Raw genomic sequence first — 288,358 nt, forward strand, 5'->3', positions numbered from 1 at the left:
ATGCCAGCCCTGCCTAGCTTTCCTTCTACATGAACATTTTTGTACGCATTTTGGTATAAACTTCTCATGTTCTAAAGCCTTTGTGAGGCATCCCATCCCTCAGTCACAGATGGCACCTATGAGAGGAGTTCAGGCAGTGCTTAGTGAAGCCACTGCTTGGGATGCCTGCTCCCCATTTCGGAGTGTCTGATTCGAGATGCTCCCCAGCCGCTAACCCCCTTCCCATTATTGCAACTCCTGGGGGGCACTGGTCATGACTCCAGTACCCGGGGCCCTGCTACCCGTGGAGATCTACATTAAATGACAGTTACAGCACAGTTCCTGCTTGCTCATCATGGGCTCTTGGAGAGTGAATCAGCAAATGAGAGATCTCCTTCTGTTTTCCTTGTGTGTAGGTCTCTCTAACCTTCAAATGAAATGACAATAAATAAATAAAAATGAACATTTTTGTGGGCATTTTCAATGAGATAGATTGATTAATTGAAGGAAAATGATGGTTCCATTAAGGGGGAATTTTCTATTAAGGATATACCTTTCCATTTACATAAGTCCTTTTACAAGGATATTTTTAAAAGTTAGTGGAGAGGGGGCCTGGAGAAGTAGCCTAGCAGCTAAGTCCTCACCTTACACGCGCCAGGATTCCATATGGGCACAGGTTCTAATCCTGGCGGCCCTGCTTCCCATCCAACTCCCTGCTTGTGGCCTGGGAAAGCAGTCAAGGACGACCCAAAGCTTTGGGACCCTGCACCCGTGTGGGAGACCAGAAGCTCCTGGCTTCGAATCTGCTCCATTCTGGCCTTTGTAGTCACTTGGGCAATGAATCAGCGGATGGAAAAGCTTCCTCTCTGTCTATCCTTCTCTCTGTAATTCTGTCTTTCCAATAAAAATAAATATTTAAAAACTGTTAATGGGTATTATGAGAAAATCATGCACAGATTTCAAAAATTTATGAGCCACAACAAACTTCTTTTTTATATATATAACAGTTTGATTCACTTGTGAGAGTTGAGAGCACTTGCACCCACTGGTTCATTCACCAAATGCCCGTGTTTGGCAAAGGGGCCAAAGCTGGGGGGAAGGAATTCAGAGTCTCCATGAGGATGGCTGGAACCCAACGACATCATCTGCTGCTCCAGGGTCTGCGTTAGTAGGAAGCTGCAGTCAAAATCCAGACCCAGGAGGGAACCTAGCTGGTGTCTGAATCACCTGCACGTAAGCCGAGAGAGAGAGAGAGAGAGAGAGAGAGATCGCCATCCGTTGGTTGACTCTTCAGTTCTGAGGGGTCAAAGCCAGGAGCTGGCAATTCACTCCTGGTATCTCTCATGGTTATCAAAGGTCTGAGTACTTAAGCCACCTGCAGCTGCCTTCCCAGGTGAGATAGCTGGACCTAAATCCTCATGTCGCAGTAGAAGCTTAACCTACTAGGTCACCATGCCAGCCTCTCAAAGTCTGTCATGTGATTCCATTTTCCTTGTATGTTCTGTAATGTTTTAAAGTTCGTTTCACACTCACCTTTAAAGATCTTACCATTTTGCTAAGTTTATTTTGAACCTTTAGTCATATTTGTCATGATCAATTCCTCTAATATTCAAAGATTAACAGCTAGCGAAAGTGTTTAAAACACTGTGTGAGGTGGAGTGTTTCAAATGACGCACTGTTCCTAATTCAGAACGGTTGTGTTTGATCTACTCCAGCTCTTTGTAGATAAGAAAGCTGAAGTCTAAAGCTGTTGAGTGACTTACTCAAGGCCAGGCGACATGAAGATGAGAGCAGAGATGTCCCCAAACCCAGGGAGTCTGTCGCCCCATCCAGCTTGCTCCCGAGTCCCCAGATCTGGTCTTTTCTCACCTTCCATCAAATCAGCTAGGACCCAGGAAAATGGCACCTGCACTTGCCTGCACCTGGGTGGGTGGGTGGGTGAGGTGGGGTGTGTGTGTATGTGTGTGTGAATGTGGGTTTATCTAAGCCTTGACCCTGCTAATCCTTGTGGGACTTCGCTAAAAGTCGCAAAGAACTGGGGAAGGAACACAAAAAACAATGGCCATCTAGAAGCACAGGCAACATTCAGACAAAGAGCTGTACGCAACGACACCCCAAACCCTCAAACCTCCAGCGCTTCCTGCCTGCGAATCGAGAGGGGGAGTGCGCTTCTGGGTGCTGCTGGCAGGTGCGGGTCCTCCCCTTCCTGGGGAGGCAGTGACAGAACAAAGCAGCAACTACCTCCTCTCGTGGTCGGCTCCCTCCTCGCCACGGAGGCCTGCATCCCTGGCACCACCCCGGGCAGAGAAGGCACGATGAAGTGGAAAGCTCTGGTCATCGCGGTTGTCCTGCAAGCCCAACTCCCCATTACAGGTAAGCCTTGGCGGCCCGATGGCGAGGAATGCTCAGAATCTCTCTCTTTCTCTCGCTCTGTGTGTGTGTGTGTGTGTGTGTGTGTGTGTGTGTGTGTGTGTGTGTGTAGGAGTGCAGAGGAAGAAACGTTGTCTGCAAATCCTGAGCAGGTCCCGAGCAGGCACCTGCCATAGTGCAGCCAAACTGGATACTTATTCAGAGCCTGTAGCTTGAGTACCCAGCTGCCAATGGTGTCAATTTCTCCAGCTACAGGGAGGAGGCAGAAAGCCTGGGAGGGCAAGGTTTGGGTGGAGGGGGAGGGATCAGGGGGGCCAAAGAAGGAAGGAAGAGGGAGAGGAACCGAGGCTGGTCCAGTGGGGAGCGCCTCATGGTAACTGGGCAGGAGGAGAGAGCCAGAGCCAGGCTGAGTCTGATGCTGCTGTGAGTTTCCTAGTGCGCGGGGCTTCTGCCCTCTGGTCCGATGCTGTGACTCTGAGCCTGACCTTCCCCTGTCTAGGCCTGGCTGGCTTAGAGTCCCAGCTGGGCCAGGGATAACGTGGACTGAACGCAGGTGGGAAGTGGCAATGTTGTCGGAAGCTTGGAGTGCTGTGCCACCTCCTGCCCAAGAGGTCTGTCATGGCTGCCCCCAGGCCCCCACCCCCACCCCCATGACAGACCCGTCCCAGGCTGGGCGGTTCGCCTGGTGCCCCCACCTTAGGCAGCTCACGAAACCAGGAATAGAAAGGAGACCGGGAGGGCACCACCATGACTATGACCAACCAGCAGCAAGACGACTTGCCTTCAACACACCCCAGCTCAGCGGAGCCTGGGGAGGCAGTGAGGAGGCAGGCAAGTGAGAAGATAGGGCAAAATGGACGGCTTGGGACTCCGGTGTTATGGCGCATCCGCAAGAAACAGGGCCCTTTGCTCCTCCACTGGACGGCCTGCCTCAGGGTGAGCCCGGGCTGGGTGACAGGGTCTGGCAGGAAGGAAGAGCCCACGGCGTGGCTGTGCCTCCCAAGCCCAAGCAGTGGCGGGGTTTTCTGTAAGGTTTCTTTTCTCAGCAAAGCCTGTTCAGGGTGTGAGTCAGCTGTCGCTGTGGGGTGAGGGCAAGCTCCTGCGTGATCTGGAAGAACCGAGACCCTGGGCCTCAGGCCGGGCAGCCCTGCCGCCCTGTGAGGCCTTCCCTCAGCCTCCTGGGGCCCTTTGCGTTGAGCTTTGCAGCCAGTGATGACGTGGCTGTCAGAGCAGGCGCAAGGTTCTCTCTGAGGCACCTGGGGCTGCCAGCTGGCCCACAGCTGGAGGAGACGGGGGTGTGCCAGGCCCCATTTCCACAAATAAAGGACGCTAGGGAACAACCCTGAGGATGTAGTGCAGTTGTCGCTGTGTGTGGCCATTCATGTTGCCTCTGAAAGCTTGGTGAAGTTTTAGCCAAAGGTAACAGACGCAGGCTTCCCGCAGTGTCTTAGCCCATGAACAAGGCGAGGTAGGACAAGGGAACCAGGAGCAGGGTCTCTGATGGCAGGGACACACACGGGACACCATTGCGCTTAGAGGCCCCCCGCTCTGCCATTCTGTGGGAAGGCGTGGACGGGAGTCTCTTCAAGGCCTGCTCTCTCTTCTTGCTCAATTGAGCGACCCATTTCCCAAACTTCTTCTTCTTTGTTAAATCTGCTTTTCATAAACTCTTTTCCAGGTTTGTTTCTTTGCAAATTCCCTTACGGTTAGGGCCATAGGTGATGTGGACCACAACCGCATCCACAGGGGTGGCCAGGACTGGGCCTGGGGCACAGATGTGAGGCTGGAAGAAGCTGTAAGATGGCGTGCACAGTGTACAGTCACTACCCCTACTGCTCTCCTGGCAAGAGGGCACAGGGGGCCTTTGTCTTTTCTCCAGGGAAGAGGGGTCGCTCTAGCCCTAAGCCTCAGGGAAGGCTGCCCCCACCCCCGGGGGTGGGTGAGGTAGGAAGGCACGCGGTGGGAACAGCCAACAGATCACAGTTAGAACTGCAGCCCAGCCACTGCCTGGCTGTGCAGACATGGGCACAAATTCCTCACCCCTAAAGTCAGGAGGAGATGCCTTGATGCAGAGATGTGAAAGTGAGACAGCACATGCCTGGAAATTGTGTTAGCTGCAGCAACCAAAGCTGTCTTCTTGATCTCAAAACCCAAAGACAAGGGGCATACCACTTATTGTGACCTGTTCTCCCCCTGGTGAAAGCCAGCCAATCCCTGTCCCATCTCTGCGGGCACCCAGCACCTGGTTGCAAACCCATGTCGGTGACTCGGAATCAAGGCTTCAGCTGGTTAGGCACCACTCCCACCAACTTCGTATGTCTTTAAAAAAAATTTTTTTTTCCAAATGATTTAATTGTTGGGACTTTAACAAATTTTTGTTTTGGGCGGGGAAGGCAGATTTACAGAGAAAAGGAGAAAAAGAGAGATTTTCCATCCTCTGATTCATTACCAAAATGGCCGTACCGGCTGGAGCTGAGCCAACCCAAAATTAGGAGCCAGCAACTTCTTTCAGGTTTCTGATGTCGGTGTAGGGTCCCCAAGGCTTTGGGCCATCCTCTGTTGCTTTCCCAGGCCATTACCAGGGAGTTGGATGGGAAGTAGAGCAGCCAGGACACAAACTAACACCCACGTGGGATACTGGCACTTGCAGATGGAAGACTGTCCAATATGCATACTCTGTATGCTGGTATTCCCCCAACGCGCAAATATGTTTGAGAAAGGTGTGCTTCTAATGGCGAAAGGGGAAGAAGTCAGGAACAAAATCCACCTGCTTATCAGTGGCCAGTACAGCTGCTCAGCTCCAGCAGCCTGAAGGTTGGTTCAGGATCCCAGTGCCTGAGTGTTTAAGGGGTAGTGTCCTGTACACCAATCTTGGCAAAAAAAAAAATCTCCTTAGAGGTGGATTTCACAGTGGTAGCAGACATTTTTTACTAGTGGTGTTTTCACCGTCCATTTGTTTTGCCCTCTGGTTGTCTGACTCTGTTCATCTAGGCAAGCTGCCACTTCTTCCGCCTTGCCAGTTCTCAGACTTATGGCTAAGAGACAACATACGGTGCCCCTCCACACTCCCAAAAAAAGCTCCTGGGAAGCCTTGGAGTGGAGAACTGCCAGTGCTGCGTTCACTTAAACGTGCCTTTTGCTTTTGCTTTTGTTCTTTGAAAACCTTTAGGTCTCGTTTTTATTAGACGCGTAGTCTCTCTAAGTCTGCCGGTGTCATGTCTCATATTTTGGATAGTAAGTTTTATCGATTTATTTTATTTTTATCAGAAAGGCAGATGTACAGAGAGAAGGAGAGACAGAAAGATCTTCCATCCCCTGGCTCACTCCCCACGTGGCCACAACGGCCAGAGCTGAGCCGATCTGAAGCCAGCAGTCAGGAGCCAGATGCTTCTTCCAGGTCTCCCACTTAGGCGCAGGGTCCCAAGGCTTGGGGCCACCCTCTGCTGCTCTTCCAGGCCGCAGGCAAGGGAACTGGATGGGGATATGTACATGTACCCACCCATGTGGGGTTTCGGCGGATGCAAGGCAAGGATTTAGCCACTAGGCTATCACTCCAGGCCCTCGTATTTTACTTAAAGGAGTCTCCCGCGTTGGCGTTGTCCTAACACTTGCTTCAGGAATCTCTTTTCTGCTGAATTGCATCTGGGAATAATGAATGACATCCATACCAGCAAGTGTTCAAAGCAGATTTCTTAGCTCTGGGTTGGCTGAGGGTTGGTTCCCCCCGGAACACCACGGGGATGGTGTGTTTAGTCAATCTGATAATATAAAAGTCAATATAAGAGAAATAAGAGAAATATTCAATTTGGTGAAGAAATTCACGTAAGTGACCACTTCGGCCACTAAATGCACGTGTTGTGTCTTCCAACATAAAAAAAAACCCAAAGCAAGAAATGACTTTTGAGTTCCCTGAGAGAACACTGTCCCCGTGCTGTGTCCTTAGCACTTAGCAGAGTCAGCGTGCAGCACGCAGTGACCGTGAGGGTCTGCGGGTCGGATGAGAGCAAAGGGGATCCGGACTGTCGGCTAGGATCACATGAGCTCCCATGGCTTCCTGGGAGGCGCATGGGGCTGGCATTGCTTGAGCTTCTAAATAGTTCAGTATTAAATCATTTCTTGCAAAAACTAGAAATGAAATAGGCAGAGGGATTGGGGCAGGTAAAGCCTAAGCTAGGAGTCTACGGTTATTAGCATTTTCTGGTTCTATTGTAGGACGCCTATTAAATTTGGACCTGTGACAGAGACACTTCGAATGAGTCACCGCACACAGGTCTCCAAAGCAAAGATGCTCGTTTTTCTTATTTGCGTTTAACATCAGAGTCTTAAGTAAAGCTATCCCCACCAGGGATTAATAAATCAATAAACTAATCCATAGCGCCGAGGAGGAAAAAGAAGTCTGTGGTTTCTGGCAGAAATTCTAGTATATAAGGAATCTACTCACACAGAAACACAAAAAGAAGAGCAAAAACAGCATATGTAGACTTTGTAAGCCCTATTTTTTCCCTCTTACTTCGAGGCCTTTTGAATAAAAATAGCGTTCAATCATTAAAAGAAGTTTTTTTTTCCAAAAAAATTGATATAACTGAATTTTTACGTTGTTTTCTTTGTAAGTGCATGTAATTGTTTATGTGCTTGTTTCGATACAAAAGTTTCATGTGTCTTTCTTCTGAATGTTTTCTTGTAAGCACAGTTTCTCATACTCGGCCTCTGAGGTTTTTCATCCCTCTACAAACTTCCCGAGAGTAAATACGTATGTTTTCATCACCAAGCTCCGGGGCATTTAGACGGCTGTTAGGGTGTAGTTAATCCTGTTGTAACTTTGTTCCTTCCTTGAGCAAATCTGATGGACCCTTGAAAGAATAGGTTAAAGTTTAAAAAACAAAAACAAAAAGCATTCTGCAGGATACTGTAGACTTCTAGGGGGGAAACAATGTGTTTTTCTAACTCTGTTTGCAAGGGTTTGCTCTGAAGCAGGCAGGCAGGGAAGAAGGGAGCACATGGCAAGGCAGAAAGATGGGACCCTAAGTGCAGGATGCTGCCGCAGGAGGCGAGGTGCCCACGGAAGAGCCCCATTGCCCCTCCACAAGTGGTGGCAGTGATGTCCAGCTAACGCAAGGGACAGCAGGTGCGTTTCTTGGGAACCCTGCAATATGCGTGCTTGGAAACCCTTGACTGTGAGCAAGAATGCCTCAGTCTCCCAATCTGTAAAATGGAAACCATGGCATTTTCATGTTGCAGTAAAGCAGAAATGCTCAACATGCTTTCTTTTTCTGTCACTGAACTGAGGTATACACTTGTCTAAAAGTTTCTCTCTGGGGGCTTTGGTGTCTCAACTGAAAGACAAAAAAATTATGCAAGACTTGACCATGTCTTTCGGCTACCAAATGCCTTCTGTGCGGTCTTGAAATCACGTGGATTTTAGGAACGGTCACCTTGCCTCCCGCCCCACCTCACTGGAATTGGCTGTCAGAATTCAGAAGCAGCGCTTTGTTCTTCCTTCCGATCCAAATACTTTCTGACCTGGATTCCAAACTACCACGTTCCCCCCAGACTTTCTGATTAGAGACAACGCTGTGAAAGTCCCGGAGCTGAAGCTCAGAGTTGTCTGATGTGTGCCCTGCGCTTGTGCACCAGCCGTACATTCCTCGGGGGCCACAAGAGGATCTTGGCAGGAGAGAAAGCAAGCCACGGCCTGCACCAGAAGGACCACTGGAAGGTTTCTTCCCTTCACTCGCCTGGGATGGCTTGTGCTACTCAGAAGCTCATTTCTGAACGCCAGAGGTTAAAAACAAATGACAAGAACATGGGGTTTCCTTGTGGAGGCCTGGCCTTGTCTCTCAATACAGTTACCCCTTCCTGTGTCTGTGCAAGGCATGATCTGAGACCTTGGGGTCTTCACAGCCCTCGCATGGCCAGAAGCAGGGTCCTGAATGTGAGGGCCAGAGGCTCGATGAGCTGCCTTAAAGTAGACCCAGCCCCAAGCATGGTTTCTGGGCAAGCTCCGGGCTGCTCCCCCAAAAACCTGGCTCTTGGGTTTGTACGGTCATGTTGCAGGTGATTGAATTCTGCAGGAGATCTTTATTTTTTTTTAAGAGATTGATTTATTTCTATTGGAAAGGCAGATTTACAGAGAGAGAAAGATCTTCGGTGTACTGGTTCACTCCCCAAGTGGCCACCATGGCCAGAGCTGAGTCGACCTGAAGCCAGCAGTCAGGTTCGTCTTCCAGGTCTCCCACATGGATGCAGGGTCCCAAGGCTTTGGGCCGTCCTCTACTGTTTTACCCCAGACCACAAGGAGGGAGCTGGATGGGAAGTGGAGCAGCCAGGACATGAACCTGCACCCGTATTAGATCCTGGTACATGTAAAGTGAGCCGTACCCCGTAGGGAAACTTTCAGCGCATTCCTCTTGATAAGCATTCATGGTTACTCTCCTTGTTTTTGAATGAAGGAGTAATTGTGTTGGGGGGTGAATATCATCACAGATTGCATATTTTCTACTGAATATTAAGTGGATTTTAATGTTAATATCCTTAATACTTATTACTATTACTATTAATATCCTTAATACAGAACTGTGTTTTTCTCTGACATATCAATACGCTTTTGAAGTCAAGTGTTCCCCAAATCTGATAAATCCTTATTTTCCATTTTACTCTTAATAAACCCATCTGTTTCAGAGACTTTTTTGAGCAGGATGGTCTTCAATTTGGGTTCAATCCATTTGTTTGTAAGTTTGCACCCCTCTACGCTGACTTAAGCAGGAGCATAACCAAACAAAATAAATCCAGCATAAGAGGCTTTGCCCCCTAATGGCTGCCTGGATTGCATTTGTTTAGTAGGAAAGTGTCTTCCCCCATGGGGAAGGTTTTGTGATACTGCTACAGGCAGATGTTGAAGTTTTTTTTCTCCTAAATCCCTGAGGAGTGAGGAATTGCCTTTGAATGGCAAATGTCTACCATCAATTTGTAGCTATTCATGTAAAACGTTAGCCTTTGTCCATTTCCATCTGCCAAGGTCGGGGAAGGCAAACTCATATCCCCTTGATTGGAGCAAAGCATACAGCAAGGAGAAAATGGCTGCTCAGAGCTAAATGCTGGCACTCTGAGGAGCTCTATATTCATTTTTCTGCAGCTCAGAGTGGTCCCCCACAAAGCTGGTGAGGGGTATGCTGTGGAGGGGGTGTCCTTGGGCCTTCAGCGGGGCAGCAGAGGGGTGATGGACCGTAGGAGCTGGTGCCTGTCGGGGTAGTGGGGAGGACATCCTGGGGCACCAGCTTCATCACTTGGGGTGAGGCGGATAATTCCTCCTCTGTGTTGGCATAAATCTAGAGAGTCGACCGTGTGCTCTGCACTTCACCGGTCCCCACCATGCACACCTGTACTGGGTCTGCAACACAATACGCACTGCCTGTCTGCCATCTCGGCTGAAACTGTTGGCGGGGACTTGGAGAGAGCAGCTGTTACAGGAAGAAGGGTGTGACTAGCCGGCCGAGGGGGCGCCCAGAGGAGATCGCCACTTGTTGCTCCAGGTGGCTGACTGGCAGAGTGGCCTGCTACTGCGGGAAGCAGGCCCACTGAGCCACCTGAACCCATCTTGAGAACAACTTCAGCTCATAGGTCAGTGTGGTGCTCGGCACCTGTGCCTGCCCAAGTGTGTTTGCCTCTTATTCTGTGCACCGCAGGGTCTGTCCTGCCGTACATACGTGCTGGTATGTGTGTGCTGCTGTGCGCTTGTGTATGGATTCTGGATAGCACAGGTGCAGATAGACAAACGCAGCTGTGTGTGTTGCAAGTATATGCGGATCCGTATGCTGAAGGGTTTGTGCTGGTGGACGCTGGTATGCTTTTGTGTGCACAAATGAGGGTCTTGTGGGCATGGTTCCTCTATTGAGAAGAGCTTGGTGGCAGCAGGGCAGCTCTGTAGAAGGAAGAGCAAACACTTCAGGAGCTTGTTGTTGTCAGCCTGGCTAGGTGAGCCATGGGGCTGGTGGAGAAAACTTGTGTTCAAACCAGAATCTCTGGTGATAGAGAAGGGCAGCCTGTTAGAGGTGCCTGGACGTCTCAGGCCGATGGGCCCTGGGTCCTCAGAACTTTCCCGCCTCCCAAGAAAACCCAGTGGCCTTCCTTCTTTGCATCTTCTTGTCCCCAGTTCCCACCAGGAATGCTGATCCCACCTACTCCCACCGATGTGGAAACCCTGACCACCCCTGAAACCCACACCCAGACCTGTGGGGGATCTCCCAGACCCACTGTTGACATTGTTTCCAGACTCATAATGACAAAGGAAGGTGGAAACATCATTCTCAGAACTCAGGGTTAAAAGCTCACACCCAGTGGTTCCCCTGGAGCTGTAATTGGGGTAGAGGCCCCAGCACACAGTTTCAGCAACACTTACCCGTCAGCAGAAAATGTTACTGACTCCGCAGGTTCTCCCACAGTGGTCATCCTGCAGTTGGCTATTACAGTCAAAAAGCATTCCATGCTTTTCTTTCTTTCCACCCTCAGGCTGGGTTGGCAAGCAATCGAACAGGGTGCCTTCTGGTGACCTACTTTGGCCCATCAAGATAGCTGATACAACTACCCTGGTTGAACTGGTCAATATCTATTGATTTAAAGCAATCGGCTGCAACTCAATGCATCCGCGAGTAAATACTGAACACCTTGCATATGCCCTGGTCAAGTGAACAACACTGCAGGTAGTTGACCTAATCGATCGGTCCACCGACCAGACCTGAGTCCTAGAGCTGGACACTGAGTGACTGAGAACGCACGGAGTAAAACAAAGAAAGTTGCCCTGGCCCCCAGAAAACACCTTCTTGGTTTTGATGGAAAAACTCCAACTTTGCCTTCAGGGTACCTTCTTTGTGATCTGGTATAATTGTCACTGTTTTGTGGGTCTGCTAATTTCCATGCTGAGTTTAGCAGCAAAGGAAGCGAAGATTCCACCCAGGACTGTTTTAGTTAGGTTAGAGAGCTTCAACATTCCTCTTTTGATTTCCTGAGAGTAGAGAGAAATCTTTGTCTTTTCCCCCACTTAACCATCAGTGCTTCAGAGTCCAGACCTATATAAAATACACAAATGCTTTCTGGACAAAATGAATCTTGCCCATTTTCTTTGGATGTTGATGGGAACAATAGAGATGGAGCTACAAAAGCTTGGCAAAAGGGATTATTCTTTTTCTTTTTATTAAGCATAGAGGCTTCAAAAAGAACAGCTCAGAAAGTCAAATAATTGTATCCACCACCGCTCATCCATCCATCTCCCTGCTGACCTGGCCTGTGAAATCCCCTTTAAAAACTTGGCCAGCTCTCACCTGCCCATTGCAAATGCTGTATTGTTAAATGTCCCCATCCATAATTCCCCCAGAAAGACTGCCTTAAAGCAAACTCCTTCTATTTCAACTGAGCATCTCACCAGGGAACGGCTCCTTGTGGGTGGGGGTGTGGAGCGCCTCCAGTTCTCAAAGCTTTATAATCTCACGTGGGAGAGGGAGCTATTGGATGGTGAAGAGAGTCAGACACGCAAGTCTTTCGAACCAGCAGGGACAGCCAAGAAGGTTCCCATGAAGGGAAGGTTTGGGAAGCAGGTTTTTTTTTAAATCTTCATGGCCTCTGCCTCTCTCTCTCTCTCTTTATATATATTTATATAATATGTATTATATATATATATATATAATTTCCTTAGTTTGGAAAACATATCAATATTTTCTAGCTATAGACTCCAAGTACAAAGTCTCAGACTGGAAGCTGTTCTGGTTCCTGGTTGGTTTGAGATCATAGCTTCTTCAGAGAATTCCTGGCAGCCATTCTGAAGGGTAGAGCATGGCTCTGTCAAGGGAGGGAGCGAGGATTTGGCCGTCTCGGATTTTGCTAGGGGCACGAGGGGTGAGTTCCTTTGAGATCAAACATCTTCGGAGAGCATGGACATCTGGAGCAATTTCAATTGCAAGCAAAGTGAAACAGAGAATCTAACGTCCAGTCGGAAGTTCAGTGTGAGAGGATCACCAGAGGACGGGGGTGCTGAGTTCCTCCACCCTCTGGAAGGAGTCAGGAGAGGAACCCTGTCTTCTTGGTGGTGGACATGGTCATCATAGAATCGCCTTCACTCTCGGGGCCTCTCGCAGCCGGTCGGATCCCATGTCCTCACCTTCGTTCCTTCTCTTTGAAGAATAAAAAGGAGGTTCTTTCAGAGGGAATGTACAATAGGTCATTTATGATGGGATTATAATTGCGTTGTGTGAATTAGAAATAATGCAATTTGGGCCCAGCACGACAGCATAGTGATTAAAGTCCTTACCTTGAACGTGCCAGGATCCCATATGGACGCCGGTTCTAATCCTGGCGGCCCTGCTTCCCATCCAGCTCCCAAGGCTTATGGCCTGGGAAAGCAGTTGAGGATGGCCCAAAGCCTTGGGATCCTGCACCTGTGCGGGAGACCTGGAGGAAGAGCTTCTGGCTCCTGGCTTCGGACTGGCTCAGCTCCAGCCGTTGAGCTCACCTGGGGAGTGAACCATCAGACAGATCTTCCTCTCTGTCTTTCCTCCTCTCTGTATATCTGTCTTTCCAATAAAAATAAATAAATCTTTTTAAAAAAAACAGGAAAAAAGAAATAATGCTATTTGATCTGACAATGCAAAACTGCAAATTGAAGCAAAGAATGTGATGCATTTTAATTTTTGTAGCATGTTTGTTAACTTCATGTTGATGAAAATTTATTTTCACCCTATTGTGGTCTGTGCTCACTGATTCTGTATTTTAAGGGATATATAATGGAAGTGTAGCAGGGACTGATATGTTCAGATATGGAGACAAAGTGCTGTATGTCTCTATGCATACAGACCAAGGATGGACTCCCCGTGAAAGAGTTGAATACATCCTTACAGTAAGATGATGGACTCTCTGACAATGTCCATGCCTACATTGTCGGAAAACACTTCCATAATAGCATGAGGGACTTGTGACTGTTCGTGAAGGACATCCATTGTAAAACTAGAGGGGAAATCAATGGGGCGGGGGGAAGGGACCTTGGGGAAGGGCACAGGCAACCTCAGAACCTATGGAACTATATCATAAAGCAAAATAAACTACGTTTAAATGTAAAAGAGAAAATTATAAATAAAAAAGAAATAATGTAATTCAAAAAATAATAGTGCACTTTCTGTACTATATTTAAAATAATGGGGCTCTAATTTTACATTTGTGCCTGTGGGAAATTTCTCTGAATTTTGCAAAGTCTTTAGGAATGTACTGTTCATGCAAAGTATAACTAATCAGGGCTGAGCAGGGGGTTGTGGTGATGTCATGACTGGGCTGGCTGGGATCAGGGTAGCAGCTCTAGGGTTTTGTCCTCAGTTGTACCAACGGCAGGCGGCACCTCTGCAGGAAGAGTTGCTGTGGTTGGAGCGAGGCTGGATCCATGTGGCAAAACCATGGGATGCTTGAACAGGAGACTCACAGATAACTTCAAGTTCTACTCCTGCATTTTCCCAGGAGTGAAAGGATGACCTGAGAGTTTAGGAAACTAGCCAGCCCAGAACCAGAATGGGCCATGTCATAAGCGAGTGGCAGAGTCTGTATTAGGACACGGGACTTCTGACTCCGGTGCTCATCAGCTGTCCTTCATGCCCACAGGCTGCCTGGTTGTAAGTAAATGGGGCTTCCGGAGTTGGCCAGTTGGGTCTCCAGCGTGTGTGACAGGCCTCGCCCCAGAGTGGCAACCACAAAAAAAGCAGCAGCTGGTGGGGATGTGTTAGCTCAGCTTACCCTCCAGCAGGGCCCTGGCACTGCAGATTGCCACCTGCCCCTGCAAGGGAGAGGCCTTCAGCTGTTTCAGGGGGCACTAACACAGCACCAGGTCAGCGCTCCAGGAAGGAAGCCTGCCTGCATAGCTGCCCGTCCTGCCCACCTGTGTTGCCTTGACCTTTTGCTTTTCCATCCTGTGGTGCCACAGCGTCTGGCCTGCCCATCCACAGGGCTACAGATTGCCAGAAGGCCAGGGCATCCCATTAATGACAAAGAGGGACAGATAAATGTATTTTTGTGAGTTTAATCAGTGGCCTCTCTGATTGTCGGCTGAGACCATGGTGATGATGAAGGCACTGACCCTTGCCCCCCAGTCCCTGGCAGCCAAATGCACCCCTTTAGTGATAGGATGTCTTATTAGGCCAAGCTAGTCGAGTAGAGAAGGTTAAAATCAATTAGAGAAAAATAAGTCATTTTTTTTTTCAAAAGTAAAGAGAATGTTTTCGTAATGCAGCTCATAGTCAGAAATACGATGAGAGATAGGGCTGGTGTTGGAGTGCAGTGAATTAAGCAGCCGCCTGTGATACCAGCATTGCATATTGAAATTCCAGTTCAAGTCCTGGCTACTCTGTTCCCAGTCCAGGTCCTCATTAATGCATCTGGGAAGACAATAGTAAATGACCATGTGCTGGGTCTCCTGCCAGCCACATGGGAGAATCAAGCGTAACTCCAGGCTCCTGGCCTGGCCCCAGCTCTGCCTATTGCAACTAGCTGGGGCAGGAACCAGCATATGGAAAAATCTCTCTCTCTCTATCCCTCTGCCTTTCAAATAAAGTTCAATCTTAAATAATAACAATGAAGTATTATCAAAGATAGAGAAACGCCAGTGCACAGCCAGGCATGAATTGATCCTCGCTGTTTTCTGAGCTCTACTGCATGCCAGGTGCTGCATCATGACCCATCACAGCGGAGATGTCGCTGGAACCCACACACTCCAAGAGGAGAAGGGAATGTGTGGTGGCCCCTGGGAGCGATCCGAGCTCCCCTGCAGTTAGCATTTACAGACCGGGCTTGTTTAACGTGCTGTCTGCATGCCTTTGGTCAACTAATCCCATGGCACTTTTATTGATGTCCCATTTGGCAGTTAGGCAGCTGGGGCCTGGAGGCACATGGCTAACAGGAAGCAGAGCTTGGTTCCACCGGAAGTCATCAAGCCTATTGGCGGGTCTCACATATACCACCGCTCCTAGTATTTGCGATGGACTTTGGGGGAGAATTGCATTGGTGGGCTATGGAGAGAAAGGAGTTAGAAAAGGGAAGATATAGAGAAGGAATAGGATGCTCTACCCTGGGAAACTAGAATACCAGGCGACCTCCTGAACCTCACTGCTCACCCTCAGGCTAATGCTGAGACGAAGACACTGGGACTGCCTCAGTGGCCCTCGACACCTTGCTTGTAAGGACCTCCCTCAACGAGGTCTGCAACCATGTGGCACCTGCTCGGAGAGACCCCATCCCTTGTCCCAGGGAGCTGTGCTCTAAAGAACACAGTCCCTGAAAACCCTGAAGAGGACCCTGCTCCTCCTCCATGCCCTGCAGAATGTTAACCCCATCCTGCAAAATGAAGGGAATGCTGGTTCAGGCTCATGGGACATGGGGTCTGTTTGTGTCGTTCAACTGCAGGATTTTTCCAAATCTTCTAACCGCAAATGTGTGTCTCACATTCCCTGGGGGGAAGCAAGAGAAACGGGGTTATGCAGCACAGCGCAAATTGCTTTCAATGCTCTTGAAATTTGTTCTTCATCTAACATGGCTTAAATGGCGTGCAGAATACAGTTTGAGAGCAGCTTGCTATTGAGTGGCTCGAAATGGGAGACTCAAAGGAGGAGTTCTAAGAAGGTTGTGGAGAGGAAGGAAGAGACGTGCAAGGGAAAGGAAGATTGGAATGAGGAGAATGTATTGCAGAGAGAACAGGACACATGTGAAAGGGCTGTGAACCCCCGGCATGTGGCACCAGGAGCCAGGGTGTCCAAAGCTCGGTGTCCTCTGAGGCTCCGACTGGGCTTAGGCACTGCTGCGCCCCACATTCAGTGACTCCACAGCCCCGTTCTGTCCTCTGTGTGATGGCATTCCAGTCGTCCCTAGGAGGGGCAGCTGGCTTGAGAAGGCCCCCCCCCCCTTGCACACTGTGCACTGCCTTCTCAGATCCCCCACATCCACTGTGCCACTTTCCTAGGCCTGCAGAATACCATGACCAGAAATGTACTGTTGTTGGAACCTGCAAGTTCCAAACCAAGAGCTCAGCAGGGTGGCACCTTGTGGGGGCTGTGAGCAAGCGGCTAGGCGGCACCTCTCTCCTTGTCCCTGAGGGTGGGGCTGCCACCTTTAGTCTTTCTTGGCTTAGAGCCGCCTCACCCGGTATTCTGCCTTCATCTCGATGTAGTTCTCCATGTGCATCTGTACCCGACTTCCTCCTTTTCTGAAGGACATCAGTTCTTTTGGATGGTTGCTCATCCTCATGGCCTTATTTCAGCTGGATCATCTGTGAGCACAGTTTCCAAACAAAATCACATTTAAGGGTTCTGAAGAGTTAGAACTTGACATCTTTGGAGAAAAATCCGATCCAACCCAAAACATCACCTGGTGCTTCTCTGAGCTTGTGTTCTAAATAAATTCTCTTTATCTCGAGGCCCATTTCCAAAAGAATTCCAAATGGAGACAGCCCTTCTGAACTGGCTCTCCAGAAGCCCAGAGGAACTGTGCAATCCTGCCAACATCAGGCAACAAGCTCCTCCCCTGTAATTTCAACTGGAGTCAACGTTTTCTCTTTCTTACTTAAATCCAAAATCCAACTTCTTCACTTCTCCCAAGAAATCTGGCAAAGTTTGGTTGTAGGCTGGCTCCTTACCTCTGTGATGTGGCTCAAGTGGGAAAGAAAAGGGGCAGGTTCCCCAGGCAATCAGTGCCCAGAGCTCTTTTGGCATGGGGTTGCTTCGAGGAAAGGACACTGCCTGTTCCTGGCCCGGGCCACAGACAGTCTGGCTCCTACTGAAGTGATTGGTAATGCATGTCTGTTATGGGAGGCTGAGGCAGCCCTGTTCCCTGCTCACCTCCGGAAGATGGAATAAATGTGTGTGAGAGCGAGGGTGCCTCCCGTCTCGGCAGCACCGGGGTTGCCCTTTAGAAAAAACATCACCAGCACATTCTGCAGTCTCACAATGAATCTGAGTAGTCCCTCAATGAGTGGGGCTTGTTCTGGATCTTAGTTCCACCTGCGTGAACTCACTCCTGCCATGAGGTCTAGGCAGAGGGATTTGGACAGGAGGAGGGACCAACTGTAGCTGCTTCTCCTGCCCACTGCCCGGTCTCCTTGGCTGGTCAGGGAAGAATGAAGCTGTGTTCTCAGGTTCCAGCTGCCAGGGTCTATCACTGTGGAGTGGGGTTCAAGCTTGGTTCTGAGGCAAGAATCGCTTTCAGTATGTTCTGCTCGGGATGCGGGGATACCAAGGCTTAGCTGCCTTTTCTCTGCACCTTTCTGCAGTGGGCACCTGTCTGAGAAGCTGAATAAGGGTTCATGTCTGGCCCTTGCAAGGAGAGACAAGGTGAATGGGTCCATAAGTGAGTAAAGGTTAACTCGAGAGGGAGAGATCTGCTTGTTTACAAAACAGGTGCTGTGTGTCAGGGTACTGCAAGAAGTGCATAGAGGTGGAATTAAAGGTTGTTCAGCATGCACAGGGTCTTCCAAAGTTCATAAGCTCAGCTTTCAGCCTAGCCGTTAAGGCGACCGTGCCCCATGCCAGAAGGCCTCGGTTTGAATCCTGCTGGCTCTCATGTAAGTTCCTTCATGCAAACCCTAGGAGGTAGTAACGGCAAGTCAATTAAGTGGGCTCTTGCAACCACCCGGGAGACCTGGATTGAGTCCCCAATTCCCAGTTTTGAACAGCCAAAGCCTGGCTATTCTGAGCATTTGATGGAGGCTCAAGGAAGGAGTGAACTAGCAGATGGTAGCACACACACTCTCTATCTGCCCTTTGAATACTTTCTTTAAAATTCAGAGTAAATGTATAGTATGGGGGAAAAAACGTGTGTAATTCAAATATTATTTGCACCAAATACCTTTACCTTTTAGTTCCATTTCCCACAAACCGTTGAAAGTACCTTTGTAAGCCAGGACTAGGCAAAAACTGGATTGTCAGTGCCTTTAAAGGAAGCTATAGATAGATTTGGTTAGATGGATGATATAGACAAAGAGAGTGTTAATTAGAATAAGGCAAAGAAGAGTTTTGAAGATCACAGACAGCACAGGGGGCAAGTGTGTTTCTCTGATTCTCTTTCCTTGGTAATAAAGCAGCACCCCGTGAGGGTTGGGGTCAGAGATTTGTTGCCCCAAAGGCAATGCTACCTTTTGGCTCCTGCAGCAGGAGGCCCTACAAGCTTCCTGCCCTTAACTGGGGGCCTTCCCCTCCTGTGGATGCCCAGGGTCTGCTGAGCTAACTGGGAGAAGGAAGCCACTTGCTGGGGTGGAATCATCTTCGTTAGTTCCAGAATCCTTCCCCGGTGTCTCTGTTTTCATCCCCAGCGACACTGCTCACCTGCCCGATCTGCCTGGTCTGCTGGTGGGCCATAATATGATCCCGGCCCATCAGAGACCAGTTCAATCCTGTGACAATTCTCTGTGCTCAGCATTAGCACTGCACTTGATGGATGAGAAAAGGGAGCCAGTGAGAACTTCGTCTCAGGAGTGGTAGCAGCCTGGTTTGGACCCCATCTCTGTTTCGGGTTCTTACTGTGCAGTGTGCTGTCCCGATCGTAGTGTATCCCCATTTAAGACAGACTGCCTACCCCAGGAGCTCAGCCGCCACTCCCATGGTCCCTGCAGCTGCCCCCATGGCACCCGGGGTTGGTTGCAGTGGCGTGAAGGCTGCACATATTGCCTGAACCTGCTCTGAGGCACGGACTCCCAAGAAAGACCCACACATGGCCTGTCTTCCCAGGCCTGGTTGGTCAGGGTCAGGATGTAACTGGGTCCCTCTCTTCTGGGAGAGAGCTGTTTTCCTGGAGACTTCTCGGTCCTCCCGGGCAGTGCTCACACCAATCCCATCAATCAATCAATCGATCTATGCTCAAACCTTTTACAGATCATCCCAGATCATCGCGACCTCTCCCCCCACTAAACTTTTGAAATAGAAGCGTTCTTCAAAAAGCTCTTTAAAAAGGAGATATTAGCAAAGATAAGTCTAGGGGCTGTGGTTGGGGCCCAGCGTGTTAAGCCTGTGATGCTGACATCCCATATGAGTGCCATTTCGAACCCTGGCAGCTCTGCTTCTGATCCAGCTCCTGGCTAACGCATCTGGGAAAACAGCAGAATATGGCCAAAGTCCCTGGGTCCCTATACCGTCACGGGAGATCCAGATAAAACTCCTGGCTTCAGCCTGGCACAGCCTCAGCCGTTGCGGCCATTTAAGACAGGAACCAACACATAAAAGTTTTCACCATCTCTTTCACTATCTTTGTCTCTCCCCCACCCTCTTTTTTTCTCTCTTCCTCCCTCCATTTCAAATAAATATACAAGTCTTTTCTTCTTCTTCTTTTAGAAAAAGTTTATTTTGGCATAAAAATTTCTGTTAGCCATACATCTCTCTTTCATCATATGCAATTTCTTCTTTTTTTTTTTTAAAGATTTATTTATTTTATTGGAAAGGCAGATGTGTACAGAGAGGAGGAGAGACAGAGAGAAAGATCTTCCATCCAATGGTTCACTCCCCAAGTGGCCGCAATGGCCGGTGCTGCGCTGATCCAAAGCCAGGAGTTCTTCCGGGTCTCTAACGCAGGCGCAGGATCCCAAGGCTTTGGGCCGTCCTCGACTGCTTTCCGGGGCACAAGCAGGGAGCTGGATGGGAAGTGGAGCTGCTGGGATTAGAACCAGCGCCCATATGGATCCAGGCGCCTGCAAGATGAGGACTTTAACCACTACACTATCGCACCGGCACCTCATCACATTCAATTTCTATGAACTTTTTAAAGACAGGAGATTGGTCCCAGGGCTCTTCCCTCCCCTGCAGATACCAAGCACTGCGGCTATTCATGTCATTTACACAAAACAACACCGTGTTAGCCTATAATTCATGTGCAGTCTTCTGCATTCCTTAAATCATCACATATGTGACACAATGTAAGTTCTGTGTCAATACTGTTTTGTTTAAGGAAACAGACAAGAGCCCGAGTCTCCATGTGTTTAGTCTGGACTCAGTGTCGCAGGCAGGAACCTTTGTGACCCACAGGTGCTGTGCAGATGGGAAGCTGTGTCACCCAACACTGTCCTGCTGCTGAGTTTCGATGCTAGAGCCACACTCCTACCTCCAGGGTTTCTGTGTTAGCTAGGGGGCTAGCAAAAGCTTGCGAAACCCGGGGCTCCTCAGCGCTATCACACACAGAGTGATAGCTGCCTTCCAGGGGATTTATGAGGCGCAAACTGTATGATGCAACAGAAGCAATGGGTTCGCTGCCCAGCACACAATGCACATTGACTGCCAACTCATGTATTCATCCAACTCTTTCTGCCTTGGTAAATCATTTTTGTGCAGCTATACTTTCTCATAGATTCTGGGGACAGGAACCCTTGCATTCGCTTCTTTGTGTTCCTAGTTTGCGTAATATGTTTCCCATTAGACTTCCCCAGATGGGAACCCAATGATTGAGTAGCGGTCATCATGGTTTTTTTCTCCGAAGGCTCTGATAGCAAACATTTGGAGCTTTACAAGCCAGATGACCGCTTGTCACAACTACTCAGCAAGAGAAGCCACCAGTAGTATATAAACCAACGAGCCCACAGATGTTCCAATTAAACTTTATTTGCTAAAACAGGAAGTCTCCATATTTGGACCTGAGAGCTGAATTTGGCAAGCCCCAAATTAGGGCAATGGGATCAGAAGCTGGTTGCCTGAGTTTAAAACTTCTTACTCCTGGTGTTGCATTCCTGCTTTTGAGAGGAAGCTTCCTCCGCGAGCATCTGCCCACCTCTGTCCGGCCCCCTCCCGCTGCGTCTAGGAGACAGACACCTGCTGTGCCCCCGTTAGGCAGCCACAGCTGTAACGTGAGGTTGACCTCGATGAGCTGCCAACGATGGCATACATTTGTTGGAGAAGCATCCTCCAAGGCCAGGAAACCCCTCTGCTAAGTGCGATGGAGCACCAAATGTGATTTAGCTAGGCTGAGTGATAAAGGCACTGGTACTCATTCTTCGGTTTTCTGTGTTCATGGAGAGTTTAGTCATAGGAGTTTCTGTTCTCAGGAACTCAAAGCACAACACAAAACACAGCTTGCTCATCCTCAAAATAATCTCGCTTTGCATAGCAACATGTAGGGGAGCAATGATGAGGAATCAGGTGTGTTGGAATTGCTGCAAGCACCTTGAGATCACCAGATCAAAGCCGATAAACAGCGTGGATATTCATCGGCCACCTCTCTACTTCATGCTGCCAGTCCGGGTTGTCTTCGAAGGATGGCCAATTCAATTTTAAGCTGATTTAAAAGTGCATTGACTTTGAAAGTAAAAATCTAGGCTCCTGTTAAGGAAAGATGAAAACGTGAGAATTAAAGAGCAGGGTGCCTCTGGATCAGAGTGGCAAGGCTCGTCGTGGGATAATAAGGCCCTGGGGGGGAGGCAGGATGGCATCAGTTGGCAAAGGGAGAGTTGCTTCCTAAACCTTGCCTGCAGAATCCTCCCCAGCATTCTCATGCTAATGAGAATCCTTGTCCATAAAGAAGCAATAATCTCCTTTGGGTCGTGAGTAATAGAAGTTAGTTCAACGTTTCTATTTCATGATATGGAAAATATTTCTCCAGTGCAGTATAAGAAAATAACACGTCTCCCAGGAGACGCTTTACAAAGGCAGCAATAATGTGGGGAAATCTAATATACAGAACCCGCATGCCGCACGGAGGAGACACCCTCTGTGTGTGTATGTGTGGTCGTCATCAGGTGAGCCGTAGATCACTTTGTAGTTTTGACAGGGGCTTTTATGTAAACAGTTTCAGGAAATCTCCCCAGCCCTGTAGAGAGAGCTCGCGTTTGCTGATTGGAAGATGAAAGCTCAAAGAAAGCAATTTGCCCAAGATGGCAAGTAGCAGCAGAGTTGGCGTTTGAGTTCCATTTTCTGCGATCCCAGTTGCTTGCTCTGCACGGCTGAATGTGGGCAGGTGGTGTGTGTCTAGCTGCTGTGGCCTGGAACAGGGCACACCAGGGTATGAGAAACCTTCTAGCAAAGAAGCCCCTGCAGGGAGCTTTGCACCTGAACTCCCATTATTACATGTACGTTTCATTTTCTGTTTGATTCTTTTTTGGAGGTTAGACTTTTCACTGCTGATTTGAACCCGAAGGAAAGCTAAGTAAATTCCACCGGTCGCTGTGGAGTACAACAAACTGTAAAAAAATACACAGTGCTCACTGCCCAGCCAAACACAACATGCACATCCTCACTCATGACTAAAACTGTGCAGTTAGACCCTGACAGCAATTTTCCAGAAACAAGCCATCTGCTCTCTCCAGTGCTTCACTAGTCCGGTTGAATCAAGTCCCTCTTGACTGAGAGCTTGGGTGCAGAATTGTCAAGTCTTGGCATTACTGTCATTCTGGGCCAGATATTCTTCTTTAAAAAAATTTTTTTTTTTATTTGAAAGTCATATATACAGAGAGGAGGAGAGACAGAGAGGAAGATCTTCTGCCCAATGATTCACTCCCCAAGTGGCCACAATGGCCAGAGCTGAGCTGATCCAAATCCAGGAGCCAGGAGCTTCTTTCAGGTTCCCCACGCGGAGGTGCAGGGTCCCAAGGGTGTAGGCTGTCCTCTGCTGCTTTTCTAGGTTACAGCAGGAAGCTGGATGTGATTACAACCGGTGCCCATATGGGATCCCTGCATGTTCAAGGCGAGGACCACTAGGCTAGCACTCCGGGCCTTAGATAGATAGGTCAGGGTGGTTGTGTGGGGGTGCAGGGGGTATCACCTGGGCATGGCAGGATGTGTAGCATCATCCCTGACCCTTACCCAGCAGATGCCAGTAGAATCAACCCCCTAGATTGTGACAACCGTGTTGTCTTTACACATTGGCAAATGTCAACTGGGACGAAAATCCCACGTTTGAACATCATCAGTAGATTTGGGTTGTCTTTTTCATTGGTTAAGCACTCCATCTTGAGTAGACCACAGTGAACAATTTGGTGTGATTTTGTTTGCATCATTCAATCAGCCAGAAGGCTAGCAACTGACCATTGCTCAGTACTTTTCCTAGCATTCAAAACCATGGCCGCAGGATCGCATGTGAGCATGGCTGTTGGAGTGGTTCCTCCCAGGGAACACAGCCCTTGAACTGTGGACAGCAAACACTTGACTTTGGATTCTCCCTATTCACTGATGCTTCTTTCCTCCTCACGTCATCTTTTCCATCCAGATGATGGGGTTGAAGGAGGTCAGCTTCAACAGGAAGTGGGAAGAGCATAGATTTATAAAGTTATCAGGCCTAAGTTAAAATTCTGGCTTTGTCAGTCCTTGGCTATGTGGCCTTTAGGAAGGTCCTTGATCTCTCTGAAACTGTCTTCTTTATATCAAATACAGATAACTTTCTCCCTGGAATGGTTGCTGGGAGAATTCAAGAAATACACACAAAAGGCCCAGCTGGGACTAGCGATTACCACTGTAAGTTAAAAAGAACAAATGATTGAACAAACAGGTGGAAAGGCCAAAAGCCTGAGGCATCTGCACGGGGAAGGCCAGTTCTTTGGCTATTTGAGGCATCTTCTCATGGTCCCTGAAGCCCCTTTCATCTCCTGCTCCCTGGAGGTCCTCTCCACCTGGCCTCTCCCCAGTGTCCCTGCTCCTCTGACTCCTGAGACACCCGAAATCCCAGAACTGAAGATTGAAAAGAGATGAGTTTGTGTATAGAGACACCAAGGCACTGTTGAATTTATCAGTGGATCTGTCCTGGTGTGTGGAAAACAAGCCAGGCCACAGATGCTCAGAGTGAGAGAAATGTGAACCAATGGCCTATAGGAAAGCAGTTGTCCATCAGAGCAGCATAACAGAAACCTTTGCTGAGGGCTGGAGGAGAAGCAAAGGGTAGCCAGGGCAAAATTACCTGCACCCATGGCTCATTTACAGCAGGGTATATAAAAGGCCACTGAGAGGAAAGTTCAGACTCTCGGTAAACGACATGGCAGGCCAGCCCAAGGTAAGGCCTGGGAGGAGACTCACCTGACACCCTCTGTCCTCCTACTTCTGCATCCTAGACTCTGCACTTGGTGGTGGACTTTGAGACAATGCTTAAGTCACTGCTTGGGATGCCCACTGCTCTTCCACAGTGCCTGGTCCTCTGCTACTGATCCAACTGCCTGCAAGTGCACACCCCAGGTTGACGATGCAAGTACTGGGGACCCTGCTCCCCAGTGGTACCTGGATTGAGTTCCAGGTTCCCGGCTTTGTCCTGATCCAGTTCTAGCTGTTGTGAGCATTTAGGTAGTAAGCCAGTGAATGTCTCTCTATATCTGCCTTCCAAATAAAGTAAAACACATAAGTAAAAATTTTCAAAAACTTGCACTTGGTCAAAAAACTTAGTGAAGCCCATTGCCTTTGTGCCTGTATTTCACTGACTCTGAGAAAGGAGGTGGCAGCGTGGCAAGGCTGGTGGAAGAGGAGGACCGGCAAATAGGCCCAGGATGAGGTGTCCCTCATCTGGGTTCTGAGAGATTGTGGTTCTAGTCTGCAGCCACGGCCAAGCTTGACCCTTGCACTGTCTGCAGTGCCAGTTTTCCGCTCCCTATCCTTTATTTTATTTTAACTCTACTGTCTCCAAATCAAGTGTCAACCCCATTTGCAACCTGTATGGCTGCCCCTAGAGGTAGGGATTCACCACTCAAGAAGTTTTCCTGCCCTCCAGGACACTAAGGAAAATGAGCATTAAGCAGAAGACGCCCTGCAAGTCAGTAGCTCCTATGCGTGTTGTTTCAAACGGGATGGGCATTGCTTTCTGCTGGTAGAACATCAAGCACGCACTTCTTAAAAGATGTGATTTGTCCTGTTTCACACGGTCAAAGCACCCTAACTGTGCGGAACTTGGAAAATACCGAAAAGGACAAAGAGAAAATCAAAATCATTTTTACGAATTTGGCCACCAAACCTCATGAGTATGTATGTCACTCTCCTGGGCTCGGATATGTGCATTTAATCTTTCAACTGGCTTTTGTGCTGAACCATAAATCTTTGCTGCTGTTAAATACTTCCTGACCTCAACTTTGGTGCCCAGAGAGTGCCCATACTGTAGTCTCCCTCTGCCTGTGGCCTGGCATGGAGCCAGTCTTCCAGTGTGATGCATTATCAAGTGGGCCAACATTTTTTTTTTTTTTTTGTGACAGTAAATTCCCAGCGGTAGAGTGCAGGGGCTTCCCTCCCTGTCGGTTGTCTCTGCCCTCTGAGGCCTGCCTCTGGTGAGTTTGTGGACCCCATTTTGTACCACCTGCTTCCCTGGGATGTTTTCCTATGCTTCAGGCCTCTCTCCATCTGATGCGGACAGCACACACGACTTGGTACACATCACCCCCCGCCCCCGTCTCTTCCAATAGACACAGCTGACATTCACTTAGGAATACTCCCCAGGGAGGTGGTGTGGTGATATAACAGATAAAGCTGCTACCTGTGACGCAGGCATCTCACATGGACTCTGGTTTCAGGTCGTTCCACTTCCAGTCTAGCTCCCTGCTAATGTGCCTGGGAAAGCAGCAGAAGACGGCCCAAGTCCTTGAGCCCTTGTCACCTATATGGGAGACACCCAGATGAAACTGCAGGTTCTTGGCTTTGCCCTGGCCCAGCCCTCACTCTTGTTGTTTGAGGAGTGAAGCAGCAGAGAGAAAATCTCTGACTCTGCCTTTGAAGTAAATGAAGAAATTGGAGGGAAGGAAGGAAGAAAGGAAGGAAGGAAGGAAGGAAGGAAGGAAGGAAGGAAGGAAGGAAGGAAGGAAGGAAGGAAGGGACAACTCCCCCAAACTCCGTCTTGTAATCCGCTTGGCTAGACCTCTGCTTAGATGCTTGCTTTTTCTGACAGTGGTTGTTTCTTCCCACCCCACCCAGGACACCTGTTTGCCAGTGGCCTAATTCATCCTTTAGCCCAGCCCACCTAAAATCCATCCACTTGTTCCAGGTTTCTTCTTTCTCCTCTTTCCACTCAGTAGAAAGACCCAGCCCCACCACAGGATGGAGCAGGCTGTAAGGACAGAGTGATACAAAGCCAGGCAAGCTCCAGTGCTTCTGGTCCAGCCCCAGCAGACCCAACCAAACCAGGTCAGAGAGCTGGCGGCAAGCTCAAGGTCCTCTGTCTAACCTCCCTTGCAACAGACAAACGGGTGCAAAGCCAGACCTTTTGGATGAGCAGCTCACTCCCCAGTTTTGCTCTTGCTTTATTCTACAATTCTGGCCATGCCATACAAACAAAATCCACCCTGAACACTGTACACTCATTCACTTCAGGTTCACTTTTCGTTTGTTTGAAAGGCAGAGTCAGAGAAAGAGGGAAAGAGAGATCTTGCATGTACTAGTTCACTCCCCTAAAGGGCTGCAATAGGCAGGGTTGGGCCAGATCAATGCCAGGAGCTTTTTTCAGGTTTCCCATAGGGTGCAAGGATATAAGCTCTTGCTCCAACCCCTACTGCTTTCCCAGGCACTTCAGCAGAGAGCTGGACCAGAAATGGAGTATGCAGAACTTGAACCACCGACATATACGATGGCAGTGTCACATGCGGTGGTTCAATCTGATATAATTGGGCTCTCATTCATTCATTTAATTAATGTTTGAGTAGCTACTATATGCCAGGAACAAATCTAGATGCTTTGGAAACAACCATAAATAAACTGAAGCTCCCCAGATTAAAACAATTCCCAGATCCCTTAGAGGTCATATTTTAAAGAGAGAGACAGAGGCCCAGCGCAATAGCCTAGTGGCTAAAGTCCTCACCTTGCATGTGTCAGGATCCCATATGGACGCTGGTTCTAATCCCAGTGGCCCCGCTTCCCATCAGCTCCCTGCTTGTGGCCTGGGAAAGCAGCTGAGGATGGCCCAAAGCCTTGGGATCCTGCACCCATGTGGGACATCCGGAGGAGGCTCCTGGTTCCTGGTTTTGGATTGGCTCAGCTCTGGCCTTTGCGCTCACTTGGGGAGTGAATCATCTGACAGAAGATCTTCCTCTCTGTCTCTTCCTCTCTGTATATCTGACTTTCCAATAAAAATCAATAAATCTTTTTAAAAAACACTTAAAGTAACAAGAGGTAGGCAACACACAAGGTAAGTAAATAAAATATGTGGACCATCAGGACAGGAGCTAAGAAGAAAAGTAACAGTGGGACAATGTAGCCGGGGTGCCAGGGTGGGGATTGGGGGTGGGATAAGACTTCAGGCAGGGTGTGCAGGAGCCACTTTCCTAGGAAGATGGCATCAGAGCAGGCCAAGAGGGCAGCAGGGCAGGTGGCCAGGGCTGAGTCAGGTGGGAATGGGGAGAAGGACACACATCAATAGTGGAAATAAGACTGCTGGCGCTGCCTCGAGGTCCTCTGCTGAGGTGGGGGAAGGCCAGCAGGAGGGAGTCCTGAGGGGCTCAGGGCCCCTGGCACTGGAGCAAGTGACAGCTGTCACAAGCCTGAGGGACTTTCACTCTGTGCGAGTGAGGTGGGGACATGGAGATGAACATTCCTGATGGAGCCGGGTGCCAAGCTGCAGACTCAGCGGCAACCACCCCACCCCTCGCCATTACAGGTTTTATTTTTTGGATTTATTCCTCATGACAACCTGTAAGAATCCTATGCGATTCTTATAGATGCAGATGAAGAACCACAGTCTCCAAGGAGTGACATCCCAGACAGTAACAGCTAGTGTGGGACCAACCGGGATTCAAGCACAGACTTTCTCCATCCTAAGCCGGTGATACTGACTGCCATGTCATTGCTGGAAAGTTTTGCTGCGCTAGTTTTAGGAAATCCCTTAGGAGAAAAAACAGAGTCTATCGAACCACCCAGCCCACACGCTCTCACCTCTTCGCCTCCACCCTCCCGCCATGTCTAATCAAAGACCTGGCCCTGTTCCTAGGCTGAAGGTACAGGTCCAGCAGGGGTAGGTTGTTTGGGATCTCCGGGTCCCACTTCTTTGCTTCAGATAAAGCCGTGGAGTACGCCCCCTTCACAGCTCTCAAATCTGATGTAGCCGTGGCCTGGCCTCTCGCAGCTGACACTGACCTTTATCTTCTCTGATAATTATCTCTCTGTATCCAGGAGTTTTAAGAGCTGCCAAATGCCAGGTAAAGAGCCTGTCTTCTGAGGAACTCATAGGGACTATTTGGGTGGCGAGAGAGGCTTATAGCAATCCGCTAGTCTTCTCATGGTGCCAGTGAACAGTGCTGTTCACCCATTTGCTCATCTGGCCTTCAAAGCAACACCATGCGGTCCATGAGAGAAGTGCTCCACCTGACGGGAACACAGCAGCCTGGTAAGCTGCACAGCGGCTCCCAGGACCAGGCTCAGGCCAGGCTAGGGGAGCCAGCACCAGTCTCTGCGACTTTCCAATTTCTCAGCCTTTGTCCACTTAGGGAAACATCGGAGTCTTTCAGAAAAGAATCAAATCCTCTAGCTATTGACCACGGTCTTGCTGCGCTGGTTCTGGGGCTGTCAATACAGACAACAGCCGTCTCTCTGGAAATCCTGTTTGACTAGTTATCTCTACCCAATGTTGATGCAGACCCAGCTGCATCTTCTGCTTGTCCCAAGCAACTCTGGGGACACTACCCTGAGCTGTGCCCTCCCTCTGCAGCCCCAGGTCTGCCCCGTCCCAGCTGAGCACCAGGAGAAAGGCCCAGGGCCCCTGCAAGCCTGACAGATTCTGTACAATGAGAGCAAACTGGGGACCCGGGGTCCCTGGTGAGGTGTCAGCTGATTCTGCCTGTGTCTCGTGAGGATGCATGCTTGGTAAAAATCTCCTGGAGTTCATGACCATGGATGAGAGCGCCTAGCAGAATACCCCGTAGACAGGCCCTTAGAACAGGAAGGGGCTTTAGCCCAAGTTCACCAAGAGGCTCAGCTACACCTCTTGATGCCTGGGTCCTGTTTTGGTCCTTGTGTGATGGAGTTGGGGTAGACAGAGATGATCTGAGAAAGACAAAAAAGCAATAAACACAAAAATCTAACCTCAAAGTTATGATCAGTGCCAGAGCCTACCCCTGCCCGCCCTGCTCACCCTTCTTTCTCTGCTCATGGGTCAAGCTTCTCCCCAGTGCTTGCTGACACCATTAGCATCGGATCTACTGTCCCAGGAAGGGTGGAGCAAAAGGAGAGAACAATTTGCAAAAAGCACAGTGACAGGGTTTGGTCTGGACTCTGAACCTGGATTCCCAAGGCCCAGCTCCCTACTCAACTACCACCCAGCTGTGCAAACGCAGGATCTCCTCAACCTACGACTCTCCCACCTTGGGCACAGTCACAATGATCTCACGTGGTTCTCAGAAAGACCCAAAGATAGCACGGTGGCGGCCCCCAGCGCGGGGCCTGGCACTGAGAGATTGCCCAGCCACCTCACTCTGGAACAGATGCAAAGAGCGAAACCAGCATGAGGAGAAAGCAACATAAGGGAAATACAGCCAATCGGGGGATGGGAAGGTTTGAGAATAGCAATTGACATCATATTATTCCGCCCCAAAATACTCATACCACTTTCCCCCCACCGCTGCCGCCTTCCCAGGTGCCCTAGCAGACCAGTGCCCTTTACGGCAGGTAGGTATGCCCCTCCTAGCTGCCACAGGTGACTTGATAAGGCAGTGGCTCAGTACTTCCTTCCCCCTACAGAGGGGGGACCTGAACCTGTTCGCACCTCCTGCTGGGGTTAAGCTACCAGCTCAAGAAGGAGTTTCTGGGAGATGCGGTGTCCCCCACGGGGGCTGATGTGGGCTGGTGAGGTTGTTTATGATTCAAAGCTAGAGGCAGCAGCTTATGCAGCCCAGGGGAAAATTCTCCCCATCCCCCGCCTCCCACCCCCCGGGAAGCCAGAGGCTTTGCTGAAACTGGCCAGCATTGTTCTTTTTCTTCTTTTTCCCCTTGTGCACATACAAGCACCTGCTTTTTATGAGCTGTTACCTGCCTTTGTCTCTAAGAGCAGTGGAAAGTGTTGGACCTGAGGGGGAAGGGAGCTTTGTTTTGAGGGTGCTGCGAAGGCTAAGGCTTGCTCCTACCAGGCTGCCCCTAGGGTGTCTCCCCTGGCCTCTCAAAAAGGCTGCCTGGGGAACCAGCCTTCAATACTGGTAGCACATCCTGACCATGCCAACAGTCTGTGCATCCACGTCTTTCTCCCTGCTTACAAATTGCGGTGAATCACACATATCATGAAATTCACCATCTTCACCATTTTAAGCGTATTAAGTGAATTCATGTTGCTTTGAAACCACTACTGGCATCCACATCTAGAATCCCTTTAATCTTGCAGAACTGGAGCCAGGAGCCATCGGAAACCATAGCTCTCTCATTCTCTGCTCCTCCCAGCCCTGGCTTCCACCATTCCTCTCTCTGCCTCGAGGGTGCCGACTCCTGGCAGCAGGGCCTGGAAACAATGCCACACTAGGTTCCTGTTTGTGACTGGCTTATGTCGCTTAGCATGATGGCCTTGAAGTTCATTCATACTGCAGCTGGGTCAGATACTCCTGCCATTTTAAGGCTGAAGAAAGTTCCGTGGCGTGGGCATGCCATGTTCTGTTTGTCCATTCACCCATCAGCAGACATCTGGATTGCCATTTGCTATTGTGATCAGGTGGCTATGAACTTGACTGTGCCAGGATCTCTCTTAGAGAATGTGATGCTGATTCTTTTGTTTCTTTACCCAAGAATGCATTGCTGCCTCCCAGGATCGTTCTGGTTTAATCTCCCCGACAGCAGCTGCCCAGTTTCACACTGGCACTGTGGATACAGAGTGCTCAACATCTCTGCATTCTTGCCAACAGCTGTGTGTGTGCCAGCTTTCTTTATGGCAGCCCTCTTGTAGGTTAAACTAGCCCTGCCTTCCAGAGCCCCAGGAGCAGTGAGGGCAGTGTCCTCCCTGTGCATTGGCGTTCCAGCATCTCAGCACGGCTATGGGCCAGAGGCAAAATTAGGCGGCTTTCAGTCTTGGATTTTATGCATTCTTAAAACTGTGTTGAAAAGAGCAAATTCACCACGGGTCTTTCATTTCAGGGAACTTGTCAGTGAGAAAGGGCAAGGAGGGAGAAGACTGAGGCCGGGAGGGGCTGCCTTGGGCCTCGGGCTCCTGCCCCCTTGAAAACCCACCAGCCAAGGAACCCCTCACCCATCACATTTCAGCTCTCTGGCAAGAAGACCGCAACCCCTGGGTGCTGGGACACTCCAGGCTCGCGTCCCTACGTCTCTGACTTCCCTGTTGCCTGGACAAACACAGCACTTGGGGGAACTACAACATTTGCCTCTCTCATCTTTGAATAGACTCCATGGAATTCCATTCTCAACTGGAGGAATGGAACACCATACAAGTGAGCAGGGCCAGGGCATGGCAGGTGTCCCATTGGGAAGTGCTCCGTGCGCAAGGCAGGCAGGAGATCTTGACTTGACTCTGTCTGCAGGCACAAGTGCCCCCTACTCATCCTATTTGGGTGGCTGTTTTCAGACACAATGAGATGGCAGCACTTTGGCTGCAGGAGTTCTGGTTGAACATTTTGTTCCACAGTGACACATCACTCTGGAAAAATCTCACCCCGGAGTTTTAGGTTGCTGGGGACAGAAACCTCAGAAATCTAGCCTGGGATTCCAAGCGCTGCTTTACCAGCTGCTAAGGGGAACAGCTGCCTGCAGCACCCAAAGCCAGGCATGCCTGAGAAAAACCCCCTTTTCCCTGGGTACTTAGCTTACCTTGCTGTCGTGGGTCTCTGTTCAGAGTGGTTGGAAACCGCACCGGCCCACGCCAGCCCAACAAACTCTCACACACAGGCAGAAAGCAAAATAGACCATCAGAATTTTTTTTTTTTTTTTTACTTTTTCAAAAATTTCTAAATGGACTCCCTGCTTGGCCAACATTCTGTCAGGTTCTGGAAATGTCACTTGCACCCATCTATACACTTTCAAGTAGAATTCAGTGTTAGTAAAGCACCATGCTATATCAGTGTGGCCAGAGCCCCTGGCCCTTCGCCTAAGGTCGCCTGAGGCTGCCTGGGCTCCTCATCCTCCAACAGCCCCTGGAGCCAGCTGGTCATGCCAGCCTCTCCTCAGCGAAGAGTCTATGCAGGTTGCTCAAGTCAGAGTCTCTTTCATCCTGGAGTTTTCCACCTAGTGAGTTTGCTTCTCTGGCCCCTGCCCTGCCTCTTGCTGTAAAGTCGAGCTGTCCTTGCATTATTTCTACTTGGTACTTCCAGGAGCCCCACTGCAAGACCCCACCGCAATAGTTCCTGCACGTTTTAGGCTTGAACCAATTAAGTCTCCCTATTATGATTTAAATGCACCCCTGAATTAGTTTTCCTTTAGTGAATTTTACTGATCAACTTATTTTTAAAAGTTTGATAGAATGTGATCATCTGTTTCCACTCGTGGGTCTTTTGTCTTTTTCTTTTCCCATACTTGCCTTGAAATGAATCTTTGAAATAGTAATTGCCCTTTCCTCTTGACACATGGGGAAACTGGGGTTCTGGGAGTCCGTGGAGGCTGGCGCTCCTCAAGGAAACATCGCAGAACGCAGTGGCGTGGGATGCAGACACACACCTGCTAATGCCTAGGGCAAGGCTCGGCCTGCTTGACCACACTGTCCTGTCCCTAGAGACACCGATTTAGCCTTGCTGGGAGACTGTGGCTTGGGCCACCCCTCGCAGAACGGGGTTGAGGACCACTTCCTTCCGCACATCCAAGTCTGGTTGTTCCGTTCAGGTGCTGGTCAAAGGCTCCAAGGCCAGTGGGTGCTGGACTCTGTGCTTGTTTTCCGGTGGCGTGGGCAGGAGCTCCCTCCTGCCCTCCGCCCTGCTGCCCTGTCTAATTCACACAAAAGCATCCGAGCAGCTCTCTGTGGCCTGGCATTAGTGGTCAGGGCTCTTTCACAGCAGGCAGCAAGTCCCACAAGCCAGAGAGAAAGGATGTGGTGGCAGATACTTCGTAGCGTGAGAAACCGCTCTGCGTGCCATCAATGGCATTGCCGGCCACACCGCTCGGCTGCCGTCGGCTCCCAGTGTGATGTCATATCTGACGCTAGCTGGCCCTTGTCACAGTTCTGCCACCAGCTCCCCTGGTTGGTCAGTACTTTCTAGCTTACAAGGGATGGTCCCACAAGCCGTCTCAGTGGATCTCCACGACAGCCCTTTTGAATGGTTCCATGCCTGGGTTGGCCCTAACACTCAGAGAGGCTTAGCGGCATGCCTGAATGCCCACAGCACCTCTGCCCCCAAGGTCCAGACACTTGCTAGCTGCCTCTCCCTGGCTGTGGCATTCAAGACAGGGCCTACGTCCCTCCTGTGTTTCATTTCTCATCTGAAAAATGAGGGGGCTGGTGCAAGAGCCAAGCCAGTTCTCGGTCTTGCTGTGATGAAAACATGTTTTCTTTCCGCTGACTTTTCCATGGTGCTCAGGTCCCAGCCCCAGCGAAGCCGCTTCGCTCGCTCGCTGTGTGGCCAAGCTGTGGCCATTTACCCCTCTGAGCATGGTGGCATGTCTTTGCAGGAGAGAGCGTGGATGGGAGAACAAGAAAAGAGGCTTCCAGAAGTAGTCTCAGCCGTGCTGTGGCTCTGGAAGTCCAATCTTTTTTGTGCACCTGTGACTTCCATCTCCATCCCTATCACAGCCCTGCTGGTGGCCTCTGGGGCTCAGCCAGAAGGAAGCTAAGAGTGACACTTCTTGATGAGGGTGTGAAGTCGCCAGGGTGACCCACAGGATCTGTGGGGATTTGGGCAGAGAAGCATGGCCAACAGGCATTCCAGATCCCCTGTGTGTCCCCTCGGTTGCCAGATTCCAGCCACCTAGGGGATCTGTGGCAGGCAAGCAGGACCCTTCCCCCTGGTGGCAGCAGCTGCAGATGGCGACTAAGATGGGCAACCCCCTCCCGAGCTCACTGGAGTACTGGGAAGGCCGGAGGAGAAACAGGTGGCTCCCTGGGGTGTGCTTTCCCAGACATTAGTGGAAGCTTCCCCACCCAGCTGCGCCCCTGGGCCTCCCCGGGTAGTCCTCCTTCAGCCGTGGAACAGTCATGTTCAGTTGCGTATTCAGCAAGTGTTTCCACAGAGTGCCCCAGGCCCAGCCCAGACCCCGATGGCACCGGGACCGAGCCAGGAGTGGGACCTGCACAGCTGTCTGCTTTCTCAAGGGCTGAGTTGGCGGTTGTTCCTAAGTCTCTTATGAATTCTGAAGACCCTCAGGGGAGCTTCAGCCGCTGGAGCATAGGAGCCACTGCTTCCTGCGTCCACCAGGGTATGACTTGCTTGGTGTCCTTTGGTGTGCTTGGGCAAGTACAGATTCATACAAGGCTAGGACTTTGCTGCTTCCTGGGGGTGCTCAGATGCCAAGTGGCTGGGTTCAGCTCCTTTCTCTCTGAAGCTGAAGGGGATCATCAACCTACCTGTATGAAGTCTTATTGAGCTCTAAGGTCCTGCCAGTCCTCTGGCCTGCAGTGTGAGGCAGCACAGCAGGGAGGAAGAGGCAGGTGCTTGCAGCAGCAGGTGCTCCCAGCAGCAGCCTTTGGCCACTGACCACCGCCTCAGGCCTGCAGACAGGCAGGCAGGTGCTCAATCAGCTCCCCATACCCTGGCATGCCTCCGCTTCCACAAAGCAGCCAAAGTCGGTGGAAAGAAGGGTCGAAGTGCAGGTTGTGGCTCTTACAAAGCTCCTTGCCCTGGGCCTGGCAGGGCAGGGAGCTACCTATTTTGGACAGTCTTGGGGGTCTGGGTTACCCCAGCCCAGGTGTATGACAACCTGGGGCCAACCATGCCTCACAGTCCACAGGAAGCGGCTGGGGGTATTCTGTGCTGAGAGAGGTTTGGGGGAGCAACGCCTCTTCTGAGGCCCAGTACACATGCTATGTTCCAAGCCCAGGAACATCGCTGCTAAATGTGTGCAAGCGTGCAACACTGCTCCCACTGAGCAGGGGTGGCTGCTGCCCTATAGGTGACGTGGGCCTTGCCATCTCATCACCAGCAGTGTGACCTTGGTCAGAGGACTTCCTTATGCCTCTGCTTCCTCATCGATAGATGGCACAAACAGGAACCCAACTCCCTGAGAGCATGCTAAAGACCAACCAGGGCTGGGAACACATGCGGTAGTAAGAACTGCCCACTCCCTTGTGGGCCAAGGGAACACTGCATTTTCCGGGCTGTGAGGCTGTTGAGGGTCGATGGGGAAGCAATGGGAGGTGAGGGCGACTACTGTGTGGCACTCTAGGTTGTGAGTTGAGCTAGGCCTTGGTTTTGCTGCAGGGTTCTGTGGCTGAGAAGTTGAAAGTGTTGGGTGCTGCTTAGCTCCTCTACAACTTACAAGGTCACACAGGGCATCTGCAAGTTGGGGAAACAGGGAATCGCTTCCTGTCCCCCCAATGCCAGTTTTGCTGCCCCCTTCCTCCAGGCCAGCCTAGGCTCTGTCCTAGGAGATGGGAGAGCTAGTTGCTCTTCTCCTGGGCGTGCAGGAAGACATACACATGGGCTTGGCTGCCTCCATGACATGGGGAGTCCTGAGCCCCTGCAGAAGTGGCTGCTGGGTTTCCTCCGTGGGTCACAGCATTGCTCTCTCACAGGTTGGTCCCTGGAGTTAGCCTGCAAGGTCTTTGCTTCTGGAGAGAGCAAATGAAGGGAGAGGGCTGTGGGCAGAGGAGGGCAAGGAAGCACAGAAATGCATTTGGGAGACCCTCATAGATGGGACAAGCTTGGTCAGGGCCATGGTCACAGAGGCCAAAGAGACTCAGCACAAGCCCAGGCAGGGCCCCAGAGATGGAGCCTGGACGGTCAGGCCCCTGGCAGCCAAGAGACAGAAGCTGAGAAGGCAGAACAGCCATCTTCTTCCTTCGCTGCTAGCACCTGAGAGAGTTAACATGTCCAAGTGCTGGCAGGGAATCTGTGGGCCTGGCAGCCTCAGGTTCCCAAAGTGTGCTGAGACAGAGAAGGGGAGGTTGCCCAGAGCTCGCAGGGGCAGGGGCTGAGGGATGCACGTCTCACAAGCCCCCAGGAAGGCCACTCACCCCTGTTTAGTCGGTGCAGACGGCCACAGCTTCTTCCAGAGAATGAAATGCATAGTCCCCATCAAGCTGTGGTGAGAGGCAGGCGGGCAGGGGCAGGCTCTCAGGTGGAGATCAGAGCCTGGGACAAGCCCTCACAGGCCTGACTGAAGAGACTCCAGGCCCACTGGAGCACAGGCCTGGGTCCTCCTGTGCACCCAGGCTTGGGTTCCGTTCCCACCTGCCCTGTGAAATGGGTCAAACAGGACTCCCTGCTCCTCCTTACAAGGTTGCATGAAGCAATGGGGTCAGTCCTGGGCTTAGTTGAGACAGCGGTGCCATTGAAGAATCAGGTGTCAGTCCATTCAGCTAACTATTTCTTCCTTTTCTGATCTTTGCTACTGGATTGCATCTCAAACTTGCTGCCTCCGTCCTCCAAAACTTTACAATCTGGAAAAAAATAATAAAACACTTCACACAATGTAATCAGAGTAGTCATTCTGCATTTTCAGCCAACGGCCATCCACATTACAAGATAGCAAGAACACGTGTCATTCCTCATGTACTTGCTACAGTCTCACCCTCAGCCTACTCCCAATGTTATCCTGAGTCGCAGGAGCCCCAAGAAAGCATCTGAGTGAAAATAGTGTTGGTAGAGATAAAACTTTGATGCCGCTTGGGGATTTCAAAGAGCAGCAAGTTATTCCCAAACGTAAACGTTCTGTTGCTGCGAGTAACGTCTTTCCGGTACTTCCTATTGTGTAATGGCTGATAGCCAGCAGACTAGGAGCTGTAATGGTGCTCCATTCTGCATTACTGACTGTCACATCAGGGGCCAGCATTGTGGCATTGCACATTAAGCTGCTGCCTGCAGTGTTAGCATCCCATATGGACATTGGTTCAAGTCCTGGCTGTGCCACTTCTCATCCAGCTCCCTGTTAATGCTCCAGCAGAAGAAGGCCAGAGTGTTGGGCTTGTACCACCCACATGGGAGACCTGGAAGACGCTAGTAGCTCCTGGCTCCTGGCTTCAGCCCAGCCCAGTCCAGCCCTGGCTGGTGTGACCATTTGGAGAGTGAACCAGCAGATGGAAACACTCTTTCTTTCTCTCTGTAACTCTGACTTTCAAATACATTTTTAAAAAATTAATTATTTTTTTTAAAAAGCAAACTCATGCTAATCAATATATGAAAACAAGTTGTGTATTAGAGTGCTTTTACAAAAGCACAAAAGTTCTCAAGAATGCACAAAAAAAGTGTGGCCAATCATGATTGCAAACAAAAGCTTTTGAAAGCAGAATTGTAGAGATATTTTCAAATCTCCTTTTTAGAGCAAAATAACTCTTTTATGTGGACAAAGCACACACTCTCATGTTTGCTTGAATGCAGTGTGTGTGCAAGAGTTCAAAGATTTAAAGAGGTCCTGTTGAAACCATCTTCCCAAGTCTGAGGGTGCCTCCAGAAGTTCATGGAAAATGGAATCATAGAGGGTTTTCATAAAGCACTTTACTTCTGAAGACCTTTACTAGGCATGGATTTCAAAATGTTTTGCACTTAAACTTTTTTTAAAATTTGTTGAAAGATCTGGCTGTTTGAAAGAGGTTCCATCTGCTGGCTCACTCCTCAAATGGCTGGACCAGGCTGAAGCCAGGAACCTGGAACCTCATCCAGGTGTCCCATGTGAGCAGTGGCCAAGGAATTGGGCCATCTTTCACTGCTTTCCCAGGTGCTTTAGCAGGGAGCTGAATTAGAAACTGGATGCCAATGCTTGGAGGTGGAGGATTAGCCAGTTGAGCCATGGCACCAAGTCAATTTTTACAATCCTTTGGAAGTACCTTCTCTGGCGAATTCCTAGTCTATCTAAATCACCCAAGAAGGATATTACAACTGCTTGGAGAAGGATCTGACAGGCTGCAGAGCGGGCTGTTGTGGGTTCAGTGTGGGTTTAACTCCACACTGAACTGGAGCTGGAAGAGCTCCTGGGTGGGCTCGTGGACTGTGGAGCAGTAAGGGTAGAGAGGTGCTGCCCAGAAATAAAGTGGTGGTGCCACCAGGCGCAGTGGCCACAGTTTCCTTGTCCATTTGCAACTAGCATCAACTCATCTCAACTCCTGCTTTCAGCTAAATTCACCCTCTGCACTTTCTTCTTACTCCAATTTCCAAGCTGTCATCTGCTCAGTTCTACTCCAGGTAGTGATTGCTGTGACCATTCAAACAAGAGTATGACAACTGTCTCCCTACAGGGGGAGGTTTGTGTCCCGACGATAGGGCTACCCTGAAACCTCCCCTTGGCCTCACAGGTCTGCTCTCCCTCCCCTGATCTTGTCCAGTATCTACCACGTTTGCTCTTTACCCATGCTGGGACTCAGAGCCAAGAGCCTGGAGCTAACCCTGCAGGGAGTAATCCTGATGCAGGTGCTTCGGGATCCTGAGTACCCCCTGAGCATTCAGCTTCATGCTTTGCTTTGGGGCCAGAGAAGACAAAAGCAAAGTCAAAGAAACGGCTCCACAGTCAGGAAGCTCACACCCGATGGGAGTGGCAAGGCACAGCGACGGGCAAGGAGCCCCAGCATGTGGTTGTGCTCGGTTCTATGTGCCGGAGGAGCTCAGGGTGCCAGGAGAGGAAGAGGAGGCCTTGGCAGGGGGGAAGAACTGGAGGAGAGGGATCAGCAGTAGTGTAAACACAGCTAGGGCAGGTGCTGTGAGTTCCCCAAGAGGAGGGCTCAGCTGCGCTTGGGGGAAGAAATACGGTCAGGGGAACTAGTGGAAAATGAGGTGACCAGAGCAGGAGGCCCCAAAGCCACTTGCTGGGGAGGGATGGTATGTGACGAGAAGCTACACAACCTGAACTGTGGGGTGGTTTTCGATAGGGGAGATGTGATGGCCACAGACTGCTGTGCGCAGCAGCCTGACAAGGTGTCACACCAGGTAATTGCCACCACTGTGTGGTCAGGGTCGTGGAAATCAGGTGGGCAAGACTTTGGGGCTTTCAAGCTTGTCTAGACTGACCTCTTTTCCTTTGGTTTCTTTTTGGTTTATTTTCCATTTCCAGTGAATTCTACTCTCTTCCATTTTCAAAAGGCACATTTAATTTAGAAGATTCTGAAGGCACAGAAAAGAATTGAGTCTCAGACAAACCCTACCCAGTGCCTGCCTGCTTGAGCGGCCACTGCCACCAGTGTCACTTTGCTTCCAGCCCTGTTTGGACGCACTCATTTCTTCCAATGGATAGCACGAAACCTTTTAAATAACCCAACCAGCCATTAGCCATTACCGGCTGGAATATTTTTAGGAACAGAACAGTATAAACACTTTAGTAAAAGGAGCTCACTATATTTTTAGAACTAGAGATTACACACACACACACACACACACACACACACACACACACACACACTGTCTTTCCATTTGGGAAGTAGTGTATGCTTCTCCAGAAAAGATGCAATACCAAAGCTTATAAAAACACAGATCACCTACAGCCCTACTTCTTTGAAATCACCAGTGTTGGTATTTGGAAAAGGCAGCCTTTTTTTTCCCATAATAATTAGTATTTTAAAAACAAAATTGCAAAACACATCGCATATGAAATGAATCCTGTATTTTCATATTTGCCAAATCAGAGCAGATTCCATTTTCAGACTAGCATGTTAAGCTACCATGCATGGAGTGCTCAGCATGAACTGGGCCACTCCAAGCACTTGGCACACGGTTACCTACTTGCCCCTCACTACCCCTGGAGACAAGACAATGTTTTACTCTCTCTTTCCAGAAGTGCCGCAGGTGAGACCTGAAGGCCAAGGGCTGCCCTTATAGCTTGTGTCGTTCTCCGCCCCGCAGCCTCCCCTCCACCTGTGTGTGCCAGACACAAGACGCCTATTGCATCACCCTACAGACACTGGCTTTCCCACACAGCAGTAATGAACAAAAAGAGTTTTCTCCTTGTCCCTCAGTCTCCTTACTCTGTGGCTTGACTCAAACAGCCTTTTGACCATGCCTGGCATTGTATGGCACAGTTCATTCAAGAGATGCCAGCCATCACCAATGGTCTTAGTAAAGCTAAAGACTTCCAAGACATTCTGGTGGGGACCAAATTTGTGTCTGGTCAGGCTGGTCACTGGGATAGGACCTGGGGTTGGCAGCAGGGCCAGTGGTACCCCCAGCAGCTCCCGACATGGTGTCCATGTTTTACCCCAGACACAAGAAGGCGAAGAGCCAGTCTGCAGAAGCCCAGGGCAACAGGAGGAGTCAGCAAGACAGGGACCTTGGGGGCAGGTGAGGAATTCATGGGGCACGCTCACTGGGGGTCTTTTCCATGTTTGGCTCTGCCAGGAAAAAAAGAAAGTTACCGACCACATGGTGTTGAGGTCAGGGCAGGCTCCAGGTACCATGACCATAAACTTCATCCTTTGTCTTTGGATGTCTCCTGGAGACCTACTACTTCCATTTGCTCAAAAGGAGGGCGACTAATCTGCTAACCATCCTCATGCCGAGGCATTGCCCCTTGTAGGGTAGTTTTCATGAAGTTTTTATTTTTGCATGAATTTATTCATATTTGGAAAGCAAAAAGAGAGCAAGAGATCTTCCATCTGCTGGTTCATTCCCCGAATGTCCCTAAGGCCAAGGCCAAGCCAGGCTGAAGCCAGGAGCTGAGGATTCAATCCAGATCTCACTCGTGGGTGGCCAGGAGCACCTGAGCCACCACTTGCTGCCTCCTAGGGATGCTTTAGCAAGAAGCAGAAATTGTGGACAGAGCAGAGACATGAACCTTGGCATTCTGACGAAGGATGTCCCAAGTTTTTTTAAATACCTGCCCCTAATTTCCATTTTAACAGAGACCATGTCAAGACCAGATTTCCTCCACCTAAAAATGTACTCAACGAGGAGAGTTTCTGGGGTTTCTTCAACTCGCCACAGTTGGCCAACAGCATGAATATCACAAACCCAGCACTGTCCCCATCATGTCCTTATACCTTAACTTGCCCAATGATAGGACAGGGATAACCTCAATCCATTCTTTTAAGGGTTTTATGAGAATTAAATGATGTCTTGCATGTAAAGCTCTAAAAACTAAATATATAATATATTAGCCTGTAACATGTTAGCTACCAGTTACCATCATTGGTGTTTTTCTTTCAATTATAGATTCACTAATATTCTGTCATTTGATTCCTGGTACATCTTTATGAACTCAGCATTATTGCTGCCATTCTATGCCTAAATCCCTGCCATTGAGCCAGAGTTCTGCTGGGAGATGATTCTATCCATTCTGTGGGGTGAGACAGAGCTCATGGTGAACCATCCCTGGGCCTGGTGCCCTGGAAGGTGTGAGAGAAAGCCAAGAATCAGAACCCACTCTTAGGAAGTTCTTTAGGATCACAGAGAAGGTGCTAGCCTTGTGGCAAAGTGCTCGTTCGACCCATAATGTGTTCGCTACTGGTGGCAATTCACTGCAGACCAATTCCTCATCTTCTAAAGAAAGGGACCAGGACACCCTGCACAGTTAAGTATGAATCTCTAAAAAATAAGCATTTAAAAAGAATAACCACAATGCTATCATCCCACCTACCCAGCTTAAAATTCCTTAACATCACCAGATATCAAGTGTTTCCAAAAGGCCATCTCATTCTTCTGTTTCTTTACCATTTGTTGACTCTAAGTAGTACTTATTCGCTTGTTTCTTTCATATCTGTAGTTTCCTTCCCTGCCCCCTGCACCCCTTTCTTCTTTGTTTCCTTGATCAGCGCGAGTTGAGGAAACCAGGTGGTCTCTGCCCCAGAACTTCCCACCGTCTGCATGTCGGTGGCTGTATCCCCATGCTGTCCTCTGGCACATTTCTTGGCCTCCTGTGTTCTGTGCCAACCGGCAGCCGGACCTGAAAATTTGCAAGCATTCAGATTGGAGCACTTTGAGGTGGTTGGTGTGCTATCTTGGGCAGCTCACAGTGTGTGTACTCTTTCCTTTGGCAGTGCTAACAGCCACGTGATGTGATGGTCCACAGCCACTACTCTGTTAGCCATGATATCTTTTATCATTTATTGGTTGCAATATTCCTATAGAGGAATTTCTCCTGGTCAAATATTTGATGATCCTGATGGCCACTGGGAGAGACACCTGTTGCTTTCTTTTTATTTGCAATGATGTAGTATTTACAGATGAAACTATATGACACCTGTGAATTGATTTAAAATCAGCCAAGGGAGAGGGAAGAAGAGGAAAGAGGCATAGAACAAGAAGAAGTCTGAGCAAATCATTGTGGTTTTTTTTTTCCCCCTCACGATTTATTTATTTATTTGAAAGGCAGAGTTACAGATAGAAAGGGAGATACGGAGAGAGATCTTCCCTCTGTGGATTCACTTCCCAAATGACTCCTGACAGTCAGGGCTGGGCTGGGTTGAGCTGTTTCATTGAAATAGCTTCATACAAGTCAGGAGCTTCATCTGGGTCTCCCACACTGGTGGCAGGGACCCAAAGCCTTGTGCCATCTGCTGCTGCTCTCCCAGGCACATTAGCAGGGTTGGAAATGGAACTGCTGAGATATGAACTGGCACCCGTAAGTGATGCCAGTATTGCAGGTGGCCATTTAATCCACTGCAGCACCAGCCCTTTGGGCTGTCTGCTGTGGATGTCATGCAACAGATGCCAGAAGTTTATTCTAATGTTCTGTTCTGCCACCTGTAGGCTACGTTTATAGTAAAAGGGGCATTTGTTTCAGTGAAACAGTAAGCTTTGGCTCCCCAGAACCCCCAAAGGTGAGCCATGAGTTTGTTAATGAATTGGTTTCGGGTCATGATGGATGCAGGGACTTTCATGTATTTGAATGTATTAAGTGTATTCTTCTTACTGACACTTAAGTTGTCCATCACTGGCCACTGGGGACTCCTTCAAGCTGGCCCCAAATTTCTGTCTGGCACATGCCCAGAGGTCTTGGATGGTGTTCGTGTTTTCCTCATGCCAAGGAGTCCTGTTTGTGCTATGTGTTTCCCAGCCAGGCTTGGGCTGCTACTCTGATTTTCCCAGGTAGCACGGCTGCCTTTCTCTGAGGGTCATTTTGTGTCTTATCGTTATTCTTGCCTGGCCACTGTTATCAAGAAAGATCTCTGTTGGGCTCCAGTTAGATTCTGTGGCCAGGAGCAAAACTTTCCTCACCACACATCAATCAAGTGTGCCTCTGCCACCCTCTGTCTCCTCTACTGCTACATTCCCACCCCCACCCAAGCAGGTGTCTCAGCCGTGCGTTGACTGTGCCGGTGGGTGGGTGGGTGGGTGGGGGGAGGGGAAAGGAGATTAACATCTGACTTTAAAGGCTCAGGCAGTAAGTTGCTCAAGACCGACTCCCCTTCTCCAGCCCCAACCCCCACCCCAGACTCCTAGCTGGGGGGAAAGAAAGGAGAGCAGTGAGAACAATCCTATCTGCCTGTAATTAGGCGTGTGCATGTAGCAAGCAAAATCACAGAGGACTCTTTGGGGAGGAGGTGGGAGAGGGGGTGCCTCTGGCCCACGTGGCTCCATCTGATCTCCTGGAAGGGATGGGGTGTGTAGAGCAGGGGGAGTGTAAGCTGAAGAGGCCACAGACAACCCGCAGGGAACTCTCCTGCGCTGTGGAAGCCCCAAGGAGGCTGGAAGGTCCAGCTAAAGAGAGAACATGGACTTGGATGTATGTCACCTGGCAGAACTGACGACCTAAAACTTTCGCATTCCTTGGTCTGGGCAGTTGTTTCTCATGTGCTCACAAGCAAGCAGTGATGGAATAGTCTGGCTTGTTCTCCTCTGTGGGTTAGAAGGAGTTAGTGGGCTGATGTCGGGGTGGCTACCCGGCCCCTTACAGGTCTTCTCACATCCCCCGGGTAGGAGGGGTCAGGCAGGAAGAGCCCTTTCCATTGTCAGCCCAGCTTCCAGGCTGCATCTGCTGCAGCTGGACCCTGCATGATAGGAAGGGAGAGACTTGCATGGGAGAGGAGAGACCATTCTTGCCCAGGTAGCGGTGGAGGCGCTGGGGAAGGGGGTGCTGGCGTTTAGCTAGTTAGCTTAGAGAGTCTGCATCTGGAACTGTGGCCTGAAAATGTCTCCATCCCCTTGATCGGCCAGTGCAGGCTGGAAGTATTCAGAAAACAAAACAAACCAAAAATTCATTTGTGGGCAACCTGTGCAGACTTTTTCTTGTCATTATTCCTGTGCCACTTGAGTGCAAGATAACAATGATTTGGATAGCACTCAGTATTCTCAGTAACTGAGAGATGGTTTAAAGTTTCTGGGGGGGAAAAAAAATGTCTGTAGGTCATAGGCAGGCACTGCACAATTTCACATGCAGGACCTGAACCTGGGGTCCAGGAGCCAAGCCCCCCCAGGCTTCAGCACAGATATCCCTGGAAGTTACATGTGCGTATATAAAATTCAGAGGAAACCAAAGGCAGCAGACAGGAGCAGAGGTCGGGCAGCCCTCAAGGCCCCAGCTGCCGACACCTGCCCTGGCGGCAGCCGCTGGATCCGTGGTCTCCACGCACCAGCAAGTGTGAGTACACTGCACAGGTGGAACTCAAGAGGCTTCTCTGTGTAGGCCATACTGGTCAACTAGGCCATGAGGGCAGCAAGCAGGACAGTGGCTCCTGGAGGGTGGGAGACACAAGATGGTTAGAACACACGTGTGTCTAAAGCGTTTCCTCTGTGTTTTTACTTTTTTTTTTTTTAATCAACACTTTAAGTTACACAACTAGTGGGAGGACTCAGAACAATGGCAAAATTCCAAGAGCACTGCCAAGTAACCTGGCTCTCCAGCAGCCGTCTAAACTTCACAGTCATTGCCTGCCTCGAAACAAGCCACAATTCTGCCTGCATAATTTCACTGCACTTGAATCAAGTCAGGTCTGCAAACCTCATTCTCCCCTGGGCGCACTCGTCTCATTAGCCAGTACCCAAAACACTTTCTATTTTTGTATTATGAGCTTTTTTTCCAGGACATTATCGGGAACTAGAAAGTAGAACTTGATATGGATGGGATGCCCAAATGAGCCAAGAGCTTCTAGGCAGCAAAGTAAAAGCAAACATCTGACTCCTTCCATTTCACTTTTGACGCATCAGCCACACCAAAATGAAAGCTTTATGGCAAAGTGAGAAAATGCTCATAAGACAGGTGGGAAAATGGCGACTGTCCCCGGCCCAGAAATGCTCAGAGATTATTTTACAAAAAGGCACAGCAAAAGAGACCTAAGCAACAGCCATCACCTTGTGGCTCACAGGCCGAGAGGCACACATTGAAAGGAAAAAGCACAACAGAATGCTCAACACCATTAACAGCAAAAAATTACACATTTTAGAATTAGATAGTTTTTTTTAAAGATTTATTTGTTTTTATTTGAAAGGCAGGTTCACAGGGAGAGAAGGAAGGGTAGAGAGATCTTCCAACCACTGATTCGTTACCCAAATAGCTACAACAGCAAGAGCTGAGCCGATCCAAAAACCAGGAAGCAGAGGTCTCTCCTGGATCTCATGTGGATGTGAGAGTCCCAAGGACTTGCGCCATCCACCACTGCTCTCTCAGGCCATAACAGGGAGTTGGAGTGAGAGTGGAGCAACCAGGACTCCAAATAGCATATGGATGGGATCATAGCACTGCAGGCAGAGGGTTAGCCTACTACGCCAATACACAAGCCCTAGAGATTCTGTTTTGTCTTACTTGGAAGGTTGTATTGTTTCTTGATTTACTTGATGAGAGCACCCAGTATTGATAAGAATGCATTGAGCTAGAAGCTATCAGAAACTTCTGTCAACTGGCACCATCTTCCAGGACAGTGACCTGGGCCTACGTTTGAAGAGTCTAAATGAAAGGTTTTTGTGCCTTTGGGTGACATATTTCCATGTGCCTTAATTTATTCTTACCAACTAATTAGAGGAATAAAAATATCTATACTCAAAGATGTTTACTACAGCGCTTTAATACAAAAAATAATCAACCATAACCTCTATTTCTAACAATCGGGGAACATCCATATAAATTACTATATGTGGCAATACTTCAAATTGCTTTTTAAAAGATAACACTCAGAAAAACAAACTAGGAAAAACTTTCAGGGCAGGATCTCAATTTTGAAAAAAAGATAAATTCTTTGGAATAAACATTCAAAGAAAACTATAGAAAAATGCTAAAAGTGATTCTATTTGAGTCATGAGATTGTGGGTAATTTTCATTGTATTGTGCATCCTTTCCTGTACTTTCCAATTTTTTTTTTTTACAACTAAAAGTTTTAGTCCACTTATCCAAAAAAATCAGATGGAAAAAAAGAAAAGTGTCCTTGATAGTTGCACTGAGAAATAAAATTCCTCCACACGTCGGCTGACTCCGTGCAGGGTCTGATGGAGGCAGCAGAGGAGTGAGGTGCGGGCCGTGTCACCACCCTGGGGAGGGGGCTGGATTTTAAGGCAGATGTGGATTTTGGGGTCACCGATGGGTGATGTGGGGGAGTGTGGGGAAGCCCTAAGGACGGTTCAGGAGTTCACAAAAAGTGAAGTGTGAGCTGATTCCAGAAGGTTCTCCAGGGCTGCTCAAGACCTCTGGGCAAAGCAGAGGGGTTGGCCAAGATCAGGTCCCAGGTACCACCACAGCACCTGGGCAGGCACTTGGGAAATGGCTGAGCAGTGACTGTCAGAGCCGATGGGGCAACTCCAAACCCTCAGACCACTCCCTGACGCCTGGCAATATCATCCAATGGAGTCTCTTTGCAATCCAACTCATGAGGCCCCTAGGTCCTTGTTTTAGGATTCAAATCGCACATTGTGCCACTGCTTAAACAGACTCAATTCCACAGGCAGATAAATCCTGTTCACATTAAAAAGAAGAAGAAGAAGGAAAGAAAAAGAAAAAAGATTTCTTTCACAACTGGAGTGCGCCCTTTCAGTTGCGGGAACTCCTGTTTTGAGCTGTTTTGGTTTTCCTCCTGACCCGTTAGGGCCAGGGACATCTGTAGAACTTGAACTCGCACTGCTCGAGCCGGAATGCAGACTTTCAGCTGCTGCAGCCATGTTGATTATAAATGAGCAGGTGGCAGGGCTGGCAGCAGAGGTGGGAAGGGAAAAGCAAACCTTAGTTTCCCCCTGATTGGGAGCAGGGTGTCAGACACACGACCCAACAGCAAGATGATCAGGGTTGTGCAGGTAATGGACATGTGGCCCTCACGCAGTTCCCACCAGGTTACTAGGAGACTCTGCGTTCAAGGGATTAATGGGTTCTCTGTGTCTGGAATTGGTGTTTTGGCTCCGTGTCAGGAGCCAAGGCCTGAGCTAGGAGAGATTTGAAAAACAGTTTGGATGAAAAAAAAAAAAATGGACTGTGTTCAATAATAAATTACAATGATGCTTCGTGTTTATGGAGCATCTTTCAGCTGCAGGAACTTCCTATAGCTATTAACTTACCTTTCTCACCCTTGAGAAATGGTAATTGTGTCGATTCAATATTTTTATAACACTTTTTCTCTTCGAGGAGGAGAGACTACCTAGCTATTTTACAGAAATGCTTCCCTGTATTAATTTGGAGACCATAAATCTCGCTGCATTTCTTTCCTTGCTGGAACTATTTTCTTATTGGTTATCACATTAGAAATTAAAAACAAATAGCGATGCCTAAAATGACCGTGCATGCACATTTATGGGTTGCTATGGGTGCCATAGCTACATAAATATTTAATTTTTATGATCTTAGACTTTCCTTCTGTTTCTGTGAACTAGAATTTATTAGCTGCAGAAACGTGGGCCTATTATTTGCTTTCATACCTAAATGATTTAAAAGTCAATTACAAGTCGGCAAAGGGGATTGGACAGCTGTGGTATGGAACCCAGTCCCCGCACTTCCATTTGTTCCCCAACATCAGGAATCAGAAAGTGGGATTCCAGGTGGGAATAGCCTGCAGGAGTGCCCCCGCGGATATTAGACTGACTAGCTAGAGGCCCTGGGTCAGCCGCCGCTGTGGGGAGTACTACAGGGGTTCATCTGGGCAGGTGCAGGGGTTGGGGAGGGGATGACAGGGTCAATGCATGCATAGAAAGAGTGTAAGGCTGACTTCTGGCTGGCAAAAACGGTGCCTTCAAAACAGATGGGCCTGGGCCGATGCTCCCCACGAGCCCTGTCATGCAGTGGATGGCCACGGGAGCCAGGACAGGGAGCTCCATTGGGGGTCCTGGGAAGGCATATAAACACTGGTGTGCTGCTTGCTGTTCAGTATGCTGGACACTGGGAATAACTACTACCACAGACTCATCTGCCAAGCAGGGAATCTGTGCCCTTTAGATGCTCTGAGTGGGCCATGCAAGGGAGTTCCGAGGTGCTCTGAGAGGCAGGAAGGAGTTAAGTCCAGCTCCGCAGCTCGGCTGCCCCTGGGTTCTTGCGTTTGCACAAGGGCTTGCTGACTTTGCTAATCTAGAAGTCAATGGCAAATCTTGCCTCCTGAGCCTGGAGACCACTGTATGTTTGGAAAAGTAAAAGCGTATAGCAAGGCAAATCCACCCTCAATCTCTGGCTGCCCTGGGGTTCTGCTGTGAAAGCTGGGGTGAGCGACACAGGAGCCAGGCCTTCTGGTGATGCCTGGGTATTAACTGGTCCATTGAGGCATGCCAGCCCGTTGGGCCTCTGTTATCTGTTGATTCCTCACCCAACTCCTAACAGTGCCCAGCCTGGAGCACTGAAGCTGCTGCCTGGCATGTTGTATCTGCAGGCACGTATGTCTGTGTGTATGTATGGACATACGCAAGTGTCTATTAAACACGGTTTTATGTAACTAACCATGTAAATATGTGCATTTTTTGCCCTAAAACAAGCTCAAGTTTAAATTCTATTTTCCATGAATTTTTAAAAGTACCTTCATAAATGTATACACATGCATATGTGTTTTCTCTTACAGATGCAACTATACTTTGTTGATTCTTTTTTAAAATGTGTTAATATAAAGGAAGATTTTATAAGTCCCATAGGTACAGTTCCAAGAAAACAACCCCGTCTCCCTCCCTTCCCTGCTCCTCATACCACTGTCCGTCCCTCCCTCCTTCCTTCCCTTCTCTTCATTGGTTTTTAATGCACACGTTTAATTCGCCACTAATCATAATATTGAGCAACTAAAAAGTTATAAGGTCACGCGCTAAAGCAACAATCCTATGCCAAAGCGACCATTTCACTCCTATACTTTTTTTTTGTATTCTATATTAACTGCCATATAACAGAGAAAATATACGATACTTGCCTTTTTGAGCCCGGTTTATCTCATTAAGCATCGTGGTTTCTAGTTGCATTTGTTTTGTTGCAAAAGACAGGATTTCATTCCCCACCCCACCCCCCCTTTTTAATGCTTCTTTAAAACAGGGCAAATGTTGGCGCTGAATGACGTGGGGAAGGGAATGGTTTTCCTGCAGGCTACTCTAAATGGAGATATCCCACCAACAATGGCTTCAAAGTTACATGTTAAAACAGCTGAGCTCTAACACACAAGGCCACCCAGCATACAGTGCAAACAAACTGTATGTTTTTTCCTCAAGCAAGGTCAGTGTTAATTCTGACAGAGACGTCTGCGTGGAGGGGGCTCTTCTCATGACTCATGTATTTGTTTCTGGATCCCCCGCCCCCAAGTGCTGAGATCCCCCTATGAGCCGGAGCCTTTGCAGAGCCCAGCACCTCCAAACTGCTGTCCAAGTTCCTGGTGGGGCTCGTGAAGTCTGAACCTTCCTCCACAGCTGGCTTGTGCCAGAATAAACTGGACATGTTGTCAGCAGGCTGAACCAGAAGCGCAGAGAGCTCCTACAAGGGATTTCTATGTCGTAAATATCACTTAAATTCCTCTCAAAGTCGGAGCTGGTGTCAAAGTCCAAAAAAGCAATATTCCCCAGCAACTGCCGTCAGGAGGATGCGCGTGAGCCTGGCCATGCATCATCTGAACACTCAGATTAGCACAGGAGAAGCCTGGTGAGTTCATCTCACCCAGCTGACTGCTCCACGAACCGCTGTAACTGCAGCCAGAGAAATACGGACAGGGCAAGGCGAGTCATCAATGACCTCCCAGTGGCTCGATGCTCAGAGTCTTCTGGCAGTCTGGGCTAGATAAATAATCCCTGCTGTTTACGAAATCAATAAATCCCCTGGAATACTTCAGGGAAGCCAAGCCTATTCACTTCCCCATCACGGAACAACAGCGAGCTTGAGCAGTACTGCAGGTGAAGAGAAAGGGGGCGTGGGGACACTGCAAGCAGTGCTCCAACCCGACCCTCTGGCAGCTTGCACAGCTCTGCCTACCCCAGGGAGGCTGGCGTGGCTAGTGGGAGGGACCTTCTTGTAAGAGCTCCATGTGAGGCTTGTGAACACAGCACTGCCTGTCGGCCACAGGTGTTGAAAGGGAGGCAAGTTGAGGGAATGAATGAAGAGACAGGCAGGGAGAGGGGGAGGAGACCCGTGCAGAAGGACAGTGGAGGGAGAGTGAAAGACTGCGGAGAAAAAAGGAAATAAGAGAGAATGTGCAGATATTACATGGCTCTCATGCACACTTAGAAAGGCTAAACTACAGAAAGAGGAAAAGGGAAAAAGAGAGAGATCTTCCACCCACGGGTTCATTCTGCAAATCACCACAATAGCTAAGGCTGAGCCAAGCTGAGGTCAGGAGCCAGGAACTCCATCTGGGTCTCGCATGCGGGTGGCAAGGGCCCAAGCACTTGGGCCATCTTTTGCTGCTCTTCCAGGTATGTTAGCATGATTGAAGTGGATCAGCTAGCACTTGGACCTACATCATAGAGGATGCCAGCATCTTTTGAAACAGAGCACACATTCTAGATAAACACTGTGCCCCCTATTGTCCTTTCCTTCGGCTCTGCTTGCCATAAGAAAATACTCTGCCCTTTAAAGCAGAGGCCACTGAGGTTCTAGGTTGGTGCTGCCCCTTCCTCCCCAGTGGTTTCAGAACTAGGACACCTGCAGGTGCAAAGCAGCCTCTTGGCCTCACATTTTGCCCCCTTGCCCAGCTTTCTGCTTTCAAGAAAGCATGTGGTCTGCTGAAGAGGATAGCTTTAGGGAGCTCAAAGTATTGGGACTCTTTAAAAAAAAAAGATTTATTTATTTTTATTGGAAAATAAGATTTACAGAGAAAAGGAGAGACAAAGAAAAAGATCTGTACACTGGTTCACTGCGCCACAACAGTCAGAACTGAGTCAATCCGGAGCTAGAAGCCAGGATCCTCTTCCAGATCTCCCACGTAGAGACAGGGTCCCAGACCTTGGGCCATCCTTGACTGCCCTCCCAGGCCACAAGCAGGGAACCAGAAGGGAAGTGGAGCAGCTAGGACGCGAACTAGCACCCAGATGGGATCCTGATGCATGCAAGGCGAGGACTTTAGCCACTAGGCTATCATACCGAGCCCAGTATTGGGAGTCGTAACTGCAATAGAGGTCAGCACCCCTGTGCAGAGCAGGAGGCAGTCAATCCTGGGTCCAAAAGAAACTTCTCTCCAAAGAGCTGTTCTTGGGCGAAGCAACCCCTAGACATACCAAGCTTATCCTCTGAAGCAAATCAGGGCTTTGAGGAACACACCATGTAGCAGGGAGGCCACCTCTGTCCTTGGAACCAAGTGTTTGTTAAAGGCCTGCCAGAGGCACAGGATGGAATGTGAGGGAGGCAGCACAGGGAGGGAATGCAGAAAAGCTGTGGCTTCCAGCTGGGCTCCCTTGCCAGCCAGGGGTGTTGGCTCCAGGAGAGTCGCACAGACTTGGAGAGGTGACAAAGTTAGTACTTCTGTTTGCAAGCGAGGCTTCTCAGAGGGAGGCCATTTAAAACAAAATAAAACAAGCAAACAAAAAACAAAAAATGTTCTAGCATTGCCTACTGAAAGGACAAGTTGCTGCTGGCCACATTTTGTGGAAATGTAGAATAGCCACAGCCGTATGCACTCAGCAGGGGATCCTGCAGGGTGAGTTACTCGAAGCAGGCAGGGGTCTTCTGAGTCAGTGTGGAGTTCTGGGTGAGTTCTATCATTTGAGGGAAGGCCAGCACCAAAGCCGTGTGCTTCTGAGTCCTGTAAACTAATCGGTGAAACAAAGGGACCTCCTTTTTTTCTTTTTTTCTTAGATATCCGTGGAACACCGGACACTCAGGGAAAAAGGGAAAACCCGTTAGCCAGAGGGATCACTGCTTCTAATTTAACAAACTGACATTCTAATTCATGTGATGATTTTTAGGAAATAGACGCTGGTAGATGGCAGATGAAATTCTAAGCAATCACTTCAGTGGGGTCTTCTGGAGTTTGATTTTGCCCCATGAAATAAAAACTCTGCAAATTAGATGCCTACTTGACAAACTAACCCTGTTCCACTACAGTGGAGACTGACATGCAAAATCAGGAGGGAAACAAATTGCAAACCCAGGGGCCCAACTGCAGGGATCCGCCTTTGATGTCTGGGGAATAAGTGTGTGTGTGTCACCCTCCCTGCCCCTTTCTCCTTTTAAGAAAAAGAAATGATGACTTTTTTCAGCTCTCTCCCTCTGGACTTGAAGGGCTTTGGCGTTTGAAGTCGGATGGGAAGCAAGAAGGAAAGCTGCTAATTGGCTATATCCTGTTGTGCTTCAGCTAGAGGGCAGCCAGGGCCTCGGTGGGTTTCTGAGTTTGTCGTCTGTCCCTGGCCTGTGTGGGACCAAGAAAGGCATGCTGGTCCCAGGTCCAACTGCATTCAGCTGCAATTCCCCAGGCAATTCTTGCATGACAGCAGACAGTGCTGTTCCCAATGCGATGTAGCCCAGAGCGGGTTGCACTCCTCGGTCACATAGAAAAAGTTGCACCCACAAGTCAGGAAAGTGTGGCAGGGTAGCCTGGTGCCAGCCCATCCTCTAGAGAGGATTGGATCTAGCAAAAGGAGAAGCCCCAAGCCCTCAGGGCCAGAGCTGCCAGACAACATGGCACCCAAGGCTCTGTGCAGGCCCAGGAAATGATGCTGGCTTGAGCAGTAACCAACTATAAGGTGGAAGAAGAGACAGGTGATAGCAGAGAAAAACAAGGCTGATGGGTGAGGACGAGGGCTGCGGACTGCCAAAGGGGAGACAAAGAAAACCCAAAGGAAGGTGGAGCCAGGCTTGGAAGCAAAGTGACAGAGCAGGAATTCAGGGGACAGTCAAGCGGCTGTCAGCCCTTCAGGCAGAGGGGAGGGCTGCTTGGAGGGTGGAAGGTACAGCCTGCCCCACAAACCTCAGGGTCTGTCCAGTCCCAGGGAGCCAGCAGGAGCCAGCTGACCCACAGGAACACATCTCCCTTCTGGGTATAAACCTCTGAAGGAGGCAGCGCATGACCCCTGCAGAACCCCTGGCGTGGCTCAGGAGTGTGGGGACAGCACTCACTCGCACTTTCAGGAGTGCACAGAGACCCCAGGCCCTTCTCCCTAGAGGACAGTCAGGGCAAGAAGGCCCCGCTCTGCCAGCACCCCTGCCCATGACTCACACTAAGCCCCATACCCCCAGAGGTTCAGTATAGTACAAGGGTCTTCCAGAGAAGGTGGACAGTGACACGGAGACCCCATTCTGACCTGTGCCCTGGCTGTGAAGGAGGAGGTCAAGTCCTATGTGGGATGAGGAGACACCTGCCCAGCTCTATACCAGCCGAGCCCCAGCCAGCCTGTGGCAGGGACTAAGGCCATTGTGACTTACACCTGCTGATTGCTCTAATCTGTTGTAGCAGCTTCGGATGCCCTGTGGACTGGATAGCAATAGCCCTTAACTCCAGCCTCCCCAGGGCTGCCTGCACTCTTGCCCTGTCCTGAAGCCCTGGAGCTATTCAGCTGTTCCTTGGTTTTGGAGAGTTACCAAGGTTCTGATGCAGGGTAGGGAGGTTAACTCAGGAATCTAGCACATGAATGAACTGCACTAACTATTTATTCTTGTTTCACAACTGTATATGTTGCAGAACTGGGAAAAGAAGAGAAAGTATAAAAAAAAAACCTCAAATCCCCTGCAACTTCAGAAAGCAGGGTAGAATAGGTGTGGAGTGTGGCTGTGCTGTATTGAACTCTTTTCTTTGGGTCTCTGGTTGTCTACACCTGTCCTATAAACCAGGTTTAGAACCAAGTCCAAACAGCCCTAGAATGCTGCAGGTGCTGCCTTCCTGGAGGTGAGCAGCCCAGGTACTCCACCAGGTGCAGTTGAGAGCCTGGCTGGGTGTGGATGTGGCCTGGGAGAGAGCTCAGGGGTGTTGGAAATCCACGGTCTGGCTCTCAACCCTCTGTGCCTTCGTCCTACTCCTGTGTATCCCTGCCATGGCAGCAGCAGGTACAGCTGGCTGTGTGCTGCCTGGATGCCTATGCTGCATGTCACATGAGGGCAAGGGAGAGTGGGGGCGTGCGCTGGGGCCCCTTAGGGGTTGCCTGGCTGATAAGCACCCCTATCCACCCAGGAAAGCCTCCTGGCTGCAACCACCGCCTATCCTGCCCCGGGGATCTCCCAGGCTGGCTCCTGACTCACCCAGGCTGGGGGAGTCCAGCAGGTGCCAGTCTATGCGGTTCTGGGTCTCCCTCCCAAATCTTGCTGCCAACAAGAATAGGAGTTCCTGGAGTTAGCACTATCGCTCTTAAACACAAATCTCTCGGTCATCACCTTGTTTCCTGTTGCTAAACTTTTCAAGAATTAGAGATGGAGATGTGCAAACACCAGGCAGGGAGGCAGTCTCCCCTAGGTAGGAATCCAGGTGAAACTCACCTGCCTTTATCATTTCTTCATTCATTAAACCTTTATCATGCTGGCTGGAAGAACAAAATATCTACCAGACTTCACGGAGGGCTCAGTCTTTAAGGAGGACACACTTGTCGTCTAATAATAGAGGAAAAAACAGGTCCAGAACTACAGAGAAAGAAGCAGATATTACCACAAACTCATTTTTAAAATAGGATGTCAGCTACATCCTCCCATAATATTCTCAAGATGTTTCTCCTCAACCTCCAGACACCATCTCAGAATTTCTAAATTTAAAGCAATGAGTCCAATTGTTAACATGAAAAAAGAAGGACAAAAATGCACTATGGGCTGTCCAAAAAGTTTGGAAACTCGGAGAAAGTAGTGTGTTTCTTGTATCTTTTTTTTTTTAAGGTTTTGTTTATTTGAAAGGCAGGGGAAGAATGAGAGAGGCAAAGTGAGAGTGTGTTCTTTTATTCACTGGTTCACTCCCCCAAATACTCACAGTTGTAGGGCTTGATGAGGCCAAATCCAGGGGGCCAGAGATTCCATGCAGGTCTCCTCTCTGCAGGACAGGGACCCGGGAAGTCAAGCCATCATCTGTGGGCCACACGGAGCGTGTATTAATAGGAAGCTGGTTTGGAAGCAGAGAGGCAGCATAGCCTCCGCATTCCGATATGGACTCCGGCTGTCCAACACCCACCCCTGCTCCTTATGCCTTTTACAAGGTTAACAGTTAGAGACCTGTCTTTGCATGTCACCCAGAAAAGTCTCTGCTTGCTGCAGGAACACTACAGACCATATCTGAAACCATGAGGAGCACTCTGCTTGACATGTACCCCCTAGGTCACCTGCAGAACAGGAACATATTGAAGGGAAACCAGCTGGACCTGCAAGTGGCGTATTCTTCCCAGTGCAGGGATGACCCAGTTGAGCCGTGAAGGTTGAGCGAACGCTTTGCTGAGCTGAAAATCTCTGTGGGAGGACAAGCTGAGCCGACTCCAGCAGGAAGCAGCTGGTGGGTCTCCCAGGAGGCTGGCAGCCCCGTGCAGGGCACCATCCGAGGCCTGAGGTTCTTTGGAGAGAGAGGCCTCAGGGGAGGCTGTGCCGGGTGGCATCCTCCTGCCCCACAGGGTCAAGGGCAGATCCCAGGCAAGGATGTAGACCCTGTCGCAGGTGAGGAAAACCAGTGAGAAAGGCCTTCATCTTTGGAATATATCTGCGTTTCTCACTCCTGCCAAGGCCACCACAGAGAAAGGGCTGGGGACTCTCGCATGTTGTAACGTTGTAGTTTTAAAAAGATATATATTTTTTTAAGATTTATTTCTTTTTATTGGAAAGGCGGATATACAGAGAGGAAGATCTTAGGTCTGATGGTTCACTCCCCAAGTAAGCGCAACGGCTGGAACTGAGCCAATCTGAAGCCAGGAGCCAGGAGCTCTTCTGGGTCTCCCACGCAGGTGCAGGGTCCCAAGGCTTTGGGCCTTCCTCGATGGCTTTTCCAGGCCACAAGCAGGGAGCTGGATGGGAAGCAGGGCTGCCGGGATCAGAACTGGTGCACATATTGGATCCTGGCATGTTCAAGGCGAGGACTTTAATCAGTACGGTATCACGCCGGGCACAGATATTTATTTTTTTAAAAATTAAGTTTATTTATTTTTTTGAAAGTCAAAGAGAAAAATGTCCACTATTTCATTCTCTAAATAGTTGCAATGCCTAAGGCTAGGCCAGACCAAAGCCAGGAGTTTGGAGTTCTGTCTGGACCTCCTATATGTGTGGTAGCAGCCCAAACACTTGGGCCATCATCCATTATTTTCCCAGGAACCTTAACTGGCAGGCTGGGATGTGAAATGGAGCAACTGGGTAGAACCTACACTTTCATATGCCAGCAGCAACAGCAGCAGCGGTTTGACCTGCCGTTCCATGAGACCAGCCCTTTGTGGGTTTTCTCCGAATGAGCTTTAAACACTGCAGCGCTGGAAGGAGTTTGTATCATTAGTAGAATAATAAAAATGATTACATTAATAGCTTCATTCCCGAGGGGAACAAACTAGGGGGCCAAGTGACTTCCCTATGGAAGGGTGAGGTGTTGACCATGGCTCCTATAAAAATGAGCTCTCCAGTTTCCATCTCTTGAAATGTTTAGGTGCAAAACTCAGTCATTTTACTGCATTCGTAATCATGAATGGATCAGTCAACCATTGTGTAATTATGTAAGTCCTGGTCCGGCTGTTGCCTACATAGAGTTGGCTGCACTTGCAGAAACTAAATGACTAGAAACCGGGACAGAAGCAACACAGCTAATCTTCTAGAAAGAATGAATTCTGGGGCGTGACAAAGTGTCCTCTGCATTTGGAAACAAGGAGTGCCTCTGAAGTTGGTGCCAGCACGAGAGAGGAAGGCGAAAGCCTAGAAGGGTGATGGAGGGACGAAGGGGGAAGGAGCAAGGGCCTTTGTCCAGTCGGGGAGCTCGGGGCAGTATTAGGGACTGTGGAGCACCGCCACTGCTCTCTGGCGCTGACTTGCACTCACAGCAGTGTTCTTCCAGGGGTGACAGGGATTTTGCTTCTTCCGTCTCCGTGCATCATATATCAGGGAAGATTACACAGGGCCAGGATGCTGGCCGGGTTCTGCATATTCCCTTGCTGATCACTGCGGCTGTGTGGGAACTGTTCTTGATCTCCTTGGCTTCAAGGGGGCACTAAAGCAGGTCACAGGCTGGCTAGGCTCCCCCACCCTACGTCTGCACAGCTCCGAGCAGAGCAGCCTGCGGTGCCATACCAGGAGCTGAGAGCTGCTGCTGCTGCTTCTGCGTCAAACTTCTGCACCTGCTCCCCCAGCAGGACCCGCACCTCACTCCTGCCCTCGGAATCTGCCAGGACATGTTAGAGGAAGAATGGCTTCCAGGCCAGATACCAAGATGGCTTTTGAAGAAAGCGGGGATGCAGGGAGAAAGACAAATCCCAGGATTGTCGTGGTTAGGAATGTTTAAAGCGAAGTAGAACGTTAGGCACTGGGCAGGGTAGGGTGTCCCCATGGGGCTGCACACTGATGCTAGAAAATTTGGACAACCCTGTAAATCCCAGTCCTCGCCGACCCTGAGTCTCTCTGTTGGCTTGCTCTATCCCCAGGAGGGAGGGTGGGAGAGAGAGAGAGAAACAGAGAGAGAGAGAGACCGCGCTTTGGGCTGCCCACACTCAAGGCACCTGCTGCAAACATCCAGATGGGCTGGACACAATTTTAGAACCTTCTAGACCTATCCCCAGAACAGTCATTGCTGCCTCTTCGGTCCTCCATCTCCCCATCTGCTCCCAGTTATCGCCTCTAATGTCTGAGTTGCAGGGTGCGGGAAACAACTCGGCCCCAGACTCGGGGGGAGACTGAGTCAGGGTCCCACTGGCTGGGCGCCCACGTAGCAGGAACACTCAAACACCGGATGCTGGGGGCTCCGAAGTCAAAGCAGCTTTGACGCCGCCGGAGTCCCCCGAGCAAATGAGAGCCGGCAGACCCCGGGTTTCCTCCCTCTTTCCCACAAGAGGAGGATGCAGGGGGCCGGGCGGCCTCGGTGCAGGACCCCCCGCCCTCCTGGTGCAGCGCAGCCCTGGCCGCCGGCTCTTCCGCGGCCGCTGTCCGTAACCCAGCCAGGCCCCAGGGGCGACCCTCTCCTCCCGTCTCAGCCGCCTCCCCCTTCCCCTTGAGATCCGCGGAGCAGCCCCGAACCGGCCGCCCCCGAGGGCTCCCAGCCCTGGGCCGGCTCCTCGGCGCAGGGAGCGGGGGCGGGTGCGGTTCGGGGGCCCGGGGACCGCAGTGGGGGCGGACGCCGAGGGTGGGAGCGGCTCAGATGGGAGATCTTGGGTGATAACCCCGGCCTGGATGGCTGCGCTCGACAGGAAACCTCGAGCGAGGAGCCGCGGCGGCCCGGGGGTGGGGGCGGGAGCTGCGGCCCCGGTTACCGCGCGCCAGCGCCCGCCGCGCTTGGGGAGCCCCCGCAGGCTGTGCGGGGCCGTGGGGAGACTGGGGTGGAGGGCCGAGCGTGGCCGCGGCCCCCGGGGCTCCGGCCTGGCTCCCAGGTCCTGCGAAGAGGAGTCCCGCCAGGTGTCTGCTTCACATCAAAGTGACGTTGTGTTGAGGCAAGGGGGAACCGCGCCGGGGGGCTCCCTTCCTGGGTTCCCGCGGGCACCCTCGGCAGGCTGGAGCCGAGGGGCCAGCCAGGCCGTCCCACAGCCAGTGTGAGGGGCGAGCACGGGGGATAGGGGGTTGGATCACGGCTGCGGAGGGGGCAGAGGAGCAGGGCTAGCCCGTGCCTCCCCCACCCCATCCAGCCTGGTGATGCGTCCCGGACAGCTTTGTCTGCGGACCGGTAAACGCGCCTGCTGGGCATACCGGTCTTTCCCTCCTGGCAGGCTGGTTTGCTTCTCCTGGCCGGTTTGGCGCTCAGAGCCTGGAGGAGGCCTTGGGCCTTGCTCCGGGAAAGCCTCTGTGTCTGTACCGCTGGTAGTAATGAGCCGCAGCCCCTGCTTGCACGTCCGCATTCGCAGGTCATTGCAGTCCCCAGAGACCACTGGTAGCAACAGCCCACTGGGGCTGGGGTCAGCAGAAGGATACCGAACCGATTCAGCCAGGTTCACCGCAAACCGTGCTGCTTGCTCACAGGTCCTTAGTTTCGGGGTGAAGATCATTGGTTGGTTTTCTGAGTGCTCTTAGTAGTAATCCTTCAGTTTGAAAAGTAGGAACAGGTGCAAAGTCGAAAATGATTACGAGTCTCTGGACTTGCCACTTCCTTGGCTAGCTCTGCGGCGGTAACTGTCAACATCTGTGGATGAGTAGCTAGCCGCATGTTTTAACCAGGTTGTTTATTTAAAACACATTGTTCTTGTAACACACATGTAACATGAGATTCCCCCATTTTGCCATCTGTCAAGTGCTACACAGCGGCTTGAGGCATTTCCCCGGGCTGGGCAGCCAGCACCAGCAGCCGCTGAACTCTGTCATCACTACAGACACTCCGCGCAGACACGCTTCTATGCGGTGTGTGAACTGCCTCCACATGTCCTTGGTATATGCACATATTACACACCAAGATTTGCTTTGTTTCTAGGTTGTTTTTTTGTTTTTAATCTGCATTAGTGAGGCGCTCTCTGTAGGAACACACACACACACAGGCCTGCTGTTCTTAACTGCTACACATTGTTGTTTTTATTTTTTTACTTTTGCTTCTGCTAATGGTCCAATAAACAATTGTGTACATTTGTCTCTGTAAACTGCGAGACCTAGTCTGTAGACTAAGCTACATATTCAGAGAAATGGCTTGAGCCAGAGTGCGTTTCTTTCCAGCAGGCTGCTGTTCCGCGCTGGAGCGGGTGGGGAGAGCACACAGACGTTCTCATCTGTGTACCGCATGGCTGTGCATGGCAGGGCCCGGATCGCTTCACCTCCTCGGCCTTCCGCCTCTTCATCTACAAAGTAGAGCAAATGCCATCTGCCCAGCTCACGCCTCCCAGTCCTTGCTCTGATTAAATGAAACCAAGTGCCCAAGAGGGACCTCAGGCTGAGCACGTGTGCTGCACCCACGACTCTTAGGAACTCCGTCCTGGAAAACCACAGGTCCAGGTTGCTGCGTGTGTTACAAGAAGGGAAGAATGAGACCGTTTGTGTGTGTGAGTGTTTGCGTGTGGATGCGTGTAGAGCAGAGCATACGTGTGCATTGCTCACCACCTGTGTTTGTGTGTGCAAATACCCATGCATACCTATAGGTTGTGTTGTTTGATGTGTGTATATGGAATAGAAGGTTATTAGGCAATCATTAAAAAGAAAATTCAGGGAAACTAGGAAAGATTAATACGTAAAACAACAAAATATGTTAAAATAGAGATTAATAGAAAAAAATTGAGGGTAAAATTTTTTTAAAGATTTATTTATTTTTATTGGGAAGGCAGATTTATAGAGAGAAGGAGAAACACAGAAAAAAAAATAGAGATTTTTCCATGTGCTGGTTCACACCGAAATGGCCGCAATGGCCAGAGCTGGGCCAATCAGGAGCCAGGGGCTTCTTCTGGGTCTCCCACGTGGTTGCAGGGATCCAAGGACTTGGGCCATCTTTCACCTTTCCCAGATGCATTAGCAAGGAGCTGGATCAGAAGTGGAGCAGCCCGGCCTTACCATACAGAATGCTGACACTGCAGGTGCAGGCTTGACCTATTACACCATGACACTAGACCCCCTAAGTTTTGATACAGAATGATTATAAAGTATAGACCCTTTGACAGGCAGGCAGTGTGTCGTTGTATGAATAGCATCTGTGTTGGAATGGGGAAAATTACGAAAGTATTGCACACATCATAACAACTTTAATGGAAATAAAAATGTAAGATGGAAAACATCATCCATTATCCTGTGATGCCTAGAAAATCAAACCATTCCCTTGGAATCTTTGTGGGAATCTCTAGCAATTTCATGGAAAATTAAAATTAAAAGGGCAAGTTTATTTTGGTGCAAATGAGGAATTTTGGAATTCATCATCATTTTCGCCTAGTATGAAGTCTTCATGAACTCTTTGAAGACCCTCATATGCATCGATTTTGAACATTGTTTTCACCTGAATAAACTTACAATGTCCTTTTCAACACACTTTTTGAAGTTTCTCCTGTAATGGGCAGTTAGTTGTGATCAGATGATCAACTTTACAAATGAAATCTGAGTCTGAAATCCAGCACTTGACAAAGGCATTGAGGAGGCTATGCCAAAGTCAAGGGGGCACCAGTAATGAAACCTGTTCTGCAGGTCAAAGAGAACAGGTGTCTCCAGGTGAGTCAGGCTTTGTGGTTTTGACTGATGAAGGTGTGGGTCCCTGACCTTGAATTTCCTAGCAGGTCATCTGGACTCGGGGACTCCCTGGGCCTCACAGCTAACACAATGGCTATTGTAGAGTTGGGATGGCACCTGCTCTAACAGTTTGAGCCTCAAAAAAGGAGTGATGCCACAGCCTGGTAGAAACCCCTGCCCCAGTGGCAAGGACCTGCAGGGTGTCCAAGTCTGTACCACGTAGTGGTGAGAACCTGGGCAATGGATCCTAACCTGGGTTCTACCTTGGCATGGACAAACTCTCTAAAGGCTCCATTTCCCCACGCTGTGCATGAAGTCACTGGGAAGACAGGCTGAGAAAACTCCCACGTGGTTCCCGGGATGAACAAACCCTCTCGAGGTTATCACTATGACTGTGTCTAGCAGGTGTCTCCCTTGCTGCAGTGAAAGTGTGCCATGAGAGGCAGCAAGGCCCGAGGAGAGGGCCGAGTGCCCCCTGGGGCTGTGCCAGGCTCCCCCAGCTGCTGCCTCTGTCTTCCTGAAGGCATGTGATTTCCTGTTTTCATAACCCTGTGCCTCTCCTGTCGTCACGAGTTGTCTGAGCCTGTGGGTGGGTCGGGCCAACAGCACGACCCTGGACTCAGAGTGAAGGCTGCAAAGAGGAGGAAGTCAGGGGAGTTGGAAGCGGGCTGTCCCCACCTGGATTTGACGGCTACTGTGACGGCTGTTGGTGCCATCAGCCCCCGTGGGTACTTACAAGCTCACCCCTTTTCAGGGTGACGCACCTGGGAGGCAGCTATGAATGCTCTGTGGTCACACAGTAGCAGAGCCGGGACTTGTACTCCCAGCTTGGTAACCCTCAAAAGGCGTGCTCTTTCTGGGGAGGCTAAGTTTATTCCTCCTATTAAAGTGGGAACAAGTGTATGGGTTTGTGGTTGGACTTAAAATTGTGATTTGTTTTCATTTTCCATTTGGAAGGCAGAGGGACAAAGACATACAGAAACAGGGGGGTCTTCCATCTGCTGGCTCACTCCCCACATGCCCATGACAGCCTGGAGCTGGGCCATGCTGAAGCCAGAAGCCACGGGCTTGTGTGTGGTCGGCCGGAATCTAAGTCCCTGAGCTACCATCGCTGCCTCCCAGGGTGGGCACCAGCAGGAAACAGGGATCAGAAGGGGAGCAGGAACTGGGCCTCAGAAACCCTCTCATGCACACCTGAGCTGGCGAACCTAGCAAGGAGGGGCGGGAGGGTTGACCTGTTCACTCCTGCTGCTGCTCGTACCTCCAGAGCCTCTGCAGCGGCCTGGGGGGCCACCAGACACCCATGGACATAGCACATGGGGTGCAGGGCGCTGCCCTCCCATCATCTCTCTGTTCTGCGCTGCTGCCCTAGCAACAGTCAGCCTTGAGCCCGCTCCGTTTGCAGATGGAGGCCAGAGAGGTGCTAGGCCAGGGAGAGGCAGGCTCTGAGTGAGTGTGTCACGTGCTTGTTCGCAGGCCTGTGGTCTTCCTCTTCTCAGGGTGTTTGTGACGTGCTAAGCGGGAAGCAACAAGCAGAACCCGCAGGAAGCATCTATGCTTTCCAGAACCTGCTGTGGGGTAGAGAGAAGGGGAACACAGCGCTAAGCATGTCACCGGGCCAGGAATAGCACCTGTAGTCAGGAGATGGGACACTGCCATCTGCCTTTGCCTGCGGTGGTCCTTGCTGGTCTCAGTTTATCCACCTGTGAATTAGGTCTAATGATAGCTCACACTGCTGCCTTCTGGACACTCATGGGAATGGGACTCGATCAGGTGCAGGAGATAATTGTAGGGTTCAGATGAGAGGCAGCCCTCCTGGCTCGAGAGGAGTAGGCACCAGGTTCTTCAGCAGGATTGGTAGCAGGAGGAGTCTTGTTGGAGGGTCCGATGGCGGGCAGGTGCAAGTGGCTTCACGCTATGAGGCAGCATGAGGCTGTCTGGGACCTGCCCTCTGCTCGCACACAATCTGGCTTGGAGACAGACAAACAAGGAAAGTGAATTGGCTCTCTGGAGCAGCTGTGGACACACAGCAGGTTAAGCTGCTGCTGGCAATGGCTGCATCCTCAACAGCTGGCAGACCTGAGTCCCGACGCCTCCACTTCTTGATGCTAATGCATTTTGGGGAGGCAGCAGCATCCTTGAGGAGGCACTTGGTTCGAGTGCTTGCACCCCTGCCCTGCGTGTGGGAGACCTCGCTGGGTTCTGCGTTCCCGACTTGGCTGTTTCAGGCATTTAGGAGAGTGAACCAATGGATTGAAGATCTCTCTTGCTTGTCCCTCTGGTCCTCTGCCTTTCAAGTAGAATAAATGAATCAACACCAAAACTGTGAATAAGTCTCCTGGCAATGCCAGTTTCTATCAGGACAGACATCTCCCCAGGCTGTCATCAGACACCTCCAACATCCTCCTGTTTATGGTCAGTGTCACGGCCACGGAACTTCCTGAAGTTGGGCTTTTCTGAAGGTGGCGAAGGGCCAGAGACAGTAGTTTCCTGGGGCTAGTTAGACTCACGGCCCTTCTGGACACAATGAACAGGATTTGCAGACTTGTGGATCGGCTCTGGTTACCTCCTGAACCCCCCATTCCACAGGCGTCTAGCAGGGCCCACTCCTGGTGCCCCGCTACAAGGCAGGGGGCTCCAGCTTATTGTGCATGAAGTTAAATATCCCAGCAACAGCTGACATGGGCACATGCATACACCCATCCTTCACCTGTAAGAAAGATCATCTTTACCCCTCTCACCATACAAGCATGGTTCTTACAAACGTTTATTTTTATCCACTTGCAAGACAGAATGTGGGCATAGAGTGTGGTGGGGAAAGAGAGGAAGAAGTGCACGCCTCCATCTACTGGTTTACAACCGTCACCCCATCCACCCCATCCTGGCTCCTCCAACAGCCAGGCCTGGGCCAGGCTGAAGCCAGGAGCCCTGAACCCTCTCCAGGGCTCCCACGTGGGAGGCAGGGGTTCAAGCACACGGGCCATCACCCACAGCCTCTTAGGATGCATCAGCAGGAAGCTGAATGGGAGGTGGAGCAACTGGGACTCGAACCAGCACCCTGATACGGGATGTGAGGTGTCCCAAGCAGCACTTAACACCCTTCCTCCCAACCCAGATGATCATTTTAAGTGCTCACTTCCACCAAGTGTGACAGGCAGATTGTCCTTTTATTTATTTATTATTTTTATTATTGCAAAGTCAGATATATACAGAGAGGAGGAGAGACAGAGAGGAAGATCTTCCGTCCGATGATTCACTCCCCTAGTGACCGCAACGGCCGGTGCTGCACCAATCCAAAGCCAGGAGCCAGGAACTTCCTCCAGGTCTCCCACACATGTGCAGGCTCCCAAAGCTTTGTGGGTTGTGCTCTCCCTCCTGCATCTCTCCCAGAGAAAGCTCACTTGGGGCACAGGTGATATGATGGTGCTCACACGAGATTGCTGTGGGTGCTGGGTGGAAGCAGTGAGCTGGCAGGTGCACTCTGGGAGGAGCCAGTGGGAAGAGCAGGACCGGGAGAAAGCGCTGCCTTTTGGGTCCTGGTCTGAGGACTTTGGATGTTTCTCCCAGTGGCTGGGTTGCTCGTGGCTGCTAAGCAGCAGCCACGGGATGTTTGCTAAGAGATCAGCTGCGCCACTTGGGGCGGAAGGATCTTGCTTTAGGGTTGGAGCCACAGGCAGAGGATTTCTGGGAATGCAGCGGGGATTCCGGGTGCAGATGCAGCCTTAAACCACCTGCTTCCGTAGCTTGGAGCAGGGAAAGGAAAGGCAGCGCTGGGCTGGGGTTAGGGTTGAGAGGGTTCAGACCTGGGCTTACTGTGTGCGAAACCTTAGGTTTCTAGGTGGTACTGTTAGGTGGACTTGCCCATGATCCTACTTTACAGCAGTGTCTGGCCCAGGACACCCTCTCCCCCTAAGAAATGCTTTGGTTTCACTCCAGCAGAAGTACAGTTGAAAGAATGTAGAGGTCCTGGCACAATAGCCTAGCGGCTAAAGTCTTCGCCTTACACATGCCAGGGATCCCATATGGGTACTGGTTCTAATCCCGGTGCCCTGCTTCCCATTCACCTCCCTGCTTGTGGCCTGGGAAAGCAGCCCAAGGTGGCCCAAAGCCTTGGGACCCTGCACCCTCACTGCAGGCCTGGAGGAGGCTCTGGGCTCCTGGCTTCACACCAGCTCAGCTCCAGCCCTTGTGCCCGCTTGAGGAGTGAATCAGCGACTGAAAGATCTTTCTCTCTATCTCTCCTCCTCTCCTTATATCTGACTTTCCAAGGAAAACAAATCAATCTTTAATAAAGAAAAGAAAGAAGGTAGGTAACCTGTACATGTGGCAGAGCTGGTGAGCAAGACCCAAAGCCTTTTGGAAGCCGAGACTGGCTCCCCTACCCTGGCATGGGCCAGCAGCTGGCCGCCAGGGGGAGCCCTGGCCCTGCCGCCGAGAGGTTGGCACAGGTATCACACTGGTGTAAAACTCAGTTGCCAGAGGCACAGTGCAGCCTGACAGCCACACCTCCCTGCTCCCTGAAGCCACGGTGCTAGGACTGGGTGGGCAGGCGCCAGGGCAGCCCCCAGGACACTCCAAGCAGCCCATTGCCTGCTGAGAGGGAGCCTGGCAGCAGGGAAGCAGGGAGCAGGAGGGGAGCATTCTCCAGCATCCCACTGTCCTGAGGGACAGATGGACACAGAGTAAACCTCTCCAGGCCGCCCAGGCTCTGCGACCACCCTCCCCAGCCCCGGCCGGAAGGTGGGGCAGGGCCCAGGGGCCACCACCTAGTCTGGGTGCCGCCACAGGGCACAGTTCTACCGTTCCTCTCATTTCCATCCCTCAGCCACTGGAGTAGACTGGAAGTTGTTGGGGTGGGGAGAACAGAGACCAGGTCATCCTGCTGAGGAATGGGAACCGGATCTCATCTCCTTGCCCTGGGGTCGGGGTGGGGGGGACATGTTCTTGTCACCTGGAGCTGGCTGACCAACTAACATTTCCTGACACAGAGGCCCAGAGCTTCGGGCTGCTGGATCCCAAACTCTGCTACCTTTTGGACGGAATCCTCTTCCTCTACGGTGTCATCATCACCGCCCTGTATTTGAGAGTCAAGGTGGGTGCTTCCGGGCTTAGGGTCAGGAGGAGGGTGGATTTTCAGAGAGGTTTTAGCTTGGATGGTGCTGGGGGCTTGGTGTTCATGGGCAAAGCAAGGACAGGCCACGAATATATACCAGGTAAGCAGAGGGGTGGGTGTAGGTGCCTGGCTAAGCAGATCTAGGTAGAAGGGAGAGCCTGGCCCTGGATGCCACAGTGAAGGGCTCTGCAAAAGTGGGCACCTCAGAGGGTACCAGGGCAGGGTGCTGGCAGCTGGCAGCGGGCTGATGATGGAGCTGGGAGATGTTCTTCCTTCGTGTTGCTACTTGAGCCCCTACCCCAACCCTGCAGTTGAAACAGTGAGACCTGGAGAAAGACCAAGGTAGGGTGGGCTCCAGCATCTGCATGGGTCCCCCGGGGTGCGTGGTGTCTGTGTGCTGGACCACCAGATATGGTCCTTCCAGCCCTTGGAGAAAAATAGCTCTGGGGCCGGGGCGGGAGTTGGGAGGCGGCCCTTGAGTACCACAGCGGTGAGCATGCTCATTGGGCCTTGACTGGTCCTGGACGGGAGGGGTGAGGCCTGGGGAGCACAGCGGTTGGGCGGGGCAGTGACGTGTTGGCTTTCTCCGTTCCAGTTCGGCAGGGGTGAAGCCATCCCCATGGCCCCACAGGGCCAAACGCAGCTCTACAATGTAAGTGGCCCTGGGGGAGGTGGGGGAGGGGAGGAAGTAGGGGCCGGCTTCTCCCAGGTCCCGAACTTGAGGCTCCAGGTTCCATCCACTGCGATTGGCGCTGGGCAAGGCAGCCCAGGGGAGGGTACATGCATTGTGGGTACTGGGAGGTGTTCACGCCTCAGGGACCCCAGATGAGGTCCAGCACCTGTCCTGGAGCCGTCAGCCATGGGCTAAGGCTGAGTGATAGGGAGGGGGCACCTTGAAATCTTGGCCAAAGGGCATGGCTCCCATCCTGCTGGGCTTTGGTGCATAAGCCTCTCCGGGACACCCCTGTGAAGATGTCCTGGGGTGGGGGCCTTTGGAGACCCTGGTCCCACTCATGATGATGTGTTCATTGTCAAGGCTTCTGAGCTCCAAGTCTCCAATGGGCTACTTCGACATATTCCCTACGCCCACTCTCCAGCTCCCTGGTACTTCTGGCCACGACCTTTGAATGCCCTCTTTGCTGTGTCTGACACTTTCCCTGTGTTTTAGGAGCTCAATCTTGGACGAAGAGAGGAGTATGATGTGCTGGACAAAAGACGAGGCCGGGACCCCGAGATGGGAGGGATGCAGGTGGGCAGGCCCTCCTCTGCCCCTGTGCACAGATTAAGCCCAGCTGCACGCTACTCCATGACACTTGCAAGCTCCGCCATGGAACCCGCCCCTAATGGTGGCTGGAGGCCCCATCTGCTGCCTTGTGCAGCCTGTGCCAACCCCATGCTCCAGGCCCCACCCGCCAAGGAGCTCACAGTATTGCTCGGACCCCCAGGATGCCCACAGCAGGATAGCCTGGATGTCAAGTTCATACAGGGAGGGCCAGCCACGGGGGGTCATGGCTACCTCTGGGGGTTTTAGGTCTGGCGTGGGTTCACAGAATCTACTGTGTGTGATGAGGGGAGCAGCTGGATGTGGCCAGCATAGGTGGGTCCCCTAGGGAGCAGGGCTCCGGTCAGAGGCCAGGGCTGGACTGGCTGCTGCTGCCCTGTGGTCCTTGGTGCTTCTGGCTGCAGCTGCGCAGGCCCCCTGAGGCATGTGTTGATGCTGGAGTGTGGGTAGCGCATCACCTCTCTACCCTGACCCCTGCCTCCTACCTCAACTCTTTTCCCCTCCTAACTGGACTGTGAGGGGACTATAAGGGCACGGGCTTCTCAGTAGGACCAACTGAGCAATGGCTGGTAACTGGTCTCTGTCACCTGGTGGGCTTGTAACAAGTGCAGAACCATGCCTGCGCGGGGCCAGGCCAGGGAGAGGTAAACTTCGCACACTACCCCTGTGCATCTGCCAGCAGGAGCCAGGGCGATTCTGCTCCCCTCCGGTGGTCTTAGCCAAGCTGGGGAGTGCAGGAAAGGGGGTGGTGAGCACTGACCCCGGGGAGGCGGGTGGGGAGGTGGAGGGAGGGGCAGGCTGCACCTGCGTCCTGGATTTCTGTTTCTCCCATTCTAACTTCTCCCTGGTCCCTCTCCCCCATGTCTTTGCCAACAGAGAAGGAAGAACCCCCAGGAAGGCTTGTACAATGTGAGTAGAGCTCTCACCTTGCCTGGGCCATGGGAAGGGTCATAGGAGGGCTGGTACTCCATGCTCTTCTCCTTGGCCTTGCTATCCCTGGGGGGCCTGGAGGAGGCAGGGTTCCCCCATCTCCCACTGCACGCTGTCTCCTTCGAGCTCTACTCTGTCTGCAGCTACGGAGCCTACAGCTGGGGTTTCCCGCTCCGTGGGCCTGCAAGAGGGCTGTGAGGTGGAGATGGGCCACAACAGGGCGGCAGCCCCTTTCTCTGGGAGTGGAGCAGGAGGGGGCCTCATGGGCCTGGGGGCTGGGGAAGCCACCCAAGTACTTCCTGTGACTGAGGGTCAGGGGTCAACCTCTCCAACCTGGGTGTGACGTGATGGTTTTTCAGTGGTTGCCCTGGGTGCACCTGCTCCTGATGGTGGGGGGCACTCTGCCAAGCTGTAGGAGGAGCCCAGCGTTTCTTGAGCCAGCCACATCAGTGTCTCCCCGTCTTCTCCCCTCAGGCACTGCAGAAGGACAAAATGGCGGAAGCCTACAGTGAGATTGGAGTGAAAGGCGAGGTACGTGCTACCTTAAACAATTTTAAATAATTAATTTGAAAGGGAGAGAGACAAAGATGCAGCTTCCAACTGCTAATTCACTCTCAAATCTTCAATAGTTGGGATTGGGCAAGGCTGAAATCTGGAACCTGAAGCAGCCCAGTCTCCTCTGTGGGTGACAGGGAGCCAAGCACTTGGGCTGGCCTCTGCTGCTTTCCCAGGCACATTAGCAGGAAGCTGGATGGGAAGTAGAGCAGCTGGGACCGGAACCGGCATCCCTACGGTTGTCAGTGCCCGAGGAGGAGGCTTAGCCCGATATGCAGTGACCTTCAGTGTTGCTGTTGCTTAAGAGCTATGTCTGCTGCAGGCCTCCTGGCCCAGCCTTGCCTCCTGCCCACTGCGAATGTCCCTGCGGGGGCTGCCAACAGAGGAGCAGCGCATCGGACACCGGGGAAGTGCTGACAAGAAACCCAGCTGCTCTGGCAGTTGTAGCTGTGTGTACGCAATGATGCACTGCAAAATGGCCAGAGTGAGGAATAATCAGCTAAGGACCTGGTCACCCGCACAGACCGCGTGTCCTCACGGCCGGCCCGGCCAGTGCTTTGTGGTGTGGCTTACTATGATGCCGGTAACAATCACTGAGAACTGTGTGCCCTGCTGGAGTTAAGATGCTCATGCCGGCCCCACTGCCAGGGGAGAGGGGAGTGAGGTTCCAGGAGGGCCAGAAGGCACCCAGTACCCACGGGGGCCAGAGAGGCACAGGACGGGGGCCCTTGAGCAGGAAGGCCACTGCTGACTGCCTGGCGATCTAACTCTTTTCTCATTTCTTTCTCAAAGAACCAGCGGCGCAGAGGCAAAGGCCACGATGGCCTTTACCAGGTAAGAGCTGCAGCTTCCTTTGCAGGGCAGTGCTGTGTGAAAATGGGCGACGAGGCTCTCCAAGTTCTACTTGTTGGTGCCACTGGTTCTTGTTGCCAGCGGGACAGGGGCAAGCCCAGGGTTGTCTGTGCAGGCCAGTGGCAACTCCACAGCCAATAACCCCGAGGCAGGGCTGGGAGTTGAACATTCAGCACATTACCTGTTGCCAGCCCCAAGGCATTGGATACAGGTGTGTTGTCTGGCCTCGGCAGGTGGACAGGTGGACGGCAGTGGCTGCAGGGGAAATGTAGCATCTTCTTAAGGGTACAAAGACAGAGATGAAGAGGTGACTTCCTGCTTGTGGGTCTGCTGGGTTGGGCCCTTACAGAACAGGCCTAATAAAATGAGGGGGTGGGGTGGGGAGGGAAGATGGGAGGAGAAAAATCCTACAACCTCAAAAACAAAATGTTATTGTAGTCAGGTGCCTGGTTTATGCAAACCATTGCACGCAATTATGCAAATGAAGAACTGTCAACCTATATCTTTAAAACAGGATCCTCTCCTCCAGGAGCCCCAGAACCTAGGCTGTGAGTGGCTTCTTTCCAGCAGTGTAGCAGGCAGGGTGCCCCAGGAGGAGCCACGTGGTACCTCCTCTCTGACAGGTCCCCGCTTCCGGTCAAGCCAGGTTCCCAGGGACCTCAGATTCTCTGCAGCACACCTAGACCCCTCCTCACGTCTGTCCAACAGGAAGTTGGCTGGGTCCAAGAGCCGTAGGGTCCAGCACCAGGGAAGCTGGGAAGGATGAGAATCTGGGTAGTGAAGAGGTTGCTACCAAGCTGTTTGTGAGGGACCCAGAAGCTGTCACTCTGCTGCTCCCTTAGTCCAGGTCGCTCAGCTGCAGGACCCGGGGTTCCCTCCCAGGAGGTCATGGCTGGGGTTCGGGCTGCGGGGACATCTGCTGCGCTTGGCTGACTCCTGACCACTCTCTCTCTCTCTGTCTTCACCAGGGGCTCAGCACGGCCACCAAAGACACCTATGACGCCCTCCACATGCAGGCCCTACCCCCTCGCTAACAGCCACAGGGCTGGGCCACTCACAGGCCCCACCTGCACATGCCCAGTTTGTGGCAAGCATTGGACAAAGCATTTATTACCGGGCTCACCAGAGGACTGTCCCTGATGAATAGGATGCTTTGGGTTATAGCACTGTCACAGCCAGTTCCAAATCAGCACCCACAGAGTACAGTCCCTGTATTCTTTAAGGGGGCTCCACACCTCCCACCCCTATCCCTGGTCTGTGCTCTTACCCGGGAGACAGACACTCTAATGTGGATCATTTGTAAATCTGTGTTTTGTAAAGTTCCCCGGAGAACCCCCAGACCACAGCATATCTTCCACAGTTCTGTCGTATTAGAGTGGCTTTGCGGGCGCTGTAAACTTGGCTTCCTTCCATTGTCAGCCTTCCCCTCATTTCGGTGTTAACTGTAATTGGGCCAAGTGGTACCTATGATGGAAGCACTGGCCCATGTGCACCTGCCAGAGGTGCCCAAGGCAGAGGGCTGTTCACCAGGGATGGTCTAGGTGTGGGGCAGTGGTTAGGAAAGGGGCCTCTGTTCATGGGGCCCACATTCCATACCATGGAATCTGCATACCAGACACCACAGGGACTGTCTTTGCCTTGATGGAGCTCAGGTGCCTAGGCAATGAGCTGTTTACAAACAGGTGCAGTGGCCACGGCGGTGTCATTGCCGAGGCTGGGCTAAGTGCATGGAGAGCAGAACTGTGTCCCTCCCCCACGTCCCTCTGCCTTTTGACTGCATGACAAACTCCTCACTTCAAAGGCCTCAAAGGAAGACCTGGCACCCCATGAACCTCAGGATGACCCCAAGTGGGCAGTGGCATCATGGCAGACACCACAATGTCCCTCCTGAGACACTGCTGTATAATTCTAGGGCACAAGGCCCTGGATGGAGAAGCCTCTTTGTCCTGCCGGGATTTAAGTTATACTGGCTTGCTGGTCTTGCTACTTTGCATAATAAATGTCTCCATGAACACAGGCTGTTACTCTGAGCTTGATTTCTGTCGAGAAGCCCATGATGGCAGGTCTCCCTTGCAGAGTCCCAGGACACAGGACAGTTCTTCCAAATGCACAGGCCAGCAGCCCACAATAAAGCCAGGCAGAGTGAAGAGTGCACCAAGGCTGGCCAGCTGTGCCCTGGGACAGGGGACAGTGCATGGGGTGGTGGTGTCAGGAAAGCCTGGGCCTTACCCCAGGACCCAGAGCAGATGATGGGACGGGACTTCCATGCTGCATTGTGAGCAAACAGGAGGGTGACATTGTGACACAGAACATCTCAGGCCACAGGGCTGGGGGGACGGGGAGGGACAGACACAGGGCTTTCCTCTCAACAGGATTTCTTTTGGCTTTCCTGGCCAACACATGGACTCCTGAGACCTGTGCAGTGACTCTTTTCAAAAAAGGAGTCCCTGACATTTGGGGATTCTGCAGGAACAACGTTCATTGCTGCCACGCACGTGTGAGTCATGGGCGACTGAGACAAGAGGCGTCCATGGCAGTTCAGACGCCCAGTTCTGTTGCTTATCGGGCTGTGCAACTAAGTCTGCTGCAGCTATTAAAGTGACTGGCCCTGGGGCTCACGCTGTGGCACAGTGGCTTAAGCTGTATATACCACTCTACTGGAGCACCAGTTTGAGTTCTGGTTGCTCCACTTTTCATCCAGCAGCTATGTGGCTCGAAGACCTGGGTGGAGTTTCTGTCTCCTTAACAGGGCCACTTGCGGAATGAACCATTGGAAGGGAGATCTTTCTCTGTTATTTTTTCAAATAAATAAGTCTTCAGAAACGAAAATGAAGCTGGCAGCAGCACATCCTGATTTCCTAGGATGTGATCGGAGGGTTTCACTTGCTCAGATCTTTCTGTGAGAGAACATGCCAGTCTATACAACATTATTTAGGTTGAGAGTATTTTAAAGCTGCAAAACTGAGTGCCAGCTATATAAACACGAAGTGAGAATGAATGAGCGGTGCTTCGATGAAGGAGCAGAGGGGGCCCGGAATGTTTCCCCACCTGCTCCCAGCACAGGAGGGCAGGCACAGCCTGACAGCCGCTCTCTCCAGCCGCCGGCTCAGGGGTCCACCAGGACTGGCACGTTCCCTCTTGCCCTCAACAGGCTGAGAGTTTTCTTTCTTTTCCTTTTTTTTTTTTTTTAAAGATTTACTTAATTTTATTGGAAAGTCAAATATACAGAGAGGAGGAGAGACAGAGAGGAAGATCTTCTGTCTGTTGATTCACTCCTCAAGTGGCTGCAAAGGCTGGAGCTGTGCTGACCAGAAGCAAGGAGCTAGGAGCCTCTCCCAGGTCTTCCACATGGGTGCAGGGTCCTAAGGCTGTGGACAGTCCTTGACTGCTTTCCCAGGCCACAAGCAGGGAGCTGGATGGGAAGTAAGACCACCAGGATTAGAACCGGTGCCCATATGGGATCCAGGCATGTGCAAGGTGAGGATTTTAGCCGCTAGGCTACTGCGCCGGGCCTCAGGCCGATTTTTTGTTTGTTTTGCTCAGTGGGAAAGTCATTTAAGACTCAAGTTTTCCTTTTCATGAACATCAGTATATTTTATATGGGTACTTAGGAAATGGAATAATAACATAGGTTTCTTTTGGTGCCAAACAACTGTGAAATTCACACTGATGAGATCTTATAAAGTTCATGAAAAACAAATAAGAAAAACAAAGTATGCATGCATTTTAAGAAATTTTCATATCCAAAATTTTCGTATCATTTTCTCATTTCATTTTTGAGAAACATTTTGACCTATCTTTGTATCTATGGACATTGAGCATCAAGTAGTCTAACCAAGCCAGTGGAAGCTTCAAACTGGAGGAGCAGCTGCCAGGCTCAGGATTAGCTGCCTTCAGAGAAAGACGCTCCCCACCTCCATCAACCATGAAGGAATGTCTCGGACTTGGAGAGAAATGCTACAGGGGCAAGGAAAAGTCAAGTTCAACCCAAGCGCTGCAGTCCAATGCAGAGATGGGGCTTCGAAGAGTCCGCCTGCGGGATCCATCAAGGGCCTGTTCCTTGGGGCACACAGAACGTGGCTGGGCTCTGCAGGAGAGCACGCCACTGCATCCAGAGGTGCCACGAGCCTGCGCAGAAGCAGCAGCCACAGCGCAAGCCAGAGCTGGCGCAGTCATGGGGCCCCAGTCCCAGGGCAGTCTGTAAGACAGTGTGCGATAAGCTTCCACAACAGGAACTCCCAAGAAAGTCAAACATGTAAAACCACTTGGAAAACAGTTTAATGATGTTTTACAACAGAAATGAACTGTACAGTCGGTTTAATATATATAAAAAAATTACAGCAGACAAATGCATCTACACAAACTCTACCATTTCATTCTGACTCACTGTCACCTACACAATCCCTCCCGAGCCTACAGCCCCTGGCAGGCAGCCCCAGGAGACGGGATGGGGTGGAAAGGGCACTTTTTTTTTTTAAAAGAAGACAGCACCGCTCACGTTCCCACCACTTCCTCGGGCCTCGGGAGACGTCAGCTGTAATTCCCCAGCATGGAAATTGTTTGTGTTTCAGGTTTTCAAAACAGAGGAAATGTGTTTCTCTCAGGGGATCTGGATAACCAAGTCCAGGTGATTCTTATCAAACGTTCCTATGTTCCTATCAGCGGGCGAGGCCACGCCACACGAGGCCACGCAACAGCCACCCGCAACAGCCACCCGGGTTGCAGGGTCACCTACGGGGGAGAGACCCGGGAATCGTCACTGCCTCATCAAAGCTGCTGGACGAGTTGGGAAAGAATCATTTACACCACATCTTCAGTTTCCACAAAGAGTAACTCAAGCTCGCATCTTAGAGGACATGAAACAGAAAGTTTGGGGGGGACCGAAGGCACCAACAGCCTCAGGTCTCTCCCTTGACAACAGTGGAAAAACACCCCTGAATCAACACTTGGGAAAAAAAAATAAGAGAGGGAAAATGGGGGTAAGTAAGCTACTTAAAGACAGAGAGGAAGAAAACAGCTTCAGAAAAACACGATTACCGACTCGGTTTAAGCAAAACAAAATCCCAGCTAGGAGCAGTAATCAGCGAAAATGTGATCCCAACTGACACGTGGAAGATAATTACTGAATATTATGTACACTCGGATTTTTTTTCATTTTCTCTTTTATTATGAACACCTAGGCAGTGAAAACTGTTAATACATACATAGACACACCCAAAACATACAAAAATACTATTATTTCAAACTACTAAGAATAGGACAGTTCAATCATTTTCATGCTATGACTTTAAGGGCATTACACTGAAACAAACAAGAAGTTAAACGACATTTTTTTTTTAATATCCCAGAAATATACCAAAATATACATCTAAGCTTTGGAATTACTGAGGTTAGACTAATGCAAGTGCTGGGTAATCGTACTTAATACACAAGTCTAAGGTTCTGCAGGAAAGAAATTATCTTTGGTATCTGCATCAGGCTAATATTATTAACATTTGGATTTTGCTTTGGGATAGAGCTTGTATGACCCTAGAATCAAATCCCCTCCCGCCCCCAATCAACTGAGATTAAAAAGATCCATGTAAAAAGTTCCTTCATTTGCAATCCCCCCTCCCCCCAAGTTAAAAAGTCACAGGCATCTACCTAGCACAAAAGGTTGTGGAATACAATGCATAGTTGCACAGTGGTGCTGCAAAAAGGAAACCAACTAGTAAGGACGGTAAGAGAAAATGGAAACCTTGATAATCTTTCTGCACGTTTTCTCACCAACAGGACAGCCACTTCCAAGCAGTTCCAGTAAAAGGAAAAGGGAAGGAAAAGAGGCTCAGAAGGGCCCGGGGCGTGCACTCGCCCAGCCCCCAGAGGTTAAAGCACCCGGCAGAGCAGCCAATCCTGCACCTTTGCCTTCAACTTCCGTTCACTCTGTGGAGTCCAAGGCCAGCCCAGCTGCAGCTCCCACCCTGCCCAGGCCCTGGCTGCTGCGGGAGGCGGGGGATGATGGAACCTGTGAGTTCTGTCTTTTGGTTTGGAGACTCAGAAATACCAATTTCAAAGCAGGCTCCTGAGTGGGGTAGGTCCAAGGCCACGCCCGTGGGCACACTCCTGGGCAGGCGCAGGGCCCTTGGGATCCGTTCGGAAGTTCCCACCTGCCCCAGGCCTCACTCCTCCAGCTGCCAGGACGCCACAGACTGTACCGATGCTGAAGACTTCCCTTGTCTTTGGTTTTTTTGTTTGTTTTGAGTTTATACAATCATTAAGAAATCTTTGGTTTTGGCTGGAAATTTAAAACAAAACAAAACAAAGAAACCACCCTCCCCTGGCTTATAGCAGCAGCACTATGACCTGGCTAAGCTTTGTTCTCCACTGGGGTGGGCACTGAAGGTTGGGAACTACATTCAAAAAAAAAAAAAAAAAGGTGAAAGGGCTGGGGGGATGAGCTTCTAGAGCCCATTGATAGAAGATTGTCAAATAATAATAATATTAATATTAACAATAATAATAATAAAAACTTAAATATTTGGATTTTTTTTTTTTCATTTTTGGTCATTTCAAAGGAAAAAATAAAATGTGTGATGCAGCAGTCAGCATAAAGGAGCCTTTGGTGTCTTCCCTCCCTTCACAAAGTCCTGACAGTAAACAGAACCCTGAGGCCTTGGAGGGGAAGGGAAACTCTGCCTCACTAGGGGCAAGGCAAGGACAGAAGTTGACCAGTGGCCAGCAGTCAGAATCTGTGGGGAGGGGTGGGTGTGGAGAGCTGGCTGGCCAGCACCTAAGGCAGGGTGGCAGGGAAAACAGATGGTAGGAGACCTGTGCAGACCCTTTGCAACAAAAAGAAAGCAGATTGCAATTTGCCCTAGGGTTGTGGTTTGCAGTAGCTTTAAGCAGCGACATTCAGAGGCTTTCAGGGTCCCACCCGTGGCTGCAGGTCCCTTGATGCTATAGGCCAGAGTTCAACATTGCTGAGAGGAGGGAGGGCAGACTTGGCAACTCTGTAGGGTTTAGAGAAAGTTAAAGCAAGTCATAAGTTAGAAATGAGGTATACAACAGCTCCTGGATTTGTGGTGGGCAGAAAACCCACACTTACTTAACGGGGATGGAAACACAGCCTTACGAGAGAGGAGATAGAGCCCACAGAGCCAGCAAGAATGGTGGTGGTGGTGGGGGGGGGGGGGGTTCAATAATGCACGCAGGCCCAGACAGGCAGAGGTAAGAGGCGGGAAGGAGCCTGTCTCTCCCTGGTCTCACTGTGGGGAGACACGCTGCTTTTCTTCGTAGGAAGTCAATGTTAGCACATGGTTGGAAAGCCTACCCCTCCCCTCCAAGTGTTTGCAGCTTGCAGAGTAAGCAAGCTGGCACTGCAATCCACTCTGCTCATCCAGGATGTGCCTCCCACAGTCCCCCATAGGGGTGGTAGCAGACACTGGCAACCCAGTTGCCTACGACCTCAGCCTTTCACAGCAAACCCAGTCATTGTGGCTTCCAAAAGTGCATTTCATTTCCTCCTCTATTTTTCAGCCCTTGAGACACTGTGAGGGCACACAGATTCTTTTTTTCCCCCCCTATTTGTCTCTGCCCTTTTTCCTTTGAAAGAGACCCCAACTTTAAGGAACTAGCATGTTTGGATGTCTCATGTTTTCAGCAGTGCTGTATTCAGCTTTCTGCCTGCAGACTTTGGAATATAATTATTTGAGAACCCAGCATCACCAGCAATTTATGAAAGGAGCCTTAAAATGTTTTTGTGAGGTTGTGGCCAACTGCAATGAAGCACAAGTCAACCAAGAAAGCACAGGAAAACCTGGCAGTAGACCTCGACGTCCCCTGACCCCACCAAAAAACCCCAGTAAATTAGCTTTGGGGTATGACTTGCTGACAGTGTGCTGGGTTTGAACTGAGGGTGGCACTGAGTGGTGGAGTCCTGGGTGCTGTGGGGAACTTCAGAGACACGAGTCACTTCCCCTGCCCCAGGGAGTGTCATTTCCAAGCTCCAAGTCATGTTCCATTACGCATACCTTGCTTTCCCGAAACCTTCCTTTCAAGTGCTCTTAGGTCCAATATCCCTATTACCTATGTCTACACCTTCCTAGCACTTGAAATGTCACACGATACCACTTTTACATAATGTCAGAACAATAGGATGATTAGTAAAGCTTTTGTGAAGTTCTGCAACCTGATCATTTTTTGGGGGGAGGGGCAGGGGATGGAACAGTAAAAGGGCAATACATTCTTTTTCCTTCTCTTCCTTTCTGTGTCCTATTAATAGCACACCAAAAGAAAGCGACTACTCAACCCCTCAGCGCCCATACCTATACACACATTTGGAAGAGAACAGCTCTACGGGAGAGGAAGGGGGACTTTTGGTTTCTTCACATAATCCTGCTCTTAGAATGCTTATCCTTTACAAGACAGGCCAGAGGCACACCTCTATGGATCTTCTGAGTTCCAACAGGCTGTACTGGCTCTCTTTAAAAGTACTGGGTCAAGGGAAGAAAAGACGTCTACCCCCCATCTTTTTGTTTTCCCCAAAATCTCTCACCAGTTCAAGGACATCACTATTACATCGAGCAACTCTCCATGTTCACAGAGCAAGCAGAATGAAAAACAAATCTCTTTTCCAAGCCAGGAGAACCTAGACTTCTTTTAAAAAGTAGGGAAAGGGGGATAGGAAAAAGAAAGGAAAGAGACAAAGTAAAAGTGTTTCCAAATTTCAGCTTTTTGCTCTTATTCCCTCTGTTCTGAAAAGATACAAGATAAGCAATGACCTAGCAGTGTCACTTCAGTTCTGTGAGATGGATCATGTAGTTAAAAAAATAGCCTTTCTGGAGATACAGTCTACATCTCAGGGAACCGAGAAAGCTTGTCCCAGAGGATGGGCAAAGGGCTCTTGCTGTGTCCCACATCAGCACCAATTCTCATTCCCATTCGCACCAACCAGCGAACCCGCAGAGCTCACTCCTCCTTTCAAGATTGAGGTGAGCGAGCGAGTCAGCTTTCAGCCTCTCGGTTTCGTGTTTCCTTAGGTTCGTTGCTTTTGGTTTAGACAGAACTAGCCTTGGTATCAGAAAAAGAGATCAGCAAAATGTTGGGCTATTCCACAACACTGACTGACTTAACAGAGGATGACAAAAAAGAGCCTGTTTAATTTTCCTAGATCGAGATAACATGAGTCATTCACCATTCCTTTCCTATCCCAATTAATTGGTACCTATCTATCTCTCCCTCTATGTCTCAGTCACACACCCAGACACCCACACACTCACCCTTTGTCTAAGCTTTTGCTATGTACAGAGGTAATCATCATTAGGCGAGGCTGGCAGGGGCTGGGGGTCATGGGCAGCCCTGGTAAGGGATGTAAGTGTGCCCTGAGGACCCCTGAACCTACCGGACACCCCGAATGTTACCCACATGCCATCACACTGTGCTGTAGATCAGACCACAGAGAGGCCAGCAAGTCCCAAATCCACTCACAGGGGAACTCAAGTTTCCTTTGGCAAGACAGATATAAGGAAAAACAAACACACATGAGCAACACTTTCCATCTAACATAATTTCTCCTCTTCCCACACCCCAACCCTCCCTAACCCTATAAACTGTAACCTAGAGACAGGATCCCAAGTACATACAGCATCAGTCATGTTTATCGATCATAATAAACATTAGTTCAACTAAATGCTACCGCTAGAATTATTTCCACTATTTATAAAGTTTATTCATTTATATTTGGTTTTCAGTTTAAAACCAGTTCTGCGACAATGCTAAGCTATGCTGAGGTATTTTATGAAGGTGCCAGAAGCCAGCTGTTACCAACGAGCATTATCCTCACAGGTGAAGGTACCACCATTCAAAGACGAGAAGAAGGGGAAGGAGCAAGGAAAGGAGACCCAGGGCACAGAATCCACATCGGATTCACTCAATCCGCTACTTTTGGTAAAGGCCAAGAACATAAAAAAAAACAAAACAAGGAGCTACTTTATGAAGAAGGGTGGTTAGGGGCAAGCAGCCGTTCACAAACCACACAGAAAGCGGGCTGCAAGCTGGGTGACGCGGAGGAACAGAACATATTCCCTGCCACCCAAGGGGAACCCTCCGAAACACCTTCCTGGGAATTCAGGGGCGCCCACTGATTTTCTTTGGATTAAGGAATTGGTGAGGCACAAGAGCAGTCCCATCAGCCTTTAATGCTGAAAGCCATTTGATCCCACTCCTGTCCAGCCCACGAACGTGCTGTGTGTGCCATCCATGCAATCCTTTGGGACAGCTGACCTTAGCCCTCTCAGAGGAATGGCAAAGGGCAATTTCTTTTTCCTTTTCAAAAGTGAAAGCAAATGCTAGGAAAGATCTGCCATTTTATAAAGTGCCATCCTCACTGAAAATGACTTCAAAACAGCCTGAACTAGGATCACCTGAACAGCAATATACACTAAACACTTCTATGCACACACACTATAGTGAACTCCTAACCGTCAGCAAAATAACCCATCAGTTCTTGCCCATTTGGGTAATGTTCAGTTTCAGGTTGTTAGTCTTTTTCTCCCATTAGTACTGATCATCTTTTAATGTTTTCAGCTATAGTAAATGAGATTTGAATATATAAACAAACTTGAAACTCATCCAGTTTAGATGCTGATTTAGTGAGAAAATATTTGACCAAACTCAGAATGAATCACTGAGGCCCTTCTTTAAGCAAGGCTCCTCAGATTTTGAACTGGTATTCGGGGGTCTCTGCACCCACCGGCCCTGTGTCCAGCGCCCACTCACTTGGCGCTGGCAGCCTTTTACCTTTTGGGGAGAAATAAAAAGCAGAGGCTTCCCTCCCGTCTCCTTGGTCAGGAAAGTCTGTGAGGATGCCAAGGTTTGGGAACAATCTTAGACTATGAACTACAGAGTAACTTCTGTAAGCCAAGTGTTTATACAGATACTAACTGCAATGTTTCTGTCAGGATTTATAACTTCACAATTTGACGGGAATTGCCTATTTTTGTGATTGTATCTGGCTTTCCCAGCAAGTTAAATAGAAAATTTAGTGTTAAATATTGGACTGAATTTAAACATTGGGCCAAGCGATTATCTGTGCTTCTGGATAATTATAGACAAGGCTTCCCCTATTGTTGTTCCCAAGTAAATGAAGCATAACAGGAAAAAACATTTTTTTTTTTTTACATTGTGCTTTTTTTCCCCAAACAATGAGTGAATGAATGATGTAGAACTGGCAAGATGATTCACTAAAGATATTTTAATTAATCTTATTTTCCTTTAAAAAACAAAGATTGTTAATTCCTAATAGTGCTAACATAAAGCATAAATAGGTACAGTCCTACACTAAATGAAGTTACTTTCCTTTGGTTCCATTTCTCTAGTGACAAGAGCGAACTGGGATGGTACTGATCTTGACGACAGATAAAAGGAAGTATGCATTCTATCAGTTAATGAAAAAACTTTCTTCATTCTAAATGTCTGCCTATAAAACTTCAGAGACATTTAAACACACACAGCACTCAGTTTAATTTTTTCCCATGCAAAGCCCTTTTTGGGTCTTTCTGTTTTGTACTTCCTATTCATTCAGGGTCTAAATAAAGTTCATGGCCAAGCTGCACTGCCTGCGATAAGCAGGATTCAAACAATTACATTCACTGTGCCCTAGGGTCGGTCTATTACCATGGGCAAATATAATATCATTATGAATGCATTCAGAAGTAATCTTTGGCTTAATATGTGTTAACCAAATTCAGGGATGAAATAAAATTTGCATAAATGATAAGGGGAAAATAGGAAAATGAAATGCTGAGCTGCGATGATCTCTCTAGCTTTTCTTCTTCAAAACGCAGAAACTCCTACCGAAAACCTCTTCTTGGTCAAATGGCTGCCTATAGCTTCTAGACTCTTCCATGCAACACAGCTAGGAGTTAAGTCTGAGTACCTTCGCTTGAGAGATAGCTCATTCAATTAAAAAAGCACTTCTTGAGATGATAAAAACAGATGATATAAAGTAAAAAGGGAGCATGGTGCTCATGAAACAGTGTGATCGGCAGAATACCTAGGGATAGGGAGGGGACTAATTTAAACTGAACGCACACCAATGAGCTAGAAGAGTGTCTGCTGCATCTGTTTGCGAAAGTACCCTTCATCTCACAACTTCTCTTCAAATAGGTGAAAATAAGGGAAGAAATGAAAAGTTCACCTTGTCTAAAGATTCTTTTAAATGAAGACTTCTACACTGGTTTAAGGGTTACCCTCATCAAGTGACCTACACATAAAAAAGGCAGAATCCCCTTCTCCCAAGTCAACTAGAGAACCCAGGGTCGGGAATAGAGCACTGCACTTAACAACACAAGCATAGTATCTTCTTTAAAGTCTGGTAATGAAGCTCATTTGGGAAAGGCATCATTCTTTTTTTTTTTTTAAACCACATTAAAAAAGAAAATGAAATAAAACACAAATAAAAAACCCCACAGTCTTTCCTTGCTCTTCTTAACCACAGGGCTGGAGTCACTTAGAACTCGATACTTCCTTTGGTAATAGTTTCGGGAAATCAACGCTACGACCTCTAATCCATACACATGGTGGGTACTGGCATTTCCCTCCCTGAATCCTTCTTCCTGACTTGCTACTCCCAAGGAAGGGACTCACCACTATGGGCAGCTACAGTATTGTTGTCAGCCCTAAAGTCACGCGCACAGGCTACAGACAGATGTGTCAAGTCAGGACACAAGACTAAGTACAACAGAGAAGAAGCACATGGAGAGGTGTACTTAGGTACTGGTATTACTGTTCTATTTACACAACAACCTATATAAACTAGTTAAACATCAAGTTAATGTCTGCCCAGAGGATATTACAATTTACCAACGTAAAAGATTAAAAACAAGCAGCAACTTTTATATAAAATAAAGACAAATGAAAAAGAAATTGTCAGTAGCATCTATCTCCTCAATGTGTCTGAACCGCACGTTACAAACTAGTCCATTAGTACAGCAGCTTGCTAAAAATTGACTTTGGTTCAAGCTTAGTTTTAAAAAAAAATTAAAAACAAAACAAAACAAAACACATCACACGAAAAAAGGTGGATGGACGTTTGTTAGGTTCCCTGCTTGTAGTTCACTGATTTTAGAGGATTTAGGGAAGGCAAAGGGTAAGAAGAGGAAATTCAGGGTGGTTGTCACCAACTCTGTGGAAGAACACAAGACAGAAAGAACTGAAGAAACCTTTCAGAGGGGCTAGAAACAAGTACGCCCTCTCAGTGTTAACAGAACTCCCCCACCTGAATCCCAAACGGAGCAGCACACACTCTAGCTTGAGAGGAGGGAGAGCGGAGCCTTAGGACTCCAGAGCCTGTAAGGAGCACCCACAGACACCAAGTGGGAGCCTCTGGCTCCAGCAGGTGGGAGCGCACGAGAGCTGCACTGCCAGTGACGCAGGCTCTGGAGAAACTTCTGGTACAGGGAGTACCGGAACAGTACCCCAACACAAATGGGGACTTAACCTGTAAATTACCCTCATTCCTCTTCAACCACTTGCACAAGCTCTCCTATTCAGTGGGCTCATTTCACACAGTTTAGAAACACCCTGAAAACAACAGGAGCGAACGGCTCTCTACACCAACTGGAGAAGTGTGTTGCTATGGAGACCTAACCAGCAGGCACAGAAGGAACATACCAGGAGACACTTGCAGGGTGTGCAAAGTTCCTGCTCAGAGTCTTCTAAGACAGCTCCCACACCCAGCTATCAAGTGTTCCCTCAGAGTCAGAGGGCTGGAGGAGCCGTCTGGTGGAGGGCAGCCCCCTGGAGGAAAAGGTGGAACCCTCTGACTCCTGTCATCACATCTCTTCTGCATATATAATGGACAGAAAATAGTCTAGCAGAATTCCTTTAGAAAATGAAAGAAGGGAAATGTTTCCCAACTCCAATAAATCAATTTGATCTTTGCTGAAGTAAGTTAAAGACGTTTGGATGAAAAACTTCCACAGTACGGAACAAACATACACACATACACACCAACAGTAGGAGCATTTTTTTCAGGAGATAAGAAATCAGGAGAACCACCAAGTCAGGTGTCTGCAGTAGTCTTTGCTCTTCGGAACCAAATCCTGCCCTGCCACAGGCACAGCTGCTCCTGTGGCAAGTAGCAGAAAGCAGCACTGCTGCACCGCAGGATCTGGACCTCAGGGGCATGCAACGATCTGGGGGTGAGTGAGAGCTACAGTTCAGCAGGAATTCCTTCCTACACAAAAGTGTTCCAAAGGCACCACCTGATGGGGGAAGGGGGTGTGCGTGTGGAATGGGAGTGTCTGCACACACTGCCTTCAGCTTCTGCACCAAGCCTCTTGCATAAGTGGCAAAAGAAAATAATTTTCTAGCACCTCTGTAAGAGTCATCAAGGATAAGGAAACCAGCAAGGACATTTCCCGCGGCTAAGAACTTCCGTCTCCCGTTCCCCCAAACCCTCCCTCCCCACAGTGTGGGAGCTCACTGAAACAGGATCCAGGAGCAAGAGACAAACATGTCCAAACTATATATATATACATGTATATATATATATAAAAACAATAACAACAGCAATAAGAGATACAGTAATACAGGCCTGCCTAAATTGTACCAGTTAAGAAAGGAACCCCCAACACAAATGATACGATTATAAACACCTTGTTATGACTTAACGGTCTGTACAACAGACCCATAAAAATGATTTTTTTTTTTAAGAAAAAAAGAAATTTAGACAAACAAGAAATCCCCTTCCTATATTGGAATTGGTAACCCACCTTAACTTGTCATCATGACTGCTGGAAATGATAAGTAGTCCTTCAACTTATATTTTTGTTTGTTTTTGATTATTTTCTGTTTCTGCTTTTTTATTTTTAATTTTTGGTTATAAAGTTCTCCAACCCATGAAGCGATCCTGAAAAGACAGTGTTTCATTACAAAATTAGGCAAATGTTGTTCCGCCTCCACTCTCCTTTCTTCTGGCGTGTGTATTCTCTCTTCTCTCCACTGCCCTCACAGCACGGCGAGAGGAAGCCGATCACATTTTTCAGTTGATTCACTGCTGAATGGAGAAGGCTGGTGGCAGCCCGGCACTGCCCTGCTCACTGTGCCTTGGAGGCGGTGGTGGTGGTGGCAGCTGCCCCACTGGCAGAGGCAGCTGTGAAGAGAGAGTTCTGGATGGACTCAGCTGAGGTTGAGGCGGCGTGAAGGCTGGCAACAGGTGCGGAGTTTCCTGTGGATGCGGCGGCGGAGACCAAGCTAACCGGGTTGCTGGTGAGCAGAGAGAGGTTCTGAGGGTTCAGGAACAGAGGGGCAGTCACGATGTTAGGGGCTCCTCCTGCATTGGCAAATACCAGGTTCCCAGTTGCATCCAGTGACGTTATTGGGAGGGAGCCACCAGAAGCAAGAGCTACAAACAAAAACCCCAAAAAACAGGCAGGAGGGAGAATATTAACATCATCCCAGAGAATCCAAACCCCACAAAGCTCTACTGAATTTTCCTATGCTTCCATGGGGGAAAAGTTGCCCCAGTTACTGCAGTAGCCTGCTGCTAAGCAAAGTTTCTAATTCGGAACAGCCTAAAGGACGGAGAGGTCTAATTCAATTTGATTCATACAGTGACTTTTCTCCAACTGCCTCCCCGAACTACGTAACAGTGAGCATCGTCACGTGCAAAACTTTGTTGGTAAACATGGAAAACTCTTCACTCTACGGAAGAAATGCTATCCTGGATACATGCTAAAGAGTAAAAAATGGACTTGGGGAAAAAAACACATAATACAAAACAATTTATACTGCACACTGACAGGGCTGTGGGAGGGGCAGACAGGGGTTAGCAGTGCCTCTGGAGTCCACCTGTGTACTCCAGGCTGTGAATTCACTACAGGGGTGGAAATGGGTACTGGAAAATCTTTCTTGGCCTACTCTGCTTTGAGGTAGGGATAAGATGAGCTAAACTTGTCGGGGGAAACAAATCTGCTCCTGGGTTTATTCACATTATTATCAGCACATAAAACCTGATTTTTTATAATGCACCAAACTCAGCATATTCTCTGTTCTTAAAAAACTGACTCTATACTTTCCTTATGAAGCTTTTTCACAAGGACATTTTTTGGACTTCGAGAAAACCTTAATATCAAATTTCCCTATTCTCATCAAATTCACCTGCCGCAAGGCAGGCAGAGACAGAGAGACAGACAGACAGACACACACACACACACACGAGCAGTCTACTGACCTTGAATAGTTGCCAGTGTACTGTTGCTCATCAGAGCTGGGCTGAGAGCACCACCCAGGGTCCCTGGATTGAGACTGAGTAAGGCACCTCTGTAAGTGCAAAACAGGGTCAGTGTATTACCAGGCAGACACACTTGTCACTTTGACAACATGCCCAAAGGAATGAGAAAAGTGCAAATCCATCTGGGAGCATGCAAGGAAATCTTCGTTATTTTCCTATATTCTTATATGGTTTGGTTGATGTTTCTGGGATTGGACTCCCCTAATCCATATATACAAACAAGGTTATGGGAATTTCATTGCTACTTTCCTTATCTATGCTTGGGATTTAATGGAGAAAGCACAGAATTCAGAGCTTTCTTCTTCACCTCATCCCTGAGATAATCAATCATCCAGTGTCCTATCTCTTCATGTGGAAATAAAGGTATAGCTATTGCCCCTTCTAGGCAGTCGGAAAATCCAAGTTCAGCTATAAGCGAGGTCCTTGTACTGCCAATTATCCTACCAATTCAAAGACATTATCTCATTAAAGAGGTATTGTTCCATTTCAGATGGTGATGAGACACCCTCTCCTGCCCCGCACTCCTGCCAAGTAATTCCAGGAATGACTCTCTAGTTTCTTAGCTGTGAAGGCAATGAGGAAACCCCTTACCCAGCTGCAAACTGTGAGGGTGCCATCAGGCCTGGGCTTAGTCCTGCAGCAGCAGCCATGGCAGCAAGACTGGCGTTTGCTGGCAATTGTGTAGCTCCTTGGAGGGCGGCAGCTGCTGCCGTTTGCAAGCCTGATGCTGTCACCATCACCTGGCTGGTCCCAAGAGGGGAGGACAGAGGAGCAGAGGTGGTGTGCGTTGTGCTGGTCTCACTGGCACTGGACGCCTCGGAGGTGGAGGCTGAGGCGGAAGGGGAGGGGCTCAGCGAGGGGGAGGTGACTGCCGAGGACGCGGGAGGGGCTGTGGAAATCACGGTGGCCGTGTTGTTAGAGGTTGTGTCTGTAGTGCCTAAAAAGAGAAGTGATTTAGCAAAGGACTTTCTTCAGACAGTTCTGGAAGAACAGTTGCTTTGTCAGTCACACTCCAGAATTAATGGAATAGCTGACTGACCATCCACGATCCTGTGGAAATTAACCACAAAAATAAATATTTTAGAGCAAAAGCTATGAACCCGACTTTAGATAAGAACAAAGCCATAACCATGATAGGAACAAAAAACAGTTTCCCATTGTCAATTTCTTGTCCAAAAGAAATAAAGAAATCCCGAGAGAATCACAGAGGCCCTATTATGGACTACAGCTGGGGAAGAAACATAGCAGCAGAAAAGAGAAAGCTCTGGAAGCTCTTTCTTCTTCATTTAGAAAAATTTCTATTTTCCATGATAACGTTCCATGGGCTCAGGGATTTCCCCTTCATTCCCTTCGGATTACTACAGTAGCACAGTTCCTCTCTGGAAGCTGTTTCTCACTAAGCAATCTCCTTGGTACTCTCCATTGAAAAATCTAAACAAGGGCAATGAGAACTGACCTGCGCATCTTCCTAAGTGTCAACCACACACACACTTTATAGTTACAAATAAACGTGTTTAGATGCCTTCTTCGCATTAAAACATTTACATATTCAGTAATGTACATTAGCTCTCAAAAAGCCCACTGTGGTAAGCCTTTCCTTATCCATAGGAACAAACAACATAAAATATCAATCTCATAAAAGCATGGAAAATGATCTAAGAAATTTGAGAAATTAAAACAAAATTCAAGAGCCCACTTGAAAAAAAAATTATTTATTTGAAAGGCAGAGTAACAGGAGGAGGAGAGGGCAGACGCCCACTGCCTGAGAACAGCTGCATTTTGATGCCACCCTACTGGACAGGGTTACCAGTTACCAGGAAATGGTCAAAATTACAAAAACAGTTTGTCTAAACTCACTTAATTCACATACCCTACTCTAGGATATAATTAACCATTAAGTAGGACCTAAGTGATATTTTCTTAGCACAGAGCACTCAAATGAGTTTTACATTGTAAATTTACAGGGTAAGCTTTTACTGTAATAATTCTGTGAGGGGTAAAGACTTCCAGATTAATAAAAATTAATTATCTGAAACTTACAAGACATTTGGTACCTTGGGGAAAATTTTAGGAGACAGGAGATGATCTTTCATTTGTCAGTTCCCTTTCCAAACGGCTACAATGGCTGGAGCTGGTCTGGTCTAAAGCCGGAGGCCTGAAGCTTTCCCATGGGAACAGGAACCCGAGCACCTTGGGCCTTCCTTCGCTGCTTTATGAGGCGCATTAGCAGGGAGCTGGATGGGAAGTGCAGCAGCTGTGGGCTTAGCTGTTACGCCATGGCCCCAGCTCAGGAGAGGATTATGAGGGAGGTGGGAATGACTCAACTCTGATGGTGTTAGAGTCCAAACTCAAGAGTATCACACAGCGCCAGACAACAGTCACTTGAAGGCTGTTCACCCATTAGTTCTGCCAGTGGGCTTTGCCTTCCCTCTGTTAGACCTGCCACAGGAGAAGCACTGATGTCACTACTCCAAAAGGGTCGGGGCAGAGCTGACTATGGATGCCTGAGAATTCTAGTGCAAGTGCTAGCAGGCTTAAGTAAAGATTCTCCTCGCCTTGGGAAACAGAGTATAGTCTCCCCTAACTCATACACCCTACAATGCACTCTGGCATTGCTCCATGCATTTGATAGTCAGTCCCGCCACTCAGAGAGGAGACTGCTAAGTCCAAGAAATGCTACAATGGCTGGAAACCCCCTCGGGAACATGACATCAAGAAATGGAGAGTCAGCACTCACAGGAATACCAGAGACACAGACTGCCATTACGGGAGCTGCAGGATGAAGACACTGGATGTCTTCAGCAAATAGTATGCTGCAGAAATGTGCTATTTCATCAAGCCACAGGGGAAAAAAAAAAAAGAAAAGAATTATGACAGAAATGTAAGAGAAAAGAAAAGAAACTTCGTGTAAGAAAGCTGTTATCTGGGGCCCAGAGTCGCTCTGGTTCCAGGGTTCCAGTCCAGGTTGCTCCATATCTGATCCCGCTCCCTATAATCTGCATGCGAAAGCAGTGGAAGTTGGCCCAAGTGCTCAGGGCCTGCACTAAGATGGGAAACCTGGATCTGGTTCCAGGCTCCTGAGCTCAATCTGGCCCAGCCCTGGCTATTGTGGCCATTTGGGGAATGAATAAACAAATGAAAGATGTGTCTGCCTTTCAAATAAATAATTTTTTTAAAAGGAAAAGCAATTATTCCAAGAGGACAAAAAATTAAAATTGGGTATGATTTAACATTGGTTAACAAGAGTAAGAAGAAAACCGACAACAATTTTTGTTATCTTGGCTTTGCACAGCAAGTGTTAACTGTCAGACTGTGCCCCTCCCTACAGATTCTTCCCCATGAGCCGGCCCTGCACAGCAGTTTTTAGCAACATACTTCTGATGTATTCATTTCCTACTGTTACGTAGCAAAGTACCCCCAATTCAGGAGAAACCTATCTCAGTTTCTGTGGGTCAGGCCCCAAGATACAGCCCAGCCAAGCCCCCTGCTAAGGCATCACGAGACTGCGGCAAGCATCACTCCATACACATACCACTGAAATCATACAAATCACAGGCATTGTCAATCTAACATGCTGTACCTTACAACTTGCTGGGAAGATAAAGTTCAGTTCATAAGTTACCAGACGACTGGTGCTAAGTGGACAGGAAGCACCCAAGGCAGTACTTTGTGTTGCTAGTGCCCAACACAGTGCTAATCAGTCACCAACAGGCTGAATGCTATATGCATGTTCAACAGAGGTCTTTAACGTGTGACCTGCAGGCTGCTACAGCACACCAAGGCCGTATGTGTGTGTGTACGGAGACGTGGTGGAGGTAGTTACTTGGGAACCTTCTTAAATTTTACTGAATATTCTGTGTCTGTTTTAGGTGGAGAAAAGTCTATAGCTTTCAAATTCTCAGCAGTCCAGCACTCGAAGAGGCCAAGAACTATAGTTTAAAATAAATAAATATTATGATCTTTTTGAATAACTTGGAAATTTAATTAAAGCTGTTTACTAAATTTCTACCATCCAGTTAGGCCGCAGAGCCAACAAGACATTACGAACTTAAAATAATTTACTAGCAAATAATCTATTCAATGAAACAATTACCCTATGTCCAGTGCATTTTCTGCCACAAAAAACTTGAGGACAATATACATCACTTAGAAAATATTCATATACTTATTTCAAACATAGACTGAGAGAGAGAGATGGAGAAACCCAGAAACCTCTTATCAACTGGTTCACCTCTCACTCATCCCCCCAAATGGTGACAACAGTGAAAGCTGAGTTAGGCTGAAGCTGAGAACCCCAAGTTCCTTCCGAGTCTTCCCCAGTGGGTGGCAGGGACCCAAATACTTGGGACACCATCTGCTTTTCCAGGTGCATCAGTGGGGGTCTGGATTGGAAATGGCACAGCCAGAAAAAGTCTCAGCACTTAACATGGGATGCTGGTGTTGTAGTGAGGTGCCAACAACAGCCCCCATTAAGTCACTTTAAATGTATTCAGGAAATTTGTTGATTATTTATTCATTTTTAGAATCAGAATGCCAGGCACTGAAATTTCAAAAGGAATACTTAAATCTTTGAGAAGTATATATATATAACCTTTTAGGTATGACAAATGCATAAATGTAATTCTAATACAGACAGGTAGAGGTGAATTAAGCCCCAGGGAAAGTAAAGCATGCTTGTAAGAATGATACACAAACTGCAGTAGCTTTAACAAGATCAGACCAAAAAACTGTAGCCCAAGATGGTGAACACTGCAAGCTGTAGAGACATTCACAAAAGCCTGGACAGAGCCTTCCTGTGCGCCAAGAGTGCAGAAAACAAGACTAGAGATGATCAAGTCTCGACTAGAAATAACCATCTGTGAAGTGATGAATTCAGATGTTTTCTACTAATAAAGAAAACCACAGCTACTGCAGGTTTTTAAAGCAAAAAGAACTGCATGGAAAAAAAAAAGTGTTTGAAATTTAGCTCTGGAGCAGTGCAGAAGATGGATTACCTTGGGGTAGAACAAAACGGATAAGAAAATTCTTAGTTAGAAGTACTTTTCCTGACAAATTCAACTATGCCTACCTTTTTTCAACTTCAGGTAGGCATATGTAACTTTCCAGAGAAGTGTATCTTTACTCAGAGCCTCAATTCACAATTTAATGGCAGCCTCTCTCAGAAGCCTATTGTGGGCAAATCATGTCTGAAGCAGCCTGGCTGCAGCTCACCTGTAACAGGGAGATTGGTGACCGCAGCGCTGGCGAGAGGGAGCACGGGGTTGACGGTGAGGGTGGTCGCTGCACTGCTTGTCACAAGGCTTGGCGTGGTCGCCACCTAGAGGTTGGAAATGAAAGCATGCACAGGGCCATGTTCTCATGCTGTCACAAAACAAACCCTTCAAAATCAAAACTCACACTGCACACCTACTTTACCTAACTAGTTTCTGAAATCCCATGTACAACAAAATAAATAAAATGAAAGGGTCAAAGAGGAAATGATTTTATCATCGCTCTTTGATCTTGGAACTGGGAAACTTGGTATTGTCTATTTTGAAGATGGTTGCTCACTGTTTTGCCCAGATTTTAAAATAAAAAAATACTGCAGTAATGTTGTATCATGTATACTTAAAAGTCCTCAAGAAATGTAGTACCAATTTTAGTGGGAGAAAAGAAACCAAACAAACAGTATGAGAGGACTGGGGAATCTGGAGTTCCTGTACTGCTTTCACTTTTTAGTTCTGTGGATACAGGACTGCCTTGTTTTTGCTTTAATGAAAGGATATTACAGAAAGAACATGAAGAAACATCACAATAACTCAAATTCCTTTGTGAAAATCTATTTCCGTAGTTCTTAAGCAAAATTAGCACAAATAATTAGATCACAAATTAATCACTGCTATCAAAAAACTTATTTAATGATTAGCACATAATCACTATCCCATGAACTTTATGATTAAACATTAAATCATTTAAAATCAACCCTACCTTCTACTTAATAAACTATAACGTGTTTTTAATGCTGGCTGATTTTACTTTGAAAAGCCTTCCAGAGTGGAATAATATCCAGATGAAGTTAAAAACAAATGAACAACCAAGGGACAGAAAAGCACACTCAATCTTCCTGGTCGGTAACATGGAAGTCACACCTGCAGTCATCCTGAACATCACCTAGCCTATTCCTGGACCACCTCCTGCTAGATTCCAATGGAAAGAGCACTACTTACTCAATGAGGTCACATGCGAAGGACCATTTGCTGTTTGAGAATAAGGATTGTAGATGACTGCTTTCATACAGCTTCAGAGACAAAGGTATTTGGGAGCTTTCTTAATCATATATGTATAATCTTAGTAAGTTAGGCTTTAGGCCTCAGGAGGAATACAAAGTAACTCAAAGGTTTTTTTTTTGAGATGATGGGAATCAACAGCAACTGTGCTCCATGGCTTCAGAGTAACCTAATCTACCAGAGATGGGAACAGCAGAAATACAACGAAACAGGAAAGAATGTCAAGTATCCATTTTCAAAAACAGAAAACTAATGCTCTTGATTATAAATGAAACTTCATTACCTTGGTGACACATAAAAGTTTACTCAAGGTGCACAAATAATGTTTAAGCTATAAAATAAATTGAGTTAACAGTGTTTGTGTAAAACTGTAAAAACGAGGCACATGCTTGTGGTCTCCACAGTGTTTCCTTACCAGTGAAGTTGGGTTGGGAAAGATTGCTTTGATGGGGGAGCTGCTGGTCCCACCACTGCTGGGTGGGTTGATTCTTTTCTCCTTCTGGCGGCGGTTACAGAACCAAACACGAATCACCTCCTTCTCCATGTTGAGCTGCTCAGCAATCATGCTGATCTCTTCCGAGGTAGGCTTTTGATTCTAAACAGAAATAACAAACAAACAAACAAAAAAACCCAACAGTTTTTGCAGTAACTTTTTAAACTCCTGGTGTAACCATGTCAGTACATAACTGAACAGAGAAAAGTAAGAAATCCCTGTCTTTGGCGCCCGACTCCAGCTTCCTACAGAATCAAGATAAGTTTACTTTAGCGCAAAAATATTTTGAGACCTGTGCATAGTTTTCTTAATGTATATATTTTCCATAAATTTTTTGAAGAGCTTTTGAACCACAATGCCCACCCCTAAAAAGTTAATTTTTACTTGAGAGGCAGGGACAGACAGAAAGAGGAAGAGACAGAGAAACTAGCTCACTTTTCTCAAATGCTCAGAGGTGTCCGAGCAGGGCCAGGTCCAAAGCCGAAGCGGGGAGCTAGGGAACCCAATTACTTGGGTCTGTATTAGGAGAAAGATAGCGTGCCCTAGGCTGTCGATGTCTTAAATAATAGACTAGAAACTCTTCCATTATGTTACTTTTATTTAACAAAGAGCTTCTCAAGATACACATTCTAATGGGCACGACGTTTACTAGTTATTATTAACTTAGAATAGAAGTTATTGGTTATTTACATTTTTCACTTTAAAGGTCTATTGATATAGAATAAAATTAACCAACCACTAACATACCCTATGAATTAGTAGAAATTTAAGTTTTCTTAGCATTTCATGCACTATTTTGCACCTAACCGTAAACATCCGAGGTTGTAAAGGCAGGTGTTTACAAATGAAAAACCCCAGCTTAAAGAAATCCTAAAAAGATCTGCCCAATTACACACTTAATAAGCATCAGAGCTGATAAACACTTCTAATCCAATGCTCAACTGAATGTGCTCAAGACTTTTCTAAATTAGAAAAACCGAAAGTTTCCTGGAAGCTTTGATGACCTGGTGTATTTAAAATGGGAGTGAGCAAGAGCGTGAAACTGTCAAGTGTCCATTGGCTTGAACTTCACAGCCTGACCTTCAAGGTCTCTAGTGTTCTGGTGCTCTGTCCTAAACTACCTTTGTAAGCACTGAGACAATCAAGCAACTATTGTTCTTCCTGATGGTATTGCATGCTCAGCTCCCTGGGCGAAGCTCCTTGCCCCTTCTAGGCTGTGGAATGAATTCCCATGCGTCTTACACCAACTGCTCCCTCCTCACACTGAGTGGTCACCCAGATGTGAGCACAGCAGCCTTGAATTCTGACTCCTATGTCAGTAACTTAGAGTCTTAGCATCAGTACCACACAGACAATTCCACATACATGCAGTTAAAAACCTCACCAACCTCCAAGAAACTCTTCTCTAAGGCCACACGGATGTTGGTCTCTATGCTGGTGCGTTTCTTCCTCCTACGGTTCAAACCCTCAACTCCCTGCCCTGGAGAGTTCAGGGCACTTGGGCTGGAGAGCGCCGAATCCGATGAGAGGTTCTCTGTGAGAATGAAGAAAACACAGAGATAGAATTATCTGAACATAATCATTTGTAATTAATACTGATATTAACTAAGACAGTATTTTAAGCTATAAGCAAACAGGAAAAGGTTCTCACATAACCTACATTAGGACATTATTCACCACCATGGGTCTTTCCATTGCCCTTACTGATGCTCTTCATCCCCAAATGGCTGAATATATTGTTTCCACTGCTCCTGAGAAAGCAGAAATTTACAGTTCCGAGCCTTAGACTCAGATCTCTTTCTCATTCTGTTCTTGTCATTTGCTTTGTTTCCTTATGAACTTTGAAGATAAAAACAAGAAGAGCTTCCTGGAAGTTACTGGATGTGTAATATTGTACATGATCTCCCATGTTATTAGGATAAAAACAAAAGAAATGCTTCTAAATGCCCTACAACTAAAACAGGCTTGAGTTTTTCAATGTGAAAGGAAGCAGGTGGAGCAGACCAGTGCGTCTTCTCTGCAGAATTTTAAACGGCTGTAGACGCCTGGCCTTCACTCTCAGGCACTGAATTCAGCTGTCCAAGGATGAGTGCTTTGGTTTGTCTTTTCCAAAGACCTAAATTTTATTCACATCTGCAATGAGAACCACAGTCGAGGGACTGCTCAGGTTCCTGGGAGCTCTCGCAATCTACGGTGCTAAGGCTTAAAGTACAGCTTCCCAAAACGAAATCTCAGCACAGATGTGGTAAAATAAGTAGCCCAACTTTTAATATGAAAAACAAAAGGCAGAAATAAGTGCTGTGATAAGTTCCCAAGGAAGAAACAAAAACTTTTTCAAGTTTCACTCAAAACACAGGTCTTCCATCCTCTTTCAGATGCAGTTACGTGTCCTTAGTCCTGGCTCAAATGAGTAATATTTCAGTTAAAACTGACAATAACTTATACTGCGATTATAGAACATCACTTCGAAAATCATGGACCTATTTATTTGAAAGGCAAATAGAGACAGAGATCTTCTATCTTCAGGCTCGCATCTCAAACGCTCAGGACAGCTGGAACTGGCTAAGCCAGAGCAGGGGCTCTGGACTCGCTTACAGCTGGTGGGGACCTGAGGGCTTGAGCATCATCTGCTGCATCAGCAGGATGCTAGAAAGGGAAGCAGAATTGAGATTCAAACTCAGGCACTTGGATAAGGACCTGGGGGTATCCCAGACAGCACCTTCACTGTTCTGTCACTCCTCAAATATGTACCTGAATTAGACAAAGTCATCACTGGCAAGGACTTTCCCAAGATTAGTAAGTTTCAAGGCTCTAGAGTAGCAGTAATACAATACTCCCTCCATCTTTTATGACTCCTTTAAAATTCTAATGGACACCAAAGAAATTTCTTATATATGATTTACCTGCATCATTTAGCCACTTCTCTAAAAGTGGCTTTAATTTGCACATGTTCTTGAAGCTGAGGTTCAAGGCTTCAAAGCGAGAGATGGTAGTTTGGCTGAAGTCATTTCCATACAGTTTACCCATAGCGAGCCCGACATCACCCTGCAATGCAGACCAGGAAGTGGGAAGAGAACAGGAGAGTCATCTCAGCAATGCTTCCAGCCTCTGCTCCAGTTACTGCTCTGGACAAAGGATCAATACGTGTTTCATTTCTGGGTCCCACGTAACCTCACCCCTAGAGCTGAGCACAGTATTTCACTGACGACTGGTAGCTCTTGATTACGACCCTATTTAACACCATGCCATAGACTGCATTTTTAACCTCTTCCTGCCATCTTATGTAATAATTTAGATAAAATCTCCATTAAGTCTCAAAAGATAATGCTAATATCCCCTCAAGCTCTTTAATAGATACAATCAAACTGATTTAAGTAAGTTTTAAAAACTGACTTATTTGTATCACCTCCAGGGAAATAACTTCCCAGAAAAGCTTATTTCTGAACTAACCAAACTTCCCATGAATCACTTTAAAAATTAGAAATGATCTGTTGTTCTTCCCCTGCTTCCATGAAGTACTGCTGGAAGCTGTGAAAAATCTATTTTCACTCTTAGTTTGGATTTCAAAGTTGGTTACAAAAAACAGCTATTCTAAAAGACCACTTTTGTAACCATTATAGAGATAAAAATTCACAGTAGAGAAGTTTGACCCATTTAGTCAAACCCTCATGGGCACTCGAAACTTGGTAACCTTACAGCAATGATCCTCTGAATATATTACAAAAGAAATTTTTCTCTGTAAGCCTACAACCTTTGAAATGTACACAGTACTGTTCTTCCAGCTGAATTGCTTGTTCAAACCAGAAAAAAAAAATCAAATCTGAAAAATCATTTAATTTACAGGTAACAGAAGCTTATGGAATTTAACTGATTCACCTATTTACTTCAGTTAGTTTAGAGACAAGCCAGAATCGAAAGACAACATTTCTGGTCTGAAGACCCACACAGCCAATACTACTAGGAAACAGCCAACTCCCTCCTCTCTTGGAAACACTTCCTTTCAACTGGATGCCTACACCCCATCCATCCTTTGGATACTGCATTGGTTATTGACAGATACCACCCACAAATGTCTATTTCAATGGCAATAAATCTACACAGAATGCATTAAAATCCCAGTTCCTCAGTGCTACTGGCCCTTCTGAGTGCTCAACGGCCACAAGTGAGTGTTGCTGCTCTATCAGACATCACAAACACAGGAAATCTGCATCACTGCAGAACGTTCATGACAGCTCGCATGACTCCAGTGAACTGCTCAGTGACACAACCAGGAGAGTTGGAGCAGGGCGAAGATGCATTCTATTTATATAAAATATATCTAAAGGTACAAATAGACATGTTAATCTGTATCTATGTGTTTTTTTTTTAACTTATTTGGAATGCAGAGACAGGGAGGAGGAAGAGGGAGGCAGGGCACATGCACACACTAGTTTACTTCACAAATGCCTGCATCGGCCAACATGAAGCCAGGAGTTGGGAAGTCCATTCCAGGCTCCCAAGAGCACTACAGGACCAAGTACTTGGGCTTTCATCCTCTTCCTCTCTCAGGCGTGGCAGGGAGCTGGCCTGGAAGCCTAGAGCAGCCAGGACTCAAATTGGCACCCTTACATGACATGTGGGCATCCCAAACAGTGGCTAACTTGGTGGGCCACATCATCTGCTCCCATATTTAAATATTCTTACTTAGTCTAATTTCATTTAATAAACAAATATTCTCTCAACATCTTCAGATTTCAAGCACTGCACTTATGCTTTATATACCATAGAAATTCATGCTTTGCTTACTTATCTTGTTTAGGTTATAGCTTTCTAAAAAGTATCTTTGTACTTCTTGATCGTAAGACTTCATACAGGGGCAAGCATTACAGAAAAGAGGATTAAGCTGCTGCTTGAGACACTGGCACAATGCCAGTTCGAGTTTTGGCTGTTCTGCTTCCTACCTAGTTTACTGCTAAGGTGCCTGGGATGGTAGAGGAAGTTAGGCCAAGCACCTGGGTCCCTATTACCCAGGTGGAAGACACATGAATGGAGTTTTGGGTTCCTGGTTTCAGCACCACCCAGAGCTGGCTGCTGTGGCCACTTGGGGGAAGTTAACCAAGAGACGAAAGATCTTTGTCTTTCTGGTTCTCCTTCTCTGTAAGCCTTTCAAATAAATTTTTCCAATGATTCAGTTTCTTTATCTGAAAGTTAGTTACATAGAGAGGAACAGACAGAAAGGAACAAACCAACAAAAATATCTGCTGGTTTGTTCCCCAGGTGGCTGCAACAGCCAGGAACAGGTCAGGCAACAGCCAAGAGCCAGGAGCTGCTTTGGGTCTCCCAGTCCCCTGTGGTGGCAGAGGTCCAAACACTTGGGCCACCTTCCACTGCCCCTCAGCAGCCACTGGCAGGGAGCTGGATCAGAAGCGGAGCAGCTGGCACACAAACCTGTGCCCACAGAAATGTTGCTGGTGTAGGAGGCAACCTCATCACTAAACCACAGGATCAGCCCCTCAACCTTTTTTATTTAATTATCACATCATATTAAGTATAAGAAACTATTTCTTTAACTCATGATAGAAATAAAGCTACTGTCATTAACTAACTAGAACAATGGCAATAAATGACAAATCCACCTGTGATTTATGATGTGATTTGATTCACATTTAAATCGTTTTAATTAAATAAAAAGCAAAACGGTCCTCCAGTGAATGTACTAATCATATTAAATTGGTACACACTAGCTCCATGTGCCTCTAAATCGCAATGATCTTGGTCTTTTCCTCATGAAAATAAAAATGTTTTCAGATAACTCATCTGTAACATGAACAATACAATATCCCTCTGGTGCTTTCACAGAGCAAAAGGGAGAAAGGAACCTTTGTCCCTGGGCCTGGGAAAACACAAATACACATGGGATACATGTGTGACACTGTGACCTGCTTCCCAATGACAGTACACACAGCAAGTCACTGCACAAGCAGAAAACAACATTTAATAACACATGCATTTACTTGGGAAACAGGAATTACTTTGGTTCAACAAATAACTTCCACGTCTAACCTCTTTCTCTGTTCATGTATACAAACACAGCCAACTGGACACAAGCAACATTTATATAACTACAATTGAAATACTGACTAAAAAATAAAGACTTAACAGGCTACTTTTCCCATTGTGCACCCATAGTATGTGTTCTGAGCAAACACCACCAAAGTTTCAAAGTCATTTAAATAGTAAATGCCCAGACCAAAATACAAGATAAACTTATAAAGCAGAACACCAGACCACAAGAAAATTCCATTAAATAGAAGGGAAGTGACAGCGAGTGTCTGTAAGCACACCAATAATATAATAGTACTTCAAAAAGTTTGCAGAAAAATGGGATAGGTGGGCCCGGCACAATGGCTCAGCAGCTAAATCCTTGCCTTGTACTCACTATGATCCCCTACGGGATCCCGCTGCTCCATTGCACATCCAGCTCCCTGCTTGTCACCTGGGAAAGCAACGGAGGACAGCTCAAAGCCTTCGGACCCTGCACCCACACGGGAGACCCAGAAGAAGCTCCTGGGTCCTGGAGTCAGATTGGCTTAGAACTAAAACACTTTATACTTGGATACCTGTTCAAACTACTGAACATCTCCATTCTATTCTAGAGAGCCTCTGATGACACTACAAGAATTTAATTTTTGATTAATTTGGACTCTAAATTTTCAACAGATTACTTTATTAATCAGTTTTTAGTGTAACGTTAGAGAATGCCTCTGTCCCAATAACTCTCTCGATCAAAAAAATCAGTTTTTAACAACACATTTATTTGGAAGGTAAAGTTACAGACAGATCGCTCCCTCTCTGATTGTTTATGTACACACACACACACAGAGAAAGAGAGAAAAAGAGAGAGGGGGAGAGAGGGAGGGCGGGAGAGAGAGAGAGATCTTTCACCTGCTGGCTTACTTGCAAAATGGCTGCAACATCTGGGATAGGGTCAGGGCAAAGTAAGGCACCTGAACTCCATCCTGGTCTACCACATGCTTTGCAAGGACCCAAATATTTGAACCACTTTCTGCTGCCTTTCCAGGTACATTAGTGAGCTGCATAGGAAGTGGAACAGCTGGAACTTGAATGAATGTTTCAATATGGAACTGTGCTGACCCATCCAAATCTGCCAAGAAAGCTATTTTTAAAGAAAACTTTTAAACTTTCCCCAGTCAGCTATAACAGATCTGTCATCTTTACTTTCAACCATACATATGCAGTAATATGTCTAAAGTCAGATGTTCTTCAAATAAAAAGAAAAACCCTTCCTATATCCTCTATCACCAATCTTAAATTCCAAAATTCACTGAGATGTTCTTAGAGGCCTATGTTCAGGAAAAATCTTAGAGACATCAATGTAACAATCAATCATTAGCTTAAATCAGAACATATACAATGATATCGACCCATAAATGCAGAAAACAGCTACTGAAAAGGTAGTTTAGGAGCAGAGGACAAGAGGCCTAGGTCCACCTGGCTCCTCAGAAGCTACTCTGGAGCCGTGAACCTGAACAATGAGGGACACTGAAGATGGATTCCAATGGATTCCACCTACCTGAGTGAATCCAAGCTTGATTCGTCTTTGTTTGAACGTCTTGGCAAACTGCTCCAGCTCCTCAAGGTCACTGGGCTCCTCCAAGCTGGGGGTATCAATTCGCTTTGGTGTTGACTGGCTCTGTGGAAGTGTCTGAATTGGGGTCGCTGCTATTGTGCGTGTCGGGGTTGCTGGCTGCTGAGGAAGGAACAGAAAGGTTCCCACTGCAACGAGGGCCCCGCACCCAACTCGAGGATGACGGAGACCTCAGAACTCCACAGAAGGCACAACACACAATTCAGTGAGAAAAGCAGACTATGAAGTTAAAACCACAGTTAAATATGCCACGCTACAAAAAAAATACTTGACTACAACACAAGAGGAAAAAAATTATATCTGGGCTGCCCAAAGGCCTGAATATATCTGTCTTCTAACAAATCCTTCTTAATTTTTAGGAGCCTGTTTCATAAACATGCCACTTAGGCTACCAAAACAGCAGGGACCGTATCTGTCTTGTTCACCACTATCACATCTCCAATATGTGAAACAATACTATAACAACAGTTTTAGAACATTATAAAATTTATTCTAAGGAGAAAAAGAAATCACTTGTAGTCTAAATAAATTAAGATTTCATTTTTGTGTATTCATTCAAGTTTCCCCCAACCCTACTTTTTGAACCTTAATTATGGTATATGTAATAATATCCTGATTTTCTCACTTAATATTTATATTTTAATTTTTTCTATTTTTTTAGTCTTCATAATTATCTTTTTCAGAGGCTAAGGCAACATTATCATTACTTAACTATTTCTTAATTAAAGGGCTTTTAATTCCCCCCCTCCTACTAACACAGATAAGGGAATAATGAAAAAGTTTTTGCACATAGATTAATTTTTCCCATCTATGTAATTAGTTTTGTGAGGCACAAGGGATTGTCTGCTAGCGAATGAACAATTTCATGACTTCTGGCACACTTTCATGATATAATGTTGACTTCCTTCACAGGATTCGTGTTCGCAGTTTTAAAAATTGGTTTGCCAGGTGAAAAGAGTAAATGGTATTTCACAGCTGCCTTACTTTGTCTTTCTCAAAGTGAAAATTTCCTCATGTGTCAATCATTACCTGTATTTTCTTGGATATGAATTAGATTTGTCCTTGATCCTTTCATACATTAATGATATCTTTTCTGGCTTCCTTAAAGAGCTGATCGAATTTCAAAGCTTAAGACTTTGTCGCATTAATGCAAGTGAATTCTCCAATCTGCTTCTTCTTCTTTTATTTTTCACTGTACATAAGCTTTAAATCCTCATTTAGGTGAACTTCTTTTTTCTTTCTATTATCTTTTGTTTGCTTCAAATCTGAGACATCTTCACCTATTTCTAATTCATAAAATTCCTTTAACAATTGTTAGCTTCTTTGGTGTACTCTCGAATAGTTAACTATTTAAATTCATTATCTGGGAACGTGAAGGCATAGTCTCTTTTCCTTTTTAAAAGGAAACATTAAATTCCATACTATGCAAATACTGTGCTACAGTGTTCGACTCTGCCACAGACCCTGAATAGAACAGACCCTTCTCCTGCGTTTGTGCAGTTGGCAGTGATGCCCGGACTGCATCATAGCAGCTCAACTGAGCCCTGCTGCAAACAGCAGCAAGACAGGGATGGCCACCAGGACTACAGAGAAGCCCAAGGCTGTGATGATTCTCGTAATTTAGACGAGTCATATATCTTTGACCTTGGCCTCATTAGTTAAGACTCTCTCCAAGGAGACCAACTGTCCTAGAAAACTACACAGTAGGCATTACCCAGACAATAAAGTTCATCTCTATGAGATACTGATATGGAGCGATTTTCAATCTGACCATTTTGGAAGAACCAAAAATAGCACCAAATACATTAGAATCCTACATGGCTGTACAATTCCCACAGTGAAACTAGCTGACGAGCAGACAGGCTGGTAAATCTCAACTATTAGATTATTTCATCTCCAGGCTTAATAAACCAGCCCTTCTCTCACAAAATAAAGGACTACACACAGCCTGGGGACCTTCAAGAGGGCTGATTATAGACAAACAGCCCCAACTCCAGAAATGTCAGGCTGAAATGGGCCAGATCTAGAGTAGAGTAGAGTTCAGTGAACACCATCAGGCTGAGGCTACGATAGCCTAACACTGTGTATACAGCGTAGAGGCCAGGAAGGACTCTCCATCCTGCATACTTACAAACTTACCATTTCAGAGAGTACCGTTTAATATGTTTTTGCAGCTATATACAGTCAGAAAACTGGTACCAAAATTGAAAATATGAAGCAGAATCCTCACTCCTCAAAGTCCCCTTTTGTCCCGTGCAGTTAATCCAGTTGTTGGGTACCATTAGCTTCTGGTACCCAACAACTGCTCGTGTATCTATAATGAAAGTACTATCTTATCTAAAATGTCACGTAGTTAAAATACACAATATATAATGTTTTGCATCTCGTGTCTTTCATTATACATCTTGTATGTATCAGAACTACATTTTTCTTAATTTAAAATTTTTTTTTTTTTACTGTGGAATAGCACTCGATCAGATAGATACACCAAAGTTCATGTTATTTAGTCACCAGCTTAAGGACACTTAGGCTGTTTTCAAATAAAGCCGCTATGAATGTTCACATGATTTTCTACTTCTAGGACTAAAATGGGTGCGCTGCAAGGTAACATATATCTTTCCAAGAAACTGCCAAAATACTTTTCAAATTTTCACCAACAATTGGTCTTATCATAGCCTTTTAATTTATCTTAATTCTGGGGATTGTGTAGTGATTTTATTTATATTTCCCTCATGACTACAAGTTTTTGGAACTCATATATCTTCTTCAACAAAGGATTTTTAATATTTTCCCCTCTGTTTCCTTCTGTTTGTCTTACTATTAAGTTGCATGAGTGCTTCAAATGCTTAGATATGAGACTATTCTCAGACATACTTTCTGTGGCTTTTCTTTCTCACGTTCTAGGAGAGAAGCTTTTAATTTTTATGAAATTAAATTTACCTGTTTTTTTTTTCTTTTATGATCAGTGGATTTTTTTGTCCTGTTTCAGAAATTATTGTCTTTACCAAGTGCACAAATTTTTTTTTCCTGTTTTCATCTGGAACCTTAGGATATGATTTATTCAATTTATTCTTTGAATATGGTAACAAATAAAAGTCTTTATTGGGGGGAGGGTGCTTATAAAAACCAATTGCTTTAGCTCCATCATTGAAGATTTGCCATTTCCCACTAAAATGGGTGATATTTCTGGAAAATTGGCTGGTTAAATATAGATGGACCTATACTTTATTAAGTTATAATAAGAAATATCTTTATTGATATACTAGTATTACATTTATGGCTCTAATTTTTAAAAGCAACTTCATTTAAGAAATATATAACTTTTACTTATCTTCCACAATTTCAAATATACGGTAGAAACAACATTCAGATTTCTACAAAAACAGTTGCTGGATTTGTGAATCCAGAGATCAATTTCAGAGCAAACATTTCAAATAGCTCTGTTTTCTGATTAATGCCAGAGTTCTCTATTTTTATAGCTCTTAAATTTTACTCAGCAACATTTCATAATTTTTTTTCTAAAGATTTATTTTTTTTTAAATGTGAGAGACAGAGTTACAGAGAGAAAGGAGAGACAAAGAGAGGGGTTCTTCACTTGTTGTCACCCTCCAAATGAATGTAACAGAGAAATGGGCCAGCCTGAAGCTAGGGGAGCTTCTTCTGGGTCTCCGACGTGGTGCAGGGGCTCAGGCACATGGGCTATTTCCAACTACTTTTCTTAAGCACATTATCGGGGACCATGACGGAAGTGGAGCAGCAGGGATCTGAACTCGTGCCCATATGGGATACGGGTGCTAAAAGCTTCCCTCACACCACAGCACCCGTCCTGCCCTATTTTATAAATTTAGTTTGTTGAGCTTATCCCAAAAGGCTGTGAATATTTTTTTCTCAATTTCAATTTAGAAATGGTCATTTGTAGTATATATCATTTTTGAAAACTGACTTCCTGTGCTATATGAGTTTAAACTTATTTATTTCATTAGCTTTCTATACTATCATGTTTTCTACCGGTTAAGTCAGCTTGACTTCTTCCTTCCTGATCTACATGTTCTATATTTCTTTTTCCTGTCTTGTCACACTGTCAGATTCTTCAGTTTAGTGAACAGACACGTTTGACACTGGTCAACCTGCCAGGGTCCACATCTTAGGGCGTCCGTACGGTCTTTCATTATTAAGTATGATCATTTCTTTTTTAATGTTGCACATGCCCTTATCACATCAAGACAATTCCATCCCATTTCATAGTGACAGGAGTTCTTACAACAAACTGTGGGAATTCTGTCAAGCGTAGCAGTGCACTGCTATCCAGTAGTGCAAAGAGGAGGAGGTGGGATTCAGGATCAGCCAGTTCAGATACCAACTTACAAATGAGGCATTGAAAGTTGAGGGAGGTAAAATGACACGCTCAAAATCATGAGTTAGGAAGAAGCAGCTTGAAGCTAGTAATGTAAACCTGTTTTATGACCTGTGCTTTTTCAATGGTCATATGAGTGGTGGAAATGACCTAATGCAATACTAAGTGTGAGAACAAAGAAAGTGGATTCATGAAGATGATAACTTCTTCGCCATTTCTGATAAAGGGCAAAAGGCAATGACAGTTTCAACTGGGGCGCTAGGCTTGCAGTTTCAGTGGTAATAACTTCTGACACCAAAGCACGGCTCATTTGCTGGCAACAGTTATTTCTCATAAACATGTCAGAAAAGGGAGAGTCTTGAAATATTTTCAAAGAATACTTTAACTGCTAGCACTGCTTTATCTGGCTGACAGGATAAGAGAAAGCAAGCCAGCAGAAGCAAGCTGACCTGGGACGTGAGCGTGATGCTTGGCTGCGACGGCAGGAGGCTGGCTTGGCTTTGCTGAGGTAGTTGTGTTAAAAGATTTTGCGCTTGCAGGAGACCTGTAAAATAAAAACACACTATGCCCAAACTGTTCAAGATTACTTTCAAAAGACAGAATAAAAATGAGGTCTAACAATTTCTCATTGATCTCCTGATGCTCTCATTGGTCTCAAAACTCTTGTCTTATCTGCCTAAAATTCAATCATGTTAAATAAAACTCAGGCAAGGAATGGAGCATTAAAGAGAATATGCCTTTGGTGCAGTCTGAATAAGCTCTTTGGAGGCCAATTCTTTATTTTACTAAGGCATGGATCAAAGAAAAGAACAATTCAATATGAAAGCACATTGCAAATTCTAAAAGGAGCTCAGCTTCCTCACCTAGAATTCATTAGACTCTGGACGATGGCTGCCTACTTAACGCAAGGAGCAAGCCACACCTGGAGTGGAAGCTGCCCTTTCCAAGTCCTCTTAATCAAACACTTGTCTTTGATTATACAAAAATAGAAATGCAAAGTATTCTATCTGTACTAATCCTGGAGTTCATAAATGATTACTGGTAAGTAGTCCAGCAATGTTTTCTGACAACAGCAAACACCGAAAAGTTGAAATATGGACCATTGCCATGTTTGCAGTACGTGCCTGGTCAACTATTCAACCCCTTGCCTTTTTAGTTTAAGTATCTTACACACAGAGACCCAATCTAGAATACCTGTTTCTAAAATATTAAATACAGGATTATTTGTATGAGCAATGTTACAAATAATGGAAAACAGCACACCACTCCTACATCATTTTTTTGAAATATGTGATAAAACTATTTGTGAAAACAGATTTCCTCAGGCTTCTAAATTTGAATATATAGAATACTGGAATATGTAGTACAGCAGCAAAACAATTTAAACATGCCAGATATTTTGATTAAGTACTGTATGAATTTAAGTTATTAAAGTATTTTATAATGTAGGCTGCAAATAATATAAACATATTAGGCAGGTTTGAATTTTCTAGGTAACTCTGACTTTTGTTCAACTGAGCAGTAAGTGAAACAGAGCAGTAAATTTGATCAAATTAAATAACTCTTGGTGTGGGGTGGGCTGCAGCTTGGAACACCTGCACACCATATTGGAGTGTTTGTTTTTATCACAGCCTTTCAATTTTGAAAACAACAACAACAAAAAGATTTTCTTTTTTTAAATTTGAAAGGCAGATTTTACAGAGAGAAGGAGAGAGATCTTTCATCTGCTGGCCCACTTTTCAAATGGTTACAACTTGGGGTTGGGCCAGGCCAAACCAGGAGCCAGGAGCTTTTCTGGGTTTCCACATGGGTAGCAGTGGCCCACTGACATTGGCCATTTTGTGCCGTTTCCCAGGCAATCAGCAGGGAGCTGGATCAGAAGGAGGAACTGGGCCTTGAGTGGTTGCCCACATGGAATGCCTGTGCTGAAGAAGGCAGTTTCTATCTGCTAGGGGACAGAACTAGGCCCAGCAACTCTAAAACAGCGACCTCTAACGCACGTCCGAGGGAAGTCCCTGCCTCCCTTGAGACAGGCTGAAGCACCCCCCAGCTGTTGTGGGTATTTGGGGAGTGAACTAGCAAATAGAAGATCTCCCTTTCTTTCTCTTTCTCTCTGTTGTTCTTTCAAATAAATCAAATTATGAAACAAAAAAACCTGAGTATATGCAATCACAAATTCTCAAAAGAAAGATTTAGAAAATAGAATGACGCTGTAGAGTCTCTATAATTTCAACCTTACAGAATACTTACTTAGAGCAATCTTTTTCACTAAATCACTTTCCAATTAAAATATGCTAATGACACCAAATTATAACTAAGAAAATCTAGGCAGCCTTAGGTTATCTGGCCTCATTTATTTCTCATATTTCATCTCTTAACACGTACTTTCTTTCACTCACTAAATTCCAGCTACCCTGGTCTTGGTTTATTTTTGTCTCCCTGACTAGGTCAAACTCTGCCTCTAAGGTCCAGATCCTTCTGTGGAGCCACACTCATCATCATTCGGGCCCCAGTTCAAATGTCATTGCTCCAGAGAGGATTTTTCACTCCATTAGTTTTTTTTTTTTATCAGATGGCTCTTAATCTACATTTTAGTACTTACTGCTATTTAAACAATTTGTTCACATGTTAACTTCTTGCTATCTCCTAAACAGGGCAGGGCCATTGTCTCATTCAAAATCAATTACCTCCAACACTTAGAGCACTATATCGCATTCAATAGTCACTTAACAAACTGTTCACTGATTGGACAAAAATATTAAATCTAACTGGCTTGAAAAAAAACCTGAAGGGTAGTCCAAGGGAAGAAAAACTATATTTCACATCATTGATAAAACTGAAAATGTTAAAGATTCAAAAGTAATCAAATATAACAAAAAGAGAGAGAGAGATGAGCACAAGCATAAGAAATTAGGTCTCGTCACTAAACACAGGGCACTTCAACATGTGAATTATTTTAAAGTATAAGAAATAGTTTTATTAATTTGTGACAAGAGGAAAAATATTTATTTATTTGAAAACTAGAATGACAGACAGGGAGGAGAGAAATCTTAGCAGTGTTCACTCCCCAAACATCTTAACAGCTGGAACTGGGTCAGGTTAAAGTCAAGAACACGAACTCCATGTTATCTCCCCTGTGCGTGACAGGAACCCAAGCATTTGGCCACTTGTCTGTCGCCTCCTAGGGTGCACGCGAGCAGGCAGCTGGATTGGAAGCAGAGAAACCTGCACTCTAATCTGTATCAGACATGGGTACATGGGCATCCTTAGTAGCAGCTTAAAAAACACTTTGCTAGCATCCACTCAAGGAAGGTTTTTTCAAAACTAATCATATTCAATCAGATATTATAATACCAAAAGGGTCCTTTTGGTTCCCAGTATTATATTTTATGAATAAATTTAAGCCTTAAGTCTTTCTCCCCAAACAAGGTCAGCTGAAAATAGCAAAAGAGCCCACTGAGTTTTAAGAAATCCTTTGTAAGGACCAATCCTTGCCATGTCTTCTTTACCCCAAGTCATTAAAAACAAACAGCAACCTGAAAAGTAAGCTTCCTAACAAAGAACATTTCTTTAATTATTTTCAGGACAAATATAAAGATAAAAAGGGCAAAATAAAATCTGCTGTAACTCATGACTCAAGTTCAGAAATGTATCAAAGAACTCGAAGTAGTATAAAAGTAATTCTGGTAATGCTGGAAAATGGCTTATATTTCTCTTGCTGGAAACTAAATCAATACTGGAAGATTTTTTTTCATGTTGAAAACATTACCAAACTTCAACACATCAAGCCTTTGTTCTCCTTGCCAAGGTCAAAGAAGCACTTTGGATTTTTAGCTTTTCTGGCACATTTAATTACAATGAATTTCACTCCTAAAAACATTTGCCAAGTATTTCCACTCTTTTAATCCTTTACATCACTGAATTATCTTAGAAAATGGGTCATATATTGTTTACAAATGACAACAACTCGGCAGCAGTGGTACAGACAATCTAGATTACTTTCAAATTGGTTCTTTGCTTTCCTTTTACTAAAAAGAACAAACTGAGTGTGTCTTCCTGCTCCGCGTTGATGTGTCTACAACCTACTGACTGATGAAGATACTGAAATCATATTCATGTCATAAGGGGAATAGGAAAGTTTCATAGGCAGCTGTGTATGAAGCTTCTTTTAGAAAGTTGCTTTACTTGTATTCACTCACTCAATCTTTACAGTATTTACACTTAGGTAAATACTGAATGTATATTCCTATTTCTGATTTAGAAACTGAGGCACAGAAAAATTAACATTCCCCAAATGTTTTAGAGTCTATGGTTCTAATGACTCCAGCATAATTATCTTCAGGATTTTACACAATTTACTCACACAAATGAAGTACAAGAAGAGAAATTAAATACGAAAATCCAGTTAAATGATTTGATCAAGGTCACTGACCCTTTAGCCAATCAGTATTTTCTACTCTGTGCTATTTCCAAAATTTTTCTTTTAAAAAGATTTAATTATTTTTATTGGAAAGGCAGAGAGTAAGAGAGACAGAAAGATCTTCTGTCTGCTGGTTCATTCCCAAAGTGGCCACAATGGAGGCAGCTGAGCAAATCCAAGGCCAGGAGACAGGAGCTTTTTCTGGGTCTCCAACATCCATGTAGGATCCCAAGGCCTTGGGCCATCCTATACTTTCTGAGGTCACAAGCAGGGAGCTGGATGAGAAGTGGAGCAGCCAAGACATAAACTACGACCAGTATGGGATTCTAATGCTTACAAGGGAAGGATTTAGCCACTGAGCCATCACACTGGACCCTACTTTCAAGTCTTAAAGAAGTTTGGGGGAAATGCTATGAACTAGAACTACAAATGCCTTTGCAAACTCCCGAATCAGAATAAATAACCATTTGTGTGCCAATTAACTTTCTTGACAATAATTTGACTTTTTTTTTGAGGTCTACTTCTCAAACAGAGATGGGGAGATTGTTCATCTACTGGTAAATTCCTCAAGTGCAGGTAACAGCTAGGGTTGGGAAAGGCTAATGCCAGCAGTCAGTAGTCAGTCCGGGTCTTCTGTGCAGGTGGCAGAGACGTCAGAACTTCAGCCATTTTCTGCTGCCTTCCAAGGTGTGCTCTAGTAGGAAGCTGGAATCGGCAGCAGAGCTGGGATTTGAACCTAGGTACTTCCATATGGAAGCAGGGAGTCCCTTAACTGCCAGTCTCAACTTCCAGGTCAAATGTCAGCCCAAGCTGTTACAACTTTATGAAATAACCTCATAAAGTGAGGTCCCAGATTTGAAAAAAGAATGATACCCTTGGCTTTGCCATAAGTAAATGAAGGTGATCGCATTCGATCTTCAGGCTTTAGTAATGACCAAGTCTAATACACATACTTCAGTCTTGATCTAAGTTTCAAACTATGACATTTCTTCATCCTGCCTTGGACTTCTCTTACACTGGGACTACCATTTTCCATCAGTTTATGATCTCTGAAATCACAATATCTTCCTCTGACTCTATATTGAAAGGGTTCATTAAACCAACACTCTTCCATTAGTCCACATACATTTTCCACAAGGCTCAACAACTCTCATACTTTCCCAAAACCCCAGGAATTACCTGGACGCCTCTTCCTCATCATGAATCGACCATCAGCCACCTAGGCATTTGCCAAGTTGCCTTCTGTTTTCTATGCCCATGATAGCTCAGCTCTTATCAAACCTCAACAGGACTACTGCAATAGTCTCCTAGCCAGTATTATACTCTCCATTGTTAGCCATCCACTTTCCCTTCCTCTGATTCAGCGTTAATTTTCTAAATACAGATTGGGAAACATCACTTTTTCACTGAGATCTATGATTTCATCTACCCTGCAGACTTCCTGAACAGAAGCATCAGCCCATTAACATCAGAATCCCAAAAGTGACGGTTAAACTTCTGAGGGATGGGTTTAGGAACCTATTTTTCTAAGTTGTAGATCTAAGGTCAAACTCACAGAAATTTCAGGTAAGGTTTTTTTTTTTTTAATGATCTGATTTCTGCCAAGTCTTTTGCACCTCATCAGAGTGTAGCTTACTGATTCTCCTTCCATGTCTCTGAGCTTCATGGGTATTGTTCATTTTCTAAGACTGACAGTCTCCGTTTTGTAAGTGTGTAGATGCATCCTCCCAAATGTGCCTAGGAGGCATCTCTGATCACAAAGGTCTTGGCTACCACAGAATTCTATGTCTGTCAACCAACACTGATGGCAGGTCTTTCTCTGCTTCTAAACTGAACTCAGAGGGAAACCTGACTTGTTTATCTTTTACTCTTTTTTAACTTTTTCCATTTCTTTATTATATTTTTGGCAATCTTTACATAGTTAATTAGGGTAAAAAGGTTCAAGGGCTACAGGAAAGTGGGTAAGACTATTATTTCCACATTGTTTCCTTCATGTATCGAGGTAAAGGGGGATATTAAGGGAGAAGCCCCACCCAGTCTCCCACCCACCCCAGGTCCCTGACGTGGGGCATGCTCCGAGGGTCCTGCTCAAGTGGTTTTGATAACAGTTATGAACCACTGTCATTCTCGCCACTGCAAGCACAATGAGGTTGTTGAAGAATCCACTGATTGACACAGTTCATCTTAGAGTCTCCGTCTGCCCAGTTTTTCACTGCCAACACATGGCTGAGGTGGTTGGTTGACTTGTTCTGTCCTCTGTATTTTCATGGTTAGGGTTCTGAGTCTGGCAGTTCGAGTGGGGAAATTCCAAAAGAAACTTTGTCTGAGGTGTTCCCAGACCAGATTCTTTTATCTTTTAGTTTTGAACATATGTGCCATACAGTATGCATTTAGACAACAGAAGATTTTGGAATGAATGATCTTGGGAGAAAAGGCAAAAATAAAAACAAACCCCTCCAAATTATTTAGAACTGATAGACATAGGGCCCAGTGTGATATCCTAGTGACTAAAATCCACATCCCGCAACCGCTTGTATCCCATATGGGCGCCAGTTAATATCCTGGCTGCTCCATTTCCCATCCAGCTCCCTGCTTTTGGCATGGGAAAGCAGCAGAGGATGACGCAAAGCCTTGGAATCCTGCACCTGTGTGGGAGACTCATAGGAGGCTCCTGGCTCCTGGCTCCTGGTGTCAGACAGGCTCAGCTCTGGCTGTTGTGGCTACTTGGGGAGGGAGCCAGTGGACAAAAGATTTCTGTATCTCCATCTATAAATCTGCCTTTACAAAATAAATAATTTAAAAAAAAATTGGTAGGTGTAAACCAATGCATAATTCAGACACTTGCTGAAATGATTTAATTAATCAATCTTATAAATATGATCAAACCTTATTGAGACAGAAATTAATTTATGGCAACGATTTTTATAATCCACTAATCCACAAAGTTTCTAATACACTAACACCCTCTCTTCTCAAACTTTTTTTTTAAAGGGAGTCTCAGAATTATACCCTTTCAGTGCTCAGTTAATACTCTTTGAATATATTCCCATGACAAACTGTCAAAGCACTAAAAGCCACTTAGCCATTTTATGTTTAGCATTTTGAATGACTTAGACTTTTAGGCAAACTCTTGGTTCTACTATAGCCATTAAATGTGAAGTGCAACCTCAATAATGTAGTATATACAGGAAAAATATTTTTCTTGCTATAAACAGTTTAATTTCAATGAAATAGGCTTGAATTAGAACATTATTCTAAGGGGTGGTTGTAGGGCTTAAATGATACCAGTTGCTCTGTGAGTTCCCTCAAGGGGACAGTGTGTACACCACTAGTCAATTGCCGAGAACCTCACCCTGCTGGCCCTGGGGCGTCTGTGAGATGATGAACTGTGCTGGTTGCAAGTTGGTTGTCGGATGTACCAACACAAACTGCTGCAGGTTGAGATTCTGCTGCTGTAGTTGTTGTAGTTGTTGAAGATCCTGAAAAACCAGAATTAAAACAGAGATTGGAGTTTCTGAAGTATAAACTTGTTTGGTTGTAGCTGATGACTTCTGTCAGATCTACATGAAGAAGAGTCAGTTACCTAGCATCGCTCATATCTCCACAGAGGTTGAGTGCTCTGGGTGTGCTGATAAAGCCAGCAAAGAAATAAGGAACCTGTGCAAGGACCCACCACTAGTATAGGCACGAATTAATGTTAGGCCTAATTGTCAAAAATCGTTTAAAATTTCCTCTGAACAAATGGCTAGTGTTCTGTTTTTAAACATACACTGTGGGCTTTAAAAATCATGCAAGGAAAGTTTTAAAGTATTTGGTTGAGTTTTCTCTTGTTAGGTAAAACTTCAGAGAGCCATATCTGAATTTCCATATAAATTTCATATATAAATTATAAATTTCATGTCTAAATTATAAGAATGTCAATGATTCATGAAATTTGACACTATCTTACCCAAATCAACTGAGAAATCACTTAAATTATTTAAAAAGAATAGCTGGGCCAGCGTTACATCTCAGAATGTTCAGCCCCTGTTTGTAATGGTGGCGTCCTGTATCAGAGTACCAGTTGGAGTCTCTGTTCCTTTGCTTTGGATCCAGCCTGAGAAAGCAGTGAATGGCCCTAGTGCTGGGGCTGCTGGATTTGGTCTGGCCTGACCAACAATGGTGGCTATTTGGGGAGTGAACTGTGGATGCAAGATCTCTCTGTCTGTTTCTCCTATCCTTGCCTTCCAATCAGATAAATCTTAAAAAAGTTAACCATATATAAGTCTGATTTATAACACACCAATAGCACTTTATTTGCATTGGATTAGTGTTTTATAACTTAAGTGTTTTTATGTCCATTGTCTTATTTTGACAATGTTAATATATACAGGCCTCACCACTCAGGTATTAAAGACATTTATTTGGCAATAAAGTGAGTGACCAAATGAAAACATGATCTTGATAAAGACTGTATTCTTTATACTTTTCTCTTGAAATGTCTAGTTATAATTTAAGTCCATTTCTGCCTTTGTAAGGGAGAAACAATTGTTTACCAATAGACACACAATCTCTCTTCATATATTTTACTGACATAACGATACTTTTTTTGACTTAAGAGACTTTTCTCACGAGCATTTTCTTCTGTGGTGTTATTGTCTATGCCTCTTAAACACATTTTTGTTATCTCTAGAAATTCTGACCTAAAAAGTGGAAGTCAAAACCAGCAGCATTCTAGCGCACTTCCGGGCAATGCGAATCCCGCTGAGGCAGAGCTGGCTTGCAGTGTGTCTCCCGCCCGGTGGCAATACTCACTGCCGAGTACATCAAGATGTACATGCCTGCTGCAATTAGCTAATTAAGATAAATACAGTAATCCCCTGCTTCAGAAATATGCCAACTAATTACTCAAGAACTGTCACTTAATATAAACAGTATTCAAGTAATCAAATCAGCTATGTGTTTCTAATGTCAACTTGAACAAGCAAGCAAATGTGTTCTTTCCAATTCAATGGTAAAGGAGGATACCATTTACCTCGTGATCTAGAGCACCTCTGCTTTCAATGGCTTACAGGAACAATCAGAAAGTTAGCATGATATGAAATAAAACCTGCCCTCCCGTTCCTGCAGGGTGCCTCACTCACCTGGGCGATCTGGATGGGCTGCGAGAGGGGGATCTGCGTCATGGGCGTGGCGGCGGAGGCGGAGATGGTGGCCCCAGCAGCACTGTGCTGTTGGCTGGCAGAATGCTGCTGCACTGCAGCAGCCAGCAGCTGAGCCTGGGCCTGGGCCTGCTGCAGCAGTAGCTGTTGCTGGGCTGGCGTCAAAGTGAGCTAAACAAAATCAGAATAATAGGAAAGGGTTGAAGGAGAAGGGCCTAGGGCAAGCCAACTGCTTTGAAATAGGTAGTCCAAGTGGTACTAGACACCAACTAGCCAATAGAGCATTAAAATTAAAATGTTGCTCCTAACTCTGGCCTTAAACAATCATTCATGCTTGACCAAGGCCCTATGTTTCAGGCAAAAAAAAAAAAAAAAAGTAATTAACTAGTGAGCAAAGGGCGGGGGTGGGGAAGGAATCAATGCTGACAGGATATGAAAAGAAACTTACACTCAACAGGAAAGCAAGTGATTAGGCAGATGAATGAGAAGCAAGGATGCTGGATATGACCATGGAAAGAACTGATAAGGCCCAGCTACTTCCCACTAGTGGGCATCACTGTCATATTCTATTATTTCCATATATCCTAAGCCATGTCTAAGGAAAACTGAAGTCCATTTGTTTGTTTTCCAAGTCTCCCTGCAGGCCCTTCCTTAACGCAGTCATTTTTGATATTGAAAGAACTGAGACTGCAACTTTACATCCCCTTTGCCAACATTATCTCCACTGAACAGGTGGTGACAGCCACTCTCTTCACATGCAAATGAATCCTAATGCCCAGGTTTAATACAAGCCCCAGAATCTACCAGCTCAAGTGCCTCTAACTACTGTACACTACTTATCATAACAGGAAAAAAAATTCCCTAAAGATTCAACAGGAGAGGCATTCACAATAGACTTGAACTTGCTTTCATAATACAACCTATTTCAAATAAAATTCTATCAAGGTAACAAGTGTATCCTATCATTCTTTTGGTGATACATTTTGACCAAACAAGAGGTATCATATAATACTCGGAGGCAGAAACTTGATGGCACAACCCTCCAACGTAAAAGGATCCACCACAGTTTGCATGAGAAATACAGGAATCAAAATGAAACCATTTAATACCCTTCAAGACATATGTACACATTATTTTTATATAGTATATACAGACATATACTAATCGCTGTGGATGGCATTTTATAAACTATTTTGAAACGGCTTTCCATGGTCAAAATTTATTTAACCACAATGAAGAAAACAGAATAGAGATGTGAACTGAGTAACTCTTTCCTTAGCATGTCCCAAAGCCCCACTAAAAGGATGATTTAAGAAATCAGTCTTTAACAGTGGAAAAATCTTTTGAACGATGTCTTACAGCAAAAATAGCTGAAAAGTCAAAAACTAAACATGGTTATCAATGTGAATGATTACCAATTAAAACACACGGAAGTATCGAATGCTGAATGCTAAGCATTTTCTTATAAGCTTTAATACATCTGTAAACTTCACAACAGCACTGTGAAATGGCCACAGTAACAGCTGCAGTTTAAAGAAGGGAAACTGAGACACAGGGTAATCCAGAAGGGAAATCCATATGTACTTCTATATTAAATTCCAGAGCCAGGATGTGAGACCACGCTTTATTTCCGAGCATTACATAGTGACATAGAGAGAATGCTCCTCTTTTGTAGTACTAAATTTATTCTGTAACTTCTATCTTGCAACAGTGTCATAACGTCACATCAACAATCATTTCATCAGTTTAACTGTCTCAATCACGATAATGACTCCTCCGCATGATGAAGTACTAACTCAAATGTGGATTCTGAAGAGTCCTTAGTTTATATTAATAAGCTTATGATGGATAAATTGGAAAAATGTTTTTTTCCCACATCAATAAAGTAAAAATCACCAGGGCAGACGCAGGCTGCTGTGCCCTCCTCACTCACTGCTCTTTCCACAAGAGTAACTACTGTCTCCAATTGGACATTTATCATTTCCATCAACTTGCTTCCTGTCTGTTACAGATGAATCTTGAAAACAAAATTTTCTCCCAAAAATTTTTTAAAAAATTAAATATTAAAAAGAAAAAAGAAAAATTTAAGAAAAGTCCTTAGTTTATCCAGAACATATGAAACCATATAAAAGATGTCCTGAAAACTCAAAACTAAGACAATTTGTTTTCCATGTTTGTAGAATGCAGAAAGTTCCTTGAGGGCACTGCCAACTATGGTGAGCTGTTCTGACACACAGATAGTTGATCACAACCCTCTTGGCAAAAACTTACCCCGGTTATCTGTCCTCCAGCCAGCATAAGCTGGGTCTGGGGAATGGTTGTCTGCACTGAAGGCTGCTGGGAAGGCTGGCTTGGCTGCTGGGAATCCCCCGATTCTTCATTAGATTTGGACTTGGGTGGGGTGGGAGAGGAAACAAAATATTTCAATAGCTGATTACAAGAAATTCTCTTGTCATTTTATATTTTAAGAATGATTTGAAATGGAGGGGTGGGCTTCTGACTAACAGAATGCTGGTCAGGACGCCCAGGGCCCACACTGGGTTGCCTGTGTTTGAGACGCAGCTCTGGCTCCTGGGCACAGCGTCTACTAATGTTGACTGTGGTAACCAGTGGTGACAACTCAAGTAGCTGGGTCCTACCACCCACATGCGAAATTTGGCTTGAGCTTTGTCTACCAGCCTCAGCCCTCTGGTATTTTAACAAGCATTTGGAGAACAACCCATAGAGGGAAGCTCTGTGTTTTCAAATAAATAAACAGAAATTCAACACAAACAGCTCATTTGATTATGAGTTTTCTGGTTTCTCTCCTTTCTTCTAAGTCCTTGTATTTTCCTCAGAACTTGCGTGTTAGGCTTTTAGACTTTTGATTTCAGTACTATCAAAGTTGAAGCAAAGTTGACAAGAAAAAAAATGAGTTGTTCCTCTATAAATGAACAGAATTTTTTTCACAACCCCAAATCCTTACCTTTGGAAATAAGAAACAAGAAAGAGTGGAGAAAAGAATACATTTGACTCTAACTCTGTACCTGACTATCCATACCAACATGTTGGCACGGCCTGGTTGTCAGTCTGAAATTTCTTTATGTGTCGTCTCAGAGACCAATTACTAAACCCACAGAATCCTTCATCTAATATTTTAAAGAACTGTGAACCTAACAAATCTACCATGAAGTAACATATTAAGCTTGAAGGAAAACACTGCAGTTAAGAGAGAAAGAGAAAATATTCCTAAAAGAGGCACAGAGAGAAAATTTAATGGTAATTAAAACTGGTTATGCAGAGTATTAAAATTCTGCATAGATTTGCATATTTCCCTCCACCTGTTTTGGGGACTGCAGCAAGGCTAATTAACATAAAAGCTCTGATTAATTCTGCCAGTCATTGAAAGATAATTACAGTGCAGGACTGTAAACATTTTGCACTGGAGATACAGCCTGTTTGCCAACATCTCTCTAAGGGATGAAAGTTTACCATGGCAACCAAGGCAATTTTCTGCCTTTTCTACCTCAGAAAGGAAGGTCACATTATCTCCTTTCTTTTTTCTCCTTGTTTCCATGTGTTACCAGTTCCATACTCCACCGGGTTTCAGGGAATACTCCACCCAGACTAGCAACACTGAAATCAATCTTCCAGAACACTGCTTTCCCTCTGTATGTTAGGTACCTATGTGCTATAATGAAAATAGCAGGTTGAAGGAGATGTTATGGACTAAAGTGCAACGTCTGAATTTTGTATACTGCATCATATAGCTCACACAAGCAAACCAGTAGCCTCACCTAATTTTCATTTTAATTTTGACTATATCCAACAATGTTTACAAAAAGGTTTAATTGCAATTTTTAGAAGTATAACATAATACAGCAGAAAAGAACCCTGAAAATCTTTGCTATGCCTCTACTTAAATACAGAATGGAAAACACAGAGCCCTAGGAAGTTTACTGATTTGCCAAAGGTCACACAACTAATACTGAAAAATCTAACCTGGGGCTGATACAGTGGCATAGCACTCTAATCCTCCACATGTGATCCGGCATCCCATATGACTGCTGGTTCTAGTCCCAGCTGCTCCACTTCTGATTCAGCTCTCTGCTTATGGCCTCAGAAAGCAGTGGAAGATGGCCCAAGTACTTGGGTCCTTGTACCCTGGTGGAGACCTGGAAGGCGCTCCTGGCTCCCAGCTTTGAACCAGCCCAGCTCTGACCTTTGTGGCTCTTTGGGGAATGAAACAACAGATGGAAGATCTCTCTCCCTCCTGCTGTCTCTGCCTCTTTGTAACATTAAGTTTCAAGTAAAATATCTTAAAAAAAAAAAAAACCCAGAAAATTCTAACCTAAGAGCCATTTTTCTGCTAATCCAGTGTCTTTCTTCTGTACTATGTTTCCCTAAGACATGAAAAATGATAAAAGATCCTTGGAAAACTAGCAGGCATTTACGAGATTTGACTTTGTGTTTAGGTATGTGTTAGAGCTGTTACAGACCTCAGAATCATTTGTACTGAACGCCAGACATAAAACTTTGAAAACAAAGTTGGTTCATACACAGTATCAGAACATAAAATTCATTTCTATTAATAAAAATAATTATCATTATTCAGATATTTATGGGATTCAGTTTACTGACAAGAATCACACTCCTAAGGATTTCTTGTTATAAAATTTTGATTATATAAAATTAGAAAAACACGAAGGTTGTAAATTAAAACCTGACCTATAATCCCACATCCCAGCTTACCTGTACATTTAAAGACTGAGCAGCGGCCTGTAAACTCGTTCCAGCAAGCTGGACCTACAAGTAAAGTAATCAGGGTAAGTTCTAGTCTAGTACTGTTCATGTTCAGAGTTGCCATTTACAAATATTTTAAGTCTCTAGTAAATGTATGTCACTGATCTAGAAATGAGAATACAAAGAGTTTTATCTAATGAGGTTAAAACTTTATGAACAAAGGCCTGGCCTGGTAGCCTAGTGGCTAAATCCTCGCCTTGCAAGAGCTGGGATCCCACGTGGACACTGGCTTATGTCCTGGCTGCTCCACTTCCCATTTGGTTCTCTACTTGTGGCCTGGGAAAGCAGAAGGGGATGGCTGAAAACCTTGGGACCCACACCCATGTGGGAGACCCAGAGCAGGCTCCTGGCTCCTGATCAGCTCAACTCTGGCCATTGCGGCTACTTAGGGAGTGAATTGGCGAACAGAAGATCTTTCCCCCCCTCTCTCTGTAAATCTGCCTTTCAATTAAAAACTAAGTAAATTAAAAACAAAAACAAACAAACAAAAAAACCTTTACAGACAAGCTCTCAGTTTGTTCCTCTACTCACACTCAAAAAGCTATTATTTTTTCCTGAAGATGTTTTCCCACACTGAAGGAGCACACTGCATTGTGTGGGATGGTCTTATGGCACATTCTGTTTGCATTCAGATTGTTTAAACTCCAAAATCTTCATTCACCTTCTACACTGTTAAAGAACACATACAAAGAAACTATCCACATACACTACTTTCATCACTACAAGCAATGAAGAACTATTTATTTTTATTTCAAAATCTCCATTTATGCACTAGAGTAGAAGCTTTACGGATATATACACACACCTAGCATTCAAAGTCTTCAAAACACTTACCATCACAGCTTTAAATTTCTGGCTGAAAAATCTGGTACATAAAGCACACATGAAAGTGTGTCATGATATTTAACACTCACCTTTCAAAAGTTCAGACAGCTCAAATTATGGTTATGTTAAAATAAGGACACACTTGAAACAACAAAAACATCACTGGCAACTCGGATAACTCACAAGAGGCATCTGTGGATAACAACACCCAACTCTGTCTCCACAGGTAATTATTAATTACAGGGGTGAAACAGAAATTTTACCAAGGGGGGCCTGGCAGACAAGTGCTACTTGACCAAAAGTGTAGAAATAATTTTGATGAAACATAAAACAAACTCAAATTGAGGAACAATATAAATTACTGGTTCGTATCTTCAAAACTATCAATATAGTCCCAAGAAAAAAGAAAGACTGAGAAGGAAGAATGATGGTGAACTTAAATTACTATGGTGGAAAAAGTGGGAAGAAACAGTGGAAAACATGAAAGGCATTATAATATGCTACCTAAGGATACTGGCAACTGATCATATTCAGATGAAGAAGCCCAGATCATTCCAGGTTCCTATCTAGGAAACTGCAAAAAGGCAACATCATTACTAGGAGTTAATAAACTCCATTCTGTATATATCATAAATCATCAACATTTCACCCAACTTCAATATAAGAGTTGGCATGGAGTTCTTTAGTTGCTCGGTCAGCTGTTAACAGTGAAATTATGTTAGGTACCTGTATGCTATAATGAAAATAGCAGGTGGAAAGAACATTATGGAATAATGCTCAACACCTGGACTTTATATATTTGGTCATAGGTTTCACAGAAGCAAAGTGGCTTCACTTAAATTTCACTTTAATTCTGACTGTGAACCCAATTCACAGGACTGGGCATTGTGCTGTGAAAGAATGAACGCATAGCACAGTGTCAGCTCAAGTTCCAGCTTCTCCGCTTCCAAACCAGCTTCCAGCTATTGTGCCTGGGAAGGGAAGTTTATGACAGTCATGGTGCTCAAAGCCCTGTCACCTGTGTGGGTGACCGAGCTGCAGTTCTGGCCTTCAGCTTCAATTAGTTCCAGGGGTTGTGCCCATTTGGGGAGTAAGCCAGAGGATGGACGTTCTGTCTCTTTCCCCTTCCCACAATATTCTGGCTCTCTGCCTATAATAAATCTTTTAAAAAACATTTTAGTAAGTAAATGGTCAAAATGTCTAACTCATTTAAAATGATATGAAAAAATAGGAGTTTATATGTGTGTCAATGTCTGTGAGCACATGTGCACATGAACATACACACAAAGCAAAGATGGCACTTGGCAACAATTTTTTAATCCAGGGAAAGACTTTTTAGACAGACCCACTGTTCAGCAGATTTGGAAGCTCTGAAAATGAAAAGTTAAAAACAAAAATCAGAGCATCCTTGTACCACTCTGTTTTGCTTTATCCAACCTTAAGATAGCTCAGAAAACACCCACAGTAGGAAGTGTTGGTTTTACAGACTGAACTAATCATTTCTTCTTCAGTATCCCCACGCCATTTTGCCATTCACCCACCTCTTGTTTATCCAACAAACAATCACTGAAAGCCTTTTGTATTTTGAGCTCATTGGCAAATATTGGGGATATAGGTAAACAAAACAAAAACAAAATGTTCCCATCTTTGTGAAACTTATTAAGCAGCAACAAATCTAAAACTATTTTATGTATGTACACATAAAAATTTATCTTTATGTTGAAGCAAAGTTCAGTGGCTATTAAGGCAGCTGTTACTGAGGCATCGAATCAATCATAATTTTTGAGGGGTTTGTGTGTTGAAGCAGCTTTCCAACCGCAGTCCTTGGCTTTGGGTGCTATTGCAATGCTGGTCATCAGGGATCTAGGGGCTGTGAACTGGCACAGGAAGAGTTTAGAATCTGGACACAGAAGTTCAAGGATTCTTTTAATGCAGTTGGGCCACCACAGACTTCAGCCAAAGATGCTACTGTGTGTTGTGTGACTATGTGCCATTCCTCTTAGGTAACCAGAAAACCACTTGGAGGAAAGAAGTTTTTGGAAGTAAAAAGTTTTTAGAAGAAAATCAACATGAGAATATATATGTTTTTCTCAAATACATTTCTAAATTCACTTCAGATACAAGTCCATCTGGATATTTTATTTTAAAAAGTTACATGTAAAAGCTTCTCCATCTCAGTTATAGCCCTCCACTCCTTAGCATGTTCCAAGACTCTCAGTGGATAGATGAAATCATGGACAATAATGAGTTCAGTATATACCATGTATTTTGCCACTCAAATATAACCTATGTTAGTTTATAAATTAGGAACATTAAGTGATTAAAACAATAATAAAACAGAACTTAATATAATAAAAGTTACTTAAGGTTTATGAATTATTAATTTCTAGAACTTTCAATTTAATATTTTTGGCCTAGGTTGAACACACCTAACTATAATCATGGAAAGCAAAACCATAAATGAAAAAAAGATTGTATTACAATGTAGACAAAGTCATGTTTCTGAGCAAAAATCTATCACCAGGCCTCACTTATACGGCAAGTGCTGCCTATGTGGTACCCCTTTGAACTAACTCATGGACAAGTAAGTGTGCTTTTCAAGATTTACATATTCAATTTTTTGTTTTTTAAAGATTTATTTTCATTTATTGGAAAGTCAGATACACAGAGAGGAGGAGAGACAGAGAGGAAGATCTTCCGTCCAATGATTCACTCCCCTAGTGACTGCTACGGTCGGTACTGATCTGATCTGAAGCCAGGAGCCAGGAACTTCTTCTGGGTCTCCCACACAGGTGCAGGGTCCCAAGGTTTTGGGCCGTCCTCGACTGCTTTCCCAGGCCACAAGCAGGGAGCTGGAAGGGAAGTGTAGCTGCCAGGATTAGAACCGGTGCCCACATGGGATCCCGGCACGTTCAAGGCAAGGACTTTAGCCGTTAGGCCATACTGCTGGGCCCTACATGTTGAATTTTATAATTTTTTTTAAAGGTCTTCAAAAATAAAAAGCTATATTTATTTTTGTTAAAGAAGGATACACACAGAGAAAGATCTTCTGTCCACTGGCTTACCCTGCAAGTGGCTGTAACTGCTACAGCTGAGATTATCTGAAGCCAGGAGCCCGCAGCTTCTGCTGGGTCTCCCATGTGAGTGCAGGTGACCAAGGCTTTGAGCCACCTTCTGATGCTTTCCCCAGGCCACAAGCAGAGAGCTGGACGGGAAGTGGAGCATCTGGAACATGAACTGGTATCCATATAGGATACTGGTTTGTGCAAGGCAAGGATTTAGCCACTGAGCTATTGTGCTGGGCCCAGGAGCTTCTTTTATAGTTTAGGCAGTTGCAGACATATTTGACGGAAAGACTAAAGTTTTATGACATATTCACTTATAGTAACTTGAATCCACAGCCTCACTTAAGAGTCAGGAAGAAAATCATACGGCTTAAGGGTGAAAAAGTTGAGGTAGATCTGTTTGAATCCCATACTGGAGCTTGACATTCAGGCAACAAACTCTTAGTCGCTGCCCAAATCGAAAGTCTCAAACTGTTCTGAAGGAAGGTTATGAGTTTTGAGTTGACAGCCGTCTGCAGCGGGTCATAGGCAATGGTGGCTACATCATTTTAGATGATTGCAGTAATTGACCACCTTCAGTTTGTTGCTCATGTGTATAAAAACAGCAGCGCACAACTATTACACACATTCCATTTAAAAGGAATTCCTTTTTTTTTTTTTCTCTACAGAGTTGTGGGGTCAAGGACTCTTCAGTTAACAAATTATAGGGTGACACACTAACCACCTGAGGATGCAAGCAGTTGTGATGAACACCAGGCTTTAAGGAATTGTAGAAGTCTAGCATGCTGAAATAACTTCCTCAAGCCATAGCATTCAATGCCGCCATCCTTTGGCTCTCGCTTAAGGTTAAGCAGAACATTCTACCTGATGGAGATGTCCAAGGAAAGCCTGGGCCTGCGCTGTTGAGATTGCACTTCCCACAGGCACTGGCTGCTTCTCAAAGTCCAGGCCATTGGTTTGCGTGCCTAAAAAGCAAGCAAAGTAATTGGAACTGTTAAGACAAATCAAAGCAAATAAAATAAAATAATAAACTTTAAATCACCGGGCATTTATTTCAAATCAGCACTTTCCAAGTGCCTTCACAGAAGAGCAGCGATTTAAAAGACAGCGAAAACAGTAAACGGCTGTTCTAAGGGCAGGATAGCAGGGTGAGTGCATGAGCATATACAAGGCTAAAGAAATCTGTAAAAGTGTTTGCCACAGCTGAGGTTGGACAAGGCGCAACACTTAAGAAGACTCTGAGGCAGAGATTACTATCACTGTCGTAAAGAAAGTTGGTGACAGAGTTCCAAACAGGTACTAGGGCTCTTGCATTGTCATCTTACAAGGCTTGGGCAAAAGAAATTTCCTGATGACTCTTCAATGAGCAAGGACAACTTATTACTAATTTAACCTCGTTAATAAATGACAACCTCATGTCAAACGCAACTCTTTACACAGTAAGAACAAGGAAAGCAAGACACTTGCACTGATTTCTTTAGTCCCAAAGCAGGGACTGCTGAACAAGCCTACATAATTGCTAATTTTTTGAAATGTCAAAAAAAAAAAAAAAACCACCTTTTTACTGTTATGCTTTTTAACCAATTATGCTGTGATCAGATGTTGAAACAGGCCTATATATATATTTTTTTTTTGAAACAGGCTTAATTTAAGAAGAGATGTGCAATAATTTTCTAATAGATATAATACATTGGTTCCAAATTATCATATTGTTATTTTTTAAAATGCTATACATTATTTTACTGGATAAAATAATAAATAAAAATAAATCACAGAAAGAAACAAGAATTGCCTAGACACACAGACGGATTTCCCAATCCTCACATCTGTGTTTGCACTAGAGCACGCGCACGCACACACACACACACACACACATACACACACACCCCTACCACAGGCCTATCAGGAGAGTACATACCAGGAGCTTAAAGTTAGGGTTCTAAGAGTGGAAACTCTGCCATTACAGATCCCAAGTTTTGGAAAACATGTCATTAATAATTAGGTGTATCACATGACCCAGAAGGGCTATTTCAGGTTTCCTTGAGATAATTATAAAAGTATGTATGTAAATAAAAAGCTACAGACTGCATAAACACCCATGGTTAATGAAATTAAACTATACATGCCCATACCAAGTAATTAGAAAGCAACACGAAAGAACACTAGAAGTAATGAGAGCTGAACAAATCACACAAAGAAGTTTCACTATTTAAGCTTGCACACTTTATCATTAGTTTGCGGTCTCTGTCTTAACGTAGGAAAATTTTATCCCTCTTTGAAGACTGTAAGATTGCATATCATTAGATTAATTGCTAATCATTTCTTAATAAAGCAGGGAGAACATGTGTAACATTACAGAAATATGTTCAAGTTATATTAAAAAATCAACAAGGCCAAAAGATGAGGCTTTGAAAATCAGACAAGCAGTTGGCTGCTAACACAGCACCAAAACAAAGTCTTTCAGAACAAAACAGTTTATTCTCCTGAAATTCATGAAAATTCTTTACAACAGTTCCACTTTCAAGTTCCCATAAGTGATAACAAGCTCCATGCAAGTCACAAAGCATTAAATCATACTAAATGGACTGATTTCTGCTTTGCCTGGCACAGTAGTCTACTAGCAATATTGTTTAAATGGCCCCTGCAATGTGCCCCAGTCAGCTCTGGCGTAAGCCATGGGAGGTAGTGCGGGGGATGGGGGAGCTCCATGATGCCTGGGGAAGGGGATCTGTGGGGCAAATCAGAACAGGGGCCACTGAGGGCTAGTTCGATATGTACGGAATAACTTCTAGGTGTTTCCACGTTCCAGGTCATTGTAACTGCAGGTAATCCAAGGAGCTGAGATGGAGGTGAATAAGCAAAGGGAATCTGGAAGGCCTACATGGATCAAATCAAGGCTCTGAGGAATGACAGCTGATACTGGGGGTGGGCAAGCCAGGCTAGCTGTAGCACCCATTGGCACTGAAAACTGTGTTTGGAGTTGAGTCTGGTAGAGGTTCCTTGTGGTTGCCCAAACTAGGCTGGGCTTGGCTGCAGCACCTGTCGGTGCATAGGGTGGGTCCAGTAGGGGATCTTTGAGGATGCCCCTGCTGAACTGTGGCAGCTACCAGTACACTCAACAGATGGTGGGGGCAGGCCAGGCCAGGCAAGTCTACAGTACCCATGGACACAAGCAAGAGCCTGAGTTAGGGTGGACCAGGCAGGGTCACATAATTTGTTGGCACGTGTGAGAACTGGGGTTAGGGCAAGCCTAGGAGGAGCCTGTTAGAATGCATAAGTCAGAGCCAGGCTAGGGGTAGGCATGGTAGAGGTTACTTGGGGCAGCCTGGACAAGACTACAGCAGTTGGAAGCAGGTCAGCCTGGGAAAAACTGCAAACAAAAGTTGGGGCTGGGGGCAGGCCAGGTAGGGGTTCTTCGCCCTCCCACAAGTCCCTGATTAGGCCATAGCACCTGATGGTTTGCATGAGAACTAAAGCTGGGTATGGAACTGACCAGGCAGCTGCACCCACTGGCATATGCATTGGATGGTACAAAAAGGAGACTGAACTTGACACGGACCAACTGGTGCACAGCAAAGCCAGGTCTGAGGGACCTCCCCACTGCCCAAGGTGAGGTTTCTTAGGGGGCTCCCCAATGCACTGATGTGTTTGATCCCTGACCTCAGGAAAAATCAGAGACATGTAGCCTGAACTTGGAGCTACCTCGATTTCTGACTCCCATGTAAGAACAGAGAGCATGCCAAGGTGCACATGAAAGACAAACAGCTAGCTCAGCTAAGTCAACAGAGGACTTTGAGTATCTCATTAGAAGATGGAAAGCAAGACATACAGAACAATACTGCAGGCTAGGCTCTACCACAAGTGCTTAGGTCTGTGGCACACTGTGGTAGACATGATCAGCCAAAGACCTCAGAAGGAAATTCTAACCTCTGGTGCAAAGTCAACAGCTCAGAATAATTAAGAACCACTCAAGTAGTATTATCGGAATACCCTTCCCCACATCAGTATCTCCAAGATGACATCTCTGAGCACTGATGTAATTTGACAACAAGGAGCAGCACACTCCCCAACCCCGCCCAACACAGGAACACAAGAGAAAAAATACTGAAGTGTATGTTTCATTCACCTTCCCCTCATTCTGATCCTCTTCACCTAATTGGAGGCCTACATGGATCCACGATCCCCTCACTCATGTAATCAATATTAAACTAACAAACAAAACATTTGGATGGAGAAAAAAAAAATCTTTTAAAAATGCCCTAGCTATACTTTTTAGAGACATGGGAAGAAGGCAAAGTATTCACATTTTAAATTAAAAAATTCATCTCAAGATGTTTTGACATCTCAAAGAAACTCTTCTGGGTAGAGGAGACACTGCCTCTCCCAGGGGCTGTTGTTTCTTAGCAAAGGCCTCAACCAAAAGCATGTCTGTGACATGAAAAGCAATCCAAAGGCAGGCTTCTTTCATCAAGCTCTTGATTCAACAGTCCTCTGCTTTAACCATCCCAGCCAGAGGCCATCACTCCAGTCAAGAGCACACTGAAGCTATTCTGATCATTGTTTAGCATTGCTTTGCCTTTCTGCAGGAAACCTCAGTAAGGGTGGCAGCCTCAACCTCTCCCTCCCTCCCTACTACCTCCTAACTTCCACACTGCCTTTTCCAGGTGGCCCTGCAAGGCTTGCCAGGCCTCTTGTTTCCGGATCTGTTCCTGAGCCTCCTCTGTCCCCTCACCTGACTGACCATTTCATAAAAGAATATGGATCAGTATCCAGAGGCTGTAGGGTAAAGAGAACACACCAAGACATAATTCAGGAAAAATTAGAACAGAGATTTTATGATGTAAATGCAAGGAAGCTTTCAAAATAAAGTTAATGAGTCCAATAGGAGAAGAGGGTATAAGGAAGCCAACAGTACACAACAGCCATTCTTGGAAAGCAAAAATACTGAAGCTGAGCAGAGTAAAGGAGAGGGAAAACAGAGGCACATATCTCAGCTGGAAGTGGAGATCCTGAGCCGGAATCAAAGTGCCTGGAATAACAGGCGCTGAAATGAAAGTACACTGGGGAGGGTGGCTTAACCAAGAAGACTAACACAGGATAAATAAGTGAGGAATCCTGTAAAACATCTAAGAAACATGATCTAAAAAGACATTCGGAAATGTCCCAGGCCACAGATAAAGATACAATAATTTTGTGAATGAGTAGTACTACTGTTGACTGACTCTCAAAGCTCCAAGACATTGTAAGTGAACTGCTCAAGATGGCACAGCTAGTTCATGAACGAGTTAAGCTGCAGGAACCGGATGCCCTTGATTCTGTGTAATTACTTATGGAAAAGTGATAGTTATACCAGGAAAGCCAAAATGTTGATCAATGAATGACGGGTACAGACAAGCAGGTTAAAGACAAGGTGTCGCCTACATTAGGAGACTTACATAAAGAGCCAGTAAAGCAATAGTTTGAAAACAAAGACTAGTGTTTCAGGAGCCAGGGAAGTGAGCTGGATAGTTTAATTCAGGAAAACCACAGACTAGATGATTGGAACATTGATAAAGAAATCAAATCAAAATCAAGTGCTGTAGTAGTAGCAAGATTATTAATGGAAAAAAAGTAACAGAAACACCAACTCAGTTCTTTTAAAGGAATCATTTAACTTACAAATGTCTGGTAAGAGGAATATGAACAAAACAAAGCAGAAAGCAAACAACTAAAGAACTTAAAGCATAAACTTAATCAGTATATATTTTTAATAAAAATTCTAGGAATAGGAATCTGCTGGATTAAAAAATAAGCATTAAAAAATAAACATCAGAATCTACCTAAAAATTATCTTTATATAACCCAAATTTTAAAAATTCTCAATTTTATGGCAGGACTTAAAACAATGACATAGGGCAGGGTTTGTGTTGTGGTGCAGTTGACATTCAGCTGCTGTACCAATGAAGAGTAAGCTCTAATCCCACTGCCCTGCTTCCCTTGCAGCTGCCTGCTAACACACACAGAAGGAGATGGCCCAAGCACCTGGTGCACTGCCACTCATGTCAGATAACCAGATGGAGCTTTTAGCTCTTGCATCAGCTTGGCCCAGCACTGGCTAGAGGGAGCAACTAGGAAGTGAATCATTGGATGGAAGACATCTCACATTCTGTTTAAGTAGGAAAAGGAGAAATACACAGAAATCCTTCCAGTGAAATAACTGGGGGGGGGGGGGGGGGGGGGGGGAATGAGCAGACTGAGATTCCAAGTCCCAACTGTCCCCTAACACTCTATTATTCACAAACAATAGTAACTAGCATCTCCTGTTGAAGGACCAGCTCTCTTCCCAGCTGCTCTACTTTGGATGTATCTCCCCTGCTGCCCCCGCCACCCCACATGGGTGACCCACATAGATTTGCCAGCTCCTGGCTTCAGCCTGGCCCAGTTCCAGCCAATATGGCCATCTGAGGGGAATACAAACAAACAAACTGGAGTCAGGTCAAGTTTAAAAAGAGACAAAAGATAATGCAGGATCAGAATTTGGGGTCTCTGGTGCCTACCTCAAGTTTGTTAGCTCAGCTGTATTTCCTGTAAACAAAAGCAAAATTCTAGGATCATAGTAAAATTTGTGGCTCATGAGAAACACTGCTAAATTTAGTAAGGCCAATTTTGGCCAGAGACAGAAAATTTCCTAATAGGACACACATCAAAATATTAATATTTTTAAATTTTAAACTGTATTACAATCAGCTGACTGGTAAAAATTTAGTTAGTGAACCATCACACCAGGCCTGGTCTGTCCTTTAGGCCTGGTCCTTTCTTTGCCCAAAGACAGGTACACTTCCAGGCAGAATACAAACAGAAGTCCACCTCTTCTTTTTTATGATTTATTTATTTTTTATTTATTTTATTGTGGATTTTTAAATTATAATTATCATTTTATGATACAGTTCCACAGGCCTTGGGATTTCCCTTATTCCCTTCACAAGATCTCTCCCCTGACACTGAGTTCCCCTTTATTAATACTATAGTTCTTCATACACAGTCACATGTCCACTGTGTGCATGGACAATGGCAGAGAGCTCAGCATCCTATTGTCAAGATATAGTAAACAGCTTCATGGGGAGTCGATCTTTGATCTAGAAGTAGAGATGCATACTACACTGTATCCTCACATCTGGATATGATAGCATCTATCACACAGTTACTATACATCCCCTTAAATGAAAAGCCACAATACAAAATCAACAACAGGAAGAAAAACAGAAATTTACAATGTCATGAAGTTAAATAACATGCTCCTGGATATAATATCTTCCATAACAGTTACTGTACATTCCTTTAAATGAAAAGCCACACATACACAAAAATCAACAAGAAGAAAAGAAATAACGCCATGAAGTTAACTAACATGCTACTAAATGACTAATGTATCACTGAAGAAATGAAAAGGAAAATTAAGAACCTTCTCGAAGAAAATGATGCTTCTGTATGATCTATGAGTAATTGAAGAATTTAATGAGAAAGCGTTTTGAAGAAATGAACGAAATAAAAAAAAAGCTATAGTTTCTGCTGATCTTTGTTGGTGAGATATGTCTTCTGTACACAACAAATAGATGGGTTTATGTTTTAATACCATCTACTACTGTATGATGTTTGGTTGATTAGTTTAAGCCATTTACATTCAGGGTTAATATGAATGGGTGGTAGTTTGGTCTTGTCATTTTAGCAATGGGTTATTCATTGATTTGGTCTTCTGTTGTTTTACTGAGATGTTCTTCACATTTGCCTTTGGTTTTGGTGGGTGTTACTCCTTTTCTCTATAAGAGAACATCTTTAAGGGCAGGTTTGGAAGAGGCCTTTTCTTTTAACATTTCTTTACTGTGGAAGAATTTCATTTTATTTTCAAAGACAAAGAAAAGTTTTGCTGGATACATTATTCTGGGCCGATAATTTTTTGCTTTTCGAATCTAAAATATGTCTCTCCATTCTTTTCTGGCCTGTAGAGTTTCCTGTGAGAGGTCTCCTGTGAATTTAATTGGCATTCCTTTATATGTCAGTTGATTTTTTTTTCACTTGCACACTTAAGGATCTTTTTCTTATGTTCAATTGAAGAGAGTTTGATGATCATGTGCCGTGGTGAAGATCACATCTGATCAACCCTGTTGGGAGTTCTGTGCCCCTCCTGGATGTTGTTTTCCAATTCTTTCTCTAGATTAGGGAAGTTTTCATTTATTAGTTCATTAAATAGATCTTGAAACCCAGCTTCTCTTTCTGCACCTTCTGGGACTCCCATCCATAACTCTTACATTTGGCCTTCTAATTGTGTCTTTCAACACCTGAATATTTTTTTTTAAGCGTGATCCAGTTCTGCTGCCAGCTTTTTCTTTGTTTTCCCCTGGTGACAGGAAATATCTTCCAATTCTGAGATTCTTTCTTTTGTTTCATTCATTCTATTTTGGAGACTCTCTATGTACTTTTAATTTGCTCCACTGCATTCTTCATTTCTGATAGACCAGCTTTCATTTGATTCATTTCCAATGTGACATATTCCTTCGATTCCTTGAACTCCTGCTTTACATGCTTCTTGTTGTTGATAAGAAGCTTTATAACAAGTATTTTGAATTCTGTATCCCCCATTATCTCGATGTCTTTCTCAGTTAACTCTGAGGTTGGCAAAAGCTTTTGCTGCTTTGCAGGGGAGTCTTTAGTAATATTCATTGTGCCTCTGTCTCACTTGCTCTTGGTCATTGTACTTCTGGTTAGCAGAGTCTTCTCCTTGGGGCAGATTTATAAGCTCTGTCACTCACAGGTCTACAGTTCGATTTTACTTATTGCATTTGGTACACGGCTCTTTGCAGTCAACTGTGCCACTCCCTCCAGCAAGTCTCAGGTCTGAGTTTTTCTGTTAGAATTCCACCTTGGTGTCCGTAGCCCCAGCTCCTGGCTCACCACTCTCCTGCTTTCTTAGTTTCTTTAATGTATCACCTATTCCCCAGCTGTATTCAACTGCCTATGTTGTCTTTTAAGTAGGCAACTGTTAACACTGCTGGAAGAAAAGCAGCCAATAGCTAGCAGGTACTCTGAGCCTAGTTAATGCCAAATTAGTGCTAAATATCAGCAGGCCAGCATAGTGGTCCATTTTTTTTTTTTTTAATATGTGGGGAAGGTGAGCAATGCTGGGACAAGACACACTGCCCCATTCAAAGGCACATCACGCACTGCCATGTAGGGAAGGGCTGCAGATTACCCAGGGAAGGGAGTCTGAAGACTTGCTGGAGTGGGGCGGCTAAGAGCACATCTGACAAGGCAGGAGTGACTTCTGGGTGCTTTCATGGTCCAGACCACTGCACTCATGGGTAGGTGAAAAAGCTGAGATGGAATGGTTTAGAGGAAGGAACCAGAGGGCATAGCTTGGTCAGGCCAAGGCACCTGCCAACATGGGAGACGGGGGTTGAGCTAAGTAGCATTGCTTGCTGAACGCTGATGCACACAAAAGCTGGGGTTGGAGGCCATATCTTGCTGGGATAGGCTTCAGTACCCACCTATGAGTGTCAGAGAAGGGAGTAGGCCACCTCAGGCTGGGCCACAGCATCCAGAATGCCAAGAGAACCAGATCTGGGGCAGATTTTGTACGAGACTTGTGGGCTTGTCTCTGTGGGACTGCAGCACCTGCTGGTTTGCGTGAGAGCCGAGGATAGTGACAGGTTGAGCCATGGTGGACCACAGAACTCACCTGAAAGGAACTCACCAACACTTGCAAAAATCAGGGATGGGAGGAGGCTAGGCTTGACCAGGCTGCAGAACCCCCAGCATATGCCAAGGCCAGGACTGAGTGCAGATCATGCCAAAGAGGGCTGTGGCACCTACCAGAATATGTGAGATGTGGACCTGGTAAGGAAACTTTTGAGAACTCCCATACTAGGCCACAATAGTCCCTGGTATTAGCCATAGCCAAAATGTGTGTGGGACAGGCCAGGCTAGACTGATGCACCCGAAAGGTCACATAAAAGCCAGGTCTGGGAGTGGGCCAGTCTGGACTAGGCTGTAGCACCCAACAGCAAGAGCTGGAATGAGTGTGGGGGCCAGTTGGACTACACTGCAGTACCCCCTGGTGAGTCTCAGGAATGGGGGCTGTTCATGTCAGGCTGGGCTATAGCACCTGCCAGCACATATGAGATCCAAGGCTGGGAGTAGACCTAGTAGGGAAACATCGGGAACTTCACTGTTATGCCGCAGCTCCCACTGGTGAGCGCGAACCAGGATGGAGCGCAAGCTGGACTAGGTTGAACCAGGCAGAGCCAAGCTGCAGCACCTGCTGGTGAATGCCAAGACTGGAGGTGAGCCATCTCATACTGGGCCACAGTACCTGCTGGTGTGTGCATGATCCAGGGCTGGGAGTGGGTCTCTTAAGTTCCCCTACCAGGCCCCTGCTTTCACTGGTAAGCATAAGATCTAGGACTGGGGGCAAGTAGGCTGGTCTGACAGGCCTGCAGGACCTGTCAAACAGCAGTGTGGAATGGGGCTAGAGGTGATCCTGGATGGACTAGGTTGCTGCACACACTGGCTCAAGGCAGAGTCACAGCATCTGCCAGCAAGTCCCGGGAGTCATTTCACGTTGGATCACAGTACCCTTTCGCAGGCACAAAATTCATGGTTAGGAGAAGGTCTGGTAGGGGAATTATGGGCACTGTCTTGCTAGGCTGCAGTTATCACTGGTGAGCATGAGAGCCAGGATAAGGGTAGGTAGGCCAGTCAAGGTGGCAGCACTCATTGGCATACATGGGGACTGGCACTGGGGACAGGACAGATGGAACTAAGCTGTAGGACCCATGGCTGTGCATGATAGCCAGATGGGATGCAGGACAGACTGGGCTAGGCCACAGTACATGCTGGCACATGCAAAAACCAGGCTGGAAGCAGGCCTGATGAGGGGTAACTGGGGGTTATACCAACTAGGCTGTGGCACCCACTGGTATGAGCATGCTGGTTGTAGCACCCATTAGTTGCCATGAGATGGGGCTGGGGGCAGAGGTTATTGCGGGCTAAGGAGTTGATCAGCACTCATTAAGCTGAGCAGTAACAGGAAATGGGCTTACGGCTAAAAGCACCTGGTCTAATCGGACTCATTGGCATCCTACTGTTTGGTTAAAGGGCTTGGGGGAAAGAGTATAAAAGGAGTAATAAAGGGAGCCTTCAGGGAGACTTCCACCATCACTATTCTCCTGTCGGTGCTTCATCCCCAGACCCTCTCCGAGTCCATGTTACTGGCTCTGATGGCTGGAGCAAGAGCTGACAAGGCAGCTGTATCCACTGGATATGCATTGGCTGATACAAGTGATAGATCACATCTCTGACTACTTGGAACACATGAGTCAAGTCTGAGATGACCCCAGATGAGGTTTTTGCGAGGCCTGCCGAACTAGAAGGCTGGACTTACACTCCAACTATAGGTAAAGTCACAGTATAACATATACCACATATTCCAATCTTGGAGTACATGTGTTGCAACTGTGCTTCCTCAATTGCTGATGCCTATGCAATGGATAGCATGCCCAGCTGTTCATGGAGGACACGACAATCAGCTCATCTAGGCCAGCAGAGAACATCAAATGGCTCATCAGAGGATGGAAAGCAGAACAGGTTGGACAACTCTCCTGACCATGCTTTGCAGCAAGTATCTGGGATGTACTATGCTGGTCTTCGCCAGCCAGTAGACTTTGGAAAGATTTTTCTTAATACTTGTTCAACGCAGCTGACAACATCTCAGAACTATCAAAACCACTCAAGTAACACCTTCCAAACACCTTTCCCCACATTGGTGTCTGTAAGGTGTCGTCCAATGACTATCCTCTCTCCTCAGGTGCCAACATGGTTTGACACTAAGGAGCAGCCCCCATCCTTTTCTCCTGCAGACACAGGAGAAAAAAGAAAACTGACACAATTGTCCCACTCACCTTCCTCCCTGCATTGACCCTCCCCACCCTAACTGGAGGCCAACATGAGCATGCATCCCTCTCAACTACTTAAACAATATTAAAAAATAAAATGAAAAAAGAATCACCTGTACATGATTACATCAGTTTCCATAGCTGATTAACGTCTACTGAACTGCTAAGTCTGTGTGGATGAAAGATTTCATTAATATAATACACTTTTATTAGCTTAACTATTATAATGAATGACTTAAAACCTAATAGCTACCAAGAGCATCCTTGGCAAATAATGTAGCCAGGAACACCAGGGATGAGTCCTTGTTGTAACAACCAGCTGCATCTCTCTCTGGCCTCCCAGCTGCACAGATAACCTTTCAGTTGTGAGAGCAAATTAAATGGGGCAGCTCTCATCTCTTCAGAACCACCATGAAGCCCCTGGACACTGAAGTACAACTCCTTTCAGATTCCTAGTTGCATTTGGACTCTTTGCTACCAAATCTTTTTATCATGTTTGTCTTGGCACCTTCTTCTATTTCAGGCCACTCTTTCTACCAGTGCTAGAAGCCAAGCACTTCCTTTCCCCTCAGGAACTTCCACTGCAGAACCATCTATTCTTTCCTTCTCACTCCCCTCCAGTGACTGGCTTGTTACAGGGAGACTGTCAGTGTTCCACTCTGAGGGCCATTCTGCCTTCTTTCTGATCTTCTCTGCTGCCTCTTCCTCCTCCTCCTACTCCTGTTTCTCAGTGTTGTCATGATCATAACCACACTACTTGGCTGACACTGAGTAATTCTCCGAGTCATACATCTACTTGCTCTTCATATACATCATGAGAAACACTGGTATTATTTATTTCTATCTTACAACTTAGAAAAATATGTCACAGAAAGAAATAATCTGCCCATAGTTACACAACCAGGAAGCTAAAGAACCAAATTGAGGTGGTTTGGTTTCAAGGTCTGAGTACTTTCATCACTATGTTTTATAAGGTTCCCGGTAACAACTGCTTATCACCATGGGCCACATTATCAGCTGCTTACAGGACACTGAGTGCAAACTCGAGGAACCTGGCTTGCAGTCTATTTACCTATGATGCCTGCAGCTGTTCTTTCTTAAACTACAGAAGTGTTGTCAAACAGATCTGTGATGAAAGATACGCCCTGTGTATGTAATATCCGATACTAACCCGCACAAGCCCACACAATGACTACATTAGAAATGTGGTTAGCACAAGTGAGGAACTGAATTTTAAATGTGAATTAATTTAAGCAGTCATATGCAGCTAGTGGCTATCCTACTGAGTGGGCAGCTTTTCCTCTGCAGCCCTTTTAATGTCACAGAAGACCTCTGTGCCTGGTTCTCTTCTTGGCTTGTTCTAAACTCTTCCTAGCACCATCTCCCACTTGAAGGACTTCCACACCTTTGCAAGCAACCCAGACTGAGGGCAGAATGGCCCTCAGAGTGGAGCACTGGCAGTCTCTGTGTAATGAGACTAAAAGGTACAACAAATATATTTTCAGAACTGAAACATATCACTTCATCTCATCTTCCCCCTTCTTTTGCAGTCCAACTCACAGAACAGAACCATATCTGTTCCAGTTCAAAGATAAATACACTGTTCAACTTTGATTATGCCTTTTCCTTTCTTCCTTTTTTCCTCCCTCTCAATCTCCTCCCCTCACCCCCAATGGCTCATTAAATCTGTTCCCTAGTTTCTACTGCCACTGCTCTAGGCAAGGATGTTATAGAATGGATTTAATTGGAAGAGCAACAGAGTCTAGCTTTTTGCTTCAAGCAACAAGTATAACATAGCTGGAAGATTCTTTTATATAGAGAATTCTTTTATATCTGTTGGGGAAAGAATTATTTAAAAAGTGACATGATATAAAACCAAACTTCTCTCTAATGGAAAAAACGATAGACAATCTCTTACAATCTGGGCCTAAAATAACATTTCAAAAACAGATCCTCTCATTAACGTCTCAATTGCTATTAATAATGAATAAAACTCTGCTTGCAAAACTCTAGATTTGTTTTTGGGTTGTTCATTTAACAAAAGTGTAATCTTCATTCTCACAGGTCTGGTAATTATACTTCTTAACTTCTCCCCCTCCCACACTTCAAACTTAAAATTCCCTATTACTTAATATAGAGAGCCAGTTTCTACAACCAAAGCACTGTGCCTCTGTTGGGATGAATCAGGACTGGGAATGACGATCACTTGTCAGGACAGGTGAAAGAAATCTGCTCTTTGAATACATGCAGCAAGGCTTTCACTTTTGTCCAGTATTTAATTTTTTACAATTTTCCACTATTTAATTTTTTTTAATTTAAATAAAAATTAAATAAAATTTTAAAAATTTACTAGCAAAGCTTATAAGGTCATACTACCTTACTTATTGTCATTTGTAATAAAGTTGATGAGATTTATTTTAGGGGGAAATGCTGTGGTAGGCAGAATAAGGTCCCTCAAAAGAATCTAAATCTTAATGCCTGGAAGCTCTGAGTATGCAGCCTTACGTGGCAAAAAGGATTTTTCAAATCTAATGGAGGGTCCCAAGAGTTCTTATAAGGTAAAGGAGCGAGTCAGGTGAAGGCAAGAAGATGTAATAACATGAGCTGTGGGTGGGGGTGAAAGCAAGGCGGGGGACAGGAGAAATGGGCACAGGAGGAGAGAGGGTGCAGAAGATAAAAGGTGAAGGGAGACAAGATACTACACATCTGGCTTCGAGGATGCAGAAAGCAAAATGCAAGCCAAAGCATGCAGGCATGTCTAGATGATGGAAAAATGAAAGAAATGCACACTTCATGAAGAGTCTCCAGAGGGACATAGACCTTTCAATATCTTGATTTTAGGAATTCCAACCCCCTAACTGTATTATAATAAATGTGTACTGTTTTTGTTTTACCTAGAGATTACACTCTTCAGTATTGATCTCAAATAATTGAAAACAAGGACTGAAAAACAAACAGTATGCAGCATAACATTGCAGTGTTACTCACAATGGCTAAAAGCAACCAGCAACAGATGAACACAGCAACACAACATGCTGCGTACATACACAATGGCATATACCAAGTTCTGACATGTGTCACAGCATGGACGGACCTCAAAACTACTGTGCTAGGTGGAATCCCTCAGACATACGGTGCAACTACTACATGATTCAATGCGTAGAGAATGTCTATAAAAGCTGAAGCTCTAGACAGACAGTGAATTAGAGGTTATCAAAGGCTGGAAGGAGGGAGAAGAGCAGACTTACTGTCTTTTTTCAAAATATCTTTGTCACATCCATTCCCAAGCAGCGATGTTATAAGGAACAAAATTACCGCCCCTTTTGTGTGAATGAGTTTTATTGTTGTAGTGAACAATGTTTTAGCAAAAGAACCCCATTTTTTCTTTTTCTTCATTCCTGGTTTTGGACAGCTTGGCCCATGGAAAAGTCTTACAGTCATGTTGACTTCCTTTTTGAAAAAAAAAATTATTTATTTTTCTTGTAAAGGCAGATTTATAGAGAGGAGACAAAAAGAGATTTTCTACCTGCTAGTTCATTCCCCAAGGGGCTGATCTGAAGCAGGGAGCCAGGACCTTCTCCCAGGTACTCCATGTGAGTGTAGGAGCCCAAGAACTTGAGCCATCCTCTACTGTCCTCCAGGTCATAGCAGGCAGCTGGATTGGAAGTGGAGCAGTGGGGACTTAAACTGTTGCCCATATGAGATGCTGACACTACAGGCGAAGGATCAGCTTGCTAGGTGACGATGCCGGCCCCTATTTTATTTTTTTAAATGCATTTTATTTTTGGAAAGGCAGAATTACACAGAAAGGGAGAGATACACAGAAAGAGATCTTTTGTTCACTGGTTCACTCTCCAAACGGCTGCAATGGCTGGCTCATGGATAGGTCAATGCTAGGAGTTTCATCTGGGTCTCCCATGTGGGTGCAGGAACTCAAGCACTTGGGTCACCTTCTGTTTTTCTAGAGATATTGGCAGAGAGCTGGGATGAAAGTGTAGCAGCCAGAACTCAAATGGGTGACTATATGCGATGCCGGCATTGCAGTTGGTAGCTTAACCATCTATATCATACCCCCGGCCCTACATTTATGTTCTTTAATCTGAGCTTGATTTTCAACAGGCTCATCAATCCTTTTTGTCTTTTTATTTCCACCAATTTCTTTAATGTCATTCATTCTACTTAAAACCCCTACCCATTTGTTCTGTCATCTCACACAAGGCATTGTGGGGCTCAGGATCCTTCAATTACAAATCAGTAAATTGCAGTAAATTTAGTTCCTCTATGTGGAAAATGGGCAGCATCACAACTAATTATGATATCACATATACATATAAGAATAACCAAGTGGTTTCCATGTACACAAAGCTCCTGTCATTATTATTATTATTGTCCACGTCTTTCTCTACATCACCTAAACTGCTCTAATGAGAAAAAATGTGAGTCTAATGCAAATTACTCCTTTATTTTACTTCTTTTTTTTACCTTAACTTTCTGTCATGGTTTAATCCACGCCCCCTAAAGAAAGAAATATAACTTTTTTTAGGTTAATTTTCAAATGTTGCCCTTTATTTTGTACTTTATTTTGTACAGATCCACTCTTGGATCTGTCAATTGCTTTTCTTCCCTGTTGGTTCCTTGCATCTAGCATGTAAACCTCTCAAATATCCTCACAGAAACACCCACTGAACATCACTATGGCACTTGTCTATCTGGCCTCCTGAATTGTTATCTGTGTATCTGTCCTTTCTGTCAGCACCACAGCCTCCTGTAGGGGCAAGGAAAGGGGTGGAAAGGAAAGTTAAATTAAGTATGCTTAGCTCTATTATGAAAATAAGGCTGTCAGCATTTCATATTAACACAGGGTAAGAAATTCCACAAGAGTATTAGAACATGTACTCTAGCCAGAAGGCATTTTAATCAGTTTTGTCAGTTGGTTTTAGGCCTGAAGATCCACAAAGTATGCCTAAATTCAGCTTTATCTTATCGTTTGTGGTAAGCAACCCCTCGATCTGTGATCTGTTTTTATTTCTCGGATGTGTTCACATCTCAGTTTCCTATTCCTTGAAAGAACAACACCTATTAGCAATAATTGTGCCTCGAATAAACCTCATTGGCTACGATACTGCCACTGCGCAAAGCTAAGAACAACATCTAATTAACCAAAAGATCTTAACTGAAATCACGTAAAACATACAGCATTTGGGGCTTGGCGGTGTGGCCTAGTGGCTAAAGTCCTTGCCTTGAATGTACCAGGATCCCATATGGGTGCCGGTTCTAACCCTGGCAGCTCCACTTCCCCTCTAGCTTCCTGCTTGTGGCCTGCGAAAGCAGTCGAGGGTGGCCCAAAGCCTTGGGACCCTGCACCCGCGTGGGAGACCCGGAAGAAAGTTCCTGGATCCTGGCTTCGGATCAGCATAGCATTGGCCGTTGTGCTCACTTGGGGAGTGAATCATGGGACGGAAGATCTTCCTCTCTGTCTCTCCTCCTCTCTGTATATCTGACTTTGTAATAAAAATAAATAAATCTTTAAAAAAAACATACAGCATTTATGATTTCAAAAACATGGCATACGACCTTAGTAAATGATTGTTGGAACTGCCCAATAAGTGGTGGCTATGGAAAGCAGCTCTACGGTGATGGTGTTAAACACTGCAGCTCCCAAAGCAGCCAACGCAGTGGCACATTCTCAGTGATTGCCCATCACTCGTCGAGTTTGTGTCCAACCCCCTAGTTAGAACAGCTCAACTCTTCCTTGAAGCTGTTTTTCAGGCATGGTGTCCATGCCTAGATGCCCTCTTTCTTCACAAAACGGAGTGTCTAGTATATGCAAGCAAGTCCCTCAGCTAAATCAGGCAGCGGATGCATCTGAACTGACATAGGTAAACGGTGCTGCAAAGGAAAGAATAATTGGGTTCAAGGGTAAGGAAATAACAGCAACGACACAAGGGATGGCAATTAAGACAGAACATAATGGTACCCTTCTCCTTCTCTAGGACTCTAACATAGCTGTTACATGGTTAGCCTAAGTTAGAGTAACATGAGGGATGCTAAATGCAACAAGGCTGAACATGGAAGTTTTATAGCTAGCTTCACAAAAAAGATGAAAATTGAATAGACTGAAAGATTAGCAAGCATCCCAAGGTATATAATGAAAGACAGGCATGCAGGGAACTACTGAATGTGTTCAATCTAACCATCTACTACAAATTAAGTTTTTGTTGAAAAGATTTATCTAAAAAGCAGAATGATGTGGCGAGGTAAGGGAGGATAGAGAGTTGAGGGGGAGACATTATCAAATTCTTGGTTCACTTTCCAATTGTTTGCAATAGCTGAGACTGGGACAAACCACAACCAGGAACCAGGAACCCCAATATTTGAGTATCACGTACTGCCTCCAAGGTGTATTAGTAAGAAACTAGACCCTATGCAGAGTAGCTGCAACTTGAACCAAGTACTTAAGAAAGCTTAGAAACAATTTTTGTACATTCCTGCCCAGATTCCCTTCCTTGGAGCCAGCGTTATGGAATAGTGGGTTAAGCTGTGGCCTACAATGCTGGTGTCCCATACAGTCACTGGTTTGAGTCTCAGTTGCTCAGTTGCTCTACTTCCATGCCGGTTCCCTGCAAATGTGGCTGGGAAAGCAGCAGAAGATGGCCTGAGTGCTTGGTTCTCTACATCCACAAGGAAGACTTGATCGAGGTTCTTTGGTCTGGCTATGGCATGGCCCAACCTTGGTCACTATGGCCACCTGGGGAGTGGATTACAGACAGACAGATTTCTCTGTCTGTCCCTTTCTCTGTATTTTTGCCTTTCATATAAATAAATAAGCTTTAAAAAGTTGCTTTAAGTAAATAAAAGTTACTGTAAGTTAATTTAACAGAGAAACTAGGAAAGTCACTGTAGCATCTCTGACAGATCAGAAAAAAACAAACAGGGAATTTGAATGGGCTATAGAACAAACGGGGCCTCAGTTTTCTTAGGTAAAAATAATATTTCTCGATAAAAGGTGGAATCAAGTATAAATTTCTTTAAAAATTAACAAAGAAGTGCCCAGCAGCGTGCCCTAGCGGCTAAAATCCTAGCCTTGAATGCACCGGGATACCATGTGGGCGCCAGTTCTAATCCTGGAAGCCCCGCTTCCCATCCAGCTCCCTGCTTGTGGCCTGGGAAGCAGTCGAGGATGGCCCAAAGGCTTGGGATCCTGCACCCGCGTGGGAGAACTGGAAGAAGTTCCTGGATCCTGGCTTCGGATCAGCATAGCATCGACCGTTGCGCTCACTTGGGAAGTGAATCATCAGATGGAAGATCTTCCTCTCTGTCTCTCTTCCTCCCTGTGTATCTGACTTAGCAATAAAAGTAAAAGAAATCTTTTTAAAAAAATTAACAAATAAAAGGATGTATAATAAATGCATGTTGATAATTATCTAGACACACTACTGTAACTCTAATGTATTTCAATTTGAGATGGAAAACTACTATAAACAGCTACAGTGTATTATTACTTCGCTTAACATCTCCCATTGTATAATTTAAATTTATTCTCAAAAATGGGAGGAACTTGCCTGGAGTTGCAGTCATAGTAATTCCCACCCAGAATGATCTTACTCAAAGGACTACTCCTGTAACGACTCCCTGGTTTCTGGGGTAAGGAAAAAAGGTGCATAACCCGCACGAGAAAGTGAGTCACACAGTCCAGTTCCTGCAAGGACTAAGATCAAATTGGGTAACTGAACACACAACTGGCCTGCATTTGCCAAATACACGTCCTATAAGCAAAAAGGATTCTTCTTTCAGTTCCATACATTCAATTAAAAAGCAGGGAACTGTTCCTTACCGGTGTTGCCATCTCCACTCTCCATAGATGGTTTACTGCTTTCTGATGGATTGTTCATTCTTGAGTCTGCAACAAATTAGAGATGAATAAGATTTTTTTTAAAATTGGGATTGAAGATGCAATTAAGATAAAAAGTAGCAGACAAGAGGGTTAACTAATGGTATAGTCACGTAGCTCAAGAGATACAGTTTTAAACATTAGATGCAGGCTGAAACATTAGAAATTGCAGTAAGTGATTATCAGGACTCCTTAGACCCCAAAGAAAATCAGAACTCCTGAGACCCTAAAGGTATCCAGAAACAAATGATCATTCTAAAGAAGCTTCAAATTCTTCTTAAAAAAATTAAAAACCAGCAGAACCCCAAGTTGAAACTATGTCCTACACATAAAAGGAGTAAGTTACAGCACAAAAAAAAAAAAAAAACACATTTAAGAAAAAGTCAAGGTGAGGAAAGTTCCTCAAACAGTACAAAAATATTACTTCCAAGAGAGGTATCTTTTTCTAAGAAAGATGCTCATCTATTATAGCCAAATAACCCACTGGTAATCTGAAGTAGTAACTCAACAGAGTAAAAGAAAATATATCTAAAAAAACACCTCTGTATTTTACTGTCTGAACCAACTAAACTAGATTCTGAGTGAGAAATTCATAGTTTAATATTAGACCAGCAGTTTAGGAACCCAAGAAGACACAACCATAATTTCAAAACTATAACACAGCCACGTTTACCTATCAATTATCATCTTGATATCATAAATGAATTTGCTAAATTGGTTTTATTTGTTTTAGGAATATCTGTTTAATCAATGTTTATTTCCTACCTGTTCAAAGGGGTCAATAGAAGACATATAAATAGGCATTTATTCTATGTCCACTACACACTCAGAATAGTATAATGAGGCAACTTAACTATCAAATGAGCTCTGCCTCCCCGCCAGTTAAGAACCATTTGACTACAGTTACTAGGACAGAACAATAATCTATGCTATATTGTATTTGATTTTTTTTAAACAAAGAGTGCATTTGCCTAAAAGCAACTAGGAAATCACAGCAATCATTACAGAGCCCAGTCATATGGTCTATAAGTACATTTTCTACCTGCAAAAAGTATTTTTTTAAAAGCCAGGTATCTTTTTTCCATAACTTCATTTCCAGTTAGAAGCTGTATAACAATTTTCTAAGTTTTGTAACTGATGATTGTCTCTCAGGCATGGTTTGTTCACATCTTTGTATTTCAGATGTCCAAGAGGGTTAAAATTTGTACATCTGTGGTCATAAATGAGGGCAGTTCTACAAGTTCCTCCTCTTGGTACTGTCCAGAAAATTTAAATATCATCTGAAAGCATGTTTGAAAGAAACAGGTGGACAACTTAGTGAGAATCAGCTTTCTAAATGACTTACTACAGTCATGAAAGTTCACAAAGAGCGCAAGAAATAGCAGAGAATATAGCATTAAGCACACATGCTGGCAGGGATTTCTTTAGCAGGTGTGAGGGCAAAGTGAAGGAAAAGAACACGTCAGTCCACCTTCATAAAATGGGTACAAAGTCTAATATACAAAGACTAGAGAAACATAAGGAAACACAAATCTAAACTTATTCTAATTTCTACATTTACAAGTTAAAAATTATGTCACAGCTACGTTATACTGTCTAAAAATTGTCAAGGGCTACAACAGCATCTAACAAATTATTCCACCCATAGGGAAAAAAATCCGATTAACCACACAATAATGAATGTTTAAATGACATTTACTGCTAACTGAAGTAGTAAATACAGTTTTAAGCTCTAAAATACCATGCTAAAAGCATTTCAAAAAGCCATTTTCTCTTTCTTAAGTTCTCAGATTTGATAAATGAAAAATGTAAGTAAAAAATAAATTTGTTATCGTTGAAGATTTTTTCTCTCCTTAAGCAATATATACATGAGTGTCTGTCATATAACTGAAGTACATAATGTAGTCCACAAGCTATTAAATTCTTGATACCAACTTGTTATTTGGGTCACTTTCCCTGTAAAAAGAAATTTTTACAGGGCAGGACAACTATTGCTGCTACCTTTGGTTTAGGCCATGCCTTCTCTAAGATTTCAGATCTCCTCGGAGGCATCCCACTACTTTGTCCCTGACAACTGTGAAGATGACCAAAGCAGCCTCAATTTTCAAGTGGGGAAAATGAGTACAGAAAAAAACAGTCATTTGCAAAGTTTCAGATGGAGTTCATAACATCTGACTTTCAGGTGACTAGTATAACCTAAAAAAGATTTCCTTAATTATATGCAGACAGACAAAACTCCACATAAAATATGTCCACTCGTGAATCATCAGATGCTTAAGCACCAAAGTGTCACAATTTCTTTTCAACCTTAGTCATCAAGAATGGTTCTTCAAATATTTAAGCCAAACACATCCTTTTTCAAAAAGTTTTCAAATCTTTAGGGAAAACTCACAAATAAATTAGGACTTTCAACAGTGTAAGACTACAATTTTCTGAAAGACATAGTTTGCTTTATAAAAACAAGGATGAGGGCTAATGCTAGGCAACATCTGCCACCAGTTTCTGAAATTTGGCCCTCAATTAACAGATCCATGGCAGCCACCACTGCAGTTAACCTCTGTGCTACTATATGTATGGGAAACATTTTGCAAAATGGATCCTCCATTCTTTTCACCCAGTATGCTTGGTTTTGGCATAAGACATTCTCATCAAGTAGGTAAAACAATTTTATTAGTATGTACATATTATTTAGATAATTTATACTTTGTTTCAAATTTAAAATGGCCTTGACACGACATGAAATACTTTGCAAAAAAATTTCCAAGAAGCAAAAATGTCCTTTCTCCCAGCTGAATTCTAAGTCCACACTACTCGCTGCAAACACCCCCCGCCCCAGAAGAGCTGGTTGTAGGGAGGGACCTACTGTAGGTTCAAGTATGCTTGTGCTTTGCAAATGCTTTCTGCTTCCCCTGCTCAATCCTCCTCTCCCCCTCCCCTGCATTGGTTGCATATGCGATTAAGCATTTATGCATAGACAACCCCACACATGCCATTTCCATATTAAAGTTCTAAGAAAGAACTGCGCTGGTACCCACCTAGAACATAGTCACTGCAGTCCAGCATTGCTGTGAAATCTTCTAGTGGTGCAGACAGTCCAAGGCAGGGAAGAAACAGGTAGCGGTTTGGGGTGGGGGGAAAGAAGGTACTACTGTTTCTAACAAACCTACACTATGTTCTAAAAGAACAAGGGTGGGGGTGTGAAAGTGGATTAAGGGGAGAAGCAAAATACAACTTCAGTTACGCCATAGCAATCTTCAACTGAATAAGGAAACTTCAGTTGCTCAGAGGAGTTTTAGTCTCTCCTACCAGCTAGCGCTGACATTGTCAAGGCAACTGAAGCATGAAAAGTTCCCTTTTTTGCAATAAAATAGAAACAAAGATTGCAGCTGGCAGTTTCCATAATGAAGCTTAATCAGTATGCGTGTGATTAGGGCCTTATGCAAATCTCTCCTCGTTAGCACAGCAGCCAGCACTTTGAAGTCCATGAACAATTCATTTACAGAATACACTGAAAGCACTCCCTGCATAATTTAAACAGTTGCATAAATATTTATCAGCCCATTTGCATATTAATTGGCAGAGCATGGAGGGAAAAATTATCTCCTGAGTGCCAGCATAATAATTAGGAGGATAAAATGAGATTTCTTCCAATGGCCTGGCTTCTTGGACCCAACTTGAGATAGTACTGAGAGAAAAGGGAGGGACAGGAGACAGAGTTCTGTTAAAATACCACTGAAATGACACGCACAAATTAAAAACAACTCTACAGACTTAAGCACCTTTAATCTTATTCCTGCTGGCAACAATGACTTCGGTAATAAGAGGATTTGCAAAAAGCTTTCTACACAATCCAAATAATCCCAAGGAAACAATTAGCAAGGTAGAGGCAGAACACAGGGCTGTCAAGATGGTGCGGGTGTACTGATAGGGAATTTCCCAATTGTTCACACACATTGTAGGCAGAAAGTTCTACTCTGAAACAAGGCAACAGTATAAACCTGCAAGCAGACAGAATGCGTAAGAGCACCTTCAAGAGTATGGAAATTCATTCTTCACAAATCTTTCTATACTACCAAATTAACAGACTAGATTAGTTGAATGTTACACATTATGCAGTACCCTCCTCCCATCCAAACTGATCTCAAAAGCAAAGAAGATAATCACTTAGAATATTGATCATTAAAAAAAAATGGGCCATGTAAAGTGTGGATGTAGTGTTTTCCAGTGAATTTCACATAATGGGGACCACACACAGGCACACACATCAAATCCCTACTAAACAATGTTGATTCAATTTAAACTGAGTTTCAAAGTGCATCGTCAGCCCAAAACTTTTCAAAAAACTACTGATTTGCCAATATTACATCCTGCCCATCATAGACAATATCAAGACTTATAGAAATCTTGAGGAGTAAGCATTGGTATCTTCTAAAATATAGAAATCAAGGCATACAGAACTAAAGCATTTTACCCAATGTCACACTAATACTTTGGAGTCAGGAGTTAAAATACATTTTGCTGACATCAAGTTGTGAGCTCTCATTTATTACTATGCATTATGGTTGAATGACTCATTTAGGGAATTGGTGGAGGGAGGGTGTGACCAAGTCACCTAACACGGCTGTTTCTGTAGTCAGAAGGTCACGAGTTTGTATTAAATATACTGTTTGTCAGGTGTGTGCGTCACAGCAAAGAACACGAGACATGAGAAGTGTCCGCAAGGGTGGCATCCCACTAATAACTGCTTTATTCAGAACCTGTCTTGAAGAATGCCACATGTCTGGTGCTTAAATACACATTATAGTATACATCTATTCCCAGCCTCAATAAGCAAAATTTTTATTAAATAAGGGATCTTTGAAAAAAATGCCCTTACAAGTTAATGACTTAACAAAACCAAAACCTTTCTTCATTTGTGGGTCAGCCCTTGACCTACACTGCTCCTTGTAGCTCTGAGGGCGTTTCTTCTCACCTGTGACATGATGGTCACATCCCTTTAAGAGGTTGCTGGGCCCAGTCTCTCCGTCTTTCTGTGGACTGGAAAAGCAGCAGCTGCACCAGGACAGCCTCCAAGTCACCCAATAAAAATGGCATATCTTGGGAGAGCATCAATCTCAACCACTCAAACTTCAACTGAGTGTTTAGGTAGGATGTTGGTGCATACAGGACCTGCTTGGTGGGAAAGGATGGTAGTAATGGTGAATGGGACTAGCATTCAGTAGAAGTCCTTTTTTGCCTTCACAAAAATTTCAAGTTATTGCCCACATTTACTGTAGAAGATTTCTGCAATTAACCACTTGCTTTTTTTGTAGTATAATCAGTAAATCCTACGATTTTGACATAAGCTGGACTTTGACGTAAGGATGACTTAAAGCTCTGACCAGTCACATGCCAAAGAGGGAGTGACCTGCCATTAGAAATCCAACAGGGCCTGGGGAGTCCCACAGGGTCTGCACCGCAAGGAAGCTGCCCCGAGTGGAACCCCTTTTCCCTTCTACTGCAAAGTTCACTCCAGCAGCTAATTTTGTCAAATTGGGAAAGGCAAGAATTATTTTCTATCACTCTGGATCTAGGTACCCTGTGAGATCTAGGAGATAGGTTTAAATACTAGGTTGTCCAGTGCTCTACCAAGGAGGAGGGCTAGGTACCATCTCGCCTCTGTACACTTCAATCACACATTCACATCCTGAAGAAGACAATATGGACCAGCGTGATGGCTCAGCAGTTAATCCCTCATCTTACATATGCTAGGATCCCAAAAAGATGCTGGTTTGTGTCCCAACTACTCCACTTCCCATCCAGCTCCCTACTTGTGATCTGGGAAAGCATAAGAGGATAGGCCCCAAAACGTTCAGACCCTGCACTCATGTGAAAGATTTGGAAGAAGCTCCTGATTCCTGGATTTAAATCAGCTCAGCTCTGGCCACTGTGGCCATTTGGGGAGTGAACCAGTGGATGGAAGATTCTCTGTCTCTTCATCTCTCTGTAAATCCACCTTTGAAACAAAAATAAATCTTTTTTTAAAAATTAAACAACAGAAGTAATTTTTGTCACAGTCTCAAGTGTTTACTTTATCTGGTCTGCCAAAATGTCAGCAATGGAATGCTTGGATTAAAACTTGGATACTCTAAAACAAGTTAACTCTCAGCTTTGAGTTCCTAGATCGGTGTGGAGAGGTGGGGACAAAGAATTTACAGAAGATAAATAGAAATTTCAAAATCACATATTTCAAACTTACACCTAAACTCAGCTTTTTTCTTTAACTCTAAAAGGGACTAATTCTCTTCCAGGATCTAGAAGTTATAACTAATATTATTTGTATTAAAATATTATACTTATAATCTTATGAATTTCACTAGAACATATTAGAAATGAAACTTTGGGCAACTGAATTATAAACTGCACTTAGAAACATGTGTTACATGAGATGTGAGGCCAGCTTGTAACCTGATTGTGCAAAGGCATTTGAACACGTACTTCCATACTGGCTATATCTAGTATAATGCATAGAAATGTGAGGCACAACTGCTCCCCGCCACCTGCTTTCTGCTCAGCGTGGACTATGCATCTTACAGTTCCGCTGCTTTTACCCCCAGCCAATCTCAAACATGTTTCAATATCATTTCTAGTCTTCATCTTTTTTTTTTTTTTCAAAATCTGTCACTAGTAACCTGAATAACATTTAATGACACTGCTTCAGTCAACATTCAGTATCTCAAGAGGGACAGAAGCTGGCACTACAACGTCAAGCCTCAGAAAGTTTACAATTAAATAGGAGAGAAATGCTGAGCAATCACTCAAATATGCATGCGTAGGATGTGAAGTCCCCAAGAGTAGAAGAGATGATCACAGGACTGTAACACAGTCCTAAAATCAATCCTGACGTCATCAGCTAATATGAGTTCTCCTATTTTAGAAATTGAAACAGGAATTTTTCTGATTATTAGTTTTAAAATATCTTATTTGAAAGGTGAACTACACAGAGAGGAGGAGATGGAAAAGAGAGCAAGAGATCTTGCAATTGCCGGTGCACTATCTAAGTGGCAGCATGGCCAGGGCTCAACTTTCCCACTGAGGAAAGTTCCAAAGCTCAGATCTGTCTCTTCATTAACCCAGATCTCTTCATTAATCCAGTTTCTTTCTCTGAACTCCTAGAGCAATAATCTCTCAATCTTCTGACTTTCTGCAAAATCAAGCCCCATGTATTCATCACTAGCTTCACACAGGTTAAACTTATGCCACTACATTATAGTAACAAATTCAGTAAACTGACATTCCCATACATTGTGTAAATAATTTTGTAATTTGGTTGTCACAGGTGCAGACTCATATAGCCACCACTGCAACCAAGTTACAGAACTAAGAATTTCTTTCTGCTAGGCCATTACGGGTATACCCACTCTTCCTCTGGCTATTCCTCACCATGAACAATCATTAATCTGTTATTCATCTTTACAAATGGTCATTTTGAGAATGCTCTACAGAATCACAGTTTGTGACCAACTGAGATTGGCACTTTTAAATCACTCTTTACCTTTAAGACCCACCTAAGTTATTTTATCAGTAAGTCATTTTTTTTTTCACTGAACAGAATTCCATAGTGCAGATGTATTACAATTTATCTACTGAAGGACTCCTGTCTGTAGTATGAGGATATTACAAATAACGCTGGTATAAATATTTGTACATTTGATATATACACAGCTCCATACTGGTTAATATTTAATAAGCACTTGTAATAAAGGATCTCATTTAGTAATTGTATGCATAGAGTTCACATTTTTGTACTATTAAATTTTACTTTTCCATGAGTTTTTTTAAAAGATTTATTTATTTTTATTGGAAAGTTAGATATACAGAGGAGAGACAGAGAAGAAGATCTTCCGTCCTTAGACTCACTCCCCAAGTGGCTCAATGACTAGAACTGAGCCAATGTGGAGCCAGGAACCAGGAGCCATTTCTGGGACTCCCATACAGGTGCAGGGGCCCAAAACCTTGGGTCATCGTCGACTGCTTTCCCGGGCCACAAGCAGGGAGCTGGGTGGGAAACAAGGCATCTGGGACCAGAACTGGTGTCCTTATGAGATTGCTGCAAGTTCAAGGTAAGGACTTTAGCCAACAGGCCCCCATGAGCTTTTTTGAAGTACTCCAATATATAGAAACTCACATATATAATTTTATATTTTTATGTGGATGTAAACTGCTTTTATGGGATAAACACAGAGGTGAGATTGTTATAACGTGACATGTGTCTCTTAGTTATCAAAGAACAGCCAAAGATTATCCAAAAGGAAACGCTACTCAGTATCAGCATTTAATACTGTCAACAATTAAGTGTATCCAGTAAAATACATGCATAGTGATAATCCTTAGTGGACTTGAACTTGGTATTTTAACCATCCTTTCATGTGCTGATTTCCCAACCATACATCCTCTTCAATGACTTCTCTATTCCTTTCTCTTACATTTTTCTCAAAAATCCAAAGATCTCATTATCTATTTTTTTTTTGGTAAGGATTGGGTTTTGGGAGCTCTTTAAAGTCCTTTAACAGATGTGTGCTTTACAAATATTTTCTCTTAATGTGTAGCCCGTCTTATTAGTTTCTCAGCCTTTTACTTTTCATAGAACCAATTTATCGGCTTTTCTTTATAGATTATATGTTTGGTGTTGGATTTAAAAACTGTTCACCATGCCCTATACCCTGAAGTGTTTTTTCTATGTTTTCCATGTGAGGTTTATATCTTTTTTCCTTTCTTCAATCATTTTCCAAAAAAGCTACCCTTTCTTCACTGAATTCCTTTCGCATTTCAGTCACACATCAGTTAGCTCAAGTTTTCAGCAGACTTCTGGGTTACCTCTCCTGTCCTACTAATCCTTGTGTCAATCCTTCTACCAAAACTCCCAAACTTAATTCCCCAAGACATGCAGGAAGCACTGGAATTTGGGGAGCCAAATTTCCCTACTTTATTCTTTTACAAAACTGTTATACTAGTTCCTTTAAGTTTCTAATTAATTTTGAAGTCATTTTGAAAAGCTATAGAAAATGCTAAGGAACTCCAACAGGAATTACATTTAACCTCCATATAAATTTGGGGTTTTTTTTTTTTTTTTGGAATGCTGAGTCTTCTAATGAACACGATGAAATCTCTCCCTTTCTCTTCACCTTCCCTGATTTCTCTTATGAGCATTCTGTGACTCGCAGAAGTAAATCCTAGACATACTGGGTTTAAAACTGTCCTCTTCTGAAGTCATTCTTTAAAGGTCTGTTAGAGCACAATTCAGCCACTGCATCTTTAAGCACTTCTCAGTCCTGCCCTCTTGACTCTGTTCCTTCTGGCAGTCTTTTGGCTTTTGTGCTACAGGTTTCTGAAGGTCTGTCTACTTTTACTGTATGTCCTCTTTCTTGTGCAGATTGGGCGATTTCTGTTTTCTTGTCTTCCAGGTCACTTTGTCTCCTCCATTCTGCTGTAAGCCTACCAGTCTTCTCACACATGGATGCAAGGCTCCAAGGACCTGAGCCATCCTCCTCTGCCTTCCCAGGCCACAAGGAGGGAGGTGGATGGGAAGCTGAACAGTTGGGACCACAACCACTACCCATGCAAGGATGCTGGTACCAAAGGAGGAGGACTCACCAGATATACCATTGTGCTGGCATAGGGACCTTATTTTTAAAGCTTACCAGGACCTTATTTTTAAAGCTTACCAGAGTGTAAGTTTATAGTCTGCATTGTTTCCCATTATACTAAGAGAAGGTGTGGGAACTCCTCACCACTGCTTGCAAGGGTGGGAATTCCAGCTCTGTACTAAGCCTCCACTGTCACCGCCCTGGCTGCAAGGGGCAGCGGGGGCTCATTAATGCACCTTCATGGATTAATCTGACACTATGTTTGCAGAAAGGCTTTGTCTCAGCATCTCCTGGTGATGATGAAAGCGGTTGCAGGCCTCCTCTGGTAGTGCTCCAGGGAGGACATGGGGAATTTCAGGGAGAGTTGCCAGCAGAGAGGCCGTTCTCCATTACTGATGACAGACTTCTCCTAGGGGGAGCAGTGGGATTTCCTGTGACAGTCTGGTGAGGGTACAAGTTTAGCTATGCACCAGGCCTGTGCAGACTGACTGGCGAGTGCACCTGTTTCCTTCTATCTGGTAGTAGCGTGGGTACATTTAAAACGATCTTGCTGGAATGTACTTTCTCTGATTTTATTTATTTATTTATTTATTTATTTATTTATTTATTGGCAAAAGAAAGGCCAGGCTTTATTGAGTTTTTCTTTCTCTGTGCCTACTGCTGCTTTGCCAACTTCCCTAGCATAAACCATGCCTGGGATATATGAGGTTAAAAAAAAAAAGTCAGCAAATTCAATTTGCGTTGTTTCTCATGCCCATAAATTTGTTTGTGGAGAATGGACAATTAAGGTCCTACACTGAAAATGTACCATTAAAAAAACCTATCAGGACTTGCCATAAACACTTGAAAAACTAATCTTGTGATATGAAAACTCCTGTTGCTAGACAAATTGTTTATCAATTTAAAGTTATCCTTGTTAACCTTCTTAATTTTTTAGCCTCAGAATTTGTTGTTGTATTAGTTTTTTTGTGATCTGACTGGCACATCTTACTACATCCACTTATCACCTTTTTTTGTGTCACCTGTTTTTAGGGATGCTTCACAAGAAGATAGGATTTTGATTTTGATTTTAAAATCACCTTACTCCATTAGAATACTAGATTTGACAATCATCTCTGGCTATCACATCCAGCTCCCTGCTAGTGCACGCTGTGGGAGGCACTAGATGATGTCTCAAATCACTGTGTTCCTGTCTGACACAGGAGATCTGAGTTGTGATCTTGACTCAACATTTCTGCCAAGATGTAATCCCCGTTACTGCCAGCATTAGAGAGTGAACCAGCGGGGGGGAGAATTAGTGCACTTATCTCACACACACACACACACACACACACTCTCTCTCTTTCTCTCTCTCTCTCTCTCTCTCTCTCTCTCTCTCAAAGCAGTAATTTGATTATTTCCCTCTAAAAACCCAATCTAATTGTCAACACCTTTTTTGCTTGGGATGATTTGTCCTCTTGCCCTTAAAATCAATTTACACCTCACTTTCTATGTGTCTTCCCCTGCCTTTCACTGTTTTCCCTGATTTATATTGAATGCATTTTCTTTCTTCTCTTCCTAAAAGTCTAAGTATTACATATTCTCTTAATATTCTTTTCAGGTTTGCTTTACTCAAAAATTTACTTTTCTAATTCTAAAATTAATATTCCTAAACCATTCCCTAAAAGGAATAAAATCATGAGATAAATTGTCTTCCACACACAATAATTCCTTGAGCTTGTTAGAACATATGCTACACCATGGCATTACGTATTTTGCAGAAAATGTTCTATGAAAAGACCTCTGAGGGCCTGCGTGATAGCGTAGTGGTTAAAGTTCTCGCTTTCCAAGCGCCCGGGATTCCATATGAGCGCCAGTTCTAATCCTGGCGGCCCTGCTTCCCATCCACCTCCGTGCTTGAGGCCTGGGAAAACAGTCAAGGATGACCCAAAGGCTTTGGACCCTGTATCTGCATGGGAGACCTAGTGGAAGAGCTCCGAGCTCCTGGCTCCTGGCTTCGGATTGGCTCAGCTCCAGCCATTGCTACCACTTGGGGAGTGAACCATCAGATGGAAGATCTTCCTCTCTGTCTCTCCTCCTCTGTATATCTGCCTTTCCAATAAAAATAAATAAATATTAAAAAAAAAAGAAGAACTCAAAGCTAAGGTAACTTGGACTGCAATTAACTTAAAAACATGTTAACATCCACACCGTTCCAATAAGCTACACAAGAATTCCCGGATCATGAAAACAATTCATTCCAGCTAACTGCATGCCCTGATATTTAAAACAGGACAAAGAGCATCTCCATGTAGTGAAGTAGTTATATTTCCCACCTTAAACAGGTCCTACCACAGGGATTATTATAGTATATATGTACACATACACACATATATAAACATAAGTTTAGAAATCTCATGAGAAGAGGCTGCCCTAATGAAACAATGCATCAAGATGAACAAACTTCCATGAGCATGGAATAGGATTCCTAATAAAAAATAAGTAAGGATAAACAAGTCGGCCAAAGGTGGTTGCACAATCTATATTTGCTACAAAAAGGTAAATTTCTTTTATTCATAATTCTGTCCCAGAGTACTGAGTTGGGCTCAGTAGAGCAGGCAGAGCAGAGCAGGCATGTGACCTCAGGGAAGTGAGCGAGGGCGCACCGGGGAGACTGACTGCATACAAGCAGATTAATAAGTAAATAAGTAAAGGAAAATGGGGGCCAGTTTATCACTTTTGCAGAAAAAAAATTAAAATCTTTATAGAGAACAGAGTTTTTATTCTAAAATACAGAATTTGGAATTACATTTTTTTTGTATGAAATCATGCTATTCAAAACATATAGATACAGAAATACATCCAGGACACACACACACACACACACACACACACACATTTTCTACCTCTGTCCTGGTGAGCAAAGCCTGATAGCAATGGAAATAACTGTCCCCACATCCTCACCTCCAAATGCAATGACCAGGAAGCACCATCCCTCAAAATGTTTATGAAAACTATGTCAACGAGCCTGATGTGATAGCCTAGTGACTAAATTCTCGCCTTGCAACCACGGGGATCCTATATGCCAATGGTTCCTGTCCCAGCTGTTTCACTTCCCCTCCAGCTCTCTGATTGTGGCCCTAAGTAATCAAAGATGGTCCAAAGCTTTGGGACCTTGTACCTGTGTTGGAGATGCAGAAGCTCCTTGATGAATCAACAAATGGAGGAGCTTTTTTTCTTATCTCTCCTTCTCTTCAAAGGGGAAAAAAAGCCATAAAAAATATAAATTAGGGCCCACTTTGACAGCTTCGTGGCTAAATCCTCACTTAGCATCCACTAAGATCCCATATGAGCACCAGTTCATATTCCAGATGCTCCACTTCCCACCCAGCTCCCTGCTTGTGGCCTGGGAAAGTAGAGGATAGCCCAAAACCCTCAGGATCCTGCACTGGTGTGGGAGACCCAGAAGAAGCTCCTGACTCCTGGCTTCAGATTGGCTCAGTTCCAGCCATTGAGGCCACCTGGTGGATGGAAGATCTTTCTGTCTCTCCTTCTCTCTGTAAATCTGATTTTTCCAATTAAAAAAAAAAAAAAAAGCCTTGGGACCTTACATCTGAGGAAGACCCAGAAGAAGCTCCTGGCTCCTGGCTTCAGATCAGCTCAGGCCATTGTGGTCACTTAGGGAGTAAGGCAGCAGATGGAAGATCTTTCTCTGTGTATCTCCCTTTCTCTGTATATCTGCCTTTGCAATTAAATATTAAAAACAAACCTTTAAAAATATACATATATAAATTTTAAAAACTGTTAACAAGTTAAAAAAAAAAAGACATAGAAGCTAGCTAGAATAGTTCTCTATCAGGCATTTTGGGACATTTGTACAAAATAATGAAGATTATGAATGATAACCATACACATAAGAATTCGTAAGTATAAAAGACCTAAACCTACATCCAGAAACCTTCAAACTCTTGCAAGAAAATGTTGGAAATACCCTGCAAGACCTAGGAGTAGGTCCCGACTTTCTAAGAAGGACACCAAAAGCAATAGCAGTTGAGAACAGAATAAACAAATGGGACCTCATCAAACTAAGAAGTTTCTGTACAGCAAGGGAAACAATCAACAAAGTAAAAAAGCAACCCACAGAGTGGGAGAAGATCTTTGCACACTATATAGGCGATAGGGAGCTAATTTCCAGGATATACAAAGAACTTCAAAACAACCAAAAAACCAAAACAAACAAGCCACTCGAGAAATGGGCACGGGAAATGGGCAAACATTTCACAAAGGAACAAGTCCAAATGGCAAACAAACATATGAAAAAATGTTCGAGCTCCCTGGCAATAAGGGAAATCCAAATTAAAACATCGATGAGGTACCACCTAACACCAGTAAGATTGGCCCACATAAACAAGAACACCAACGACGCTTGCTGGCGAGGATGCGGGGAAAAGGGAACCCTACTCCACTGCTGGTGGAGCTGCAAATTGGTACAGCCTTTATGGAAATCAGTCTGGAGAACACTCAAACAACTCAAAATCTGCATACCATATGACCCAGCAATAGCACTCCTAGGAATATATCCAAAACACCTGTTTTACGACAAACCAACATGCATCCCTATGTTCACAGCAGCACAATCAGTAATTGCAAAAACATGGAAGCAACCGAAATGCCCATCAACAGAAGATTGGATAAGAAAGCTTTGGTTCATCTACTCCATGGAATACTACTCAGCTATTAAAAAAAAACAAAATGCAGTTCTTTGTGGCTAAATGGGCCCAACTGGAAACTATAATGTTAAGGGAAATGAGCGAATCCCAAAAGGTTAGATACCACATGTTTGCCTTGATTTAACTTGTAATTTTTGTTTGGTTGTTGGTTATTTTTTGAACCTGTCATTGATACTGTCTCAACCCAGATGTTTCGAAGAATGGAACTTGCATTATTTTTAACATATTGTTTACCCAATACTATGTCAATTAATTCCATAATGTTGTATATTGATACTGAGGTTTTGTTGGGGCTTTTAACTGACCGGATCTTTACTCTGTTAGCCCTATCTTCAGACTAGAGAAGGTCTCCCCAAGAGGCCACTGAACTTATCTGGACAATAAGACGCTGGACTTTATGCTAGGTATGTGTTTGCAAGGAAGGAATCTCAACTGAACTTGAAATGTGGTTATGCAACAAGGTGGAGGAATCCACCATGGGGGAAGGGGTATGGGAGGGGTGGGGGGAATCCCCAGTGCCTATAAAACTGTATCACATAATACAATGTTAACAATAAAAAAAAATTTAAAAACAAAAACAAAAAAAAAAGAATTCGTAAGTCCATGTTCATATCAATAGGCAGGGAGAAAAGAAAGCTTTTCCTTACAGTAGAATGACAAAAATAGAACAACATAATTAGAAAATCAACAACTGTAAACCATCTTAGTAATAATTAGTTCAGTTAGGAAACAACAACAGATGCTGAATCAAGTGGGTGAAAACTTGATGATAAAAATTTACATAGTTTCCCCACAAAATACATATTAATTTCAAAAAGAAGAAGTGTAACTTGTCAGTGGAGAAGTTTGGCAATATTGTCAAGTAATTAGGTTAACATCGACAGTTAGGACAAAAATTAAAATTGTATTTCACCTAAGATGCAGTAAGATACAGCATACTCCTCAAAAGACATGTGTGCTGAAACTAATAAACCAGCAATAAGCCCCAAATCAAAACACATGTATACATATAACACGTGTTATACCATATAAACACATGATGTAAATTACATGTATTCTTTCAAAGTGTCACTATATTTAACAATAGTAGAGATACAATTAAATAATAGGCATAATTTTTTTTTACATTTACTTTATTTTTATTGGAAAATTAGGTATACAGAAGAGGAGAGACAGAGAGGAAGATCTTCAGTCCATTGATTCACTTCCTTAGTGGCCGCAATGGCTGGAGCTGAGCTGATGCAAAGCCAGGAACTTCTTCTGGGTCTTCCACATGGGTATAGAGCCCGAGGCCTCCCTCTACTGCTTTCCCAGGCTTCAAGCAGGGAGCTGGATGGAAATCGGGGCTGCAGGGATATGAACCCACAGTCATATGGGATGCGGCAAGTGTAAGGTCAGGACTTTGACTGCTAGACTACCATGCCAGATCCACAATGCATAATCTTGTATTGGATTATTTTGCTTTGACAGGATATTTTTGGTCTTTGAGTATAAACTAAATATTTATCACAAGAATTAAAAAAGAGATGTAGAGAGTATTCTTATAAGTATCTATGAACTCCTTGAAATCTGCTCTTCATATATTAATTACTTTAGAAAAATGATATTTGGGGGACAAGAGGCAAATGTGAATAGTCAATGGGTTGGCTGAAAGTAGTATGTTCCTGTTACTTTCCTAAGTTTATGTCTGCAACTGTGTTCATGTAAAACAATGTTCTTATTTTTAAGGAATCACACATTGAACAGTTTGATGGGGACGGAGCACACACTAAGTTGGCAGTTCATCCTCACAAATTCAGGAACTAGGGCCTGGCGCGATGGTGCAGTGGTTAAGGTCCTTGTCTTGCACACCCGGGATCCCATATGGGCACCGGTTCTAATCCCGGTGGCCCCGCTTCCCTGCCTGTGTCCCGGGAAAGCAGTCAAGGGCAGCCCAAAACCTTGGGACCCTGCACCCACGTGGGAGACCTGGAAGAGGCTCCTGGCTTCAGATTGGCTCAGGTCCAGCTGTTGCGACTGTCTCTCCTCTCTGTATATCCGCCTTTCCAATAAAAATAAAATAAATCTTTAAATTAAAAAAAAAAAACAACTAGCTATTTGTATTATTCTCTCAACTTTTCTGAAATTAGTTTTAAACGAAAAGAAACAAAACGAGAAACAGATGAAGAAAATATAACCGAGTGCTTTGTGTAACCCTGGTATAGCTCTGTTCTCTCCAGGCCTCAGAAAATACAACGCAGATACTCTGCTGGGAGAGTGCACTTTCAACAATAGTAAAGGCAGTTTAGAACAAAGTCCTCATTTTAGAAAGCTACATTAACATAAGTCCAAATTTAAACTCAGGCTGAAGCACTAAGTCTTAAATTTCCGCAGGTGTTGTACCATTGACTTGTCATCCCAAGAAAGAAGAGCTCCATCGTGGATTTGGGCTGGTGCAGCTCCAGCAGCTGCAGCCATTTGGAGAGTGAACCAGCAGAAGGAAGACCTCTGTCACTGTCTCTCCTTTTCTAACTCCGCCTTTCCAATGAAAATAAAAGAGCTTCAAATCCCACATCACTACTCAATATTTTAGAAGTTCAATTAATTTTAAATGAAATATCCACATAGAATTAGAGAATGCATCTTACAAATACGTTGTCATGTTGATTTAACTAGCATTCTTTTTTTTTAAAATTTCACTCATTTTTTTTAAAGATTTATTTCTTATTTTCTTATTGGAAAGGCGGATATACAGAGAGGAGAGATGGAGAGGAAGATCTTCCATCCGATGATTCACTCCCCAAGTGAGCGCAACGGCCGATACTATGCCGATCCGAAGCCAGGAGCCTCTTCTGGGTCTCCCACGCGGGTGCAGGATCCCAAAGCTTTGGGCCGTCCTCTGCTGCTTTCCCAGGCCACAGGCAGGGAGCTGGAAGGGAAGCGGGGCTGCCGGGATAGAACTGGCGCCCATATGGGATCCCGGGCGTGCAAGGCGAGGACCTTTAACCACTTGCGCCACCGCGCCGGGCCAATTTAACTAGCATTCTAATGACACTGTAACTTGTTATGTCTAACTTTTCTACCTAAGGAATCCTCAGAAGGCTCAACAGCTTTTATGAACAGAAATGATCCGCCCTGACGCCAAGGAAGTCAAAGCCCAAACTCCACGTGAACGTGACCTAACAGAGAAACAATGCCTTGGCAAACGATGAAGATGTCAGTGTGGAGATGGACACCGTGGTCAGTAGGTTATGTTGCCATTTGCAATGCTTGCAATCAATCCCATACTGAAGTGCTGGTTCCAGTTCTGCCGACTCACTTTCCTATCCAGCTCCCTGCTAATGTAGCCTCTGAAGCAGGGAATGATGGTTCAAATATCTGACCCTAACAACGCATGCGGCAGATGCAGACTGAGTTCTTAGCCTCTTGTTCTGTTGTGGGCCTAGCCCTGGGTGCTACGGGTATTTGGGGAGTGAACCAGAGGATGGGACTCTCATTGTCCATTTCCCTCTGTCACTCTGCCTTTCAAGTAGATGAATTTAAAACAAAACAAAAAACCCTCGTCCTGCATCCATGTACCTGGGCTTTAGTCTCAGCTCTGGTTGATCCTGGGCCAGGACTTCAGCCACGAGGCAGGCGATCACACTGGGCCCATGTTCTAATTTTTGAATAATACTTTGCTGTAACATTTTTTTTTTCTCATTAAAAGTGCCTAATCTTCAGCAGTTTGGTTCTTCAAAAGTTTTAGAAAAATAGTCATTGTTTGATTAGTAATTACAAAAAGTAACAATATGGAAACAAATGTTGAGTCACACTAAATAATTTCCCATACTAAAATGCATGTTTATAACTTATAGATATTTTAGAAACATCAACTAAAAGGAATTAAAAATTATATTTTTAAATTGTATTTTCTTTTTTATTGAAAGACTTTTTATTGGAAAGACAGATTTACAGAGAGAAGGAGAAATAGAGAGATCTTCCACCCACTGCTTTACCCCGCCAAGTGGTCACAATGGCCAGAGCTGAACCTATCCCAAGCCAGGAGCCAGGAGCCTCTTCCAGGGCTCCCATGTGGGTGTAGGGTCTCAAAGCTTTGAGCTGTCCTCAACCGTTTTCCCAGGCCACAGGCAGGGAGCTGAACAAGAGGTGAAGCAACTGGGATACGAACCAGTGCCCATATGGGGATCCCAGTGGTTGCAAGGAGAGAATCTTAGCCACCAGGCCGCCCTGTCAGGCCCAAATTATTTTTCCACATGGATAATGAGGGTATCTGTTTAGCCCGATGGTTAAGATATCTGCATGCCATATGAGAATACCCGGGTCTGTGTCCTGGCTCTGCTCCTGACTGTGGCTTCCTGTTGCTGTACATCCTGGGAAGCAGAACGTGATGGGCTAAACAGTTGGCTCACTGCTATCTAAGTGGGAGGCCTGGATTCAGGAACTGGCTCCTAGGCGATGGGGGAGTGAACCCATGCTTGGGAGGTCTCCACATGCCTCTCTCTGCCACGCAAAAGAAAATAATTTTTTAAAAAAATTATCAAAATTTGTGTATTGTGATACACAGATTTCAAAGCATTCACAGAAGATGTACAGTTCCAGAGCATCATTCCATCTAGTTCTTAAATGCTCAATTTCAGTGTCAGTGAGTTAACTGAAGGAAGGATTCTATTGTATTATCAACACGAGATCGGCTGGATTCATGATTAGATTAGCGGGTGTCTCTCAGTTTAGTTATGGGCTTTGAAATGACCCAGAATTGTGGGATAGGTGCCATGGGGTGGTAGGCTGAGCTTCCACCTAGGGCTTACGCATCTTATGTGGGTGCCAGTTTGTATCCTGACCACTTCCAATCCAGCTTTCTACTTGTGGTTTAGGAGGGCAGAAAAGGATTGTTCAAGTCCTTGGGTCCTGCGTCCATTTGGAGAGTGAGTGAGTAGATAGAAAAATCTCTCCTCCATCTCTCTTCCTTCTCTCTATAACTCTTCTTTTCAAAAAAAAAAAAAAAAAAAAAGGAAAGAAAGAAAGAAAAAGTGACTCTTCAAAAAAAAAATTAGCAAGTACTGGATTTAAGTCCAAGTGTTAGCCCCCTAAGTGACTCTCTGAACTGTTGTTACCGCCTCTGTAGAACAATAGCAAGGCTAAGCTACACTAAATATCAAGTTCTTAGGTTTAAATAAATAATATGATATAAAAGTTTTAAAAGTTAATTGATTACCAGTTAATTAACAGCTAGTAGCAGTTTTTATATAAAACATATATAAAACATTTCATGCAGAATAGATAGAACCACTGTCTCCCCATTCCCACATTAATATTTGAAGTTATAACTAGACCAAATGTGATATGAAATGTAAACTATGATTTATTTACCCTGACTCATGTTAACTTATATCTAAAGCTTTTAAAATAAACACATTATAAGTTCAAAATGTAAGATAAAAAAATCCCACAACTCTGCTATGGAGTCGGCCATCAGTTTTAGCCAGCTGTACTTTTTAAAGCAAGTTACTTTTTTATTTCTTTAGTCGACACTTGTTATATCTAGAATGACAGGCACAAGTGGTTAAGGTCCTCGCCTTGCACGCCCGGGATTCCATATGGGCGCCAGTTCTAGTCCCGGCAGCCCCGCTTCCCTTCCAGCTCCCTGCCTGTGGCCTGGGAAAGCAGTCGAGGACGGCCCAGAGCTTTGGGACCCTGCACCCGCGTGGGAGACCCAGAAGAGGCTCCTGGCTTCGGATCGGCATAGTATCGGCCGTTGCGCTCACTTGGGGAGTGAATCATCAGACGGAAGATCTTCCTCTCCATCTCTCCTCTCTGTATATCTGCCTTTCCAATAAGAAAATAAAATAAATTTTTTTTTTTTTTAAGATCCGAAGCCAGGAGCCTCTTCCGAGTCTCCCACGCGGGTGCAGGGTCCCAAAGCTTTGGGCTGTCCTTGACTGCTTTCCCGGGCCACAGGCAGGGAGCTGGAAGGGAAGCGGGGCCACCGGATTAGAAACGGCGCCCATATGGGATCCCGGGGGTGCAAGGCGAGGACCTTAACCACTTGCACCACCGCGCAGGGCCCATAAATAAAATAAATCTTTAAAAAAAAAAGAATTAGAAGATAAATTTTATAAAAATATTTATTATTATTTATTAGACCATCAGAAAACTTATTCCTGATGTTATATTATTAATGATTAAAGATACAAGAAAATGTTAATTTTCATTAATGTTGTAAATTTTTTTCCAAAAATATGAGAACACAATCAAGTACAAGGGCCAATTCTAAACTATGTTCTATTGCTGGCCAGGTTACAGGCATCCTAAGTCTCGCTTTATCATATTAATAAACATCAAGCAAATTTTAGAGTTAAATATGAAAAAACACTCATTTGACAAGGCATTTTAATTGTTATTCCACAAAATTAAGGCAATGATTATAACACCTGGACTTATAAGTGATTACCAAGTCAGCAGCTTTACTTAGCAGAAAATATTTACCAGGTTCAGAAAGACTATTTTTTGAATTGATTAACTGAAAATTGAGAGTAGTTTGGTAAATAAAAAGGCAGGAAAGCTTTTCTTACATTTCTAGGCTATGAATACAACAAGAAGAAAAAAAAACCTGAGAAAGCTGTATGGAATGAGCTAACACATTAGGGGGTAGTCAGCATGTGGGCTGTGGAACACCCGCTACAGGAAGTGTCCTGTGCCTAGACCCTCGCTTACAAAGTGGGGAGACTGCTACCTGCCCTTACTACAGGGACGTGGAAGTAAGGAAGAATGTTGTTCAAACATGTATGTAAGGTGTTACTCATCCACCAAAATTGAGTCTATTTTTCAAGCATTAAAAAAAAAAAAAAAAAAAAAAACAACCAAACCCCTGAGCTCTAAATTCAATATTGATGACCTCCAACATTTACAAACTATCTACTGTAACTGGTTTCTATAGACTATACCTAAGAAGATGACAAATACTGATGGATCAGTGTAGGGTGGTACAACTGTAAAGTATTTTAAGAGGTACAAGATTAGCATTTATACTTAGAAAATGAAAAAGAGCAATACTTGGTATACACAGGTGTAGAAATTCACCATCAGTAGTTACCTGCTACAATGTCATAAAATCTCACAATTCTGCCCAATAGAAAGTTCAAACAACTTCCACCAACAAAGAGGAATTGGTACTTGCACTCACTCTTCGCTATCAAAACACCTTTAGGGTATAACTATTTTTACATTAGAATTACAGGAAAAATTAATAAACCGCATCAAGTAGCATCACATATTAATGAAAACAGTCTACATTTTATAAAGTCATTCTCAACACTCATGCAACTAGCTGTTATTTTTTCCAATCATGTCCCTAATTTCATAAAAGTCTGAATCAAGTGATTAGGTTAAATGACATAAACAAACTCAAAGATGGTAATAGTTTAAAACATTTCCTAAAAAGAGTGGGGTATTTCCTCTGCCTTTAAATTAAAATGAAAATAGATAACTAAAAATTTTTAAAAACAGCAACAAAAAGCCAAGCACTTGGTGCAGTGGCTAAGATGTCCCTCCCACTCACAAGGGAGACCTGCATTGAGCTCCAGGTCTCTGCTTTGGTCCAATCCAGCCCTGGCTATTACTTGGGCATTTGTGGGGAGTGAGCCTGCAGAGGAAAGATCGCTGTCTCTGTGACTTGCAAATACATTAAAAATTTTTTAAATTAAAAATGAAAAGGAGTTGGCTGGCATTTGACATGGCTGCTAAGACGTTACGTGGCATGCTAGCTGCCTAGAGTGAACAGCAAGGGTTTGAATCCTTGATTTTGCTCCCAATTCTACTTTCTCGCTGATATGCACCCAGAGAGGTGGCGGTGGCTGGCTCTATTATTTGAGTCATCCCTGCCACCCATGTGGGAGACACAGATGGGGTTCCAGAATCCTGGCTTTGGCCTGTCCCTGTTCTGATTATTGTGAGCAGCTGGGAAGAGAATCAGTGGATGAAAATCTCGGTCTGCCTCTTTCTGTTTCACTTTGAAATAAAACGGAAATAAGCAAAAACGGTTTAGCAAACATGTTATTCTTTCTGAAAAAAGGGGACCGTAGTGACTCATAATACCTGGAAGTAGATCAACACAGAACTCTGCCGCACCTCTCTAATAGTGCTCCAAAAGTAAGAAATGTTTGCACATAATGCAACTGGAGTGAAAGAGGCTAAATAATTCTCTCTTAAAAAACTTCTAGTCTGACTATACTTTAAGCTTTTTTAAGTGTGGAAAAATGTCTTGAGTAAAAGGATAGACTTGGAACAAAAAGAAAAAACAAAAACAAAAAATCTTAACCGGGTGGCAAGAACCTGAGACAAAAAAATTATAGTTTCCACTCCAGTTCTCAAGAGCAGTATTGGTAATGAAGAAGCTGACTCCACCAGCCCTTCCAGTACGATGGCTACAGGCCGACAAGCCCTTTCTGGTTGTCTTTTAAGCACATCCAGAGACTCTATTCTTCTGAAACTTCCCAACATAAACTGTACATAAATAAACTAGATGTAACCCTTACAACAGTAATCCTGCTAGCCCCTATCGTGTTTCCATAGCAATATGTACAGCTGGCAATGGCAAAGAAACTGTACAAGCCTCAGGCTAGGTTTAAAAAGTTTTCATGCTGAGTGAAATAAAAATTATGGCATCTTAGAACAAATTTAAAAATCTTTGGTTAGCTTAAAATGTTAACTAAATCAAAGAATTTTCTACCACCCTTAAATGACTCTTAGCCTAGTAACAGTTAACTCATCTGTCTGCGAAGTTACAAAATACTCATCACCAAAGAGTAGTGCTCCCTTGCAAAAAAGACAGACACAATTTGAAGTGACTACTCTGTATGGGTCACTTAATGTAACAGGCAACAGGAAAAACAAGCAGCAAGCCATATAAGACCTAACTTGAGTAGTATGAAATACTGTGCATCTTCAAACACTTTGATATGACTGTCCCTTGGCTTTATTAAAAGTGCTTTTAGATTTAAAAAGAAGAAGAAATAAAGAAAAAAAAAAGAAAAGAAAAAGGAAAAAAAGTGCTTTTAGAGCAATGAGTATCAAAGGGCAGAACCTGGGTTACAATGGTCCTCATTCACATTACCTGGGAACTTTCAGGAATGCAAATTCTTGGCTCCACCCCGTCCTACAGAATGAAAGCCACTGGGAGTGAGGAGGGCAGCAGACTATGTTTTAGCAAACCCTCCAGGAGAGGCACAGTGCAGTGGGAGAACCACGGTCTTACAGGGTCAGCTTTCAGCTAGGCTACTCAATGCACCGCCATTCAGAATCCACTACCCCTCTCAACCCATTCTGACAGTTGCGGTCTTCACACCAGAGCCTAGCCACGTGCTCACTCGTAAGCAGCCAGGGGTGAGAACACAGTTAGTCACAAACTTAACAGCCCTCATTAGGAACAAGAATTCCTTAAAACATATCAAGACTCAGTTCATGCATAGCATCTAACCATTACCTATTACCTTTGTGGACTACAGCACATCCCTTTCATTGTCCTTTAACTTAAACCCTCTTAACCCTCTTCATTTCTTTTTCTTTTCCTAATTCTAATGGGCAGCACTTCATAGAAACACTTAAGCTAGTGAGATTAAAGTAACCAGAGAGATTCAACAGAAGAGCCACTGTGTAAATCAAACATAACACATGCTGTTAAAATTGATGAATTCATCCCAACTGGATGGTTTTCAGAAACTCATAATTAAAGGTGTATTGCTAAAAGTATTCAATCTTACATTCCAAATGTACTTTTAAAGTTACATTTTATGTGAATCTAAAGGTTGCCACAATTTATGGAAAGCAGTGCAGGAAATGCAAAAGTAAGTATTCGTTTACTCATTCCTAGGATTATTTTATAGTCTGTTTTATGATGTATAATGTTAAATTTTACCCAAAAGTCAGCCTCCTCACTTTACATACAAAGTAGGAAACAGACAGAAAAGAAATATGATTGATTTTCTTTTACATGTCATACTCTTTTCTTAAATCAGAAAATGCCCACATCAAAGGAATTAAGGAATAAATTCAAATCGCAATCTGTAAGTTTAATGTATTTATTCTTTTGCATTTATTCTTTTGCAAAAGAAACACAGAGAAACAAGTCCTGGGGTCATCATTATTGTCTTTACATCAAAGCACCAAAGGACTGAGTAAGAATAGGACAGGCTTCTCTGGCTGCTTAGCACTGGTGTCCCTTGGGGTCCAGCCTTAGCTCATCCTTTTCCGCATCAGGGATCAAAGTATCATCTTTGCGTCACTAATGGGTCACAATTGACTCAACATTGTGAATTCTGTTGAGTTTGGTATTTGATCGAGGGTTACATACAGAATGAACAACCCCAATCTGAAAATCTGAAATCCAAAATGATCCAAGATTTAAAACCTTCTGAGCACCAACATGACAATCAGAAAGCTTCCAATTTTACAGTATCTTAGATTTCCAAATTAAAGATATCTAAACAGGGAGTCTATGCAAATATTTCAGTATCTGCAAAACTCCAAAATCTGCAACATTTTCAGTTCCAAACATTTCAGATAAGAATACTCAAGCCTGTAGGAGCAGCACTTGCCCTCACTTGACAGAAGGAGTGACATTTAGAAAATGACATCAGGTTAAGGGAAGGGCCTGAATCCCAACCCCTCGCTAGCAACTTATTCAGATCAGTGAAACCAATCAGAGTTCCTGGATCTTTCTGGTATAGTTATTCTCAGTTCCAGCAGTAAACAGCTGCTCTCCTTTTTCTGAACATGAACAAGGAACAGTATTTCCCTGGCTGCTGCTGGCAATTGTCTTGCAACCAAGTGAGAAAAAATCAGAAGACAAAGTCACACATAGAAGAGTCAAAACAGAGCCTGCACTGTTGTACTGCTGCTTCTTAATTTTCTGGTCTCTCAGCCACAGAAGTTAGGTAAATTACTTTGTGCTTAAAACAGATTCAGTCATCTATTAATACAAATATGTGCATTATTGAGTCATTAATTTGGAACTTAAAATTCTAACATTACCAAAATTATAATAAGGACAATTTTACTTTTCCACTAAGAAATATGACTGCTGCATAATGTTTGGCAACTCTGTAAAATTTCTGGGCCCGGCATGGTAACTTAGTGGTTAAAGCTGGCGCCCCATACACGCACCAGTTCTAAACCTGGCAGCCCCGCTTCCCATCCAGCTTCCTGCTTGTGGCCTGGGAAAGCAGTAAAGGATGGCCCAAAGTCTTGGGACCCTGCACCCATGTGGGAGACCCAGAAGTTCCTGGCTCATGGTTTCGGACTGGCTCAGCTCTGGCCGTCATGACCATTGGGGGAGTGCATCAACAGATGGCAGATCTTTCTCTCTCTCTCTCTCTCTTTCTCTCTGAATATCTGCCTTCCCAATGAAAATAAAATAAATCTTTAAAAAAATTTCTATTATACATACACAGTATGGACAAGTTAGAAATTCCAAAATCTGCTCCTATTTTAGTGCAAATGAAATCTTAAGTTGTAGTGTTCATTGCAGTCTTAGATATATATCACTTAATTCAGCAAGTATACTTGTACAATTGTATCACTTATAACCTATAATTTTTCAAAACTAAGCCTTCACTTTTCAGGTCTTTTGAGTTCAAACAGTACCTAGATTTCACACTACTGTGTAAAAATTTGTTCAACATTGATATATGCTGAATGAGTAACAGAGATGATTCTTCCTAAAGACACCAATATTCGGATAGAAAAAAATAACTGACAGCTTATACCAAAAGGCTTGTACCTTTTGTTTCAAGGTTTAATGAATTCATAAAATCTTGTAAATTTTGCCCTAAAAAAAATTTCAACTGAATTATTTGCTCTTTGAACTCATTTGGTATGATCCAAATACTTTTCACTCAAGGCACAGCATAACTAAAGCTCTACAGCGCTTCATAATCAGATTTTATTACCTTATTAAAAAGAACCTCTCAAAAGAAGTTTTTCTGCTTCAGGTAACAGTGAGCTAAAATGAACCAGAAAGTAAGAGTTACTTGTGCAGGAATGACAGTAATGGCTTGAAATATATGGACCTGTTCAGCATCACAAAAGTTCTGTGATTAAAGACAAATGGATAAATAAGAAAGATGATTCTTTAAATACAAAGTTCAGTTTGCTCAGAAACAACATGAAGCTGGAGGCCTTCTGACTATTTCTCCATCTTGCCCGAGTTCTAGTCTCATTCTACCCAAATCCAGAAACAACTAGATGTACGTCCAAAACACTGCCCTTACTCCGAGTCTCTACCAATAACCTATTTCCTTCTACGGTATTAATTCTTTAGCCAATTATAAGACAGATGAACATTAATTAAATTTTCTACATATTTTAAAGACATTTCAGAATAACAGCAAACACTTAACACCCTTTCTGAATAATCTTTAGTAGAAAGCAGCAGCTATAAAATGTCCCTCTTTTATTTCACATTCTAACTCATGTTTTAAGCACTTAAAACAAACAGTTTAGCAGACCCCTATGGGATGGAGTCCTGGTCTCCCCCCGTAGTGAAACAGGCCTTCCACAACATGCTTCCAACACCAACCAACTAACTCAACAGCAAATTAGGAGAAGTATTTTACTATAATTTTAGCCTCCGAAGTCTTGTTCATAGTCCACAGGAATTATGGCAATTTCTAATACTTTCCTCAGTGCTACAGAGCAATAAACCTGATGTACCCAACAGTTGCCAGTGACTCAAAATAGATAAAGATAAAAATTCCAAACAAGAAGGAATGGTTATTGAAATGGCATCAGTAAGGTAGGTGAATTTTAGCTAAATCAATTTGTTTCCAATTATTCCAGTCTCTGTTTATTTCTCCTCTTTAAATAATAGACAAAATAATAAAGAAACTAAAAAGACAGAAACCAAAAAGTCAAAAAAAGCATGATCTACTTTACCTATAAGAAGCCTCAACAGCTCTTCTTCCCCAGTCTAGAAGCACTGAGAAGAGACAATTATGGCAATATCAATATTTGTGAGTGTGTGTCCATTAATGCATACATTCACACATGCGCGCACTCACACACCTTCTCTTACAGGAATCTGAAAGACAACGAGTCAGACAGCAGGATACCTACAGAACAACACAGGCCCACCAGCAAGGGAAAGGAATGCCTATAGCAGCGTCACTCAAATATTGTCACAGTCTAGAAGTCAATTAGAGAACTGAAATTCCTATGCTAAGCTTTAATGTACTGTGAGCGGGTTTTATTTTTATTTTGGAAAACTTACTGAACAGTAAGGTAACATGCATGTTAAAAAACAGGTACATTACACATTATATGGAAGACAGAAGCACCTAGCACCTTCCCTCACCCTTAAAAAAATTTTTTTCTGGATTTACACACTACTCTACAATCACTTTTGATTTGGAGACCAACAGGATATACACATATTACCATATATCCTGAATTCCTTGTAAAAATGCAATTTGTACTCAGGGGAAAAAAATAAAGAGTGTAGAACATTAAAGAAAGTGGCACAACTAATCATAACATATGATCAGCTTGTACATGCTACTATCAAGCATTTTCAGGTTCCCCCTTCTCAATTTATAGGAGTTTAGCCATGGCAGTCCTGAGTCACTGGATTTGGAATTCAATCTAACAAAAGAGGCAATTTTATCTTTCCTGGTTCTTGAACATAGCAAAGGATATCCAGCTTTAGAGTAGGCAGGAATGTTGTCAAGCCAACTCATTCACAGTAGAAACAAGGAAATGATACGAGATACAACTAGACTGCCTGATTCTTGGCCCAGATGAGAGTTCTTCACTTGGAGCCTATCCCTTCAGAAACGCATGCTTTCTTTTTTTTTTTTTTCATTTTTCCTTTTAAAGATTTATTTTTATTGGAAAGTCAGATATAGAGAGAGGAAGAGACACAGAGAGGAAGATTTTCTGTCCAATGGTTCACTCCCCAAGTAACCGCAACAGTTGGAGCTGAGCTGATCCAAAGCCAGGAGCCAGGAACCTCTTCCAGGTCTCCCACGCAGGTGCAGGGTCCCAAAGCTTTGGGCCGTCCTTGACTGCTTTCCCAGGCCACAAGCAGGGAGCTGGATGGGAAGCGGAGCTGCTGGAATAAGAACTGGGGGCCATATAGGATGCCAGCATGTACAAGGTGAGGACTTTAGCCACTAGGCTACCGTGCTGGGCCCCAGAAATGCATACTTCCCAACAATTTTATTAAGTGTCTTTTAAAGTATCTCTCTTAAAAATAATACTTTTAGACTATATCTCAAATATTTTTCATGTAAAACTACTGATACGTCTGGTTAATTACTTAAGATGAGTCATTAATTCACTCTTCAAAATGTCCATATTTTTTTTTTGGTAATAAATTTGCTCATTGATCTTTACATTTCAGTCACTATCTTTTTCCTTCCTAGAAACTGTTTCTTTGCTAAATGTCTGTTCATATTGTTTTATTAAAATTTATTTATTTGAAAGTAAGAGTGGCAGGTGGGAAAAGTGGGTGCAGAAGACAGGGAGACAGACACAGAGAATCGTCTGCAACTTCAGGTCTGCCCATGGCTGACACCGGCCCAAGTCCTTAGGTCAACTGTGTCCTAGGTGCAGAGGGAGCTGGATGGGCAGAGAGCAGCAAGGACTGGAACCAGTGCTCTGATATGGGACACTAGGGTTATAGGCAGAGGCTTAGCCTGCTCTGCCACAATGCTACCCTTATGTCTATGTTTTCAGTTCTCTCTTTTAATACTGAAGTATATTAAAGTAATTCAAATAACAAATCTGATCGCTGCAGAAACGGAAAGTCTTTGGACAGAGGAGTTTGTTTGCTGTAACTTTCTGATGATGACTGTTTCTTCCTAGGTTCTGTCATTTTGAGTTACAGGGCTTCTGTCTGGAAAAATTTAATCTGGAGAAGTATCAAACACATGGGTTGAAAGTGAATTCCTTCTGACAGGCCATACATCTGCCTCTGCCCACCACTCCCCCAGGCCCTTCTACCCATAATCACTTCAAATTCTTGGCTTTGGGCTTCCCAGACTGCACAGGTTCAAACTTCAGATCTCTACTTTAAGAGCTACAGGCATGAGTTCTCAAGGAAGACTTCTACTTAGATCTGAAGCTAAGAAAGATGAACTTCACTGAAGTACCCTGCTGGTGGATAGATTCATTATTTTTCTTATAAGGCCCATCCCCTTATTTTTTGGACAAAAATATAAGTTGACTTCCAGCTCTCTGTAGAGCTCGCAGCTCCATACCCTAACTCAGAAGTCTATCATTTTTCTAGACTATCCATTATATCACAGGGCTGTCACGGAAACCCCACTGTCAGCTTTATTAATATACATTTTTGCCCTTCACTGGCTGGCCTGGGAGAGAGCCCTCATATCTTTGAGCTAGAAAAAAAAAAAACATGTGAAAGGATGTTATTAATATTTGTAGGAGTTTCATGGAATTTCTGAATAACTTTTTTAAAGATTCATTTATTTGAAGGCAGATTTTACAAAGGGCTCCAACAGCCAGAGCTAAGCCAACCTGAAGAAGGGAGCCAGTAACGTCTTCCCAGTCTCTCACAAACATAGAGGTTTCCAAGGATTTGGGCCATCCTTTGCTGCTTTCCCAGGACGCAAGCAGAGTTAAGTCAAAAGTGAAGCAGTGGGGACATGAATCAGTTCCCACGTGGGATACCGACCAACACTAGCGAGTGCATGCATTGCCCACTAAGCCACTGGGTTGAATCTTAAGAAAAAGTTAAAGTGAATAAGCTCAATCTTCAAAGGTAAGTTTAAGTCAATGTTTTGCATTCCTTATGTATCAGCATACCACAGAATATGTTTCATTAAAGCTCTAACTTTAGCTCACTTTGCCACTGTGGCTTACCTATTTCTCAGTCCTAATTTTAGCAGATACCCACAGTGTTCAATAATCCAAAGAAATGCATAAACAGTGACCTGTTACCTCAGGAATTCCCCCTGGGCCACGACAAAAAACATAGGAATTAGGGCATTTGTTAGTTTCATTGTAATTTAGATAAAGGTAAAGGGCAGAGACATAGCTTGAATATGCTCTATTTTTCTTTTTATGATTTATTTTACTGATCTGAAAGGCAGAGTTACAGAATGAGAGAGAAGGGGAGACTGAGAAGTCTTCCATCCACTGGGTCACTCCTCAAATGGCCTTCACAATTAGCACTGAGCTAGGCCGAGTCCAGGAGCCAGGAGCTTCTTCCAGGTCTTTCATATGGGAAGCAAGGGCACAAGCATTTGGGCCATCTTCTGCAGCTTTTTCAGGCATTTTAGCAGAGAGCTGCATTGGAAGTTGAGCAGCCAGGACTCGAACTGGTACCTATACACAATGCTGGTGCTACATGCAGTGGCTTAACCCAGTATGCCTTGGCACTATCCCAATGCTCTGTATCTCTACAGAATAAAGGGCACAAGAGGTTTTGATGAATGTTGTTGGTTGACAAGAAATAACAATAGTAACTTATTAAGTAGATTCTGGGCCACATGTGACAATGATCCATAGAAAAGATGATGGCGATTTAAATGCAATAGCAACAGCAACTGATGTATTTTAAAAGCAAAACTGGCTTGTCTGACTCGATGTGAAGGATCAGAGTGGGCCTAATTCTGTATGATTATAGAGAAGCAAAGAAAAAGAGATCTTCCATCCACTGGCTCACTTCTCAAATGGCCCTAACAGCCAGGGCTGGGCGAACCTGAAAGCAAGAGCCAGGGGCTTCTTCCAGATCTCCCATGTAGGTCGTAGGATCCACACTTGGGTGATCTTTTACTGTTTTCTCAGGCATACTGCCAGGGAGCTGAACTGGAAGTGGAGTGAACGGGGCAAGAACTGATACCAACTCAGGATCCCAGTGTTGCAGTTGATGGCTTAACTCACATGCCACAACACTGCTCCCATTGATTTTCTCTTAAACCTAAAAAAAAGGCAATCATTCTTTATTCCACAGATGAGGGGAAAAAGAATGTGCAGGCATTGTTCTATACAAATGCTATGTATGCTATGGCACAAAGCACAAACATTTAGCCTATTGCTCTTTAAACAACAACAACCAAAAGCAAATATTTATTTATCTGGAAGACAGATGTAGACAGGATAGAGAGACAGAGTGTGTGTAAGAGAGTATACTTTCATCCACTGCCCCATATTCCCCAAATGGCCACAACAGCCAGAGCTGGACTGTTCTGAAGCCAGGAGCCAGGAACTTCTTCCCAGCCTCTGGTGTGGGTGCAGGAGCTGAAGCGCTTGGGCCAGCCTCCACTATTTTCCCAGGCTACCAGCAGGGAGCTGGATCATACTTGAAATAGCCTGGACTTGAATAGGTGCCAATATGGATGCCAGAGGCGAAGGCTTAGCTTACTACGCCACAGCACCCGCTCCAAGCCTACTGCTTTCATAACATCAGAGCTGCCAACTGACTGAGATTATAATTTGATTTCCAAACCTAAATAAAATACATTGAAATTAGAGGGGGCGGCCTAGTACGTTAAGCCACTGATGAGCACAACCCATGAGTTCTGGCTCCAGAGCAGGTCCTTGCTAATGCACATGGCAAAGCGGTTTAAGATGGCCTCAGTGCCTGGGTCCCTGCAAGCCACCAGAGTCCTAGATGGAGTTCCAGGATTCTTGTTTTGGCCTAGCCCAACCTCACGTGTTGTAGCCATTTGGGGTGTGAATTAAAGGGTGGAATATCTCTCTCCTCTCTTCATATCTGCCTTTTTAAATAAATAAATAAATCTTTACAAAGTAACAGAATGGATGGTGCGGTAGCCTACTGGCTAAAGTCCTCATCATACACATGCCAGAATCTCATATGGGCACTGGTTCTAATCCCAGTGGCCCTGCTTCCCATCCAGCTCCCTGCTTGTGGCCTGGGAAAGCAGTCGAGGATGGCCCAAAGCCTTAGGACCCTGCACCCGTGTGGGAGACCAGGAAGAAGCTCCTGGCTCATGGCTTCGGATCAGCTCAGCTCTGGCTGCTGCAGCCACTTGAAGAATGAATCAACAAGGAAAAGATCTTCCTCTCTATCTATCCTCCTCTCTGTATATCTGCCTTTCAATAAAAATAAATAAACCTTTTTTTAAAAAAAGGTAAGCTTATACTACAGTGCCAAAATGTTCATGCATGTTAAAAAAACAGCAAAATATGAATAAATCAATTATACACAGCAAACAAGTTACTCTTTTACACTTGCAACAGTTTAGTTTTCAACAAAGCGAAACAATTCATCTGCTCAGCAGATTCAATTCAATACAACAAACATTTTGTGAAAGGCAATGACAGAATTCTAACAGAAAAAGGCTAAATAATACTGAGCACAGAGCCTATCACTGTTATACATTTGCTAATGGCAGAGGGGAAGACTTTATAAGGCTAACCATCAGGTTATTCCTGTTTTTCATCATAAACCCCTTTTAGGAAAGAAATACAACCCGGAATACCATAAAATCTTTTCACAAGCCGGTACTCAGCAGGAGCCAGGTATCCCACTTTTGTCTCTACTGCTTTTGTTAAGGTAGACCAGGACTAACAGTGTGGCAGAGTGGCTTAATTAAGCTGCCACCTAGAGCCCTGGCACCCCATATGGGTTCTGTTTCCAGTTCTGGCTGCTCTACTTTCACTCCAGCTCTTTGCTAATTGCCTGGGAAAGCAGCAGAGCAGACCAGGTGCACTGAATCTTATACCTACGTGGGAAGAAGCTCCAGGCTCCCGCTTGGGCCTGGCCCAGCCCAGTTGTTGCAACCATTTGGGGAGTGAACCAGCAGACGTAAGATCACTCCCTCTGTCTCTCCTTCTCTCTAACTCAGCCTTTTAAATAAAGAAAGAAATCTTCAAAAAGATGCTTCAAATTTTAGCTACACTTAAGGCTTTCTTTTTAAATTTTCTAGGACATTCACAATAGGAAGAACAGTGAGTACAGCAGACACTTTCATATAAGTGAAAGACAAACTAGAAAATATTTGTACTCTTGATCACTTTTATTCCAACAAATAACAATGCGAGGAGAAATGTAGGGTTGGCATAATGGATAAGGCCGCTGACTTTGCCACCAGCATCCCATATACGAGCCAGTTCATGTGTGTCCTAGTTGATCCACTTCTCATCCAGCTCCCTGCTGATGTGCCTGTGAGAGAGAGGCACTGGATCTGCATGGGTCATCTGGGGGAGGATTCAGACTCCTGGCTTCAGCCTGTTTCAACCCAGCTTGATGCAGCCTAGCCATTCAAAGGGTAGAAAGGAGCAGATACTCCACCCCCCCACACACAACCCACATAGCTTCCTCTCTGTGCCAACTCTCACTTTCAAACAAATAAACTAACTAACTAACTAAATGAATAAATAAATAAAAGAACAGTGTCATAAGCAGGTCAAGTTTGGCATAACAACTTAATTTCAGAAGACAAGCTCATATTCATAAAAAGCCAAACAGCAAGAAATGCATTGTGATCTACTAGAGACCACAAAGAGTGCAAGGTAGGGCAGTGGGCTTCCACCTGCCATTGCAAAATATATAAGAGCTACTACAAATACTTTCCATGATCTCTCTCTTTTTTTTTAAGACTTCTTTATTTATTTAATTACAAAGTCAGATATATAGAGAGGAGGAGAGACAGAGAGGAAGATCTTCCGTCTGATGAAAGTGAGCCGCAACGGCCGATGCTGCGCCAATCCAAAGCCGGGAACAGGAACCTCTTCCAGGACTCCAATGTGGGTGCAGAGTCCCAAAGCTTTGGGCCATACTCGACTGCTTTCCCAGGCCACAAGCAGGATGGGAAGCAGGGCTGCTGGCACCCATATGGGATCCCAGTGCATTCAAGGCAAGAACCTTAGCCACTAGGCCATACAGCTGGGCCCCATGATCTCTTTAACATTAAAAATATCAAGCAATTTTGTTACTACAAAAAAACCCCGCAACATTTATTGTAATTTGGACACAAGTGATAAGACATGCCCCATTTAAACCAGTTATGAAGTTGAAGCATTAAGAAAAAAAAAAATGAAGAGCTATGCTAACATTGTAAACAAAGCTAAGACAAGCAGAGGATCATTTGATTTTACAAAATTCCCCTAAAAGTGGCCAGAAATAAACACTGAAGGAGCAGGGGTGTGGCACACTGGCTACACTGCCATGTCAACACCTGCAGCCCAGATGTGCGTGTGCGGCTCTATCCCAGCGCCTCCACCTCTGGTCTAGCTCCTGCTAGAGCACAACCTGGGAGGGAGCAGGTGTAATACTGAATTGATTCACACCAACCCATAAATGATGCCAAGAAAAAGCACTGTAACTGTTAAAATACTGCATTATTGAAGCAATAAAATACATTTGAAACCTTAAAAAAAAAAAGAGTGAAGTAAAAAGAAGTAACGAGGCCCAGAGCAGCAACCTAGTGGCTAAAGTCCTTGCCTTGCACTCGCCAGTATCCCATATGGCCACCAGTTCATATCCTGGCAACCCTGCTTCCCATCCAGCTCCCTGCTTGTGGCCTGGGAAAGCAGTCAACAATGACTTGAAATCTTGGAATCTTGCATTTGTGTGGGAGATCAGAAGCAGGCTCCTGGCTTCAGATCAGCTCAGTTCCAGCCACTGTGGCCGCTTGGGGAGTTGATGAATCAACAGGTAGAAGATCTTTCTATCTCTCCTCCTCTCTGTATATCTGACTTTCCAATAAAAATAAAAATAAATCTTAAAAAAAAAATTCAGAGGGCCCGGCGCGGTGGCGCAAGTGCTTAAGTCCTCGCCTTGCACGCCCGGGATCCCATATGGGCGCCAGTTCTAATCCCGGCAGCCCCGCTTCCCTTCCAGCTCCCTGCCTGTGGCCCGGGAAAGCAGTCGAGGACAGCCCAAAGCTTTGGGACCCTGCACCTGCGTGGGAGACCCGGAAGAGGCTCCTGGCTTCGGATCGGCATAGTATCGGCCCGTTGCGCTCACTTGGGGAGTGAATCATCGGACGGAAGATCTTCCTCTCTGTCTCTCCTCTCTGTATATCCACCTTTCCAATAAAAAAAATAATAAAAATAAATCTTAAAAAAAAAAAATTCAGAAATAAGTAACATTTTAAAATCTCTAAAATCAAGCTCAAACACCAAGTCTCTGCTACCTACTGAGTCCCTTTCATTTCCACAGGGCCAGGAAAGGACAGCTATCTTGTCTGAGATCGCAAAGTTATTATCTACCTTAAAATACAAAATCATTTTGTCAGGTTAGAGTTTTCACCCTATGTTTCCACTGCCTGCTTGCTAGCCTTTCGCTTATTCCTTAATCCCCACTGGTATTCATTTGCTCCCTTTGGAGAAATGCTTGGGCTACTACTTCTTAGATTACTTCTTACATCAAGAACTGCATTTGTATCCTACTCTAAGTCTTAATTCTTCTCATCTTTTCAGCATTTCACAAACTCTTACAACTGAAGTATCAAGTATTTCTACATTTATTTGGGTTGCAAAGGTAGACACATACTGTTCTCTTAATTCTGGTACACTCCATTATGGCCAAAGGCATGACATGTGTAAGGAAAAAACAACTCAATGTAAACCTGTATTTGGTAATATGCAACAATTCTTGTCTGAACCTCAGGGCAGAAGCCAACTGCAGTCATAGTATTTGTGAAACAAATAACTGAATTTTCACATCACTGTTAGGTTTGCCACATCATCAGTTACACACTACCACATATCCCCAGTTGCCTGGGAAGCATGCTACATGCAGCATTTGCTAACCAAACCCTGTTGGGCTTATACCTTTAAAGCACTGTGCACCTTACGGGCTGGAAGACAGAAGAACTCAGAGACATTTTGCTACCAATTTGATTTTATCTGATCTTTAAAGCCTAAACTGTGTCAGTTGATAAATACAGCATTAACTTCATGTTTGAGGCCTGAACAGTTTAAGCTCTTCCTAAGATTTCCTGAAAGTAAAATTATAGGCCACTGCTGGTACCATGGGTTTACAGAAACTGATGCTAGTCACTTAATCACTATTTATAAAATTACCTGCCATCTGCCAGGTGCTGGGGGCACAGTGATGAGTAAAGAGACAAGGTACCACCCCTCTTGGGAGTTCTCTCATCACAAATATAGAACGACAAATTACGTTAAATACTATAAAGGAAAAGAGCAGACTGCTGTGAAACCATATATCAAGAAGCAGCTTTCTCTGCAGACAGTATGGAGATGCACAGAACAAAATGGGAACTGACTAAGCATGAGAGCTGTGAGAACATGAACACGGAACCTGAGGACTCAGAGAGAGAGAGGGTAGTAAGAGCTAGATGGAGAAGCTGGCCCAGGTGATATGAGTCTTCATCCTAACAGAAGAATGACACGATTACACTTGTAGTTTTGAGGGACGCCTGAGCCTAGCTTCAGTATGAAGAATTCAAAATTAAATGAAGCTTACAGTGGTTACTGCTGTGCTACAAGAGGAGATAGTGAGTGCTTAAGAACAGAATAGCAGGGCCCGGCGCAGTGGCGCAAGTGGTTAAAGGTCCTCGCCTTGCACGCCCGGGATCCCATATGGGCGCCGGTTCTAATCCCGGCAGCCCCGCTTCCCATCCAGCTCCCTGCTTGTGGCCTGGGAAAGCAGCAGAGGACGGCCCAAAGCTTTGGGACCCTGCACCCGCGTGGGAGACCCGGAAGAGGCTCCTGGCTTCGGATCGGCATAGTATCGACCCGTTGCGCTCACTTGGGGAGTGAATCATGGGACGGAAGATCTTCCTCTCTGTCCTCTCTGTATATCCGCCTTTCCAATGAAAAAATAATAAAAATAAATCTAAAAAAAAAAAAAATCTATCTCTAAAAAAAAAAAAAAAAAGAACAGAATAGCAGAGAAGATGAATTAGGGAGTTATTAGGGCTGTAAAAGAGACCTTGGCATAATAAGAGTTTGGGAAGAGACGAGGGGTGCCTGGAACGACTCTGAGATCTCTGGCTCAGACAACTCAGATGAATAAGGTGCTGAAATGCAGGACACCAGCAGGTGGCATAGAGCACTTGCAATTATTGAAGCAGCAATGATAGACACATTTAATAGGCTGTAGAATGGAATGGAAGCTTAAAAGTGTGTATCAGCAACAAAGGAAACAAAGCAGGAGTAACTAGAAAGAGGAAAACCAGAACATGATTTAATGGCTCCCAAGGAGGGAAGACTCCAAAAAAAATCCAGCAGTGAGACTTGTGTGTGGTGCAGCAGACCGAATCACTGCCTGGCCATCCTACGTCCCACACTGGAGTGAGAGTTAGAGGCCTGACAGTTACACTTCTGATCCAGCATGCCCAGGAGGTAGCATCATCAGTTGGCTTAATTATCGGATACCCTGCCTGCCACCTCGGAGATTCAGATGGAATTCCTGGCTTCTGGCTTCCTCCCTGCCAGTTGTTCCCAGGCACTTGGGGAGTGATCAGCAAATGAAACAGTGCTCTTTCTTCCTCTGCCATTCTGCCTTTCAAATACATAAATCTTAATGTAGTTAGGGAGGAAGGAATAGAGGGAGGGAGGGGAGGGAGGAAAGATGGAGGGAAAAAAATGGGGTAGGGGGAAAGGGGAAGGAAAAGGGGGAAAAGGGGAGGGGGAAGTAAGAGGGGGAAGGAGGAAAAGACAACAATGGTCCAAAGACTAAACAAAGAATGGTCAGAAAAATCATCTCAATTCTGTAACCTGGAGGTCACTGGCAACTTAAGAATGTTTTTAATGGAGCATTATCCCCTGGCTCCAATCGGCAGAACATGACATGAACGTATTTTACTCAGCCACTAAATGCTCAGTTTTCATACGGGCCCACCACTTCTTGCTTTGTGAGCCCTTTCTCTTGCCCTCAACACAGCTTTTCCTCTCATTTGTTTTCGTCTCTATTCTACTGAATTAAGCCCGAGGCAGTGGAATCACTGCTGCACCCGACCGAAGCCAGCCAACATTCCCCAAAGGCGGCCAGAGCGACCCCCCCACTTCAGCTTCCATGACAACAGGGGTTTAAAACTCCCTTGCACCTCTCTTCCTAGCTTTTCCTCTTTCCTGCTTCACGTCTGTCTTTCTGCTGCACAGGAAAGAAGCACATTCCTTGGAATTCCAAGCAGTTTCTTGGAATTAAAGGCCATTCAAATTCTTTTCTACATTCAGCTGATGTATTCTTTCCCTGGTGGCAGGCGAATCTTGCAGGTAGTAGTAACTGATGAAAAAGATGTTAGGGAGTTATTTATTTGAGGTACCATAACAGAGGATGGAGGACAGAACAAATTGGTCAACCACCCCAGCCAGGTGTAGGCAGTGAATAACTGGGCAAATGGAGACTCTAAGGTGGACTATGTCATTCAGGGGAATCTGGAAAGATTTCATTGTAACTGGAGTGGCAAGATGGGCAGTGATACAGAACTGCCGAACTATTAAAACCACTTGAGCAGCGCCCTCGGAGCATGCCCATATAGGGAACCCTGGGACGGCTGGGAGGCTGGGTATGGCCTCTCCCCTTATCTCTCCCCTTCCCCCAGATACAGGAAGCAAAAGAGAATGTGAAAACAATGGTCTTACCCACTTTCCTCTAGTCCTTGACCTTTCACACCCTGATCAAACTATGTAAAAATTAACAAAAATAAAATTAAGTTATTTATTTAAAATTCAGAGTTACAGAGAATTGAAAAAACAAAGAGAGAAATCTACTGTTGACTCATTTCCCAGATAGTCACCATGGCCAACACTGGGCTGGGCCAAAGCCAGGACCTCTCCCACGGATGGTAGGGGCCCAAACAGTTGAACCATTCTCTACTGCTTTTCCCAAACTATTACCAGGGAACTGAATCAGAACTGGAACAGCAAAGACTCAAACCCAGAACCAAAAGAGATTGCCAGTGTTTCTAGCTTTATCCACCATACAAAACACAACATTAAATTGCTTTTATCTATATAGATTTTAGAATAATTTTTCTTCCGAATATGCCAACAGTTGAAAAAGAAAATGATCTAATAAATGGGGCTCTTATCTTTTTAATCTATTTTATATTTAGTATAAAGGCAAAAAGAGAACGCTCTCATTTGCTGGTTTGTTCTCCAAATACCCCCCCACAGCGAGGTCTGGCTGAGGCTAAATAAAGCCAGCAGCCTGGCACTCAAGCAGCTGACCCATGTGCACAAGCACCTAATTACCTGAGCCTTCACCTGCTGCCTCCCAGGATGCACGCTGGCAGGGAGGTAAAATCAGAAGCCAAGTCGGATCTCAAATCTAGGCACTCCATTATCGCAAAATGGCTTTAACAGAATGCCTGGCCCAGAAGAGGATTCATAGGCAGCACAGTGATGCAGTTCTGGGGCTGAGCTGCCATGGAGATGTCAAGAGGCCTACTGTAGGGCACAGCACTCATGAGAGGACTGGTAACAAACCTGTCAATCCCCTGGCAGAGCCTAGAGCTCAGGACCGGGGCCGGGGGGCTCCAGGCGAGGCCTTGGATAGTGATGACAAAGAAAAGGCAAAAGATGAAAGGAACAGTGACAGCAGAACTCACAGCCGCTGCCGCCGTCCAACCACAGCGTTTATGAAACTCAAAAGACAACCCAATTATCATGTTGACATTTAAGGAAGATCTGTGCTCCAATTAGAAGAGTATTTATTTTGTTTTTCTAGGATAGTATTGTCAAAACGAAAACCATTCCTTCTGTTTCTAGCAAAGAAAAAAAGGGTAATATTTAGAGAGAAAAACATCAAAGAACAACTTTACTGCAACTCATGATTGTATACACAATTGAATATACAAATAAATACAACCAAGCTACTTTAACCCTGTAACTTTTGGTAACACAGCTGAATCTACATACAATTTGGCCAACTGATTACCAAATATATTAACTGCATTAAAAATTCAGTCGTGGGCCTGGCACAACACAGTAGCCTAGTGGCTAATTTCCTGGCCTTGCATGCACCAGGATCCCATATGGGCACTAGTTCATGCTCTGGTCGCCCCGCTTTCCATCCAGCTTTCTGCTTCTTGTGTCTAGAAAGCAGTTGAGGACAGCCCACGGAAGAAGCTACTGGCTCCTGTAGCTACTTCAAATTGGCTCAGCAACAGCCATTGTGGCCACTTAGAGAATGAACCAGCAGATGGAAGATCTTCCTCTGTCTCTCCTCCTCTCTGTATATCTGACTTTCCAATAAAGAGAAGTAAATCTTAAAAAATTCACGGTCCTAGGTAAATTTCTGGTCCCTCGAGCAGGTTACAGACCAAAAGCATAGTTGACCCAATTAAAAGATAGTGGTAGGTTAGCATCCAATTTAAAATGAAGCTTGGTTCTTAAAATGATCACCTCTCCTGTAGAAACTTACCAGAAAAGTTAAAATACCAGGGGATTCCCAAAGGAAGACATTTGAGAAAGACATCTAAAACAACCAAGTTGACTTTGGTTGTTAAGGTTTTTTTTTTTTTTTTTTTTAAAGACTTGGGGCTGGAAGACAGGTGTGAGCCACAAGTTTCTTCTGAGTCTCTCACATGGGTGTAAGATCCAGACACCTGGGCCATCTTCTGTTACCTTCCCAGCTACATTAGCAGAGAAATGGATCAGTAGAGCACTGGGATACGGGATCTGCACACGTACGGGATGTCAGCATTGCAGGTGATGACCGAATCTACCATCCCACATGCTAGTCTTGTTATTAGTTTCATAGTAACTCAGATCTTGATGGTTTAATTCCTTACTCAGGCACTTTAAAAAAAAAAAATCCCTAAACTATACTTAAAGTAATAGGAGCAGGCTAGCAGATAGAAGCAATGAATTGACAGCAATATTGCATGTTTCAGCTTAGAGTTCTAATAATCAGGGGTAAAGCTGGGTATATAACTGAAACAACAATGTCAAGTTCTACACAACCCTATGGTAGGCAGCCCAGTGAACTACAGGATGATCTCAACCCCTATGTACTGATTAGATAAGATAGGAACAACAAAGCCTAGGGGGAGGGCTTATACTCTTAGTTCACAGCCAGAATAAACCAGGAGTTTGATCTGCAATTTCCACCTCTGCTTGTTTTTTGTTTGCTAGAGATTAATCATGAACACATGCTTTTGGTTCAGGCTCAATTATTCAGGAAAGGAAAGAAGAAAAAAAACTTCATTTTTAACTATGATTTTTATACATTTGCCCAACCCATCCATTTCACTTACTCTTGATATTTTAAAGTCTCTAATTTTACCTTAAGCTTCTGAAGCGGACAGGAAGAAGAATTAGAAAATGCATTGAAATTCTTGTCCAGACATTACTCCATTCACCCAGGTAAATCAGTAAACCACAATCAGGGGTTAGCCTAGCTTTTCATGCAAAAGCTTATGGGGGTCCAGGCAATCACCTAGTGGCTAAATCCTCGCCTTGCATGTGCTGGGGTCTCATATGGCTGCCACTGCATGTCCCAGATATTCCACTTCTCATCCAGCTCCCTGCTTGTGCCCTGGGAAAGCAGTGGAGCACGGCCCAAAGCCTTGGGACCCTGCATTCACGTGGGAGACCCAAAGATGCTCTTGGCTTCAGATCAGAACTCAGCTCGGGCCACTGCAGCCACTTACGGAGTGAAACAATGGACAAAAGATCTTTCCGTCTTCCTTCTCTTTGTAAATCAGACTTTCAGATAAAAATAAATCTTTTAAAAAAGAATAATAATTTTGGTATTTTTCAGAAACAATAAAACGATTCACCAGAAAAAGTGCTTATTTCTGATACCCAAACTCTAGCAACATGTGAAACAAACTCATCAGTCAACAGCAATCATTCCAAGTCTACCAGCCCTCCCTCTAACATCCTGCTGGCAAGCTTTCATTTCTGTGAATATCAAACTGGTTCTGTAAGGGACCAGAAGGCACACACAACCACTGTCTCAACCACTCAACTTTGCCACTGTAGCACGAGAGCGGCTGTAGGTATTACACAGAAAATATGCTTGAAAAAAGGGTGTGCTTGGACCTCCTTGAAAGTTTATTTTTAAATTCTGACACTATAGGTTCATGTAGTTCAGAATTCAGAAATATGCAGGTTTTCATTTTGTTTCCCATTTAAAAATACAGAAGTTATTCTTGTTTCACCAGTCACACTGTTCTGAACAGAAAACAAAAGTAAATTTGACCTGGGAATCATTATCAGCCCAACTTTTATATAAATAAAAATTTACAAGTATCTACAAAAACTTTTTATTTTTTTTCACATTTTGCTAAATTCTTTTCTCCATTTTCAATCTAACTCTGTGAAGTTCTCATTTCATTATACTCCCCTTTCTTGGCACATCCCTCTCTCTAGGGCACAGCCTCCGCATTCTTAAAACAAAATATACCCTCGCTGGCAGCAGGCCAGCATGTCAGCCTTTTATAAATACTACTTCCCTGAACTACTGCAAAGCTCCAAACCTTTTCATGTTCAATACAGATCTGCTCAATTCAACTAAGTCCTTTCCATTTCAATCATGATTTAAGTATACTTTCATACAACGAGACCTGTATAAGGTCTTGGCAATCAGGCTGCCTTGATAGAATGTAGGTATCAGCAAAAATGACTTAATATTTCAAATCTCTCTAGCAACATTATAAGAAAAGACTTGGTCTGTTGCTCTCAATTTGCTTTTCTCCTACTTAACTGGTTAGGCTTTACTTCTCTATTTTTATTATTTTAAAATGTATTATTTATTTTTCTAACTACCATTATGATTACGGTGACTTAAACTGTTTCAGACTTAACATCTCTTAATTTAAAGCTATGAACTTCTAAAGTGTTAAATAATTAAAACAAGTCTATATTCACAGTCAGTCACAGTACAACACCTATACTATGTTTAAAAAAAGAATCAATACTACTTTGGAAAGGAACAATTGCAAATTTGAAAGCTTGGAAGAATACGCCAACTTCACAGCAGTAAGCCTAGACGCGTGGGTCCGGGTATGACTGTCTTTCTGAATGAAGGGAGCCTTCCACCTGACTATGAGGAATCATTGCCAAGCTAGCGAAAAGCCACATGCAAGCGCCATGCAAGGTGGTAGGCAAGAGATGGAGCACTAAAGGAGGTTTAACTGCACCTACAAACAAGGGTTAAAATTCAGCTTTACTAACCTCATTCCCAGTAAATTCAATGTAACAGTAACAGCAAAACTACCACAGTTGAGCAACTGGTGTTTAAGCGATTTCTCCTTAAGACAAATGCCACTCAAGCAACCAAAACAGAAAAAACATCCATCCTATAGCCAAGGGCAAGAGAAAAAGGGACAAAAATTGTAAGCCCCAATCCCCACCACCAGAGCACACATGAGATCTTCAGAACATCCTGCACAGACAGCAGAAACGGCAATTTCCTAAACAATACAAAGTATTTCATTCTGACACCAAGTATATAAAGCCGAGGATTTCTGCCAACTACTGTTCTCCAGGTTTGAGACCTGGGGAACAGTCCCTAGAAGGCAGCAATCAGGATCCTCTAAAGGTCAAAGCACTTCCTGTGGCACTGACCACAGCTAATTGTTTCAAGTGCACTAGCCAGATTTTAATGTTCAAAGAAATCCCTGGGAGAAAAATAGAAAAAGGGTTGAACATACCACGTATTTTTATTTAAATGGTCACACAGGATGAAAATAGAATCACTAAATTTGTCATGAAATTTTTCAAATGAAATATTACTACTGTTCCCACAAAGAAATTAGTTTTTCAATTCTTTTAATGTTCTTTTTAACCCACGGAATCAATCATGCCTAGACTAGAGAGAACTCACAAACTCCGAGAAAGTTCAAGGGCACCACTAAATAGGAGTCACAAGCTACTATTAAGTCCAATATCAGATAACAGTACACTGCACAGTTCAACTCTGGAATTCTATTAAAAAGAATATTTTAAGTTAAAAATACTTACTAACTTAACACCCCTTCCTCCCACTTTTGTCAATCTCCTTCCAACTCTCTCCCTACCACAGACCACTTAGCTGACTCATCCAAGGAATAAAAATAAATAAAATCATAATTCTAATCTCACACACCTTTGTAAACTCAACTAACTCAAATGATGGACATTTGTCTGTAACATTTTGGCAACTTTACAACAAGTAGGATAATCAATTACAATGGAGCATGAAATTTCAACAGCTTCTCTCATTTTTTTTTTTAAAAAGTATTTATTTCTTGAAAGTCAGATATACAGAGAGGAGGAGAGACAAACAGGAAAGATATTCCATTCACTGATTCACTCTCCAAGTGGCTGCAACAGCCAGAACTGAGCCAATCTGAAGCCAGGAGCTTCTTCTGGGTCTTCCATGCAGGTGCAGGGTCCCATCCTCTACTGCTTTCCCAGGCCGCAAGCAGGGATCTGGATGGGAAGCGAGACCTCCAGGATTAGAATCAGTGCCCATATGGGATCCTGGCATGTGCAAGGCAAGGACATTACCCGATAAGCTACCAGGCCGAACCCATTTCTTAGATTTTTTAAGTTGGTTCTATATAGGGCACTCCTTTTCTTATTTTCCATTTAATGCTCTATTTCACCTGCTATTTATCAGTTAGTCCCAATGAAAAGTAATATAGGACAACAAAGCCATTATTATGAGCTCTGCAAGAAAACACAGAAAAAAAAAATACCAATGCGAAGTGGGAGTAGATTAGTAAGAATTTTTCATCATCTTAAGAATTGCTCTTAGCAATTAAATGAATTCCCATTTTCCTGTTTTGCGATAAGGACAAAGAGGAAAAACTAACTCACCAGTCTATAGTGAATACAAATCAAAGTTATTATTTTAAAATACAGGATACTACAAGGCAGAGTAGAATAACAGCAGTGGTCCTTGGTCCCTTCCACCTGCCCTGGATTCTTGGGTTGCAGCTTCTCTAACAGCTAATTTTCCCTTCTTGTGGGGTTTTACTTGGTGTTCATTACTCTCCACTTCCATTTCTACCCCTATAGTGTTTTAAAAGGAGATAAAGCAACTGTATAAGAATAACTAAAGACATCAAAGACCCAAGCTTCACTGGTTGTGTGTGGCATAGAAGGGAGAGGAGGGAAGCGTGAGGTAATGAGGATCTACTGTATTTACCTTATGTGCAGGGCATGTGGACAACAATAGAAACCATGCAGGGTGCGCTTTTGGTGAAAAAAGAACATGGCAGCCTAATGGGAGGCCTTTGTTCTTCAAAAGGGTCTCCTTTCCCCCTTTTGTGCTTCACTTAATTCATGGCATCTGAGCCACTCTTGAACTTGACAGACTGAGAGAAAGAAAGGGAGAAGAGAGGGGCAGTCACACAAAGAGAAGGAAAAAGGAGGACTACAAAGAGAATTTATTCTAGAAAAATAGTTTCACTACCAGTCCTGATGAAGTTTTGTAACTCTAAAGCAGCTTAAAAGCAAATTTAGTGCTGAAACCCATTTAATTTCCCAAGGGTTCTGCAATGAGAAATACAGTAAAAAGGTACACAATGAATTAAGTCCTAAGAATTTGCTATAGATTTTTTTTGCCTGTAACATGTACCTCTTGAAATAATAGTTAAGAAAACATGATTTCAACAAATACATGAAAGTAACATTCTACAAAAGCAGTACACTTCTCAGCTTAAAATTTTTACTTGAATGATAACCAACATGTAAAAAAAAACCATGAGCGCCACCTGCAGGATAAATACTGATAAGCATAATACAACATAATTCGAAATTCACTGTTTAAAAACGATACACAACAACTAAACCGTGACATTTTCACTTCAGAGTTAAGAATTCAATTTTGTTAACCCTCAATCCTTCTCACCCTGATCAACTATGTAAATATTAAAAATAAAAATTAAAAAATTTTTAATTTTGCTTAAAAACACAAAATGTTCCCTAGGAAACTGGCTAATTTTAAGTATTCACGAATAAAACAAATATTAAAAATGTAGAAAAATTCTTAATTCTAATACAAAAGATTACTTCAAAACATATAAAGAGAGGCTAGCCCTGTGGAATAGTACATGAAGCCACTGCCTGTGGCGCCAGCAGCTCATGTGAGTACAAGTTCAAATTCCAGTTGCTCCACCTCCCATTTCATTCTCAATAATGCACCTAGGAAAGCAGTAAAAGATGGCCCACGTCCTTGGGCTCCTGCACTCACATGGGAGACTCAAGGAAGCTCCTGGCCTGGCTTCAACATGACCCAGCTCCAGCCTTTGAGGCCCTTGGAGGAATGACCAGACAATTGGAAGAGCTATTTCTGTCTCTCTTCCTTTCAAATAAGTAAATCTTGACAAAAAAAAAAAATGTTTTCAAAAGTTGGGCTACAAAAAAAGATGATTGTGGCATATCATTAAAATGACTTCAAAAATTGTAACATTTGCATGAATAAAATAAAAAATCTGAAATTATCAAGTATCTATTAGATTTAGTATTTATTTACACTTCCAGGTCTTTTCTTGTATGCATATTTTATATACACAACTTTGTGTTTTATGTCTCTTCCAACACACACACACACGCATGCTAATCACAGTATTTCAACCTAAGGACCATTTCGTGACCAATGCTGTCTCCACTACTTTACAAATAAAGTTTCAAGAAACAGCACTGGTTTTGTAACTTTCCTTACTGGTGTAAATATTTCCATAAACAAGTAGTTATGGGTAGAATTCTGGGTTGAAAATATAAAGCCATTTTAAAATGTCCTATTATCAGATTGCCTTCCAAAAGGCATACCCTTCACAATGTGTGTCAGCGTGCCCGTTTTCCCAGGTGCTACACCACGACCATTTCTTACATATTTGGCATTCCAATGAAAATATTTTGCTTTAAATCATTACAGAATATCTATACGTTGTCCTTCAAATTTAGAATGGTACACTTATTCAAAATTTTTAAAGATGAAAAGAATTGGAAAGAGTCAATTTCACTTTCACAGCAGAATTGCTACTTAAAATTGTTCCTCACCACATTACATTCAGAAACCACTGGATGTTTCCAAATCAACCCTCATAAGATAACCTGGTACCAGTAATATTTGAAGGATTTGCCTCCAGTCTCAAAGACAACAGTGAAATACGTAGAATCATATTAAGTTCTTTCCTGTAGAATTACTCTGTAGACACAGATCTCAATTTTATGCATGTGTATATGCATCCAAGTGGGTTGGTTGTATTTTAATTAAAAAGTGCAACTATTACAAACAAAGCTTCTACAGGCAATTGGGTGAGTGTTCACGCCTGTGGGAGCAACAGCATTTACTATCAGGTTAGCACTGACATAAGATGCAACCCAAGTAGTTTCTCACCTCATCACTATCGACACTTCTATGTTGCAGGGTGTTCAACAATGTAAGGTTTCGTTTAATATCAGTGCTAAACATCATCTCTGATTTAGAGCTTTTCTGGGTGTTTTCTTTGTATGAACTGCTTGCAGTTTCTGTCAAGACACAATCTATTCATCCATCCAATTATTGTTTACTTTAAGACCTATTTTATACACAACACTATATTACTAATAGTATAAAAGGACCCAAAACTCTGTTACATTCTCATTTGCTTAAAAATTCTTAATTCTAAGTTATTTACCTAATGAAATTTACATTATGGAACAAAATGTTAAGTCAGAGGGCAGTGATATTATAGAGAAAAATTAAGTAGGAAAGAATAGGCAGGGGTGAGGTCTGGTATTACATATAACAGCCAGAAATAGACTCAAGAGTTGTATAAGACATAAGGAAGGTTAGACTCAAGCACACAGACCTCTGGGTAGAGAGCAGTTCAGACAAAGAGAGCACCCTAAGCAGAAAGGCCTTGAAGTAGTTCAGGCCTCTGACATTTCCTGAGTGAACTGACAAACAGTAGGCGAGAAGTTAACTAGCAAGCAGGAGCTGAAGTCACCAGCTCCACCTTGCAGCCATGCTTCCCCACCCCTGCTTCCCTCAGTGGAAAATCGCAGCCTCTGCAATACAGCTGCTTGGAACCAGAGCCTGCCAAAAACAATTCACAAAGCCAGCAACTGTGACCTCGTGAAATTTGTTAATCACTGAGTGGGTCTACTAGAGCAGGTCTGCTGTACAAGATGAACCTCTGAAAAAACTCAGACTGTTAGACGCTTTACTGAAGACGGTAACTCTCACAAAGAGTTTAAAACTGCGAGATATGCCTCCATAGATCTTGCCCACACTGTTGAAGTCTAGCCATTGTCTTAGCCGGAAAGACTAAATTTAACATCTTTAAAACCCAGAGAAAGACCAAAGACACAATATCTGTGCAGAACGTAAATGTTTTGTGCTACATGCATATTCATCAAGTCTACTGGCAGCAAAACAAAACAACACTGCCCCTACTAAACAGGTAAGAGATTTTGACTCTAGGCAATTTGGGACCGTCTAGAGGAGGTTGTCACTAAGTGCCATCAGAATGTGAATAACCATATCATGAGGGGAAATGCTAAGAAGGCTGCTACCCAGGAAGTCTTAAAAAGGGCTCTACAAGCTCAGTCTCCACCACAGCTATCGCACTGTGCCTGAGACAGAACAGGCACAGCAGTGAGGTAACACGGAAGACCCCAACGGGTGGTGCAGCTTAGAAAACAAACTCATGCTCCCAGTGACCTCTAAGAGGAAAATTTCAAAGAAATCAAGACTCTGTCTGGGATGAGAGGCCATAATTCAAATAATTTCTCATGCCTTGAAGGAAAAGGACTACATACTCTTTTATACAGGAAGTGATCTGATTTGTCCCCTATGCCATAACAGCCACCAAAAAAACTGCCTCCCCTACATACTGCAATACAAAGGAGAGGAGTTCAAGACGGTGAGGATTGGTAAGTGGACTTTGTTAATGTGTCCCAAGCAAATTATCACAAATACTAACCTTTACTTTATCAGTAAAATCTTTCCAGCTCAAATAGTAAAGGCACAAAAACTATGCAAAGTCCTACTAAAGAATTACTCCCACATTTTTAGCTCCCAGGGTCCCTACAGAGAAACAGTGTCCAAAGTAACTCCAGAAATCCCCTATCGTCTGAAGCATTTCTGAGTAGTTATAACAGCAAAATTAGGGAAAGGCACTGTGGCATGGTGGGTTAGGTCTCTGCCTATGACACAGGCATCCCATATGGGCACTGATGGGAGTTCCAGTTGCTCCACTTCCATTCTAGCTCACTGCTAATGCACCTAGGAAAGCAATCGGAGATGTCCAAGGAATTGGGTCCCTGAAAGCACATAGGAGACTCAGAAGTAGCTGCTGATTCTTGGTTCCTGGCTCCGACTTGGCTCTGCCCCAGCTGTTGTGGCCATGTGTTAAGTGAATTAGCAGATGCAAGATCTCTCTCTTTGCAACTCTACCTTTCAAATAAAGAAATAAATCACTAAAGAATGCTTTCTTTTTATTGGAAGGACAGATATACAGAGAGAAGGAGAAACATACAGAAAGATTTTCCATCAGCTGGTTGATTCCTCGGATGGTTGTAATGGCAAGAGCTGAGCCAATCCAAAGCCAGGAGCCAGAGGCTTCTTCCAGATCACCCACATGGGTGCATGGCCCCCAAGGTACTGGGTCATCCTCTCACCGATTTCCCAGGCCACATGCAGGGAGCTGGAAGGGAAGTGGAGCAGCCAGGATACTTTAGCCACTAGGCTATCAAGCCAAGCCAAATAAATAAGTAAATCTTAAAAAGAAAAAAGGGAAAATCAAGTTATTAATTTGTGGCATAATTCAACGGAAAATTTAAATTCAAGAATTAGGGGCCAACACGACAGTGTAGCAGCTAAAGTCCTTGCCTTGTACATGCCAGTGTCCCATATGGGCTCCAGTTCTAATCCTGGTGGCCCTGCTTCCCATCCAGCTCCCTGCTTGTGGCCTAGGAAAGCAGTCCAGGACGGTCCAAGGCCTTGGAACTCTGCACTCATGTGGGAGACCCGAAAGAAACTCCTGGCTTGGGACTGGCTCAGGTCCAGCTGCTGCGGTCACTTGGCAATGACAGAAAATCTTCCTCTGTCTCTCCTCCTCTCCAATAAAAATAAAGAAATCTTAAAAAAAAAAAAAAAGAAAGAAAGAAATTGAATTAGAAGCCATCAGGTAAATAGGGACAGATCTTAGCTTTTGCTTTAAAAACCAGATGGAAGGTAAATATGTATTATTACATATAAATGAAGGTTCTTAGTATTAGCTGATACGTATATTAAGCTTACATTTGTTTCAGCTAAGAAAACAAGAAAATATGCTCCAACAATGGAAAATACTTTCACTTTCTCATTTATTCACTATTGACAATGCTACCAAATTAATCTTCCCAAAGTATGGTTCCGATCGTATTACTCAAAAATACTTCAGTGGCTCCCCACTGTCTACTGAATTAAACCCAAACACCTTAGCCTGCTATTTAAGACCCTACACAAACTAGCTCCAACTTATTTACTTGTGTTTCCCAATATTCTAGCCCAAGTGAGCCGTTTTTGCTCCAGACAACCAGCTCTTTCTACCCCTATCAGACTTTGCTTCACATTGTTCCTTCCTTAGGAAATGTAACCCTATCCACTTGCCAAAACCCTACCACCCTTATTCAAGTCCGCCTCTCATGTTACTGACCGTGTTGGTCTCTTTCTCCAGCCCACCTAAAAACACAAATTGACTTATCCCTCTTCCATACTGCCTGGACAGCTGGGGTTTTATAACTTACCACATCCTATCTTACATTTTTTTAAACAACTTAAATTATAAATAATTTCCAGCCTCCTTCCTTTGCAAATCTAAGATGGCAAATATGTACATAAAATTAACTATAATTTACAAACAGTTCTAAGAACATACTCCCTTCAAGGGAAGGAACTGACCCTGACTCTTCTTTTAATAAATTATGATTTAAATAATTTGGTTTAATTTAAAACTCAGGAATTTTAAGTAAAATTTGAAATTTGTTTTCATTGCCTAGACCGTCCACCCTGAGTCATAGTAAAAGAAAGAGGAATTTATTAAACATCTGTGCTATAGGTAGTTACTGTGCAATAGGTGATCAAAAGGCTAAAACACAATTTCTGTCCTAAGAAGCTTACAACATTCTTAGTAATACAAGTCAACTTTCCAAAGCAATCAATAAAACTGCAAAAGTACTAACAAACATAACAAAACTTTAAGTACAAATTTCCCAAGAATTGTGCCATCAGGTCCAGCACGGTAGCCTAGTGGCTAACGTCGTCTTCTTGTACTTGCCAGGATCCCATACGGCCATCAGTTCTAATCCCAGCAGCCCTGCTTCCTATCCAGCTCCCTGGCTGTGCTCTGGGAAAGCCCAAGGCTTTGGGACCTATACCTGTGAGGCTCTGGGCTCCTGGCTTCATGTCAGCGCAGCTCAGGCTGTTGCAGCCACTTGGGGAGTAAGTTAATGGATGGGAGATCTGCCTCTCTGTCTCTCCTTCTCTCTGTGTACCTAACTTTGTAGCAACAATAAAGTAATCTTAAAAGAAGCAGAAGCAGAAGAATTGTGCCACCAAAGTTGGCAAGTGCCAGTGAAGAATGCTGAGAGAGGCTTGGCCAGCTGGCCAGGAGAGGGATGACGACCCCCAACAGTGTGTTCCCCAGGTTGTGCCAACAGTCATCTCCATTCTACCTTACTTACCACACAAACGAATAATAATAATAATAATAATAATAATAATAATAATAATAAACAGTAATAGCCCATGCCAAGCACCATTCAAACCCATCTTCATAAATGTGCCTCGTCACTGGCCCATCGTCCTCCAACAATGCACACAGGAGAAATCTAGAAATCCAAGATGATCATTTTCAAAAACACGAAATCATTTTCCTCATGAACAACGGCAGTGAGTGGGAGAACAGATCTCAAAGACGGCCATTTGAGAAAGCCCAATTCCATTCCAAAAGCAAACTTTTAGCCCCTGCCCAACTAATTTTAATAATTAACTCCTCAAACGTTAGTAATTTGACAAAGTTTTGGTAGGTAATGGTTGACTAGGGACGGTTTCTTTCTGTTCGAACGGTTTAAAACAAAGTCATTTATCAACTGATCCAAATGAGAAACGGCACAGCAGAGGGGTGCACAGCTCAGACCCTGGGCCGAGCAGGCAGGGCCTCAGTCTCTGGGAAGTCAGCTTCCTCGAGGCTTCGGCTACTGATCGATCTCTACCAAGAGGACTGTCGGAGCATCAGAAGAGTTAACGCACAAACACCCGCATCCCAGTAACTACCCAAAACCCCGTCTCCTGCTATGATCATCCCGGTCGGGCAGCACACTAATGCAGCCAGGACGCCCCGGGCAGTCCTACAGAAGTCAACAAAAAGAGCCAGCTGCACAGCCGGAAATCAAAAATATTCCTAGGAGTGGAATCAGCATTAAAGAAAACATGGGCACAATGTATATTTGGACACTAAACACAACTATGCTGGTCATGCAGGAAAGTAAATGAACAATCAAAATGTGGAAAAGCTAACTTTAAAACCTTTAAGAGAGGCACAGTCGAGACGGACAACATTTCAGAACTATCCAAACCACCTGGGCAGAACCCTCGGAGTGTACACATCAGGACCCTGGGTCGATACTGGATGACCGTTCCCCATCCCCAGGAAACCGGGGTGGTTGGTAGGCTAGGTGTGGCTCCTCCCCTTGTTTCCACCTTCCCCTAGATACAGGAAAAAAGAAATGGAAAACTTGGAAACAACAATCACACCCACTTTTCCCTGACCATCGATCCTTCCATCTGATCAACTATGTAAGCACCACTAAAAATAAAAATAATAATAAAAAAAGAGGGACCCAACATGGTAGCCTAGTAGCTAAAGTCCTTGCCTTGCATGCAACGGGATCCCATATGAGTGCCAGTTCTAATCCCGGCTGCTCCACTTGCCATCTAGCTTCCTGCTTGTGGCCTGGGAAAGTAATGGAGAATGTTCCAAGACTTTGGGACATGGAAGACCCGGAAGAAGCTCCTGGCTTCTGGCTTTGGATCAGCTTAACTCCAGCCACTGCCACCACTTGGGGAGTGAACCAATGAAAGATCTTTTCCCTTTTCTCTGTATATTCGCCTTCCCAATAAAAATAAATAAATTTTTTAAAATCCTTCAGGAGAACTTAAAGATGTTGAAGAAAAGAATATACATGATAACACAAAAAAGGTACAAACTATAAAAGAGGAGATTGGGTTCAGTGCGATGACATGGTGGCAAATCCTCCACCTGCAAGCATCAACATTCTACATGGTTACCAGCTCATGTCCGCACTACCCTGCTTCCCTTCCAGCTCCCTGCCTGTGGCCTGGGAAAGCAGTCGCGGATGGCCCAAAGCCTTGGCACCCTGCACCCACCCGCATGGGAAACTCGGGAGAACCTCCTGGCTTGAGATGAGCTCAGCTCCAGCCATTGTGATCTTTTCAGAAGTGAGCCAGCAGATGGAAGATATCTCTCTCTCTCTCTGATCTCCTTCTCTCTATAAATCTGCCTTTCCGACAAAAAATATCTTTAAAATGGGTGGGGGGTACAAATTTACCCTTCCAATAAAAATATCTTTAAAAAGGGGGGATTACGCAAAGAACAGATTAGAGAGATACTAGAGCATACATAATCAAAAATGGCCAGAATTTTTTGAATTCCTACAAATTAATGGAAGATAAACTAATCCAATTTAAGTATGCAAAATACAATGATTAGTAAATCACCAAAAAAACAAAATGGCAAATAAGCATTAAAAAACACAAATATAAATACCATTTCATGTTCACTTGGACTGGTAAAAATTAAGCTGTCTTTTTGTTTTTTAAGGATTTATTTTTGGGGACAGATATACAGAGAGGAGGAGAGATAGAGAAGAAGATTTTCCTTCTACTGATTCACTCCCTAAGCGGCTGCAAAGGCTGAGCTGAGCCCATCCGAAGCCAGGAACCCAGAGCCTCTTCTGGGTCTCCCACACAGGTGCAGGGTCACAAAGCTTTGTGCCGTCCTCCACTGCTTTCCCAGGCCACAAGCAGGGAGCTGGACAGGAAACAGGGTTGCTGTGATTAGAACCAACACCCATATGGGATCCCGGCGCATACAAGGTGAGGACTTTAGCTGCTTCACACCGGGCCTGAATTAAGGGATCTTGGGAAAGATAAGGAGCAGTAAGAACAATGCTACTGAGAATGCAAATTGATAGTCCGCAAATTTCTAGTAAAAATAAAAATCTATATCTCCTGCAATGCAATAACATACTATTAAGCTCTTCCAGGTTTTTGGATTTGTATACACATCTCATGAATGCACTTTTCCTTTTACAAGCACGTACACGCCCCTTAATGACACTTGCACATGTGAACAAGGAAGGGTACAAGATTACTCACTGGAGCATTTCTTTTAAGTGTCCAAAAACAGCCAAAATGCCCATCAATAGAAGAATGAGTAAATTAACTGTGGCATATTCTTTTAATAAAATAACAAAGTGCAAACTGTTTGTTGTTTGCTAAAATAGCTGCAAATACTGTATTTGTTCTCCTACATACTCATGCCACTTTGCTGGGCCTCCGCAACTTCTCTTATTAACAGCTGCATTTCAGGAACGGGCACTATAACATAAGAGATTGAGCTACAGCCTAGGATTCAAGTCCTGGCTGCTCCGCTTCCAATCCGCTTCCCTGCTATCGCACCTCGGAAGGCAGGGGAAGATGGCCCAAGTAGGGGAGGAGACCCTGCCAGCCAAGTGGGAGATCCGGAAGAAACTCTTGACCTTGCCTTTGCCCAGCCCTGGCCATCTGGGGAGCGAAGCAGCAATCTGTCTCACCCTTTCTCTGTAACTCTACACTTTCAAAACAAATTCTCTTTAGAAAAAAAATGAAAAGACACTGTTTCCTGATCCAAAATCCATTGTTTTAAAAAAAGAGCTACGTCCCTCACATTTGGGATGATCTTTCAATAGAATGCATGATACTGAGCCAATTCCTAGCCTAAGTCTCAAAAAGGTCTTACACACTTGCACTCACTCCCTTACAGTCCTAAGATTCCAAGTGAAAAAGACAGGACAAAAACCAAAGGAATTAGAAAAAAAAAAAGCTGCCTCACTGAAGAATTTTAGCCTACTCAAACTTAAACCAATCCAACCACTGATAATAAAGAAGTCGAGTCCAGATCTACAAACCCACCTGATTGACACACAGTTTCATTATTTTAAACCCATCAGCTTTGGGTTTGTTACAAATCAATAAATAATTCATGCAAGAATAAACTAAAGCTATACAAATTGACAGTTCCTGAATGTTATCACATGGCATATACAAGGCTTTAGAATGCACTGCACAGTCAAGTGTTATACGTCTGTATGAAGGACAGACATTCCCTCAGTCTGGAGGAAAGATAACCGATCAAGGAAAGAAGCAGCGTATCAAGCTTCAAGGTGAGGCTTCCCCTAGCCACTCTCACCAAACTCTGCCTCCCCATTTCCCCTCCCATGCTTTATTTTTCCGCTTGGCACTGAACACCACCTACTTCCAGAGCAACATGGACTGTACGTGTCATGGCTTCCTCCGCGCTAAGAACAGTAAGTAGCAGAAACTGTTATCTACAGTTCCATAAATCGCTCTTTTGTGCACCCTGGGTTAAGTATCACTGTGCTTAAACAGAAAGCAGCACAGCAGTAATTAAACCAGATGAGGCTGGCAAACAGCCCACAGGAAAAACCTGGCACAAGACCTGTTTTTCTATGGTCCATAATCTAGGAAGAGTTTTTACACAGCAGCTACAATAGATTAGAGATCTGAACCTCAAATTAAGCAAAAATGTTATTTCCCCAAAAATTCTCTTCTTCTCAACAGCAGACCTGTATTTACAACATTTTAATCAATTATTAGGCCCTGCCCAGGCAATGCAACCATTTGGGAAATGAACTATCAGATGGAAAATCTCTCTCTCTCCTTTTCTGTAACTCTGATTTACCTTAAATAAATACATACTTACAAACAAACATCAACAATAGACCCAGCAGTGCATGGAAATCTGTCTTCTCTATTTAGAGAAATATCTGCTTGATTTTGCTCCCTGGCCCACAGACCCTAAAACATGTCCTATCTATCAGGCCTTTCAAGACTGGCCGGTCTGCTTAAGAACTGCACAGATCCTCCTGTGTACGGTTACCTGATGGCTCATTCATCAAGATGTGCATACATGTATGGGTTCCTGAAACTGTTCAAAATAGAATTCAAAATTCCTGGAAATGGATTGTTTTGATACAAAACAACTTGAAATCCCCTCCAAGTGTATTAGTCTGGTGTCTGGTGCTGCAGGGAAGCAGCTGAGCCAAGCTGCCTGGGAAGGAAGGCTGCCGCAGCTCCCCTCACAGGCCTTGGTTCCGCTGCGGCAGCTGCAGGCAATGGCAGAGCACGTGCAGAGCAAGGACCCACAGTGAACCGTGAAGCAGAAACAGCAGTGTGGGTCAAAGCGTGGGGGTTTTCCTTTAAAAAGATTTCTCTTTTCTTTCTTTTCTTCTCTCTCTCAGGCAAAGCAGCACAGAGAAGACAGAGAGACAGAGGAAGGCAGATGGGGGGAGGGGGTCGAGTCCAAAGGAGGAGAGACAGAAAGCCAGATTCCCTTCACTGATTCACTCTCCATATAGCTGGGACAGGTCAAATTCAAAAGCCCCAAATCATGTATGGATTTCATATCACACCAAAATAAATGTATCTTTTCATCTTTCCACAAAGCTGTGTGTATGTGAAAGAGGGAGAGAAAGTAAGAGAAAGAAAGAGACCTGACCATTAGATAGGTAATTGGAAGGGGTCGGGGCAAAGAAGCAATAAAGCAACACCTTACTTGTGATCACAGCTGGAAATGGAGCACAGTGAGAGACAGGCTCTATCTCAGTGGGTCTCAGTGGGTCTCAGTGGGTCTCACTGGGCCGTAGGAATCAGACTGCCTGTGTTCAGATCTCAGCCCTGATACAGCTTACCTTCCAAGCCTTGACAAGTGATTTTGCCAAAATCTGAAGATTCCTTTTGTAAAATAAGGGTTAAAAACATTACCTATCTCCTAAGGTTCTCGAGTAAAAAATAGCATAGCAATGTCTCTATCAGCTAATCCTCCACCTCCAAGCATCCTATATAGCATATAGCATTCTATATGAACACCAGTTCATGTCCCAACTGCTGCTCCACTTCCCATCCAGCTTCTTGCTTGTGGCCTGGGAAAGCAGTCGAGGATGGCTCCAAGCCTTGGGTCTCTGTAACCACATGGGAGTCCTGGGGGAAGCGCCTGATCAGCTCAGCTCTGGCCATTGTGGCCATCTGCGGAGTGAACCGGAGGATGAAGATCTTTCTATCTCCCCATCTCTGCCAATCTTTCTTCCCAATAAAGATAACTAAATCTTAAAAAATAAATAAATAAAAATAACACAGCCAAGTACAGTGCCTGACAAATTATTAGGGTTCAATTAATGTCAGCCATTATCATTACCACTAGTTGCCAAAGTCTTGCCTATATAAATCCCCTATTTCCTACAAAGCTACATTTTATAGTGTTTATCATTTTCTCCAAATCTCTTCCACCTCACATAGTTTCAATGAAGCATTTATGTCACTACCCAGCAAATTTCTTTAGATATGAAGCAGCTCTATAATCTCAGCTCAAGTGAAAATTGATGTTAGGACTCAAAAAAAAGGATTATTTTTCCCAAGGAAAGGACTGAAGTAACTGACATTAGGTCCAAATAGGTAATCATTGGGACACAACATTATGTTACTGTAATGTGCTTCCTCATTTTCCATAGAACAAATCAAGCAGGGTCAATGCATTAAAAGAAGTTGCTTTTATTTTTCTCATGTTCATGAGCATTTGCCCCCCCCTTTTTTTTTCAGTGTAAAGAAAGCGCCGCATCAATGTCAGATTTTAAAGTGAGACCATCTGATGCTCAAAATGAGACATGACTCCTCAGCACTCCTATCCTTGTACTAAACAATAAATGGTTCCCTGCAGGATGCGGCCTACAGCTCACCTACCCAACTTAATAACAATCTTATCACCAAAAGTACCCTGAGCAATAGATAGCATCAAGAAGTGGCTTGGTTATAAATTAGGGAACAAAATTAAAGGTCCTAGGGAGACATTTACCGCGAGCACATCCAGACAGCAAAAAGGGACTGCCACCTTCAGACAGAACTTCACTGTGCTTTATAACTATTTCTCTCCCTGAAGCAACTCAAAATTATGACTGTCTCAAAATAAAGATTTGTGTAGCTGTACCAGTGCACCCAAATCCTAATATATCAGCAGACAGTCACTCAGGTGCCTCACAGAAGGAAGGTCATTGTACTGCTATATCCCAGTTTTCCAAACTCACCAACCAAAACTTCAGAAAGAAACATATATTTATTTTCCTTTTTCCTTTATCCACAGGCAGTTCATCCAAAAACCATCACGTCTTACATTTTCTGTTGGGATAAGCAAGCTTATACAATACAGCTGGAGACTGACAGATGAATTCTAGACTCAGCTGTCACTTACCAGAGGCCTGACTTCGAACAAGTCATTTAGCCTTTGCTGTTCTAAATTGAAACTTCAAGGTTATCTGGTATTAATATCCTCACAAAGGTTTCATTTAAAATTTCATGTTATTGCCACTATCTCTTCCCCAGCTAGAACAACCACAACAGCAAACATTTCTTTTTCAGCTAGCACTTTAACAATGTAAAAGTTCAGGGAACTAACAAACTTTAAACAAAGAGGCAGAGGATGGGGTAGGCAGAGTGCAAAAGTTATTGGCCAAAGTACCTGGAATAACTAGGAGTAAATATCATTTCAGATATTCATACAACGTCTCAGGACCTGATTTCTAACACCCACCCCACCCCCGAGCCAGCTTCTTTCTCACTTGGTACTTTGTATTGGGGAGTCACATGGTGGCCAGGTGACTGCAGCTACTCTTACCCTAATGTAAGTACAAACAGGATGTTTTCCCCCACTATAGCACAAACAAAAGCAAATACTCCAACTGACTACACTGGAGTACTGTGCACATACTGACCACCAACATGGTGGGGGGAACATGATTCTGAATCTCAAAGCAGCCTATGTCTCCCATTAGGCATGGACTAAAACCAAGCAGTGAGCAAGTGGTTCCAAGCAAAAGGTACACATGTTCTCTACATCCAAAGAAAATCCCTCTACCTAGTTCCCTATTCAGTCTTCTTTTCCCATTGGCTATATTTCCCGTCCCCTTTATTTTCTTTTAAAATTTAATCATTCCTGGGCCCGGCTCCCTGGCCTAGCGGCTAAAGTCCTCGCCTTGAACACACCAGGATGCCATGTGAGCACTGGTTCTAATCCCGGCATCTCCACTTCCCATCCAGCTCCCTGCTTGTGGCCTGGGAAAGCAGTCAAGGATGGCCCAGAGCCTTGGGACCTTGCACCCACGTGGAAGACCCAGAGGAAGCCCCTGGCTCCCGGCTTAGGATCGGCTCAGCTTTGGCCGTTGCAGCCACTTGGGGAATGAATCAGCAAATGGAAGATCTTCCTCTCTCTCTTCTTCTCTCTGTATATCTGCCTTTCCAAAAAGAATAAATAAATCTTTAAAAAGAAAAAAAAGAAATGCTATCCGTGGGGCCTGTGTAGTGTTGTAGCCAGCTAATCCTGCACCCCAGCAGTTGGGCCATCTTTCACTGCTTTCTCAAGCACAATAGCAGGGAATTGGATCGGAAGTAGAAGAGCTGAGATCTGAACTGGTGTACATTTAGGAAGCCAGTGTCACAAGCATAAGCTTAACCAGCGGTGCCACAACATTTATCCCTTAACAAGACAGATGTATATATATCTATATATACACATAACAAGATAGATTGGTATATGTATCTGCACCCACATATACATATACATGTAAATACCAGAAAATATATATGTGTGTGTGTGTGTACATACATACCAATCTATCTTGGATATATGTTGGGGTGTGTGTGTGTGTGTATGAGAAAACTGAAGTGCTTAAGACATTCTGGGATTTTAGATTTCCCATGATTAACAGATTACTAGAAAACATATTTCAGAGTTAGTTTAATCCATTCTGTTGATAAGAAAAGGCTTCCAGAGCCCATTAAAACTTCAGCTACCCTCAAGTTAACAGAAGACTGACAGACTGCACTACATACTCCTTGTTACATGTATACATCAGTGGTCATTCCCAAAGCAGATCCTCTCAGAGCAATGTTAACTATAAATAAATTCTCTCAAATAAGAGGTATTTCTCGTCTTGTATTCCTGTGAAGACATCGTAAATAATAAATGCTATTAAGCACCATTTCCCATTCTTATCTAAAACTGAAATACCAGAATTTAAATTCTGGAAAGTACTACAATATTTTTACTATGCAGTTACAATAAAAATAAATAAGTAAAAACAATAAATAAGTAAAAACAAACAAACAAACAAAAAAAAACCCAGCATTTCCTAATCATGATTACAGCTCACTTTCTACCTGACTCTTGGCAAACATTTCCAAACACTACCAGCAGAATTCTAATACCTTGAACTGCACAGCAGTATCCATACACTGGCTCTTTATCTCATATCCTATTCTTCCATTTGCTTTGTGGAAAGGAAATACCAGAACAGATCTCCCTGAATGACAGGAAAGATAAAAAACACTGCTAACAGGGCCCAGCGTGGTAGCCTAACAGCTAAGATCCTCGCCTTGCTTGTGCTGCAGGCATTCCATAAGGGACCAGTTCGTATACTGGCTGCCCCACTTCCCATCCAGCTACCGGGCTGTGGCCTGGGAAAGCCATAGAGGACAGCCCAAAGCTTTGGGATCCTGTTATCATGTGGGAGACCTGGAAGAAGTTCCTGGCTTCAGATCGGTTCAGTTCCAGCTGGTGAAGCCACTTGGGAAGTGAACCAGCAGATGGAAGCTCTTTCTCTCTCTCTCTCCTTTTCTCTGTTAATCTGACTTTGCAATAAAAATAATAAATCTCTTTAAAAAAAAACACTGCTAACATAAAGTATTATGCTAAGTACTATCCATACACTGAAAAGATACACAAATTTGATCATATAATGTTCCTTTACATTCAAGTTTCTACATTGTTCTATGCAAATAAGAATCTCAATTACAAAAATAAAACAACCTCTGTTAATGAGCTTCTTTCACTAAACATCAAGTTAGATACAAAGAAAATGACAAAGAGGACCCTGCAAATCATGCTTCATTCCTTCAGGGCTCCTCAGTGTTCCAAGGCACATAAGGCCCATCACATCCTAAGTGGTCAGGATCCTCTCCTGCAATGGCTTTCACATCAGCCATGCACATCAACAGTCTAACCTTGACTCTTGGAAGTGTACCTCTTCTAAAATTCGAAACTCTCCCAAGGCAACCCCAATCCTTCTGGATATCTCACTCCCTCACTTCCAGGAAAGATTTGTTGTCCAAATTCTCCTGACCTGATCTTCCATTTTCCGTAACCCATCAATTCACTACAGATTTCACTTCCTTTTCAATTTCACTGAGAATATAGGCTCCATTTGTGACTTTTTGTCAGTGCTGTGCATTACCTTGATTCCTCGTTCTTCCACTGTGCATCCCAACAAAATCCCTATTCTAGAGCACTATTGAATCAATCAAGAGAAAGAAGGCACAGCATTTGGAATCCAGATCTCAATGGTTTGAGAAGGGCATTAAAGAGGCATGGCTAAAGCAGAAGGGTAGAGGAGTTTGTGTTATGTCCAGCTATAATGTGCTCTTCTCTGAGCCTGCCTTTCCTTCTTCACTCTTACACAACTAGAATAAATGAACCACTTCTATTCTCTCATAGCATATTGGATTTATATCCTTCACAGAATTTCTCACAGGGAATTAGTTGACTCTACCATTACCACTTCTTGCACACTCACGGCTCTAATTTTTTTCAAAACTGATTTTCATTCATTTGGAGGCAGAGAAAGAGACAGACAGATGGATGCCAGGAACTCTATGCAAATGCCCACAAATCTGGGCCAGACCTGGTTGAAGCCAGGAGGCTAGAACTCAACACAGCCCTCCGATACGGGTATCAAGGAGCCAAGTACATGAGCCACCTGCTTCCTCCATGGTGTACATCCTCAGAAGCTGCAGTCAGAACCAGAACCAGGGCTCAAATCCAAGCACTCCAATTAGGGATGAGGTTCCCCACGAGTCTACTGTGGAGTCAAACACCCACTCCAGGGGCTATATATCTACATCTGTATGTCTCAAGGGATTTTTATTAAAGTTCAGGAAGATGATGTTAAAAGTAATGTAGGTATATTAGTGTAAACTGGTACCTGATGGATACTAATAAATCGCTCAAGCCTTAGATGACATTATTATTTTGTTTAATAGGGAAAAAAATTTTTTTAAAGATTTATTTATTTATTTATTGGAAAGTCAGATATACAGAGAGGAGGAGAGATAGAGAGCAAGATCTTCCGTCTGATGATTCACTCCCCAAGTGAGCACAACGGCCAATGCTATACCTATCCAAAGCCAGGAGCCAGGAACTTCTTCTGGGTCTCCCACATGGGTGCAGGGTCCCAAAGCTTTGGGCCGTCCTCTACTGCTTTCCCAGGCCACAAGCAGGGAGCTGGATGGGAAGTGGAGCTGCCGGGATTAAAACTGGCCCCCATATGGGATCCTGGCCCGTTCAGGGCGAGGACTTTAGCCGCCAGGCCACGCTGCCGGGCCCTTCAGATGTACAACAAAACAGATAAACAGATTTATGCACTAAATTCATCTACCAACTTACTGTCTTGTCTTTCATTTATAAATATGCTACACTTAAATTGACCAGAGTTATTAAACAGCACTGCATGCAAAACAATGACACAATGTCTTGCAATGTTTTCAGGGTATGTACAAGTTACTCATGCAGTTCTTTCCAAAATAATTCCTGATAATGGGTTAAAAGGTAAGATTGCTAAGATTACTTAGATTCTGTAAAGAAAAATATATTAGCTTCCAACCACACAACCTATTTCACAGGTCTTTCTATTACCAAAAATAAACACTTCCCCCTAACTGATGATCAAAATAGCTTCTTATTTCTGCGTTCTATGTGTGCAGCCTTAAAAAAAGAAAAAAAAAGTAAAATTTAAATAGCACCCAAATTTTGAACTGACTGCATGATGTAAGTATTCCATCAGTACTTTTTATTTAAGCCATCTTTTAAAAGCAAAACAAAGTTTTATTTATTCTTATAGGAAATGCAGATTTACAGAGAGGAGAGACAGAGTGAAAGCTCTTCCTCCCGATGGTTCACTCCCCAAGTAGCTGTGAGGGCCAGAGCTGAGCCGTTCCAAAGCAGGAGCCAGCAGTTTCTTTCAGGTCTCCCACGTGGGTGCAAGGTCCCAAGGCTTTGGGCCATCCTCTACTGCTTTACCAGGCCACAGGCAGGGAGCTGGAAGGGAAGTGGAGCAGCTGCGACATACAATGGTATCCATACGGAATCCCAGAGCTTGCAAGGTAAGTATTTAGCTAACTGAACAATCGCACCAGGTCCTAAACCACCATTTTAAAGTATATCGTTTCAAAGGTAACACAGTTGAAACATGTATGAAAATCGGCCAAGCTATTTTTCCTTGTCTTCTCCAAATAAGACATAAAGATATGCTTAATGGTAGAATGTGTAGTAAATGACACATTATGTACATTAAATCCTTTTACCATAGATACAATATGGAAACCTATAAACAATTCAGTGTTCTAGTTACTAAGACAACAGAGCCTAATCAGCACTACACAGCTCAAAACCGCACAGGTTTCAGCCGAGGCCTCCATCTAACCCATGTTGTGTTTGAGAGTGCCTAGATCTGATACCTGGCTCCTCTAGTTTCTGATTATCACACGAGGATTCCTGCTACACACACAGGACACTGAGATTGAGTCCCAGGCTCCCTGGTGCTTGCCCAGCCCAGTCCTGGGTGCTGACAGCATTTGGGGAGTGAACCAGAAGATGGGAAATGTCTCTCCCTCTCTTTTTCTCTTCTTCTCTTTCTTTCTATCTACTTACCTACCTAGCTAGCTTTAATTTTTGCTCTTAACCTCTGGATTTAAAATTTAAAAAAAGAATTGTCTGAACCCTGCAACTCAAATGAGAACCTTTTCCTAAGTATGGAAACAACAAAAAACAAAAGAGGAGCAGCATCCCATGAGCGACTGTTAAATTAATACAATATGGTGAGAGCAATAAAATTTTAAAGCCTCTGTGATGAGGTTACAAAACGTGTGACTTCCACCTTACCAACACTTTCTTATTGGTATACTCTGGTTCTCCCAGGTGCTCATTCTCCAGAAGCAAATGGCAGAAACCCACACGAGGGTCTTAATTTCTTGTCACTTTACTAGTAAAAGCAAGGACATTGCCCAATATGAAAAGCTGCAGCCACACACAACATTAAAGTAGTGGTTCCTGATTTGGGTTAACTTTACACAAAAGGTGAGAAGGTTATGTTACAAAACAAGGTATGCATTTGTTTCTTTCATCTTGCTTAGGATAAATCTAGTTAATTCTACAGCTGATCACATTGTGACATAAGCTCATTTTCTGCTTCAGCATGTCTTCACAGTGAAAATGCTCGTCTTGGAGATTTTGTATGACAGGGTTTTGTAACCCACCTATCTTTTTCTTTTCTTTGCTTTTTTAAGATTTATTTTATTTTTATTACAAAGTTAGATATACATACAGGAGAAAAAACAGAGGAAGATCTTCCATCCAATGATTCACTCCCCAAGTGACCGCAACTGCTGGTTCTGCACTGATCCCAAGCCAGGAGCCAGGAGCTTCTTCTGGGTCTCCTACACGGGTACAGGACTCCAAGGCTTTGGGCCGTCCTCAACTGCTTTCCCAGGCCACAAGCAGGGAGCTGGATGGAAAGCGGAGCTGCCGGGATTAGAACCGGTGTCCATATGGGATCCCAGCGCGTTCAAGGAGAGGACTTCAAATGTCAGGCCACTGAGCTAGGCCCTCACCTATCTTTTTAAAGTACCACCTGCGAAAACTTTTCAGACTCAACAGCACAAGGAGCTCTTCTATGACGTCCATTACCGACAAATGACATAAACACACTCTCCAAAGGCATCCAGGCACTGCCAGTCTCTCATCATTCATCACTGACCGTGGTGCTAAAAGTTTCAGTTACAGCATTTATTTTGACTATCACTGAGTAAGTCATGCTATTCAGAATTGACTACAGCCTGCAAAGTCTAAAAACAAAGTATTTAACACTGGTTCTTCTCAGATCAGCCAGTTAATGTCCACAATTAGTTTATAAAAGTGCCAAGAAGCAGGTAGCACTCAAATGCAAGATCTCTAAGAAGACTGTACCATAAAGTTGGCACAGTGGCACATCAAGTAATTCTCTGCCCTATGGCGCCAGGATCCACTATGGATGCTGGTTCATATCCCAGCTGATCTACTTCCAATCCAGCAGCAGAGGACGGCCCAATCCTTGGGACCCTGCACCCACATGAGAGACCCAGAAGCAGCTCCGGGCTCCCTGCTTCAAATTAGCTCAGCTCTGGCTATTGGGGCCATCTGGGGAGTAAACCAGAAGGAAGACCTCTCTCTCTCTCCCTCTCTCTGTAAGTTCTACCTTTCAAATAAATCTTTTTAAAAAAATATTTACCACATAACAAATACCTATTTCCAAAATCTTGGCCAGAGCGTTTGACAGAAATAGATTTTTCTTTTTACCATAAACGTCTTCGCAAACAAATTAATACAGGCATTAACTGAAGTTGGCATAAAAACTAAGATCAATAATCTTAAATTATTTTTAAGTAAACTGTCCTACTTGCTAATTGTTAACTTTTGGAAAAATTCTGCAACTTCCTTGTATCTCAGTTTTTATATCTGCCAAAGCAGTAATAACAATGCCAACACCATGGAGTCGATCTGAGATTTAAACTAGATTAATTCATAAAAACCATGGCAGTAACCTTAATTATTGTGGCTAATATTTATTTAAAAAGCAAATACTGTGGCTAAAAACAAACTTGATGATGTTACTGAATATTGTCCGGAACCATCTCACCCTAAGTTAATGCTACAACTTGAGGTTGCACATTAATTTTTCAGCTCCAGCAACAAACCCTGCTGTCAACTTATTTACCCATAACAAAGCTTGCTTTCAAATTATTTTAACAACATCACATCATCTGCTCAAGTAATTTTTTGCTGACACTGTGTATGGTCCAGCGGTAGGTATACTCAAGGAGATTTTTAATTCCTTCCTTTTTAAACAAAACAGTTATTCCACCTGGCACTAAAGAGTCTGCAGACCACCTAGAGTCAAGTGTATAAAAAGACAAATGGGTTACAACAAAAGATAATTCTGCTAAGAGCTTCTGCTTAACACTGGACCCTGAGGTGAACAAGTAAGACTGCAGAGGAGCAGCGCTGGTTAGCTGCTATCAGAGAGCGGGCGAGCAAGCGCGCGGGCCACAGGGCAGGGGGAAACGCTGGAGACAAGCTCCAGAAGCGGAGTTCTGCTGCAGCAGAATGGATATCCCCAAGGTGGAAAACTCTAAAGAAGGGGTTCAATGCACAGGAAAAGAGGAACTCCAATGGCACTCCACAAGGATTCATCACAGATGTAAGAACATTCCGTGGGTTACAGCAGTAGGAGACTGAGTTATCCAGAAAGAAGGAACAATTACCACACAAGTCTAGGTGAGGCATAAACTCGGACATCTGTTGGCCGGGATATTAAGTCAGAACAGGAGGAATCTCATCACAACTTAAGCTTTTCTACCTAAGAAAAGTCTATACAAATTTACCTTGAAATTAGACCCAGTATTCCTTTCAATAGTTTTTCCTAATTTTATTTTTCTCTACCACTACCTCAGCACACACACACTTTCCCAATGTCTTCATCTGTTTGTTTTGTATCTGACTTGAAGTAGTTTTGTCTTCACAGACCTCCAATAGTTGGCTCAGGCTAAAACTTGTATCCAGAACTTGGTTGCAATTTCCCCAAGTGGGCAGCAGGGGTAACCTGATAGGGTACATGGAAAGCAGGAAGTTAAAAGCAGAGCTGGGGCTCAAACCCAGGCACTCTGATGAGGATGGGGACATTCCGAGTGACTAAATGCTACAAATACTTTTCAGCCTTTTTCTTTTCCTGCAGTGTCTGTCATTTATTACTGATGGCTAAGAATATTTATTTTTAAAAATGAGGGGCCAGCATTGTGGCTCAGCACCTTAAGCTGCCACCTGAGATAATGTTGTCCCATACGGACTTCAGTCCATGTGCCTGCTGTGCTCCTCTGATCCAGCCAGTTCAACCCGTACCAATCTTTAATGGTATCTGACTTGCAGGTCTTGAAAAGAAGCCTTTACATCCCTAAAACTCAATAAGAACTACCTCTGTCCCAATGCTTTTTTGAGTTTTTCTTTGAACAACCAAATCTTCATTCTCTGCAAAATTCAACTTCATACTATTGTAAAAGGTATGACTGACGTACACTTTTTTTTTCCCTAAATGGCCAGCAACTATTCCAACACCACCTGGACCGGGACCTTGTATCAAATGTCAATTTCAATCATCCTAGGCTCCCAAACTCTGGTTAAATGCTGACAGGCAACTTTCATGTTTGCATTAAAGTGATCATCTTTCAAAGTATATTGTTGTTCAAGGGGCTATGCATTCAGCTTCCAGAATTCCCAACACCTGCTAGACTGAAAATAAAAAAAGAAGGTTGGGGTTTGAAATATCAGATGTGATTACAATACTGACATGTAACCATTAAGCTACCAGAGTGGTTACTATCTTTATGCACTCTTGTAGTATAACCTAAATAACTTGAATTATTGCCTGTGGACAGCACTTTGATTTTTTCTTTTCTTTTTTTTTTCTTTTTGCTCCTGATAAAGTGGTGAAAATTACACAAGATGAATGTTGTAACAACCACAAGTTAATTATGTCTTGATAGCATCACAAACATCAACATGGGGAGCGGAGATTCACCGTAATAATCCAAACATTCAATTTCAGCTGTATCTCCATATTTAAAAATATCTTCTCTAAAAAGATGTATTTATTTTACAAAGAGAGAGAGAGAGATCTTCCATCTGCTGGTTCACTCCCCCAAACAGCTGACACAGCCAAAGCTGGGCTGATCTGAAGCTGGGTTCTTTTTTTTTTTTAAGATTTATTTTTATTATTTTTTCATTGGAAAGGCAGATATACAGAGAGGAGGAGAGACAGAGGGCAAGATCTTCCATCCGATGATTCACTCCCCAAGTGAGCACAATGGCCAATGCTATGCCGATCCAAAGCCAGGAGACTCTTCCAGGTCTCCCACGTGGGTGCAGGGTCCCAAAGCTTTGGGCCGTCCTCAACTGCTTTCCCGGGCCACAGGCAGGGAGCTGGAAGGGAAGCGGGGCTGCCGGGGATAGAACCGGCGCCCATATGGGATCCCGGGCATGCAAGGCAATGACCTTAACCACTGTGCTAACACGCCGGGCCCCTGAAGCTGGGTTCTTAAAGATCTCTAACATGCGTGCAGGGGCCCAAGGCATTGGGCTTCGTGTTGCTGCTTTCCCAGGCCATTAGCAGGGAGCTAGACTGGAAGCAGTACAGACAAGACTCGAACCAGTGTCCATATGGGATGTTAGCACCACAGGAGGATTAGCCTGCTATGACCATCATACTGGGCCCCTAAAAATATTAAGTAAACTACTTATCCTGGTGTTCTTCATCTGTCAGTGACTAAAAAGATGTTTCTGGAGCATTAAGGAGTTTTAGGAATCAGAAAAAGAAGCCTATAGTACAAAAACAATCAGGATATGCCTAGCACTGTTCAAGGCAAAGTATATCCTGACTATTATTATAATTAATTTCCGCGACCTTCACCAAGGAAGAATCACTAAGCAACTCTTCCGATTATCATTTGGTTTGCCCTAAGGCGAGATAATGTACTGCTGAATGGTTAGAATTCCAGTCTACTACAAAATTGTATTTCTCATAACAGGCTAACAGAATAACACAAACAGCCATTATTTCTGTCTATGACTAGCAAGACTTGATTTTCTTGAACTTGATTACTTCTACTCTGCTGACAAAATTGAGTTTCTACAAACCAGACCTACCAATGAGCCTGCCAAATTAATGTTGCCCTTTGAGATGCTGCCCAAGTTGCCAACCAGTTTCCCTGAGCACCAGGATCCTCTTGTCTTTGCCTTCAATAAGCACAATGTCAAACCCAATGCAACCACTACTTACTCTGGAAACTTGTTATGAGAGCCCCACGTTGTGACAGTAACCCTGTACTGTGTACAAAACAAATAAAAGGAAAACTGTCAAGAGGACAGGCAGTCTCTCCCATCCCTAAAATTATTTCAAAATCTTTGGAATAGAGACTGTTAAGTCGGTCAGTCTTGCAGTGGCCTTACCCCCCACTCCCCACTCCAGACCTTTCCACAGAGCCTCAATGAAGGTGATCTGGGGAGAAGTGTTCACTGGTGCACGGAATGATGCTAGGACTGCCACTGCCACTGGATGGGGTCCTACGATTAAGGCCTCCAGGGAGAAACTTCCTTCAGATCCTAGTGCCAGCAATCGTCTTTTTCTTAGGTCTGTTTGCCTTCACATTTTAAGGACATACACTGAGCAGGTTTCCCTTTGCAAATAATCTATTCAGAAGCACAGAGAACTATCTGTGTCCCACAGGAAGAGGATACTAAATTTTCCTATTAGGTCATTTAATTTTAGCCTCCATTATTCTTTTGCATTTCTTTCTATAATTCATGAAATTCCTTAAACTACCTAAAACTTTGGAGGAATGACAAAAACTGAAACAGAAAAATGCAAAAATGAAGTTTGCATGACTGTATTTCAAGGGGAAAAATTATTTGAGGAATCATGAAAAAGGGTTATAAGTTAAGCCAGAGCAGAAAGGAGCATTTCAAGAATATTGTATGTGGACTTACTAAATACAGTCAACTCTCCGTTAACCGAGGAAACAGGGAAGGGAAGTTACTGAGAATAAGGGAGCAGAAAGGGAGAAAAACACATAAAAGAAGTACCCGAAATATTTTTATTTCAATGAGACAGAAAAACATGGGACTGTGTAAATGCAGTCAAGCTCCCTATATGGTTAAATTTGAATACAATTTTGATCAACATTTACTCTTCCATAGGTAGCACTAAAAATACATATGCTGTAAAAATAACACATTGGCAGCTGATAAGGAAAAAACAGAAATCTGACAAAAATGGCCAAAAGGATACTATGAAGGCAAACATGCAAAAGAAACTGTTATCAAACCTGTTTCCTGTCTGAAGCCTCTCTGCCCTCACCAACACTGGGGGGGAAGCCAGCAACCCCAGGCTCCTGCCCTCTCAGCTCCCCAGGGGAGGCGTTCCCAGCCACAGCGCACATCAGCATATCCTCCATAACCAGCCTCTCTGCTCCACAGTCCAACAAGGGACAGCACTACCGTCACTGTGCTGTATGTGAGCCCCAGGTAGCAAACAGCACTCTTCAACTGTCTCCACTTGGAGGGTAAGATGCCCTCTTCCTTCATGTCAGCTGCCTTAGGTTACCTGTTCCCTGGGTCCCAGAGAATCCAGCACTGCAGAGCTTTTAGAACAATTCCCCCTAATCCCGAGTCTATACAGGTAAGGAAAAAAAACCCACTGGACTGTGAAATGTGACTAGCAAAGCGCAGTGACTTAAGTTCCACTCTCATTCCTAAGGTGCTTCCGGAAAAAGGCACAGGAATTAGCTGGAGGCTAGGGGCACCAGGAGACATTCATGGAAAAAGACGGTCTAACAAGCCATAAATTTTCAGGAAAACTACACATTTTCTGAAAGAACTACAACTAGTGTAGCATACAAGACAAACAAGTCATTGTTTTACCTTTCAAAAACATACCAAGAGCCCCACGCAGTGGCCTAGGGCCTAAAGTCCTCTCCTTGAACGCATCGGGATCCCATACGGGCTCTAGTACTAATCCCGGCAGCTCCACTTCCCATCCAGCTCCCTGCTTGTGGCCTGCGAAAGCAGTCGAGGACGGCCCAAAGCCTTGGGACCCTGCACCCATGTGGGAGACCTGGTGGAAGAGCTTCCTAACTCCTGGCTTCGGATTGGCTCAGCTCCAGCCGTTGTGGCCACTTGGAGAGTGAACCATGAGACGGAAGATGTTCCTCTGTCTCTCCTCCTCTCTGTATGTCTAACTCTGTAATAAAAAATAAATAAATCTAAAAAAAAAAAAACCAACAAGTTTTATTTTTAAAAATATATGCCAAAAATGTTTAATAAGCTATACAAGTTACTACAGTAAAAAAATTTTTTTTGAAAATTGGAACAGTGAGAATTTTTCACCTATCAACCTAGAAAGTAGTGAAAAGACAAAACAACAGCCGCGGGAGCTGGGATGGGGGAAAGTGGAGGATCTGGAGCTGATACTATTAAACACTGTCAGACAGGCACCAGCAGTGTGGCAGTTACCTGCAACACTGACCCACAGGACACTGGTCCAGCTCCTAGCTGCTTCACTTCCCTTTGCTCCACTTTCAACCCCACCAACCCACAATGAGCCTTGGACTGATGGAGCTGCCATGTCCAGTGTAACATCATCTCCTCAGAGTCCTTCCCAAACTCTTCTGTCCACTCTTTGCCTTCCATATTTCACTCACTGAGCTGTGGATAATACTAACCTAGGGCTATCCTGAGACAATAAGCTCTGCGAGGGCAGATAGCATCTTATCCACTATTCAACCTTCAGTGCTGGCGCATGACAAGGATTAGAAGCCCTGTAAATGTGGTATTTCTTGAATTACAATACAGTTCATATTCACACTGAGTAATATAATTCTTGTTGGCTTTGCTACCTTTTTATGTTCTATCTACTACTAGAGTGCTTCAAGTTTAACATCTAAACCCCACTTTTTAGTACTAAACACCCCACATGATCAAGCTCGCTATGTTCTCCATCCTTCACACGTCAAACAGGTGCAAGTGCACTGGCATAGTGGGCTGGTCCTCCACCTGTGGAACCAGCATCCCATACAGATGCCAGTTCGAGTCCTGGCTGCTCCACTTCCAAATCAGTTCCATGCTAATGGCCTGGGAAAGCAGCAGGGGATGATCCTGGTCTTTGGGCCATTGCACCCACCTGGGGGACATGGAAGAAGTCCCCGACTTAAATTAGCTCAGCTCTGGCCATTGCAGTCCTTTTAGGAAACAGACCAACAGATGAAGGATCATTCACCCTCTATGTATAACTCTGGCTTTCAAGTAAAACAAACAGATTTTTAAGGAGAAAAAAAAAAGTAGTCCATAGTCCAATGAAAGCCAATCTGCTCAAAGTATCTGTATTTACTTATCTTCATACAAAAAATGTCTTTGAAGATTCCACAGCTTACACACACAGGCTAATTATCTAGCCCAACCCACAATTTTATCAAAGATAATCCCATAGATTAGAACAGTAAGATAATTTGTTAGATCAAAAAGCTAGACAGTGCCAGAAACAAACTAAGGACTAAAATCCTCAGTCTGCCTTTCTGGAGCATTAACTGAAGATTACTCTTCATGGAATTCTAAGCAACAAATAATCTTTAGGTCTAACAAGTAATGACTCAACGCTACCAAATTACCTGTACAGCCTTCAAAAAAAAATTATTGGGAAGGCAGATATACAGAGAGGAGGAGATACAGAGAAAAAACATCTTGCATCCATTGGTTCACTCCCCAAATAGCCCCAATGGAGCCAGGAGCTTCTTCTGGGTCTCCCACATGGGCCCAGGGTCCCAAGGCTGGATCAGCCTCTACTGCTTTCTGAGGACACAAGCGGGGAGATGGATAGGAAGTGGAACAGCTGGAACACAAGCCAGCACCCATATGGCATCCTGGGTGTGCAAGGCGAGGATTTAGCCACTGAGCCACTATACCAGGACCTTGCTGAGCCCCTTTAAAGCAGATTATCTGAACTGTACACACTAGGAACTCAGGTGACCCGAGGGCCTTCACAAGCTGAAAAGGTCATAGGTGACTCTGATCACAGCAGATGGGAAAGTGCTAACTCAATCAATTGAGCACTGCTCTTGCTGAATGCCTACTATGTCCCTAGCAGCAGCTCTGTCCCAAAGTTAGCTCTAAGCAGCCCCGCTTCCCATTCAGCTCCCTTCTTGTGGCATGGGAAGGTAGTCTTGGCCAGCACAAAGCCTTGGGACCCTTTACCCACCTGGGAGACCTGGAAGACGCTCCAGGCTCCTGGTGGGGAGCTGTATAGGAAGTGGGGCAGCTGAAACACAAACCAGCTCCAGCCGTTGCAGCCACTTGGGGAGTGAATCATCGGACAGAGGGAAGATCTTTCTCCCTGTCTCTCCTCTCTGTGTATCAGCCTTTCCAACAAAAATAAATAAATCTTTTTTTAAAAATCCTCAATACTTCAAGTTTAAGGGAGACACCTTTAAGACATGATCAAAGAAATGTTACCTGTGGTAGGTCCATCAGGGAATTTCCTGGGTTGAGCTGTTGAGTCATTTTATTTAAGGAAGCAGTGCAGTACAGAACACACATGCAAGGGTGGGGGCTAGACAACAGAATGCCTTCAACTGTTTCAATGCAGTTTCTCCAGCATTCACAGTTTTCCTAGGAAGAGTACTAACAGGGCACCCTCCATTGCTGGCTACACAGAAACACATAACCACAGCAAAGGGCTCCACAGAATCAATCAGCCGCTAACGCTGTTCCTTCTCCACAGCAGCCTGAGTAATAAAATTGCTGATTTTACTCTTGTGCTCATGGAAGAGAAACTATTACAGTACTCTGAAAATGCTTCTGCTATCAATTTGCTACTCCCCACAGCATCCCTCTAACGCCGGTATTATCACCATCTTATTGTTGAAGGAAACAGCCACGGAAGTCAGTGTCGGGGCCAAAATGAGATGTCTAGAATTTACAATGTTCAGACGCAACACGGAGTCCACACACAATGGCACGAGCATCAATCTCAGCCCTAGCTTTCATATATCACACATTTAATTCACTAGACAATTCTCAACCTCCACAAGGAACTTATAATCTGAGATCTAACAAAATGTGTCAAAACACATCTGTAACTGAACTCACTGCCTTACTCCCCAAATGAGCCCCTCTCTAGGTACTCTGCTCTGACTGACCTAAGCTCAAATTCTTGATATCCCTCTTTGCCTCTCATTAGCAGCTAACATCTACAACAAGGGCTCTGTTCATGGCATGTCCAGCACAAACAACAAACAAAAAAATTCCTCACTGCCTGGCAAAGGCAACTCAAGCTCTGACACCAACGCACAGCACAACCTGCCTTCTACCACTGCCCAAGGCATGTGAAGTACTGCTGTTATTCACACTTAATGCTTATGTGAAACACATGACCTGAGGAACTCACTCAGAGCTTTATTTTACTCAACCATAAAATGGGTATAATAATACTCACCCAAAAGGAATGAGGTAATGAAAATGAGAGTACTGCTATAAATTTTAAGATACCATAAAAAGACGCACATCATTATGTCATACTTGCAGTTATTTTATTTACACCTGCCTTGCTTCAGAACTAGCTCACATAAAACGAGAAATAAACAGTTTAAAAATGAAAATTGGGATACCGTGGCAGTTTAGCAAGCTAATCTTCTAACTACAGTGCCAGAATCCCATACAGGCACCAGTTCTAGTCCTGGCTGCTCCACATCCAATCCAGCACTCTGCTTATGGACTGGAAAAGCAGTAGAGGATAGCTCAAACCCTTGGGTCCCTGCACCCACTGGAAGACCCAGAAGCAGCTCCTGGCTCCTGGCTTCAGACTGACTCAGCATGGCCATTTTAGGAGTGAACCAGCAAATAAAAGGAAGCTATATCTCTCTCCTTCTGTAAAATCTGCCTTACAAATAAAAATAAATAAATCTTAAAAGGGGGATTGTAGGGAAATAGAAGCCATTAAAGATATTCATAGTGAGTGTACAGATATGAAACCAGGATAAAAACTGGAAATGAGGCTAAGAGAAAGGCATGTTACAGCTGCCTATATACCCATAATTGCTTCCTTTTAATAAAGTTATTAACTTGTTTGAACTGTTGTTGGATTTGAAAGGTAAACCAAATCAATCAAATAATTCAGGACCCACAAAAATAAACACACACTCACTGATGGAAATAGTGGCAGTTCCTTCTGTGGAGATCAAAGAAAGGTCCTGATTCCACATCACAACTGGACAATATCGTTCACATCTTCATTCCAGAGCTTCTATTTCTCTATATCACTATTAGACTGAAAGCCTCTTTAGGTCAGGTAATTGTTTTTACGTTTGTAACTCTGCCAGCTATTTTAGCACGCAGCACACCAAAGCCCCAATTTTGACATACTAGTCTCATTGGATTCAGTCTCTCCCTTGCCATTTCAAACCAGCTGGCATCCCCTAGAAGGTTAATCTCAAAACATCACTTTCATCACTTCAGCCCTTGGTTCAGAAACTTCCAACAGCTTCCCTACACTTGAAAAAGCACTTCCTCATTCTGTACTCACACAGCACACACTCAGCACCTCTCCCGGCAATGGCCTTCTAAATTCTAAATGGCCTCTAAATTCTTTGTGCTCAGTCAGGCTCAACTTAGAGACCTCAACTTTTACAGAAAGCTTTCTCTGATCAGCAGCAGCAATGTGACAGAGGCAGAGGCAAACAGGTGTGCACGTAGGACACTAGAAAGTCCCAAGCTTTTGCATTCTCATCTGTTACTTAACAGCTCTGTCACTGAACCTTCCTCTCCGGCACAAGTGAAAGCTGTAGGACAGATTGTATCTAAATTACCTCCCAGTTACACATCTCTGGGAGGCATCCCCTGATCCTTGGACACACCCTGATCTCTGATCTTCCTTATCTGTTACATAGTTTAATACAATTATCTACATTGTCTTAAAATTTTCCCTGCTAAGTAAACATACCGGCTCTTCCACAGCCCTTTTACTCCCATCCTCCCAAAGATGAATGGCACTGGATCCAGTACAGAGCAGACACTTTTTATAACCTAACATCCAGCCAAAGGTTAGTTATATTCTTAATTGTCATGGGATGAATCAGCAAAGACAAACCAAAAAGAAAAAAATTCCTGAACAGACCATTAAAGTGTACTGTGGCTGGTGCTGTGTACAGCTCCCACACTGGCATCCCCTAAGGGTACTGGTTCATATGTGGGCTGCTCTGCTTTCAATTTAGCACCCTGCTACTGGTCTAAGAAAAGTTGCAGGTAGTCCAAGTACTTTGGGCCCTGGCACCCACACGGGAAACTTGCATGAAGCTCCTGACTTCAGTATGGCTCAGCCTTGGCCACTGCAGCCACATGGGTAGTGAAGCAGTAGATAGAAGATCTTCATCTCTCTCTCTCTCTTTTTCTCTACTTTCAAATGAATAAATCTTTTTTTAAGATTTATTTTATTTTTTATTGGAAAGGCGGATATACAGAGAGACAGAGAGGAAGCTCTTGTGTCCGATGATTCACTCCCCAAGTGAGCACAACAGCCGATGGTATGCCGATCCAAAGCCAGGAGCCTCTTCCGGGTCTCCCACGCGGGTGCAGGGTCCCAAGGCTTTGGGCCAACCCCCACTGCTTTCCCGGGCCACAGGAAGGGAGCTGGAAGGGAAGCGGGGCTGCCGGGATTAGAACTGGCGCCCATATGGGATCCCGGGCGTGCAAGGCGAGGACCTTAACCACTGTGCCATCGTGCCAGGCCCATGAATAAATCTTTTTAAAAATAATTAAAAAGTAGAACTTGGCACGGTAGTCTAGTGGCCAAGTCCTCACCTCCAACGCATCGGGATCCCATACCGGTGCTGATTTGTTTCTCAGCAGCTCCACCTCCCATCCAGCTCCCTGCCTGTGGCCTGGGAAAGCAGTAGAGGATGGCTCAAGGCTTTGAGACCCTGCATCCACGTGGGAGACCCAGAAGAAGCTCCTGGCTCCTGGCTTCAAATTAGTTCAGTTCCGGCCACTGTAGCCACTTGGGGAGTGAGTCAGTGGAAGGAAGATCTTCCTCTGTCTCTCCTCCTATCTGTATATCAGACTTTCCAATGAAAATAAATAAAAGTTTTAAAATAATTCATTAAAGTGTACTAAAACAAGAGAATAGCGAAGTCTCTTCTCTATAAAAGCATATTCACTTAAACTAATCTGTACAACTCCATACTAAGCACAAATGAATCCTTTAACTTGACATAATGCTCACTTTCCAGTCATTTCTATCTTCTCAAAGAGAACGTCCACTAGATAGAAAAAAACATAATTTTTATTATTATTTTACTAATTTAATGTCATGTACTATTTATACGAGTCCCACATAAAAACCAATAAAGTTACATATAGATTTATGACCTAAATTATGAGACAAATTAAGTTGCACTTGCTATGACTTTGAATATCACACAGACACTAGCCTTAATTTTGTGATTTTCACCTTTTTTTATTCCTTTTAATCCTCTATGGATAAATGTCCAGTATCCTAAACAGTTTTTTGTAAGAGGCTGTTGTTGTGGCATAGCATGTAAAGCTGCTGACTACAACACCATATAAACATGCTGCTACCCATTACTATGCCTGTGAAAGCAGTGGAAGACGCCCAGGTCCCCTGTCGCCATACAGGAGACTGGAACGAAGCTCTGGACTCCTGGCTTTGTTCTGGCCCAGCCCTGGTCACTGTGGCCATCTGGGCAGTGAAATCAGTGGATAGAAAAATTGATCTTTGTCTGCAAATCTGCCTTTCAAATAAATAAATCTTGAAAAAGAGAAAGAATCTGACAATTCTACATGTTTGCTGATTCTTCTTTTGCTCAAGTATCAGTCCTGTCACCAAATTCAGGTAACACTCAAAGCCGGAATATTTACTGAATTGGTGCAGAAAGGGGGCAAGAGCTGTGGTGCAGCGGGGAAGGCACCGTTTAGAATGCCTGTCCCCACAAGGCAGTGCCTAGGACCAATCCCTGCCTCATCTTCTGACCCAGCTTCCTGCTCAGGTATCTGGGAGACAGCAAAGGACACCCCAAGAGCTTGGGTTCCCGCCACCACCGAAGGAGATCCTGAGTGGGGGCAGGCCCCTGGGTCGTCCCTGGACCCGGCTCAACTCCAGCTGCCATCTGCAGAATGAACCACTGGGTAGAAGATCGCTCTCTCTCCCTGTCTGTCACTCTGCCTTTCTAATAAGGAAACTTTTTTTAAAAAAGGAAGAAAATTTTAAGTAATAAAACAAAGGAACTCAATCAGTCACTAAGCAATGATATACTAGCAGTGCTTAATAGATTAACATTCTATGGCAAAAACGCACAGGGCCCTACAAATCCACATGCTGTGTATACAACGCTGCTTCAAATCAGAGGTTCTGAAACTTAGGAGACAAGTCTCCTAGTCTAAATTCTAAATATAGTATAAATGGAGCAGTAAGGCAGGCAATGGCTCTGACTCGAGCTATCTCTGTTGCTACTACTATCACTGCTGAGTCTATAAGCGCTCATTCTGGAAACAAAACCATTTGAAAAACAGTAACAATATAGAAAAAACTCACAAAATATGTGTAAGAAAACTGCTATCTGCTGTGAACCTTACGTGTTAATCTATTTAAGTAACATAAAGAAAAAATTTTGGCCCAAAGGTTTCCTAGAAAAAATGGAAAGAATTCACTAAGAAGACGCAGAAATTTAAATAATGTAATGTCTCACTAATCAAACCCCCAACTTTTACCCCAATACCTAATATTAGATGTGCTTGAAAACATGCTACATGGCACGTCTCTGCAGGCATTAACGGCCTGAGAAGCCACCAGAAATCAAGGACACAACTGACCAAAAAGGGCATGTTTTGTCTGAAACCAGTTATGCTCTTTAAACAATAATTTATCACTTCTAAATGTACTTACTTGCACTAAGGGAAAACACATCCCCGCTTAAAATCCGACTTCATAGCAAGCCTTTGTTAATCACCCAAACTGTGTAACTGAACCAATATTGATGCATGAAAGCCAATTAATAATAATAATCATACATCATCATTCTTAATGGTGTCTGAAAGAAGGTTAATATGCAAAGATTGGGGCTGTGGATTTCAATATCAAAAATCAAAATAAAAATGATTCCTAATAGTATGACAATTGCCATTAAACACTGTCAGTCTCGTAAGTACAAAGGACACGGAGGATCATAAGTGAGCGACCCATTCAAAAGCACAAGGAAAATTCAAAAGGCAACAGACTCCAGAAACACTCCATGTATTTAATTTTTGCTGAAAAACATTCATGAATGATGACATTCAAGTTTCCAAAGACCTGTGCTTAGAGCCACCTCCTAAGATGTTCAGGGCACTTCCAACATCTTTGGTAGCTTGCTAAGAGCATTTAACACTCTGAGCCCTAAAGTTATTCCAAAAGCCACTGGCCAGATGAATGACAGATTAACAATTACTTCATCCTGGGCAGCAATGAAACATGGTATTTCTTCTGTTTTATACTATCTACTGATGCAAAGAACAGTAAATCTAAAATATAGCAGGACACAACACCATTTAAACCTGAATAACAGCCATTGTTTTTTTTTCCTACTGGGATTCTGACAATGACAATATATAAGGAACTACAAATTAATTTGGGGGCATGCGCAATAGGGTAGCCGTTAAAATCCTCGTCTTGCACGCCTGGGATCCCATACGGGTGTTGGTTCTAATTCCCACAGCCCCACTTCCCATCCAGCTCCCTGTTTGTGACCTGGGAAAGCAGTGGAGGTGGCCCAAAGCCTTGGGACCCTGCGCCCATGTGGGAGACCCAGAAGAAGCTCCTGGTTCCTGGCTTTGCATTGGCTCAGCTCCAGCTGTTGAGGCCACTTGGGGAGTGAACCACAGGATGGAAGATCTTCCTCTCTATCTCTCCTCCTCTCTGTATATCTGCCCTTCCAATAAAAATAAATAAATCTTAAAAAGAAAAAGGCATTAATTTGTGGGAAGAGGCTAAATATTTATATTACAGTAACGGCTTAGAAGCAGAACAGACCTTTACAAATCACAAACATTTGGTCAGCTATCACATGGATTTTCAGAGTAAAGAAAGAGATGACCATAATTTTTTTTTAGAAGGAAGCTGTCTAACAGGTGCAAAAAAGAGAGACAGGTTACACGCTTAAGATGGTCAAAAGTAACCTCTAATACTTTTATCAGGCAAGGCTCATAAATCAAGGTCAGGAAGAAGCACAGCACACTTCCATCAAATTCCCCAGACATTTAATCCCCACATGATAGTTAAAAGTGTGATGAAACATTCTTAACAAGAAACTACAGTGTCAAAAATTCTAAGTAGAATCACACTACCTTGCAGTGGAACAAGTTTAAGCCATTACACGAACTCTACAAGCTTGTCCAGACCAATTCAGGACAAACACAAGAATGTGAATTAGTATGTTGAAAACTGTTCTCAAAGCACGTGATTTTTGGTAAGTATCCCACCTTATTTTAAATATTACATTTCAACCTAGAAGAATATATAGCCCTCGTGCTCTTTAACTCAACTTCAATCACTGGAACAGGCCCACGGCAAACTGGGCACTCCATTAGACTGGGCCAACTGGGCGCTCCATTAGACTGGGCCAACTGGGCACTCCATTAGATTGGGCCAACTGGGCACTCCATTAGACTGGGCTGTGTTCCGTCTGTGGGAGTCTACGGACTCACAATATGCTGTAAAACACCCACATACATGGATAGCTTCTATACTTACTCAAAATCCAGAGTTTCCAATTGAGAATTTGAGGAAATGAGCTTTTATAACAGCATGGGAAGCCAAACAAGATTTAAAGCCAGTTACCAGTATCCTTTTCTGTATTATAAAAACTGAGAACAGCAAAACCAGGATACCTAAAATTTTACTTCTAAAGCAATGCGTGCTTTATCATGTTGAATATAATACCTAAGCCTCCGTCGTGGTTAAATTGCAGCTATAAAGGAAATCATCCCGAGATAAATGGTTTCCCTATGAGAAGGCTTCACTGCTCCACTTCACCTCAGGACAATAAATCAAATTAACTGCACCTTGTCCTCCATCCCATGACATCATCAGTTTGACCACATCTTGGGAATCAGGTGCAAAACATAGGCTATTTACAGCATGAAGGCATATGACTGCTGCTTGTTCACCGACCCTCCTGCTGCAGGTCTCTGGGCGGGTCTCAGAACAGCCAGAGGAGGTTTTTTTTTCTGCTGCCTTTTACAGCCTGTCTACTTGGGGGTGAAACAAAAATGGTAAGGATTATTTGAAATTAGTATGCTGTTGGCCCATCGAATCTAAAATTTTTGTTACAAATTAAATTGAAAACTAAAAGACACTGTATGTATGTTGCTAGCAGTCCACAACCAGGTGCTGTGTGCTAATCTCACAGGGTTCCCAGCTGCACAGTTACCTCATGCAGGAGCCCTTCCCTCAGCAGCAGACAACCAAGTGAAATGTGTTCACGTGCACATACACACACTTCCGGGCCACCACAGAGACAAAATAAAAAACGCTAAAGAAAACTGCACCAGGGTACAGACAAATTCAAAACGGTTACTTCCTCTACACAGCAACCATTAATCTGCGTCTTACCAGCAACTGTTCAAGTCGAGATAAAACATCAAATCAATTCAGACACGTGAAAGCCAAGGGGAAGGTGAGGGAACCGCCGCTGCAGAAGAGCCCAGATCAGGGTAGACACAATACTCCTATTTCTTTTTCTATTTTCACTTATTTAGCCATGACACAAACGCTCCAAGGAAATAAAACCCCATGTCAGTGTTCAGTAGTGCTATAATTAAAACAAGCAAGTCTGTGACAGCGATAGCTCTAAATTATGTCGGTCCCATTTTTAAATTAGAATGCAGAGGTTGGAAACGGAGCACTGCACTGCGAAATTATGAAAGTGGTGTTAATTGGAATTTCTGAACTACTTAGTTATTACTCCACTCCCGAGGCGCGGGAGCAGGGGACCTTCAGTTTCACACTGCAGTCCATTACAAAAGCTGAAAAGTGTTTAACTCGGGGAGAAGGGCGGAGCAAATAGGGGGAGTGGGGCCAACTACCTCCAAAACAAAGTTAACCCGCCCGTCTTCACAGGGCAGGTTCCCCCCGCGGCCCAGTGTGACTGCCAGCTGCAAGAAAGTCCTTTTCTTAAGAGAACACAAACTAGTACAAAGTTGCTGCTTAGCAAGGAGAGCTGAAACCTCGCTACAGCCCCAGGAGGGCAGCTGTGGCCGAGGAGGTGGGGTGTTGGGGGGGGGGGCACAGTTGGTGGGGGAGTCAATTCGGTTATTAGTAAATAAATCAGGCGGCAGAGAACATGAGGCCTATCCAACCGCTGCGGCAGCCAAGGCCTAGCTCCCCCCTTCTCTTCCCAGCACAGCCTGGGTTTGATCTCAGAGCCCTGTGGATTGCCGAGGGGAGAGAAAAAAAAAAAGAATCATATCGAACCACAAAAGCACATGGGGCGAATGTAAAATATAAACACGGCGTAGGGCTGTGAGTGGCTGTTATTAAAGGTCTGAATTACTAAACATGAGAGGCGGGGAAAGCCAGGCGGCCATTTCAATAATATAAACCTCCCCGAATTAGACATTATTCAAATGAGAGGAGAGGTTCAGCAGCGAAGCAAGAGTGGAGAAAACACACAGCACCCCGCAAGAAAGCGGCAGCCACGGAGCCAGGGAGGGGAGCCCACGGACGAGGGAGGACGGAGCCCACACACGGTCGGTCCCCGGACAGCACAGCCAGGGCGCGGGAGGCCTGTGTGCGCGGGCGACAGGCCCTCGGGGGGCCAGGGACCCCGGCTGAGGGCGGCCAGGACCCCCCGACGGAAGCACGTCAGGGACCTCCGACCCGACTCGCCCGCCACGCCACGGCCCACGGCGGGTGGGCAGAGGAAGAAGGGACGCTCGGGCGGCCCGAGAGGAGATGCCCTCTGAGGGGAACTTCCCCACCCGCCTGGCCGACGTGAGGGGGGTCCCCCTTTTGCAACCCACACCAAGGGGGCTCCGCGGGGTTGCGCGCGCGCGCGCACGCGGGCTCCCACCCCCGGCGCCCCGAGGGCCCTCGCAGCAGCGGCGGCAGCGGCAGCGGCAGCAGCAGCGGCAGCAGCAGCCCAGGAGCGCCTACCCCTACCCACCTAGACGCAGGCCCGGCTCGGGTCAGGCCGCCACGGCGGGGAAGGAGCGGGGCGCGGCCGAGGCGCCGGGGCCGTGACCCCGGGCTCAGCCCCCCTCGGACCCCGAGCGGCGGCGGCGGCGGCGGCGGGCGGAGCGCACTGCCCGGGAGCAAGCCCGCCCGTCTCTCTCCCTCTCTCTCTCTTTCGGGGCCACCACCAACACCCACCCACCCCCCCCCCCAGGCTGCAAGCCCCCCGCCCCCCGGCCCGGGCCCGCTCCCCAGGGCCAAGACGCGTGCGACCGTCCGGCCGCCGGGGTCCGCTCCGGCCCGCCGCCTTCCCCGGCATTGTGCTCGCCGCCACCTCCAGCCTCCCCCCTCCCGCTCCACGCCCCCCCACCCCGCGCCCCGCCGCGCCCCGCCGGCCCGGCAGCTATGAATATGTAAAATGCCTTTATTGTCCTCCCGCTCGGCCCCGCCGGCCCGCAAGGGTCGGGGTTCGGCGGCAGGGGGGAGGCGAAGCGGAGGCCGGGGCGGGCAGGCGGGCCGGCGGGGCCGGGCGGCGCGGTGGGCCTGGGGGGGCAGGAGGAGGGCGCTGGACCGCAGCCCCCTCTGCCCCTGGTCTGCCCCTGGTCTGCCCCCGGTCCGCCTGGCCGCGGCCAGCCTCTTTCCCCCTCCGCTCGGCGCCCGGCGGGGGCTCCGTGCTCCCCGGCCCCCCATCTCCCCGCCGTTAATTATAATAATCCTGAGTACTAATAAATTATGCTAAGTCGCGGTGGGGGGGGTGCAGCGGGAGCCGGGGTTGAGTATGAATATGAATATGTAAAATGCTGTAATGATTACCTGCTGCTGCTGCCGCCGCGGCTGAACTCTCATCTTGACTCGCTGCTCCTCCGTCCGCCATTTTGAATATTTTAACCAAAATCGCCCGGTCGATAAACCCTCCCTCGCTCCCGCTCCCCTCCCCCTCCCGCCCCGCTCGCCTCCTCCCTCCTCTCCGCCCCCTCCCGCGCGCGCGCGGCGATCCCCGGGCGGCGCGCCAGGGGGCGCTGCTCGCCGCCGGCCCCTCCGTGGAGGAGCTCCGCCCCGCGCGCCACGCTGCGCACGCGCCCCGCGGCCCTCCGAGGCTAAAGCGCCCTCAACCTGCCAGTCACCCCTTCCTTACGTTTTCCTCCCCACCGCCCCCAAATCCGGGCTCTGCACATGCGCGGCGCGCTAAACGCGCCCGAAGCGCGGACGGCGCATGCGCCCCCTCGGCTGGGCACCCACCTGAGGCGTCAACTTTGAAGTGTGCAGAGTCGAGCGCCTTGTAGGTGCTCCTGGGTCTTCCCCTGGCCTCCCGCCTGACCCACCCGCCTCCAGACTTTAATCCCAGGCTCCTGCGGTGGCAACGCGCGCTACAGAAGGGAGGGGCCCGGGACACCGCGGCGGTGGGCGTGCAGACGCGCGCAGGGTCCCTGGAGGCATCCGGCGCCCGCGCCCCTCCGCCCCGCACTGCCCTCGGGCTTTTCCGCACGTTTAAACAGGGACAACAATGGAGGGGCCGCTCCCCTGCTAGGTAATTTCCGGCCCTGTGGGCAGGTAGGGGCGGAAACGCCCGCAGCGGGGAGCTGGGCGTGAAGCACCTGCTGAGCCACGCGCGGGCGTCCCGCTTTGGATTTGAATCCGAACTGATCCCCGCCCCCAACTCTGCAAACTCTGGAAACCTGGCCCCGGCCGCCGCGAGCGGGGAGTGTCCTGCGGCGGATTTAATTTGCCCGGAATCGCTTCTGCTCTACTTGCTGCTAACGCCCGGCGGGCTTCCCCCCGGGGCTTCGCGTCTTACTGAATTGTTGAAGTCCGCCCCTACCTTCCCAAACGCCGCAGCAGTGATGGAAGCCCGTGCACGGATCGTCCCGGCTTCCCCCTTTGCCTTCGGAACCTTTTTTAAGACCTAGCAGTACACTGGTGACTTTAGCAAATGAGGATTCCAAATCGGCAGCAGCTCCTTCGCGAATTTTACTTCGCTGTGTTTGTCGGAGGAAATCTGGGGACCTCGGAGAAAGTTGTGCGGTTGTCGGTGTCTTTCCTTGCAACTAGTCGCAAAGTGTCAAGATTTATCCGATCATAAATAAGTCCTTGGACAAAGACCTAACTATCACGATTTGTAATATAATCTTTAGGATTTTTCTAAGTTTTTTTTTTAATCGAAGAAAAAATGTATTTCTTGGTGGGTGAAAGAGCGTTTAAAACAACAAAGTCCAGTCCATGTCCTCCCGGCAGAGAGCTGACCAAAGTTTGTGTTGGGTAGAACTGCAGACTCTGTAAGAAAGAAACACTGATCTTACTGAATGTCCGCTCGGGAATGTTGCAGTCTTGTCAGACTGCCGACCTTGTGCAAATGCTCTTAAAGCTATTGTCACTGACATCCAGTGGTTTGGGGTGGGACTGATTTATTCCTGCTACTTAAACTTTGAGGTGTTTGACCCAAATAGTTGGACTGCCTCAATCTCATTGTTTCAAGCCATGCCAACCAGCAGTTAAAGAAATGAAAAATGGAACCCTGTGCAAATGAAGCTGCGCATAATGGTCCAAGTTACAGTCACCAGTATTGACTACACGGGAAGTCTCAGAATAATCAACTTTGTTTTAAATAAAGTGAAATACATGTCACTGCTTTGAGAGCAACAGGTTTGAAATAATCTCCAAGAAAACTCACTATTTCATCTTACCTGTGCCTCTAGGTGCAAAAGTACATGTACTTTATTGGGAAGATGGCATATTAACAGATGTCCTAGTGTATAATATTGTTGGAATAAAAATGTATACTGGGGGCCTGGGGTGAAAACTTAGCAAAGTCCTCACCTTACATGCACCAAGATCCCATGTGGGCACCGGTTCTAATCCCAGCGGCCCAATTCCCACCCTACTCCCTGCTTGTGGCCTGGGAAAGCAGTTGAGGATGGCCCAAAGTTTCGTGGGAGACGCAGAAGAAGCTCCTGGCTTTGGATTGGCTCAGCTCTGGGCATTGCAGTCACTTGGAAAGTAAATCAACAGATGGAAGATCTTCCTCTCCGTCTCTCTTCCTCTCTTTGTATCTGCCTTTCCAATTAAAATAAATCTTTAAAAGAAACGAAAATGTTACAGCAGGTGGGAAAAAAGCCTTCCCCAAAAAATTACGTAGTGGTGTTGACCCATCTGTCTGATACTGATAAAATAGTGAAACTGGCGTGGTGAGACACAGCTAAATAGTTGCCATGGAGGTAGTAATGGGGAAAGGTGTGACTATATACAGGCAAGGGGGTGGAAGTAAAGTTGCTCTGTATCCTGATTGTGCTCATGGGAATAGAGATTTATATAAAGCGGCTTCAGACAGTTGATGGAAATTAAGAGATGAGAATATGAGTTGGGCATTCAGTAGTTACCACACATGCATGCCCCATTGCAGTAGCAGAGTTTGAGCCCTCCTCCCGCTCCTGATGCCAGTGTCTGGCTAACACAGAGCTGGGAGGTAGTGGTGGTGGCTCCAGGAACTGAGTTCCTGCCATCCACATGGGAGTCTTGGATTATATACCTGATTTGTGCTTTGACCTGGCCCAGCCATAAATTTAGGGAATGTACCAGCAATGGGAGCTTTCTGTCTGTCTCTCTGTTGTTAGATTTGCCAACCATCAGGGAAGGAATAACTCAGCGAATATATAAAAAGAATTGAGATGGCCTTTATATCAGGGAACCACAGCCACGGGCTTCCCTTTCCCGTGCAGCAGAATGACATATGTGAAGGAGTGGGCTGCAGAGAAAGAAGCACGTGGGAGAGATGTGCAGGGACCTTCATACAGAATCAACTCCCTTGATACAGAATATGGGTTTGTGCTCCTCATTGTTGGAAAGGTGGTTTCACAACCTGAGGGGCCTGCCAGAATTCTGCTGTCTGTTCCAGTTTGGTTGGAAGCAAACTCTGCCCTGCTCTGGTTACCTTGGTAACCCATCATCTGTCTGTTTCTGTGTCTGCCTCTCAAATAAATGAATATATGTATTAAAAAATAATTTCATATTACCTTTGCATATCTATTTTAAGATTTATTTATTTTTTGAGATGGGCATGGTAGTCTAGCGGCTAAAGTCGTCGCTTTGCACATGCCATATGGTTGCTGGTTCTAATCCCAGTGTCCCTGCTTCCCTGCCAGTGGCCTAGGAAAGCAGTCAAGGACAGCGCAAAGCCTTGGGACCCTGCACCCATGTGAGGGACCCAGAAGAGCTTGCTGACTCCTGGGTTCGGATTGGCTCAGCACCAGCCATTGTGGCTGCTTGGGGAGTGAATCAGCAGACGGACAGAAGATCTTCCTAGCTTTCTCCTCCTCTCTGTGTATCTGATTTTCCAATAAAAATAAAATAAATCTAACAAAACAAGAGATTTATTTTATTTTAATTGAGAAGACAGATTTACAGAGACAAAGCTTTCCCCTCTGCAAGTCCTCTCCTCCCCCCCCTCCCCCCCACCTCCCAGTGGCTGCAAAGACATGAGCTGAGCAGATCCAAAGCCAGGAGCCAGGATCTCAGGAGTTTCCTGACCACTGAGGGGATGAGGCAACGGCATTTCTCAGTAGCAAGGACCGTTGGAGACAGTCTGATCGAGCATGCCCATTCACTGTAACGCAAGCACATTACATAAGCTAAGTCTGGGGGATGGCAGAAGGACATCTCCCCATAGATAAGGATAGCAGGCAGTTAAGGTGTTTCTGGTTCCTGATGAAGTTACCTTTAAGATGCTAATTGTGCTCCTTTGGTAAAAACTATTTGTTTTAAAATGCAAAAAAACAGGGTTGCCTAGAATTAACATGTCAGTCCCCTTCCCTTAGCAAGCAGACTGGCCCACCTGGGTCACTGTCAAAGGAATGGCACCACCTCAGTTTATCTTGGGGATTGGGGAAGGAAGCTGAGTCTCACCTTTTGTTTTGGGGCTAGGCAGTAAAAATTAGTTTTGCCCTTGAGGGTGATTCCTGTAAACCCCCTCCCCGAGATGTTGCATAAAAGACACCATTTCCACGGGCTTTTCTCTTCCCTTCCTCCTGTCACCATGGCATGACTTGGTCCTCTCTTGAAGCCCTGTCCTGTTGTTGCAGGATTTTTGACTCCGAGTATGGCAGCAACCTCAAATTCTTGTCTCGCAGGAAAGAAGAATTTTCATGCGGACACAGTTTAGTTTTAAAGCAGGATTTATTAGAAAGGCTGAGAAAAGAAGACTCCCGTCCTAGCGACGGGAGGGGGTTTTGAGATAGAAAGGACCCTTACCCCTGCCATAGTGGCAGGAGGAAAAGGACCCCAGTGCTCTGCCATAGTGGCAGGAAAATAAGAACCCTAGTCCTCTGCCATAGTGGCAGGAGGACAAGAAGCAAAACCCTCTGCCATAGTGGCAGGAAGAGAAGAAGAACCCAAAACCCGAATGAATGGTGGGGAATGCACCTTTTAAAGGTTTCCCTCAAAGATGTTTCTCCATGAAGAAAGAAAATTCCTAGTTTCCATGGTACCTGGCCTTGGGACAAAAGGCCACAGAGGTGCCAGACATAGGACATTCCAGGCCTTGGGCAGATGTGTATTACTTCTTCCTGCTCTCCTTTTAATGATAAAGAGATCGGCCTGAGGCCTTCCCACAGTGGCCGGAGGTAATGGCCGATACTTCTGGTGGGGAATTGATATGCTAATAGCACCCCATCCCTTGGAAGAGATGTGCTCTGGTGAGTTCAAGACATGGTGGGGAAATTCTCTTTTACTCGGGGACCCAGAATACCCTAACTGCCTACTACCCACTCTAACTCCTCTCTCACTGTCACTAGGATGGGAGCCTCTTTTCTCCTTCTTTCTAGTAAATCTTACTTTAAAACTAAATTGTGCACGCATGAAATTTCTTCTTTCCTAAAAGACAAGATGTGATGTTGCTGCTGTATTTTGGGTCAAAAACCCTACAACAGAAGATCTTGAACAGCTCTCCTGTTCAAATAAATAAAAGTCTAAAAATTGACAATCTAATGTTTAGAAAATCATTCAAAAGATGAGATTTTTGTTGAAAACATGGCATAATTGCTTTTAAAATGTCATGCTATATATGTGCACATACAATGGTGCTTCAGAAAGTTCAAGGAAAAGAAAATTGGGAGAGAAATTTGCTTTCGTGCAAAATTTTTGAAATTCATGCATAGTTTTTTCATAACACACATCTTCCATGAACTTGTTGAAGACCGTTCATGTCTTGGAAGATTCAACCAAAGTCATTCATTGCTTAGTGGACATGTCATTGAAGCAAAGCAAGATTGGTTTCAGTCACTGTAAATGTTTTTGAGGTTAAAACCTCAATAGTAAGGCTTCAATAGTAAGCCTCAGAGCCTTGATCTCCTTTTTGTTTAGAAATGTTTCTGAGAGAGATTTTGATCCTACCTCATATATTTGTAAGGTCCTTCCCCAGAGCAGGTGGACAGTCCTTCTATTAAAGTAATGAATGTATCCTGACCACATATCTTAATATTCATTAGAGGATGTCAAACATACTGACTGTAGCTGACTACTGCAATTTATGTCTCTCCAGTTAATGTATGATGTAGAAATCTTTATCTAATGTAGTTCGTTTATAGTTCAATACTTGTCAAAAGGCTCAATGGCATTTTTGGAGCATTATCTGATGACTATACAGTCTGTCCCCCTCTAGTTTAGGATCAGCAAATTTAAGACACTGGTCTTCCAAGCCACTGGCCAACTTCTGCAATTCAAAGCCTATGCATAGGCTCTTACCCAGACCTGATTCTTCAGCCAGCCATTGACATCTCATCAGCATTGGCATACAAGATTAAATCCATTTGCCGTTTTACCTCTAGATACTCTTAAGAGCCAAACTGTCAGTAAGTCATGAGCTTGAAATACATCATTTTGTCCCCTTGTAAGCTTCTTCTCTAGAATTGTACTTTGGACTTAGGTCATCAGCTTACGTTAAAATCATAAGAAGGAAAAATAAAAAACTCTTCCGAAAATGTATTAAAAAGGAAAATTTAGGATAGAGGAATTTAATTTGCTTTTTTTGCCTTCTGTACATTGCTTGCTCTTGCCTTCTGTACTTTGCTCGCTGAAAAGGACAATGGATAGCCAAACAAACATCTCATGATTTAGTTTAGAAAGAGCCTGGGAACCAGAGAGAGATAAGGGGCACCTGTGGCTGCATCCGGATTAGGTCATAAAAAAGTCTTGAGACAAGCATCTCAGGGAAGAAGTATGATAAGGAATTGAGGGCGCAGTGGAAAAGACCCTAATTTCATGGCAAGGCAAAGATCTTTTATGGCCCCCTTTCCTGAGTGTGGTTTTTAGCCTTTAAAAAGAATGCTGAACAAAGCCTTGGGGCTGGTGTGTCTACCCTCCTGTGTGGGGACAGGCCCCAGCCCCAGTGCGCTGGTGATGGAATAAAGCCTCCTGCTTTTGCATCAAGTCTCATCTTCGTTGTTCATTGGGGAGACTCACTCTCTCAGGGAAGGACAGTAAGGTCGTCCCATTTGGGGGTGCCTTACAGTATCATGTTTAACCGTAGAAATGTTGATTTGGTGAGGTGACTGCCTCCTTTTTGAGGAACCTTTCCTAAAAGCAAAAGTTAAGACATTTCCCTAGATTCACACAATGAGGTACAAGGCTAAAACCTGAACCAAAGAGTGTCTGAATGCTTATTACCTCTGCCTGTCCTCGCTGGGCCCACAAATGGGCCCGGGTCCTGGCTGCCAGCTTCAGCCCCCAGGCCTGCCTTGCTCAGGCCCCTACACCTTCAGCCCTTCACTGGGTCTCAGTGCGGCAAGGTGCCTGTGCCCTCCTGCGTTTACTGATCCCATTTCTGCTCTCCTTACTCCTTCTTGCCTCTGCCTATCCGTTCTCATAAGCTTTTTCTAGATAAACTCTCCCTGCATTTACTCATCAACTCACTGTGGCCTGACATCTTCTCCAATCATTTTCCTGAAATTACTTTATTGAAAGTCACTGATGACCTCCTAACTGCCAGATCTGATGACATCTTCGCTCCTCATCTTGCCCCATCTCTCGGCAATTTGACAATGTTGATCGCTCCTTCCTGCTCAAAACCGCCTCTGCCTCTGGCCTCAAGGGCAAATTGCTCTCCAATTTCTCCTCTTATCTCTCTGCCCACGTCTTGATTTTCCTCACTGGATCTTCTTCTTCCCATCTAATAGAGCTACTCTCCAAGGATCTGCCCTTGTCTGTCTTTCATGTTGCAAGCCTGTTTGATGTCATTAACTGTCCCCACAATTTCCACCATTCTCTCTCTGGAGAGCAGTACCACAGCTATACCCTCAGCCCAAACTAGCCCTCCTCCGCAGATTGTCAGACTAAGTCAGATATCTCTTTCACCAAAATATCAACTGCTCAAAGACCAGGATACCTTTACTTTGTTATTTTTTTCATCTCTTTATTCTCTACTTGACAATACAGGACCTAGTTATAGTCTATGATAAGCATTTTTTAAAGGAAATTTTCTTGCATATTTTCCCTTACCTTTTAGTGGTCATCCAATGTCATCTAAGAGGCCTTTATTTATTCACAAATATTAACCAAGCACCTGCCATACACTTGGCATTGCTCCAGCCAAAACATTTCTTTTGGATTTTTGGAATATTCTGGAATCAGTATATGTTTAATCCACTTTTTTTTTTTGAATCTTCAAAGCATACATCTGTAATTCTCCCTCTTTTAAAACTAGCCAAGTGTAGTTATGGGAATACATTTGTAATTCTATATTTTTATCCACTCTAATATGCACTTTTCCTCACATTTTGCATCTCTGGAATCAAGATGTATCTGCTCAGGGGTTTAATAATAAAGTTTAAGCAATTTTTTATGATACAGCTTACAATCAATGACATTTTAAACTATGTGCATCATGATCTTTTATACTGAAAATTCAACTTTAAATATTTCATTCTAAAATGTTTTTATCATCCAAGAAATACTTGGCAAGTCTGAGTGTACTGGATTTTCTAAAAAAAGGAGAAACAATATTTTTAAGGGATTTTCAACTTTTTCTCTAGCTAAAATTAAAGGACTTCCATTGCCACAGTACTTTCACAGTTCCTGACATGCCCCCTGCTTTAAATACATAGCAACGACTTACAAAAACACAAAGAGAAAACAAGGTCAAAAGTAAGAGTTATTTCCATGATGGAGAAAGAACACACAGATGCAGATCATGAATGGGTCAGCCACTTGGGCCTGCCAGGATAGCACACAGTAGTAGGCAGTGCTACCCAGAGTGTCAGCATCACAAACAGGAAATGCCAGAACCAGATCTTGAGCTTGAAGCATCCCACCAGAAAACACACACACACACACACATACACACACACGGCTCCTACTCACACACTTTGGTAAGTGGTGAATTTTTTTTACAATTTCTTTTATTTTAATAGACACATCTTGCATAAGTCAAAACTACAGCATTTTATGATTCAGGAAAGTCTCACATTTACCCCATTCTTCATTTGCTTCCCTCCTTCTAAGGGAAACGTTTTTGTTAGTTTGTTATATATTCTCCCAACATCTCTTTTTGCAAATATAGATATATATAAAATACTTTACACAATTAATTTTCTCTCTTTTCCTGCACAAAAGTTCATACCACATACACTTTTGCCCCTTAACTGTACTTACAGGAGCTGGCTCTATATGTGAGCATGTGGAGACTTGGCTTCCTGTCTTCTGTGGTGTGTACACTTCACTGGGTTCATGGACAGCGATCTACTCGGGCTCCCTGTTACTCACCTGATCCCAGTGAACAAACAGCCTTGTACTGGTGCCGTTTCACATTGCTGCACACGTTTATTAATGGAGGCTGAGTGTCACAACTGAGGCATGAGAGCAGACACCCTGTGGGTCCTTCTCACACCACAGAGCCCCTAAGCACCGCCAAAGGGTTTGTGAGACTAGAAGAGGCTCAGGGAGTGAGGCAAGGTGATTGCAAAACTAATGAACAGCAAATGAGAGACTTCAAAATCACTATATCTACATACATGCCTATAAATACATATTTCCAAAACTAAAGATCTGTATGCATGCTAATATTATATATATTAAATGCCTTTAATTAATTTAGTAAATTTCATTTATATTTAAGTAACTTAAAGATGATAGTTTATGTTGAAGCTATTAATCCTGTTATTAAAATAGGGTCTATGGGGACCTACATTATAGGGTAACTACTGAAGCCAACAGCTGAGATGCCAGAATCACATATGGACTCTGGTCGAGGCCCTGCTGTTTCATTTCCTATCCGGCTGCCTACTAACATGCCTGGGAAAGCAGCAGAGGACAGCCCCAAGTGCTCGGGCACCTGCACCCACCCAGGAGACCTGAAGAAGCTCCTGGCTCTTGGCTTTGGTCTGGTCCATCCCCAGCGACTACAACCATTTGGGATCTGAGCCAACAGATGGAAGATCTTTCCATCTTTCTCTCTACTTTTCTGTAACTCTATCAAATAAATTAAAAAAAAAAAAACTTTTTAAAAAATGGGCCCGTGTTTTTCACCTAAACCAGAATTGATCCCTAATGATTCAAAAATTTTAAATCAAAAGATAAAATTAAAAGCTCTGGAAGAAAACATGAATGATTTCTTTATAAGTAAGTGTGGCACTTAAGTAATAGACTGATAGACATGACTGCTTATGAAGGACTACACTATTATAACAATATGGGGAAAATCAGCCAGGGGTTGAGAATTTGGGGAGCAGGTAGGGAAATCCTAGACCCTTTGCAATTGTACCATAAGAGTAAAAAATAATAATAAAATTAAATAAGTGTGGCTATAATAGTATTAAAAATTTAATAAATCCAAAGGAATGAAAATACAAGTTAACAAAAGACTCATTTGTCAACAAGATGTAACATGAATTTATATGCAACTAGCAATCTGTCTTGAAAAAATACAAATTAAAGCGTTTTAGTTACAAGGAGCTTTCAGAATGACCATTCGCATAGATTTTATTTCTTTTATTTTTTTTAAAGATTTATTTATTTATTGGAAAGTCAGATATACAGAGAGGAGGAGAGACAGAGAGGAAGATCTTCCCTCTGATGATTCACTCCCCAAGTGACCACAACGGCCGATGCTATGCCGATCCAAAGCCAGGATCCAGGAACTTCTTCCAGGCATCCCACACGGGTGCAGGGTCCCAAAGCTTTGGGCTATCCTCGACTGTGTTTCCCAGGCCACAAGCAGGGAGCTGGATGGGAAGTGGAGCTGCTGGGATTAGAACCGGCACCCATATGGGATCCTGGCACGTTCAAGGTGAGGACTTTAGCAGTTAGGCCACGCCGCCAGGCCCTTGCATAGGTTTTAATACAAAAGGAGTTCTGCCTACTATTACCTCACCAGAATGCAAACTAACTGTTGCGTTCACTCCCCTCTCAGCTGGGTTATAGCAGGCAGATGCAGCCCAGACTACGCATACGGCTAGGCTCGGCTATGTTTAGATACATAGAGGTACTTCAAAAATTTCATGGAAAATAGAATTAAAAGAGAAGTTTATTTTGGTGAAAAATTTTGACATCCATGCATATGAAGAGCCTTCAAAAATGTCACAGCAGTTAACATTATGAAAAACTACATGCAAATTCTCCACACTTTTTCATGAAAATAAAGTTAAGACGTCAAGATTTATTTCTTTGAAAGTCAATTACACAGAGAGGGATACAGAGACCTTCCATGGTTCACTTCCCCAAGGGCAACGATGGCTAGGACTGGACAAGGCCCAAGCCAGGAATCAGAAGCTTCTTTTATGTCTCCTACAAAGGCGGCAGGGTCCCAAGCACTTGGGTCATCTTTTGCTGCTTTTTCTAGACCATTAGCAGGGAGCTGGATCGGAAGTGGAGCAGCCAGGACTCAAGCTGGCGCCCACGTGGGGTGCTGATGTCAGAGAGAGCAGCTTTACCTGGTAGACCACAATGCTAGCCCCCTCTGACAGAGCTTTAACACAAAGGAGAGAACTCTGCCCCATGTTGGCCAATGCAAGGCTGCGATGGTTTGGGAAAGAGGAGCAGCAGCGACCAGAACAAAGATGGTGCTGGAAAAGGGAAACTTAAACATGTGAAGGAGGTGCTGTGAGCAGCTGATCAGATTCAGGGTGTGGTACTGGTTAGGTGTGTCTTTAACCCCACACATGCACCCAATGCCTGGGATCCAGGATCAATCCCCACCCCACAAAGTGTGGGTCACGATGCTTTCCTGGTGTTTCCTGTTATTGGAGGCAGTGGTGAGATCACACGAGACACCCCCACCATCTCACCAGACGTGCCTACAGTGACCAGCCTTGCGCAGGTGGGCAGGGCCAGAGCCCATGACAGAAGAGCCACCCAGGTCAGCTCCTTGGGCAGAATAGGAAGAGGGAAAGCAGAGTCATTCACTGAGTTATTGCAACTTCTTTTCCGCCAACGCCCTACATAGCATTTCCAGAATGTAAAACAACATAGCCTTCCTTCCAGATAATTTTTTTTTTTGTCTATAGAGTACTCAACAGTGTGAGTTGAGTAGGCTCCCCTAGATCAGAGGAACAGATGCACCTGACTCCTGAATTGGGAGCAGGAATTGTTCAGAGTCCAGGACAGAATGGATTCAGGAGAGACCAACTGTAGCTCTCTGGTCGGGCAGCACACAAGTGGCCAGTGTTATGGAACAGGCAGCTAAGTTGCTGCCTGTGTTGCCAGCATCCCATACTGGTCCTGGTTCAGATCTCTGCGGCTCCACTTCCAATCTAGCTCCCTGCTACTTAATGTGCCTGGGAAGGCAGTGGAAGGTGGCTTATCTGCTCGGGCCTGCTGCCACCAACATGGAAGTCCTGAATATAATTCCTGACCTAGTCCTAACTATTGCAATCACTTGGAGTATGAACCAGCATTTAGAAAGTCTCTCTCTGTAATGCTCTTTCAAATCAATAAATACACAAATAAAAATGTACTTAGGTAAACAGCGTTTTTAAAAGAAATTGAAAGACAAGCCATGTGATAGAAGAGCCCCGACTGGAGGTGAGGAGCAGCAGGCAGCCTGTCGGGGTAGGATCACCGCTTCCACATAAGAGAGGATGTAGGGTGGAGGAACATGTTGAATGTTCTTTCCTTTTCTGGAGTCTTGTGCCATCCTTGGGAGGACAGAGCTATTTCCAATGCATGGCCCAGAGGGGCTGAGGTTCACCTGCCCCGAAGTCCCTTGGGCACTAAAACCTGAGCTCAGACTGCCTCCCGTCAGAGGCAGGCTGCCCCAGTTCAGCAGAGAGAAAACCCAGAACTTTCCATTGACAGGGAGCTCTGATCGCTATTTACTTTCTCATCTATTTCATATTATGATAATGTTTTCCTGGAATTGGATGATATAATGCCAGAAATTGAAGATGTTTATTCGCGACAAAGATTGCATCTGCAGGCTTCCTGTCATAATCAAGCAAAGTTGCTCACATCATTTATGATTTCCAGTCCTCTCTGTATATGATAATGCTTATGTTAGGAAATCTGCCTTTACTGAACCTGCTGATCTTCTGAAGGAGAATGGGCAGAGGCGGGGCCTGAGCCATACCCTTGGATATTCATCGAGTCTGGAGTCTCCCTGAAATTAGTTTGCTGGGAAGTATTGCATGTGACGAATGGTATGCTATTTAAATGATGCTGTGGATGTTTTTCTCTTGGAATAAAGCAAATTACTCTAACAAAACTATTTTGTTTCATTTATCATACAAAAGTCATGTTTGAATTCCATCTAGGCCTTAAAATTTTATATTTCCATAGTAAGTTGCATGCATTATTAAATTTTATACACCACTGCGTTATGCTTTGGTAACTGATCTTACAATCTAATTAATTCAGAATATTTACTACAATTTCCATAAAATGAATAGGATAATGTGGAGCAGGGTGAGAGGGAGGGGTACAGTCATCTCTCCAGCCCTGCCAGCATCATAATTTTGTGTAGATTAAAAATTGCCTCTCAGAGAGTTCCCCATCCAGCAACTTCAACAAAGGGGAATATAGCCCACACCAAAAGTCAGTGTAAAATATCTCCAAACTGACAAAATAACTGTCTTAAAGGCTTGTATGTCATTCCTAGGCAAACCTTAACTCTCTCAGAAGTTAGATCCCCATGATGTTTCTTTTTGATAGGTAGGATTTTTACAAGTCATATGATTTCTTTTTTTTTAAATAAAATTTTATTTTGACATTCTTTACATAGTTAATTAGGGTAAGAAGGTTCAAGGGCTACAGGAAAGTGGATAATACTAGTATGTTTTCCGTATTGTTACCTTCATGTTTAAAGGGGGGTATTAAGGGAGAAGGCCCACCCAATTTCCCACCCTCCCCAGGTCCCGGATGTAGGGCATGCTCTGAGGTTCTTGCTCAAGTGGTTTTGATATTGCAACAGTTAAGAATTGCTGTCAATCTTGCCACTGCAAGCACTATGTGGGCTTTGAAAAATCCACTGATTGACATAGTCCATCATAGCTGAGATGGTTGGTTGACTTGTTCTGTCTTCTCTCTTTTCTTCGTTAGGGTTCTGAGTCCAGCATTTAGATTAGGAAGATCTCCAAAGAAACTTCTTGTATGTGCTAACAAGTACAGGGCCTGGCACCGTCCATCGCTCCAATCAGTTGGTGGTTGCAATTGCTGGGTTGGTTCTGTTTTCACTCCCAACAAGTCATATGATTTCTATATCCAGAGCAAATTAAAAGGATGGCGAGGGTACAATAAATTCTAGAAACTCTTCCCCAGGAAGAAGCATCTTTGACAGTCTAATGACAAAGGGAAAACAGAAGAGCATCCGCAGTAGGCACAGGAATTATGAAAGCCCAAGCATCCAGGAGGCTGGGTCTTAGGAAGTGTAGCCTTAGGTTGTCAGCAGAACCCAAACGCCTGAACGCACAGAGCATCATCCTAGCTCTGGGTGACTGGGAGACACCAGGAGGCAGCTGTATAATTTTTTCCTGTTTAAGAAGATAGTGAAGTATACTGCGTATTTTTGTAAACTTCACAATAGGAAGATCACAATAGGCCTTCCACAAGCCCACAGAAAATGTGTCCTGTGAAACAACTACTCAGAATTTCAGAACTTTTTTCCTCTAAAATAAACTTACTCTTTAACTTCATTTTCCATATAATTTTTGAAAGCACCATCATAAAATATTTTAAACCCTAAAAGGTTGTTTCAATTGTTTAGAAATTTTACCGGCTTGTAGTTTTCTAAAACGTGAGGTAAGTGGTGGTGTTACTAGGTATTATATCAGATCCTCTCCCTTCTGTGTATCCCAGATGTCTCAGACCTCAAGAATACTTGGATAAAAGGAGGTCAGATTTCCTTCAGCAACCCAAAGATTCCTCTCCACAGCCCCCACAGGCCCATCACAGTGGGACTTCAGGACAACCTGCCTGAGGCTGTCCTTTCCATGGACACAGCCGACTCCTAGGGCTGCCATGCCCTCAACCCCCAGCTGCACCAATACCCACAGGAGCCCCTGGCGATTTGGTCATGCTGGTTGTTTAGCTCAAGTGGGGAGAAGGCATCTTATTCCATCACTAAGTTGAAATCAGCCACCTGACCCAGAAATTCCACTGCCTATACCCTAAGTGCCATCAAGCATCTCATAAAAGTTTCTTCAGCTTCTATTGTTTCATATTTCCCTTGAGGTTACACTGGAAACAGGCGCCATTTCCTCCCCCCTTATTTGAAAGGTCTTTGGCCACTTATGGTTCAAAGATCTCTGTCTACTAATTCATTTCTCAACTCTAACAATGACCCGAATGTGAGTAGCAGGAATCCAGATACTAGAGCATTTACCTTTTGCCTCCCAGGTGCACATTAGCATGAAGCTGAAAGTAGAAGAGATGAGCCCAGACACTCATAAAGGGTGTGGATCTCCCAATGGTGTCTTAACCACATTGCAAAACACAGACTCCACATGCTTAATTCTCTTTCCACTGTTTTTTCTAGAACTCATCCTAAGTCCCCTCAAATGCTCCCCGTTAATACGCATGGTAACAAATACAAATACAGATTTATGGACCTACAAACTCAGGGATTCAACAGGCTCAAGTAAATTCTGAGCCTGGGATATAGCTAGAGCAATAAACTACTTAATGTGCATTTTGAAATTCTTAAGTTTTTCAAGGAAAAGAAAAACCAAACCCAGTGTCATTTGGAGTAATGATTTAAGAAAACAGCCAGCCAATGGTTTATTTTTTTCTTTTTCTTTTTTTTTTTTAAGATTCATTTATTTTTATTGGAAAGTCAGATTTACAGAGAGAAGGAGAGGCAGAGAGAAAGGTCTTCCATCTGCTGGTTCATTCCACAAGTGGACACAATGGCCAGAGCTGAGCCTATCTGAAGTCAAGGGCCAGGAGCCTCTTCTGGATCTCCCAAGTAGGTGCAAGTTCCCAAGGCTTTGAGCCATCCTCTGTGTAGAAGTGGAGCAGCCGGGACATGAGCCTGTGTCCACATGGGATCCCACTGTGTGCAAGGTGAGGATTTAGCCACGGAACCATTGCACTGGGCCTCCAACCAATAATTTCCATTCCATGAAAGAGTATGCCCTTGCACATTAGCCTCTCCCACTTGCTGGAAGTCATTATTTTATCCTTAACGACAGGAGTCAGTGTTAGCATGAGACTGTATGCAACACACGGGCAGGGTTGGTGTGGTGACCAGTCTCTAAGTGGAACTGCACACTTGGTGTGGTCACTACAGGCTGGACAATTCTGACTTGCTATATTTGGGAGACTCACCCTATCCAGAATGCCTCTCTGAAAGCCTCCACATGGAGTCCTTTAATTTCAGGATATGAAAAAGACAGCCTAACGGATTCACTGAGAATGATATAAATCTTATAATGGTGTAAGCAACTTTCTAAACAATTGGCATATGATTACACAGAGCAATTCAGAGCTGTGTCCAACAGTTACCACAGAATGACTCCAGTTACTGTATTGGAACTCATTGTGGTATGAATATCAGGAGAATCTGTATCTTGTTCCAGTTGGATGTTCCTTATAAGTTCCGTGTTTCAATATTCTGGAGACAATTCAATCACCTTCCTATTGTGGTTTTAATTTGCATCTTCCTTGTGACTTACAAGTGTGAGTAACTTTTTTGTGTGTGGGTTAGCTACCTTATGGAACGTGCTTTTGAAACTTTTATTCATTTTACCATTGTATTTGTAGGAATGCATTAGCTAGGAAGTTCTTTGTTAGCTAGGTAGAGTGTAGCTCCATGATGTATGATGGTTTACTCTCCTAGTGAAGTCTTCTGATAAAGCTATTTTTTGATTAAGAACTTAAAAAATTTTGTCTTTTGTTTATTTGAAAGGTGGACAGAGACAGGCAGAGAAAAAGGGAGAGACTTCTACCTGCTGGTTCACTGTCCAAATACACTCCATAGTAAGGATTGACTCAGTCAAAAGGTAGGAGCCTAAAACTCAATTCAGATCTTCCACATGGGTAGGAGAAACTCAACTACTTAAGCTATCACCTCCTCCTGCCAGAGTCTGCATTTACAGGGAGCGGAAATCAGAAGAGCTAAAACTTCAGGCTAGGCGCTTAATATGGGGGTGTGAAAATACAAGGCAAGAATCTAACTCTTCTGCTTTTGTATATCCACTTTCCCCATCATTTACTGGAAAAAAAAATTGGCCATCTTGTCTCCATTGTGTATTCTTAGCATATTTATCAAAAATCAATGGATTAAGGGCAAGCATTGTGGTATAACAGGTTAGGCTGCCACTTGCAATGCTGTCATCCCATTTGGGCACCGATTCAAATTGCTCCAGTTCTAATCCGGTTCCTTGCTAAAGAGCTGAGGAAAGCAGGAAAAAGTGGTTCACATCCTTGGGTCTCTGCAGCCATATTGGAGACCTGGGTGAAGCTCCCCATTCCTGACTTTGGCTTGGTCCAGTTCCAGCCTCAGCTGTTGCAGCCATTTGGAGAGTGAACCAGAAAATAGAATATCTCTCTCTCTCTTTTTCTCTCCTCTCAGTACCTCGGCTTTTAAAACAAATAAAATAAATATTCAACAACAACAGAAATAAGGGCCCTGCATGATAGCTCAATGGCTAAATGGCTCAATCCTCACCTTGCAAGCACAGGGATCCTGTATGGGCACTGATTTGTGTCCCAGCTGCTCTGCTTCCCATCCATCTCGCTGCTTGTGGCCTGGGAAGACAGTTGAAGATGGCCCAAAGCCTTGGGACTCTGCACCCGTGTGGGAGACCCAGAAAAGGCTCCAGGCCCTTGGCTTTGCATTGCTTACTTCTGGCCTTTTCAACCATTTGGGGAGAACCAGCATGAAGACCTTTCTTTCTGTCTCTCCTTCTCTCCGTAAATCTGATCTGATTTTCCAATAAATATAAGTAAATCTTTTTTAAAAAAAAAACCAACAGAAACAAAATCAATGGACTAAATGCGTGGGTTTATGCATGGGCTCACTCTCCTGTTCTCTGTCAATATGCCTACTTTTTCTTTCCTTTTTTAAAAATTTAGTTATATTTAAAAGGCAGAGTTACAGAGAGAGGAGAGACAAAGAGAGATCTTCCATGTGCTGACTTATCCTCCCAAAAATCATGTTGCGAAACAACACCATAGACTGGTTGAAGGCAATGTTGTAGAACCCTCAAACTTGCCCTTCAGTGCTGGGTTCTGCGCACCTGATACATGGAAAAGTCCATAACTAAGATTGGGCTGATGAAAAAAACCAGCATTGGGAATGAACAAGATGGGGGAATAGGGTAAGCACACATTAAAATGATGAAGAATTAGTGCAGGAGAAACAGAGACCTGGGACCCAAGAGTGGGCAGGCCGATGGCAGAGGGACACCTGGAGATTTATGGAAAAAAGGGAAGCAGCAGAGCGGGCTTGCAGCAAATGGATTCACCAGTAGTGACTGGAGTCCGCCTGCAGTCAGGCAGGAAGGCGAGGTCACTGGGGACACACGGCAACCCAAACCATAGGACTGTGGGTCTGGCTGATTTTTTTTTAAAGATTTATTTTACTTTTTTTTTTTAATTGCAAAGTCAGATATACAGAGAGGAGGAGAGACAGAGAGGAAGATCTTCCGTCCCATGATTCACTCCCCAAGTGACTGCAACGGCCAGTGCTGAGCCTAGCCAAAGCCAGGATCCAGGAACTTCTTCCAGGTCTCCCACACGGGTGCAGGGTCCCAGGCTTTGGGCCGTCCTCGACTGCTTTCCCAGGTCACAAGCAGGGAGCTGGATGGGAAGTGGAGCTGCCGGGATTGAAACTGGCGCCCAAATGGGATTCTGGGGCATTTAAGGTGAGGACTTTAGCCACTATGCCATTGCGCCGGACCCACTGGCTGATTTTTTTTTTTTTAACATGATCGTGAGTGAAAGCAGAGTGGCCTGACTGAGGCCTATTGGACGAGTGTGGGTACATGGTGGATTTCACGGCTCAAACTGTCACCAGTGCCACATTTGGCACCATTTTGATTACTGGAACAAAGCCACTTGGGTGGTGGGGTAAACAGGACAACAGCAAGCTGCACCTGAGCTAAGCCAGGGGAGAACTCACTTGTGGCTCAATGCATTGAGCTCGTCCCATGGGGTCCTTGGTGTCCCACAAGTTTCATGCAAAACAGATCTGAGTTGTCCCCAGACTTAACTGCCAGCAGGTTCCAGCAAGAAGAGAGAGAAAAAAATCCATTTGTTGGGCACTGCTGACAGCCTTGTGATCTAGTTAAAAGCCACAGCTGGTGCCTCACTAGTCCCGGGTACTTCTGGAACCATGAGCAGGAAAAAGGCAGAGCAGACAACAGCACGGCCGCAACATGGGATCATAGGGTGACATGGAGGCCTGGCTGTGGTGGCTGTGGAAAAAGCACGGCATGGAAGTTCAGAACTGAAACCTCCTGGAAGGAGTAGTATGAGTGACGCAAAGAAGAACCAGGCACAGAAGTTGCTCAGTAGTCGACCTATAGACAATACAGCTTAAAAATAGGCCTGAGATGGACCCGGTATGATAGCCTAGCCACTAAAGTCTTTGCCTCGCACAAGCCAGGATCCCATATGGGTGCCTGTTCCAATCCCGGCAGCCCGGCTTCCCATCCAGCTCCCTGCTTGTGGTTTGGGAAAACAGTCGAGAATGACGCAAGTGTTTGGGACCCTGCACCCGCGTGGGAGATCTGGAAGAGGCTCCTGGCTCCTAGCTTCAGATAGGCTCAGCTCCAGCCATTGCGGCTGCTTGGGGAGTGAATCGACAAAAGGAAGATCTTCTCTGTCTGTCCTCCTCTCTGTATTTCTGAATGTCCAATAGAAATAAATCTTAAAAAAAGAGAGAGAATACAATACAGTATATTAAAAATGTAGTGGAAACCCTCAATAATAGAATGAGTGAGGCAGAAGAAAGGATTTTGGACTGGAAGACTCCACATGTGAAAATGCTGGATAACTGGAAGGGGAACTGAGTAAAGCTAAGAAGATCAGACAAGATTTAAGTGGTATCAGGCCTGGCGCGGTGGCGCAGTGGTTAAGGTCCTCGCCTTGCATGCCCAGGATCCCATATGGGCACCGGTTCTAATCCCGGCGGCCCCGCTTCCCTTCCAGCTCCCTGCCTGTGGCCCGGGAAAGCAGTCGAGGACGGCCCAAAGCTTTGGGACCCTGCACCCTTGTGGGAGACCCGGAAGAGGCTCCTGGCTTCGGATTGGCATAACACTGGCCGTTGCGCTCACTTGGGGAGTGAATCATCGGACGGAAGATCTTCCTCTCTGTCTCTCCTCTCTGTATATCCGCCTTTTCAATAAAAATAAAATAAAATAAAAATAAAAATAAATCTTAAAAAAAAGAGAGATTTAGGTGATACTTTCAAAAGGCCAAACAGGAGTATGATAGATGTTTCTGAAGATGTGGAAAGAAGCTGGTTTGAAAGATATATTCAATGAAATAATAAATGAAAACTTCCCTAACACGGATAAAGAAAGGGGAAGCCAAATTCAGGAAGGGCAGAGTGCCCAGAATAGATTCAACCAAAAGTGATCCCAATCATGACACATCATCATCAAGCTCTCTTTGGATAAACATGAAAAGAAAAAGATATTTATTTTATTAGATAGATAGGCTTTCAGAGAAGAGAGGAAGAGAAAGATCTTCCATTAGTTGTTTCATTCTTCAAATGGCTGCAATGGTCAGAGCTGAACCAATACAAAGGCAGGAGCCTATTCCCAATCTCCCAATCTCCTTCGTGGGTGCAGGGTTAAGGACTGGGCCATCCTCCACTGCTTTCCCAGGCCAGGTACGGAGCTGGATGGAAAATGGAGCAGCCAGGACATGAACTGGCTCTATTATGGGATGCTGACACTTGAAGACGGAAGATTAGCCTGTTGAGCCATGGTGCTCAACAGCCCTGGCATGGGCCCCACAACTTCCAATTTTTAACTCTAATTAGAATGTTAGTATTAAGGTTTTCATTCATGGACTTTATTGTGTTCAGGAATATTTTAGTTATTCTTCATTTCTTGAAGTTTTTATTTTGCATTTCTAAGGTTGTTGGCAAGTGTTACAATAATGCAGGTTAAAGGTTAAACTGCTATTTGTTACACCAACATCCCATACTACTGTCCATTCAAGTCCTAGCTGCTCCACTTCTAATGTAGCTCTTCAGCAGTGCGCCTGAGAAAGCAGCATAAGATGGGTCAAGTGCTTTAACCCTGCACTCATGTGAGAGACCCAGATGAAGCTCCTGGCTCCTGGCATCAGCCTGGCTCACCCTTGGCTGTCACAACCATTGATGGAAGATCTTTTTCTCTCTGCCTTTTCCCCCCTCTCTATAACTCTGACTGTCAAATGAATAGCTATTAATTTAAAAAGAGAAAATGTTTAGGTTACCTTGTACCTAGGCAAGTGTTACACTGCTGGGAGAAAAGAAGTCAATAGCTGGTAGGCCTGGTTAATGCCAAATTTGTGTAACTATACCAGCATGACAACATCGTTACTTATTTGGTTTTCGTCTTCTTTTAAAGCAAAGTTGGGAAGTACAGCAACTCAAGGCTGTGACATGCTACTCCGGCTTCCAGGTGCTACAGTTCCAGGATGCTGCAGATTGCCCAGGGAAGTGAGAACAGGTGAGGGCATGTTTCACAGGGAAGGAATGATGTCTGGGGGTCTTCCACAGACTGCGTCACTGCACTCCATGTAGGAGCTGAGTCAGAATCGTTTAGGGGGGAATTAGAGGGCATATCTGTATCAGGCCAGAGCACCTGTCCATGCGGAAGACCTGGGCTGGGCTAAATAGCATTACCTGCCATCCACTGATATTGTCAAAAGCTGGGGCTGGGGAGGTGGGGTATACTCGGAGCAGGGAGTAGGCCATGTCAGGCTGAGCTGCAGTACTCACCAGAAAGCAAGAGAACCAGATCTTGGGGGCCGATTATATAAGGGGATTGTGGGCTTGCTGCTGTAGGACTCCAGCAACTGCCAGTTTACATAAAGAGCTAGGACAGGGATCAACTGAATCATGCTGGCCCACAGAACTCACCTGAGATGAACCTACCTGACACTCCTGGGGGCCTGGGCCAGGGCTAGGAGAAGACAGGGTGGTGCCAGGCTACAACACCTGCTACTACATGCAAGGGCCAGGACTGAGGGCAGACCATGTCAAGCAGGGCCATTTTCCCCACTGGTACCCATGAGATCTGGGGCTGGGAGCAGCAGTTGTAGGGGGGCTTGGGGAACTCCACTGTTATTTTGCAGTTCTTGCTGGGGAGTCTGGGAGCTGGGGGCAGGCCAGGACCGGTAAGTCTGCAACACTTGTCAGCATTTATGTGGGCTAAGGTCTGGGGACAGGCTAGTCTGGGCTAGGCCTTAACATCCAGTGACACATAAGAGCCAGGACAGGATGTGGGCTGCACTTGGCTGGGTTAGGCTGCAACACCCAGTTTCAGTGAGAGCTGATACTGCGGGTGGGCCATGCCAGGCTAGATTGAAGCTCCCACCAGAACATGCATGACCCAGGGCTGGGAATGGGCCTAGTAGGGGAATTCTGGGGACTCCCCTACTGGGCTGTAGCTCTCACTGCTGAGTGCCTGAGCTGAGTAGGCTGGACAAGGCTGCAGCAGCCATTAACAGGCACTTGGGCTGGGTCTGGGGGTGGGCCAAATGGGGCTAAGTCCCAACATTGACTTATTCTCGCAACAGACACATGGGTGTGGGCCAAGACAGGCTAGGTCTCAGCACTTTCCAGGACCTGCCTGCGAGGTGGGTGACGGTGCATGGGCCCCAGGGGTAAGGGATCTGGCAGGGCTTATTTCACCTGGTCCTAGCCTTTGGTCCTGCCTGTGAGTAAAAAAAAGGCATAGCTGTGGATGCAGACTTTGATGCACATGAAGACTATGGCGGCCCATTTGGTACCATTGCATAGGAAGGAGAACAGAGCAAATTGAACAAAAACTCCTGTGGATAATGACGGCAAAAATTTGGGTGAATGGAAACTTAAGGTTGACTCTATCAGCCAATGGGCACTGAGAGGACTGCATCACCCTTGGATCAGCGAAATTGACAGCACTGCAGATCTATCCAAACCACTTGATCATAACCCTTGGAACATGCACTATAATGGGACCCTGGATTGATGCTGGCTGGCAGATCCCCATCCCTGGGTGCTGAGATATTTGGGAGACTGGTTGTGCCTTCCCCTTTTATCTCCCCGTTTCCCTGAGACAAGAAGAAATGGAGAATTAGGAGGCAATGATTTTACCTACTTTTCCCTGATCCTAGAGCCTTCCCACCTTGGTAAACCCTGTAATTACCAACAAAAAAATTAAAAAGATTTTTAAAAAAAGAGGGAAAATGTTGGATTTTGGCAAAAGCTTTTTTTTACATTCATTAAGTTAATCATTACTTTTTTTCTTTATTCTGTGAATTTGGTATTCCACAGTTATTTATTTGCAAATGATGAATCATTGTTGAATCCCAGGAATAAATTCCATTTGATTTCAATGAATGGTGTTTTTTCATGTGCTGTTGAATTTGATTTGTTAGTGGTTTGTTAAGAATTTTTAAAATCTATATTTACCAGGAATAAATTCTAGCCCATCTTATCGTTCCTTCCTTCCTTCCTTCCTTCCTTCCTTCCTTCCTTCCTTCCTTCCTTCCTTCTTTCCTTCCTTCCTTTCTTCTTTTTTCCTTCTTTATTTTTTGTCCTTGTTTGGCTTTAGTAATATGGTAAGCTGACCTCATAAAAGGAGTCTGGAAGCATTTTTTCTGTTTCAATTTTCTGGAAGACACTTACAAAATATTAAACATTCACTTTGATCTGGCTTCTCTGTCCACATTCCATTATTGCTAGGCCTCCCCTCTCCTGGAACTGTTGAAAATGCACAAATGTGTGAAATACAACACATCAGACCCAGTGTGGTAGCCTAGTGGCTAAAGTCCTCTCCTTGCATGCACTGAGATCCCATATGGCTGCCAGTTCATGTCCTGCAATATCACCCCCTTTAAGGTTCCAGGTGATGATAAGTGAGTGCCATTTGACTCATGGGTGGGCAGAGGGGTGGCTTCCAAACTCATGACCCTGAACTAGCTGCTTAAGACCATCACAGACATCTCACACTGAGGAAAAATAAGACCTGAGCAGTGCTTCTGTTTCCATCCTCTCATTTCAGTACTCTGCACGTGTTGTTCTGAAAAATGTATGTCCTAAACAATGGTATATCTGAGCAGGCAGAGTCCCATTTCTACCCTGTTGCTGGCAAAGGGAAATGGTCAGAGACACCCCCTGTGGGACTCCCCTGACCCCCAGAGCGTAAATAAAAATGTCTGGTTTTTTCTGCACCATTGCATGGCTTACTTATTAGCCAGGGGATGGAGTTAGCCTAACATGGCTTTCTTCACACAGATTGATTGGACTAACTCAAGTTTCTACAACAACCCTACCTCCATGAAGACCGTACAGCACCCATGCCATTTTGGAATGCACCCTGGCTCTTCACTGTTCTATCTTGCTTTTAGCTGAAGTTTCTTGGCTGCACCCTTGTAGACACTGTCATGAATATCTAGCAAGAGATGAAAGTTCCTTTGTCTCTCCTTCTCTTAGATAATGGGAATGCTGCTAGGTACAGGTTTCCCCACCCCAGCTGGGCAGAGCCTAGAATCCCTTAATGCTTTCTAACCTGGGGAACACTTTTCCTTTCTCTGCAATTTATGTCAGCGTTTTCCTGTGGCTCTTCTCTGCCTTTTTGTCTCATGCTGCATCTCACTGTTATAAATAATGGTTTCATGTGCTGAATCAGGTTCTTCTACACTATGGTAAGTGACTTCAGTGGTGAGAGCTGTCATGTGTCTCAGAAGGCTCTCTGCATTTCTCTGTTGCTGTTGCTGAGTCTTGAAAGAAGTTAGTTATCTGCCTATTTCTAATACTTGCCTTAATTCTAATCAGATTTGGCCCACAGTGTTAAAATGCTGAGTTAATCAGTATGGGGACCAGGGACTACATCCCAACTGCCAAGCAGACCATGGGGAACTGGAATGCCTTCAGAGGCCAAGAACTCTGAGGTCATCCACCCCCGTTTGGATCTACCACATGAGATGGAAGAAGCCCAAACCCTTCCTTTCAGGATCCAAGGTCATCGGAGCAACAAGCTTCCTTCAGGACTAGGGAGAGAGCTTTCTCTGGTTCTCACTTAGTTCCAACCTTGGATCTGCACCCTATCTTGCAATGACTATCAGGGTAGCTCCGAAGCCCCCCACCCCAAAACACACACATGCGCGCACACACACAAATTGGAATAGATAAACAGAGAACAACAAGGAAAGCTTGGAACCAGACATGAAACGGTCAGCATGAACTCACACATGCCTTACTAGGTAGGCCACAAAGATTAGTTACTCCTCACTAAGGTATTGAAGATTTCTCTGCACACCCCTCCTAAAACTGTTCTGCAATTTTTGTCATATGCCTTGATAGAGTTATAAGCCAGTTTAGACTATTCCAAAATCTGCCAAGTTCAGCAAAATTAAGCTTCGACACTATTAACTGTTGAATGCTAAAATGAAAATGGTCATGAGACAGCTGAATAGTACCCTATAGCCATTTTAAGGTGTGTAGCAGCCAGTTCTGTGTATAAACCAACATTGAAATGTCAATGAAGTAGAGGATGCAGTTAAGAGTTGCATTTTTTTAAAACATATTTGTTACTCAATACCATGTCAATTAATTCCATAATGTTGTAAATTGATGTTGATGTTATGCTGTGGCTTTTAATGGATTGGGATGATATTCTGCCAGCTCTGCTTTCAGACCAGAGATGGTCTCCCCAAGAAACCGTTGAATTTATCTAGACAATAAGATGCTAGACTCTATGCTTGCAATGAAAGAATCTTAACTGAACTTGAACTATGATACTGCAACAAGGTGGAGGAATCCACTACGGAGGCAAGGTATGGGGAGGTCTTGGGGGAATCCCATAGGCTATGAGGCAGTGTACAATAATGTAATCAATAAAAAATAATATAACAACAACAACAACAAAATGCTGAGTTAAACGTATTTTTTTTTTAAGATTTTTTTTTTTTATAGAAAAGACAGATATACAGAGAGGAAAAGAGACAGACAGGAAAATCTTCTGTCCATTGATTCACTCCCCAAGTGACTGCAATGCCCAGAGCTGAGCCAGTCTGAAGCCAGGAGCCTGGAGCCTCTTGCAGGTTTCCCACTAGGATGCAGGATCCCAAGGCTTTGGGTCATCCTTAACTGCTTTGCCAGGCCACAAGCAGGGAGCTGGAAGGGAAGTGGAGCTGCTGGGATTAGAACTGGCATCCATTTGGGATCCTGGCGCATTCAAGGTGAGAACTTTAGCTGCTGGGCTATCGTGCAGGGCCTTAAATGTATTTTCTTTTCATTAAACGATTTGGGCTGCTGATAATTCTTCAAAGTTCTAAACCAAGTCTCCTGACTTTGGGGCTTCCAGTAGGATTCCTAGAACTTTCAAAGACTAAAACTTAACTTGGCTGACATAGCACTCATTTCAGTTAATTTAGATCATGTAAAGTAGCTCATAAGATTACAAAATTATGCCAAATTTATGCCATACAAATGTCACCGTTTATACCTAAAGTTGTTTTATGTGTGGATCTTTGATACTTTTTCATAAGTTGCTAATGTATATTAGTGCTTGTTTGCTGATAAAGAAGTATTCTAACTAAAATTGTTCCAGGTTGTGAGATAAGTTCATGTGCTCTGACTTGAAAGTTTTTAGTCATATTGTTTTTCTGCATTTGCTAAATATCTATGTTGATACATGGAATTAGAATCTGATCCTCTTTTAAAACAACACAGTTTTAGCACCCTTTTAAAAATGATTCTTATCTCATTGGTGGCTAAATTTTCTAACTAGCTCCAGTAAGCTCTAGCTCTAACTCTATTAAATTGTTTCAATGTATGAGACAAACCAATATGCTTACTCTCATTTGTAAGTTTTTTTTTAATCGACACAATCTTTGTGTTCTCTGTCTCTCATTCTGATTGTTTAAAAACAACACAAGTTATGTACTTGCTTTGGGAGTATTTGAGTAATCAATTTATGCTGATAATTAAATCTGATCTATATTGTGGTATATAAACGGATGCTATTCCAACCACATATTTTAAGACTTCTTGGAATCCTTGACAGGAATTCAGAAGTTTTAAATTTGGGGATTTTGGTTATTTCCAGTGAGGCCTCTTGGAAATGTCAAAGGACTTATTTCTCAGTTTGTAGAGACAACCACTGATCAGGCTATTTGGATTATATCAAAGGTACTGTCAAGATGTGAAGCGATGCAAATTCTGAAATTAGAATAGCAAAATGCTGTTGATACAACTGTCCAAAAGTTATATAAGTTTAAGGTCTTATTGTCATTAGTTACAATTATGAGCTTAATGAAGAAAGCCAGGGGCCTAATAGTACAAGTGTTTCTAAAATCCAGTAGGTGGTTCTAAAATACGGTGTAAATAGATGCCTCTACTTGTTGATTAATGTCTTATAATCTAACCACGGATGTTTCAGATTCTAGGTTCCAAAAGACTTCTATTGCATTCAGCAGAATACAACTCTATATGCAAATAAAGCAAACATATAACAGTAAACTACAGGTTCCAAAGGAAAATAGGGTTAATTCAAGCTACTAAGAGTAGGATGTAATTCTAAATGGTTGGTAATTTTGAAAATATTCAGAGATTTTAAAAAGCTATTACTGGACCCGGCGGCATTGCCTAGTGGCTAAAGTCCTCCCTCGCCTTGAACACGCCCGGGATCCCATATGGGCACCGGTTCTAATCCCAGCAGCCTCGCTTCCCATCCAGCACCCTGCCTGTGGCCCGGGAAAGCAGTCGAGGATGGCCCAAAGCTTTGGGACTTTGCACCCGCGTGGGAGACCCGGAAGAGATTCCTGGATCCTGGCTTTGGATTGGCACAGCACCAGCCATTGCGGTCACTTGGGGAGTGAATCATCGGATGGAAGATCTTTCTCTCTATCTCTCCTCCTCTCTGTATATCTGACTTTCCTATAAATAAATAAATAAATAAATAAATAAATCTTTTTTTTAAAAAAGGCTATTACTAAAATTGCTTTATTGTCCTGTAATGTGTGTTACCTGTATACATGTAAATGTCTCTGAGGCAAGTTACTAAGGTCTATTTGAATTGACTTATAGATAAGAGTATTCATAAATTAAGATTGCTAAACACAACTTTTGGGGGTGGGTTCACATAAACCAAATCTCTGATAGGTCACAGAGAAATTCCTCACATTCTTAGAACACCTCAGGAAGACTTTACATATACTCCACTAGATTCCAGTTCTGTAGAATAGGTGATCTATGGATGACAGATTCTTAACGAAGCTCCAGAGACTTGCAGTGAGATGTGTGGGCACCCTGGGAAACTTCTTAAAGGAACACCGTGGTCTTCTATCTCAGAGATCAGGAGGGGGATCACATGGCAGAGCAGGTACGTATGTGCTCCTGGTTCCAGTAAGACCCCTGGGAACCTCCTGAGTGCTGGGCCGCATCACATACTGGCACACACAAAAGCTGGGATTGTGGGCAGGTTTGGTAAGGGATTTGGGGAGTCACTCCAGCTAGGCTACCACACCTGCTTGTGTGAGTGAAAACCAGGCTTGTGGCAGACTGAACTGGCCTACGCCACAGCACCCATCAGTTTGGTGAGAGATGGGTGTGGGGCAGAACTGCCCAGGCACCTGCATTCACTGGTATGTATGTTGGGAAGTGCAGGTAATGGACTGAACCTGAACCTGCGCTAGCTGGCGCACATCAGAATCAAGTCTGAAGTTACTCCAGGGGAGGTTTCTTAGAGGATTCCTAACACAATGCTCCGACTCACAACCCGGCCATAGGGAAAATCACAATATACGTGATATGACCTTGGAGTGCATGTGTCGGGACTGGGCCTCCTCAGTTGCTGATGCTAGTGCAGTGGACAGCATGCCCTGATGCACATGGGAGACATTACAGCCAGATCATCTAGGTCAGCAGAGAACGCTGAGTACCTCATCAGAGGATGGAAAGCAGAACAAGCTGGATCACTTTCCTGGCCAACTTTGCAACATGTTCCTGGGCCTGTGGATACACACTGAAATGGACTTGGTCAGCCAATGGCCCTAGGAAGAGTTTATCAACCCTGTTGCAAGGAAGTCGATGACATCTCAGAACTATCAAAAACTCTAAGCAACACCCTTGGGACACTCTTCCCCACGTCAGGATCTCTAAGGCATAGTCAAATGACCATCCTCCCATTCCAGGTGCTGATGTAATTTGACAGCAAGCAGTGTCCCTGTCCTTCCCTCCCTGGCAACACGGGAGAAAAAAAATTTTGAAACATTTATCCCACCTAACTTCCTCCATGACTTGACCCTGCCTGCCCTAATCAGAGACCCAAAATCTGTACGTACCTTTCAACCATGTAAATAATGTTAAAAATAAAAATTTTAAAAACCCACAAAATTTAGTCTTCGGGTTCATGAGCCGGTTATATTCCTGTCTATGTTGAAGTCCTTTCTTTCTGTTAGCAATGTTGGGTAGCTTTCCTAAATCAATTTTATTTCAGCATAATTGGGGGCCCATTTCAATCTAATGAAACCTGAGAGGGTTCAAGCTCTTGATCCTTGCTCCCCCTGTGGAAGACCTGGATTGAGTTTCTCACCGATGGCTTCCACCTGATCCAGTCCATATGGTTGGGCATTTGGAAAGTGAACCAGTGAGTGGAAATGCTGTCTTACCCTCTCAAACAAGTAAATAGTTTTTAAGAGGCAAGATATGTAGCATGCAAGCTTCAGGACTACAAAGTGCGCATCATTTTTGTAAAAGTATACAACCTGTCCTCTAAATCGTGCCTCTTTTAACGTATTGGTTTGGGCAAATAACATGATTTTATACCTGAAAATCATGTAAGAATTGACTCTATAATGTTATTAAAATACCGTAATTCAAAATGGGCATTAGCTTAAAAATTAAATCTAAATGTATCTCACACATGTCTTCTGTGAGGTACTTTAAACAGTTTATGGAAAATGGAGTTGAAAGATAAGGCTTTTAATGCACATTTTTGCATCTCTGCTTAATTTTTCCATAATATGCAGTTTCTGTGAAGTTTTGAAGCCCACAATTCTATTCTATTCTATAATTACATAGATACATACACATACAGATTTATGGGAAAACTTTTTTTACAGACAGTTGGAATAATTAAAAAAAAAATTTTTTTTTTGAGAGACATAATGAGATAGATGCAGAGAGAGCTTCTGTCCACGGTTCTTTCACCAATTATCTGCAACAGACGTTAGCCAGAGCTGAAGGCAGGAGACGCCTGTGCAGTCTAGGTGGCAGGATCCCAGTCACCGGAGCCATCATTGCTGCCTCTAGGGTCTGCATTAGCAGGAAGCTAACATCAGGATCCGGAGGCAGGAACTGAACATTGACATTCTCATGTGGGACACAGACATCTTAACCAGTGAGCTAACCAGTGTTTAGGCCAAACACTCATCCTCCTGAAATAATCTCTAGAAATGGGGACAAAGCCATCTCCAACCAGTCAGGGGAGGTTACAGAACCTAGCACGGAGGGGAAGAAAGCACCAACAGAACACTTCTCATCAGCCTTTGCTGCTAAACCATGAAATGAGCTTTAGCTGCCTCTCAGGGCCTGCCTTAGTGAGAAGCTAGAACCAGGAGTGGAGCTGGCCTTGAACCCAGGACTTCCCGAGTGAAATGTAGGCACCCCAACCAACATCTGAATCATTATGCCAAATGCTCACTCCCCCACCTGGTGTTTTGATCTAATTTCATGAAAATATTGGAAAATACCTTTACTTTACTACCTCCTTCGTGGGTATAGGTGCTCATGTTTAATAGCTATAAAGCAATCCATTTCTCCCACCCCCTTTAAGTTTATAGCATTTTGTGATGAGAAGAACCAACAAGGATTTCAATTTAGAAAAAAGAGAATGGGAAGCTGTAAACTTTTAGTTTTTTTTTTTTTTAAGATGTGTTTTATTTTATTGGAAAGGCAGATTTTACAGAGAGAAAGAGATAAGAGAAAAAAATCTTCCATCTGCTGTTTCGCTCCGCAAGTAGCCACAAGAACTGAGCAGAGTGGATCCAAGGTCAAGAGCCAAAAGCTTCTTCCAGGTCTCCCACCTGGGTGCAGGGTCCCAAGGCTTTGGGCCATCCTCTGCTGCTTTCCCAGGCCATCAGTGAGGAGCTGGAAGAGAAGTGGAGCAGCCAGGACATGAATTTGCTCCCATATGGGATCCCAGAGGTTGCAAGGCAAGATTTAGCCTCTAAGCCCTGGTGCTGAACCGGAAGCTGTAAACTTTCTATGTAATGTGTTTAAATTGATGCTTGCACAAAAAGTTAGCTTACCACAGGCTTAGAATCAAGGGATTACTTGTAGAAATCCATTTGCATTTGGTGAAGCACTCTTGTCCAAGGAAATGCTCATTATACTTCACTGGACAGAAACTTCCAGGCCTCAGGATGCCCATTTGTGATTGCAGCCACATGAAGTATTGTTTTGAGAGCTGAAAAATGGTGCCACAAAAATGGGCTTCTGTAGAGCAAAATTTGTCAACCAAGCTACCTGTGTCTAGTAATTTTACTGACTTTATCCAGGCTTTCTTCTTTTCTCACATCAATGCCAATCCATGGCTTTGCCTTCCAAAAGTAAAAAAAAAAAAAAAAAAAAAGCATGTACAGATGCATCTTGGTGTATAATGGGGTTATTGTAGGTCAAAAGTGCAGGTGACACACCCAGCCCACTGAACACCACAGCTTAGCAACACAGCACACTGGAGAGCACGTACTGTTTACCCTCAGTTCTGCAGGCCAAGCCTGAGCTCATTGCGGCTGCTCAGCTTCATGAGAGAGGAGTGTTGACTACACGACTAGATCTATGGAAAGATCACCATTCAAAACTCGACAGATGGTTTCTACTCAATGCCTGTGGCTTTTGGACCATCACAGAGTTGGGACATCGAATCAGTATAAGTCAGGCACTGTCTGTACAGGAAATAAATTTGTGAGTACAGAAAATTGAGGAATAGTGATGGGATAAGAGGGGGCTGCTCAAAGTGACAGTTTCATAACATATTCTGATTCTTGGTGTGCAAATAGCAGAAATATTCAGACGGGGCCTTTGAGGTCTTCTGATTGAGGTACTCAAAATCCTGATGCACTTGTTTTAAGTGTAACATATATCTTCCCAGAGGACTGTGTCTGAATCTCATCCACTTGATCAAACATTGTGCATGCAGAATCAGACTATTTTGGGTTTTAAGCATAAAAGTGGAAGCACTTTATTTTGAGTACAATATTTTTCGCCTTATTGAAGGGCATCAATACATCATTAGCAGCTTCTGAGTTATCACTGCCTTGATAGGAAATGAGTCAAAAAGGCTAAGGTGTTGGCCCGGTGGCGTGGCCTAGTGGCTAAAGTCCTCGCCTTGAACGCCCAGGGATCCCATATGGGTGCCAGTTCTAATTCCTGTGCATATGTAAGCAGTGACATCTCCACGACCCTGGAGAATAGCAATAGATTCCCACAAGTTATTAGGGCTGTATCTGAGTGGATGTGGTGCAGAAACCAAAACTGCTGCCTGCAGGGCATTTACAAGAGAACAACTGTGCATCAGAAAGACTCTACCGTCCCCTCACAGGTCACAGGTGTCCGCAATGTGGCCACACACCCCTCTGGCTGCATGCAGTCTTACCTCGGACACAAAAGACAAGAAAGTACCTGGTTTGCAGTCAGCTCAAACCTTCAAAGGTCATGTGGTTTCTACTTTCAGCTGGAGCCAACTGTCTGACTACACAATACCTAGGACCCAGGGCAGCACAGTGGCAGGGTACCCTACCCACCCCACTTCTTAGCCCAAATCACCTCTGAGAGAGCTGAGAGGGACTTCCTATGGCTCATACGCTGTCTTTGTTGTTTGTTTCCAAGATAACAAAGGGCTCTGTCCTCTGCTGTAAATAGACAGGAGCAAAGGGGTCCAACCCTTTCCTCCTCCTCTATGACCTCCTGTTGGTTGCCTGCATCTTGGGAGGGCAGATGTGAAAACCCTGCTTCCCAGGCACCTGCCTTCCTCAGGGCTTTTTTGTTTGTTTGTTCACCTTGTGTGCAGGTGGAGTGGTGGAACTTTGTAGCATTCAAGATTCCCAGTGCATACTCCGAGAAAGGGGTACACTCAAATGTCGACAGTTGTACTCTGGGTTCTTTTATTCACCGCACCTGTCCTGTGAGAGATTGTATTGTTCCAAGCCACTGCCGCTGCTCTTGACAGGTGACATGCTTCAGCCAAATGCACTCTCAGGGCAAGCTATACCCTTTGCCTTTCTAGGGGGAGTCACACCCTTTGTCCTTCTGAAAAAGGATCTGGCACAGGTCTGTCATGTCCTCTTCCCCCTCTGTGATGGGAAACTATGTGCCAGATAGGGGGCTGCTCCTCCAGCCTACACCCCAAGATGAAGACATATGAAAGACACAGGCAGCCACAGCTGACAGGCACTATAAGTGAGGAATAAAACTTCGTGTTGCTTCTAGGAGGCTCTGCTTATCGGGGATCCTCCCGTCCCGCAGAAGAAATCACCCGACACTTGAGAGAGTCTCCAAGGCGCTTTATTCCGATCTTCCGTTGTGTCCGTTGTGACCGTTATGACAATTATGCTCCAGCCCCTCCCCCGCCAAGCCCCCCTGCTTAACTGTCAAACCTGTCCAATCAGCTTAAAGATACCCAAGGCACACCAATCAGGGCAAAGGGCCAATCACAGGGCAGGAAATTGTCAGTGCCCCCAACACCTGCTGTCTGTAGAGTACGTGTTGCCCCGGCCTAATGTGCAAAAACTGACTTATTACATGGTAGGCCAGAGTGAGCAAGCAACTGAACAGGCAGGCCAGGTGGTAACTGCATCCAGTGGGACGTGTGTTCTGGTCTGAAGGGAGCAGTATCATTGCATTCTGTTGTGTTTTTTAAGAAGGGCCTGCAGGTAAGACTGAGCAGTGGCGGGGTGCATTACTTTCCTGGCCACGTGGCTGTGGCTGGGAGCACCTGTGCTGGCCCAGGCTTCCTGCTGGGAATCTTAGCTCCCCATCTACTGCTGCTAGGTGTGGGGAGGGTCCAGGGCTTGTGAGCAGCCAGAGCGTCAACTGGCACCTAACGGCGAACTCTGGTGTCTTAGGGGTATGGAATTACTGCCTAGGGACATCCATAGATAAGGCCATTGTACATGTAGGTAAGGAATGAGTCCTGAGGGATGTCTAATGACAAGGCCACTGTACTTGCAGGTAAGCAAGTGGACTGAGACCTGTTGGTTTGGAGGGGAGAGAACTGAAAATATTTATGGATCAGACTGATGCACCGGACCACATGGAAGTCCTGGGTTGGGCTTGTTAGCATGGAACATGGATGACCACCACACGGGAGTGCACACACAAGCTATGGCTGAGGCCTGTCTGGCAGGGCTAGATCCCAGTACCTGACAGTGAGTGTCGGATCAGGGGATGGGTCGCATTAGACTGGGCCATGACACCTACCAGGCCTGAAGAGAACCAGGCCCAGAGGGTGGATTCTATGGGGTATATGTGGGTCCAACCCTATGGACCTGCAAGTCCTGTTGGTTCACTTTAGAGTTGGGATGGTGATGGGCTGAGCTAGGCGTGACCATGGAACTCATCAATGCTCACCAGTACTGGAGCTGGGAACAAGTGGGGCAGGTCTAGGCTGCAGGACATGCATGAGCATCTTAAAACAGGGTGTGCTACAGGTCAGGCCTCACCAGTTCATGCAAAGGCTGGGATGGATGGGGCAGGCCAAGTTGGGTAAGGACCAAGCACCTGCTGACATGCTAGAGATCTGGGTCTGGGAGTGGCCCAAGCAAGGGAACCTGGGAAACTCCGCTAGTGGGTCATAACTCTGATGAGCACATGGTCCAGGCCTGGATATTAGGCAAATACTGCGGGCAACATCTCCTAGATCCTATCATGGGGAAATTCCACCATCTCGCCTGCAGTCTGGTCACAAGAATGCTTGAGTGATTCCCAGAATTGTTTGCTCGGTTATCTGCGCAAACTTTCAGGGATTGAGAATCTGGGCCATCCTCCCAACCACAGTTTCCTGATAGTGTGTCTGCAAGAGGTTAAACAATGTCAAATGGAGAGATAGATAAGCCCATGGGAGTGAAGGTGGACACGTACAGAGCACCAGAAAACAGTATAAAAACAACAGAAGTTTCTCAATAAAGCGGCATTCTACTTACACGAATGACCCAATATGTGTTGTCCTTTTTTCAACCCTAGTCCCTCCGCTCGGCTCGGGGAATGCGGTGGCGCGGGTATCGCCGGCAGGCAAACTGCGCAGGGTAGCTCCAGCTGTCAGCAAGTGTATGAACTGATTTTGGAAAGGGGCAGACCAGGAGGGGCCAAGCAAACCATAGCCCACTGGCAAGTGCAGAAACCAGGAAGGAGTGCAGGTCATGTTGGGCTAGGTTGGCACACCTGTAGATTTGTACAAACCAGGGATGAGAGCAGACTAAGCAGGGCCAGACTGTAGCACCTGCCAATGAGTTAGGACTGGGGGCTGGCTGGGCCAGGTCAGGCTGCAGCATCTAAAAGCTATGCCAAGCTGGGTCAGAGCAACCACTGACATGTATAAAATCTATGGCTGGGATCAGGTCTGGTGTGGGAGCTTAGAGGATGCCCTGGCTGGGTTGTGGGTCCCGCTGGTGAGTGGGGTGGCTGAAGTGGGAGCTGTGGTCTGGTCTGGACATGGCTAAAGTCTCCCCTGGCACAAGTATGGACTGTGTCTGGGGTGTGCCAAGTGATCGGCAGCAATACAGAACTGCTGAATATAAAAAACCACTTGAGCAGGACCCTGGGAACATGCCCCTGGGATAGCTGGGAGGCTGGGTGTGGCTCCTGCCCTTATTTCTCCCCCTCCCCCAGATACAGGAAGGAAAAAAGAGAATGTGAAAACAATGGTCTCACCCACTTTCCTCTAGCCCTTGATTCTTCGTACCCTAATCAAATATGTAAAAAATTACGAAAAGTAAAACTTATACAATTAAAAAAAAAAAGGACTCACATTTTGCGAGCTGCTGGGACATCCTTTCAAGCACTTCTTTTGGCGAGCCAGCTGTATGCCATAACCACTGTAGGGCTTTTGTGTGAGCCTCAATATGTTTGTTGAATGAACAAATTAGTTACTGAAATGCTCTGTTACCGCAGATGTTGTTTGTCCTTTTATTTAAAATTATTATTTTCAAAAGATCTATCTATTTATTTGAAAAGACAGAATGACAGAGGGAGGGACACACACACAGAATCTTCCATCTGCTGGTTTACTACCCTAAATGGCTGCAACAGTGAGGCCTGGGCCAGGCCAAAGCCAGGAGCCAGGAACACTGAATGGGTCTCCCGCATGAGTGGCCCAAGGACCTGGTCCCTCTCGCAGAGCTTTACTAGGGCCATTAGCAGGAAGTAGGATCAGAATTGTGCAGAAAAGCCTGGGTTTGAGCCAGCACTCCAATACGGGATGCTGGCATCCCGGCTGGAAGCTTCGCCCGCTGTACTACAATGCCTGCTCCTGCAGATGCTCCTCCTCTAGTTTAGAAAGATTAAATTGCTGCGAGCATCTCCTTTCCTCCATCATTCACATTGGTTTAACTCCTATAATTTTCACTTCTCTTCAAATAGTTCTGTTCTCATCATCTCCTTAATACCCTATAGGAACCTAATTTTAATACTTGGAGAATCTAGTTCTTTAATTAGCAAGTGCTTATAATAAATGTTTTCTTCTATTTTAAAAGTGAGTTACTCAGTATGTATGTGGGAAAGAGCCAAATAACACTCGGAGGTATTAAACCAATTACCAGAAGATATTATGACCAGTTCTGTGCTAGGAAAATAATATCAAACAAATCACCAAGGATGAATCACTTCCCTCTAGCAACTGAAATTAATTTAAGCACCCTCTCCCAAACCCCCATTTTTGTTTGACATTTGTTTCAAATGCCAGTGAGCAACACCTCCCTTTGTGAATCAGATAAATCCAAGCTGATAGTTTCATGCAGCATTAAAGCTACATGGCCATATGTCTAAGATGTTCCAGGACACTCTGATTTCATGCAATTCTCATCTTTTTAATAGGGCAGTTTGTTAAATGTGTAACTAAATAGGAAGTTGATTTTATGTATTTACAAGTCTTCATATAATCAAATTCACAAGTAAGGAACCATTTTCTGCTACCATTCGATCAGGTTCAAATGACATTTATTGACTATTCTATGTCTGTCAGTTTCTGATTTAGACCAAACGGACCTGGGGATAAATATGACATAACCCCTGCTCTCAGGAAACCGGCAAAATGAGCAAAAAAATGAGCAATTTCTAGATTTTTGTGGATAGCAATCAAAAGACTCCTAACACAAAAAGCGTAAGCGCCAATGACTAACTTCATGTAGTCTGGAGGTAGGCGATGGCAGGGAAGGGCTACAAGAGGAAGCAACACCTGGACAGGGCTTTATTTTTATTTTAAAATGTTATTTATTTATTTCAATGTTATTTGAAAGGCAGAGAGGGGAGAAAGAACTGACAGAAAGACACTGATTCACACTCCAAAATTCTGCATCAGCCAGGTGTGAGTCAGGCCAAAGCCAGGAGCCTGAAACTTCATCTGAGTTGCCCACACCAATGACTGGGATTCAACCAACCATCACGAGGTTCCCAAGGTGCCCATTAGCAGGAAGCTGGATCAAAACCTTTGGAGCCAAGACTCAAACCAGCTGCTCTGACATGGAAAATGTGGGCTTGCTTCTCAGGCAGCAACTTCACTGTTGTGACAAACACCTGTCCCAGGGATGGGATTTAAAGGATGCATGGGGGCTTGCCTGGGAAGCCTGGCTGTAGTTTCAGGCTCTCAGCTTTGGCCCCACTCAGCTCCAGCCATTGGGACCATTTGAGGAGATAAAAGATCTCTTCTCTCTCTCTGTCTCGCTCTCTTTTGCTTCTTTCTTGCTTCCTTTCTTCCTTCCTTCTTTCCTTCCTTCTTTCTTTCCTCCTTTTTCCTTCCTTCTTCCTTCCTCCCTTTCTTTCTTTTGCCCTTTTTAAATTAAATATTTGTTTATTTTTATTTGAAAGGTAGGTCCACAGAGTAAAGAACACACACACACACACACACACACACAGAAAAAGATACACACAGAGAGATCTTCTATTTGCTATTTCACTCCCCAAATGGCTACAAAAGCTTCAACTGAGCCAATCTGAAGCCAGGAGCCAGGAGTTTCCTCCATGTCACCCAGGGTGGGAAGAAAAATTTATTGTGGGACACATTTTATTTTATTTTTTGTTTTTAAAAGATTCATTCATTTTTATTGGAAAGGCAGATTTACAGAGAAAAGGAGAGACAGAAAGATCTGCGCTTTACTCCACAGATGGCTGCAAAGGACAGAGCTGAGCTGATCTGATCTGAAGCCAGGAGACAGGAGTTTCTTTCGGCTCTCCCATGCAGGTATAGGGTCCCTAGGGCTTGGGCCAACTGCTTTCCCAGGCCACAAGAAGGGAGCAGGAAGGGAAGTGAAGCAGCTGGAGTATAAACTGGGGCCTGATGGAATCCTGGTGCATGCAAGGTGAGGACTTTAGGCACTAGGCTGTTGTACTGGGCCCCATGGGACACCATTTATTTAAAAACTATGTTAAAGTAACTTTCTGGATTTCATTTTTTTCTGGCAATAGAGGATTAACTATTTTTTGGTAATTATTTTATTTTGATAATCTTTACATAGTTGATTCAGGCACAAAGGGCTGAGGGCTACAGGAAAGTGGGTAAGGCCATTGTTTCCACATTATTATTATTATCATTATTTATCTCACAGTACATAGCCCTCCCTCCCAGCTGTTCTAGGCACTGCACCCCTTGGCTGGGGGGTTATCAGAGCCTGACCCCAAACTAGGCTCAGTCTGGCTCCATGTCCAACAAGTGCAATGAGAGGTATCTGAACTGAGATGAACCCACCATCTGGAGGGATGAAGGAAAGTGCGTGGGAGGGCTTGCTGTCGTGGAAATGGCTAGGTTGTACAATCATACAGCAGCTTCTCTCCTCCAACACACTTAACTTGTAGGTTTTTAAGAAGGAAAGAATGGCCTGTCCATACAGTTTGTGGTGATGATACTGGGGTTAGGAAAAGAAGGATCTGGAGTTAGCCATTGGCCACTAACTGTACGTAGTGATGATGTCAGATGCCAAATAGAGTTTTAAAGCGTGGGAAAGACAGCTTGTTCTATTCTTCTTCCCTGACAGGCCTTAAATAACCTTTGTGCCCAAACAGAATTTTTGCGCAACAACCCAAAAGTTATAAGACCTCTAGACAATAAAGTGCATTAGAATAATACCGTAATAGAGGAAAAGGAAAATAGTATGCTCCTGACTGCAGATTAGCTGTTCACCTAGTAATGCATGCTTTCCCACATTCCCAGTAAACACATGCCTGAGTAGCTGCTGCATGGCCGGCTCACACAGAATGAGTGGATCTAAGTGCGCCATGAACGCTCCATTTTCAGGGTGTTGAATACATTGTAAAGACCGTAAGTCTGCCCTGTCTCTCAGACAGAATCTTTGATGATCTGTTTTGCTACATGTTTTATTTTACACATAGCTGGTGGCCTTAAGTCCAGAGGATATCTGACTTTACCTAAAGACTGACAACTCCTGCACTGCAGGGATTAATTAACAAGAGCTTTGCCTTATGCCACTGATAAAAATCCTTTCATTCCCTATTCTCCTTATTCAAAAGCGTTTTATGTATATTAAAGTAAAATGAAAGAGCATATATGTTCAATATTATTATACTTTCACAATTTGAAAATGTATCCAGGGGAAGGTGTTCAGCTTAGCAGTTAAGGCGCCTGCATGCTGTGTCAGAGTGCTCGGTTCTGCCACCCAAGCTCCTGACTCTAACTTCATGATAATGCAGACCCCGGGGGACATCCATGATGGCACTGAGTCCCTGCCGCACAAGTGGGAGCCGTGGACTGGCTTTGGCCTCCTTCAGTCCTGGCCATTTCTAGCTTTGGGAGAAAGAACTAAGTGAATGGCAGTTCTTTTTCTTTCTCTCTTGCTTGGTAACAAAATAATTTTTAGTATAAAATATATATTCATATGCCACATCTTTCTCCATTCCAATGTCTGCTTCCAGACGCTATGAGATGAAAATCTTTTAGCTTCTGGTACTCAAAAACCCGTCTTTCTTTTTTTCTTTCTTTCTTTCTTTCTTTCTTTCTTTCTTTCTTTCTTTCTTTCTTTCTTTCTTTCTTTCTTTCTTTCTTCTCTGTTTCTTTCTTTCTTCTCTGTTTCTTTCTCTCCTTCTCTCTTTCTTTCTTTCGTTCTTTCTTTCTCTCTTTCGAAATCTTTATTTATTTTTATCACAAAATTGGATATACAGAGAGACAGAGAGGAAGATCCTCCGTTTGATGATTTGCTGCCCAAGTTAGCGCAAGGGCTGGTGCTGTGCCTATCCAAAGCCAGGAGCCAGGAACCTCTTCCGGGTCTCCCATGCAGGTGGAGGGTCCCCAGGCTTTGGGCTGTCCTCAACTGCTTTCCCAGGCCACAAGCAGGGCTGAATGGGAAGTGGGGCTGCCGGGACTAGAACTGGTGGCCCTATGGGATCCTGGCACATTCAAGGTGAGGACTTTAGCTGCTAGGCTACCGTGCCAGGCCCTCTTCTTCTTTTCTTTTTTTTTTTTTTTTTGTTGTTGTTGTTTAAGATTTATTTATTTATTTGAAAGGTAGAGTTGTGAAAGAGAGAGAGAGAGGGAGGGAGGGAGAAAGAAAGAAAGATTGAAACCACATCTAATCGTTCATTTTCCAGATGGCTGCAAGGGCCAGGAGTGGACCTCACCATGAATCAGAGGGGCTGAAGCACTTCCAAAGCCTTCCCACGCACATTAGCAGGAAACTGGAAGGGAAATGGTGCATCCAGGGATCCAACCAGTGATCACATATGACGCTGACATCTCAAGTGGCATTTTTTTTTTAAAGATATTTTAAAAGAGATTTATTTATTTTTTTATTTGAAAGGCAAATTTACAGAGAGAAGCAGCAGTTCTGCTTCACTTCCTAAGTGGCTGCAGCAGCCAGAACTGAGCCAATTGCTGTCGGAAGTCAGGAGTCCCTTCAGGCTCTCCCATCTGGGTGTAGGGTCCCAAGGCTTTGGACCAACGCCTACGGCTTTCCCAGGCCACAGAGAGTTGGGTGGGAAGTGGAGCAACTACAACCCAAACAGGTGCCCGTATGGGATACTTGATGGTGGAGGATTAGCCATTTGAGCCACAGTGCCAGTCCCTCAAGTGGCATCTTGACTCACTGTCACCATGCTGGTCCACCCCCATGAGGCTGACAATCCCTTATCCCTTATTTCTCAAACACTGATTGAAAAGACAGAAACCTAGAAATATCTTCAGGCTCCTCACAAAGATTCATGATTCGATGGTTTGGAATGTTTTGCATACAGTGGCTTAGCACCTACTCAAATCATATGAAGTTATCCGAGAAAGATGTAATAGTGAGACAGCTCAACAGAACTTAGCTCTGGACATTTCATATCTTCCTCAATAATTTAGAAGACAGACTTTTAGCACTCTCATTATTACTTTTTCAGAGGATGTGTCAGATAGCGCCGTCTGTAAAGGTTTGAAAGTTTGAAGAGAAGGCAATATTATCTTCTAAAAATGGGAGTGAGGGTAGTTTAAGGAGCAAAATAGTAAACTCTCCCTTATATAAAAGCACGCATCACACAGCAGAGAAGCCTAACGGCTTTAGCAGGCCACAGCTGGAAGAGAGATCTTTTTGAGATAACCATAGTAATAGGTTAGAGCAACATGAGTAATACACTGAAGGCCAAGGTGTAATCCTTCTAGTATATTTCCAATGGCCCAACAGGGCCCCGTGGGCATAAATTTTTGCCAGTATACCTGACTTGCCCAAAGAAACTCATAGTCAAAATAAATTTTAAAATAATTCACCTAATATATTTACATAGAGTTTTCAGTGATGAGTTTCATTGTTATGTATTATAGTAATCAGTTGTTGTTCTACCCTCTAAATAATGCGAACTAATACTTCAAGCTAAATACGAGGGTACTTTGAACATTTTTTTAAAAAAAATTATTTATTTATTGGAAAGTCAGATATACAGAGAGGAGGAAAGCCAGAGAGGAAGATCTTCCGTCCCATGATTCACTCCCCAAGTGAGCACAATGGCCGATGCTATGCCAATCCGAAGCCAGGAGCCAGGAACTTCTTTCGGGTCTCCCACACGGGTGCAGGGTCCCAAAGCTTTGGGCTATCCTTGACTGCTTTCCCAGGCCATAAGCAGGGAGCTGGATGGGAAGTGGAGCTGCTGGGATTAGAACCGGCGCCCATATGGGATCCCGGCGTATTCAAGGCGAGGACTTTAGCTGCTAGGCCACGCTGCCGGGCCCTGCTTCAAACATTTTGTGATAAATAAAGTTAAAAGGCAAATGTATTGTGGTACAAAACGGTTTTGAAATCCTCAAAGAGTTCGTGAGAAATGTGTGTTGTGACAATAACACGTGGGGGCTGGGCTGTGGTGCAGCACATTAAGCTGCTCTCTGAAGCACCATCATCCCATGTGAGTGCTGGTTTGAGTCTCACCACTTTATTTCTGATCCAGCTTTCCATTGGCAAGCCTGGGAAAGCCACAGTGGGTGGACTAAGAGCGTGGGCACCTGCACCCCCGTGAGAGAACTGGGGGAGCTGCAACCTTCTGGAATTGTCCTGACCCAGCCCTGGCTGCCACAGTTATTCAAGGAGAGAGCCAGAGGATGGAAGATTTTCTTTAAGTCTGTCTTTCAATAAATAAATAAAATATTTTTAAAAACATTATGCATCTACCTAAACTTACCTTATAATCCATTTCTTACAAACTATGTAAATTATGTAAGTGATGCTTGGGTCTGTCTTTTTCTTTCTTTTTTTTTTTTAATATTTATTTATTTGTATTGCTAAGTCAGATATACAGAGAGGAGGAGAAACAGAGAGGAAGATCTTCCATCTGCTGATTCACTCCCCGAATGGCCGCAGTGGCTGGAACTGCGCCGATCCAAAGCCAGGAGCCAGGAACTTCCTCCAGGTTTCCCACATGGGTGTAGGGTCCCAAGGCTTTGGGCCATCCTTGGCTGCTCTCCCACCTCAAGCAGGGAGCTGGATGGGAAGCGGGGCACCGGGATTAGAACCGGTGCACAGATGGGCTCCTGGAAAGGACTTTGACCACTAGGCACTGTGCTGTGTTTCTGCTTGTTCTTTGCCTGCCCAGGACTGAGGGTAGGGTCTGGCTGCTGCTTCATAGCTTTGTGGGTGCTGGTGGTGCTCCAGTGTGGGAACACCTTCTCACTGATGTTGGCAGGTCAGTGGAGCAGCTAACACTAGCCCTGTTCTGCAGATCCTTCCTGGGCGCTGAGTGAGGCCACGAAACTGTACTTGTGACTCAGTGTCACAGTCGGTGGGTGTGACTCACAGCCTCCTTGGGCTAAAATTTGTGAGGACAAATCAAATAACCATGACGGCTGATAGTTACTGCACACATGTTACCATGTCCATCTCTGCTACCATTTTCACATTTGTGTCTGCTTGTGGTCTGGGAAAGCAATGGAAGATGGTCCAAAGCCTTGGAACCCTACACTTATATGGGAGAAGTGGAAGAAACTCCTGGCTCCTGGCTTTGGATTGGTTCAGCTCCAATTGTTGTGACTGCTTGGGGACTGAATCAAGAGGAAAGATCTTTCTCTCTGTCTCTGCTTCTCTCTCTAAATTTACTTTTCCAATATAAATAAATACATCTTTAAAAAAAAGTATTTTTTTCCAGTTTGGCTGAAAAGTGCACACATGCACACACACACACACACACACACACACACACACACACACACACAATTGAGGCACAGTTTCTGGCCCTATATTAGGACCTCGTACTGTAACCTCTGACCCTTCCTCAATCAAAATCAGCCTCTTGATGTGCATTTTCTCCATGTTCCCTTCTGCCCTGTAGTCTGTCCTCTGAATTCCAGCTGTTGTGGTCTGTCCAGACTTATCTCTCTGCCTCCTCAAGTCTCCAAGATGCACCAGGCTCTGGTCACTCCCTGAGTCATGTCCTGGAGCCGCTCTCCAGGCAGTGAGCCAGCATCACTGGAGAACTGGGTAATTTTCCTGTTCTTGACTTCAGCATCATTGCTCAACTCCTCACCCTCCTCTGCTACTGGGTATCTAGGGTCCTGAAATGTTGTTTTACAGACTTCATCTCTCTCTTTCTCTCCCTCTTTGTGCTGTGGTTTCAAGCAGAAGGATTAAATCCAGATCCTGTTACTTAATTGTAGGCAGAAGCAGGAGTCAGAAGTTGATGTTTGAAGTCACCTAAATTGGGATTAAATTGCTGACTTGATTTTTTAAGACTTGTGTGACCTTGGTTAATTAATATAAACTTCCCAGTCCTTTGTTTATTTTCTGCTAACATGGGCTACTCAAATTCTTCCTCAATAGGATAGCACAGGGGGAGAGTGGAAAAACATGTGTAGCTCCATAGTATGTGTTGCACCAAGAGAGACGAGGAGCGGCCAGGCCAGGGGGGAGTGGGGAGCAGAATCTCAAGGGGAGATTGAGAAATTAGTCCAAATTAGTCCAGCAAGCTCAATGAACCAGAACCAGCCAGGGAGTTTACTGCCCTGGGGCCTGGGCAAAGCCATGTGGGAGAGTAAAGGTCCAGGATGGAGCAGAATGAGACTGTGAAGGCTTAGTCAAGAGAGGGAAGGACGCGGACAGCCACACCAGTTTGTGGTTCAGTCCCTGGCAAGAGGAGCCCAGGCCAGAGATGAGTGAGGTGTGAAATCCCAGCTGAACACAGCGACCCGGGCTGTATTCGCAGAGGAAGGCACCTCTTCCTTCTCCCGGAGGCCGCCTGTACTGCTCAGCAGGGGCCAGTAGGGTTCCATGTTCGCAGAGGTCCAGGCCAGCCAATTTGCTCATTGGTGTTCTGTGGTCTGGGGGGACCCTCTCTATAAATCCTGAAGACTATCCAGAGATCTGCAAGTTCCAAGTAAAACTCTTTCCTGGCCGGGAATGCTAGACAGCACAGAATTTCGTGTCACTGACTGGCTAGTTGATGTGTGAACCAATTAATTCCACCAAACACATTCTCAGCATCACAAGGGGCCAGGCATGGGTGACGTCAAAGGGGGCAAGTCCTTGTCGTCCAGGAGAGAGGTTGTCAATTTCTGTGATGTGGCATTAGGAGGCTGGCAGCCAGTGGAGAGGAGTTGGGATGGGGACTGACTGGCCACCTGCACTATGGAGCAGATCCCAGGAGGTTGACCTGTAAGCCGGGTGACAGCCACTGAAGACAAGAGAATGACTGGCGGTGACAGAAAAAAAGGGGAGAGGAGTGATGGAGTTAGTTAGGGGCTGGCAGAGCCAGACTGGGAACCTAAAGCAGGTGTCTGGTCCTTTCTTTAGGATGTAGCATGTTCAGTGACCAATCTGAACCCCAAGTCCCTGTCAGCACCCCTTGTATTCTCCTTATAAATACAACATCAAACTGTCACAGGAACTGTCATTCACACCGAGGGGACAAAGTCTTCCTTTAAATAGAACTTACTTCAAAGAGCTCTTAACCCTCCTGTGGTTTTACTATCCCGATGCCTTTTTCATCCTCAGTGTTCAAATTCAGGCTACATTTAAAATACAGACTCTGGAAGGACTTGCAAAAACAAAACCTGACCAAGATTTGCAGTAGGAGATATTTTTGGTGAGCAGATACAGTAAGTTATGTGATAATAACGTTCAAAAGCTAGAGAAGGATATTTTTGGAAACCTCTGCCTTTTACTTTTGTACCTAATGTAGTCAGGAGATGTCTCGCCAATTTTAACAGCTTTATCGAGCAATAGCAACACAGTGGGAGAATGAATCTAAGGTTTCTTGGTTTTCTCTAAAATTCAGGAAAAATTCAGGGTGGAGGATAAAGAAGGCCCCAAAGAGCACCTTCTTACCTCATGGGATGTAGGACAGGATTTTCCCGAGTGTCTCTATGGGCCTGCCAGGATACCTCTCTGGCCTACATGGCTGTTTGGTGTTGGGATGTTTTCCATTCAGCCTGCATTGGCCTGTTAACCCCTGAGGTCATAACACACTACTTTCTGGTGCCCGAGGAAGTCCTGTGCCCCCTATCCCCTGCCTTCTGCCCACTTGTGCTGCCAGCCCCTGCTCACCAGCCATGGTTTGACTTGGGAGTTCTGGGAACAGGTGCCTGTTCTAAGCATCTCTTCAGCTCTCTGTCCAAGCTCCAGCCCACTCATTCTCAGGGATGCGGGGTGGCATTTAACACAAGTAGACAAATCCTGCTTGCTTGCTCCATGGGTTGCCTGAACAGTTTTGCTTTAGCAAAAGTGAAAGCTAGCCATTGCACATGCCTGTGCAAGGGAGGGATGAATTGCATAGTGGTGCCTGGAACTTGATCTTGGCCACTGCCTCAAGATGCCAGTGACCTTTGCGGGGTCATGCTTAAAGCTCATATGCCAGCTGTGTGCATCCCTGTGGCTTCATCAGCACCATTTGAAAATGTGTCTGCCACAGCAACCCTGACGCCAGGGTGTACGTTCCCCCACCCTTTACACATACCAGAAGGCCAACTCAGGGCAATTTTTTTTTTGTTGGTCTTAAAGATGTATTCATTTTATTTAAGGTTTTATATCCCTTATGTGAATATTTTTTCAGATAAAAGCACATAATTTGGTAACCAATTAGGCATTCTTAGGAAATTGTTATAATGGAAAACTGCAAATCATAAGATAGATGATTGATTTTTTATAAAGAAAAGAGTAGAAATTGTTTTCTAAGATCTTTTGAATCAAACCTTCTTCTCTGAAAGGCTTCAGTTTTCTTCTACTTATTTCAATTTTTCTGTTCATTTCTGGTTCTTTTACCTCTTGTCTTTCACCCGATCCTTTAGTTCCTTTAGAGAAGATTCTGAGGGGTTGGCAAAGATTTTTTGTTTGTTTGTTTTAAACAATCCGTATTCATCAAAAATCCCTGTTTCTGGAAATGTAGGCCTCTTGGCCCTACCTCTGGAGTTTATTGCTGGGGTTCTGAGTTGGGGTGAAGAGCTTGTGCTTTTAGAAGCTTTCTGTGTGGGCCGGCAGCATGGCCTAGTGGCTAAAGTCCTCGCCTTGAATACGCCAGGATTCCATATGGGCACCAGTTCTAATCCCGGCAGCTCCACTTCCCATCCAGCTCCCTGCTTGTGGCCTGGGAAAGCAGTCAAGGATGGCCCAAAGCCTTGGGATTCTGCACCGTGTGGGAGACCCAGAGGAGGTTCCTGGCTCCTGGCTTCGGATTGGCATAGCACCAGCCGTTGCGCTTACTTGGGGAGTGAATCATTGGATGGAAGGTCTTCCTCTCTAGCTCTCCTCCTCTCTGTATATCTGACTTTGTAATAAAGCATGATGACTTTTTTTTTTTAAAGAAGCTTTCTGTGTGACTCGAAGCTGGAGTGCCAGCTCAGAACCACAGCTTTGCAACACATGATAACACACAGTCCACGGATTTATTCGCTCCATCTATGTGTCTAGCGCATCTTTGTGGATCAAGCACTCTTCAGGCTGTCTGGGCCAAATCAGAAGGCCAAACTGCCCCCAAATTCCCACCCTTGTGGAGCTTACATTGTTAGCACCTACTACAGCAAAAGTAAAACAGAACCTTCCCCCCCAAACCCTTCCCAACCCAGAGCATCGCTCTGTCCACCAACTCAAGTGACATACATATACTGTTGTTCGGTTTACAAATGTCTGTGGGCTGGTCACAGCTTAGCTATGCTCAGATGAAATATGAATGCCTAAGGACACAAATACTAAAAAGTGCCAGTTTGAAATCTCTGCCTGCTTCAGTCAGGCTAAATGGGAAGAGAAGTCAAGGAAGTGTGAGAATGCAGGAAGAAACTGACACAAATAAAGTAAATGTGGCAGGAAGAGGCACCCAGGTCCTGCCAGCCTAGGTTATTCATTAGTTACTTATTTTTACTCAATGCTTCTGGACGCTGGACTTCACAAGAAAATCCCCTTTGCTTATAATAAACCATCTTTAACTTATAATTTTTTTTTTTTAATTTAAGAAACAGGTGTCACAGATGGAAAATTCCCAACCATGGGTTTACTCCTCTAATGCTTATGCTGACTGGGGCCGGGAGATGACAAAGCAGGGAGTCTATCCAGGTCTCTCCTTTGGGTGGCAGTGACCCAGTCACTTGAGCCATTACCACTGCCTCCCAGAGTCTGCATCAGCAGGAAGTTAGAATCAGGAGGTAGAGGTTGGCATCAAATCCAGGCACTAGTGCTTTAGCCTTAACTGCTAGGCCCTCTTTCAATTGTCTTTTGCTTAAGCATCTGTTACACATACACACAATCACTGATAAAGGATGTGGTTGTCTATTATCTTCTTCCTAGTCAAGGGGAAAGATTATTACTAAGCTTTGGTGCATCTGTTATTGACTCCTCCATGTATCACCGAATTTGGTAACTGTTGGTAAAGTCATATGGTCTTGACATGTGGTTTTGATTTATTGAATTGAATCCATGTTCTTGTAAACCAGTGGTTGCCAAACCTGGCTGTACATCAGAGTCCCCTGGGGAGTTCAGGGAAAAATATTCATCCTCTGGAGCAACCCAGGGCTAAACAGTCAAAGCCTTGGGATAGAAGCCTCCTGAGCCCGGTGCAAACTCCTCAAGTGGTTCTCACACAGCCATCCCAGAACTTTCTGAGAAGCAAAATTGGACCACTGTAAGAGAAGAGACCACCGTCAGGACCAGGATCAGCAGAGCTGATTAACTATTTACAATCTCAAAGAATAAAAGCTTCCAAGTTAGTTTATCCTGTGCTGTAACCCCCAAATCTTACCCCTTCTTATGTGGAAGCATCTATGTTCAAAAAGAGCAATGGAGAAGTTTTCAAGCCTCTTAACAGCCAGGCACAAGCTATATTTTGTCCATCAAAACAGGTAGACTTTCCTTGAAGCAGGGAGAGAGGAAATGATTCAACTTATCAGAAATATCCAACACAGATGAGTCCATGGGTACAGAGACCAGATACATGTTTCAACATCTCAAGAGAAGGAACAATGAAACAACTTGTTGTCATCTTTAATCCGTCTCCTTTTCTTGATGAAGTGTTTGTCTTGACTGCTAGAAAAAAACTAAAAACCCAGGACCCAAACTATCAATAATGCTGAACAGCCACACTTGATGGCTGTTAACAATCAATGAATATTTATTGAGCATAAAATCAGAGCTTTGTATTGTAATAATGTTATGGTTTGGATAAAGTTTGGGTGCCTCCCGAAGGCTCTTGTCAGGGGGCTTAGTCTCCAAAGTCATATGTTAATGGTTAATGGATTAATGTTAGTAGTTAGCAAATTAAGGATGGAGACTTTATCCAATTGTGGTGTCCAGAAAGGAAGTCTTTAAGTAACTGGGGACTTGTGCTTGGATGGTGGTACTTGAGAGAGGGTTGGTTATAACCTGGGCATGCTCATTGTCTCCTGTTTTTTTGGCTCACCTTGTGAAGGTCCTCCCCCATCCTCTTACCTCCCCAGATCCATGAACTAATAGAACTGCTGATCTCAGACTATGAACCTCCAAACTGTAAGTGGGAATAAACCTCCTTCTTTCTAAGTGTAAAACTATGAAGTGCTTATCATTCTTCTTTGGCACAACAATTAAGATACCACTTGGGATACACATATTCCAGAATGCCTAGGTTCAAGTTCCAGCTCTTTCCTGATTCCAGCATCCAATTAATGTATGCCTTGCCAAGCAGCAAGTGATGGCTCAAATACTTGGACCCCTACCACCCACATTAGAGACCTGGATTGAGTTCCTAGCTCCTGATTGATCCTGACCCAGTCCTGGGTTTTGTTTTTAGGGCTCATCACCCCAGTGGTTTTTAATCAGTGTTTTTTTTTTTTTTTAATTTCATTGAGGACTTTCTAAATTTGTTTTCCAGTTCTCATCAAATCTCCACAAAACCCAGGGCACTTCATAGTTTTATACTTCCATGGCACTGCTGGAAGTAGTCCTCAAATTCACTAAGAAAAATTGAGCAGAATTAGGTTGCACTCTTGGCAGAAGCAAGAACTTTCAGAAGAGGTAGCATGAAAAAGCTCACCGGGTTAGTGATGTAGTAGAGAAAGACTCCACCTATGAGCCACTATGGTAGATGACATGAAGGTATATAAGCTATTTGTGCCCGATGGTTCTGCTCTTAGAATAAACACATTATTGGGTATTGATGGTTCTTTTTTCTGGGCTGGTAAGAAGAAAAACCGAAGATACTTTCCTAGCTGTGAGTAGGCATTGTTCAATGACAGCCAGTACTCATTCTATATGCTGGGTAGTAGCTTGTGGGTGGTAACTCAGCAAAACTACAGATTTCATTGACTTTACCTCTAATACATCCTCTTAGGAGAGGAACCAGCAGGAGGAAGCAGAGAGAAGAGTTCAAAGATTTTTACAACTCCGTATGTGTTTTCCAAGCATAGGATTCATTGATTATATAATCTGTTCAGAGTAGCCCAGAATACTGTTTGTGTGTTAGTTCCCTAATTAGGCACTACCTAGTGGGAGGTGGTGTGTGTGAGCAGGACTGCACAATCTTCCAGCTGATGTGTAAGGTGTGATGGTCAATGCCGATCTAGGCTCCCAGTGCTCTAGTGAGTGGAGAGAGCACCAAACAGCACTGCTCCTTTGCAAGAAGCTCTCTGGGCTCCTGCAGAGAAAGTCCAAGGATCGGCTCCATTATGCATGGACCCTCTATTCCCAGAAGTGGCTTCATTTTATCGTCCTCCATCCTGCACAAGGAAGCACACTGGGAAGTGAAAATCAGGCTTCAAAGCTGGGAATAAACCCAAGCTCACTGCTATGGCACACAGGCATCCCAGCTTCTAGACCAAACGCCCATCCCCACATTTCTTGATAGGGTACTCATGGCTGATCGTGATCTGACTTCAAACTTCACTTTCAGCTTTAGCTCCTCCAACATCTATCTTAGCTATGTCTTGCTACGTAACCTGTTACTCACAGCCTTCACAGTTTAACATGGTCAACCTTATCCTCTCACTTGATTGCTCTGGCTCAAGCATCTGAGAACAGCTTAGTTGAATTGTTTGCAGTGAGGGTCACCCACAGGTTGTAGTGGAGTTGGCCATCTGGAGGTGATAGAAGAGCTTCTTTTGAGCTCTTTCATGTGCAGTGTGTGGGTGTCTCCCTAGGGAGGCTCGTCAGATGGCAGCTGCACCCCAGTAATGACTAACTATAATGGAAACCATGGTGTCTTTTTTCTTTTTTTTTAAGATTAATTTTTATTTGAAAGGCAGAGTTACAGAAAGGAAAGACACAGAGAGTGAAAGAGGAGAGAGAGACAGAGAGAGAGAGAGAGAGAGATCTTCCATCTCTCCAAATGGTCACAACTGCTGGGTTTGGGCTGGTCCTGGAACTACTTTCTGGTCTTCCCCGTGGGTGCAGCAGCCTGAGGAATTGAACCAGCCTCTACTGCTTTCCCAGGTACATTAGTAGGGAGCTGGATGGGAAATGGAGCAGCCAGGACTTAAACTGCCTCCCATAAGGAATGCCAGCATCACAGGCCTACTACACCATGGTGCTAACCCCACCACAGTCTTATCAATGAATTCTGGAGGCAGAACGCCATCCCTCTGTTTGTTCTGCTGGTGGCCCAGACCAACCCTGGCACAGTGTGGGAGGAGAATATACACACTTTTGACTAGCAGGAGATAGGACGGTGTCTCTGGGGGACATATTAATGGTTGGTTACTTCAACCACTGTCTAATTTCTGAAACATGATACCCTCACCTAACTTTGGACCTTAGTTCAATTCTAATCTCTCTATACAGGCACCTTTTTATTTCTCAAACTCCAATTCATATTTTCTTTTTAAAATAAATTCATTTTAATTTCATTTTCCCTGAACTTCAAAAGGTTATTTGTTTTAATTTTATTATTTGAAAAGCAGAGAGAGAAAGAAATCTTTCCTCCCCTGGTTCACTCTCTAGTTGTTCACAATAGTCAGGCCTGGGTTGAAACCAGGATGCTGGAACTCGAGTTTCTTACATGGGTGGCAGTGGCCCAGGTGCTTGAGGCACCATCTGCTACCTTTGGAAGTGCACGTTAGCAAGAAGCTGGAATCAGAAGGGGAGCTGGGACTTGAACTGGAAAGCGTCGTGGTTCCGACGGCGTCCGGTGAGCTCTCGCTGGCCCTTGAAAATCCGGGGGAGAGGGTGTAAATCTCGCGCTGGGTCGTACCCGTATCTGCAGCAGGTCTCCAAGGATCTTCTTTTAACCTGGAGGGAGAGATTATGAGCCCTATCCTTAACTTCAGTCCAATGGTTAAGAGTCAAACTAAGGGGTGTTGTCACAATCTGTCCCATGGTTACCATCACAATAACACTCAAAAATACAATTAACAAGACAGACAACCAGACGCATCCCCAGGGTTTCTTCCACAACAGAAGAAACGCATCAGATGGCTTCAGCCTCCCAGAGATGTGACCAGTTTTAATCAGACATACAGATACAGAAGCCTGGTCACTCTCGCATACAGATGGGGGGCGTTCACCGTGGGAGTCTGCTGAGCGTCCCCGGCACTCCCCTCCTCCTCGAGCGTCCTCCAGGGTCACCACTTATGGTCTCCCAGGCATGTCTGCCAACCACTGTTCACAATTCTCACGAATTAGAGAATGGTCGCAAACTGAAAGTGCAGCAGCTCCAGATGGGACGCACAGACAAAAGGCAGACAGAACATAAGGTGCCTACTTACCTCCAAGTCTGAATTCGAGGGCTAGGGAGAAACACACCGATCCCGAGCCCCCAAAAATGTAAGGCACCCCCAGACGGGACAACCAAACCTTTTATCCGCGAGAGAGTGAGTCCCCCCAATGAGCTTTATGCAAAAGCAGGAGGCTCTATTCGATCACCAGGGTGCTGGGGCTAGGGCCAGTTCCTCACGCAGGAGGGTAGGCACACCAGCCCCGAGTCCTTGTAAAACATTCATTTTAAAGGCCAAACCCACAGATGGGGAGGGGGCAATGCAATTGGGGACTTTTCACTGCCACTCTCAATTCCTTATCACACTTCTTCTTCGGGTCATGAGATGCCTATTCCAAGACTTTTCTCATGACCTAATCTGGATGCAGCCACAGGTGCCCCTTATCTCTCTCTGGTTCCTAGGCTCCATCTAAACTAAATCATGGGATGTTTGTTCGGCCATTCATTATCCTCTTCAGCAAACAAAATACAAAAGGCAAGAGCAAGCAAAGTACAGAAGACAAAAAAGCAAATTAAATTCATCTATCCTAAATTTTCCTTTTCAAACCCAGCCAGCCAGTGTGGAACCCAGGTGTCCCAAATAGTGTTTAACTCAGTGTACCTAACAGCCACTCCCATTCATATTTTAATGCCCACAGAAAGTCACCTTCTTGTTGAATCTTTGATTTCTTCAGGCCACCAGCATCACTTTTGTTTCTGAGCTCACCTAGCCCTTGACTTTCTGAGTTTTGTTGCATTGTGAAGAAGTTAGCTGCTTATGAGCTTGCTTTCTAGAGGAATAGGGTCTTTATTATTTCTACTATGTTAAAGAAAATGCAGAATATTAACAAGGAAGAAAAAGAAAAAAAAACCACAAATAACCTGATCTCTTAGAGTTTATTCCTAGTGTTGTAGGATTTTTTGACACCGAATTTGGCAGCAAAATCAACTTTTGTTTTGCAGGAAAGAAGAATTTTCATGTGGACACAGTTTAGTCTTAAAGCAAGATTTATTAGAAAGTTGAGAAGAGGGACTCCTGTCCTAGTGACAGGAGGGGGCTTTGAAATAGAAAGGACCCTTACCCTTATCATAGTGGCAGGAGGAAAGTAAGAACCCCAGTCCTCTGCCATAGTGGCAGGAGGACAAAAAGAACCAGTGTTAATGGTGGGGAAGGCATCTTTTAAAGGTTTCCCTCAAAGATGTTTCTCCATAAACAAAGAAAATTCCTGGTTTCCTTGGTACCTGGCCTTGGGACAAAAGGCCAGAAAGGTGTCACTGGCCAAGTTCCTTGGTCCCTTTCTAATGATAAAGAGGCCAGTCTGAAGCCCTCCCCCTTGGCAATGGCCAGAAGACAGAATGGGGCTGAGGCTTCAGGTGGGGAATTGATATGTTAATGTTGCCCTTGTCTCTTGGGGAAGTATGTTTCTAATAAGATATGCACTTGTCTTGGGATAGACACGTGCTCTGGTGAATCCAAGACATGGTGGGGAAAATACATCCCTTTTATATTTGAGATAAAAATGACTTGGGGACTCAGAATACCCTAACTGCCTACTACCCAGTCTAACTCCTCTTGGTCTTTAGCATGGGGCTGTGTCCACTACACTCATTGTGTACCAGGGCCTCGCCGGAGAGGCTCCATTGTGTGTTCACTAAGCCTGTGTCTTTTCTCAAGTATTTCCGCAGAGGGCTGCCTTAGGGAGTGGCTTACCTGAGCCAGGGGAGAGGGCCGTGAGTGGATGGGAAAAGCCCAGCAGGCCCCAGGATTGCCTGACCTTGGGATGGAGATTATTACTTCAACTCTCAGAGCTACAGGTCACTTACCTCTAAGTGGAGCACATGTATCTGGTGTATCGTAGTCACTCCAAAGTGCAATATCTCTTTTCCCAGGAAACAAGCTTTCCCATGTCATTGTTACTATAAACGACATGTTTGTGGATCTCCTTTCCCACCTGAATGTCCAATTCTAATCTCTCAGTGGGACAGTGTCGGGAGATGGGGCCTTTGGGAGGTAATCAGATCACACAGATGTGATGCTACAGACATGAGAGCTTTGTCTCACTTCTCTCCATCTTGTGAGGACAAAAGAGAAGATGACTATCTGCAGGGCAAGAAATGGATGCTCACAAGACACTGGATCTGTTGACCCACAGTTCTGGCTCCAGAACTGTGAGAAGTAGATGTTTGTGGTTCCAGCCATGCCGGAGTCCAGCTCTAGCTGAGTTGGGAACTAGTGAGGGGTGCGTGGATGAGGCACAAAGAGGAAAGAAAGACGGACCACTAGGATTTCATGATCATAATGGACGATGTGGGAAAGCTGTCTGCTTTATTTATACAGAAACAAACTCTGGCTCAGACTTTTTAGGTCATGGTCAAGTGGGTGTTGCTAAGGATAAGTCTGCCATTTGTTTTACCTAAAAACAATAGAAGTTCCTGCTACAATTCTTATCCTACAACTCAATCTTGTATCACAAAGAAAAGGGGAACCTAAAGAATGAGGAAAGAATGAAAACCTAAATATAGGTCCTTTGATTAGCATAAGGTCAATGGGGACAGCCAAGACAGTAGGAATAATAGAAGGCCCTTTTGCAAGATATTATTACTGACATCAACCTCCAAACTCACAATGAGTAAAAGGCCAACCTCACAGTAGCAAACAATGCCTGGATAGATCAGAATTCTTCTGAGAGAGGAGTTAGACTGGGTAGTAGGCAGTTAGGGCATTCTGTGTCCCCAAGTCATTTTTTCCTCAAATATAGAAGGGATCTTCCCCACCATGTCTTAGATTCACCAGAGCACATCTCTTCCAAGGGACAAGGATGCTATTAGCATATCAATTCCCCACCTGAAGTATCGGCCACTACCTCTGGCCATTGTGGGAGGACCTCAGGCTGATCTCTTTATCATTAGAAAGGAAAACAGGAAGAAGTAATACACATCTGCCCTACGCCTGGAATGTCCTATGTCTGGCACCTTTCTGGCCTTTTGTCCCAAGGCCAGGTACCATGGAAACTAGGAATTTTCTTTGTTTATGGAGAAACATCTTTGAGGGAAACCTTTAAAAGGTGCTTTCCCCACCATTAATACCGGTTCTTGTCCTCCTGCAGTGCACTATGGCAGAGGACTGGGGTTCTTATTTTCCTCCTGCCACTATGGCAGAGCACTAGGGTCTTTTTACATTTCCTCCTGCCATTATGGCAGGGAGTAAGGGTCCTTTCTATCTAAAAACCCCCTCCTGTCACTAGGATGGGAGCCTCTTTTCTCAGCTTTTCTAATAAATCTTGCTTTAAGACTAAACTGTGTCCACACGAAAATTCTTCTTTCTTGTGAGACAAGAATTGAGGTTGCTGCCGTATTCGGCGTCAAAAACCCTACAACACTTCTGCAGAGTGGTCCGGTGTCCATGAAAAAGAAGGTGGAGCTGCATTCAGGTGGTTGTAGAGACGTCTGCCAGGTCCTGCCAAACAGCGGGAAGTTCCTTGCGGCCCTGCCTGCAATGGAACAATACTCTTCACACCTTCGTGTGCCCCACATCCACTGCACGGATCCCAACACAGCCACCCAGCTGATGGTATTTGGTTATTGTAACCTGAGCTGAATATACTAGTTCTTATCCTGAGTAGTGGCTATTGCTGTTACAAACTCCTGCAAATGCAGAAATGGTTTTGGAAAATTGGGTAGTGGGTGGAAGAACTTTGAGGTACATGATACATAAAGCTGATATTTCTATGAAGAAACTGCTAATGGAAATTCTGGTGAGGACATGGAAGGAGAGGAGCACTGTAAAGAAAGCCCCCATCTGCCTAGAGAGTACATAAGTAACCGTGAATAGAACATTAGAAGATTATGGGTGGTAGGGCCAGCATTGCAGTACAGCAATTTAAACTGCAATGCTGGCATCCTAGATGAGTACTTGTTCAAGTTTTGTCTGCTTTGTTTCTGGTCCAGTTCCCTGCTAATCCACCTGGAAAGGCAGTGGAGGATGGTCTTAGTCCTGGGGCAACTGCCCCCACAGGGAAGACCCAGATAAAACTCCACGCTCTTGGTTTTGGCCTGATCCAGCCCCAGCCATTGTGGCCATTTGGGAGTAAACCAGCAGATAGATAGTCTCAGTCTGTCTCTCCCTTTCTATAGCTCTGCTTTTCAAACAAATAAAGTAGACCTATCTTAGAGAAAGAGATACAGATGGTCAAAGCCATTCTAATAAAGTCTCAGATTGAAACAAGGGAAATGTTATTGAACAACTGCCTTATTACAAACTGTCAAGGGACTTGGCTGAACTGTGCTTATATTTCAGTGTTCTGTGAAGGATCTTGCAAATGATAAAGCTAGATCTTTAACAGAAGAGATTTCCAAATGATATATTGAAGGAGAGGTTTGGTTTCCCCTCATTCCTCATAGAAAGATGGTAAAGTTAAATGACTTAAACTTAGAATTGTTAGGGACGAAGAGCTAGAACTTAAAGAGTCAGAGAATGCTCATTCTGTCCCTAATATCAGAAAAAAAAAATTGAGAAGGTGTGCTTGGATGAGAACTTTAGGGATGTGGCATTCTGGCCATTTAATAATGGGATTGGTATAGGTTTGAATCATAGACATGAGTCCATCTCAACAGAAATCAGAAGGAACAGAGATGGAACAGAAGGAACAGCAAAGCACTACAAGCTGAAACTAATGCAAACAGAATTGGAAAACTGAAGGGGGTGGTGAATGCACTCCAGCCTTGGAGACAGGCAAGAATGGCTGCTGTGCCTCAGAGACCCTCAGGACCACCACTTGGGTCTCAGCAGGGCAGCAGAAGCCCAGGGATCACAGTCAGCTGTATCCCTGGGGGCAGCCTCAGCCCTCTGTTGGGGGAGAAAGGCAGAGCCTGGAGGTCAAGACTGCAGTTCTCCTGGGATTTGCTTGCTTTAGGCTTGGGACTCAACAGTCCTCCTTTTTGTTTAATTGCTCTCTTTGGAAACTGCAATGGCCATCCCTTAACTATCCAGCCACTACAGTTTGGAAGCACATAGCTTGTTTGGTTTCACAGGTGGGGAACAATTTGCCTCAGAACCCAACACACCTTGCGTCTCAAGTATATCTGCTTTTGATGAAAGTTAGATGATATTTTGAACTTGAAGCTTCCTGAGTTGATGCTGGAATCCAGGTTGTTGAATAGAGTGGGTATATTTGGCATCTGCAAGACATGAATCTGGGGGGTGGCAAAAGTGGAATAGTACAGTATTACTGATTATAGTTTTGTATCCCTTCAAAATCTGTAGGTTGGATTTCTGTGCCCTGATGGGATGGTATTACGAGGTAGCAATTTAAAGAGTAATCATCATGGGGATTAAGCCCTTATGGAAAGAGGATTGGTGCCCTGGTGTGACATGAGAGATCTTGCTTCCTTTCTTCTTCCTACTGTGAGGCGAGTTAGACTGGGTAGTAGGTAGTTAGGGTATTCTGGGACCCCAAGCCATTTTTTTCTCAAATATGTCCTAGATTCCAGGGGACACGGGTGACATTAGCATATCAATTCCCCACCTGAAGCATCTCAGGCCATTGTGTAGGAGGGCCTCAGGCTAATCTCCTTATCATTGAAAATAGGATTGGAGGAAGTGTAGCACTCCTATTCCCAAAGCCTGGAATGTCCAATGTCTGACACCTGTCTGGTCCTTTGCCCCAAAGCCAAATACCAGGGGGACCAGGAATTTCCTTTTGTCCTTGGGGAGCCCCTTTGAAGTAAACCTTTAAATGGTGCATTCCCCACCATTAATATGGGTCTCTCTTTTCCACTTTTCCTCCTGCCACTATGGCAGGGGGTAAGGCTCCTTCCTATCTCAAAGCCCTCTCCTGTCACTAGGATGGGAGCCTCTCTTCTCAACTTTTCTAATAAATCTTGCTTTAAAACTAAACTGTGTCCACATGAAAATTCTTCTTTCTTGCGAAACAAGAATTGAGGCTGCTGCCTTATTCGGCATCAAAAACCCTACAACACTACTGTCATGAGCTAAGGAGTTGATTAGCATTTGTTAAGCTTAGCACCTGTAGGAAATGGGCTTGAGTCTAGTGGCACCTGGGCTATCAGTCTCATTAGCATCCTATTGTTCTGCTAAGGGGCTGGGGGGGGGGAGTATATATGGCTAAATAAAGAGAGGCCAGAGAGACCTCTTCCACCATTACTGGTCTCCTGTCGGTGTTTCATTCCCTAACCCTTGTCGTGTCCATGTTACTGGCCCTACTGGCTGGTACAGATGGCGCCCAATGTGGGGCACGGCACGAAGGATATCTGAGGGACCCCTGGACCTAGGAAGGTAAGTTTAGAACTTAAAAATTTTGCAGGGGCATTACTGATTTCATCCCCAGACCCTCTCCCTGCGCTAGGGCACGAAAGACAATCTGAGGGACCCCTGAAACTCTGGAGGGGTATAATTAATCTCATTCCCAGACCCTCTCCCTACACTAGGGCACGAGGGACAATTTGAGGGACCCCGGAAATGCAGAGGCAAGTTTAGGATTTAACTCTGGAGGAGCATAAATAATTTCATCCCCAGACCTTCTCCCCATCTTGGGGCACGAAAGACAATCTGAGGGACTGAAGGAGAAAATTTAGAATAGAGATGTTCAATTTGCTTTTTTTGCTTTCTGTATTTCGCTGCTGAGAATAGCTGAATAGGATGTCTTTGGTAAATAATTAGGCTTAGTCAAAACTCAGGGTACAAAGTACAAAAGCAGTTGAAGATGGGTATCTCAGAAGGAAACGAGATTAAGAAATTGAGAGGGAACGGAAAGTCCCCAGAGACAGAAAGACCCTGACTTATCAATGAGGATTCCAAAGGTCTGAGAAAAGCAAATTTGAGGGGAATTGTGTGACAAAGAACAGCACTCTTGTTAGGCTATGGTCAGCGGAAAGCCCCTAATTTCATGGCTTTATGGTTTTAGCCTTTGCCCTTTGTGTAAGTGATTTTGGCCTATAAAAAGCATGCTGTGTAGTGGCTCGGGGCTGATGTGCCTACCCTCCTGTGTGAGGAACTGGCCTCAGCCCCAGCGCGCTGGCATCTGAATAAATCCTGCTTTTGCATCAAGCCTTGACTTTATTGATCATTGGGGAGACTCACCTTCTTGAGAGTTGGTAAGGCTGTCCTCACTCTACGTGGCCTTACAGGACCCCGAAAATCTAGAGACAAGTTTAAAAATTTTTGCAGGGGCGTAAGTAAAATTTATCATGGAGCAAGAACTCACTAAAATGCAGGTAATTAAGGGAATCCGAGATCTGCTCCACTCACAAGGCACTGACAGTAAGCTTAAGGCCTCGCAGAAGTTTGTTGAGACTGTCTGTGACGTATCCCCATGGTTTGCTCTCCTTGTAGCCACCTTTTTCCTCTGCCACTTGGTAAATATTGCTTTGTCTGAGTTCGGGCCTTGGGCTTGGGGGCATCTGACGCTCCCTGCAGTGTGGCGACTGTGGGGGGTGCCCCTGCCGGGTCGGACCCAAAGCGGGGGACTCATGCCAAAGACACTGCCACAAGGCAGTGAATGAGTCCTCGGCCTCCCCCAGGACCCAAGAGAGCTCTTCCCTCAGGGTAAGTCCACCATGAGGGAACTTGGGAACTGGGTTGAAATTCCTAGCTCCGCCCTGCCGCTAAGACCTTGCAGCTGGGTGAGTTTGGGAGGAGTCCGGGCCTTGGGCTTGGGGCATCTGATGCTCCCTGCAGTGTGGCGACTGTGGGGGGTGCCCCTGCCGGGTCGGACCCAATGTGGGGGACTCACGCCAAAGACACTGCCGCAAGTGGTCCTGGGCTTTGTCTGCTGGAGTTTTCAAGATATGTAGTTGCTGCCTGGGGTCACGCATGACTAAGACTAGGTTGAGTGTAGGTGCGAAGTGAATTTTCGGGTATTCTCAGTGACAGGTTCATGAAAGATTTAAGCATGCGAGGGGACCAAGACCTAATGGTTTTAGGGAAGTATCCAGAAGATAATTTCAGTAAAACAGATGCAACAGCTCAATTATGAATACAGAGATGTGATATTAGT

At 44.6% G+C, this 288,358-nt stretch overlaps 2 protein-coding genes and 1 pseudogene across 5 annotated transcripts; 1 reads left to right on the forward strand and 2 right to left on the reverse strand.

The window, feature by feature from the left end:
• The first annotated feature begins 2,161 nt into the window (after positions 1-2,161).
• Positions 2,162-72,514, forward strand: CD247 (CD247 molecule). The gene is made up of 8 exons (XM_041003330.1): positions 2,162-2,352; positions 66,755-66,858; positions 67,475-67,531; positions 68,048-68,128; positions 69,038-69,070; positions 69,566-69,622; positions 70,439-70,480; positions 71,467-72,514. The coding sequence occupies exons 1-8, from the start codon at positions 2,295-2,297 to the stop codon at positions 71,530-71,532; spliced, it is 498 nt and encodes a 165-aa protein (XP_040859264.1). The 5' UTR covers positions 2,162-2,294; the 3' UTR covers positions 71,533-72,514.
• Positions 72,515-85,319: 12,805 nt separating this feature from the next.
• Positions 85,320-227,833, reverse strand: POU2F1 (POU class 2 homeobox 1). 4 transcript variants are annotated; one of them, XM_041003406.1, is made up of 17 exons: positions 227,777-227,833; positions 143,527-143,592; positions 124,630-124,730; positions 119,825-119,878; positions 117,365-117,484; positions 115,076-115,264; positions 113,305-113,431; positions 105,982-106,076; positions 101,104-101,277; positions 96,434-96,575; positions 94,919-95,064; positions 93,453-93,632; positions 91,983-92,088; positions 87,363-87,708; positions 86,712-86,800; positions 85,738-85,883; positions 85,320-85,388 (listed from the first exon to the last, which is right to left on the reverse strand). In XM_041003406.1, the coding sequence occupies exons 2-17, from the start codon at positions 143,582-143,584 to the stop codon at positions 85,359-85,361; spliced, it is 2,103 nt and encodes a 700-aa protein (XP_040859340.1). In that variant the 5' UTR covers positions 143,585-143,592; positions 227,777-227,833; the 3' UTR covers positions 85,320-85,358. The 4 variants fall into 4 exon arrangements, with proteins under 4 accessions (XP_040859340.1, XP_040859338.1, XP_040859341.1 ...); XM_041003404.1 differs by lacking the exon at positions 227,777-227,833 and adding an exon at positions 146,619-147,507 and having other exon boundaries at positions 85,320-85,883; XM_041003407.1 differs by lacking the exons at positions 85,320-85,388; positions 85,738-85,883; positions 119,825-119,878; positions 227,777-227,833 and adding an exon at positions 146,619-147,507 and having other exon boundaries at positions 86,718-87,708.
• LOC121171697 lies at positions 140,726-140,832 on the reverse strand (annotated as a pseudogene).
• Positions 227,834-288,358: the final 60,525 nt, after the last annotated feature.

The sequence above is a fragment of the Ochotona curzoniae genome, unplaced genomic scaffold (assembly GCF_017591425.1).
Source record: "Ochotona curzoniae isolate NIBS_2020 unplaced genomic scaffold, NIBS_Ocur_1.0 scaffold_2683, whole genome shotgun sequence".
NCBI classification, from domain to species: Eukaryota; Metazoa; Chordata; class Mammalia; order Lagomorpha; family Ochotonidae; genus Ochotona; species Ochotona curzoniae.

Excerpts from the sequence above, each read along its gene's own strand:
- CD247 (XM_041003330.1), top strand. The coding sequence starts at position 2,295 with ATGAAGTGGAAAGCTCTGGTCATCGCGGTTGTCCTGCAAGCCCAACTC. Across the intron at positions 66,859-67,474 it reads CCCTGTATTTGAGAGTCAAG|TTCGGCAGGGGTGAAGCCAT; the intron begins GTGGGTGCTTCC and ends TCTCCGTTCCAG. Across the intron at positions 67,532-68,047 it reads GCCAAACGCAGCTCTACAAT|GAGCTCAATCTTGGACGAAG; the intron begins GTAAGTGGCCCT and ends CCTGTGTTTTAG.
- POU2F1 (XM_041003404.1), bottom strand. The coding sequence starts at position 146,646 with ATGCTGGACTGCAGTGACTATGTTCTAG. Across the intron at positions 113,432-115,075 it reads AGCCCATCCAGATCGCCCAG|GATCTTCAACAACTACAACA; the intron begins GTGAGTGAGGCA and ends CTGGTTTTTCAG. Across the intron at positions 93,633-94,918 it reads TAGAGAAGAGTTTCTTGGAG|AATCAAAAGCCTACCTCGGA; the intron begins GTTGGTGAGGTT and ends ATTTCTGTTTAG.